This window comes from Ahaetulla prasina, chromosome 7, assembly GCF_028640845.1.
Source record: "Ahaetulla prasina isolate Xishuangbanna chromosome 7, ASM2864084v1, whole genome shotgun sequence".
Lineage (NCBI taxonomy): Eukaryota > Metazoa > Chordata > Lepidosauria > Squamata > Colubridae > Ahaetulla > Ahaetulla prasina.
Genome location: NC_080545.1, coordinates 59872482 through 60097733, shown reverse-complemented (window position 1 = coordinate 60097733; position 225252 = coordinate 59872482). Strand labels below are relative to the sequence as shown.

Below are 225252 nucleotides of genomic sequence, written 5' to 3'. Positions count from 1 at the left end.
ATCATACAAAAGATTATATTGTATATAAACATATTTGAGTAAATATAAGGAGGTATAAGCATATATATAGAAAGAAGAAAAGAAAAACAATAGGACAGGAACGGTAGGCAAGTTTGTGCGCTTATGCACGCCCCTTATGGTCCTCTTAGGAATGGGGTGAGGTCAATAGTAGAAAGTTTTTGGATAAAACTTTTAGGATTGTGGGAAGAGACAACAGAGTCAGGTAAAGTATTCCAAGCACTGATGATTCTGTTACAGAAGTCATATTTTCTGCAATCTAGATTAAAGCAGTTGACATTAAGTTTAAATCTATTAGTTGCTCTAGTATTATTGCAATTAAAGCTGAAGTAGTCTTTAACAGGAAGGACATTACAGTAGATGATTCTGTGAGTTAAGCTTAGGCCTTGTCGAAGGCGACGGAGTTCCAAGTTTTCTAAGCCTAGGATTTCGAGTCTGGTGGGATAGGGTATTCTATTGTTTTCAGAGGAATGGAGAACTCTTCTTGTAAAATATTTCTGGACACGTTCAATTGTATTGATGTCAGAGATGTGGTGAGGGTTCCAAACAGGCGAGCTGTATTCTAGAATTGGTCTAGCAGATGTTTTATATGCTCTGGTTAGTAGTGTGGTGTTTTGGAAAAGAAGCTACAAAATTAGGTTTACAACTCTTAGAACTTTTTTTGCTATGTAGTTGCAGTGGGCTTTGGCACTTAGATCATTTGACATGAAAACTCCAAGGTCTTTAACGGGATGGGGGTCGTCTGTAAGGTAATGTCCATCTAGTATGTACTTAGTGTTTGGGTTCTTTTTTCCTATATGTAAGACTGAGCATTTGCTGGTTGAAATTTGGAGCTGCCAATTTTTAGACCAAGCGGTTAGATGATCAAGGTCGTTTTGAATGATAGAAGTATTGTCTGTGATGTTAAATAGTTTGACATCATCAGCAAAGAGAACACAATTACTTGAGATATGGTCACAAAGATCATTAATGTATAGTATAAAGAGTATTGGTCCAAGAACGCTGCCTTGAGGAACGCCACTCTTGACAGGAACAGGATTTGATAAAGCATTGCAAATTTTGACCACTTGTTGTCTGTTAGACAGAAAAGCAGATATCCATTTGTGGAGGGGCCCTGAGATGCCATAGGATATTAGTTTTAGGAGAAGTTTATCGTGTACTACTGAGTCAAAAGCTTTGCAGAAGTCTATGTAGATTGCATCTATTGATTTGCCTTGATCAAGATTTGAAGTCCATATGTTTTGGCAGTGGAGAAGTTGTAAGTTACATGATAATTTTTTTCTGAAACCAAATTGTTTGTTGGAGAGTAGATTGTTTGTTTCTAAGTGTGAGGTAATGGATTGGTTGATGATAGATTCCATGACTTTGCAGGTGACGCAGCTATAAAACGTAGTTTTCGACTAAGCTGGGGTCTCCTTTTTTGAAGATAGGGATGACTGTGGCTAGTGACCAAAGTTTGGGAAGAGAACTGGTAGTGAAAGCTTTATCAAAGATAATACTTAGGGGTTCTGCTATATTAATGGAAAGTTTTTTTAAGAAGTATGCACACAGTCCATCGGGTCCAATAGATATCTATGGTTTTAAGTTGTGAAGAGCTTTTCCAGCGTTGTCTTCTGTGAAATCTATATGAGTTAAATCATCATAATCATTGCTGGTAGTTTGTGGAATGTCGGATATGTGTTATCGGAGTTAACAAAAACTGAGCCAAAGAAAATGTTGAAGAGGTTTGCTTTAACTGTTTCGTCATTGCATTCTTTGTTGTTAGAATCTTTTAGTGGTGGGATGGATCTAGAGTCTTTAAGTTTAACATAACATAACATCAGAGTTGGAAGGGACCTTGGAGGCCTTCTAGTCCAACCCCCTGCCCAGGCAGGAAACCCTACACCATCTCAGTCAGATGGTTATCCAACATTTTCTTAAAAATTTCCAGTGTTGGAGCATTCACAACTTCTGAAGGCAAGTTGTTCCACTTATTAATTGTTCTAACTGTCAGGAAATTTCTCCTTAGTTCTAAGTTGCTTCTTTCCTTGATCAGTTTCCACCCATTGCTTCTTGTTCTACCCTCAGGTGCTCTGGAGAACAGCCCGACTCCCACTTCTCTGTGGCAGCCCCTGAGATATTGGAACACTGCTATCATGTCTCCCCTAGTCCTTCTTTTGTTAAACTAGACATACCCAGTTCCTGCAACCGTTCTTCATATGTTTTATCCTCCAGTCCCCTAATCATCTTTGTTGCTCTTCTCTGCACTCTTTCTAGAGTCTCAACATCTTTTTTACATCGTGGCGACCAAAACTGGATGCAATATTCCAAGTGTGGCCTTACCAAGGCATTATAAAGTGGTACTAGCACTTCACGTGATCTTGATTCTATCCCTCTGTTTATGCAGCCCAGAATTGTGTTGGCTTTTTTAACAGCTGCTGCACACTGCTGGCTCATATCTAGATGGTTATCCACTAGGACTCCAAGATCCCTCTCACAGGTACTACTATTGAGCAAGGTACCACATATACGGTACTGGTGCATTTTGTTTTTTTGGCCTAAATGTAGAACCTTACTTTTTTCACTGTTGAATTTCATTTTGTTAGATAGCGCTAGTTTATTGTTAACAAAATTATAAAAGGCACGATTGGAATTTGAGGCACGATTCGAATATTATAAAATGGCGAGATAAAAGTTCTATTTCCAAATGGTTTAAATGTCATTCTTTTCATATTCAACTTTGTCAGCCAAATTAATTGGTTTGCTCTAAATTGTGCATTAAATTACCTTGATAAACGTATCTTTTCTTTTATGTACACTGAGAGCATATGCACCAAGACAAATTCCTTGTGTGTCCAATCACACTTGGCCAATAAAAATTCTATTCTATTCTATTCTAAAATTGAGAATATCGCCTTTCGCACGCGCAGCCGAGTAAGTGAAGCCCGCGCGAAACGGAAGAGTTTCCCTTCCTCCTGGGGGGCGGGGGAACCAAAAACCAAAGGAGCTGCGACGCAGGCGCAGAAACGAATAAAGGAAGGGCGGAGCTCCAGGAGAGTAGGGAAAATGGCGGAATACGTGCAGGTGATGAAGAGGGCGTTGCAACAGCTCGGTGGCCATGGCGGCATCCGTGGCGTTATATGGCAGCTGCTCAGGTGAAATGTGCTGATTGCGCCGACGTGAGGAACGAGGGCGGGCGGTCCTTTCCAGTTTCTTGCCGGAAACTGCAGCTCACAGGGTTGAATGACATGACCCTCAGAGGATCGTTAGAGGAAAGAGAGTTTCCAGAACTTCGTGAGTTAAGCAGAAAAGGGCCGAAAGGAAGCTGACGTTTGATGTCCGGAACGGGCATCTCTCGAAGATGGGAACTAGGGCGACCTTATAATGCAGAGGTCTTCAAACTTGGCATCTTTAAGACTTGCTGGCTGGAGAATTCTGGGAGTTGAAGTCCACAAGTCTTAAAGCTGCCAAGTTTGAGGACCCCTGTTATAATGGTTGCAAAGTCTGCTGCTGGAAAGGTCATTGTTGGGAAGCTTTCTCTAACTTTGGGCTCTTCTTGACTGGGGCCTAATCCCTGCAAAAGGACGGGGCTCTGTTTATGGGCGCCGTCCAAGGCTTGGGAGATCCAGATTGCATTCAGTCACTCTGCCCCAGCTCTTGAGGTCGAGCTTCTCCTTGCCTCTCGACCTTGCTTTTAACATGGTTACTGTAACTGCTGGACTAAGAAACACATTTGCGCTGGTTGTTTCACCGCTGCTGTGTTAAAGGAAGGGATAGCAATCGTTTAAATAATACAGCGGAGATGGTTTAGTCACTTAGCGCAGGGGTCTCCAACCTTAGTCTCTTTAAGACTTGTGGACTTCAACTCCCAGCTTTGCTGGCTGAGGGACTCTGGGAGTTGAAGTCCACAAGTCTTAAAGGGACCAAGGTTGGAGACCCCTGACTTAGAGAACAGATAATTGATTAAAATTATTTGGGAATAAATTTTTCAGGCTGCTAATTCATTTGACAGATAACTTGTTTAGTTGCAAAGCAAGTTATGTAGAAATGATATACTTTTGCGGTGTTATTTTTAAGAATGTAATCAATAATGTTATTTTTAGGGGAAATAGTTTTATTTATTTGGAGCAGCAGTTGAAAAAAAAAAATCTTATCCATTTGATTGCCCTAATAAGATATTTGAAAGCTAAAACCAACCAAAGTAACCTTATACAGTAGTTTTGCATTGGTTATCTAACGGTGCTCTTCAGGATTTCAGATAGAGATTTTCACAATTTATTTGAAGGTAGCAGAGACTAAAGACCACCTGCATGCAAAGCCTGTAGACTGTCGCATAACTATAAACCCCCTGAAGATTTTATTTTATTTTGGACATTCACAGGGTCAATGATCTGAAGATTGGTACCCTAGTAGGGACTGATAAGTATGGAAACAAATATTATGAAGACAAAAGGTTCTTTTTTGGTAAGTAAAGACACTTGGATAATTTAAGTTTATTCTTCTAAAGAATTTGGGTTGTTTAACATATTTACCAACAATGAAAGTATTGTTTTTTCTTATGTGGATATAATTCAATTTGATGTTAAATAGGAAAAGCCAATAGCAATAAGAAGTCACTGTTGCCACAACAGAAGCTTGGATTTTTGCTCAAATAAAGATATTTTAAAATGGGTTAAAAAGTATTCAATCTTTTGTATGCCTAATCAGATTTTGATCTTGCTTTTCTGGCATTATTTTAGCTTTAAGAAATAACTTTACTTTTTTAAAAAAAGTTCATGCATAGAAAAAATAAACAATGTTAGTGTTTTAAAACATGTATGTATGTGTTTATTCATTGTATATAGCTGCCCATCTCACATCCTAACTCTAGACCAGTGGTCACCAACCGGTGGTCCATGGACCACTGGTGGTCCGTGAGAAAATTTTGGTGGTCCACAGAAAAATTATTTGCATTTTTTTAGATTGCACTAAATGCTATTTATCTTTTAAAAAAATTCATATTAATAGTCCTCAGGATTTAAAATTGAATTTAGTGGTCCCTGAGGTCTGAAAGGTTGGTGACCCCTGGTCTAGACAACCTACAATTTTAAAATAAATAAAAATATATACAATTACTAAAAGAAACTTAGAAATGAATCACAGGTAAAATGTGTGGCAGTTGAAGAATCATAAAAGATGTTCAACATAGTCAAGAAACTTGATCACAGATGGGGGAGGGGATTTGCCGAAAGGCCCACAGAATGGGGGTGAACCAAATCTCAAGAGGGATGATGTTCTAGAAGCAGAAAGGCATCTTGTTTGGGGTCTGCCTGCTGAGACTACTTAGCCTATGGAATTCACAACCTGTCTCTCCTTTGGGGTCAAATAGGAAGGGTAGAAACAATCAGGGAGACACAGATCTATAATTTAATTAGAAGAATCATTCATACATGATTATATTGATCACAGGTTCCTTAGTATTGCAAAATTTACGGGTTTACGCCAAATACCTGACCTTCGGACCTTCCGCCGCGAACTGAAGACACATCTTTTCATTCGCGCGGGGCTGGCTTGAATTTTATTGGTTTTTTAAATTTTCTTAAATTTTAATATCAATTTTAAACGGGATTTTAGTTTTTTATATATTTTAAAGTTTCGGGCTAATTATAATAAGTTTTTTAATTTACATTTTAAACTGTACATTGTATTGTCTTTTTTACTTCTGCCTGTACACCGCCCTGAGTCCTTCGGGAGAAGGGCGGTATAAAAATCAAATAAAATAAATAAATAATAATAAAAATAAAATATTGTATTTTACATTTCTCATACAAATAAAACTGTTAAGGGAAGTTTAATCTTAAGAGATATATAAGCTCCAGATTCGTAAATCTGAAAATGGTAAATAGTTTGTATCAAAATTAGAAGTATAAGCAACTAGTTTATCATATAAAAACCAATAAATATTTGTAATTCCATTTGAAATTTTACCATTAGAAGTTATTCTTCCCTATATAATAGTTACTTAAATTGCTAAATTAAAATACTGGTTCCCGGGAAGTCATAGTAAAGTTACATATGTTTGTCCCTCATTCTTCTATTAAAAACAAACAAACCTGTATATGTGCATGATATTTTTGGTTTCTAATTATTCTCTTTCTTTCTTTCCATATGTCAAGCTAGTCCTTCTCAAAATTGAGAATAGAAATATAGATTGCCATAAAACTTAATTTTGTGTAACTCTAAGAGAATTAGTTTGTAATTAATAAAATAGCATTCATAGACCCATCCTTATAAAAATTCTGATATACTTTTTAAAATTGTTATCCTTAAGGTCGCCATAGGTGGGTCATATATACTGCAGAAATGGATGGCAAGAACACATACTGGGATTTAGATGGAAGCATGATACCTCCTGAATGGTAAATCAGATAGTTTGATACATACATTTATTTATGTTTTTATTTACTTGTAAAACAGATATCTCAGAACAAGTCTTTTTATAAAGTAAATTAATTTGAGTTTTTTAAACTATACCTCAGTCTCTAACCCTTTACCACCAAATTTATCATTATGGATCATTATGGTCATTACATCAGATCAGTTAAAATGTTAGGTTCAAACATCACTACTATGTTTTCCCGAAAATAAGACCGTCTTATAATTTTTTGAACCCCAAAATAAGGGCTTGGCCTTATTATCAGGGGGGGTTCTTATTATTTTGGGGGTGCAAGAGGCAGGGAGCATGGCCACCCCATAGCTGTTGCTGGCTTGTTAGCTGTTTGTTGGGGCAACCAAAAATGGGAATCTCCCCGGTGTTCTTGGCACTCGCCTGCCTCCCATCCATCCATCTCCCTTGTCTCCAAACTCCCACCCCGCTCCCGCCTCTCCACTGGGCGGCCCCCGGCAGCCCCAGATGCCCAAAGCCTGCGTCCGCCCAGCTCCTTTTTCCATAGCACCCAGCTCTTTATCAAGATGGGTGGCATGTGGGGTGGGGAAGAAGCAAGATGTATGGAGCAAGACCGGGCTTGTTCCTCTTGCAGTCTCTTCTCCCCCTCTCACCAGGGGCCGGGGAGACGCGCGTCTTACCTGCCTTGCAGCTCTGTTGCATGTCTCGCTGTTGCCTGCAGGCAAATACGTTGTAGGGTAAAACCAAACTTCTCGCAAATTCAAGAAGTTTGATTGAACTTGCGAGGTTTTTTAAAATCAAACTTCTTGAATTCGCAAGAAGTTTGCTTTTACCCTACAACGTGTTTGCCTGCAGGCAACGGCAAGACACACGACAGGGCTGCAAGGCAGGTAAGACACGTGTCTCCCCGGCCCCTGGCGAGGGGGGGAAAAGAGACTGCAAGAGGAGCAAGCCCTGTCTCGCTCCATGCATCTTGCTTCTCCCCTGTCTCACATGCCACCCCCCTCGATAAAGAGCTGTGGAAAAGGGAGCCAGGAGGGTGCAGGCTTTGGGCGTCAGGGGGTCCTGGGGTCGCCCCGTGGAGAGGTGGGGGCGGGGGGGGGGTTTGCGAGCGATCACTTCCTCCTTGTCTTCTCTCCCAAAGTGCTGGCCACCCCGTCACTAGGGGTTATTTTCGGGAGGTGTATATTTACGCCCACCCCAAAAATCTGGCTTGGCCTTATTTTCGGGACTTGTCCTATTTTCAGGGAAACACGATATAAGTGCATATTTATTACTGGAAACTGACCAGTGTCTTTGGAATTTTGTTTTATGTACTTGTAGAGTGATTGGTAACATTCTGTGGAAAAATTACCATAAATTGCTTTATTGGTATTTTATTGTGATAAGATCTGAAAAAACATGTTACAAAAAGTTTGCTAGAACCAAAAACAGTATTAAATATGAAGTTCCATATTGCCTGTCTTGGCTGCTTTGGAAAAGAAATATGATTCAAATAATACTAAAGTTTTCTCTTCCGTTTTTCTTTAAATTAGGCTTCAGAGAGGGGGGGGGGTGCTAATAATCCAAACAATTGCCATAATAATTGTGCTAATTTACCACAGTAACATTCTTTCCTGTGCACACTTTGTTCTGTCCCTCTCCATCCTGATTAATTTTTTAATTTGATTTTAAATTTATGATCCTTATTTATTGTTTTAATGTTTTTAGTACATTTTAACTGAATGTCTGTTGATCGCCTAGAATTGCTTCTGGGAAGGTGGGTGGCATACAAATTAAATAAATAATGCTAGGGCTTAAGCTTTAGAAATAAGCAAAGTGCCGATAATTTTTTTTGCCATATTCTTCATTTAATGTCTAATGATTAATCTATCAATTGCTAATTGCTTTGAAAAACTATGTATATTGATATCTACATTTTTAATCATGTTGCCTTCAATAAATATTCTGTAATATTGTATTGTTGGATATTTTCAATTGCACCATCATTGATAAAGTTTTAAATATTACATGAATATTTTATGAATATATTAAATATTACATTTTTCCATTACTTCAATGGGAAAAATTCTTATTTAACAATAACCATTTTGCTGCTTTAATTTCATTTAATTTAATTCTTGTAGGAATTGGTTCTGTTTTTTTAAGGTTTGCTTAGTATTTATGTTACATTATGCTAATTTCTAAGGTTTGCATATTTAAAAAATGCTTTGGAAGAAAAGTTTTGGTTAAAGCAGGCCTATGTTTTTCAGTTTTTCACTGAAGCCTGCCGTAAAATATCTCTAAATTAGTATGAGGATTTAAAATTAAATGCATAAATAAGTTCTATCACTCTGGATTCTTAATGTAGTCATTGGTATAAATAAGAGAATTTTTTTCTTGATTTTCCTCATCAGACCTTTCATCATATTTATATTTAATCTGCTTGTCACAAGCAGGTTTCTCTTGGACTACTGCATCCATACCTCAAAACTTCTGATTACCATTCATTGGCAGCAGAAAGGTCTATAAAACTATTTGCAGCCCAAATCTTGTAGCTTTGTCAAATTATTGAATGTGAGAAATTGCCCTTGGTTTTTTGACAACTATATTCAATTTCCATTACTTCAAATTTATTAAATATAAAATTTAACAGATAAGTCTGCATAATTTTAAAAATGTAACTATTTTTTATGTTTAGGTAGTATAACTGTTGCCCATAAAACATAATTTGTTGTGAACCTATGTGTGGAAATATATGTCCTTAGGAAATATTTTTTATTGTACTGTTTTCGTTACAAGGCATCGTTGGATTCACTGTATGACAGAAGATCCCCCAACTACACATCCACCAGTGAGTCGTAAATTCATTTTCCAAAATCATAGAATGAATGAAAGTGGTACTCCTAAACAATATGTACCATACTCTACAACACGTAAGAAGATACAAGAGTGGGTTCCACCATCCATACCTAGCAAATGAAAGAAAAAGAACATGGTGATTTGCAAGGAAAAGATTGATTGTTGTGCATCTTTATTTAAAATAAAAACTTCGATTAAAAAATTTTTGAAATCAAAATATTGTTGGGAAAGAGTTATCTGGGTAATGAATGGGCAGAAACAGAATATACAATATGCTATAAAAGTGCATGTTTGTGGAATATTTTTGTAGAATTGAGAGTCTGGTAGAATCTAGTAGCTTTCATTATAAAATATTACCACATATATTTCTAATATAATAAATTTATCACTAGTATTAAAATAAATTAAATTTTGAGAGTCCCCAATTCCTCAGTAACTTTGGGAATCCTATAATTACAAGAAAACAATATGTAGCTTACCATATCATAAACACTTTGTCCAAGATCTGGGAAAAATAATCCAAGTTTTCAACAATTTACATAAAATCACTAAGAGGAAGTAGTATAGACCCCTCTGAGAATGTCATTTCAAAAGATGAGGAGTTTGCCACTGGGATAAGACACTGTTTGATTGATGGAACCTGGACCATATCTACTCTTCCTGACCTCTCCAAATGGATGGAAACATGGATTAATGGATCTCTGTTATCATTGTAGGATATATAAATTATTAGATATATAAATTAGATGTATAAAAGCTTCAAGTCACACGGTGTGCAATGGAAAAACTTGCTAAAATGCTAAAAACCTTACTCAGAGACCAAATCAGAAGTGAGGAATGTCAACTAACTTCAAACAAAATTTCCTGATTCCACCTGTAAATCCATACCAGAACATCTAATGAAATATGTTGAATGTCCAATGTTAACACTATCTGGGTGAATAAAATAAAGTGAAAATACAGTCTTAACAAGAAATCAATTGTTTTATTTCTTGCACTTTTGATTTGACCTTGAAATGAATATAAATTCTATTGTTCAATGCAGGATGTTTTGAAATGCTTCAAATTAACATGCTTTTAAGATTTGTCTAAAGGTTTATAATATCTAAAAGAATCAGCAGTGTAAAATTTTGAACTTCAATTGTGTTTTGGTAATGTCACTAGTATATTCAAAACTTTTTATTCAAAAAGTTTTATATCAAAATTGATCAAAATAAATGAATATTAAATATTGTATTTATAATATTTTTCTTTGGTATAGTATAGTGACTGAGCTATAAATAAAGTCATCCAGACTAATTTTCCTTTTTCTAGGAATTCATTCAGTTAATGTCACCTCTGCCATGTAAAAGATCTTGAATAAGCCCTTTTCAGTCCTTTAGAAAGCCCTCCTTCCATTGCTGTCATTTTGTCCTACAGAATTTAACATTGATTTAATTTTAACATATTGTAAAGTTAAATAACATGCATACTACTATTCAACCTAAATATGAAAATAATTTCTGTCCTAGTTGTTTCTGTTGAGTACATTTAAATATTCAAATATTTTTCTGCGGATGTATATTTGGTGCCATGTTATATAAACTATTCTGCCTGAAACTATATACATTTTAATAATTCTAATGTCAGTTTCCTAAACATAAATCTGTATAAAAGCTGAGGACAAGTTCAGAACCTTGCCCTTTGGGCAAGTTCTTAGATGTGGTAGATATGGAATACAATTAAGCCTGTTTTCATATTGTTTAGAAAATTAAGAGTAATATTACAAGTATTCAAGGCATATACTACCATAGTTTTGTTATATATTAGCTGCATTTTGTCTCATTTGAATCCTAAACTGATTAATAAGTTAATAGAAACAATTTAAAATTTATGTTTCAAGTTCAGTTTTTTGGTTTACCTATTAATTGCTAAGACCATGGTTTGTTTCATTTCAGACAATATAACAAAATTTGATTTATCTACAGTGAATACAAAAAAATTCAGAGTTCTTCCGCAGCTGTGCCAGACGAGGGAGTATATGAGTTTATTTTGACACTCAGCTCTAATTTAGATTTAGGTAACCAGCACTCAGCCCTGTATTTCATACTATCCAATAAAACTGATGGCTGGCCATTAGGCTCTGGTGTACTTGTCTTCTAGTAAAGGCTGCTAAGTTTTCATTTTCTGTGTCCCTCTCCTCCAGTAGTAATTTCCTTGCAGCCTGAGAAGCAATAAGAAAAAAGATGGTCATTGATCATTTCCTAACAAAATCAAAAGTTTTTAAAAATAAAAGGGCACAATTCCGTTTTGAAAGAGGCCAGCCAGATAAAATATCTTTGTTATATATTAGCTGCATTTTGTCTCATTTGAATCCTAAACTGATTAATAAGTTAATAGAAACAATTTAAAATTTATGTTTCAAGTTCAGTTTTTTGGTTTACCTATTAATTGCTAAGACCATGGTTTGTTTCATTTCAGACAATATAACAAAATTTAATTTATCTACAGTGAATACAAAAAAATTCAGAGTTCTTCCGCAGCTGTGCCAGACGAGGGAGTATATGAGTTTATTTTGACACTCAGCTCTAATTTAGATTTAGGTAACCAGCACTCAGCCCTGTATTTCATACTATCCAATAAAACTGATGGCTGGCCATTAGGCTCTGGTGTACTTGTCTTCTAGTAAAGGCTGCTAAGTTTTCATTTTCTGTGTCCCTCTCCTCCAGTAGTAATTTCCTTGCAGCCTGAGAAGCAATAAGAAAAAAGATGGTCATTGATCATTTCCTAACAAAATCAAAAGTTTTTAAAAATAAAAGACCGGCTTGCTCCTCTTGCAGTCTCTTCTCCTCTCACCAGGGGCCGAGACGCGTTTACCTGCCTTGCAGCTCTGTTGCATGTCTCGCTGTTGCCTGCAGGCAAATACGTTGTAGGGTAAAACCAAACTTCTCGCAAATTCAAGAAGTTTGATTGAACTTGCGAGGTTTTTTAAAATCAAACTTCTTGAATTCGCAAGAAGTTTGTTTTTACCCTACAATGTGTTTGCCTGCAGGCAACGGCAAGACACACGACAGGGCTGCAAGGCAGGTAAGACACGTGTCTCCCCGGCCCCTGGCGAGGGGGGGGAAAGAGACTGCAAGAGGAGCAAGCCCTGTCTCGCTCCATGCATCTTGCTTCTCCCCTGTCTCACATGCCACCCCCCTCGATAAAGAGCTGTGGAAAAGGGAGCCAGGAGGGTGCAGGCTTTGGGCGTCTGGGGCTCCTGGTGTCGCCCCGTGGAGAGGTGGGAGCAGGGTGGGAGTTTGCAAGCGATCACTTCCTCTTTGCCTTCTCTCCCAAAAGTGCTGGCCACCCCGTCACTAGGGGTTATTTTCGGGGGAGGGTGTATATTTACGCCCACCCCAAAAATCTGGCTTGGCCTTATTTTCGGGACTTGTCCTATTTTCAGGGAAACACGATATAAGTGCATATTTATTACTGGAAACTGACCAGTGTCTTTGGAATTTTGTTTTATGTACTTGTAGAGTGATTGGTAACATTCTGTGGAAAAATTACCATAAATTGCCTTATTGGTATTTTATTGTGATAAGATCTGAAAAAACATGTTACAAAAAGTTTGCTAGAACCAAAAACAGTATTAAATATGAAGTTCCATATTGCCTGTCTTGGCTGCTTTGGAAAAGAAATATGATTCAAATAATACTAAAGTTTTCTCTTCCGTTTTTCTTTAAATTAGGCTTCAGAGAGAGGGGGGGGTGCTAATAATCCAAACAATTGCCATAATAATTGTGCTAATTTACCACAGTAACATTCTTTCCTGTGCACACTTTGTTCTGTCCCTCTCCATCCTGGTTAATTTTTTAATTTGATTTTAAATTTATGATCCTTATTTATTGTTTTAATGTTTTTAGTACATTTTAACTGAATGTCTGTTGATCGCCTAGAATTGCTTCTGGGAAGGTGGGTGGCATACAAATTAAATAAATAATGCTAGGGCTTAAACTTTAGAAATAAGCAAAGTGCCGATAATTTTTTTTGCCATATTCTTCATTTAATGTCTAATGATTAATCTATCAATTGCTAATTGCTTTGAAAAACTATGTATATTGATATCTACATTTTTAATCATGTTGCCTTCAATAAATATTCTGTAATATTGTATTGTTGGATATTTTCAATTGCACCATCATTGATAAAGTTTTAAATATTACATGAATATTTTATGAATATATTAAATATTACATTTTTCCATTACTTCAATGGAAAATTCTTATTTAACAATAACCATTTTGCTGCTTTTAATTTAATTTAATTTAATTCTTGTAGGAATTGGTTCTGTTTTTTTAAGGTTTGCTTAGTATTTATGTTACATTATGCTAATTTCTAAGGTTTGCATATTTAAAAAATGCTTTGGAAGAAAAGTTTTGGTTAAAGCAGGCCTATGTTTTTCAGTTTTTCACTGAAGCCTGCCGTAAAATATCTCTAAATTAGTATGAGGATTTAAAATTAAATGCATAAATAAGTTCTATCACTCTGGATTCTTAATGTAGTCATTGGTATAAATAAGAGAATTTTTTTCTTGATTTTCCTCATCAGACCTTTCATCATATTTATATTTAATCTGCTTGTCACAAGCAGGTTTCTCTTGGACTACTGCATCCATACCTCAAAACTTCTGATTACCATTCATTGGCAGCAGAAAGGTCTATAAAACTATTTGCAGCCCAAATCTTGTAGCTTTGTCAAATTATTGAATGTGAGAAATTGCCCTTGGTTTTTTGACAACTATATTCAATTTCCATTACTTCAAATTTATTAAATATAAAATTTAACAGATAAGTCTGCATAATTTTAAAAATGTAACTATTTTTTATGTTTAGGTAGTATAACTGTTGCCCATAAAACATAATTTGTTGTGAACCTATGTGTGGAAATATATGTCCTTAGGAAATATTTTTTATTGTACTGTTTTCATTAAGGCATCGTTGGATTCACTGTATGACAGAAGATCCCCCAACTACACATCCACCAGTGAGTCGTAAATTCATTTTCCAAAATCATAGAATGAATGAAAGTGGTACTCCTAAACAATATGTACCATACTCTACAACACGTAAGAAGATACAAGAGTGGGTTCCACCATCCATACCTAGCAAGTGAAAGAAAAAGAACATGGTGATTTGCAAGGAAAAGATTGATTGTTGTGCATCTTTATTTAAAATAAAAACTTCGATTAAAAACATTTTGAAATCAAAATATTGTTGGGAAAGAGTTATCTGGGTAATGAATGGGCAGAAACAGAATATACAATATGCTATAAAAGTGCATGTTTGTGGAATATTTTTGTAGAATTGAGAGTCTGGTAGAATCTAGTAGCTTTCATTATAAAATATTACCACATATATTTCTAATATAATAAATTTATCACTAGTATTAAAATAAATTAAATTTTGAGAGTCCCCAATTCCTCAGTAACTTTGGGAATCCTATAATTACAAGAAAACAATATGTAGCTTACCATATCATAAACACTTTGTCCAAGATCTGGGAAAAATAATCCAAGTTTTCAACAATTTACATAAAATCACTAAGAGGAAGTAGTATAGACCCCTCTGAGAATGTCATTTCAAAAGATGAGGAGTTTGCCACTGGGATAAGACACTGTTTGATTGATGGAACCTGGACCATATCTACTCTTCCTGACTTCTCCAAATGGATGGAAACATGGATTAATGGATCTCTGTTATCATTGTAGGATATATAAATTATTAGATATATAAATTAGATGTATAAAAGCTTCAAGTCACACGGTGTGCAATGGAAAAACTTGCTAAAATGCTAAAAACCTTACTCAGAGACCAAATCAGAAGTGAGGAATGTCAACTAACTTCAAACAAAATTTCCTGATTCCACCTGTAAATCCATACCAGAACATCTAATGAAATATGTTGAATGTCCAATGTTAACACTATCTGGGTGAATAAAATAAAGTGAAAATACAGTCTTAACAAGAAATCAATTGTTTTATTTCTTGCACTTTTGATTTGACCTTGAAATGAATATAAATTCTATTGTTCAATGCAGGATGTTTTGAAATGCTTCAAATTAACATGCTTTTAAGATTTGTCTAAAGGTTTATAATATCTAAAAGAATCAGCAGTGTAAAAATTTTGAACTTCAATTGTGTTTTGGTAATGTCACTAGTATATTCAAAACTTTTTATTCAAAAAGTTTTATATCAAAATTGATCAAAATAAATGAATATTAAATATTGTATTTATAATATTTTTCTTTGGTATAGTATAGTGACTGAGCTATAAATAAAGTCATCCAGACTAATTTTCCTTTTTCTAGGAATTCATTCAGTTAATGTCACCTCTGCCATGTAAAAGATCTTGAATAAGCCCTTTTCAGTCCTTTAGAAAGCCCTCCTTCCATTGCTGTCATTTTGTCCTACAGAATTTAACATTGATTTAATTTTAACATATTGTAAAGTTAAATAACATGCATACTACTATTCAACCTAAATATGAAAATAATTTCTGTCCTAGTTGTTTCTGTTGAGTACATTTAAATATTCAAATATTTTTCTGCGGATGTATATTTGGTGCCATGTTATATAAACTATTCTGCCTGAAACTATATACATTTTAATAATTCTAATGTCAGTTTCCTAAACATAAATCTGTATAAAAGCTGAGGACAAGTTCAGAACCTTGCCCTTTGGGCAAGTTCTTAGATGTGGTAGATATGGAATACAATTAAGCCTGTTTTCATATTGTTTAGAAAATTAAAAGTAATATTACAAGTATTCAAGGCATATACTACCATAGTTTTGTTATATATTAGCTGCATTTTGTCTCATTTGAATCCTAAACTGATTAATAAGTTAATAGAAACAATTTAAAATTTATGTTTCAAGTTCAGTTTTTTGGTTTACCTATTAATTGCTAAGACCATGGTTTGTTTCATTTCAGACAATATAACAAAATTTAATTTATCTACAGTGAATACAAAAAAATTCAGAGTTCTTCCGCAGCTGTGCCAGACGAGGGAGTATATGAGTTTATTTTGACACTCAGCTCTAATTTAGATTTAGGTAACCAGCACTCAGCCCTGTATTTCATACTATCCAATAAAACTGATGGCTGGCCATTAGGCTCTGGTGTACTTGTCTTCTAGTAAAGGCTGCTAAGTTTTCATTTTCTGTGTCCCTCTCCTCCAGTAGTAATTTCCTTGCAGCCTGAGAAGCAATAAGAAAAAAGATGGTCATTGATCATTTCCTAACAAAATCAAAAGTTTTTAAAAATAAAAGGGCACAATTCCGTTTTGAAAGAGGCCAGCCAGATAAAATATCTTTGTTATATATGATAAAAAAAAACATCACTCCAGAATATATTAAATACATACATATTAAACATATTTTAATTGTATCAGTATACTTTTAAATGTAAAAGTATGGAAAAGACATTGGTTTGGCAACAAAATGTAGGTTAGTCTACACCAGGGTTGTCAAACTGGCGGCCGGAGGGCTGGATGCATCATGAGCAAGCCACACCCACCCCAGCTCTATGAAAGGGAAAAACATCACATGACGGCAATGTGATGTAATGAGTTTGAAACCTGTGGTCTACATGGTAGTCCTCGACTTAAAACTGTTTAGTGACTATTTAAAGTTACAACAGCACTGAAAAAATGAGTTACGCTGTTTTTCCCATGATCGTTACAGTATCCCCATGGTCATGTGATCAAAATTCAGACACTTGGCAACTGACTCATTTTGGATGATCGCAATGTCATGTAATCACTTTTTGTGACGTTCTGACAAGCAAAGTCAATGGGATAATTACATTTATTAACAACCGTGTGTAGCCATTCACTTAACAACTGTGGCAAGGTGCAGCCATTCACTTAACAACTATGGCAAGAAAGGTCATAAAATGGGACAAAACTCAAAAATGTCTTGCTTAGCAACAGAAATTTTGGGTTCAATTCTGGTTGTAAATAAAGGACTATGTATTGTGTTACTTATGTCTACCTATAGTTGTGAAAGTTGGACCATGAAAAAAACAGGGGAGTAAAATCTATTTGAGCTGTAATGTTGGAAAGAGCTCATTCCTTGGACCACAAAAATGACAAGGACTGGAGTGTATAAACCATGCATATTGCCGGGAGGCAAAATCACTAAATGTCTTATTTCAGCTATGCCATATGCTCAAACTCACTGGAAAAGGTAATTATGCTCAGAATGGTTGGTGCAGTGGTGGGTTGCTACCAGTTCACCCCAGATCTGGTGAGCCTGAGCATTGGACATTAATTATTCATTAATTACTCATTATTGACCCATGGAGGAGCCTATGGAAGTGGTGTGATCATCCTCCTAGATGTTTCAGCTGCTTTTAATACTGTTGATTACTGTACAGGCAGCCTATGGATTATGACCACTTGTTCAGCAACTGTTCAAAGTCATGTTAGTGCTGAATAAGTAGTCCTTGCAACCAGTCCTTGAAGCCAATTCAGCCAATTGCAACACCCATGAAGTCATATGATCATGATTTAGATGCTTGGCAATCAGCTCACACAATAGTTGCAGCGTCCCACGATCAGGATTGCCATTTGCAACCTTCCCTGTTGGCTTCCTACAAGCAAAGTCAATGGAAAATCCAGTAGGATAAGCTGCAAATTGCTCTGGTAAATTACTTATACTATTTTTTCTCCTCACTAATCCCATGCTGTATAACACCTGCCATCAATCTCTGCCAATCTGCCCTGCAGTCCCCACCAAGCCAGTTACAGGTTCCGCCAACCTGCCTGCACTCTATAGCACCTGCCTGTAACATCCCACCCCCAACAACACAAGAGTAGAGGTGTAGATCATTTTCTGTAATGCCTGACTGTGGTATTCATGCAAGTCCCTCTATTCTGCCTGGGATTCCTATCTCTTCCCACTTAACAAACTGTACAATCCTGGGGTTTCAATAGCAACCAGGACTGCCAAGATTGCTGTCATTCAGTGATGTGGGCATATAACATTGAATTTTACACATGCAACACTTAGCAATGGAAATTCCAGCCCAGTTCCATTGTAATTTAAGGACTATCTGTATCCTTGATGGCTTAGAAAGGTTGAGAAAAGGTATTGTACACATGGTCATTTGAGTCTTTGGCCTCAATTTTAAGAAAGAAGGAATAAAAACGTGTGATGTCTTTATTCTTCTGGAGACTACTGCTGAAGATACAGCTGGGGCACTGGTGATTCTGGGAGCAGGTTCAGAGGAGGCTGACAAAGACAGGCTTGAGGTCATGCCCTAAGTTTGGTTTGGAAAAAAGACAATAGGGAACACAGTAAATGGGTACCAGAGGTGAGAAGTTATATCTACCTACACTTGGTTATGAGTGTGTCACTTCAGTCTTTTCTTTTCCTGTTTAAGATCCACATAAAGTTACTGGAAAGGTTCTTTCTGGTTGAGGGTGAAGTATCAATAGACAAATGATACTCAGTTACACCCTTGGCCTATTGGGAGATAGAGTAGAAATGACGACCCAGTGCGCCAGCCACCTGTTCTAGTGACAGACTGGTTTTCAATGAGGAAAACAAAGTCAGACAACCCAAATAATGTGCAGTGGTTGTTGATTCAGGGGCTGATTCCAAGACTACTATTTGTGGCTCATGATAGAGTAGGTTTCTTCTCAAAATATCAGATGGGACCATTAGTTTTTAATAGCTTTAGCCAGTGTCCTAAGTGCAGCCATCTGAAACAAGATGCACTGAAAAGGGTCACTCATATACTTGTCATCTCTTAATAAAATTAATAAAAATAAAAGAGTAGTTCACTCTATAAAAGGACAGTTCTGAAGACCAACTGGAAACTTCAATTAGTTCAGAACACAGTGGAAGTTGTGTGCAATTAAGTGACACTGTCCTGCGGGAACTATGCTGGCTTCCAATAAGTTTCTAAATGCAGATTAAGATGCTGGTTTTTACCTATAAAGCCCTATGTCTGTGATGGTAAACCTATGGCACGCGTGCTGGATGTGGCACATACAGCCATCTCCCCCGGCACGTGAGCCATTACCTATTGCTCTTCCAGGTTTTGGCGCGCTGGTTCAGCTGGTCTTCCATGCGCTGGAAACCAGAAGATAGACCACCCAGTGCGCCAGCCACCTGTTCTATTGGTTTCTGGTGCAGATGTATGTGCAAAGACCAGCTGGCTGGTGCGCATGCATGTTCCTGAAACCACAAGATCATCTTCCTGGAGCACGCATGCGTGAAGACCAGCTGGTTGGTGCGCCAGAATCTGGAAGAGCAACAGACAATGGCTTGCATGCCCAAAGACATGGAGGGGATCCCAGAGGTTGCTTCCTAGGGGAGCAGAGCTGTCGGCCAGGATGGGCAGGCTGGGGCTTCCCTCCCCAAATGAGCTTCTTGCATGGCCCCAGACCTCCAGCCTGTGGCACTGATGCGCATACGCAGTCTGGAGCACTGGACAGCTCGGGTGCCCCAGAAGCACAGCAGCAGCAGCTGCAGGGTGAGGGGCAGGAGCGACTGGCCAGCCGGTGCAGCCACTCCCCCACCGGCGGCGTCTCCATGCAAGAGGAGCTGTGCTCTCCTCTGGCCCTCCTGGGGCAGCTCCCCCCCCAACGGCATCTCCTCCTCCTCCTCTAGCATCCCGGCCAGAAGCGGTAGCCTGAGAACCACCATCGCCCCCTTGCCCTGGCAAGTAGTATTAATGCTTTTGAACTTTCGTGTTGGAAATGATTTCTGAGTACATAAATGTACTCAGCTGTACAGCTCTATACTTAGCTGAGTAAAGCTAAGGAAACAAACTCATGGATCATAGAACAAATCAATTCAGAGTTCTCACTCAAAATGCAAATGATCAGGGTGAAATTATTATACTTTGGACACATTATGTGGAGCCCTAGTTCTCTGAAGAAGCCTCTGAAGTAGTGAAAGGTGGAAGAAAAGAGAAAAAGAAGAGGACCAAGAGTACAATGGAGGAACTCAGTTACACCGATGATGAATGAATGCACCATTGACCTGAAGGATTGAGTTAGAGACAGAACATGATGGAGAAAATCTGTGTGGTTGCTGAAAGTTGACACAAAACTTGATGGCACATAAGTAAGTTAGTATTACTATTATTAGTGATAGTATATCACCGCCTACCAACATTTTAAATATGTCATTTGGTTTTAAATGAACTTTTGTTTTGAAAAACAAGACAAAATAGACTTTTCTAGCATTTTTATTGTATTTTTATGTTTTTATTCAATTAAACAGAAAAGAACAAATTTAAGGGGCATCTCATACATGTGTCTTTGCGTGTAATATTAACATTTTAATAAAGAATGATCATATTTCATTATAATTTTCTATCCAAAAGCATTTTTTTGTAAGTCACAATTTATATCAGATCTTCAATTCATCATGTAATTGGGTTCATAAATTTGTCTTTAAGCAATTGAATGACAAGTCTCTTGCCAAGTGACAAATCTATTTCATTATCCCTCCTTCAATTTCCCTAAATGTACATAGCTCCAAATAATACATTTTTTTATTTATTTTTGTCACAACAGTATACACAAATGTCATAGATAAAACATAAAAATAAAAAAAATAGTATTTTCAAAAATACTTTCACAAAAATACTATATACTAAGTCATATATATATGAAGGGTAAATCATAACAAAGTTTTAATTAACCTTTATTTTTATTGCATTTGCAACCATAGTTGTTCCTTTTCTATACAAATACAATACGATTAAGCCCCTGTTATTATAAAAAGGTAAAGATTTCTTTGTCCAGTCGTATCTGTCTCTAGGGCATTGTACTCATCTTCATTTCTTGGCCGAGGAAGCTAACATTGTCCGAACACATTTTCCATTATCATGTGGCCAGCTGCTACCTTCCCACTGAAGTGGTACCTATTAATCTACTCACATTTGCATGTTCTGCCTAGGTAGGCAGAAGCTGGGGCAAGGAAAGGGAGTTCAGGCCATTGCATAGCATTCAGCTCTCAAACCTAGGCTATCAGCTTTCCAGCTGACAAACCCAGCCATTGCATCCCTTCCTCCTATTATTATACAACAACCTTAATGCAATATCTGGTATTGTAACCAGTGGTGAAATCTGAACCGGTTTCGCTGGCTGTACATACGCACCACGCAACAAATACAAGGTGCGTGCACGCGCAGTGCACGCCAAAAGGAGGCATGGGATAAGTAGAACAGTGAGTGGTGGTGGTGGGTGATCAGCTGTGGTACGCAATCTTTTTTTTACTTTTAAAAGCATTTTTTACAACCTATTTGGCCTATTTAAATGCTTTTAAAAGTAAAAAAAGGGCTCTGACAATTGCATGGCTCAGCCGTGATCGTCAGAGCCTCTTTTTTTACCTTTTAAAAGCATTTTTTAAAAGAAGCAGCAAGCGAGGAAGCGAGTGACCGGGCATTGGGTGGGCATGGGGGGGGGCAGGGATTTTTGCTACGGTTCTCCGAACCACCCATTGCCGTCGTTACCAGATCGGCCAATCCGGTTGAACCAGGAGCATTTCATCTCTGATTGTAACCTCTTCCAATAAGTAGCAGCTTAAGATTCTACTCTCAATTATATATCAAAAATACCTCTTGGCGGTTCTAATCAGATGTTGCCCACTCTTAAAAACATAAATTGGTCCCTATTCTCCAAACATCCCATAAAACAAAACAAAGCAAGGAACACCTCTTATGTGCAGCTTTTCTTCGGATCAAATTTCCTGAATGGTTCCCAGCAATAGAATCCACTTAATAACATAGTTCCCAGATGAGTTCTCTGAAACCCTAGGGAATTTTCATTTCTATTTTGATACATCAGCAAAACAAAAAGAACACCAAGGCCTGCAGTAGGAACGCATTAGAGACTAAGCAATTTTGTGTCCCACTCGTATAAAATTGTATATAGAACTTCATCCTGCTCTCCACCCTCCTTTATACCCTCCTTTATAAGGCTTATTATCTAAGCTGCAAAAATACATACGAATCCTGGATGGTGGCAAAGAGGTACAAAAAACCTAACAACCTAGCCAAACCTGTTTGGCTGTATCATCTTTATTATCCAGTTCCGGCTTTTATTTGTCCTACTTGACATCTGGACATCCCTTGGAGGCTTTACCATCTCCCAATGTCCTACCACCTGGGATTTTGCCATCTTATCATCCTTCACCGATTCGTACTTTTCTATGCGTTACGCTGCACAAGAACTCTTGCGCCTGCGAGGTGCCCCCGCCTCGCAGGAATGGCCCGCTTCGTTACCGAGGGCCGGCCTCTATGACGGGTTTTGGGACCCACAGAGGTGGCATGCGAAGAGGAAGAGCCTTTGGGGTTTTTTAGATAGGGCATTTTTAAGGGGTGGGAGGGAAAGGGCGGGTGTTGGGGGAAACCCGTCGGGTGGGGATCCAGTTCCTGCGCATGCTCGTGGCGGTAAGTTAATAGGTCCGAGGGTCACGGGGGGTGTTTGTGTTCCATCGGTTGAGGGTGGTGCTATTTCCACGGTAAGGGGGAGGGGCAGATATGGCGGAAGTGGGGGCTCATATCGTGTTATGGGGGCACACGCTCGATGTTTGCAGGCGATCGCGCGTCCCGAGCCCTCAAACTTCTCCCGTTCCCCGGATGGTCAGGACCCTCAGAGCCCTGGCCTTCGGCTGATGTTGTGCAACGCACGGTCCGTGGTCAATAAGGCCCCCCTGATTTACGATCTTATCCAGGGGGGTGCCGCGGACCTTATGGGCGTTACAGAGACCTGGTTGGGCACAGAAGGGGGCGTGCCCCTTGTTCAAATGTGCCCGCCGGGTTTCCGGGCATTCCATCAGCCGAGGGGCCAGGGTAGGGGTGGTGGGGTGGCGGTTGTGATTAGAGAGAGTCTGGAGCCGAGGGAGACCACTGTACCTCAGATTGCCGGGTGTGAATCCCTCTTTGTGAGATGGGGTCATAGATGTCAGATGGGCTTGCTGGTCGCGTACCTGGCTCCTTGCTGCGTGACAGCTGCCCTGCCCGAGCTCCTGGAGGTGCTTGCTGGGGTGGCAGTTGAGACCCCCAGACTTTTAGTCATGGGGGACTTTAACTTGCCATCTTCCGGCTCGCCATCGACAGCAGCTCGGGAGTTCACGGCTTCCATGACGGCCTTGGACCTGACTCAAGTAGTTGATGGCCCTACTCACATTGGGGGTGGCACTCTGGACCTGATTTTTATCTCTGGTCAGTGGTTGAGAGATCTGGATTTGAAGGAAATAGTCATTGAACCTTTGTCATGGTCAGATCACTCTCTCCTTCGCCTGGACTTTCTGACCGCCATTCAACACCGCAGGGAGACGGAGCCAATACGTTGGTTCCGTCCCAGGCGCCTGATGGACCCGGAGAGGTTCCGGACGGAGCTTGGGCCATTTCCTGAGGGTCTGGCTCACGGCACGGTTGAGGAACTTGTTGCGGCCTGGGAACGGGCCGCGGCGGGGGCCTTAGACCGTGTCGTGCCTTTGCGGCCTCTGACCCGGCGCAGGTCCCAACCGGCTCCTTGGTTCTCCGAGGAGCTGAGGGGATGAAGCGCGGAGAAGGCGCCTAGAGAGTTCCTGGAGGTCTAGCCGTTCGAGGCTGATCGGACACTAGTGAAGTCCTATAATAGGACTTACCTAGTGGCATTGAGGAAGCGGCGTTGCTCGCCTCCTCCCTCATTGCGTCGGCAGATAACCGCCCAGCCGCCCTGTTTGGGGTGACCCGTTCCCTCCTTCATCAGAGGGAGCGGGATGACCCGTTACAGGGACGTGCTGAGGAGTTTAACGGTTATCTATCGACAAAATCGTTCAGCGGGACGGTCTGGACCAAAATTGCGGTGACTCAGGGGAGGTGTCTGAGGGTGGTCTTGGTGACATTGTATGGGATGAGTTTGACCCTGTGGCTCCCGAGGACATGGACAGGTTGTTGGGTAGGTTGAATGCCACCACATGTTTACTGGACCCGTGCCCCTCCTGGTTGGTGCTGGCCACTCAGGAGGTGACACGAGGCTGGCTCCAGGCAATTACGAGCGCTTCTTTGGTGGAGGGAGTCTTCCCGGCCGCCTTGAAAGAGGCGGTGGTGAGACCCCTCCTCAAGAAGCCTGCCCTGGACCCGGCTGTTTTAGGTAATTATCGTCCGGTCTCCAACCTTCGCTTCGCGGCGAAGGTTGTAGAGAGTATGGTGGCATATCAGTTTCCCTTACACCTGGATGAAACTGTCTATCTAGACCCGTTCCAGTCCGGTTTCCGGCCCGGTTACAGCACTGAGACGGCTTTGGTCGCGTTGGTGGATGATCTCTGGAGGGCCAGGGATAGGGGTTGTTCCTCTGCCCTGGTCCTATTAGACCTCTCAGCGGCTTTTGATACCATCGACCATGGTATCCTGCTGCGCCGGTTGGAGGGGTTGGGAGTGGGAGGCACCGTTTACCGGTGGTTCTCCTCCTATCTCTCCGATCGGTCGCAGACGGTGTTGACAGGGGGGCAGAGGTCGGCTCCGAGGCGCCTCACTTGTGGGGTGCCGCAGGGGTCGATTCTCTCGCCCCTCCTGTTCAACATCTACATGAAGCCGCTGGGTGAGATCATCAGTGGCTTCGGTGTGAGGTACCAGCTGTACGCGGATGACACCCAGCTGTACTTTTCCACACCGGGCCACCCCAACGAAGCTATCGAAGTGCTGTCCCGGTGTCTGGAAGCCGTACGGGTCTGGATGGGGAGAAACAGGCTCAAGCTCAATCCCTCCAAGACAGAGTGGCTGTGGATGCCGGCATCCCGGTACAGTCAGCTGAGTCCACGGCTGACTGTCGGAGGCGAGTCATTGGCCCCGATGGAGAGGGTGCGCAACTTGGGCGTCCTCCTGGATGAACGGCTGTCTTTTGAAGATCATTTGACGGCCGTCTCCAGGAGAGCTTTTTACCAGGTTCGCCTGGTGCGCCAGTTGCGCCCCTTTCTAGACCGGGATGCCCTATGCACGGTCACTCACGCCCTCGTGACGTCTCGCCTGGATTACTGCAATGCTCTCTACATGGGGCTCCCCTTGAAGGGCATCCGGAGACTGCAGTTAGTTCAGAATGCAGCTGCGCGGTTGATAGAGGGAGCCCCCCGTGGCTCCCGCGTGACACCTATCCTGCGCAGACTGCACTGGCTACCTGTGGCCTTCCGGGTGCGCTTCAAGGTTTTGGTAACCATCTTTAAAGCGCTCCATGGCATAGGGCCGGGTTACTTACGGGACCGCCTGCTGCTACCGAATACCTCTCACCGACCCGTGCGCTCTCACAGAGAGGGACTCCTCAGGGTGCCGTCAGCTAGGCAGTGTCATCTGGCGACACCCAGGGGAAGGGCCTTCTCTGTGGGGGCTCCCACCCTCTGGAACGAACTCCCCCCAGGACTTCGTCAACTTCCGGACCTCCGAACCTTCCGCCGCGAGCTTAAAACATATTTATTCATTTGCGCAGGACTGGACTAGGTTTTAAATTTATATCGATTTTAATTGGTTTTAGTATTTATATCATTTTTAATTAATTTGGCTTTAGAATAAGTTTTTTAATTGTGATCTTAATTTGTATTTATATGTTTTGATTGGCCTGTGAACCGCCCTGAGTCCCTCGGGAGAGAGGGCGGTATACAAATTTGATTAAATAAATAAATAAATAAATAAATAAATAAATAAATAAATAAATAACTGTTTGCCATTATTTACTTAATGGCATCTGCTTTTTGCAGGGGAAAACTCCTAGAGCAGATTAATAGAACAAATTTACATTTAGAACAGTCTTCCAAATATCAGCTTTAATAATTAAAAACATGAATCCCTCCCCCATGATAAAATAAGCACTTACAAATTAATAGAGTTATTCTTTCATTCCAGAAGTGGGGAATCTTCTGAATTATAGTGTTCAGTATCCCATCTGTGTGGTCATCCTGACAGTCTCCTAGAAGTTGTAGTTTAGCAAGAAGAAGAAGGAAATGTATTTTTTTTTACTCCTGCACTTATCCTCAGTTATTTATGATTGCATTTTTATTTTATTGAATGTTCATACCATATTACCACAAATTTGTATGTAGTTGATCTGTACAGAATGGAAGTGACAAATAAACATGCACATAATAATAAGAAAACAAGTGTGGCTGAAGGAAAGAGTGAGAATTGTACAAAGGGAAGAATGAGAGCTGTACAAAATGGCTGGGAGCATTGGCTGAAATCACTGAGGGAGCAGGATGACCTGCATTTTCTACTGGAAATTTTTTAGCCTTTCTACCATTTTGTCTTAGAGCACAAAAAGCCGGAATCCAGACTTCTGCTTTGTCATTTAAAAAAAGGAGCCCATGTCATTAATCTTCTCATTTAAAATTGTTGTAATTATTTGGCATGGTGGAGTGGTGCTTATGTACATTATCTCTTATGAAAAAAATCATAAGAGATTTCTAATTACACTTCTACCTTAGGGGGAAATGGGTTTATTTCCTTTCAAATCGTACAGATACTAAGAGCGCTGTTGTAGCTAATGATGCTATTTCAATGCTTGCTAACATCATAGTTGCTATGCTACAGCAATTTCCTTGTTCTCTTTCAGACAATTGGTTTAGATGCAAGGGGGGGAAAAGCATGAATACCAAATTGTTTCCTGTTGTTCTTGATATTTGTTTACAGTCTTATAAACTAGCTTTTCATGCATAAAAAGTTTTGTAGCCTTTTTAAATAAAGAATAAAGTGAAATCTTTAAAGAAAGTTTTGGTCCACTATCTGATGGCGCACGTACTGTATGTTCTGCAGGGAATTTAAAACTTAAAGCCAACTTACCTTCCAGAAGTTTTAAGGGGAATTTCATTGTGAATCTGGGAATCCATTTATAGATTAAACTGTGTACAATTAAGTTCATTGGAGTCTGAAAATGACTACCTAACAGTTGTATAATTGTCCATTCAACTTGTTCTGCCAATTAGTTATTAATTAAACTATACTCGGAAGATAGGCTTTATACCTCAGTCTGTACAGCGGGTGTCTCATTTTGACTTGGGGTGTTATGCATACAGGTGCATAAAATGTGATTAGGTATAAAAGGCGAACCCACCCAATTGTGACTTATCAAGTAGCAAAATAATGGCTTAATGTACATTGTTGTTGCAGCCTGGTGTTCTCTGAATATACTGGACATAACTCCCATCATCACCAGCCAGCGTGGAAATGCCAGGATTTACAGTTCCCCATCTCTGGAGGTCCTTAGATTGGGATAAGATCAGGGGTGAAATGCTCCCGGTTCAAACCCGCTCGCCCGATCCAGTAGCAATGGCAGCTGGTGGTTCGGAGAACTGGTGGCAAAAAAATCCCTGGCCCTGCCCCACCTCTGCTGAGCCGCACATTAGCAGAGGTTTTTTTTTTTTTTTAACTTTTAAAAGCAGTTTTTCTTCAGCCAAAAACATACCTTTAAAAGTAAAAAAAAGCCTTTGAGGATCCCGTGGCTCAGATGAGATCCTCAGAGCCTTTAAACTCTTTTTTTAAACAAAAAAAAAAAGGTTTAAAAGGCTCCTCTGGCAATCCCACCTGAGTTTCTCATCACCAGAACCTTAAAAAACATGTTTTCTACAAGCTCTTCAGCCCAAGAGCTTGTAGAAAACCTCTTTTTAAGAGGTTCTGGGCTGCCACGAAGCAAGCCTCATGGGATCATCAGAGGAGCCTTTTAAAAACTTTTTTTCCTCTGGCGATCCCAGAGGAGTTTCCTGATCCTCACAGGCTTTTAAAAATCACTTTTTAACAGCCCACATTTACAAGAGCCCCCACCCAATCACCCCCTCCCCCACTTACCTATAATTACTGCTCCTTTCGGACTCGTAAACCATGGCTTTTGCAATCAGTTGCCTCAGCTAGCAACTGATTTTGCCTATCTAAAATCCATGTGCCTGAACCTGCCTGTTTTGCTGGCTGAGGAACTCTGGGAATTGAAGTCCACAAACCTTAAAGTTACTAAGGTTGGAGACCTCTGATCTAAAAAATATAAATAAAATAAAATAATAAAATAAAATATTTATGCAGCTTTCTGAGATTTGGTGTGTTTCTGTAGTGTTTCACTCTAACTACACAAATACACAAAATCTCACAAAGCTGTATGTGGAATTTTGTGTGTGTGTGTGTGTGTGTGTGTTGTGGTGTGGTGTGTGTGTGTAAAGTGTGAAAGTTGGTTTTTGAGCTTTTTATAACTCTGAGATTCCTGCTTGTTGCAGGGGCCATTTTGGGTGAAGTGCAGCTGCTTTTACATTGTGTGTGAGTCAGTTGTGTTGTTTTGTGTTCTGTGTGTGTAAAGTGTGAAAGTTGGTTTTTGAGCGTTTTGTGGCTGTGTGAAGTGTGTGAAGTGTGAAGTGCAGCTGCTTTTACATTTTGTGTGAGTCAGTTGTGTTGTGTTGTGTTGTGTGTGTGTAAAGTGTGAAAGTTGATTTTTGATACCTCTTATTGTTTTTTATACTTTATTATTTTTATTATTTATTGTTATTGGCCACATCCACCCAGTCATCTGACCACCAAGCCACGCCCACCAATTAAGCCACACCCACAGAACTGGTAGGGAAAATGTTTAGATTTTACCCCTGGATAAGATGTTTTAGTTAATCTGTAATTATGAATGATTTCAATTTCATTCATGCTTTCGGAAATGATACACATGACTCACTTTGTAAGAATAACAGAAAATTTTCTTTTTCCAAGTGTCATCTACGGTATTATAACATTTTCTAGATCATATAAGTTTTAGTTTATGCAAAATAAATGTTAGTATGTTAGCTTTTAATTGCTTCTACTCCTGTTCCTACTAACATGCTGAAGGGATATTATGTATAGCTCATAATATTTTAAACCTGCAAGTTTGACATTCTGGCATTCATTTGTAAAAAAGTTTCTGATTTCATTTTGGAATTGTCTTAAGATTTGTTATTTATTATCTACAATAGTTATTTCTTCCCTGCTCATTGAGGAGCAGCAGCCACTGGGATAAATGTAACTTCGCTGACTTAATAACAAAAACATTACATATATGTTCAAACCCCATATTCCACATTTCAAATGTGCTTTCTCCATATTCCAGCAAAATATATATTTTTAAATGCATGAGGGTGGTCAAATCCTGGAGCAGGACTAGTGCAGAAAATGTGAGTTTACTATCTTGGTTTTAAATACAGAAATATCCTGAAGAAGCAGTTCTAGGAATGAGGAAACAGTGATAGAGGTCTCAGGCCTTGTCCTATTTGAAGTTTATGGTGGCATCTTCATGCTCTTAGAACTTAATCACACAACATTATTTTCATCTCATCCCGTTAAATAAACAGAATCATGTTAAGTGACTACTCCTAGAATGGAATAAAAATAATCTTTTTTCCCTTAGGCTAACAGTGTCCTAAAATATTAAATTATTTAACCGTTTTATATATTTTTCTTTTCGCCCAGCTATGGGCACACAGCCAGATGGACACTTCAAGTGCTGCCCTTCAGTCTGCGAACCAGGAGAAAAGCATAACAGCATAATCTGTACTTCTTTCCTTGCTAACCCTTTTATATCACAATATTCAGCTTGATGAGTGACACTGTCCTGTTTTAAAAAGGGACAAATTAAGGTTCTCCCACATTCATTTTCTCTCCAGTGTCAGTATAATCTGCCTGTGTGACGAATAGGCATTAGTTGTTCTCAGTGGTGGGATTCAAGTAATTTAACAACCAGTTCTCTGCCCTAATGATTTCTTCCAACAACCAGTTTGCCAAACTGCTCAGAAAGTTAACAACCGGTTCTCCCAGAGTGGTGCGAACTGGCTGAATCCCACCACTGGTTGTTCTTCATGTACAGTGGCTCAGGGATGGGTGAGTTTTGGTGGGTTTTTAAAATTGCTGGATTAGCCACCTCTCACTCTCAGGAATGGAGGTGTTCTACTCTTGTTACTACTGTCAGGCTATTTCTGAACCTGGGTCTAGCATTCTTTTGAAAGACTGCTAATCCTATATTCAAAAATAACTCATCTGATAGGCTAGGACTTAAACATGGAGGACAAGGTGGGTGAAGCGGAAAGGAGTGATTTACAATAAGGAAAATCTGTTCTTGAGTACTGTTGCTGTGAAATGGCAATGCAGGCAGTCAGTTGGCCTGCTAGGAAACACCTCCCCCAAGTAATAAAAACAGAAGACATTTATTTAAATAACACTTACTGGAGACAATAAATCAGTTGAAAGGTATTTGTTGATTTAGTGTTGAATGAAACTTCTTCTGAGTCCCAAAATCCACTGAAATCATAGTAGCCACTTGACATTCTTCACCTTTTTGAGTTGGGAATTACCACAAACAGTGCACTGTGAGGCTAAAACAGGCTTAGCATAGTGAAAGCAATAAATCCTCTCAGATTTTTTCAATACACAGTAAGTATGGAAGGACTATATCTTCCAAAAATGTTAAATTAATTCTAGCTGCCTCCAAAAATGATTATTCCTATTTTCAATATTCTGGGCTCCATTATCTCTTAAGTGTAGTTTGAAGAGCATACCTAATAAGATCTGGCAATGCCTTAAAAACCAATAGAGATTTTGAACCTAGAATGAAACATGAAATGTAAACAAAAATATAAAAATTTACCTATTCCTGGAAGAAAATGATCAAAAGAGGTTACACATTCCAGCCAGCTGCTGCAGATGCTCCTTGCCAGTAATCTCCTCTGATGATGCACACAGCTGTTCCAGAATGGCACCAGCTGGACATACTCCAAGGCACAGTTGATCAAATTCTATCTTAGGTGAAATCCAAAGTTTCATGTTCTCTATAGAATTTATTTTATCTTGGTTGTAATCTAGTCCTGTTCCACCCCCACAAGCCTGGCTTTTGCACTGAGCATTCCAAAATAACATTGCTAACAATCTAAAAGATGAACTTCATTAAAATCTCTCAAATGCCTGTAACAGAAAATGTAACATTAGTGTACCAGTTCTAGTAAACAATTCAAAGTTAGCGTAGATGGAAGGCAAGGCCATAATAGAGATCAAGCAATACTTCTAGAGTTGCTAGGCAACCCTTTCTCCCAAATCAAGCTCATCCTTACTCTCCTAAATCAATTGTAGCATTAAACTTTGCAAAGCTTGGCTGGTACAAAACTTTCTCACAGTCTGTTATACGCAAATTACATATCAGTCTTATTTACACATTTAGTTTATATATATTTTTTTATGATTCTCAGGGTAAGATGGGTGGCCTATAAATTTTATAAGTAAACAAATATTACTTTTTTCCTTTTTCAAAATACAAATATTTTTCTTAGGATTCTTGTTCTACAGGGCATAATGGGAACTGGAATATTATATATCTGTATTTTTCAGCCTCAACAACTTTAATGACTTCAGCTCCCAAAATTCCCTCCCCAGTTGTTGTGGGAGTTGAAATCCACACATTTTAAAGTTGCTGAGGCTGAGAAATGTTGCTTTATAGCAACATCTGAAGAGCTATAGATATCCTCCCACAACCAGCGCACTCTTATCTGCTCCAAAGGGCCTTTTCCTACTTAGATCTATTGTAACCACAGCACAAAAACATGCTGTGAAAATACCATCCTCCCTCTCCCCAAGATGCCTCCATCTTCAAGTCGCTCTTAGCTGTACCAGTTTTAAAGTAGTGTCCTCCCCCACTCCTTAGTCTTATACTACTGGAAAATAGCTTCAACATATAAAAAAGGTTTCGACATGTTAAAAAAATCTGCTTGACTTTTCTTAGATGGAAGGCATCTGTAAAGATAATAGAGGTAGGATAAGATTGGCAGTGGGAACAGCAAATAGATCTTTGGCAACACAAGGGAAGGCTGGATAACTCAGCAGTGGGAAAGGCCATGAATGTCGATGATATAACAGTACTGATTCCAGAATAAACATGCATAGGATTGCATTGATTCTAGAATTGCATTAAATCTTGCTTTCTTAGTAAAAGCATCATTGGCACAATGGGTGTTTGTTTTTATGCTGTCTTCAACTGAAGAGCACTTCCTACTCTTCAAAGCATATCATGCAAGTAGCAATTCAAGCATGTTGCCATAGCAGCAAAGCTCTTTTCTTTTCCAGTCTGATCAAGTTGGAGTATAAAATCACCTGATACTATTACAGCACCTACTAACCACCTAAATTACAAGGACAGGAACAGTAACTGTTCCACAAAAAAAATACAAAATGACAATATTATTGAACATTTTAGCAATTTTTTTAATATGGGGGATAGTAAATGTATGGTTTTATAATTAGAGGAATTAAGGTTGGCACTTAGAATTTTAGAATCAAAGAAAAATCCTAGGATCTGATTACAGAACCACTGCATGAATAGCAATATTTTCAGGATTTTCCTGCCTTGTCATCAGTGTTTGTGGTATTGTACCACAAGCTCTGTCCATTGGGTCCAGTGGTGGGTTTCTACCGGTTTGCCCCGGTTCAATCGAACCGGTAGTGGTGGCAATGGGAGGCTCTGCCCACCCGCCCAGACGTCATCACTAACATTCTGTGCATGCGCAGAAGGGCTGCCCACGAGCAAAGCGAGCACGCACGCGTACTCCTGATTTCAAACCACTAGCGAAAGTAAGTGGAACCCACTTTTTTGGGGTCATTCATGAATGTTGGGGGTGGGCTTGCATTATGAAGTTGTTTTTGCCAACCTCAGTCACCTTGACACTTATCTCTGCAGACTCTGTTGTTCATGAATAATATTAAGCCACATGTTATGACCTTTTCTTTGAAGTGGAGACCATTTCATTGGAATCCACATTTTTAGAAGTTTTGTTTTAGTATATATTGCAATAATAGTAGAATTCTGTTTCTTTCTAGCCAATTTATCTCTTCTGTACATGCTGAGTTGGTTCACATGACATACTAAGCAAAATCAAACAAAATATATTTCTACTTGTAAAACTAGGTTTATGATTTAGCATATTGAATAAATCTAGTCATTTGGGATTTATTCAATAAACCAGTTAAGTATGTCTGAAATATGAAATATTTGAAATATGTTGTAATTCTGGTGACACCATATTTAAAAAAAGACTGTCTACACAAGCTGGTTGTGTATATTCTCTCATACTGATATCATGGAAAGTGCATCCATTTAATGTTGGAACCTCTATAACAGCACCTAGTGTGTCATTGTGCCCATAGCTTGCCTTTGGTACCCACTAAGCTTCCTGATATTTAAAAAACATAAATATCTTTATTTATTTTTTTAAATGGAGAGGTGGGCCTGTTCCGATGCAAAACACCAGCCTCTAGCATCACCTACTTTTCAAAAAATACCTTTGGATCCCAAAATGACATTCTAAACCAGCTGGGTGACTTCACCTCAGTAAAATACTTGATTTCTAATCTAAGAATGCCAATGTGCCTTGAACCAGTATAAAAACAAGCTAAGTGGTAGCAAAAGGAATTACATAGGTGCTTCATAATGATAAATATTTTCCAAGAAAACTATTTTGCAAACAAGTCTGTTACACCAGGTTCCCAATTTTCCAAATTTGCCCACCAGGCAAAATAATGGAGTCTCTTCTGAAGGGGCCAGTGAACCTGATATTGTGCCTTGTATAGATAAAATACTATTAAAACTAGTCAAGTCAAATCTTTATTACAGTCATATACCAGCATAAAGGATGTTGAACTATTTATCAGAATTGTTTTGCTGACCCTATGCTAACTCTAATTACACCGCAGTGTAACTAACAGAGCAGCACACTGAAGCACACAGTCAACCAAGTTTTAGTCCAGCAAGTTGTGTGAACCTTTAGAGTGTGTAGAACCTTTTTCTACAGTCAGTAGAAAAAGAAACATTTTATCTATGCTCGGTATAAGTCCTTTCTGGTTAATAAATCCAGAGACTGGGTTTTATAACACTCTGAGCCAAAATTAAGCCAGGCTGTTGGCTTTTGCTCAGAAGCAAGAAAGAATTGCAACCAGGAGTCTCAGAGATCACTTCCCTCCCAGACCTGTTTCTGACCCTACCCCCCCCACCCCCCGAATCCAACCCCGGGAGGCAAGGAAAGTGATAAGCAGGATTCTTTGCAAGGGCAATTGCACACAACTGCAACTGTCTTTGAGTTGTACACTGATGTACATTAGCTACCGGCGAGCGGGCAGGGGAGGCGCTGCAACGTGAGATCGTCCACACTCTTTCGCTGTGAGGTGGCGACGATCTTTCAGTGTAGTCAAGGCTCAGCACGCCAGGTTTTTGCAGGGGGGCCGGTAGCCACTGAAAGGAACTTCACACTTCGGGCTAAGAGCGCTGGTTAGAGACGGTTGTGTAAAATTGCCCACGAGCAAACATTGTGGTTGGGAACGCATCCTATGACCGGTGGGGAGGGGAAAACAAGCACCGCCTGAAGAAAGTCTACTACGGCATTCTCGAGCATAGCACCTCTTCCATTAGTAATGGAAAGGGCGCACAATCCGAAAAGTCGGGCCGGCCTCTCACCTTCGTGCCTTTCTCTCTGACTGAGCAGGGGATTATTTTGTCTACGTCTCGGGGGGAGTGGGGGGAGGGGTGGCATGCTGACGCTCCACAGCCAAGCGCCGCCCCCTAGCCCGCCCTGCCTTTTGTAAAGCCCTTCGCTCCCGGGTTTCGCCGGTTCTCCTCTTCGCCGCGAATCTCGGCGAGGGCGCGCGTGGAGCGGACCCATTCTCGGGGGACCCTCGCGTTGACCCTTTGGAGCGCGTGGGAGGACCTCGCGGGGCGCGCTGAGGAGGGAAGCGGCTGAGGAGGCTGCGGGAGCGCCAAATCGCTCGCTTGGAGTTCCCGGCTTCCAAGTCCGTCGAGGAGGCTGCTGCTGCAGTCCGATAGACTCGGTCTGTCTGCCCCCACCCCCGAGCCCACGGCGGCTCCCCACGACCATCGGCAAGCCGGCGCTTGCTCCCGAACGAAGCAACTCTGGCTTTGGGAGGACCTGCGCTGTGTGTCCCACACACCTATGCGGGCGAGGGCTCGGGTCTCGCAGCCGTAGCCTCGGCGGGCATGAAATGTGCGCTCCTCGGGCTGACCAAATCTCCCAGCAAGAAATGCTCCGGTGAATGGCCGAGGAACGAACGAGAGGAGGACGAACCTGTCGCAGGCGTCCGGAGCCCCAGCCGCAGCTTGCACAGTATGCTACGGAAGGTGAGTCTTTTTCCCCCTTCCCTGCGCTTAGCGCCTGGAGAGGCGCCGGTAGCCGGGCGGATTTCCCCCGGACTGCGTTATCCCATCGCGTCCCCAACCCCCTCTTACGTCCACATTTGGTGGAGGGGGTTCTTCCACCCCATTTTTCCCAACCAAGGCAAAGAAGCAACGCGGGAAGGGAAAGCGCGTTTCTTGGACGGCGCCTTTGGAAAAGGCTATCCAGAAGCCCCAGAGAAGGCGCGATCGCCATCCTATCCCCATTTGAGACGGAGCCTTTTCGTCAGTCTCGTAGGATTTTGTCGGATGCATATTGGCTGCACAACCAGGTTGCCTCAGAACGAAAGCAACAAGCCGCTTTTTTCTCGTGGGAACAACTCTAACCAACAGCGTCATCTTCCACCGATCCCCGCTCTTCTGCTTTCTTTTCCTATCAGGCATCAAAAATAGCGTTTTCCAACTGAGGTTGGCATAACTAGGTGCTGCCTGGTCGGCTGGCTATGTTAATGTGTTTACTTCGTGTTGGCTAACCTCCTCCTCTCCAACTGGGTGTCCCCTCTATCACTTCTCCCCTCTGTCGCTGGTCTCTGCCCTCCTGGAAATTTTGTCCTGACCTGCCTGCCCTCTTTCTAAATGGACCTCAACTAGGCAACTTCACTTGGTTTGCTTTTTCAAAAGCTAGGAAGTGTTTGTTTGTTTTGTTTTAAGGTGTTCACTGATGGAATAGGAAAAGGCGGTGTTTCTTTTCTTTTTTAAAGGGTTCACTAATGGAATGATGAAATTGAAAGTGGCAGGTTTTCCTTTCAAGCCTAGATGTATAAGATAGTAAAATGATTCCTTCCTTCTTTCCTACCCACCCACCCACCAATAGATGCATCCAATGGGAAGGTGTTGAATATGAGAGAAACAGTGGATGCAACTCATAGAAAAGGTCTTAGTTGAAACCACATATCTTGAAAGACTTGTCCACAGAAAAGAAAGCAGCTGGGACATTCTTTCCTAGGCATGGGTGGGACTAGTAAAGAAGTAGGGAAATTCAGATAGTGTGCCAGGCCGTCACTGGCCAGAACAGAGGAAGAAGCTGAAATCTGAATAATTTTTTAAAAAGTGGAATTCATTTCCAGCTGAAATATACAGAGGAGTCAAGCAGCTTAAGGCTGCATTGCAGAAACACCTTACATCTTGTCTAATATGGACTGGTAGATATTAGAAGGCACAGCTTTATACCAGATCTGAGCCTCTCTCTTAGCCCCTATTTTTAATATTTACAACTTGTAAGAAATGGAATTGCCTGGGTTTAGCTGTTAGAATGCACTTCTTTCTAGATAATTGTCCATCTAGGCCAGGGTGACCCCAACCATAAAAAATTTTTTTTAGGCAGCGATCTCAGCACGCCTCAGCAGCCGCAGAAGGGGGAAAAAAAGGGCAAACTGTTTTTTTGAATTTATCGTGCCTGAAGCCGTATTGGCTAGTGATCTGAACTGCTTGCGATTGCCTTGAGGACGGAGGCATTAAAGCGGAGACTCCTCCCCTATTAAGTTTATCGCGCCTGAAGCCAGATTAGGCTAGCGATTGGGAGTGATTGAAGCTGGCTTGAGAGGGAGACATCAGAGCAAAGATTTCTCTCTTTTTTAATTCATCGTGTTTGAAGCTGAATTCGCGATTCTTTGACTCGAAAGTATACTTCCCATATTTCCATGGTCTTAGGCGACCCCTGGCAAATTGTCATTCGACCCCCAACGGTGTCGTGACCCACAGGTTGAGAACCGTTGATCTAGGCATTTAGTGGCTGCTTCAGCAATCAACCTTCAAATGGCTTCTTACTCTGGGCAAAGATTTAATGTCGATATTACAAACTGCTCTGATTTTGTTTTTTGTTTTTTAAAAGAATATTTGGATATAAATGTAGCTCCTTTCAGTATTTATGGGGAAGACAAATTTCAAGAAGTCAATACTAGCAGTAACTTTCCAGAACAGTTTATCTCGCTTCAGTTCAGGATAATGCAAGATTTTATTGAGGTGAACGGCACCAATTTTGTATGCCTGCTGTGATCTATGGACTGTGTAGCTACTGTTGTGATTAAAACCCCAGCTTTAGTACATCCAGTCTGAACTCTCCCTGTGTGTGAGATATCAGTGGCTATTTAAACAGCAGGAGTCATCTTAGGCTGTCTAGGATGGATTCATATATGAAAATTTTCCAATATTTCCAATAAGTGCTGTAGGGTCAACTTTGAGCATGTGCAACTGCTGTTTAAAACCCATAGCCTTCCTTGTATTTATGTATTTATTCATGTCTTCAAAGAAAAAAGAAAGAAAGTTCAGTTGCCTCTTGAAAAAGAACCTTTGGTTCACATACTGCACAGAAACACACACACAAACTGTTGTACAATTTTTCAATTGACATTTCCTGATCTCATATTTTTTTCATAAGAGGACCTGCAATACAATATTACAGGTCAGGATTCCAGTTTTTAAGCTACTTCCTCACTTCTCGCTGTAAACGTTCAACAGCTATCCAGCATTCTAATATATATGGCCTGTTCTTAGTGGATTATTTGGGAATTGACTGATTACCTCCCTCCACTCCTGGTTTCTCATTCCTCAAGTCTTTTGTGCTCCTACAAACCTCAGAGTCTTACAAAGCATATGTATACCTCCCCTTGGTTTTGAGTAGCCCCATTTTGGACACAACCCTATTATTTCTTAGTAGCAATGTTTTATAAGATTTCCTGGATATTGCCTTTTTTTTTTTTTTTTGCAAAATGATTGTATTGAAATTGTTTCAGCTATTCAAAGCTGTTTGCATATAAATGAGGCAAAATATGGCTTTGCTGTAATGCTGAGGTCTTCCCTGTGGAGCTGAGACATTCAAGAAAAAGAGGCAGACGTTTTTGTTCCATGATGTTTAGATATCTTGAGATAAAAGCTGTGCTGTTTTTTATGTAGCTGTATATGCATTTTTTAAAAATGAAATGCATGTAATGAACATGTGAAAGACTCCACAATTCTTTAGGTTTCCAGAATCAGTTTGAGAATCTGAATCTATTAATTTCAGTGGTGGCTTATATTCTGGTTATTGCATAGATAAGATAATGAATTTTATTTTTCTTCATCTTGAAACTTGAAGAAAGCTACTTGGGATAATATCAAACGAACTTGTTCTTTAAATTATGCTTGAATCTATGTAGGGTTTTTTGACAGCAATTCAGAAGTTATTTGCAATTTACACTGTCTTTTTTCAATGTAGCCTGTAGCCCTACTATGCCCTGGAAGTTTTCCATCCAAGTATTAATAAGGTCCAACACTACTTAGCTTCCAAACCCAGATAGTCATAATTATTCACATAATTGAACATTGTCCCCCTGTTTTGCCTTCTCTCTGTCGTTCTTTTCTAGTTCTAGTTCTAGTTCTAGTTCTAGTTCTACCAAGGTCTACACACAGATTTCATATGCAACAATTCACAAAATTATCAAAAACAACTTAAGTTAATAGGCCTTCTTATTCAGGTTGAAGTCTTGAAAGATTCAACCTTAATTTTTTGAAGTGATAATGTGCAGTATTTTTTCAAAGGAAGAAATGTGGGATGAGACCTATTAATATGCCATAAAAATCATGCAAGTTAGAAACAAATTTTAGCTACAGAGTAGCACATAAAAAAGCTTATATGTTAACATTTTGTTGAGAAAAGTGATATAGAGAAATACTCTTAAACATTTTATAATCATAGCAACAATTGTATGTACTCTTATTTATTACTTTATGTTCTATATTGCCATTTCTTGGAAAAAGCTGAAATCTTTAGAAGTTATTTTTCATAGGCATAGCATCAAGCTATTGTTAAAAACAGTCTACAATCCAGTTTAAGGTTACAGTTAAGACATAAAGCCTAATAACACAACTGGCCTACAACATTTACATCAATAATTATAACCAATGTCTAAATAACAATTCAATTTGCATAAAGAATTTATACCTACACATGCAAAGGCACATAGAAAAGAAATAGTGCATTTAAATCCCTTTTGAGATGCAATTCTATTTATTTTTAAAGAAATATATAAATAACGTTCAGAGAAACCTACTCTCAAGTAAGTATATACATCAGGGCTGTGAAGCTCACGGCCCGTGAGCCAGATGTATCACGCACTGGCCATACCCACACCTGGTTTAGTGAAGGAGGGAAAAGTCGCAATATGTCATGTGACGATGCCGTGACAACACGAGTTTGACACTCCTGATATACATGGTTCAAGACTTCTAACTATAATTGATTTTGGGTGTAGATCTAAGAACATCTGCAGCAGTTAGAGCTGAATTGGAAATTCATACAATTCATGCAGTATCCAGAATTAGAACATATAATTACTGGTGCAAAGTCAATGAAATGGAGGCTGATAGACTCCGCAAGTTATGCCTACTAGAGCAAATAAAATTACAATCACAAATCTCCTGGATCACCAAACCAACAAATTTTGTAAGAAGATGTGGCCTTCCTGTCCCTTGCGTAACAGGAGAACAATTTTTAAAAAGAGCTGCCCTCAGAATTAAGGATATAGAAACACAAAATGACATAGCTATCCTTAATAAGGTGGGTAACTTGAAATGGCTGAGCAGATACAAACATACTTTTCAAATAGACAGCTATTTGAAACTATAGCTGCCAAAACATCTAAGGGAGATATTTATGTGAGTGAGATTTGAACAGCTCAACATAATGGTCAGATATAGGAGATTCCATTCTATACCCTACAATGAACATCTCTGCATTTGCGGAGCGGCAGAAGTAGAAGACCTGGTTCACTTCCTATATGATTGTTGCCGGTACAAGAGGGTGAAAGACAGTTAAAGATAAAGATTCCACTCGCACATATGTGCTAGTTGTTCCCAACTCTACAGGGTGATGCTCATCTCTGTTTCAAAGCCAAAGAGCCAGCACTGTCTGAAGACGTCTCCATGGTCATATGGCCGGCATGACTAAATGCTGAAGGTGCACGTAATGCCGAAGGCATACGGAATGCTGTTAGCTTCCCACCAAAGGTGGTGTTGTGACTCCAGCCCCCAAACCTGGCCCCATGCCCGAAAGTGACTCAGAAAGTGAGGGGGAAGGGCCGGTAAGGCTTACCTCGGCAGCACCGATTCCTTTGGTTCAGCTTCAGGAGCCAGAACCAGACCAGTCGGAGGACGTAATGAGCCGTCATCCCCTGATTCCTCCCTTCCCCAGGCTACACCTTCAGACCCAGCTGATAATAATAATCAAGCTTGGCTTGACCCGCGCTTCAGAAGATTAGAGAGGTGGCGTCATCAAAAGGAAGGCTCCTGCCCCACCCCACAGGATATATAAGGAGCTTTGGGACTGCTCTCACTCCACGGGAAGCAAAGGTTTAGCTGAACTGTTTCAAAAAGAGCTGAAAGTCTTGCTACGTGAGTCATTTGTTTGAACTTTGGCAGGCAGCTGCGATTTCTCTGCCAGGACTGATAAGAGCTGTGAATCCACTGGCTGAAGGCCAGCTCGTGGGTCTGAAGTGGGGAAGGAGACAGAACAGGTGGTCTCTATTTTTCTACTTGCATTTTTACATGCTTTCGAACTGCTAGGTTGGCAGAAGCTGGGACAAGTAACAGGAGCTCACTCCGTTACGCAGTGCTAGGGATTCAAACTGCCAAATTGCTGACATTTCTGATCAACAAGCTCAGTATTTTAGCTACTGGGCCACCATGTCCCAGAGAGACAGGTACCTTGGTCTATATACCAAACAAATGACCCATTGGGATCCCTATATCAAAACAAATTACCTTATGTGAGGCCAGAATCTGAAAATAACATTTAACACAGCAAAGTACTTAAGCAAAATGGTTCAGTTGAGATCTGCATATGTGGGACTGATTGGGGTAGATTGCAGGGGTGACACCGAAATATAATTTTATCATATTTTATCTATATCTTAAATTATAGATCATATTTTATTCCAATTTCATTTTAAATTGTATTTTATCCAATTCCATTTTAAATTGCTTTTATCAAATTTTAGTAATTATTTGTTTCTGGAACTTTGCACTTTGATATGGCCAAGGGCTAACTGGGCCATATAGATTTGTCATACAAATTTTGTGTATCTTAAAGACGAATATTTATTGTAGAAGATTCTTGAGGATTGTAATAACTTTTAATGTGTAGAATTACAGGATAAATAACAACTGTACTGCTGCTGATACAAATATATAGATTCTATGTAGGATATGCCTAAAGTCAGGTCCTATAGATTTTTAAAAATAAAATTACATTAAATGTTTGAATTGGTTGCCATTTTCTTCTAAGCACTTCCTTACTATTTTGATGCATGACATTCTTAAGTATAAAAATATTGTCTATGAAAGTAGATATTAATTAATAAGACATATTGTGATTGGGTAATAAGATGTGACCTTTGCTACTTCATCTCTCTGTGTGTATTTATCTCTATATAGATAGTCCTTGACCAACAACTGTCCATTATGATTGGAAGTCATGATGGCCATTAAGTGAAGGGCCCATGCAATTGCTTCACTTTTTATGCTCCCATCCTTGTTCTTCTCAATGTGATCGTTAAGTAAACATATGAATAGTTAAGCAGAATATGGAATGCCTAAGGAAGGCCTTGGGGCTGGAAATGGTGGCTGCTTCTGGGATTGTACTATGTGACCTAGGAATGGAGCAGCTTGCTCTCCTTCTGTAACATGAGCTGCACAACTTTCTAGAGCTCATGTTTCCCACAAATGGTAGACATCAAAGTACATGGCCCAGGAACAGAACACCCTGCTCTCCTTCTCTAACTTGAGCTGCAGAGATTTTCACAAGGTAAACGAGAAGGACTGCAGGCCCAAGCCCTGCAGGTACTGGGTGACGAGATGGGGAGATAGGCAGGGGTGAGGCCACTGTAGCGTCTCTGTGGTTGATCATAAGGAAAAATGACTGCAGGGCCCTTGTAGCAGTATATCTCTCAGAATCAGTTGCCTTTGAGGAATCCACTGTAATTTGTATTTAGATATACCTAGTAATTCTGATATTATATTAGCACTTCTGGGAAGTGTGGCAAGTATCAATCCTTATTTTCATGCTAAATAATTTAATAATTTAAATTTCACAAGGAAATATTTGGAATGTGTACTGTATACTGGAAATCAATTGAAAGGATTATTTTATTAATATTTGTTAAACATTTTTTTAAAATTTAGATATTGTTTGCAAAAAGGCTGCTTGGCATTATGATCAGATAATTATGTTTAATGTGTAGTCATGCATTAAATAAATGCAAGGGTTATAATTTTAGGATTTCAGATTAGCTAACAAGAAACCTGTTTTCAAAAATGGAGAATGCCAACTACTTGTAATTGGGACAACTGGCTTTGTCGTTGTTAAGCCAAAATGGGTTCTTAGAAATAGTCTTGAGGAACTTTTAGGGTGTTGTCATTATACAGCAATTTTGCCTGCATCTTTTATTTGTTGAATAGCCATGAATTATTTCGCTACTATAATACCAGAGACAGGAAGATATTTTATTTGATTAAATGATTTATTGCTCATTCTAAACAGATGCATTTCGTGGTTTTAAATGGAGGAAAACAAGGCATTTAATTTTTAATTAACAATATTTACATAGAGTTAAAAGGAGCTGTTATGATAAGTAGTAAAATAGTAGGAAGATTGATATTTTTTTGTCAAAGACATAAACAGAGACTTGACAGAAACATTAGCATAGACATATTCCAACTGAGCTCTGTTTCATGGTTTTTGAAATTCAGTAGTCTTCTCTTCCCTTAATTGATACTAACGGAGTTTAAGAGCATTACTCATTTTGCAGTTGTCTTCTCATGTGGGTATTTATTGTATAAATAAAATAGCATGATTAAGGGTATTTACACCAATAATCTATTAAAGCATACTTCTAATTTAAACCATAAATGGGAATTCATTATGGGAATTCATTATGGGAATTATATCCATGAATAATCCCTTAATGGACCCCATTCATTTATTAATGAGAATTAAATTGTTAATTTAATTAATAAAATAATTAACTAAAGTTTTAATTACTAATTAAATTAAATTAATTAATTATAATTTGTAATAATTAAATTGTTTACTGTTTATTAAATTTTGGAACCAAGAGGATATAATACATAATATTTCATCCCCTTTACCAATGCTGCACAAATGTTAATCTATGCTTGACACATATATATGAATGCAAGTAAAATTCTCAAGGAACAGATAATTGTAGATAACCCAATTCAACAATACTTTTTAAGAAGTTTCTGGGATTCCCTGCTGTCAGTAGTTGGGCTGAGCAATTTAGTTGTATACGTATGATTTCTTTATTATTATTATTTCTCACTTGCTTCAGTTTATCTGCTAGCTCATTGCTAAAGACTCCCAGCAACTTATAAGTACCAACATAGAATTAAAACATGGAAAAATAAGACATCTCCCTGGTAATAGTTTATCATATTGATACTTAATTACAAAGTGACTTTCCCTAAAGTGCTAAATAATTAGAATAGAATAGAATAGAATAGAATAGAATAGAATAGAATAGAATAGAATAGAATAGAATAGTTGGAAGGAACCTTGGAGGTCTTCTAGTCCCAACCCCCTGCTTAGGCAGGAAACCCTACACCATTTCAGACACATGATTATCCAACATCTTCTTAAAAACTTCCAGTGTTGTTGGAGAATTCACAACTTCTGGAGACAAGTTGTTCCACTGATTAATTGTTCTAACTCTCAGGAAATTTCCTTAGTTCTAAGTTGCTTCTTTCCTTGATTAGTTTCCACCCATTGCTTCTTGTCCTGCCCTCGGTTGCTTTGGAGAATAGCTTGACTCCCTCTTCTTTATGGCAGCCCCTGAGATATTGGAACACTGCTACATATCTCCCCTAGTCCTTCTTTTCATTAAATTAGACACACCCAGTTCCTGCAACTGTTCTTCATATGTTTTAGCCTCCAGTCCCCTAATCATCTTGGTTGCTCTTCTCTGCCCTCTTTCTAGAGTTTCAACATTTTTTTTTACATTGTGGCGACCAAAACTGGATGCAGTATTCCAAGTGTGGCCTTACTAAGGCATTATAAAGTGGTATTAACATTTCACGTGATCTTGATTCTATCCCTCTGTTTATGCAACCTAGAACTGTGTTGCCTTTTTTGGCAGCTGCTGCACACTGCTGGCTCATATTTAAATGGTTGTCCAAGATCCTCCTCACAGTTACTGATATTGAGCAAGGTACCACATATACTGTACCTGTGCATTTTGTGTTTCTTGCCTAAATGTAGAACCTTACTTTTTTCACCATTGAATTTCATTTTATTAGATAGGGCCCAATGTTCAAGTCTGTCAAAATCCTTCTGTATCTTAAGCCTATTTTCTGGAGTGTTGGCTATTCCTTCCAGCTTGCTGTCATCTGCAAATTTGATGAGTTCCCCATCTATCCCCTTGTCCAAGTCAGTTTTGATTGCATGATACTAGCTGCCATTTTCACTTTTTTGACTTCCTTCCTTATGAATGTCAGTCGCTGCATTCCTCCTTTTAAAAAGAAGAATGTTCTCACATTTGAGGTACATTTTTAATATTTAGGATTAAGTGATAACAATTGCACTTGATATTTGGATTCCTATATTTGCCAGGGCTGAAATTCCTCTTCTAGATACAGCCCCTTTTTGTCAAACTTCTACAATTACAATACAAGATACTGGAGTAAATATTCCCTTGGTTTAACCTAACAGCACCATTCTTATGTTCTAAATTCAAGTTATTTATTTGTTGGCCATGTCACAGTAAGAACTTGGCTGTAGTATTTGATAAGAAAATGTTATATTTGGCAAGAATCCGTTGTAGGAAACTAGACAAATAAATCATTTTCAGGAAAATGAAATGACAGGTTTGGCTAATGGAAAATGTATACTGATATTTTAAATTGCTATAAAAAGCTGGCTTTCCTGAGAAAAACAAAATGGATTCTTACAACACCATATTAAAAAGCAGAGCATATAAATATAGAAAAAAGTTGAGATTCAAATAAACTTTCTACATTTTTAAAAGTAATAATTTGAGACAATAACATGTTAATAGAGTCAATAAAGCACCTCAGATTAGAATGGTGTCCGAGTAATTTTGCCAGAATCTTTAATTAACTAATTAATAATTCTCACTGAATGAGCCAGGACAAGTAATTGTTTTATAGATAACCTATTTTACTGTCACCTAAAGAATACTATGAAATAGCTGCAATAATGGTCTTAATTATAAAAATAACAATTTCTGTGAACAGTGTTATATTCCATCTATATCTTCGCTGGGTAACTCATTGCATATATGAACGGGTACTCCAATTTGTCTTCCATACATTTTTTTTCAAAAATTAATGTTCTTTTTATTGCTTTACTGACTATATTTTTAGGCTATTTGAAGGCCCAGGTGCTGCATTCCGATATGAATTCTTACATAGGTCACTGCTAGAGTAGCATGCAAACAGGAAAGCAAAGTGGAGTTTATTTATTTATTAGATTTTTATCGCACCTTCATTAATTTTGTATGTAATTTTGTATGAATTAGAGGTGGCAAACATATCTAATACTCCTTCCTCTTCCTATTTCTCACACAAGAACCCTGTGAGATGGGTTGGTCTGAGGGAAAGTGATTGACCCAAGGCCTATAAACACTATGAAGTTTATTAACAGAGATAAACAAGGAATTAGAGTGTGTGTGTCAAAAATACCACAATAGCAGTTGCAACTTTACAAACCATTTCCCCATTTAAGTGCAATTATGTACATTGTGTACGTAATGCCCAGAGTTGGGATTCAAAAATTTTAGCAACTGGTTCTCTGCCCTGTTGCTGGGTGGGCGTGGCCATGGTGGGCATGGCCTACTTGGCCTCCTGCACCACAGCGGCGGGGGGGGTATTTTTGCCCTCCCCAAGCCCTGGAGGCTTTCGTTGAGCCTCCGGGAGAGCAAAAACGGCTTCCCCTGGGCTCCAGAGGCTGGAAACAAGCCCGAAAACTGCCTTCCCCGGGCTCCAAAGGCCCCCCTGGAAGCCAGAAACAGGCCCGTTTCCAGATTTCCGGAACTTCCAGGAGGCCTGTTTTTTGCCCTCCCAGAAGGCAAAGGGCGCTACACTTACCTGGCATCCAACATAGGCCACATGGAGACTCCTGGAAGTCATGCAGGGTGGGCGGGGCCAGACAGTCCTTGCAACTACCAGTTCGGCAAACCATATGTAAAATTAGTATCCGGTTTGCCTGAACTGGTCTGAACTGGCTGAATCCCACCCCTGGTAATGCCCATAAAAAGGGGTAGGACCTTGATTTCATGAGCACAGCCATTATTTTGATTTTTTAAAATCCCCCTGAGACACTACTGGGATAAAGATTGAATTCCTTGATGTGATTGGATTGTACAGTATAGTTGATCAGACAGGTACTTACTAAGGGCATCTTGAGAGAGTCAAGACCAAGAGTTCTGATTCCCTCTGGGTACTGGTTGGCAGAAAATAATTTATTTCATTTTTAAGAGACTATAATAAATGTGGATGAATACAAAAGGTATAATTTGAACATATGCATGTTTAAAAATGGAAAGTTGGACTAAGAACCTAGCTTGCATGGCAGTAATCAAGCTTTGCAATGTCAGTGCTATTGTTTTTGGGTTTTTTAAAAAATGTGGCTTCTTCTATTTTTATGAGGTTGACCTTTTAGCTCACTTATAGATAAATATATGTAGAATGCTGCAGAGTACATTTTGTGGTGTGCTTATGAATAGCTAATGTGCTTTAGAAAACTACTACCCCCATTGTCTCATGCATAAAAGAGCTGCCACAATCTGGAATAACAGAGAAACTGAGATTGAACCCCATAAAAATATTGAAACAATACTCCTCCTTTATCTTGATATAATAAGGGTAGAACAGTGCCGTAAATGTTACACAAGAATCTAGTTAATTAACAGTCAATAATAAATTAGCTATAGGTAAGAGTTAACAGAATTCAAGAGGTGCTGGACTTGTACCGCTTGTGGGAACGTAATGATTCCAGGCTGTTTTCTTTCTTGGCTTGGCACCCAGGTTCTGCCTCTCCTCCTATAATTTTTATTTTCATTGTGAAAATAATTTATTTCATTTTTAAGAGACTATAATAAATGTGGATGAATACAAAAGGTATAATTTGAACATATGCATGTTTAAAAATGGAAAGTTGGACTAAGAACCTAGCTTGCATGGCAGTAATCAAGCTTTGCAATGTCAGTGCTATTGTTTTTGGGTTTTTTAAAAAATGTGGCTTCTTCTATTTTTATGAGGTTGACCTTTTAGCTCACTTATAGATAAATATATGTAGAATGCTGCAGAGTACATTTTGTGGTGTGCTTATGAATAGCTAATGTGCTTTAGAAAACTACTACCCCCATTGTCTCATGCATAAAAGAGCTGCCACAATCTGGAATAACAGAGAAACTGAGATTGAACCCCATAAAAATATTGAAACAATACTCCTCCTTTATCTTGATATAATAAGGGTAGAACAGTGCCGTAAATGTTACACAAGAATCTAGTTAATTAACAGTCAATAATAAATTAGCTATAGGTAAGAGTTAACAGAATTCAAGAGGTGCTGGACTTGTACCGCTTGTGGGAACGTAATGATTCCAGGCTGTTTTCTTTCTTGGCTTGGCACCCAGGTTCTGCCTCTCCTCCTATAATTTTTATTTTCATTGTGAAAATAATTTATTTCATTTTTAAGAGACTATAATAAATGTGGATGAATACAAAAGGTATAATTTGAACATATGCATGTTTAAAAATGGAAAGTTGGACTAAGAACCTAGCTTGCATGGCAGTAATCAAGCTTTGCAATGTCAGTGCTATTGTTTTTGGGTTTTTTAAAAAATGTGGCTTCTTCTATTTTTATGAGGTTGACCTTTTAGCTCACTTATAGATAAATATATGTAGAATGCTGCAGAGTACATTTTGTGGTGTGCTTATGAATAGCTAATGTGCTTTAGAAAACTACTACCCCCATTGTCTCATGCATAAAAGAGCTGCCACAATCTGGAATAACAGAGAAACTGAGATTGAACCCCATAAAAATATTGAAACAATACTCCTCCTTTATCTTGATATAATAAGGGTAGAACAGTGCCGTAAATGTTACACAAGAATCTAGTTAATTAACAGTCAATAATAAATTAGCTATAGGTAAGAGTTAACAGAATTCAAGAGGTGCTGGACTTGTACCGCTTGTGGGAACGTAATGATTCCAGGCTGTTTTCTTTCTTGGCTTGGCACCCAGGTTCTGCCTCTCCTCCTATAATTTTTATTTTTCATTGTGAAAAAATAGAGCAAATTTTTAAGCTAATGATAATAATAGTATCTTATATTGCAGTAACCTTCCAAAAATAAACTCATCTCAACAGTTAAAAACTCTTTGAAATGTTTATTACTATGATATTCTTTTTTTTAAATTTGCATTTATATCCCGCCCTTCTCCGAAGACTCAGGGCGGCTTACACTATGTCAATCAATAGTCTTCATCCATTTGTATATTATATACAAAGTCAACTTATTGCCCCCAACAATCTGGGTCCTCATTTTACCTACCTTATAAAGGATGGAAGGCTGAGTCAACCTTGGGCCTGGTGGGGCTTGAACCTGCAGTAATTGCAAGCAGCTGCTGTTAATAACAGACTGGCTTACCAGTCTGAGCCACAGAGGCCCGTACTAGCATGATTTCTGAATATTCTTTCATTACTTCTTAATGTATTGTTTTTAAACTATATTTTGACAAACCACCATGCAAACAAGATTAAATAGTAGAGAATTCAATAACATTTTTCAAAAATATTCACCTAATTTTCCTTATTTTGACTAATGTAAAATAAAATTGCGTATCAAACCGAGGTAATTTCTATGTTTCTGTGTACCATTCATTAAGTATTGTTGAATGTGGTAATCATAGAAAAACTTCAGCATGATGTAGTGTAGCAGTCCACAGCAACGAGAAGCTCTGTTTTTCACAGTTATTCCCACAGAGAAGTTTTATTACTTCATAAATACATTTGGGGGCCTAAGGCTGAAAATTGATATTTTGTATTAGACAGTGCTAATTTGGAATCTCAGCAAGCACATGGACTCTGCTACTCAGAAGGAAATTCAACTTGTTTTCTGCTGATAAATTGTTTTGAGCTTGAAATGAGGCATTAGTAATTATCCCAGCTGAGAATGTAGCTTAAAATATGACATTTTATTAGAATAAAAATGATGTGTCATAGGGACCATGTTTATAATTTGACATATATGGACTAAAATCATTACTTTTATCCATATATATGCCAAATTATAAACATGGTCCCTATGGCACATCATCCTTATTCTAATAAAATGTCATATTTTAGGTTACATTCTCATACTTTACTCCCCAGTAAATATAAACATTATGCTATCTAATAGTAAAAATTAGATTTGATGTTATAAACATTCTCATAAGATTTGAAAATAAGAAGCAGCTAATTTTTCCTTACACTGGTGTTATGCAACTTTGTGCAACTAGATTTTTATACATAACAGAAAGTTTTCTACCTTTTATCATCCCCTCCAGGTTTTACAGTCTTCCAAATTCTGCTCTACCCCCTGGAACTGATTTGAACTGCCTTCCGTACTCTATTGGGTGGAAGGCTATGTGGTGAAATTGACGTCAGCTTTTGTTTTAATCTATAGTCTTTAGAGTCTCAATACACAGTCTCGAATAACCTAAAAAAAAAAATTACAATTGAACAAGTTTACATTTGATTGTGAAAATTATAGAACTACAGTTACACTGAGAAGTCGAAAAGGAAAAGACATTCTAAAGTAAGGTGGTGGAAACTATATTATTTATTTCTTTTTTAATAGTAATGTCAATAAATATAATTATATTTGTGTAATATTATAAATATTATAACAGTAAAAACTGATATAAAATGAAAAAATAAAAGTAAAATAAAAAGGTAGAAGGTACACAAAAAAAGAAAACATTATAAAGAAAAATAGAAAAGAAAAATAAGAATATAATGCTCGACTTACGACTACAATTGAGCCCAAAATTTCTGTTGCAGAGCAAGACAGCTTTAAAGTGAATTTTGCTCCATTTTACGACATTTATTGCCACAGTTGTTAAATGAATCACTGCAATTCTTAAATTAGTAACAAATTTGTCAAATTAGTAACACGGCTGTTATGTGAATTTGGCTTCCCCATTGTCTTTGCTTGCCAGAGGGTCTGCAAAAGTGGTCATAAAGCCCCAATTGTCATAAATATGAACAGTGGCTAAATTTTGATCATGTGACTATGGGCGTGCTGCAGTGGTTGTAAGTGTGAAAAACAGTCATATGTCACTTTTTTTCAGTGCTGTTGTAACTTCAAACGGTCATTAACGTACTGGTGTAGGTTGAGGACTACTTGTAGTAAAGAAAAAGAAAAATATATAAGGTTATTTCACATCTTCATCACAAGTATAAACAATTTTAGTAACTTAGTACCATCTCTTGAAATACAAATACAAAAAATGATCTTTTCTTCCCATATCCAATCTCTTGTCTTTAAACAAATCCATAAAGCATCATCATTTTATTCCTGATATCAGCAAAAGTCCGTTAAGGTTACCAGACAACAACATATTTATTTTAACTTTGATCAAGTAAATCAACTTTATATTCCATCCTTTTGCTTCTAACAATTTTAATCTTTAGTCCATTCCAATGTTTGAACTTGATTTCTTTTCATTTTTTCTTTGTCCTTCTATCTAGATTCTTTAAAACTTCAGCAAGTCTTTTTTGTAAATCCAACATGGGAAAATTATCTAGATCATTCTCCTGGTTTGTGGTTTGTATATTCCTTTTAAAAGCCAGCTTCTTTTATGTCCAATCTAACATCTTCTTCCATGTCATTCTTATAGCCTATCATTTAAATGATCATCTTCCAACTCAGACCCAATTTTGTCAGGTAGAACTTGTTCTTTTTCTATAGCATCTTTTAGACATAGTCTATCCATATAGGCAGATACAATTAAAATTAATGCCTGAATTTTGAAAAATGTCCAGTGGTTGGGGACCCCAGCTGTAATTGCAAGTCAAGTTTAAATATTCTTCTCCTTCAGTTATAATTCTTAGCTCCCTCTAGTTCAGGGGTGTCCAAACTTGGTCCCTTTAAGACTTTTGGACTTCAACTCCCAGAGTCCCTCAGCCAGCAAAGCTGGCTGAGGGACTCTGGGAGTTGAAGTCCAAAAGTCTTAAAGGGACCAAGTTTGGACACCCCTGCTCTAGTTCCTTCTACTGTCTTAAAATATGTTTTCTTAATTAAAATGTTTTTTAAATTAAAAACTAAAGCATTTTCAACTTTTATAATTAATTCCCAAATTTTATTTCAAATTTATATGGACCCTTATTCTATTTGTAACTTTCTAAAATCAATTTTTTTCGTCATCCTTTTGCTGTTTACTCCCAAAACATAATTTTTCAAGTTCTTAAACTTGTAGTTAAAATTTCTTTCATTAAACATTGAAGGAAACTCACCTAGTGCTATGATATTTATTGATCCGAAAGTTCAAATAGCTTAAAAGCAACTAGCAAGCAATTTCCAAAATTGTTTTAAAAAAGAAATATGCGAATTAGTGTCCTTACAGAGTCCCCAACTGTGGTTTTGCAATATTGTTATTCCCTCATCTCCCAGAGCTCTAAATCCACCAGACACTGCTGTCTTGCAGTCTCCTTCTGAAGAATAGCTGTCTAAAGCACGTGGGTGGTCTCAAGTCCTCTCCTTGTCCAGAGAGAAATTTTCAAAGAACAAGTCTACTTGCCCCTTCTTCATTCTGCTGCAGGTGTCAGCTCCACTTTTCAGAATAGTCTGTAGTCCACACACTGTTTTTCCTCTGAACGCTTCACAGTGGAAACTAATTTCATTGGTATTCCATATAATCAGCAAGAGTTGAGTACCACTTAAAAAAAACTTTGCTTTTTAAAAATATATATAAATTATTCGCAATATAATGTGAGCTTGAATATAGCTGCTTCATTTAAATCAGTTTGATACTACTGCTTATATTTTCCAGAATTTTTCCCTTATATTTCAGTAGAAAAAATTAATTTTCTTAAGAATCTTACTGTGTTGTAATTCTTGTCCCCGTACAAATCTCCTTTATAATTATCTTCCAGAATACCATTTAACTTCTTCATAATCTATGTTACAAATCCTTGCAATATATATCCGAGTCAGTTGAAAGAACTTTTTCAATATTTTTAAAAAAGGTAAGCCTGTAAGTTGTACAGAATTCCTTTATATCCAAGCATCTTAGATTTCCCTTTCAGTGCTGATTGAGAATTCTAGAACTTTCCTAGTTAGCTTTCAGGAAGCACTCACCGAAAATTAGAAATGTGTTGAAAGAAATTTAATGTGCATTTGTTAACTTTTGGCTACAAGTAGGCAGTATGCAGTTTGCCAAATTACTGATGAGGTTGAAGGCCGTTACGATCAACATGAATAATAGAAATAGAATTAATTTAAAATCTGAATTACATAAAGTAAATGACAAAATTCTTATCTGGATTGAGTTCAGGCTTCAATGGCCAGCAAACGCCAAAGGGGAAGCACTTTATGCTATTAATGTCATTAAGTGTAATGCTTTTTTTCATGGCTCCTTTATAATTAAAAAAAGTTCTTTAAACAACTTTCTAATGAGAAAAACAGATTTAAACTAGTTGATTTGGATCTGCAATACCTTAGCTCCAAACTATAGCTGTATCTCCCGCATCTGTTATAACTTTTTAAATTCAGTATGAATTTTTATTCAGTTTTACATAGAACTAGTTCCCTATGAAAATTCACTTCATGACCCACATTTTTAATTAAGTACACAAAAATAGAAACCTAAGATTAAAGACATTGATTAAAATTAAAGAACTGCCTTGACCTCATCTTCTGCAACAACGTAAACTCAATTTATGGACTACAAATAAAAGAATCCTTTTCCAACAATGACCACAGCATGATAGACTTTTGTCTCAATATATGCCCTTACAATAATCTCCATAATAATGGTTTATCAAACTACAATTTCAAAAAAGCCAACTATGATCTTATAGACACCGACCTCTCATCTCTTGACTTTCAAATTCTATTCTCTAACTATATCACTGCTGAAGACCACTATAGTGTTTTCCTACTTGAAGTCAATAGAGTCATTAAACTATACATACCACAAACCACCACCAAAATCAGGAAAAACAAATTACCCATATCAATAAAAAAGCTCCAATCCAAAAAAAAAAAATCCGTCTGATGAAAAAACAAAACTGGCTATGTAGCCAACTTTAAAAACCGCTACAAAAATATATGCCACCAAATAAAGATTGAATGCACCAATTACCACACTAAACAAGAAGAAGACCTTCTGCGCACAAAATCCAATCGCGCTTTCAATAATTTTGTAAACAACAAAATTAAAGACTCAAGATCCATCCCACCCCTAAAAGGATCTAACAGTAAAGAATGTAATGCTGAAACAGCTAAAGCAAACCTCTTTAACACATTCTTCGGCTCAGTCTTTGTTAACAGTAATGGCTCATACCCAACATTCCCCAGTCATACCAACAATGATTACAACGATCTAACACAAATAGATTTCACAGAAGATAATGTTGAAAAGGCACTTCACAGACTGAAACCATCTCTATCTATTGGACCTGATGGTCTATGTGCATACTTCTTAAAAAAGCTTTTCACTGTTATAGCAGAACCCCTAAGCATAATCTTTGAAAAATCTTTCAGGACCAGCTCCCTTCCCAAACTATGGTCACTAGCCACGGTCATCCCTGTCTTCAAAAAAGGAGACCCCAGCCTGCTTGAAAATTACAGACCAATTTCTTTATGCTGCGTCACCTGCAAAGTAATGGAATCAATCATCAACCAATCCATCACCCTTCATCTAGAAACAAACAACCTACTCTCTAATAAACAATTTGGTTTCAGAAAAAAATTATCCTGTAATTTACAACTTCTTCACTGCAAAAACATATGGACTACAAATCTTGATCAGGGCAAAGCAATAGATGCAATTTACATAGACTTCTGTAAAGCTCTTGACTCAGTGGTACATGACAAACTTCTAAAACTAAAATCCTACGGCATCTCTGGATCCCTCCACAATTGGATAACTGCGTTCCTGTCAAACAGGCAACAAGTGGTCAAAATAGGCAGTGCCCTATGAAATCCTGCTCCTGTCAATAGCGGTGTCCCCCAAGGCAGCGTTCTAGGACCAACACTCTTCATATTATACATTAACGACCCCTGTGACCATATTGTAAGTAATTGTGTTCTCTTCACCGATGATGTTAAACTATTTAACACTACCAACAATGTGGCTACCCTTCAAAAAGACCTTGACTTTGTGTTGGAATGGTCAAAAATTTGGCAGCTCCAAATCTCAACCAACAAATGCTCTGTCTTACACATTGGCAAAAAGAATCAGAACACTAAATACAAGCTAGGTGGACATGACCTTGTAGATGACCCTCACTCTGTCAAAGACCTTGGAGTTTTGATATCAAACGATCTAAGTGCCAAAGCCCACTGCAACTACATCGCCAAAAAGGCTTTAAGAGTTGTAAACCTAATCTTGCATAGCTTCTTCTCCGGTAAGATTACTCTACTAAGCAGAGCATACAAAACATTTGCTAGACCACTTCTCAAACACAGCTCATCTATCTAGAACCCATACTGCATATCGGACATTAATACAATTGAGTGCATCCAGAACTATTTCACAAGAAGAGTCCTCCACTCCTCTGCTCGCAAGAAAATATCTTTTGCCACCAGACTTGAAATCCTGGGTTTAGAAAATTTAGAACTCTGCTGCCTTCGGCATGACCTGAGAATAACTCATAAAATCATCTGCTACAATGTCCTTCCTGTTGAAGACTACTTCAGCTTCAACCACAACAATACACGAGCACACAAAAGATTCAAACTTAAAGTGAACTGCTCCAATCTCGATTGCAGAAAATATGACTTCAGTAACAGAGTTGTTAATGCCTGGAATGCACTACCTGACTCTGTGGTCTCTTCCCAAAATCCCCAAAGCTTTAACCAAAGACTATCTACTGTTGACCTCATCCCATTCCTAAGAGGTCTGTAAGGGGCGTGCATAAAAGCACCAGCATGCCTACCATTCCTGTCCTATTGTTCCCTTTGGTTGTATCCAATTCGTATGGTTATTTCATGCTCATACTTATATATATTGTTGTGTTTGACAAATAAATAAATAAATAAAAATTAAGTATATCCCATGCCTTGAAGAATGCAAGAATGCAATGCAAGAAAAATTCTTTCCACGTATTAGAAGGAGATAAATCCTTCAAAGAAATACTTTGGCACATATGGGGAAACCCCTCCTTTTTAATATTTAAAGTGATTGCATCTTTTTTTAATGATCAGTTTGGCTATGTTTATATATGCTGTATATCCAAGATAATAGGGAATAATCTTGAAGAAGAGCAACTGATTTAACACTTGGAAGAGTGGTGTTTCCTGAACATTCCAAAGAACCTCTTTTGAAGAATTTGAGCGGACTTGCTTGGCAGCAGGTTCTTTAACAGGGCCTCTTTAACATTTTAGAATTTAGCCAAGTTCATAAAAGAATAATTAGTCTTCAGTCAGGTTAATACCAACAGTTTAAATGGTGCCTTATAAGCAGGTGATAATCGCTGCCTGTGCCTTTCAGTACAGAACAGGCATCAACATCCCATCCTTGTTGTTCCTCTATCGCAGGGGTGTCCAAACTTGGTCCCTTTAAGACTTGTGGACTTCAACTCCCAGAGTCCCTCAGCCAGCAAAGCTGGCTGAGGAACTCTGAGAGTTGAAGTCCACAAGTCTTAAAGGGACCAAGTTTGGACACCCCTGCTCTATCGTTATCATCATCATCATCATCATCATCATCATCTAAGCTGTGTTCAGTAACATTATTATCCATGATTTATAAATTGATTTAGAATTCAGCTTTATCCTATACATGTATTTATTTTTAACTATCCAACAGCTTAGCATGGTTTTTGTATTTATTGGTTATGATTTAGATATGATGCAGTTTTTGACTTGTGAAAAATATATCAAATGCATAGGACAGGCAGAAGATATTGACATAACTGATAAATCTTGTCTCAGCATAGCATGATAATAATTGTAATACAGTACATTTTGCTCTAAAAGTAAATGTAGATATTAGACTTTATTAACTAGATAAATAATTTAATACTTAATTTAAACACATGGTAATTTATTTATCACAACATGTTGCGAATGTAAGCCATACCATCAGAGCCTGGCAATGTTAATGAATTATCTTTGACCATTTTTCATTTCTAAATCATGTGGTTAAATTGCTAGAGCAAAGATAAATTATTATTAAAAGTCAATATATCTGTTATTATTTGTGTTAATATATAAATATAAGCAAGATACCTAAGGATTTCTTGATGAATAAATAAATAGTTTAACATGTTGACATATTATAGTATTTTATTTCTATATCGTAGTACCTTGTTGTTCTGGATCACCTGTTTCTTCATCCTGTGTTCTACATCATGAAGGTGAGGCTCAATTGGAGTTGTAGATCAATATATAAAAATCATTGGTTATATTATATAAATCTTATAAATAAAACAATAAACATATTTTGAATTTGAGGAAGATTGACTGGCATGAATTTTAGTTATGCATTGTTAATTCATATACGATAAATATTCAGTGAAATATCTTTAATAAAACTTATAGTGAATTAATATAAGAACTGTTTGAGGAAAGAGGTATAAAAAAACACCAAGGAAAAATTATCATGCTAAGTTCAAAAGTCATGATGATCTAAGGATAACTGGCACATATCTCATTAATTTGCAAAATTAATATCAAAATTTGTGTTTGAGTTTATTAAATTTTTGAAATCTGTACTCTATGCTTTGTACCTCTGGTAATTTTTATCACCAGAAAGACATAAAGCAGGATGTTCTTTATATTACTTATCCCAGGTATTTTTCATATAGCCCTTGGAGTTATAAACACTCTAGGGATCATAACTGATTTAAACATTTATTTTATTTATTCAATTTATTGACTGCTCATCGTACCACAAAATAACCTTCACAAGCTTATCCACAAGATAATATTCATAACATTCTTATGAATAATGGACATCCTGAAAAAACTTCCATTCATGGAAAAACTGAGTGGTAAAGCTACAACATTGCTATAGGCTTAAAATAGTTCTAAAAACTGACTGAAGCACATTAATTACCCTCTGTAAGCATTCTAATTGGATGTTAAAGATATACCATTTATTATGGCCAAGATATAAGCTGTTAAATCTTCAGATGACAAAACAAATAATTTATTTTTATTTATTAAATGTGTATGCTTATAATGGTACTATATCCATGTCATGTCAAAGCAGATGGCAGGACTTGGTACGGAAGAATTGAAAGATGATTATGGCTGGAAATTCTTAGCGCTCTCTGAGCCTGGTTGATTGATTGCAGATGTTTCATTATCCAACTAGGTAATATCAGGTAATGAAACATTTGCAAGGAAACCATCAAGTTCAGAAGGCATCAAGAACTCCATAGATGACTCTTGAGCATCTGTAAAAAATTTTCCACAACTTTGCAGATGTGAAATGGAGCATGAAGAGATTTTCTAAGGCCACAAGGTTTAGCTCTCCAGTTTCATTTAAAGCAGCCTACCCAATCTGGTATCTTCCCAATACATTACAATTACAACTTTCAGTCTCCACTTAACTGGGAGATTCTGGGATATATACAGTACTTCCAGCACCCTGAGAAATCACCAGGTTTGGAGAGCCTGTTTTAGCCTAACAATGGCTGCATATTAGAGAAACCAAGCTGCTCTTGTGAATTAGACAATCATTACGTTTCATGCATTCTGTCAACACCTTGATTGAAATCCAGTAATCTCTTTTTTGTTCAATGTTTTAATGTATTTCACAATATTCAATATATTTTGTTCATATTATAGAGTAGTTCTCAGTTCCTTGCAAACATCATTTTCTTCCAGCTGCTATTCTAGATACTGTTTTTTTAAGCATTCCCACTTATATATTTTTTCAGATGCTTGCTTTTTGATACTCATTTTAAGCATCCTGTGATGAAAATTTGTTCTTAGGTTCAGAACATCTACCCTGAATTACCCATTGATGATTTTTATGTATTCTACAAGAGCTCAACTTTTAAAAAAAGTTGCAATTAATTTAGCTTGATGCAGATAACTGAGAATTGAGGAGGATTTTCTTTCGCTGCTTCAAGTCTGGCATTTCTGATTATAAAAAGAGCCCATTTTCTCTTTGCCATGTACAACATATCTGTCTTTACATGTTATATACAGAATCATGTTTGATATTAGGGAAGCTTTGCTTGTTTCTTATCAATATAATTTACCTTTTCCAACTCAATGATTCTCTGAATCCACATATATGTTACATTTGGCCTCTTAACAGTTTTGATGTAAATTTATATTAAGTGAAACAATGGAAAAATACCCTCTTCTAATAGCAACTTACATTTAGAGCCAGTATGGCCTTACAGTTAGATTTTGGACTATGAACAAGAAGTCCTGAGGTTCAGATTTGACCTCAGCCATAGAGGTTTGGTGGATAATTCTGAGATAGTGTTGTCTCAACCCAACCTTTTCAAGAGATTATTGTAATGGAGGAGGGGGAAAGTGGGGGAGGGCAGTGAAATCGGCTGCTCTGAGCTCTGGGAAGAGAAGTGGGGTACAGAATTAAATTCAACTAAATTTGTTTTGGCCAATTAGTCTTTTCCATTTTTTACATTATTTGTGTCTGCTTTTTCATTATCAAGTTTAAATTTCATAAAGAATGATTGCCATGGAATAACGGTTGATAGGACTTTTATACTTCAGCTTTTTTAATTTAACCCAGAATACATTATTGCTTTAAGATTGCTAAAATTAAGTTACCATTTATAGAAGGTGTTTTATTCTGAGACAGTAATTTGCCGTAGTCCGCTTCAAAGCCCTCTGCTATTGTTTTATGAGGATACAATGATCAAAGTTCCCTCACAGTCTTCTTATGATATGCAAATAGCACATTTCTTTAGAAATGATAGCACTCTATAACAGATTAACAGTTTAACTGCAATCAAATACTATTATGAAGTATTTTTATTTTATGTCCTGCCTTTTTTCCAAAAGATATGAAAGCAGTGTACATAGTTATTCCTCTCTAGTTTATAATCAAAAGAACAAGCCTGGGAGATGTTTGTGTGTCTATCAATGGTATCTCATAAACGAATATATGTGTATACATTTTTATCCAAAGATTTCAATAATGCTGTGTCCCATTATAATCATTCATACTCTGTGTCTCTCTGTTAGTAACTTGCAGGTAACATCAGCTCTTGAGTTTTTTAAATAATTGGTGTCATAAATTTGTGGCAGTTGTGACTAGGAGAGACTTTGCACAACTTTGGTTGGTGCGCCACTTCCCACGTTTCCTGAATCAGAAGTCCCTGTGTTCAGTCATTCAACCCCTGGTATTCTCATGTATGGACTACTGCAATATGCTCTATATGGGGCTATCCTAGAAGAGCATTTGAAAGCTTCAACTGGTGCAGAGTGCAGCGACCTGAGCTGTTCTTGGGGTCCTTAGAGTGACCGATATTACACCTCTGCTCCATGAGCTGCATTGACTGCTGGTCTGTTTCTGGGTGCAATTCAGGGTTTTGATTATTACCTTTAAAAACCTGTATAGCATGGGTCCAAGTTACTTGAGGAATTATCTCACCTCACTGGGACTGTCCCACCCCATCCATGCCGGCAGAGGAGGCATGCTGCGGGCCTGTCGGTCAAGGATTTTCAGCTGAAGGCATTCAGGAGATAGACCTTCTCTGCCTTGGCTCCTGCCCTCTGGAACATCTTACCCTCTCAGAAAAGAGTGGCTCCTACCTTTCTACAGGAGGCTGAGGACCTGACTCTGTCAAATGGCTTGAGGCCCTAATGGGAGCCCTAATGGGGCAGCATCACAGTAGAGGAGATTGAAGCAATGCCACCTTCACCCCCACATATCCTGTTCCCTTCCTCCCCATCTTTTGATGACTAATTTTATCTTGATTGGGATTTTCATTTTTATTATTTTAAAGCTATTTATTTAGAATAGAATAGAATAGAATAGAATAGAATTTTTTATTGGCCAAGTGTGATTGGACACACAAGGAATTTGTCTTGGTGCATATGCTCTCAGTGTACATAAAAGAAAAGATACGTTCATCAAGGTACAACATTTACAACACAATTGATGATCAATATATCAATATAAATCATAAGGATTGCCAGCAACAAGTTATAGTCATACAGTCATAAATGGAAAGAGATTGGCGATGGGAACTATGAAACGATTAATAGTAGTGCAGATTCAGTAAATAGTCTGACAGTGTTGAGGGAATTATTTGTTTAGCAGAGTGATGGCCTTCGGGAAAAAACTGTTCTTGTGTCTAGTTGTTCTGGTGTGCAGTGCTCTATAGCGTCGTTTTGAGGGTAGGAGTTGAAACAGTTTATGTCCAGGATGTGAGGGATCTGTAAATATTTTCACGGCCCTCTTCTTGATTCGTGCAGTATACAGGTCCTCAATGGAAGGCAGGTTGGTAGCAATTATTTTTTCTGCAGTTCTAATTATCCTCTGAAGTCTGTGTTTTTCTTGTTGGGTTGCAGAACCGAACCAGACAGTTATAGAGGTGCAAATGACAGACTCAATAATTCCTCTGTAGAATTGGATCAGCAGCTCCTTGGGCAGTTTGAGCTTACTGAGTTGGCGCAGAAAGAACATTCTTTGTTGTCCTTTTTTAATGATGTTTTTGATGTTAGCTGTCCATTTGAGATCTTGCGATATGATAGAACCCAGAAATTTGAAGGTTTCTACTGTTGATACTGTGTTGTCAAGTATTGTGAGAGGTGGAAGTATGGAAGGGTTTTTCCTAAAGTCTACCACCATTTCTACGGTTTTGAGTGTGTTCAGTTCCAGATTGTTTTGGTTGCACCACAAGGCTAGTCGTTTGACCTCTCGTCTATATGCGGATTCGTCATTGTCTCGAATGAGACCAATCACTGTTGTGTCATCTGCGAACTTCAGTAGCTTAACTGATGGATCATTGGAGATGCAGTCATTGGTATACAGAGAGAAGAGAAGTGGGGAGAGCACACAGCCTTGGGGGGCCCCTGTGCTAATTGTACAGGTAATTGATGTGATCTTGCTTAGCTTCACCTGCTGCTTCCTGTTTGTTAGGAAGCTTGTGATCCACTTACAAGTCTGTTCCGGTACCTGTAGCTGGTTTAGCTTAGTTAGAAGAATGTCTGGAATGATGGTATTGAATGCTGAACTAAAGTCTACAAAAAGGACCCTTGCATAGGTCTTTGGAGACTCAAGATGTTGTAGGATGTAGTGCAGAGCCATATTAACAGCATCATCTGTTGATCTATTTGCTCGGTATGCAAATTGCAAGGCGTCTAACAGCGGATCCGTGATGGTTTTCAGGTAGGAAAGCACTAGCCTTTCAAAGGTTTTCATGACTACAGATGTTAAAGCAACTGGTCTGTAGTCATTCAGTTCCTTGATGGTGGGCTTCTTCGGCACTGGGATGATGGTAGAGCGTTTGAAGCAAGAAGGAACATAACACATCTCTAGTGATTTATTGAAAATATGGGTGAAGATGAGGGCCAATTGGTCAGCACAGACTTTTAAGCAAGAAGGAGTTATCTTGTCTGGGCCTGGAGCTTTTCCTGGCTTTTGTCTGTGAAATAGGTCCTGCACTTCCTTTTCTGTGATCACTAGGGGTTGTGAACCCAATGAAATGGGGTCAGTTGTAGGAGGCTTGGCTGTTGTTGGTGTGTCTGAGATGGGGGTTGTGGAGATAGGTGGCTGTAGTTTCCTTTCAAACCTGCAGTAAAACTCATTCAGGTCATCTGCCAGTTGTTGATTACCTTCAGCCTGGGAAGGAGGTTTGCCATAGCCGGTGATATTTTTAAGAGTTTTCCACATGTTTGCTGATTCATTTGCTGAAAACTGATTCTTTAGCTTTTCAGAGTAGCTTCTTTTTGCTGCTCTTATGTCCCTTGTTAGTGCATTTCTGGCCTGATTGTACAGCATTTTATCACCTTTTCTGTAGGCTTCCTCTTTGGAATGTCGTAGCTGCTTAAGTTTAGGTGTAAACCAAGGTTTGTTGTTACTGTGTATTCGCAAGTTCCTTGTAGGTACACATAGGTCTTCACAGAAGCTGACATATGATGTTACAGTATCTGTGAGTTCATCCAGGTCTGCAGATTTGTTAGGATTTTAATATTTTAATGCTGTATGCTGCCCAGAGTCATTTCGTTACAAGACGGATGACAAATAAAATAATAATAGAACAGAACAGAATAGAATTCTTTATTGGCCAAGTGTGATTGGACACACAAGGAATTTGTCTTGGTGCATACACTCTCAGTGTACATAAAAGATAAGATACGTTCATCAAGAATCATAAGGTACAACACTTAATGATAGTTATAGGGTACAAATAAGCAATCAAATCATATTAGGAAACAGTCAATATAAATTGCAAGGATATCAGCAACAAGGTTACAGTCATACAGTCATAAGTGGGAGGAGATGGGTGATGACAAGATTAATAGTAGTGCAGACTTAGTAAATAGTTTGATAATGTTGAGAGAATTATTTGTTTATGAGAGTGATGGCGTTTGGGAGAAACTGTTCTTGTGTCTAGTAGTTCTGGTGTGCAGTGCTCTAAAGTGTTGCTTTGAAGGTAGGAGTTGAAACTGTTTATGTCCAGGATGTGAGGGGTCTGTAAATATTTTCACAGCCCACTTTTTGACTCGTGCACTATACAGGTCCTCAATGGAAGGCAGGTTGGTAGTAATTGTTTTTTCTGCAGTTCTAATTATCCTCTGAAGTTTGTGTCTGTCTTTTTGGGTTGTAGAACCAAACCAGACAGTTATAGAGGTGCAGATGACAGACTCAATAATTCCTCTGTAGAACTGTATCAGCAGCTCCTTGAGCAGTTTGAGCTTTCTGAGTTGGCGCAGAAAAAACATTCTTTTTGTGCTTTTTTGATGACGTTTTTGATGTTTATTTATTTATTTATTTATTTATTTATTTATTTATTTATTTATTTATTTATTTATTTATTAATTAATTAATTAATTAATTAATTAATTAATTAATTAATTAGATTTCTAGACCGCCCTTCTCCCGAAGGACTCAGGGCGGTGTACAGCCTTATTTAAAACACATAAATACACAATACAAATCCCAAATTTAAAATACATTTTAAAATGAAATATTTAACAGGCCAATTTAAAACTAAAACGGTCATAGACCGATATAAAACCCTTAAAATTTAAAGATTATAAATTTTATTTATTATTTATTTATTAATCACATTTATATCTCCCAAGGGACTCAGGGCGGTTCACAGGCAAGTAAAAAGCACATATAAATACAGACTAAAATAACAATTAAAAAACTTATTCTACAAGGCCAAATTATTAAAAAACAATATAAATAATAAAACCCATTTAAAACCAATATAAATTTAAAATCTAATCCAGTCCTGCGCAGATAAATAAATGTGTTTTAAGCTCGCGACGGAAGGTTCGGAGGTCCGGAAGTTGACGAAGTCCTGGGGGGAGTTCGTTCCAGAGGGTGGGAGCCCCCACAGAGAAGGCCCTTCCCCTGGGTGTCGCCAGACGACACTGCCTAGCTGACGGCACCCTGAGGAGTCCCTCTCTGTGAGAGCGCACGGGTCGGTGAGAAGTATTCGGTAGCAGAAGGCGGTCCCGTAAGTAATATAATAAATAGATTAATACATAATAAATAGATTAATACAATTAAAATTCAATTAAAATTCAATTAAACTAAATATTAAATTAAAATAAATATTTAGGCTAGTCCTGCCCGATTGAATAGTAGAGTCTTCAGTTCCCGCTTGAAGGTACGGAGGTCAGGAAGTTGGTGTAGCCCTGGAGGTAACTCATTCCATAGGGTCGGTGCTTCCACGGAGAAGGCTCTCCCCCTGGGGGCCACCAGCCAACACTGTTTGGCTGATGGCACCCGGAGCAGGCCCACTCTGTGGGAGCGCACAGGTCGTTGGGAGGCAGAAGGCGGTCTCGTAAATAGCCCAGTCCTAAGCCATGGAGCGCTTTAAAAGTGAGCACTAACACTTTGAATTGCACCCGGAAGGCTACCGGCAGCCAGTGCAGGCCGCGCAGGATAGGTGTTATATGGGAGCAACGTGATGCTCCCATGATTACCCACGCAGCCACATTCTGGACTAGCTGGAGCCTCCCGGTGCTCTTCAAGGGGAGCCCCATGTAGAGAGCATTGCAATAGTCCAGGCGAGAGGTAGCGAAGGCCTAAGCTGACTGTACTGGGACGCCGGAACCCACAGCCACTCTGTCTTGGTGGGGTTGAGCTGGAGCCTGTTCCTCCCCATCCAGACCCGCACGGCCTCAAGACACCAGTCCATCACCTCGACAGCTTCGTTGGGGTGGTTCGGAGTGGAAATGTACAGCTGAGTATCATCAGCGTACAGATGATAATCCACCCTGAAACCATGGATAACCTCACCCAGCGGCTTAATATAGATGTTGAACAGGAGAGGTGAGAGAACCGACCCCTTAGGCACCCCACAAGTGAGGGACCTAGAGGTCGATCTCTGCCCCCCTGCCAACACCGTCTCTGAACGGTCAGAGAGATAGGATGAGAACCACCGATAAATGGTGCCTCCCACTCCCAATCCCTCCAGCTGCCGCAGCAGGATACCATGGTCGATGGTATCAAAAGCCACCGAGAGATCTAACAGGACCAGGACAGAGGAACATCCCCTGTACCGAGCCCTCCAGAGGTCATCCACCAATGCGACCAAAGCCGTCTCAGTGCTGTAACCAGATCTGAAGCTGGACTGGAACGGGTCTAGAAAGACAGTTTCCTCCAGGTATTGGGGAAGCTGATATGCCACCACACTCTCAATAACCTTCGCCAAAAAGCGAAGGTTGGAGACTGGATGATAGTTCGCCAATACAGCTGGATCCAAGGAAGGCTTCTTGAGGAGGGGCCTCACCACCGCCTCTTTCAGGGCAGCGGGAAAAGTGCCCTCCAGCAAGGAGGCGTTGGTAATTCCCAGGAGCCAGCCTTGTGTCACCTCCCGTGTGGCCAGTACCAACCAGGAGGGACACGGGTCCAATAAACATATGGTGGGATTCAGCCTAGCCAACAACCTGTCCATGTCATTGGGAGTCACAGGATCAAACTCAGCCCAAATAATATCCACAAGACTCATCCCCGTCCCCTCGCCCGGATCTATCCAATCAGTGTCCAGCCCATCCTGGATCCAAGCGATTTTATTGGACAGATACTGTACAAAATCCTCAGCACGCCCCTGCAAGGGGTCTTCCCGAGCCTCCTGCGAAAACAAGGAGCGGGTCACCCTAAACAGGGTGGTTGGGCGGTTATCTGCCGATGTGATAAGAGTGGAGAAATAGCTATGTTTCGCTGCTTTTATCGCCACTAGATAGGTCTGAATATGAGACCTAACTAGTGTTCGGTCGGATTCGGTACGGCTGGACCTCCAGGCACTCTCTAGGCGTCTTTTCTGGCGCTTCATCTCCTTCAACTCCTCGTTATACCAAGGAGCTGGGCGAGTTCGGTGCCGGGTCAGAGGCCGCAAAGGCACGACGCGGTCCAAAGCCCTGGTGGCCGCCCCTTCCCAGGCAGCCACCAGTTCTTCGACCGAGTCGTGGGCTAGTTCCCCAGGAAATGGCCCAAGCTCCGTCAGGAACCTCTCAGGGTCCATCAGGCACCTGGGACGGAACCATCGAACTGGCTCCGTCTCCCTACGGCGGGGTGCAGCGGTTCGAAAGTCTAGCTGAAGGAGTAAATGATCTGACCATGACTAGGGTTTAACAATTAATTCCCCTAAATCCAGATCATTAAGCCACTGTCCCGAGACGAAAATCAAGTCCAGAGTATTACCCCTAGTTTGGGTGGGACCATTAACTACTTGGGTCAGGTCCAAGGCTGCCATGGAAGCCATGAACTCGCCAACTGCCGTTGACGATTTGCCCACCGACGGCAAGTTGAAATCCCCCATAACCATAAGTCTGGGGGTCTCAACCGCCATCCCAGCTATCATCTCTGACAGCTCAGCTGCGCCCAACTCAGGGCTGCTGCCACACAGCAAGGAGCCAGATACGTGACCAGCATGCCCATCTCTACCCCATGGCCCCACTTAAGCAGAAGGGTTTCACAACCTCTGCGGGACAGTGACCTCCCTCGGTTCCTTACCCTCGTGAATAACAACCGCTACCCCCCACCCCTACCCTGGGCCCTCGATTGATGGAATGCCTGGAAACCTGGTGGGCACATCTCGACCAGGGGAACCCCCCCTTCTGCGCCCAACCAGGTCTCTGAAATGGCCATCAGGTCCACCCCCCCCCCTTGAATAAGATCGGCTATGATGGGGGCTTTATTTACGACGGACCTGGCATTGCATAGCAGCAACCGAAGGTCCAGGTTCCTGGGGACATAGCCACACGGGAAACGAGACAAGCTTGGGGGCCCGGAGCGTGCAATCGCTCGCAGACAGCGAGAGCGTACTCCCCGCACATGATATGAGCCCCCGCTTCCGCCATATCTGCCCCTCCCTCATACCGTGCCAATAGATAAGCCCTTAAATGGTTGAGTTTTAACCTCCTCCGCTACCTCCGTATCAAGAACCTCCAAATCAGGAACCCTAGCAGGGACTAGCCTAACCCCCCGTGTCCTCCCCCACCCAACCCACCCTCCCTCCCCATAAATGGCTTATTTAAAAATTTAATAAAACACCTATTTAAAAAACCCCTAAGCCTGTTCTTCGCCGCATGCCACCTCTCGGGATTCCAAAATCTGTCATCAAGGTAAGCCTTCGATAGCGTAGAGGGCCATGTTCGCGAGAGGGGGGAATCTCGCAAACTGAGAAGTTGCGTCTTCAGATACATCTCGGGAATATAAGATGGCAAAATCCAGTTCCAAACCAGTCTTTCAGATGGTAAAACATAGATATAATCATAACATGGTAGGTCACGAGCCAGGGGACAAAAGTGTGATGATCCGGAAGTGGGGAAAAGTGGTCCTAGGATGTTCAAAGGATGGAGATAATCCAAAAAGTGGAGAATAAAAGTGCATGATCACATACAAGATGACATAAAAAGATGACATGTAATGGGCCCCTAAGGGCCATAAGGGGGGAGAAAGACACCATTTGTTAACACCGCTGTCGACATGTTAGGTGTCTATTTTAGGTCTTGAGATACGGTAGAACCTAGAAATTTGAAAGTCTCTACTGTTGATATTATGTTGTCTAGTATTGTAAGAGGTGGTAGTATGGGAGGGTTTCTCCTAAAGTCTACCACCATTTCTGCGGTTTTGAGTTTGTTCAGTTCCAGATTGCTCTGGTCGCACCACAAGGCTAGTTGTTCAACCTCCCGTCTGTATGTGGATTCATCATTGTCTCAAATGAGACCGATCACTGTTGTGTCATCTGCGAACTTCAGTAATTTAACAGATGGATTGCTTGAGTTGCAGTCATTGGTATATAGAGAGAAGAGAAGTAGAGAGAGCACACAGGCTTGGGGAGGCCCTGTGCTAGTTATACAGGTATCTGATGTGATTCTGCTTAGCTTCACCTGCTGCCTCCTGTCTGTTAGGAAGCTTATGATCCACTTACAAGTGTGTTCAAGTACCGCTAGCTGGTTTTCCTTAGAAGAGTGTCTGGAATTATGGTGTTGAATGCAGAACTAAAGTCTACAAAGAGAACCCTTGCATAGGTCTTTGGTGATTCAAGATGTTATAGGATGTAGTGCAGAGGGATTTATTTATAAAATAAAATAAATACTCAAAAATTATCATAATGCCACAAGCCACTAGATTTTATTTATTTAATAAATTTATATGTATTAATCTCATACAGTACATGTGGTGGATGAGCAGGAAATAAAGACAAGACTTCTTTTAAAATAAACCTCTATAAAGGGTTTTGTATTATTTTCATTCTTGCATTCAACAAGTTGAAGTAGACTCAAATCTATTTCACCTGTTTATAGACTCAAATCTATTTCACATGTTTATAAGCATGTTGATTTGTAATTCATCAACTGTATTAACTGATTTAGAAGTGAACAGCTACATTTAATTTCTGTTTACCTATCTTTTCTTTTATGTACACTGAGAGCATATGCACAAGGCAAATTTCTTGTGTGTCCAATCACACTTGACCAATAAAAAATTCTATTCTATTCTATTCTATTCTATTCTATTCTATTCTATTCTATTCTATTCTATTCTATTCTATTCTATTCTATTCTATTCTATTCTATGTTTTAGTAAAACATATGAATTCTCTTTATTGGTATTGGTTTATTAATTCTTGTTAAGCCTTTTGAAGGTAAGGAAAATAAAACAAAATATTGTTTTTCACATAGATTTTTTGCATCATTTATAAATTATATAAAAAGTATAATTCTTCCATTATTTATTTCCTCAAATTATAAAGTTATTTTTAGTATATTTCCAACTTCTATCAGTAGTAGACAATTTGGTTTAAATGTTATCTCAACACCTCAAGATTGGCTTTCTGAGGAATTCTAAATTTAAATTTCATGTTTGACTAATAGTTTCTTTTACACTGAATTTTACACAGGAGATTACTAAATTGTACAAATCAATATAGATATACAGACATGATTTCTAAATTTTTAGAAAAACTTTAATTGAAAGTCATATTTATCTGGGAGTAAGCCCTCCTAGTAAATTATACAATCAAACTAATAATATATTGTTATTTAGTGCTTCAATGCACACTATGTAATTTAAATACCGGTAGTATATTTAGTGAAGTCTTTTCTATAGTTAAATACAAAACAAATACTTACAAGAATACTTATACTAAAGATGGCAAAGTCTACGGCCTATAAAGAGTGTTAGATCCGGGCAATAATGAGGCAGGAGACCAGGATAGTGACTACAGCTCTTTACTATATGGTGAACCCAGCAGCAAACAACGGTAAAACCCCTCCTTATATACAGTTCAGCTGGAGGCTTCAGCCAATTAGCAACGTGCTATTTCCCGCTCTTATTTTCCCTCCAAAACCCTTAAAGATACATTACACTCCTCCCCTCCCAGAAACATTTTACCCCTATTTACATAAAATTAACATTTACTTTTCTACGTAATCGCGTAAATACGCAGGGCGTCTCCTGACTCTTTCGGACCTGCGCAGTTCATTATCTGGGAGTGAGTCGAGGTGGCCGGAGGGACTGTTCGTTCCTCTCAGCTCCTCCTCCAGGCCATCCGGCCTTGGAATACTTGCAGACTCGTTCCTGCTTTCCTCAGGAGGGACCGGTTGGTGTCGCTGGACTTCATCGAACTCAGATAAGTCCCGCGTCTTTTCCGGGTTTGAGTTAGCTGTGGATTCAATCATTGAGTAGTCAGGGCCTGTTTCATCTATTTCTGGTCTTGTGATTATTCTTTTTCTTAACTGGTCTATGTGGCGTTTCCAAACCCGGCCATTGATGCCTGGCCCACTCTTACACCAGTCTGGTTCAGCTTCGCGCCTTTTTTAAATTGACCAATCCCGGGCCGTTTCGCGGTTCCCGCGCTTTGATTGGTCAGTTTGAATTTTTGGCGGGAAGGTTAGCGCCGCAGGCCTTCGCGATGTGCCCTTTTTTTTCACATCGCCGACACGTGGCATCCTTAAATTTGCACTGCTGCCGTTGGTGTTGGCCTCCGCAACTCCGCGCATTCGCCCCGGTCTTCCCTCTCCGGCCTCCCGGTATGGAAGACTTCTTCTTCTTCTTCCTCCTCTTCCGACTCGGCCTGGACTTCATTGTTGTGGATCGTGGTTGTTTTCGCTGCCGCCCCTGGCGCGACCGGCTTTTGTAGGGTTTCTGCCGCTTGGGTAGACATCTCGTGGGCCCTTGCCTCATCCAGAGCGATTGCGAGCATCAGGTTGCTTCTAGACAGCAGCCGCCGTCGCAAACGGATGTCCCTGACCCCGCAAATTAGCTGGTCGAGCAGCGCGTCTTCCAAGTCTCGGTACTCGCAATGGTTCGCGGCTTTCCTCAGTGCTGCCATGTATACACTGATGGACTCGCCTTCTCGCTGCATGCGCTGCCTTAATTCGAACCGTTGCACAAACTTGGAAGGCGTTGGTGCATAATGGGCTTTCAACGCAGTCTGCAGAGTTTGCCACGGTACCGACTGTACCGGCGTTGGCTCCGACAGCGATTCTGCGGTGTCGAAGACCTCGGGACCGCAGTGACTCAGGAAATATGCCCGTTTCCTGTTGTCCGAGACTCCTTGGAGCTCGTTGGCTTCGAGGAAGCACTCGAAGCGAGCCATGTATGACCCCCATTTTTCCTTTGCTGGGTCGAATGGCGCTGGCGGTGTATAGCTAGACATCGCTATTCGTCGCCTCTTACTTGCTGGGTTCGTAAACTCCTGGCGCCCTTCTTGCCTCAAAATCCCACCTTCGTCGCCAGTGTTAGATCCGGGCAATAATGAGGCAGGAGACCAGGATAGTGACTACAGCTCTTTACTATATGGTGAACCCAGCAGCAAACAACGGTAAAACCCCTCCTTATATACAGTTCAGCTGGAGGCTTCAGCCAATTAGCAACGTGCTATTTCCCGCTCTTATTTTCCCTCCAAAACCCTTAAAGATACATTACAAAGAGAATCTGTATAAGATGTTTTATAGATGGCATTTACCCCCAACAAGAATTGCTAGAATGTTCAAGGATAAATCCGAAAAATATTGGAAATGTCATCAGTCACCTGGATCATATTACCACATGTGGTGGACATGAGTGAAAGCTAAAAGGTATTGGACTAAAATATACATATCTGGTTGGAAAAAAAGATTAAAGAGCACATAGATTTTAAACCAGAAGTCTTTTTACTTGGGATTATACCAGAAATTTATAATAGAGAAGTGAGATATTTGATGGTAAATATTATAACAGCAGCTAGAATAGTGTTTGCTAAAAATTGGAAAAGTGAGAAAATACCTTGGCAGAATGAAATAATTAGGAAAATAATGGAATGTGCTGAAATGAGTAAGTTGACATTTGAAATAAGAGAACAGGAAGAAAAGCAATATTATAAGATATGGGATATATTTTATCAATGGCTAGAAGGGAAGATATGTTAGTAAAGATTGGAGAAAGAATACTATTAATTGAAATATTAAAATGAATGGTGTAGAACGATAGAATTAATGATGTTATCAGATAAAATATTTATTAGCGCATATGCATATGGAATGAGAAAAATAAAGGTTATAGCAATTGGTGAATTTAAAGTTCTGGATACAAGATGGTGATGATACAAATTTAGATAAATTAAGGATATTTGTAAATTGTGAAGGCACAAAAGATTGGTAATCACCCCGCCGACACACAATATTGGGATTGAAAATGTTATCATGTATATGTGTTTTGTCTTAAAAGAAAATAAAAAAAAATTGTAAAAAAAAAAGAATACTTACACTTTATACAATACTTATACATAAATGACCTTTGTGATCATATTATAAATAACTATTTTTTTTAATTTGCATTTATATCCCGCCCTTCTCCAAAGACTCAGGGCAGTTTACACTATGTCAAGCAATAGTCTTCATCCATTTATATATTATATACAAAGTCAACTTATTGCCCCCAACAATCTGAGAGATTGAGAGAACAAAGAGAACAAACTATGTTCTTTTTGCCGATGATGTTAAACTATTTAACAATACCAACAATGCTGTTACCCTTCAAAAAGACCTCGACTTTGTGTCGGAATGGTCAAAAAATTGGCAACTCCAAATCTCAACCAACAAATGCTCTGTCTTACACATTGGAAAAAAGAATCAGAACACAAAATACAAGCTAGGTGGACATGACCTTGTAGATGACCCTCACTCTGTCAAGGACCTTAGAGTACTCCTATCAAATGATCTAAGTGCCAAAGCCCACTGCAACAACATTGCCAAAAAGGCATTAAGAGTTGTAAACCTAATCTTGCGTAGCTTCTTCTCCGGTAAGATTACGCTACTAACCAAAGCATACAAAACATTTGCTAGACCACTTCTCAAGTACAGCTCATCTGTCTAGAATCCACACTGCATATCGAACATTAATACAATTGGGTGCATCCAGAAATATTTCACAAGAAGAGTCCTCCACTCCTCTGCTCGCAAGAAAATACCTTATGCCACCAGACTTGAAATCCTGGGTTTAGAAAATTTAGAACTATGCAGCCTTCGGTATGACCTAAGCATAGCTCATAAAATCATCTGCTACAATGTCCTTCCTGTCAATGACTATTTCAGCTTCAACCATAACAATACACGAGCATACAATAGATTCAAACTTAATGTGAACCGCTCCAATCTTGATTGTAGAAAATATGACTTCAGTAACAGAGTTGTTAATGCCTGGAATGCACTACCAGACTCCTTGGTCTCATCCCAAAATCCCCAAAACTTTAACCTAAGACTGTCTACTGTTGACCTCACCCCATTCCTAAGAGGTCTGTAAGGGGCGTGCATAAGAGCACCAGTGTGCCTACCCTCCCTGTCCTAAAGTTCCCTTTAGTTGTATTCATTTTATGTATTCAATTCATGCTTATACTTATATATATTATTTAATATGTATTTGACAAAATAAATAAATAAAATAATAAATAACGAACTGATTCAGATTATCTTTCTAAATGCAGTGACCAATATGTTGATTATGACTCCTTTTAGTGTTTCAGCTTCAATCCATTGACTTATAAAATTTTAAATGGACTCATTTTGAATGAAAAGCCTATGACTGAAAATTGCTTAGTTCCAATTCAACAACTATGACAATTAGTGATTATTATTTTATTGGTTCTTCTTCCATTTTTAGTTGGCTATCAGCCAGCTTTTGTAGTCAGCCAGAGCTTCAAATATAACATTGCAAAGCTATAAACTGACAGCATTATATATAAAGTTTTCTAAAGACAACTGAATTAAATGAGAAAGTGAGAAAACAATTTTTGTTCACAGTAAAAACATTTTTGAATGTCTCACTGTAGGATCAGACACCACCTGCCTACTACATATGGTGAAAGGCTAGATGAGAAAAGCATACCAGCTGGTGAATCATTCTTAATCTTATCATATGCAGAGTTGGTAGTTAATAATACTCGGGGATTACTCAAAGAAGAAGTCAGTAACTATGCAAGGTTTACATATTTATGGCATAGATGGACTTCACTAATTTCTCTTCAGTTTTGTGGGTGGAATATGGCATCTAAAGATCAGTAAACTTACCCTTCCCCACCTAACATGTTCTTTCTTTAATAAATAACTCAAATAAAATAATATAAAATAATTGTACAATAATATGTACAACAGTTCAAATGTTGACTGACATATGTTAATAATATCACTTTACATTGGTGCTTTGGCAGTACATTGCTCTCTGCTGGGTTTCGTATTTAACTCAAACTCTTGATTTTAATTTACAAAGCCTTTCAAACTTTGGCAATGAACTAACTGCAGAACTGTTTTGTTCAGCCAGATTCAACTGGAACAATTTGCTTATTCTGAAATAAAATGTTTTCAATTCCCTACTTTTGCGAAATGAGGATGGATGAAGGAAATGTTTCCATGTCGAGGCCCCTAAATAGAACAGCCTTGCATTGGAAATGAGATTTCCCCCCCCCCAATCTTTATCTAAATTTTTAAAAATGAATTTGTATTATATTTAAAATTCTAAATGTTTAATTTTACATTATGGATTCCCATATGTTATTGTATTATGAGTTGCCAAATTTATATTATTAACCCAGAGACTGTGCATAGAAAGTGTCATACACTTAATAAACTTTATATGTTTATAAGCTCCCATACTACATAGTACAGAATACGTTAGCTATTGATGAAAATAATTTTTCACTGAGTATTATATGTGAGAAAGGATGAAGCATCTGCCTGAAACAGTAGATACTGAGGGAACTCTGAATAATCAGAGTTGTGTGTGTAACATTTGACCAGTTCTTCTCACCATGGGGCAGTTATCAGTTTAAATAATCCTGGAAAAATATGTAGCAATAACACTTAAATTTATATACCATGTCACAGTGGTTTATAGCTCTCTCTAAGCAGTTTACAGAGTCAGCATATTGCCCCCAACAATCTGGGTCCTCATTTTACCGACCTCGGAAGGATGGAAGGCTGAGTCAACCTTGAGCCGGTGAGAATCGAACTGCCAAACTTCTGGCAGAATTATCTTGCAATACAGATAGTCCTTAATTTATAACATTTCATTTAGTGCCTGTTCAAATTTACAACGGCACTGGAAAATGTGACATGACCGTTTTTCACACTTACGACCTTTGCAGCATCCCCATGGTCATATGATCAACATTCAGATGCTTGGCAAGTGGTTTATATTTATGACAGTTGGAGTGTCCTGGGTGTCAGCTTTGGAAGCCATACTAGGCTGAAGGCTTCCACACGCTGCCACTTTCTCCTGTGAGGAAAAGTAGGGGTGGGGTAGTACAAGGGTTTATTAGACATAACAACATTCTTTCAGCTGGTCAAGGTCAGGTTGAGCTCTCATCTGGAGAAGGAGTGGCCAGAGTGATGTCTCAAGATGGGACGGTTGAAGATTGGAGCATGTGATTGGCAGAAGGGTCATGAGGGTGGGGATTTTGGGGTTTGTATTACTGAGGGAGGAACCCGGATCCCCAGATTCGGATTTCCACTAACTGTGCCAGATTACCTATGCTAGTAAAAGAACTTTGAAAGATGTTTGCCTCGGAGTTTTTTCTGCAAGGAGGGTTTTCTGGAACGCTGACACTGGGGTTATGTGATCAGCTTTTGCGACCTTCTGACAAGCAAAATTAATGAGGAATCCAGATTCACTTAATAACCATGTTACTAATTTAACAAATGCAATGATTCACTTAACAATTTTGGCAAGAAAAGTCATACAATAGGGCAAACTCACTTAACAAACGTTTCACTTAGCAACATAAATTTTGGGCTCAATTGTGATCATAACTCGACTACCTGTACTGCATTTTACATTGTGCCACAACGGTTCTTCAATGAAAATATAGCTGCTTTAAGGAGTTGCTTATAGGTATTAGGTGAGCCCCACACATGAGCACACTCCAAAAGATTTTTTTCTCATTTGAATTCAATGTGCTTCTCTCACCCCTCCTGTTCAACATCTATATGAAGCCGCTGGGTGAGATCATCAGTGGCTTTGGGGTGAGATACCAACTGTACGCTGATGACACTCAGCTGTACTTTTCCACCCCGGGCCACCCCAGTGAAGCTGTCGAAGTGCTGTTTGGAAGCTGTACGGGTCTGGATGGGGAGGAACAGGCTCAAACTTAATCCCTCCAAGACGGAGTGGCTGTGGATGCCGGCACCTCAGTACAGTCAGCTGCAGATGCGGCTGTCTGTCGGGGGTGAGTCATTGGCCCTGATGGAGAAGGTACGCAACTTGGGCGTGCTCCTGGATGGTCGGTTGTCCTTTGAAGATCACTTGGCGACCGTCTCCAGGAGAGTTTTTTATCAGGTTCGCCTGATCCGCCAGTTGCGTACCTTCCTGGACAGGGATGCCTTATGCACGGTCACCCATGCTCTCGTTACCTCTCGCCTGGACTACTGCAATGCTCTCTACATGGGGCTCCCCTTGAAGAGCACCCAGAGACTTCAGCTAGTTCAGAATGCGGCTGCGCGGGTTATTGAGGGAGCGGTTCAGAGCTCCCACATAACACCTATCCTGCGCAGACTGCACTGGCTACCTGTTGTTTTCCGGGTGCGCTTCAAGGTATTGGTTACCACCTTTAAAGCGCTCCATGGCTTAGGACCGGGCTATCTACGGGACCGTCTACTGCCGGCCTCTATCTCCCATCGTCCGGTGCATTCCCACAGAGAGGGACTCCTCAGGGTGCTGTCAGCCAAACAGTGTCGACTGGCAGCCCCCAGGGGGAGGGCCTTCTCTGTGGGGGCTCCGACCCTGTGGAACGAACTTCCCCTCGGACTTCGACAACTACCTGACCTTAGGACCTTTCGCCACGAACTTAAAACTTATTTATTTCGTATGGCTGGACTAGCTTGATTTTTACCTTTAAATTTTAATTGAATTTGATGGGTTTTTTAATGTTTTGTAATTTTATGGGGGTGTATGTTATTTTAATATTTGGGCAAATTTAAATCAGTTTTTTAAGGGATGTTTTAACTATTGTGTATATATGTATTTTATCTGCCTGTTCACCGCCCTGAGTCCTTCGGGAGAAGGGCGGTATACAAATTAAAATATTCATATTCATTCAATATTTTTATCCATAACTTGAACAAAAAGTGAAGAAATGCTGATCAAGTTTTCATATATTATTCAAAGTGAGTGAGGTCTCACTTTGGCAAAAATAACACGAACGATTGTTTAGTAAAATGGACCAAAAGTGTCAGTATAAACACACAAAGTTTATTTGTCAAGTAACAAATTCAATACATTGGAATAAAATATAAAGATTGAATATTGTATTTGTGGAAAAAAAAGCTGGAGTATTTTTTAGTTGATTGCAAACTGAATATGATTACTAGTGTTATATAGTGGTGTGTGTGCGCATATGCGCATGTGCGCGCACACACACATACAACAAATGCAGTGTGAGACTACATCAAGAGAATTATGATTTCCAAATCATGGGAAATAATTGTTCCAATTGTTGTTGATTATAATTTACCTTAAACAGATTTTTCAGTTCTGACAGTTGACTTTCAAAAGAATTCAAAGTGGCATAGATTCAGAAAGGCAACAAGGGTAGTAATTAGTTTAGCACTGAGATGACTAGAGGAGGATCAGAGCACTCTTCCAAAACCAAAAATATAAATATTTGAAAAGATGATAAAAGACAATGTTAACTGGACAAGATTCCATAAATTAAATCATAGAATCAGCCTAATCCATTACATGACAAAACTATGTGGAATAGGCTTAATGTTTATGTAAGATTTTGTACTTATCTTATCTTGAAAATGACACATAAGCATTTTCTGCAGTTCTGTTCATATTCATTGCAGTTTGTTATTGCATGACCTTAGAACAAAGATTTATCATAGTAAAAGAGATAATTTTGGACCAGTTGCTATGTCTCAGTTCAGTCTTACCAACTAAACTTACTAAGGAAATTGGATCACAGAGTGAGTAAAAAGAACTCTATGTTCTCTTTTGAATCCTTGAAAAGAAAGTCTAAAGTAAATTATAAGTATAAGAATTATTTATGCAAGGATCGGCATAGGATTCAATAGAATTAATTTTGAATAGGAATAGGAATAGCTAAGTATGTATGGTGTGAAATAAACCTGGCATGATTTAGCCTCTGTAAGAAAGAGAATTAGAGTTAAAATATTAATAACCTGGCATTTATTAATTATTCATGTCCAATATGATATTAAGATTTTTAATTGTAATTCTTAGCCTTTTGTGCATGTAGAAGAAGCAAAATATTTCAACAACATGACACAAATATCAGATATTTTGTTCAATTTAAGATACTATATCTTGGATTTATTGAAATATAATTAGTTAAATAATGATCAAGGCTACAATCATAGACACTAACTAGAATGCAAAAATATGTAGTGTTGAGTGGGATTTCATTCTTATTAAATATATTTAGGGTTGTTTGCAAGAATGTCATTTTCTTCACTCGATGTTTTACTTTGCAAATTAATAATAATAGCAAGTTTATATTGGGACATGATGGCTCAGTGGCTAAGATGCTGAGTTTGTAAATCAAAAGGTTAGTAGTTCAGCAGTTTGAATCCCTAGTGCCACATAATGGAGTGAGCTCCCGTTATTTGTCCCAGCTTCTGCCAACCTAGCAGTTCGAAAGCATGTAAAAAATGCAAGTAGAAAAATAGGGACCACCTTGGTAACAGGTTCCGTGCACTTTTGGCATTTAGTCATGCCGGCCACATGACCACGGAGACTTCAGACAGCGCTAGCTCTTTGGCTTTGAAACGGAGATCCCCCCCCCCTAGAGTTGGGAATGACTAGTACATATGTGCAAGGGGAATCTTTACCTTTACCTAAAAAGTTTATTAAATTTGTATGTTGCCAGAATCTTAATAACTCTGGGCAGCTCATAATAATCAAGGACATTACAATAGAATCAATAAAACAGAAATAAAGATGGCAAGTGCAATGAAGTAAAAAGCCTAAGAAGCCATTAAGTTTATTTAATTTCCTCAGTAAAGATAAAGTTTCCTTCAAGGTGAACTCAATTAGGCTAATCCTTAGGATATATTTGTGCAGTTTTCTTAGCAAAAATATGGAAATGTTTTTTTTCTTTTGAAATGCTTTTTATCTTCCAAGACAAGCCTATACATCCAAGAGTCTTGCATCCAAGTACCAAACCGGCTCAACTTTGTTTAGTTTCAGACAAATTTTGCCACTTGCTGAAACTCCTGCTCAGTGCAGGAAGCCAATTTAAAGGATCTTGACAGATGGTTGTCCAAGCTCTGCTTGAGCCCATCCAAGGAAGGAAGCCCACTATTTCTTGTTAATTTTTATTTAGCATATGATTAGAACATGAGAAAGAGACTTTAAACATACTATATACATACAATCCATGTAACTTTATACAAAACCTCTACCGGGGAATAGCAGTGGCCTCATAAATGGATCTCCAGATCAGTTATTCAGGCAATCACCTTTGGCATTGGTCCATGAAGATCTTCTAAGAAACCAAAGAACTTCATTGAGTAATTGGTTTGTACTATTTATTTACAGAATTTCCATAATATTTGTATTCTGCTCTGTGCCAAAATCATGGGTGGCTAACTTCAGATAATGAAAGCCAACAACAACAACAACAACAAGAGCAACAACAACAACATAACAACAATTTATTGACATCGCGGTACCAGGAGATGCCAGAGTCGAAGAAAAAGAACTGGAAAAAATCATGAAATGTCGTGACCTGGCCATCGAAACTATGTGGCTATGGACAAAACGTGTAACAGTGATACCGATTGTCATCGGGGCACTTGGTACTCTGTCCAAGAATTTTATAAGATACATCAACAAATTGCAGCTTCCTGCAATAACACCAGCAGAACTGCAAAAAACTGTGCTACTTGGACAATCGTACATCTTAAGACAGTACTTGGTTGATACTTAGGACGCTGGCAGCAACCCGTATCAACCATTAGCCCAGTCAATGGTATTTGTGATGCCTTTTTGAAATTTCAGTTGACTGAGTTTCATGTTTAATGAATAAAGATAATAACAACTCAAAATAGCATCACATAAATAAGAGAGGTCAATAGATTTTGTCCCGATAGGCAGATCCTTAGGTAGTGTTCCCAATATTGGTTTTATGTATACTACTAGAACAGCTCATATCCCTAATTTCAGATTATTTCATTTTGTACCAACTAAAGTTTCTGAGTAATTTCAAAGAGCAGTCTCAAGAATTGCTTTTGATGGAATATCTATATGCATTCTGCCATTGGGATCTGTTTTAATTTTATAGATTATTAAATTTATTTTTATCTTAGTTAAGCTATTGAGCTATTGATCTGTTGTTAATGTATCAGCCATCTTCACTGTGATGTTCCCCCATTGGAGTCCCAAACTTTTGCTGTTACCATTGGTTTTCTTATTTTAATCTTTGTGATAAACGAAGTACCTAATTGTTTATCTTGTCTCTCTTTGTATTCCATAGTCCATTTTACTTTTGAGGGCAAGAAAATAATATTCACTGCCACTTTCACTTCTATCAGTTGTACATTCACTGATTGCTTCTTTTGTCTTCTTAAAACTTAATATTGACTCAGATTTTTCACTTTCAAATGTTACTTTCCTAGTATCTGGTGAACAAAATATTATCACTAGCATATCTCAAATTGTGAGTGTCGTGATTTCAAATTTTGTTTCCTATCCTCCAACTGAATCAGAAGTACTTGGGAGACAATATGCGTCCTTGTATTTCTTCCCCTTTCTGAATTAAACTGTTTTTTTTCCCTACATAATAAAAAGCTATGCCAGAAGGACAGACAAAAAAGAGGAAACAAAGACATGTACATATCCACATCTATATACAATTAAATTTTAACTGCTAGATTATTGCAGAAAATGTGATCTAAATAGAAAATAGTACTTTAAGGTATTTGGGTAAGGAGCTATATATTTATTCTGCTGTTCTCTAACCACTTAGTACATTTTAGCATTGTATTCAACATAAATATAATCACACAGTCTTTGATTCAGGGCGGAAAGTGTGAGGAAGTGAAATAAAAGTCTTTCCAGACTATTAATCATTACACAGCTATTGAGTATATCTAAAGTTTGAAGTGCATAAATTGATGTTAACAATATTTTCCTTTTGTTCTTGTTATAATTATTAGCTTTCTTGTAAGCAATTATTAAATCCAAAATAAAGGCAAATAAGAGTACAATGGTGATGATATAATAGTTGTTCAAACAGGCAAGTGAAATACTGAGTGGGATAGAGCTTAGAACTCCAAGCAGATTTGTAGACTGTACAGCAACAAGATGTACTTGTCAAGTTCAAATGCATGGTGATATGTCATGTGAGTTAAATCATCTTGATCTCAATTATCACACAAATATAAGTGTCGTTGGTTTCAAAGAAGTAATCTTTAATAACATTATGCTGTTTCACAAATTATAAAACAAGTCAGCTATTACTCAGATTAAAGTACTACTTGTGCTTTCATTTTCATATTTGTTAATTATATGTTAGAATATTTATTGCACAATAAATTCGACTTTCATAACGTGTCATATAATCTTCCATTCAACTATACATGGGAGATCTACTAGTAGTTTTATATGCATCCTCGGACTTGAAAAACTATAGCTTATTTAAAGCATTTAAACATTTATTACATTTTAAATATGCATTGAAACCTTGACAAACTATAGCTATTTTTTAAAAAAATTAAACAGATAAAAATCACAAATATATTGGCTACAGGATATAACAAAATGCCAAATAGAGCTGAACCCAGAAATATTTCTCTTGGGAATGCTTAAAACAAAACTTGATTAAAAAACCCAAGATATTTGATTTTGCACATACTAACAGCGGCAAGGATTGCGTTCGCGCAATATTGGAAAGTAGCATACCACCAGAGGGTCTGATTATCCAAACAGTATATGATTGTGCAGAAATGGATAGGCTTACCATAGATTTACAAGAAAAAGAAAATTCAGAATACTATGCGGTCTGGAAAAATTGGTACACATGGACAATCAATAGAAATAGAAAATAAAATATATATAAGGCTATTGATGATTAGATGCGTATAATGTACATAAAAATTATATGGAAACTAGATTCAAAATATACAATAATGTAACAGTTCTGTTGAATATGCACTAATGTTATGAAAAAAGAAAATCGTAATAAAAAGAAAATAAAAAAAGAAAATTAAGGAAAAAAAATCACAAATATATTATAAAGCAGCACTGTAAATAAAACCACAGCAACACAAGTTTTTTTGTATCAGTTTAAAACAAAATCCCCTAGCACCTAAGTAATCAATTCAAAGTAAATGAGCTTCAAAGCAGGGTGTACTGTAAATCAGGGATGGGTTCTAAATTTTTTTTACTACCGGTTCTGTGGGCATGGCTTATTTTGTGGGCATGGCTTATTTTGATGGTCATGTGACACTGGGCATGGCTTGGTGGTCATGTGACTGGGTGAGAGTGGCTTGGAAGTCATGTGACTGGGTGGGCATGGCCAATAACAATAAATAATAAAAATAATAAACAAAATATACAAAACAATAAGAGGTACCACAACCCAACTTTCACACTTTACGCACACGCAACACAACACAACTGACACACACAATGTAAAAGCAGCTGCACTTCACCCAAAATGGCTCCTGCAACAAACAGCCACAAAAAGCTCAAAAACCAACTTTCACACTTTACACACACACAACACAACACAACACAACTGACACATACACACACACAAAATGCCACACAGCTTTGTGAGATGTTGTGTGTTTGTATAGTTAGAGTGAAACACTACAGAAACACACCAAATCTCAGAAAACTGCACAAATATTTTATTTAATTTATATTTTTTAGATCAGGGGTCTCCAACCTTAGTAACTTTAAGGTTTGTGGACTTCAACTCCCAGAGTTCCTCAGCCAGGAAAGCTGACTGAGGAACTCTGGGAGTTTAAGTCCACAAGTCTTAAAGTTACTAAGGTTGGAGACCCCGTTTTAGATAAAAGCAGCTAAATTTAAAACTTCCTTAACTTTAAATTGCTGTCTAAAAAAAAAACCAACTCCTTAAAAAAAACCCAGTTAACTATTTTTTAAAGCTCCCCCCATTTACTTACCAATTGGAGGCAGGCAGATTGAGTTGCTCACCGAAGAAATGGATTGCAGGCAGGCAGTTTCCGTTGCTAGCTGATGCAACTGATTGCAGCACTGCGAGCCCGAAAGGAACAGTAATTAGGTAAGTGGGGGAGGGCGCAATTGGGTGGGCATGGGCAGAGGCTGTTGGAAAAGGTTGTTAAAAAATTATTTTAAAAGCCTGTGATGATCAGGAAACTCATCTGGGATTGCCAGAAGAAAAAAAGCTTTTAAAAAGCTCCTCTGACGATCCCAGCAGAAGTTGCCTGATTGCAGCCCAGAATCTCTTAAAAGGATTGTTTTAACAACCTCTTCGGCTGAAGAGCTTGTAGGAAACATGTTTTTTAAAGGTTCTGGTAGTCAGGCAACTCAGCTGGGATCGCCAGGGGAGCCTTTTAAAACCTTTTGTTTTTACAACCTCTTCGGCCAAGGGAATCAGTTCGGGGGCGTGGCCAGCTGGGCATCGTTACCGGTTCTGCGAACTTGGCCAGAATTTTGTCAACGGTTCTCGAGAACCGGTCCGAACGGATAGCAACCCACCACTGCTGTAAATAATAGAAGAGAATATATGTACTCAAAATTTAACTACGGAGTCCTTGATGTTCTCTGAGCTTTGTTATTTGTTTGTAGGCATTTCATTATCTAACTAGGTAATTCACTGGGGAATAGTCATGTATAGGAAAAAAGATTTTGCAGTTTAAATGTCTTTAACATGCCTTATCTGCATGTGGGTGATTCTTCTTGCCTCTTCTGATTTAGTACCAACTAAAATTGGAAATACTTGCAAAATTGATATATTCGATTATGAAATAGATGCTGCACAAATCATAGGTACAAATCATAAGCACGGGCATTCTGGATTTACAAGATTAGAAGATCTTGAAGATACCACTGAAACTTCCTGTGCAGAGCCACTGTTACAAAGATCTTCGGCATTATCATTGTTGCAAACAGCTGCATTCTAATCTGTCAGGTTTAGGATGAATATATTATCAAGAATACTTCTCACAGATTTTACATGTGGGTTAACAGGTAGTGGGTTAAACAGATACATCTTGTTGCAAGTAGGTTCCAGTAATCCAACCTAATCATTATACCTCTATATGTACCGTAAATTTCTGTTGCACTTAATATTTTTCATATCATTTTATGAATATATATTCTAACATTTGATGAAAACACTAACCATATAAATATTACTATATACACACATAGGACATCAATGAACCAGTGTTCTCTAGTATATCACCTTGACTTCTTACTTTCCTTCAATTGACTCCTATCAGCGAGTGATAGGGGTATTATTATCATTTTAAAAGGCCATGCATTCTGTTTCTGTACCTGGTGACTATGCAAATTATAATTTTAAAAACAGGCTTCATGTTCCCCTCATTTTCATCAGTCTCTTTTGTTTATGTGTCATATCTGTAAGAGGGCAGGAACTGTCAATCTACTTTTATGTCATTCCAGGTACCTGTAAAGCCAATGAACAGGATAGCATAGCATAACCGAAGAAAAAAATGCTAGAGCCAGAAGTGAGCTGTCCATAACTGTGCTTTGAATATGGCACTAAGAATAATCAGTATTCTTTAAATCAAGTCAAACAAAATGTAAGCTTTAACCAAGAAATGTGAAATTGTCAAAGCAGAAATGAAACATTCTAAACAGTGTTTTAGAAACAGATGAACTAGAATTACTGGAATGGCATTTTAACTTGGATGATTACACAAAATACTAAGACCATGCATCCATAAAATAATGTAGAGGCAATGATAAAGCCATTTCAAAAGATATGTATAGATATAGGATAATAAACAACAGAATGTTCTAGATATGGCATTAAAAATATAGTGCTAATGAGACTAATAAGAGATTTGTATGCAACAATGGAGAAATGGAGAAACTTGGAACTATAGCAAAAGTGGATTGGGTAAATACAGTAAAACAGGAACTACCTTTGTGTAGAATATTCTAGGCACCATCGGTCAGATTTCATTAATCTCCAAGTGAAGACCTGAAGCTGAAACCAGACTAAATATTTCTTCAAGAAAAAAAAATCCAAAATATAGTTCCAAATCAGATATAATATACTTAAAGGAAAAGAATATCCGTCAACATCAGGTAACAGTAGTAGTGCTTGTAGTTTTCTCTGATGTCTGGTGGGCTATTTGGTTGAAGTCCTAATGATGGCTTGGAATGGGTCTGTGGCTTTAACCTTAAATTGGATTATCCCTAACCTTTCTCCCCATTTTAGTTTTGGGATTCATCTTGATTTTCTAAGGAGTCCCAAGAAACAAAATGTGTTTGTGTGAACAGATATATAGAGTGCTGTTGGAGAAAGATGAAGAGTGTATCCAAGCAAGTACAAGAAACAACCCATTGAAAACATTCTTATTTTTCCATTTTCATTACTCATTCATATGAGGAATATTCTTGGTATTTGCAGATAATGTCATTCAAGAGCCACTCAAGAGTTGAACAGTTCTAGTGCAGGTGCCTTGTATGGTTATCTGGGGTGAGTTTGATTCTGCCATTGCCAAGGAAGTGGGCAGGTTTTATAGTTTGTTAGCTTGGCCATCTGCTTTGGACGGTTAAGCTGGTTGAGAATTCTTCCTGTTGAAGACTACTTCAGCTTCAATTGCAACAATAAAAGAGCACACAATAGATTTAAACTTAATTTTAACCGCTCCAATCTTGATTGCAGAAAATATGACTTCAGGAACAGAGTTGTTAATGCTTGGAACACACTACCTGACTCAGTGGTCTCTTCCCAAAATCCCAAAAGCTTTAACCAAAAACTGTCTACTATTGACCTCACCCCATTCCTAAGAGGTCTGTAAGAGCATATACGTGCCTACTGTTCCTGTCCTATTGTTTCCTTTCATTATATCTAATTAATATAGTTATTACATACTTATGCTTATATATTGTATAATTATTTCATGCATATGCTTATATATATACTGTTGTGACAAAAAAAAAAAAAAGAATGAGACTGTGGCGGAGGCATGCTACCTGCGGAATTCTGGGAGTTGAAGTCCACACAGCTAAAAGTTGCCAAGTTTGAAAAACACTGATCTCAAGCCATTTTGGGCTGTCTCAATTGTACACATACAGGCTAAGAAATGCAGACATATGTCTGTTTTTGTTCATTGTAATGTGTTTCCTAAGGCAAAAAAGAAAAGATAATTAGCTTTTTTCCTTCTCACTTTCAGTTTGATCTGCAAGAAGAATATCATGATTGTTATTACTTTTGTGCAGGAAATCAAATAGGAAAAAGAGAAAACAAGATGGGAAATCACACTTCTTTCAGCTGTTTTATTATGAAGCTCTGTGGATATACTAAGACAATGATGGTTAACCTTTTCAGCACTGAAAAGCACTTCAAACTGGAGTGCATGTGTGCTGGAAACTGAAAGAGAGCAGCTGGCCAGTGCCCATGCATGCAGCGGCCAGCTACTCTTCCGTGTTCCATCACACACATGCGCGCCGGGCCGCTGGTCCAGCGTGCATGTGCACACTGGCCAGCTGCTCTCTTACGGGTTCCATAGTGTGCATGCGTGAAGATTAGCTGGCTGGCGTGCATGCATGTGACGGAACCCGGAAGAGCAGCTGACAATGGTGCATGTGCCCACAGAGAGGGCTCTGTGTGCCACCTCTGGCACGTGTGCCATAGGTTCGCCATCATGGTACTAGGATATTACTGTTACCTAAACAAGAACACGAATGCCTTAGAACTGGTTCTGCCCCACTTTGCTATAAGAATTCTCAACAGAAATTATAAGATTTAAACTTCAAAAACATTGGACATCAATTTTGTTTCAAACGTTTTGCTTCCTGAAAAACTTTTGGTGATTATGTTTAGTGATTCAAACTGAACCTGAATATAATTTCAAAATTAGAGGAATCCTGAAAAATATGCAATTAACTTTTAACAGGTATAATGTATTTACTCACATAAAGTTTCTGACACATTGCATGAGTTCAATAGGGCCAGAAGTGTTTTGCTGATTTTTTTCTCTAAGTATGAATGCAGAAAATGAGTCTTCAGTGATATGTTGCAGTTCATGGTCTTGTATATTGTAAGAAGTTTGCCAACTAACTGAATGTAATTTCGTGTTCTGTAGCTGTCAAGAAAATTCCCAATGACATCTTTAATTGCTTTCCAGGTGATTTTGTCTGGCCTCACTAGCAGATCTTTGAATCACTTGTCATTGATGGCATATGATCTGTTGACCAACAAAAATGCCTTCCTTAATCTTGGCATCAGCTGTTATTGAAAACATATGTCTCAAATAAGGAAAACCTCCACCTTGTTTGTTCATCAGTTTTACAAAGCTTTTCATTAGTCACAGTTTTATGTGAAGGGGAAGCAATACCTTTGTTGGGTCAACAAGTGTTGGGTTCATGTGCCTGGTTTTTTTTTTGTCCTAGAACCAAATTCTTTTGGAGTGGCCATTTCTTTTTCATGTAATGCAACTCTTGCATGCTGTCCCATTCTCATACGTAACAACAACATTTGGTATACCTGAGCTTTATTCCAAGCAGCAGAGCCATTATTTTTAGTTCTCCACAGATATTCCAGTTGTACTTGATGTACTGGATCTGTTCCATGTTTTCATGTTTCATGTGTGCTGCATAGCCAACAGGAACTGAACGGTGTACATTGCCATTGTGTAAAAACAAAAGATTTTTATAAAATTGCGCATGATAGATTAAATTACAAATTATTTTCATTATTAGTAGCCAAAAAATCTATAAGATACACTCAAAAGTGCTCAGGAAACAAGATCTTAGTTGTCCAGTGAAATCAGAATTCATAGATGCATCACTTTTGAATCACTGATGCAGCTAGAGATGTTCTAAGATGGCTATTGGTTCACAAATTGCCCCATGATATCAAAAGTCTCTGCAGTTAAAGGTAATAAAATAAACATAGTTTCAGGTGATATATTTTCCTTATAATTAGGAACATATCTTTAGAAGCATGTTATGCTATAGGATAAACTGTTTTCTAAGAAGACTAGAATAATAGCCATACAAAAATTCTAAACAATTTCTTTTTGTGAGTTTATTTATTTTGCAAATTTTATACTACCCTAAACTTTAGCTGCAGAAACTCTTTATCTGATGACCATCCTGTCTTAGGCTGGTCCTTTATGCATGATTCAGAGCTGGGTTTGTGTTTGCCACACCTGTATGTTACATAATTGCATACTGCCTGTCAGTGACTGACATGTATTTAATAGGAGTCTCTCAGTCATTCATTGCAGCCCAACCTATCTGCATTAAACACAAATGTTATCTGTGAACTTTGCTACTTTCATTTTTCTGTTACACTTTTGCAATTGCTATTACCAGCAGTTCTGAGATTCCTTCTTACTTAATGAAAAGGTCTGGTACAAATCACAGGATTGTCTGTTATATGAAGTATTATATCCTGAGATAAATTTTAGACCAAGAAAATGACTGAGCAACCTTGTGATGTGGATGACATGAAAGGCGAGCAAGAGACTCTTATACACCTGGAGGTAAGTGGTTAAGCAGATAGTTCTAACGTGTGAAATGATTTAATGATCTCACTAGTGCGGTAACTTTGAATTATTCTTCTCTGGTGAACTACAACAGTGCTTTAAATGTTTGTGGTCTGTTTAAAATTTATAGAAGAAACATAAAGAAAAACCCAAAGAATGGTAAATATTAACTGGAAATTGCTGATTTTTAATGAGCATTTTATGTAAAAGATTTTGCTGATAGGCTGAATGACATTCTAAAGAATTTAAAAGTTGTTTTTACTTATGTAGATATACATTCCTTAAGGAGGCAGCGAAATGTTTTTTTTTCCTGTTTCTTTTTCATGAATAAGTAATTAAAACATGTCAGCAGTTTGGTCTCTAGGTAGAAGAATGCCATACTGAACTTTGGTGAATTCTTTTTAAAAAATTCTTAGTAGCTTTAATTTACTGTAGAATCATTAGTATTTCTACATTTGATCTATTTAATTTTCAAATTCAATATAGTAGCTGAATTAAACGTATTCCATTCTTCAGATTTTCCATATTTAAAGATAATCAGTCCAGAATCTTATCAGTCCAGAAACTTTACTAATTAACTTTGAAATCCAAGTCATTTTCCTTCTTCATTGAGCAAAGGGTGACTGAGTCCAAGAAAGTCCAAGATAGATAAGAAGCATATGTGTTCACAACAAGTGCATTTGTTCGAACGTTTAATTTATATATGCACATTTTCCTTATTTCCCAGCCAAAGAAATAAATGAATATAATTTGCACATTTTGCAGCCTGTAGATGGGGAAGAACGCATATGTTGTGGGAAAATAAGGAAATACTGATATAAATGTTAATTCCAAGATCTTTCAGTGTTTAATTTTCAGGATTTTTATAACACATGATATATGCATAATGGATGATGTATAATAAAAAAATAAATTTGGTAGTTGTAACAAACCAGGGAAAAGAAATCTTCTTGCCATATTCAGGCCTAATAGGTAAAAAATTGTACTTTGAATAGAATATGCCCTAAATTTTTCTTTCACTTTGAGCTCAGCACTTAAAATGAGGAAAGCATTTAAAATGCACTGTACTGCAAAAATAAGATTTCCGTCCAGTTTGAGAGATGCTAAGGCTACAGTTAAGTTGTAGAGGAAGAATAGATCTTCTTTTAAATAGTATTTTCTTACTCTTCAATCTGGAAGGATGATCTACAAGGGAGATCAACTTGGGCTACTTGGGCCTGGTACACAACTCTGTAGCCTACAGTTGAGTTACAGTGCCCCAAATATCTGACTAATATTTTACAGTTTGATCATACCAAGAGTCCATGACCAAAACCATGCTTCTTAGGAGTACATTTGCAAAGCATGATTACCCATCTAACATGTGTAGGCTACTCTGCTTAATAACCAAGTTGCCAGTCTTAATTGTGATGTCTGTTCATATAGCTAAATTTAGAATATTGCAGGTTTAAGGTGATATTGCAGGGATTCTATTAAGTTACTTTGCATAAATTAAACGAATCTGTTGACTTTATACAATTTTGATAATAAATTTGTACCTTCATATAGTAGTTTCCTGGGTTGATAAAATATTCATGCTGTTAAATGCATAATTAAGCACAGCATAGGAATGAAATAAAATGTTAAATATGAAAAGTGAACAAAAATTGAACATTTTTATGAGTCAGCTAAGTTTATACCTTGCTTATATAATTAATATTTAATCTGTTCTGTTTTGTTCAAAAAGGAATTGCATTATCAGATTACTTATTCAGGAAAAATACATGCCCTAAATACCCAGAAATATAAATTCTCAACATAAAATGGCATTTACTGTAACAGGTAAATTTCAACTAGAATCGAAGGACTTCCGGTTGGCTCTGCTTCATTGATGGCGGTATTTTTTAGACCGCTAATCCCGTAGTCTGTAGAGCTGCCAGGACAGTGCAAATCAGCTATCCGGCGGCTTGAAAATCTCCCCCTCGGGCAAAGAGGGAGAGATGAGCATTCGGGCTGAAGTTGAGCCACCCAGAGAAGCCCCAGAAAAGTTTCTGGAGGCTTGAGGGGAGTGCTCCTTCTAAAGCCTGAAAGAAGCTCCGGACTCGGAGGGCATCTGCCTTTTGGCAGAAAAAAACGTAACGTCCAATCTCCGTGGCAGAAATGGATTTGTGATGGATTGTAATGCGGATAGAGCAGAAACGAGTTCTAGCATTTGTTTGTAAGAAGATTGCAAGCCCCTAATAGAGGATACATTTGTTGCGGAGATAGGAGAGAAGAAAGCAAATGGCATTTTGTGGAATGAAAGCAAATGGCGATTTGTGTATTGGAAACGAACGTTAAGGAAATGCTTATTAACAGCTAGTGTGGAACCAGGAGATATACAAGAAGATACTGACTAAATGGAAGAAATGAGAATTTTATGATTTATATTTTTTCTTCTTCTTTGGGATTATAGTGATTTAGAAGAAAAGTTTTTTGAATCTTTCCTTTTTAACCGCTTTTTGTCCCCTGTTACTGAGTAGGTTATATATTTTAAAAAATGGCTTTTAAGCAAATAGTACCAAAAACCACTAAAAACTTTGAAATTTCTTCAGTTCAGATACGAAAATTAAAAGAAGACATTAAAGAGGAATTAAGAAATTTTTTACAGGAGTTTCTGGAGACTCATCTTTCAGAAATAGATCAAAAATTTGATGAAATAGAGAAAGAGATGTTGGATTTTAAGGAAGTGGTGGAAGAGCAGAAGAGGGAAATGAAAATGGTAAAGGATGCAATTTCGCAAATACGAAGGTCTTGTATTCAGATGGAGGATAGTTTGGAAGAACTTAATAAAGTTAATTTAGAGTTGCAAAGGAAAATAGAGGAAATTCAAAAGAATCAAAACAATTGGAACTTAGATAATAAGATGGAAGATATACAGGCTAAGGTAGATAGGACAGATGAAGAAAGAGTAATATTACAATATAGATTAATGGAATATGCCATAAGGGTGAGGGGGTTGAAGGAGAGTATGAAGGAAAATTTAAAAGAGATTTTTACGCAAACTTTTGCTCAGATAAAGGGTGTGTAGCCAGAAGACTTTGAGATTAATATTGAAAGAATTTATCGTGTTAATTCTTGGTGGGCAAGACAAAATAGATTACTGAGGGATGTGGTTATTTATTTTACAACTAAAAAGGTTAGGTATGAAATCTTGCAAGCCTTTTATAAAAATAAATTTCAAATATTGGGACAAGATATAAAAAGGATGAAGGAAATGCCTCCTAAAATGTTAAGAAAGAGAAGAGAATTTGCTTTTTTAGTGGATGAGTTTAAGAAACATCAGATATATTTTAGATGGGAAGTTCCAATGGGTTTGTCAGTGAATTTTAGAGGTAGAAGGTATTTTCTTAGTACAGTTATGAAAGCAAGATAGTTCTATATTAATGTTTTAAAGAGTGGAAATCCTTTGTTGTTAGATGCTAAGTTAACTGGTTTGGAGATGATGGAAAATAGAATAGGAGAGGGGAGGAATGTTTAAGATGTGAATATGATGATTATGGTTAATTTCTAGAATTGATTTGTTTAGGATATAAATTATAGGGTTTTTGTTATTTGTTATTTGTAAGGTATAAACCTATGGGATGATACTATTTAATTTTGAAGGATGGAAAGTAAAATTTATGAATTTAGATAATGTTGTGGATGTAATGATGTTAATTGTTTACTGTTATATTTTGGATGTAGCTTAAATGATTATTCGTTTTAATTGATACGCTTTGGATATAAGTTTATAGATAGCAAAAGTTATGAAGTTAAGTTGGAAATATCGTATCTGAGAGACTTTATTCGTAATGATATTTGACTGATGGAGTAATATTGGAAGATTAGACATTAAATGTTATGACAATTGAAGAAATATATAAGTGATGAAAATTTGAGCTCGAGAAGATGGTGATTTAAGAAATGGATTTATAAAATTTGAAGGAATATACAAGTGGAGAAAATTTGAATTTGAGAAGATGTACTAATTTTAAAAATGGACTGTAAGAAGCAGTAATATATGAAGGGAAGATTGTATTGGTATGGTTCCTTTTTTTTTAAATTACTCTTTCTTATTTCTTTATTCTTACTGTGAGGGGATTTAAAGTTTCAGAGAGGGGTGGGAGTTTATGTTTATTTTGTATATTTTAGCTTGTGATTGTTGGTTATAATACCCGGTATTTGCTCTGGGAAGTCCGGGGGGCGTGGGGGGTAGGGGGAGGAGGGGGAGGGGGGTAGGGGGGAAATGATACATGGATTGGTTATTAATGTACAGTAATGATTGAAGATATGAAATTAAAATTTGAAATGATATTGGGGCTGCTCGACTGCCATTTCAGAAAGAAAGGGAGAAAGGAGTAGAAGGAGGGAAGAAAGTAGGTAGGAAAGAGTTGAGAAGGAGGAGGGGAATAAGAAGGTTAGAAAGGGTGGAAGAAGGGAGGAGTGGAGAAGGAGGAGAGGAAGTAGTAAAGTGAAGGAGATGAAGGAAGGGGAAAGTAGTAGAGGGAGGTTGTGAAGAAAGGAAATGGCAGTCGGGCAGGCCCGAATCAGCAATAAATAAAAATTAATGATTAATGACAGATAACAGATTGTACATATATATGATATTGGAAAATGGAAAAAAAAAAATTAAAAAAAATTTCAACTAGAATCACATGGGAGGTATTCTTGCAAATATCTGTTCTGTGCCAGTTATGCAACACAAGGTTTAAAGGTTTTATTACTCTATTGTAAATTTCCTGACTGTAACAGAGATAATTAGCTAGAAAACTAGAACTTTGCTTGAAATTTGAATTGTCAGCAGTCTGCTAACATGAGAAAAACAGAAATGGAGATACAAGTATTGTCTGTAACAGTGCTATAAGTTATTTTCAGAATGTGTTTGGAAAACTTTAACATTGTGCACTGCTTTGTATCCCAAATAGATCTATTGAAAGTTACCGAATATGCTAGATTTTAAATAACTCCCCTCTTTGTTATATTTTACATATTTTAGTAGCTTTAATTCTGAATAAGATATAAAAAAAATTAAAATTGCAGACAAGGACATTTTATAAACACCTTGGGTAACTCCAGGTGCTTGCCACATAGCTTGATTGTTTACTGTCTCCAGAATCTGACCCTCATTATCTGAATCAGCTCCTCCAACTCAGTCTTTCCCAGAGCTGTAGAGGTGTTTGATCGCATGCCAGTTCTTGAGGCTGAGTCCATCTGGTCTGTTTCTTCAGATCACTTAAAACCATTATGTTTTCAAATCAAGAGAATCTGCATAGTAACATCTGGATGGAATAACATTATTCAATAATTTAACTACTGCACTTTATGCTAATAGTGAATTAGGTCAGAAAAAATATTTTTTGGGTATTTGTGTACAGCCATCTTGTAATCATCCAGATTGTCGCAGCAAGATATGATGGCCTAAATAAACGTAATAGCTAATTTTTCCAGCATAAATACAAATATGCTTATTGCCTGAATATTGGATATGTGAAATTCTTTCTGTTCTTGTTAATTTTCTCATACATGCCCAGTGGTGTTATTCAGCCGGTTTGAGCCAGTTCAGGTGAACTGGTAGTTAAATTGCTGGCTGGCCCTGCCTCTGCCCACCCCGCCCCTTCCAGGAGTCCCCACACGCCCTATTTTGGCAGGAAGTGCAGGAAGGCCTCCTAAGCCCAAAATGGGGCACGGGGGGGCATGCCCCCCCCTGCAGCCTGTTTTCACTCCCAGGAGGCTGCAGGGAGGCCTACTAGGCCCAAAACGGGGCACAGGGGGCAGCAAGTCCCCCTTGCAGCCTCTTTTTGCTCCCAGGGTGGTACAGGAGGCTGAGTGCTGCCTATCACACCCCTTGGCCACACCCACCATGCCCACACCCACCCAGCCGGTTAATTAGGGCAGAGAACCGGTTGTTAAATTATTTGAATCCCACCACTGTACATGCCCATTAAATTTTGTTTAACAAAATTCAGTTCTGTCCGATTAAGCCTCTGGAACAATAAGTATTGTAACAATGTAGATTGATTATATATTGAGAATATATTAAATTTCTTCTAAGCAGAAGGAGGAATTCCAATAACAGCGCACATATCTCTTGTAATCTTTGATTCATACATTTAGATATGTTTCTTGGGCATTTAGATCTATTGCTTGAGTAAAAGGAGTTCCGCTAAATAATTTTCTAGTTCTGGTGGATAGATATTTTTATTAAAAAAATTATCCATCTATTTGTTATAAAGGCATGTGGCCCTGACAACTCTGGTTGTGCAAGTCTATTTAAACAGCAACAAGCAAAAATAAAGAGATATTGCTGAAATTTGCAAATGTTTTATCTGCCTGAATTTATTTCATTGGACTTAAAGTGACGGTGTGACGAACAGATAATTCAGAAATAAATAACCAAGTGATCACTAATCATGATAGTATTGTGTAAGTCAAATATCAAGTTAGTAAGAACCAGAATTGGTAGTGTTTTCCACCATAAATCGCTAGAAAAGAAAATGTTTTTGTAATTTTTGATGGTTGAAAAATTATCAGAATTTAAGTATTTTAATACTTTGCAAATGAATGAAGAGTTTCTGGCAATGATTGATTTTCAGTTTTTTTGTGCAGAAATTTTTTTTTAAGAGCAAACATTTATTCTGGTCTGTTCAAACTCATCTTACATTCATTTTCATTTTCGCCGAGAACGGGGGCCGAGGGAGGAGTGGCGAACGGAGATGGCGGCCATTTTTGGAGCGCAGGGGAGGCCCGCTGTGTGTCCACGGCCGTTACGCCGGTTTCGGCATCGACTTCGGCTTCGACCTCGGCCCGCCTTGCCCACTGGCGCTTTGTCATGTGTGGCGAGGCCCCAGTGGGCTGCGAGGCGTTTCGTTTAGGGACACCCTTGTTCCATCGGCGTGAGGCGAGGCGAGACCGAGGCTGGAGGCGAGACCGAGGCTGGAGGCGAGGCCTGAGACGCGGCTGGAGGTGAGGCCAGAGACGAGGCCTTGAGGCGTGGCCGTAGTTTGCCCTCTTTAATGGCGCTTTCCACCAGGCGCTTTTCATTTGGTGCTTTCCTCCTGGCACTTTCCATCTACTTTATATGCGTCTTCTTTGGTCGTCTGCCCCTCCCCCCGCTGGACTTTTGAATATCGAAGGGGGGAAGGATAGTCCCCGGCCTGCAGTTGTTGGTCCTCCCCCCTGACTTTCGATCGCTGAAGGGGTGAAGGATCGTTTCCGGTCTGCAGTCGCCTCTCTGCCTGATATCTATCTGGATGTTCCGACTTGGCCCCCTCGCCACATTGGGATCAGTGGCTTTTGGAGGCAGTAGCTGGCTGTGGACAGGCCTTCGGCCTGGAGCAGCTTGCTCTTGGAGCAGTTGGCGGAGAGGGTGATATGGCAGGCCTCTAAGGAGTAATTATGGACAGGCATCGATGGTGGGGTCGGTTTTTATCCAATGGTTTCCTGGACTGGACTTTGGACAGATTGGTAGCTGCCCTTGACTTATTAAGGTCTTACAAGGACGTTATTTATGGATTATCTACCATGGATCCCATCTGTCTATTTTCTTTCGTTATACCAGCTTTGTCATCTTGTTCCAGCCCCTATTGGTTTTATTGGACAACTGGATATCCACTGGAAGTTCCATCGTTTACTAATGTTCTGCCAACCTGGGTTTTTATCATCTTACCATCTTTCGCCGATTCTCATTTTTTCTATGCGTTACTCAGCACATGAACTCTTGCGCCTGCGAGGTGCCCCCGCCTCGCAGGAATGGCCCGCTGTGTTATCAAGGGCCGGCCTCAATGATGGGTTTTGGGACCCACAGAGGTGGCATGCGAAGAGGAAGAGCCCTTGGGGATTTTTAGAGAGGGAATTTTTAAAGGGGGGGAGGGCAAGGGCGGGTGTTGGGGGAAACCCGTCGGGGAGGGTATGTCCAGTCCTAGCGTGTGCTCACGACACTATTTTAGCTGGTCCGAAGAAACGGGGGGAGGGGTCTGAACAGAGTAAAGAGTGTTATTCCATCTGTACGGTAAGTGGGAGGGGCAGATATGGCAGAGGCAGGGGGCCGTATCGGTCATTGGGAGCACGTGGTCGATGTTTAAAGGCGATCATGTGCTCCGGCCCCCCAGTCCTTACTCGTTCCCTGGATGGTCTGGATCCTCAGAGCTTGGGTCTACGGCTGATGCTCTGCAATGCCTGGTCCGTGGTTAATAAGGCTCCCCTGATTTGTGACCTGATTCAGAGGGAGTCCGCGGACTTTATGGGCATTACGGAGACCTGGTTGGGTGCAGAAGGGGGTGTACCCCTGGTTAAACTGTGCCCTCCGGGTTTCCGTGCATTCCATCAGCCGAGGGCCTGGGGTAGGGGTGGGGGGGTGGCGGTTGTGATTAGGGAAAGTCTGGAGCCGAGGGAGTTCACTGTTCCTCAGATAGCTGGCTGTGAATCCCTCCTTGTGAAGTGGGGCCATCGCAATCAGATGGAGTTGTTGATCACGTACCTGGCTCCTTGCTGCGTGGCTACAGCCCTACCTGAACTACTGGAGGTGCTTGCTGGCGTGGCGGTTGAGATTCCCAGACTTTTGGTCTTGGGAGATTTCAACTTGCCATCAGCCGGCTTGTCATCAACAGTGGTTCAGGAGTTCCAGGCCTCCATGACGGCCTTGGACCTGATTCGAGTAACTGATGGCCCTACACACATTGGGGGAGGCGCGCTAGACTTGGTTTTTATCTCTGGTCAGTGGGTAAATGATCTGGATTTAGGAGACATAGTGAAAGAACCGTTGTCATGGTCAGATCATTTTCTCCTTCGCCTAGACTTTCGAACCGCTGCTCACCACCGCAGGGAGACGGAGCCGATGCGTTGGTTCCGTCCCAGGCGCCTGATGGACCCGGAGAGGTTCCTGACGGAGCTTGGGCCGTTTCCTGAGGATCTTACCCACGGCACGACTGAAGAACTAGTTGCGGCTTGGGAACGGGCCGCGGCTGGGGCTTTGGACCGTGTCGTGCCTTTGCGGCCTCTGACCCGGCGTAGATCTCAATTGGCCGTACGGGTCTGAATGGGGAGAAACAGACTCAAGCTCAATCCCTCCAAGACGGAGTGGCTGTGGATGCCGGCACCCCGGTACAGTCAGCTGCATCCGCAGCTGACTGTTGGGGGCGAGTTAGTGGCCCCAAAGGAGGTGGTTCGCAACTTGGGTGTCCTCCTGGATGGTCGGCTGTCCTTGGATGAACATCTGGCGGCCGTCACCAGGAGGGCCTTTTACCAAGTTCGCTTGGTTCGCCAGTTAGTACCCTTCCTTGACCGGGATGCCTTATGCACAGTCACTCACGCTCTGGTTACGTCTCGGCTGTATTATTGCAATGCTCTCTACATGGGGCTGCCCTTGAGGTGCACCCGGAGGCTGCAGTTAGTCCAGAATGCAGCTGCGCGAGTGGTAACGGGAGCTGCTCGTGGCTCCCACGTAACACCACTGCTCCGTAGTCTGCACTGGCTTCCTGTAGTCTTTCGGGTGCGCTTCAAGATCCTGGTTACCACCTTTAAAGCGCTCCATGGCTTAGGACCCGGGTACTTACGAGACCGCCTGCTGTTACCTTATGCCTCCCATCGACCCGTACGCTCTCACAGAGAGGGCCTTCTCAGGGTGCCGTCCGCCAAACAATGTCGGCTGGCGGCCCCCAGGAGTAGGGCCTTCTCTGTGGGAGCACCAACACTCTGGAACGAACTCCCCCCTGGCTTACGTCAACTGCCTGATCTTCGGACCTTCCGTCGTGAGCTTAAAACATATTTATTCATTCAAGCAGGACTGGCATAAATAGTTGATTTTAAATTGGGGTTTTAATAATATTTTAATAATATTTTAAATTTTTAATTGTTTTAATTATCGGCCATATAGTAATAGTTCATTTTAAATTCTTTTAATTGTATATATTCTGTGTTTTTATTCTGGCTGTACACCGCCCTGAGTCCTTCGGGAGAAGGGCGGTATAGAAATTTAATAAATAAATAAATAAATAAATAAAATAATTTGTAGCAAATAGCACGACAAAATAAACTTTCAGGGATGAAGACAATGTTTCATGGATAATTTATGTTCAGTGTATCTACTGATGAGAATATGTCTTTTGAGTAAATATTTTCAAAACTTATTTAATGCTGTATGTCTTTTAATAACATACAAACTCCTATCTGTGCAAAGATAGCATATTTTTGGAGACGATTTGAAAACTGTAGATAGCATTTTCATTAGTGGCAAGGTAAGGATTCATGCAATATTGCACCTGTGTTCTGTAGCATCCCTATTTCCTATAAAATATAAAGAGGGATAATTGATGAGCTGATGGGCCTTTTTTGGGCGCGATAGGCATTTGCTGTCCCTAGGGAGCTCTTTTCACTCTATCTTCAGCCTCTCACATAAACTGTGAAGGTAAAATTCCTTCCACAGCAACCCTATACTTCCCATTCACAATCACCTCAAGAATCTTGCCTCAGGCTGTCCAAGAAACAACCAGCCTCCAACAGCCTAGATTAGATCCATCCTGGTTTGCCAGCCATCCACCTCCAACTTTCTTCTTCTCAAATTGTTCTGATTTTTAAGTGTCTGCTTATCTTTTCCTTTTTGTCAGTTCAGCAGTAGCTGGAAAAGTAGCTGCCTATGGGGAGGTTATGAGAACCTATGTTACCTTTCAGCTTCTATTTGTCATTTCAGAAAGAGTAACATGATGTGAGATGCTAGAGAGCCATTGTTGAGGCAGACTCACGTGGATTTTCTTCTTTTTGTTTCCTTAGCAGATATATTTCTTATCTGGCAGGAAAATATCAAGGGAACTTATTATTTCCTTATAAAAAAAAAAGATATTGAATTCTGTATTGGCACTTTTTGCTTTCTTTGGGGTATGTGCATTAAGTCATTGAGAGAGCCTAACAGGAACTGCGTGATGGTCTATTGGTGAAGACACTCATCTCCCATTCGGAAGGTTGAGAGTTCAATTCTAGGCTGAGACAAATGTTTCTCAAAGAGAAGGTATCTGCTGTAAGTTCCATGTAGGTGTCATGAAGGGCAAACAGCCCGTAAAGGTTGAGTTCCATTCAGAACGCCCCAATTCTACCCTGATTTAAGGGCTTACAGGATCATAAAAAAAAGAAAGAAAGATCCTAACAGAATTTCAACAAGTAGAGTTAATTGCTCCTCACAAGATAAATATAATTGTAGCCTGCTTATGTAGTAAATTAATTTAAAATATTATTATACTATTTCTAATTAAAAGATGCCTTAAGCAGTTAACAATTGGTAAATTAGTAGTATTAGAAATGATACATGGTAGTGTTTGTGCTGCTGTGAATCTTTTCCTATGTGCGTTACATTTGTGCATGACCTTGGGTGGCCCTGCAGCCACCATGACAAGATATGAAAGTATTAAAGTGATGACAGAATAATTTACGGTTCAAAGATTCCTGCTACATGTTCCTCTCAGAAAGAAAAAAATTAACATACAGATGAAATCAGGATAACTTTAGGAGCTACTTTTCAGTTTCTTCTAGGTTTTTTTTTCTTAATACCAGGACTCCATATATTCATAGAAAATACATTATAACACATAACTACATTCATTCACAACAGACCTAAGACTATGAACAAGCCTTTCAAGATCAGCAACATGGTTTCTTTGGAAGACATCTTCCTCAATTCTAATTTTAACAATGAAAGCCTAGAAAATTCACTATGTATTTTGTAAGGCTTTTTCTGGCACTATATGATACGCAAAAAAAATAGGCAATGAATGGTAGATGTAGAAAAGATGTACTTTTATTATCCTGTCTCTCTTTTGACCGACTCTTGTCTTAGTAAGATAGCAATATGAAAGGCATGCATGCAAGAGCCTTTAAAATATGCATCCAGTTTTTATTATTTGTTACTTCAAAGTGAGTACTAAAAATTAAAGATAAAATTAAAGATAAAGAAAAATAAAAATGTAAATTTAAAAAAAAAATGTAAAAAAATGTAAAAAAGATAAAAATTAAAGATAAAGATAAAATTAACGATAAAATTAAAGAAAAAGAAAAATGTGGAACTTGGACAGCTTCTACATCTCTAATCAATTCTCGTATTGTAATATCTACTTTCTACGGAAGATAATTATTACAGGAGAATACTTTGTAGACTGTTGAGTGCTATTTCTGGACTAAGCCTATTTATTTTCCCATTACCTTTCTGCTGTTATAGCAGTCTTATTGTTTAATATGGGACAGGAATCTCTTTCATCTTAGTGAATACAAAGAAAACAATTATTTGCTACTGAAATTATACCTTCATTAGTTACTGCTCTTTTCACTCTGACCCACTTTAGAAATGACTAAATCATTTTCATTTAAGCATGTTGAACACAGCCAGACATATATTGGTATACAATTATATAAACAAGATATTTGAGTATCTAGCTCATTGAATTATGAAAACTATAAATAAATTTAATGAAAATATACTGTTTGTCCATATACTGTAAAATGTCAATATTAAATCTATAGAATAGATTTTTGGGAGAAATTGTCTCCCTAGAAACATCTGAAGAACAGCTAGGTTTTACAATTACAGTTCTGTATTGTAGCACAAAGAGGAGAGAATAGATGTGCAAGGTTCAGCAAGTAAAAGAGATTTAAAAACAGATGACACAATGATTGGGTTTCATGTAAAAGAGCCTGGATTTATGTAACATACTATGCCACTAAGTAGCATGTTGGATATACCCAGTCCATGTCTCCAATGGATTGTTCAGTTAGGAGTAGCATATCTGAGCTGCAAAAGCCTGATCACAGCAAAGAAATATGAAAACTAATCCTGTTGCTGGTATTTATCTGTTATTTTTGATGGCCATTGTGGTAGCCTAGTTCAGTAGATTATGCAAATATAGAAAAGGTGGTTAAGACAATAAATTACAAGTAAACATGTTATGCAAATACAGCTGTAATTTGGCTTTTGGAGTAATAGGTTGTGTGAAACCTGCTATTACAGGTTACCAATCACGTTTTATGGCTTAGCATGCTCTCTAAACCAAGAGAACCCAGTGACTTATTCAATATATTACATTATGCAACAGTTAAAGGAATTAAGTTCAGGAGGTTCACATGGAATCAAATCAAATATACAGGAATTCAAAGATAGAAACTACATTTTAGTGAGATCATCCATTGGCTGTTGTATTGAGGGTCAGGAATTGTAACAAATGGAAGCCCATATTCATAATTTTCAGCTTTGTGACAAATAAGGGAGAATCTAGGTGCTTGGGAAAAAAGAAGGTTCTGAGGCAGTTTCTATGGAAATAACAGAAGAACATGAGAAAGTTTCTTGTAGTAGCTGACTGAAGAACAGTATGTGAAAATTTTGTACTATACTAGGACATCTCCAGAACATTTAGGAGGTAAAATTCCATGAAATCTACAGAAAGGAATGGAGACATTCATTGGTTGTGACCACATGAGATGGGACCAATGAGAGGCAAAGAGAAATTAAGTCTTTGAAAGTCAGAGTTGAAATGAGAAAGAAATTGCTCATTGCTGATCTATTCACAGTTTAAAGATTTTATATTTCAACCTCCACAATCTTCATTTATCTATGATTCATGATAAATGATCTAAGGGATTACAGATTAAGTATATCTGTTATTCTAAGAAGTCTTTCTTTGCAACCAGTAACTCCTGCTTCTTTCAGTTCTTTGGATCTGAATTTTTAGGTCTCCTTAGATATCTACATTCTTGGGATATCAGTGAGTATGACTGCCATGACCTCTGATGCTGAGGACAATAGCCTTGGCATCATTGTCTCTGATAAATAATAGAAGAATGACTTCATTCTGTTTTATTTCTAGAGGAGTTGTCTTAACAATGAGACATATGCAGAAATTTTGAATTCCTCCTGCAAAAATCTACATCACTAGATGGTAGCCTTAAAATATACAGTTCTGTAAAAATGCTAGGATCTCTGAAACTCCTCATACTTTCAGCTCCTAAAATGGTGCATTTCTGTGATATTCTCCCCAAACAACACTAAACACACAGGAACATACCTGATGTGATTGGTGAATAGCTTAAATAAACCTTACCCTTAGGGTTTTCAAAGATTATAGTTAGAGGTTCTGAGATCATGTCTGCAATTTCTTTCAGCATTCCTAAAATGTAATTTGTCTGGGTCCAGAGACTTGTATTCATTTAAGGAAGTAATTTGAGGTCTTACAGTAAGTTTATCAGTCCTGAACTGTTAACTTCACATTTTTCTTCAGTTATATTAGGGAGTCCTTTTTTCTTCTTTATCCTATGACACTGAAGCCAACGTAAAGACATGAAGTAGCTCTGCCTATTCTCTATTCTCCATTAGCATTTATTTCTCCACCTTCCTTACATATGCAACAAACCTATCTCTTATTTTTGACATCGTCCTAAATCTACCACTTATTACATTTTGCCTTGCTCAAAAGCCTCATCTCTTTCTGAGCTTTAACCTTCTGGGTTTATTCTGAATTATTAGCCCTTCTATTCATCTACATGGCATTTTAATTTTTTTTATAGTGTTTGTATATGTTTTGAATTTATCCTGCAAAATTTCAAATGCTTTTATGTGCCTAACTTTTCTATGAATCATTTAAATCTATCCTCCTAAAGTCCAAATTCTGGGACTGACAACTGTTCCTTCTCTAGTTATCTTGAACTTGAATTTCTTCATGGGCATATTGTACCTTCTCGTTTCAGGTAATCTCATTCTGAGGAGCTCAGCAGTTTTTGCCAAACAAATATGCCTCTGTTTTTGCGAGGGTCCCTTGTGTTGGTGAGAGAAGGAGTTCTTAGAATCTTCCTTCCTACATGGGTTAGGAATCTACATACAGCTAGTCCTCAGTTTATGACCACAATGGGGATGGGAACCTCCATTGCTAAGTGAGATAGTTGTTAAATAAACCATGACCAATTTTATGACTTTTTGCCATGGTTAAGTGAATCATTGTGGTTGTTAATTGAGGCACATAATCATTAAATGAATCTAGCTTCCCCTATTGATTTTGTTGTTGGAAACTGTCTGGAAGCTTGCTAATAGCGAACACTTGATTCTGGGATGTTGCGTTCATCATAAATCCATGCCAGTTCCCAATTTTGATCATGTAACTGCAGGGTGCTTCAAGGATTATAAGTGTGAGGATTTTTTTTTAGCACTGCAATGACTTCGAGTGGTTGTGAAACGAATGGTTGTAAATTGTGGTTTTTGAGGGACTCTTTCTCCTTAGTCAGTTATTCTCTCCTTGTCCTTTGATCCTTTGATCCACAAGGGGGCAGAAATGATGAAAATATTACTTCCACCTACAGTTCTCCCCTGCTTTTTAAAATATAATTTTAAAGTCTTTATATATTTATATTATATTATTATATTTTATTAAAGTTTAAAACAAAAGAAAAATTTATAATATTCAAAACTAATATTTAGAATGAAGAGAGAACAAAAAAGAAGGAAATAAGAAAAGAACAAAGCCAAAAAGTATAAAAAAATGACCTCCAATTTTCTTTTACAGCAAGTATTAATATAAATATAAATAACTTTTTACTTGTTTCCCCATTTTAATATATCTTTTTAAAATTTAATCCAACTCTTAATTATTTTGAAATAACATGCAATTTATATAAGTCATATTAATACTCATATTAATACATAGTATTTTATGTTCTTGACCTTAAAAGCTGTTCTATTCATCAATTCTGTATTTTTTATCAACATCTTTGTGTTCTGTTTGTTAATCTTAGAACCTCCTGATGTACCAAATTAGTGAAATATGCAACAGGCTTCTTGAGTAGGGATCAAAATTCCTTATTATATTACTGTGCAATTTAGCGTAGTGCAGGCTTAGAAATAGCCTTAATTTTGATAGGGTAGAATTTGTGGAGAAGAGGTTAGTGAATTGAAAAATTTGATCATCTGGAACTAACTAATGTAGAAAACACAGATTAAGAGTGGAGAAAAGAACATTGTCTTAGCTCTGTGTCACGCTTCATGCATGGCAAACGGTCAGGCTTTAGAAAATGAATCTAATTTAGTCTCGCTAAGTTAAAAAGCAAATAAACCAGTATATCTTTCACTTAAGGAGCTTTTGATCTGATTTTGCTCTAAATTAGGAGCAGCAATGGCTGGAGTTCAAAGTTTGCCTATTTTTATATTAAATTAAATGGTATGTTTCTCCATGTTGTTGGTCTTTCTTATACTTTCTCAGCCACATTACTTATCTTGACTAGATTTGACCATGTGGCCAGGGGCTGGCTTTCCAGTGAGATGTATCCCTGTCCTGCCATGGTGATAATTATATAAGAAGCGTTCCTGTGAGGAGATGTTTGTTTGTTAGAGTGTCTCATTTATTGTCCTCTTTATAATGCTGGGAGAATACATAAAGGAAATGAAAACACTAGGTGGTAAATTAGAGCTCTGCCTTGTGCATTACCACCATATAGAAAAGATCTGAGAAATGAGCTTGCTTGTTTTCTTGCAAATCTTTCATTACCCTAACTAGATAACATCATCAGTGCTAGTAAGGAGTGCTGTTTGCTAACAGTTTATATTCTGGTGTCCTGCCTGTCTGTGTGGGTGGTGGCGGTCTTAGAAATTCTTTGGTTGGGCTATTTACTGATGGCTCTTTGGCAGTTTCTTGACTGGGATATTGTTTACCTGATTATTTCTGTCTGAAAAAATTCCAGAGTTGGTTGATGCAGGTAGTCCTTGCCTTATAACCATTCATTTAATGACTGTTCATAGTTACAACAGCACTGAGAAAAGTGACTTATGAACAGTTTTCCTATTTACAATTGTTGCAATATCCCCATGGTCACGTGATCAAAATTTGGGCATTTGGCAACCAACATATATTTATGACACTGTCTCGGGGTCTTATGATCACCATTTGTAACCCTCCCAGCCAGCTTCTGACAAGCCACATCAATGGGGGAAGCTAGATTCGCTTAACAACTGCATGATTCTCTTAAGAACTGTAGTGATTCAGTTAACAACTGTGGCAAAAAGATTGTAAAGTGAAGCAATTCGTTTAGCAACAGAAATTTTGGGCTCAAATATGGTTATAAGTCAAAGACTACCTGTACTACAAAATTTTTTAGATTATGAATTTATTGAGTGAAAAAAAAGGTTCATAAGAACATAAAGGTTCTCTGTATCAGGCCATAAATCTCTCCACCATTTTGTGTATCATTATCAGGTACATCTGGGAAGCTTATAAAAAGACACATTGTAATATCTCTTCCCTATTTGTCACTAACATTTATTTTTGATTGTACAACTCTTAATAGAGCAATTATTGTGTATATATCTTCCATGAATTTATCTATCAATCATATGTAATGTTGCTTTAAAATTGTTGCCATTCCTGGATTGATCTCCTGCTGTACTCTTTATCAACTGACATAGTTTATTTGCAGCTCAGTTGCAGTACATCTCAAATTGAGTTGGAGGGAAAGCTCTAAAGAGCTTGTGAAGTTCAGACAAATAGCTGTCCACTCCAGTCTCTTCTTAAAAGCCTCCAGTGATGGAGCGCCCACAAGTTCTGAAGACAAGCATTGCACTGGTTAATTCTTCTCATTATTAGGAAATTTCTCCTTAGTTCTATGTTGCTTCTCTCCTTGTTTAGTTTCCATACATTATTTCTTATCTTGCATTCTGGTGCTTTGGAAAATAGGTTGACTTCTTCTTTGTGGCAGCCCCTCAAATATTGGAACACTGCTATCACATCACCCCGTCGATCTTTTCAAACATACCCAGTTCCTGAAATCATTCTTTGTATGTTTTAGCCTCTAGGCCAGTGATGGGATTCAAGTAATTTAACACCGGTTCTCTGCCCTAATGATTTCTTCCAACAACCAGTCAGAAAGTTAACAACTGGTTCTCCCGAAGTGGTGCGAACTGGCTGAATCCCACCACTGCTCTAGGCCCCTAATCATGTTTGTTGCTGTTCTCTGCCCTCTTTTAAGCCACAAGGCTTAAATCTTCACATACAAAACTGTACTGAATAAAACAGTTATAAACTGATCTTTGTGGGAATTTGTAAGCTTCAAAATAAATGATGAGATAACATTGTTTTTTTCCCCACTTCCTCCAACTGTCTTCCTAGTATCTATTACTTCTCATGCATGTATTTTCTCAGGGTGAAGTCCCATTCACCCTCTAGTTGTCTGGATTTGTTCACTATATCCAACAGGTAAAAGAATGTGTGTCTCTTCAGGTGATGCATTGAGAGGAAATGTGTGATGCATGAGTCACAGATAAGTCAGCCTCCTTGGATATAGGTGTGGCAATTTGGTGTCCTACTTTTTCAGTTCAATAGGTTGCATCTGTCATCTCAATACATAATCAACATTTCTAGTTTTCCAACTACATTGTGTAATGATTGCAGAGAAATAATGACTGTCTGACAGGGATTATTAGATTCAAATTGCCACATTTGGACAGTTTTGGCAAATGTGTATTTATGTATGATTCACTGATACCTGACCAGACTTGCTACAGTAAAATTAGTAGACAAGTGAGTATATTTTCAACCTCAGATGGATAGTATATCATCTTACCACTTTTTGTTGTTTTCCTCCGTGTGCAATCACTCACTCCTTTAACAACTAAGCTATAACATTCATGAAACATATATTGTACAAATATAAATTATCCAAATAATGTATTACTACAAAAGCTTATATGAGAAAAGGTAAATGTAGCATTTATAAGTAAGCTTGACTACAAAGGTTTTTATTTTCTAGAACATTGTCAGTAGACTAGTTAAAATTACCAGGTGATTGTTAAGTGTTTAGAAAGTAAGAACATATTCACACAGCCTTTTTTCCCAACATGAAAACACTCAAGTAACTATTATGGATGACATGTCCACATGCCACTGTATCCTATATAGTTGGTCATATATAGTTGGTCATATATTGTTGAAGTATATCTTTAGGAGGTTCACTCGTTTACTCGAGGTGCTAAACTTAAAGCCCGGGGGCCAGATCCGGCCTGTGGGGTGCTTAGCTCTGGCCATGGGGCCGCCCTGGAAACAGCAAAGGACCAGCCTGCAGTGCCTCTACCAGTGAAAATGGAGCTTGGGAGGGCTCCATGTGGCCCTCTCATGCTCCATTTTTGCTGGGAGAGGGTTGCAGGAGACCGTCACAGCTGAAAACGGAGCTCGGGAGCCCGTTTTCACTGGCAGAGTGCTTGGGCCACCACAGGTGCTCCCGACACAAGTGAAATTAAGCTAGCTACATCCACCCAGCCACTCCCACCCTAGCCCCCGAAGATCAAACGTAACTCTGATGCGGCCCTCAATGAAATCAAGTTTGATTTCATTTGAATCAATGAAATTCATTTGACTCAAGGAAATCGAGTTTGATTTCACGGCAAGATGGTGCCGATGAAGGCTGCCTCGGTGAAATGCTCTCTAATAGTTTCTTTATTTCTAATTATTCTCTGCGACTCACTACGGATTTCCTACTCATGAGACCATCTGCTAAAAATTAAGCAATATTTCTTTAAGGAACAGCTTTCTGTGATCTCATCCCCTCCCCTGTCTTTACAAACGCAGATGAGATTCTAACACAGAAAGAGGCAATTTCCCTGGAGCCATGGATTACCAAAAAAACCAAACGGCGGAAGTGACAAAGGAGAGGTAAACGGGTGGGGATTCTAATCAAGCTAAGAAATAAGAGAAATAAAACTCCTCTGCCTTCAATATTCCTAACCAATGTATGTTCACTTGCAAATAAGATGGATGAAATACTCCTCTTAAACAAATACAATTCTGATTTTCACAATTCAGCAGTCCTATGATTCTCTGAAACCTGGTTAAATGAATCAATTGAAGATAGCAGCCTGCATATCCCAGGGTTTCAGATTGAACGATCAGACGGAATTACAGAAACATATGTTAAAAAGAAGGGAGGAGGCTTAGGCCTATATATTAACAGCAGCTGGTGTCAGGATTTAAGTATAATTTACAAATTCTGTGATGAAAATTTAGAGACTTTAATTATCAACTGCAAACCATACTATTCACCTCATGAATTTTCCTCATTTCTTCTAATTGCTGTTTATGCCCCACCACAAGCCTGTGTAAACAAGGCATTATGAACTCTAGCTGATCAAATCATGGAGGGTGAAGCCAAATACCCCAATTCACTGGCCATTATTTTGGGAGATCTAAACAAGACAAACTTAAGGAATGAGCTACCAAAATACTTTCAGCATGTCAGTTGTCCTACTAGAGGTAAGAATACTTTAGACCATTGCTACACAACACTAAAAGATGCTTATCGGTCTTTACCACGTGCAGCTGTAGGACACTCTGTTCATTGCATGATTCACCTTGTACCTGCTTACAGGCAAAGACTTAAAACCACAAAACCAACAACTAAATCAGTGAAGACCTGGACTGAGGAGGTAAAATTAAAGCTACAGGCCTGCTTTGACTGCACTGATTGGAATATTTTTGAAGATACCTCTGCAGACCTGGATGAACTCATAGATACTGTAACATCGTATGTCAGCTTCTGTGAAGACCTATGTGTACCTACAAGGAACTTGCGAATATACGGTAACAACAAACCTTGGTTCACACCTAAACTTAAGCAGCTATGTCATTCCAAAGAGGAAGCCTACAGAAAAGGTGATAAAATGCTGTACAATCAGGCCAGAAATGTACTAACAATGTACTAACAACAGAGCAGCAAAAAAAAGCTACTCTGAAAAGCTAAATAATAACAACAACAACAACAACAACAACAATAATAATAATAATTATTATTATTTAATTTGTATACCGCCCTTCTCCCGAAGGACTCAGGGCGGTGAACAGCCATATAAAAACAACAATCAAATACACACAATACAGATAAAACAATAGCTAAAAAACTTATTTAAATTTGGCCCAAATTTAAAATACATTTAAAATCCCAAAAAACTAATTAAAATTAAAACCCCTAAAACATCTAAAAATTCTATGCCAGTCCTGCGCGGAAAAATAAGTAGGTCTTAAGCTCGTGGCGAAAGGTCCAAAGGTCAGGAAGTTGTTGAAGTCCAGGGGGAAGTTCGTTCCATAGGGTAGGAGCCCCCACAGAGAAGGCCCTTCCCCTGGGGGCCGCCAGCCGACATTGCTTGGCTGACGGCACCCTAAGGAGTCCCTCTCTGTGAGAGCGCATGGGTCGGTGGGAGGCAAATGGTGGCAGTAGGCGGTCCTGTAAGTAACCCGGTCCTAAGCCATGGAGCGCTTTAAAGGTGGTAACCAACACCTTGAAGCGCACCTGGAAGACCACAGGCAGCCAGTGCAGCTTGCGCAGGATTGGTGTTATATGGGAGCTCTGAACAGCTCCCTCTATCACCCGCGCAGCTGCATTCTGGACTAACTGAAGTCTCCGGGTGCTCCTCAAGGGGAGCCCCATGTAGAGAGCATTGCAGTAGTCCAGCCAAGAGGTAACAAGAGTATGAGTGACTGTGCATAAGGAATCCTGGTCAAGAAAGGGGTGCAACTGGCGGATCAGGCGTACCTGATAAAAAGCTCTCCTGGAGACGGTCGTCAAATGTTCATCAAAGGACAACAAAGAATCAGGTCTCAACAAATGAACCAGCAAATATGGAAAACTCTTAAAAATATCACCAGCTACAGCAAACCTCCTTCCCAGGCTGAAGAAAATCAACAACTGGCAGATGACCTGAATGAGTTTTACTGCAGGATTGAAAGGAAACTACAGCCACCTATCTCCACAACCCCCATCTCAGACACACCAACAGCAGCCAAGCCTCCTACAACTGACCCCATCCCATTGGGTTCACAACCCCTAGTGATCACAGAAAAGGAAGTGCAGGACCTATTTCACAGACAAAAGCCAGGAAAAGCTCCAGGCCCAGACAAGATAACTCCTTCTTGCTTAAAAGTCTGTGCTGACCAATTGGCCCCCATCTTCACCCATATTTTCAATAAATCACTAGAGAGGTGTTATGTTCCTTCTTGCTTCAAATGCTCTACCATCATCCCAGTGCCGAAGAAGCCCACCATCAAGGAACTGAATGATTACAGACCAGTTGCTTTAACATCTGTAGTCATTAAAACCTTTGAAAGGCTAGTGCTTTCCTACCTGAAAACCATCACGGATCCGCTGTTAGACCCCTTGCAATTTGCATACCGAGCAAATAGATCAACAGATGATGCTGTTAATATGGCTCTGCACTACATCCTACAACATCTTGAGTCTCCAAAGACCTATGCAAGGGTCCTCTTTGTAGACTTTAGTTCAGCATTCAATACCATCATCCCAGACACTCTTCTAACTAAGCTGAACCAGCTACAGGTACCTGAACAGACTTGTAAGTGGATCACAAGCTTCCTAACAAGGAGGAAGCAGCAGATGAAGCTAAGCAGGATCACATCAGATACCTGTACAATTAGCACAGGGGCCCCCCAAGGCTGTGTGCTCTCCCCACTTCTCTTCTCTCTGTATACCAATGACTGCATCTCCAATGATCCATTTGTTAAACTACTGAAGTTCTCAGAGGACACAACAGTGATCGGTCTCATTCGAGACAATGATGAAGACGGGAAGTCGAACAACTAGCCTTGTGGTGCGACTGAAACAATCTGGAACTGAACAGACTCAGAACCATAGAAATGGTGGTAGACTTTAGGAGAAACCCTTCCATACTTCCACCTCTCACAATACAGTATCAACAGTAGAAACCTTCAAATTTCTAGGCTCTACCATATCGCAAGATCTAAAATGGACAGCTAACATCAAAAACATCATCAAAAAAGGACAGCAAAGAATGTTCTTTCTGTGCCAACTCAGAAAGCTCAAAACTGCCCAAGGAGCTGCTGATTCAGTTCTACAGAGGAATTATTGAGTCTGTCATTTGCACCTCTATAACTGTCTGGTTCGGTTCTGCAACCCAACAAGACAGACACAGACTTCAGAGGATAATTAGAACTGCAGAAAAAATAATTGCTACCAACCTGCCTTCCATTGAGGACCTGTATACTGCACAAATCAAGAAGAGGGCCGTGAAAATATTTACAGATCCCTCGCATCCTGGATATAAACTGTTTCAACTACCCTCAAAACGACACTATAAAGCACTGCACACCAGAACAACTAGACACAAGAACAGTTTTTTCCCAAAGGCCATCACTCTGCTAAACAAATAATTCCCTCAACACTGTCAGACTATTTATTATATCTGCACTATTAATCTTCTCATCGTTCCCATCACCCATCTCCTTCCATTTATGACTGTATGACTGTAACTTTGTTGCTGGTAATCCTTATGATTTATATTGATATTGATTGTTTCCTGATTGCTTTGTACCCTATGATTATCATTAAGTGTTATATCATTAAGTGTTAAATTTGTACCCTATGATCATCATTAAGTGTTGTAAGTGTTGTACTTTGATGAAGGTATCTTTTCTTTTACGTACACTGAGCGTAGGGGTGAAATGCTCCCGGTTTGGACCGGCTCTCCCGATCCGGTAGCGATGGTGGCTGCTGGTTCGGGGGACCGGTAGCAAAAATCCCTGCCCCTGCCCCCTGCCTCTGCTGAGCCGCACCATCAGCAGAGGTTTTTTTTTACTTTTAAAAGCAGTTTTTCCTCAGCCGAAAACACGCCTTTAAAAGTAAAAAAAAAACTCTGATGATCGTGGGGCTGAGCAGAGATCATTAGAACCCTTTAAAAGTTTTTTTAAAGAAAACCTCTTCAGCCGAAGGAAAAAAAGAAGAAAAAAAAGAGGTTTTAAAAGCCTCCTCTGGCGATCCCAGAGGAGTTTCCTGATCCTCACAGGCTTTTAAACGCACTTTTTAACAGCCCCCACTTACAAGAGCCCCCTCCCATGCCCACCCAATTCCCCCTCCTCACTTACGTATAATTACTGCTCCTTTCGGGCTGGCAACACCCTGCTTTTCTTCAGCTACTGATTACAGCCTGCTTTGACTGCCTGGTTTGCTGAATGAGGAACTCTGGGAGTTGAAGTCCACAAACCTTAAAGTTACTAAGGTTGGAGATCCCTGATCTAAAAAAATAAATAAAAATAATAAAATAAAATATTTGTGTGCAGCTTTCTGAGATTTGGCATGTTTCTGTAGTGTTTCACTCTAACTACACAAACACACAAAATCTCACAAAGCTGTATGTGGCATTGTGTGTGTGTGTGTGTGTGTGTGTGTGTGAGTCAGTTGTGTGTGTGTAAAGTGTGAAAGTGTGAGGTTCCTGCTTGTTGCAGGGGCCATTTTGGGTGAAGTACAGCTGCTTTTACATTGTGTGTGAGTCAGTTGTGTTGTACTGTGTGTGTGTAAAGTGTGAAAGTTGGTTTTTAGTAGCTCTTATTGTTTTGTATACATTCTTTATTATTTTTATTATTTATTGTTATTGGCTACACCCACTCAGTCATCTGACCACCAAGCCACGCCTACCAATTAAGCCACACCCACAAAACCGGTAGGGAAATAGATTTCCCCCCTGACTGAGAGCATATGCACCAAGACAAATTCCTTGTGTGTCCAATCACACTTGGCCAATAAAAATTCTATTCTATTCTATTCTATTCTATTCTATTCTATTCTATTCTATTCTATTCTATTCTACCTTAACTGATACCTTTCATTTTAGTACACTGTATGCTGAAACTGATTCAATACTTAGATATTGAACTTAAATGTGATCCATAACATATTATATAGTTATCATTAAATCTTCATCTTGTTTGATTTGAAATTTAACATTTTATAAGTACAAACTTTTATAAATAGTTACACTTTACTAATTTCTTATGTCCAGTAAACAATATGCCCAGTAAACATGTTTAAGTTACTATTTTAATTTAGATGGAAGTATATTTTCTCAGTATTGGGGACCAGGAGCTATTTGCATTGAGAATACACACCAGGAGGTTGAACTTATGTGAAATATAGAGTAAAATATCAACAGTAGACTCAACTCATTGTCCACAAAGAAAAGAGAGCTGGTTCCTTTGGGGGAAGGAAAGAAGGAAGCTGATTTTAAAGTAAGAAACTGCTTATATAGCCACAGTTGAGCCTGGAAGTCTTATGTTGATGTAAAAGCCAAAGAACATGCCTCAAATTCTTCTGCCAGTTCTGTTTATTTCTTTATAGATATTTTATTTTGAATTTATTTAATTTCAACTGCTGAGGTTATAAAAAACCCTTTTGTTTTCAGTCCTTATCCCCAAATGCTCAAAGAATAGAAGGAATAAAATTCAGCAGGTTCTCTGGATCCCCATTGCTTGCTTTCTGTTATTCATGGATCATTTCCATTTCTTTCTGCCTACAAGGGTCTCTGCCACACTGGTGTTATATATAGGTTATTGTGCATATTATGAAAATAAATTCATGATGGTTGCATGTTTTTACCCAGCGAATGATGGTACTGGAAAATCAAGCATGAGTTTGAGGAAAAATTGTGAAACATTAGGAATTAAGGTGTTCCAGGGAAAATATTATTCTATCAGGTGACAAGAATGGATGAAGGGGGAACACCATGATAGAGAACAGAGAGGTATCAAAATAGAAGGTATGTTAAAGTAGATGAATGGTACTGCCATAAAGTAGATTTAACTTCTTGTCTTGTTTTTTTTGTTTTTGTTTACTGTATTTCTTATGCCCTTTCTGAACTTCGCATTATTTATGCCATTTATGTAGCATCATAATATGGTATGACTCTCAGTAGTTAACAAAATATATGTAACATATAAAAATTCCATGTTGCTTCTCCCAGAATGGAATAATATGATAAGTATATTTACACACACATGAACAGCTTACAGTATGTGGGAAATTTCAATGCTGCATCTCATATGCCAACCTAGCATTGAATACAGTGAGAAATTGTGGGTAGGATTTGAGGTCAAAATAGATAAAGAACACATTTATGTCATATCTTATTTTCTACCTGACTAATTTAGAGCCTCCACTGATCGTGAAAAATTAGTAAAACCTGGAATCTGGCGCAATTTTTTTTCTTACTTCATCACAACAATAAAATATTTCTTCTTTGAAAATTGCCTTGTTCATATTAAAACTAGGAGGGGTTGCATAAGCTTCTGAAATACATCGAAAAAAATGCTAATTTAAGCATATACCACATTGATTGATGATGTGCCATTAGTTAATTATTAATCCTTAACTACTATATTTTCTTCATAAATATACACATATGCACCACTTTTTCTTACTGCCTTATATAATCATGTATTTTTTCTATTATTTCAATTTAACAAATTTCCCATTCCTAAACTAATGAAATAGTTCTCGAGATTATATTCTAGTTGATTAGTTTTATGGTCAGGAATGAAAAGTATCAGTCTATCTATTTTTTTATATTCTGAGTCTTATCACATAGATCTTAAATAATTTTCTTCTTAACTCTGATTCTTAAGCATCATAATTTTTGAGAAACAACATGCTAGGGAATGCAAATAAAATGTAATGGCATCCAATCACAGTATTTGAGCACAACTACTTGTATCACTTTAATTAGAGGAGAAGATATATATCATTAGACATACAGTAACTGTTTACTTCATTTACTTAAAGTTAGACCTCTGTACATGAAAACATTCAGATATTAAAACATTTGACTTACTTACATTTCTGTTACTGAAGTATAAAATATCGATGCACCAGAAGCTATTAGTTTGTTATGCACAAATCTGTTTTGTAGAATATTAATGTATTTAACCCTGAATATAACTAGATATATTTTATGCCACTGAGTTTGGAATGTATATACGGTAATTGAATAGAAGATGGAATTACCAGTTCTATTATAAAATATCTGAATGTTGGTAATTCTTCAGATAGATACTTTTGTTCTGTCTCTAAAACTATGGTTTGTCCTCTACTACAAAATAGAATGCAGAATTATTTAACTAATCATCAAATGTGTGTAGATAAAGAATTATAGATGAATCTCGGCAGTTTTAAACTTTAAAACACTGGAATTAATTTTCAGATATTCTTCTGAAATCACAGCTATGTAGGAAGCCACATTTAATGCTAAGGGAAGCTGATCTTACCACCTACCACATAATGACTTTCCTTTAATGGGTATTAATTCTGAACTCAATGCTCTGAGACCGACATGATCGGCTAAGTTATAATCTTTAAATCTGCAGAGTATGGATGTAATATAATTATGTTAAATGTATTTCAGAATAATTGATAGCTCATATAGAAGATGGCAGAGAGCTGAGAAAGTGATAATTGATTTTAAAATTTTAGTTTATGGAGACAATTCTTTGCATAGTTGAGTTAAAACATAATTATTCCTGACAACCCAGCTGCTACTTATTTTACTCAATAGCCCTATCCCAAGTCTTCTGGTGTCCTATATTAGCAAAAATAGAAATGTGCAAATGCTTATTGTATTTAATATTGTAACACTTGTGCAATCTGCACTTTAAACACATTTAAAAAGAACTTTGGTACAATGTTGACTGTTGTAGACATTAAGAGATGTAAAGTAGTAATTATTGCATTTTAAATATGTTTAGTACTCGTCATTTATACGTTTGAATTAGCAAAGGGTAAAAAGACAAAAGGCATAACTGGATTTATCTTTTTTATTTCATTGATGTTAAGAAACAGGAATAGTTTGGATTAAAATTAGGAAATAAATTGTCAAATCATCAAGAAATATAGTTAGAACATTTTTCCTTTGATTTATGAACCTATTTGGATTTATGCAGGCAAAGTGGAAAGGGTGCCAAGTCTATAATTTAATTATAATGTGGCTCATGGGCTTTGCATCTCTGAAAATTGTAGCTCATTATCAAAGGTAGTCTCAGTTCGTTTAAATACATATATCCCAAAGTAGCCTATCTAATGTTTCCTACTTACTAGTTTAGTGAATATTTACCCCATGAAATCAGATGTGATGTTGACACTCATTAAATACAGTGAACACAATCATTATATCTATGAAATGAGATTTAGAGAGATGCCTAAAGTGCACCCCTGGGCTTTGGCTATTGGATAACTATAAGTACTGTGAGACATACATAAGAATCTTCTCTGATTATATTATTTCTTTCTAAAGTAGGATATTTAGTGCATCATTACCATTCTATTAACCCACTTAGATGGCATAATGACAGAAGTGTGATTCTGTAATTTTAAAAGAGGATTTCCATATTTTGAAGGGGGAAAGGGAAGCAGACAAATGTTCTGCTCACATTTGCAAAGGTCAAATTTTTGTTAAATAGATGAATCTGAATTACAGAATATTAAAACTAATGATTGACTAAAATATGGCTGGCAAACTGAATTAAGAAAATATACTGTGATCAAAAGAACAAGAAACAGCTGCCTGCTCTGTACTAGCCTCCATATGTGTATGCTATTGTCTAGATCAGGGGTGTCGAACTCAATTTCATTGAGGGCCACATCAGGGTTGTGTTTGACCTCAAAGGGCCAGGAGAGGCATAACCATGGTGGGTGTGGCTGGGGGTGTCCATGGTCGTGATGGGCATGATACAGGACTCAGCCCCACTCTAAGCTCCATTTTAGCTGGCAGAGGGATGCAGGAGGCCATTGTGGCAGAAAACAGGGCCCGGAGGGGGGCACATGCGGCCACCTTGACCTCAGTTTTTACTAAGAGGCACTGTGGGCTGGTCCTTTGCTGTTTCCAGGCTGTCCCCATGGGTCAGATCTAAGGACCCCATGGGCTGGATCTGGTCTGTAGGCCTTGAATTTGACACCCCTGGTCTAAATGGACAAATGTAGGATTCCTTGTATTTATATGCAAGGACATACTGCATTGCTTTTAAATATTTTAATCTGTTATTAGTTTGTACTAATTATTTCTGGGGTTTTTTGTCTGTTGTACATAATCCTGAGTCACATAATTAGAGTTAAATTCATAAAGAAACCTTGGTCTCACTGCTCATAATCTAGGATCTTAACCCTTAAATTGTACCATCTGTCTTGTTTTCTCTTACTTTTCCTTTGGTATTCAAAAACTAATTTTAGCTATCACATAATTAAATTGTAGTGTATGCAAATGGCAATAATTACATACAATATTGCTTGTCCATTTGGTGAGTTGATTGTGGCGAGGTGGCCGTGGTGACTTGGCTGTGGTGAGTTGTCTCATTTTCCTCCCTAGACTATCCCAGGGTATATGCCTAAGAGTGAGAGTAGCAAGGTTTCAGTCTGGCATCTATTGTGTGTAAATAAATAAAAGAACTGAAGTCTAGCTGAATTCTTCTATCTCATAGCTGGGCTTTGCTTGACATTAGAACCTAATAAAAACGTAGAACCCAGGGTTCAAAACTATCACTAGTTAATATAATTTGATTCTTTATTTTTTTGTCTATACATGCATAAGAAAAGTATCTATAAATCATAGACTGGTAAAGAAAGTAAAGGAAGCTAAACTTTACTTTTTATGCATACTTAAGAAAGTATATTTCAAATTGCAATTATTTTGGTAACATTTTGGCATTAGAAGAGATAATGTTACATTTATAACTAATACCTGAGCTCAGATTTTCACAAAATACCTCACATAATTTCAACGACTTGAACAAGTACTTGTCATGTATTCATATCAGCTGCATCCAAGAGAAGCAGCATGTGCATGAACAGATGGAATGCTTCAGTTTGGATGATTATGAAAACTAATAGAAATATGGAGTGTTCCTCAAGACAGCATGTCCTATGTCACATAGCTTTCCCTCCCCCCCATTGATTGGCACTGAGGGGTGATACAACTTATTGCTACTTACATGCTAAGCCAAGTAGCATTGGAGTAGAAGTTACTTATCTTGGAAAGCAATAGTGTGATGAAGGCAATTCACTAATTGACTAAAACTCAAAATTGTATGTTGGGCTGCTCCGGTCCGAATGTCAGTCTGTAAAGTTAAAAGTTCATTGTATGAAAAAAAGATGAAGTTTCAGTAATTTGTTTTTAAAAAGATATTAAAATGCAAGTGACTACATAAATCACTAATGTAGTAATTCCTCTTTAAACCTGCTAGGGAGGATTTCTTAGCACTGCCTTGGCGGTGCAGTGGTTAGAATGCAGTACTGCAAGCAAACTCTGTCCACTACCAGGAGTTTGATCCTGACTTCCATCCTTACGAGGTCGGTAAAAGGAGGACCCAGATTTTTAGGGGTAATATGCAAATAATGCCGACATTGTAAACCAGCCAGAGAGTTTTGCAAAGCACTACAGGGTGGTATATAAGTCTAAGTGCTATTGCTTTTAGCAACCCAAGAAGAAATGATTCTTGGTAATTCATAATCCTCCTTCAATGATTTAGCTATTTATCTACCTCTGTATCTATTTAACGTATCTGCCATCTACTAACAAGATTCTAGGTGGCTACAGATGTGGAAAAAAGATAGAAATAATTTCTTTTAAAGCAGAAGTCCCCAACCCTCGGGTCACAGCCCACTATTGGGCCTTGAGCCATTCAGAACTGGACCACGGAAGTGGTGGGCGACTGTGCGCACATCCCCACTTGCATGAGCATAATCATAGACTGGTAAGAAAGTAAAGGAAGCTAAAAGAAAGAGAGAGAGAGCTTGTCTACCACTTGTGTGAAACCATCCCCTCTCTCCTTTCCCTCCTTTCAAAACCAGAAAGGTTGGGGAACTTCATTTTACAGCATCAGGAGACATTTGAAAGGCAACTTGGGGTTTTTCTTTGCACCTTTGAAAATACTTTTGAAAAATTTATCTTCTTTAGATGTTCCAGGTTTCATTACAATGCTATTTAAAGCCATGCCTATTCCTAAGACTTGAATTGAGAAATAAAAGTTCAAACCTGAGACTTTCTTCTATTATATAGGATGCTCTCATTAGGTAAAAAGCATTCAAATTTAATACTTCTTTTTCAGAATATAGTTAAGGCACCAGGCTACAAACCAGGAGTGAAATGTAAAATTTGTTACTATCGGCTCTATGGGAGTAGCTTGGTGGTGGTGGGCTAATGTGACTGGGTGGGCATGGCCAACTTTTTTTTTTTTTACTTTTAAAAGCATTTTTTCTACAACCTCTACGGCCGAAGAGGTTGTAGAAAACATGCTTTTAAAAGGTTCTGGCGATCAGTCAACTCAGTGGGATCGCCAGAGGAGCCTTTCAAAAGCTTTTTTTTCCCAACCTCTTTGGCCGAAGAGGTTGTTTAGAAAAAGCTTTTAAAGGGTTCTGACGATCCTAGCTGAGCTGCGTGATCATCAGACGCTTTTTTTTAACTTTTAAAAACATTTTTCGGCAGAAGAAAAAATGCTTTTAAAACTAAAAAAACACAAACTTCTGATGATCATGCGGCTCAGCTGGGGTGGGGGCAGGGCCAGGGATTTTTGCTACCAGTTCTTCAAACTACCCGCCGCCATCGCTACTTTCGGCCAGTCACTCACTCTTAGATAAGTATTAGGCATGTTTGTTACCTAGAGTAAATATAATAGGTAGGATAAGGAGGGAGGGTGGGAGGGAGAGAGGAAGAAAAGAAGGAAGGAAGACAATGCAGAACCCACAGATTTTGAAGAAAAGATGAGCACAAAGCAAATGTAGCCTGATAATGCCCAGTAAAAAACTTTCCAAGTTAAAGAATAGTAATACACAAAGACTAGCAATTGTGAGAAAAACAAGATGTCTATTGGTCTATTGTTATCAGGTGGACAAAATGCAATAAATAAGATGAAAGTGACTTAAACCTGGTTCTCTTGTGCTCCATTGTTCTATAATGTATCAAAGCCATCCATTAATTGAATTACACTAGAAATAATCACTGGATTTGAAAAAAGGTACCAAATGAATATTGAAAGTATCTGCTTTTTTCAGCTTTAGAAATTTGAGATTCAGTAGTTATGTAATTAACTGTTTATTTAACCTATGAGATTCACTGCAAAAGACATAGTAATGAACTCTTTTTTATGACCCTATAATGATTATATTAATTTATTAATGGTTTGGAAAAATCTACAACAGTTTTTTAATACAGTGAATACAGTTTTTACCAGAAAGGAAGAGGTTTTTTTTGTTTTTTAATGGGAAATTATCCATAACTTTGTATCACCTGGTGACTAGCAATCTATTTCCACAATGCCATAAAACTGTTGACTGCCTAGACTAGTTCCTGCAGTTTTCTTGACAAGATTACATAGAATCCTAGAGCTGAAAGAGACCTTGGAGATCTAATCCAACCCATTGCCCAAGGCAGGAGACCTTATACCAACCCAGATAAATGGCTGTGAAATCTTTTCTTGAAGACCTTCAGGTATGGAGTACCCACAACTCCAGGAGGAAAGCTTTCCATTGATTAATTGTTCTCACTGTCACAAAATTTTTCCTTAGTTCCAGGTTGGATTTGCCTTTAACAAGCTTCCGCCCATTGCTTCTTGTCCTGCCCTCAGATATTTTGGAGAATAAGTTGACCTCCTCTTTTTTGTGACAACTCCTCAAATACTGGAAGCAACTACCCTCTCACCCCAATCTTTCTCTTCATTAGGCATATGTGGGTCTCTTAATTGTTCATCGTAAGCTTAGCCTTCAGACTCTTTATTATCTTTGTTGCTGTTCTCTGCACTGTTTCCAGGGTCTCAACATCTTTTTTGCATCATGGCAACCAGAGCTGGATACAATATTTCAAGTGTGGTTCACTAGTGTAGTATTAAGTGATACTATCAATTCTCGTGATCTTGATGCTATACTTCTATTGATGCAGCCTAGGACTGCATTGGCTTTTTTGGCAACCGCAGCACATGCCATTGCCACCTTATGTTTAAGTGGCAGTCCACTAGTTGCTACTGTTGAGCTGGGTATCATCTGTTCTATATCTATGCATTTATTTCTTTTGACCAAAGTGCAATAATTTACTTTTCTCACTTGTTGGATAGGGCCCTATGTGTAAGTCTGTCAAGATCCTTCTGAACCCTGAGTCTATCTTCCGAAGTGTTATCAATTTCCCCCCAATTTTGATGCAGTCCCCTTCTGTTGTTCATATAGATAAATTATGAAGATGTTGGTCCAAAACAGACCCTTGAGGTGCCCCACTGCTTGCTTGCCTCCTTGTAGATGCTGAGAGTGACTGGGCTAAGAGGCACTTGGTTGGCTTCCTGCCTAAAGTGGGACTAGAATTCAGTCTCCTGGTTTCTACACTGGTACCTTAACCACTACACCAAACCACAATATGGACTTAAATCCAACTGATTTATCTGGGATTGTCTTCTTAGGAAATATACATTACATATTCTTTACCCTGAATTTCCTGCTGAACATCTACATAACATGAAGTTTTGGTATTACAAAAGAAAAAACCAGTATCTCAACATTTTTTCAAAAAAGATATTTTTATACATCTATATCATGTTTCCATTAGCACTTCATTCCCTACATTAGAAATGCTTCAGCCTTTTTTTTATTAAAGAGGGTGTGAATTTCTTGATTATTTAGGTTGCATCCTTACTGTTGAGGGTAGTAATGTGAATGCTGATGATATCATGAGATATTTAGGTATCTCTTAGGAGACTCCCAAATCATGAATTAGCTAGAAGGAACTGAAAGCATAGGAAAGCTACTTTATTCTTGAGGTATAACAGTATTAGAAATAGTTCTTGGTCCAGAGGGTGAATACTTGCCAAGTGGAAGATGGTTGCTTTTTACAGACTTCTGTAAGAATTGTTGTTCCTACCTTAAAGTTCTGTCCTGTTATTCTGGAATAAAGAGCAGGTCCCATTGTTCATGAGTGGAGAGCCTTCAGACACAAGACCATATGCAGCCTTCAGTTTAATTTCATGCATCTTTCAGCCAATATCAAAAGTCTGAAATGCATTTAGTGAGCAGTGTTGATCTTAGTGAGCTCAGTGAGTAGTTGGCACCTGTTGTTTGGGGCTAACTTAAGGATGAATAAACGTGAACAATGTGTGTTGGCCTAGTACAGTATTCAGTCTCTCCTAATTCATGCTCCAAATGAGCTAACTGAAGTAACTGTACTGAACAGTAACTGAAGGCTGAAGAAACGAGATTTTTCAAACCTAGTAAGAGGAAATCTTACCATGCTGGGTTACTATTGGCAGAAGAGGAGTCTGCAACAAAACTACCACGAAGTGAGAGAAAACTTATTATATCATTCGAGAAAAGAGGCAGGTGCAACGGCTAAAATCAGAACCCGGGGAGCAAATCCGTTTACTGAACGTGCCCATTCATCCAGGACGTGGAGGTGGGAGATGGATTGACTGAGTGCCGCCACTCTTAACGGCGACATGCACAGTTGCCCTCCCATTTTCCCCGGTTTTGCAAAAACGTCTCCCCTCAAAATTTTTGTTTTAAACTTTTCAACATGGTTACAAAGCCAGCAGAAACCAGCGGAGGTGTCTTCTTCTCCGAACGTCGGTGAAGTAATCGAGTTTCCGTTTCAGCAAAAGAAGAGCTCTGACGGCTCCTCGTCCCTCCTGGCATCTTCGATAAGAAGAGGGACGTTTCCTGTTATGTGCTCGGGACCTTGGCGTTCAAGTCTGAGACGCCAAGCCCCTTTCCTGGCGGTAATTGCTCCGGAAAAGGCGAGCGGTGGGGAGTGGGGGGGGGGGGAGAGGAAAGCGAGCGGCAACGTTTCTGTGGAGCGAAAGTGGGGCGTAACAGGGAGCCGGCCGCGGCGGCTGCTTCGCTATTCCGGCCGAGTAGCCTTTGGGCAGCCGGAGCTGGCTCTGGTCCCTCGCGCGGACGCTTCCCCTGACCGGCGGCTTTTCAGGAAGGCGCCCAAGACTTGCGAAGGTTCAAGGCGTTCCTGGCGGGTCGGGGAGCCGCTGGGGGGAGTCTCCCGTTGGTGCGCACCTCTCCAGCCGCTCTCTTTCCTGCCCGCCCAAGAGGCGGGGATAGGCGGGCAGAAGGAGCCGAGCCGAGCCGGGCTAGTTTGCCGCGGAGAGCGAAGGCTCTGGGTCGGAAGGATTCCTCTGCGCGGGGAAAGAAAGCGGCGGCGACCATGCCTGGCAGCGATACCGCCCTAGCTGTGGACAGGACTTACTCCGACCCGGAGCGGCACCCTCGCTTCAAGTCCCGGGTAACTAGCCTAGTCTGTTCTAGCTCCTGTTCCCTTCGAGGCTGCCGGTTGAACAACTCCCCACATTCCTTCTCCTGCCTTTAATTCGGGACAACCTCGCCCGCCGGGGCTGCCTCAATCCTGATATTGAGCGCGCTTCCTTCTGGGACTGCCCTGCCTGCCTTCGGTTGTGCTCTGTGGCCTCCGGGTTGCCGGGGTTGCAGTCGGTCAGCGTCCAAAAGCGGCTCCGGTCGGCATATGGGGGTACAGCTGGGGTGCTTCGCGAGTCGGGGTTCAGCTCGCCTTCACGGGCGAGCGGCTGCGCGGGATCGTGGGCCGTCAGCATTGCGCCGCTGTTGTTGCCTCCTAGTTCTGTGCCTTTCGGACATTAGAGGCACTCACTTTGCCGGCCTGGTGTAAAAAGAGCTAAAAATAAATCGGGAGAACCTCTGGATAGCTTATTTCCTCGGCTTTAAGGTTTCGATTTCAGCGCTCTGCACGTGCTGAAGTAGCCAAAGTATCCTGAAAATTAACTCGAGTTTCACTATGTCCTCGTCCCTATAGTCTCTTGTGTCTGGCTAGGAATCTGCATTCTGCAGGCATTTGGTAATGGGCTTTAATCAGAGAAGAATGATTTGTGGTCCTTAACGCCTTCAGAAATTGTAAGCTACTTGAATTGTAATGGGGGAGAGAGAGAATTTCTAAAATAAATATAGAGTAATTGAATTAATTGACTTCATTTCTATTATTTAATTATTAATTTTATTTAATTTTATTATTATTATTGTCTAGTGCCAAGCACATTTTTCAGTAGCTTCACTTTTCTTTGGAAAACATAAGGTCCAGTATGGCTTTCCACTGAAAACAGTCATCCATCCCTGCTTTAGCTGACAGTGTATGACAATTTCAAACACTGAAATATCTGACTGGTACTCAGGCAGAATGGATGTGATCTGTGTGATTGAAATGTGCCAGCTTAATTCAGATTTAACCAGACCAGTGGCATCATGGGTGGGGTTGGCGGGTTAAACTTCTCCAATGCCATTTCTGAGAGCTAATTTGTTTTTGCAAACATGAACCTCTCTGGGAATAGTTTAGACTAATAAAATGGGATGAAGAAGAGATTAAACCTGCCTTTCCTAATGATGTTGTCATAATAAATATTGGAAAATGTTACCAGGGCTTATTGAAAATAAAGATGAGGAATCCATTCCTACTACTCAGTCACTGATAGTGATTTTTGCAGCCACGTGCTGTTTCTCAGAGATTATGTGCAGTTATTTTTCCATAATTATCGTGAGACAGCAGTGAAATAAACATTACTAAAACCAGTAGTAAAAACGCAAGCTGGTGCTCTCCAAATATGTTAGCCTGTAAGCATTTCCCTACCGCTCAGTTGAAATGCTATTGACCTATCCGTGAATTAGCAGAAAATCAAATGGGCATGAAATTTGCTTTCCACAGTACCAATCCCTCTCCTGCTTCTGTTTCATGTCAGTGCAGCTGTCTGTCTTCCCTTCAGGGTGTGGGATGACATAGAGTAACAGATTTGATTCAGTCTGAAGTTGTCCTTGGACAGTGATGGAATAAGAGGAAAGATGTTACTTCAATAGAGGGATGAAATTACTTACCTTCCTTACCAGTTTGGAAGTGCACGCGGTTAAAACCAGGAAGTAATGACACCTGGGCGGGTGGGCAGAACTTTGCTCTGCCATTGCTACCAGATCACTGAACTACTGGCCACGATCACTATCGGATTGCGTGATCCGGTCCGATGTGGGAGCATTTCACCCCTGCTTCAACTCCATAACAGCTCAGGAAACTTTTTTTTTTAATTGAAAAAGTTTTACAACAACAATTAAATTTTTCCCCTCCTCTCCCTCCCCTCCTCCTTCCTCCCTCCCTCCAAAACCCCCCTCCCCACCCCCAACTTCCCGGAGCAAACACAAGGTATAGTTCAATAAACAAACAGTCATACATTAAATTTTTAAAATCTAACACAATTATAATCCTTCTCTCTCACATAACCTGACTTCTTCCATTAAAATCAAAAACAACATCCTTCATTCAAAGGCAATCTGAAATTTCTTAATCTGATATCTATTTTGAATATAATCAATCCAATTCTTCCATTCATTTAGATATTTTTCTTGAGTACTGTCTTTCAAGAAGGCTGAGATTTTAGCCATCTCAGCCAAATTGGAAACTTTCAATATCCATTCTTCTATTGTGGGTAATTCTTTTTTCTTCCAATATTGTCCAATCAACAGTCTTGCTGCTGTTATTAAGTTCAAAATCAATTTAGTCTCAATCACTGTACAGTCTGTTGTTATTCCCAAAAGGAAAAATTGTGGTAGGAACTTTATCTTCTTCTTCAGAACATTCTGCATAATCCACCAAATTCTTATCCAGAAAGACTTAATTTTCTTACAAGTCCACCATACATGAAAATATGTAGCATCATCACAATTACATCTCCAACATTTCGCTTGCATATCTGGATACATACATGATAATTTCTTAGGATCTAAATGCCATCTATAAAACATCTTATAAAAATTTCCCTTAAATTCTGCGCTTGCGTAAATTTAACATTTCTAACCCAAATTTTTTCCCATGTTTCCAACATTATTGGTTCCTGAATATTCTGTGCCCATTTTATCATACAATCCTTTATTAAATCTCTTTCAGAATCTATTTCTATCAACACATTATACAATCTCTTTATATGCCCCTGGGTTTGATTTCTAATTTGTTTAACCAAATTTTCTTCATTTTGAATAACACCAATTTTCTGATCTTCTTTCCATCTAGCCTTTAACTGTCCATATTGAAACCAAGTATAATTTCTCCCTTCTTCTTTTAATGTCTCCAAAGATTTTAGCTGTAAATTTCCCCTCTCATTATATAAAAGATCTTTATAAGTAATCATTTCTTGTTCCTGTTCTATATTTATATTCTCTACTGCATGCCGAGGACTTGCCCATATAGGAATTTTATAATTTAACTTATAATAATATTTTTCCAGACACGCAGAACAGCTCAGTAAACTTAAAGCTGTCTTACCCATGGGCTGGCCCTAAGGTGAAAGAAACATCATAGGGATATGGCAGAAATGTTGTAAAGTTGTTGAAATATCCCACTCCTTAGAAATATCCACTGAAAACAGCTGCCTATCCCTGCCTTCAGCTGACAGTGTACGACCATTTCAAACACTGAAATATCTGGCTGCAGATACTGAATGCAAGATCAGCCAGAATCCTACTTATCATATGCATGCTAATTAAAACCATATTGTTTGAGCTTGCTTGTTGGAGTGCTTTGGCTTTGAGTTGCTTCTGGGCCTTATTATATCACATGTTTTACTTGTTCTTGGTTCTCTGTATTGTAAACTTTAATTTGAATATGTTAGAATTTAAGTACTGGAAATAAACTAAAAACAAATAGCTAATGTAAACATTACATAGAAGTAGTAAGAACCTATACAGTCAGTAAAAACAAGACCAGGAGCTGACTGTGGCTCAGATAATGAGCTTCTTCTTGCAAAATTTAGGCTTAAACTAAAGAAAGTAGGGAAAAGTACCTGGCCACTCAGGTATGAACTAAATCATATCCCTGATGAATATACAGTAGAGGTGACAAATAGATTTAAGGAATTAGATCCGATAGACAGAGTGCCTGAAGAACTATGAACGGAGGTTCGCAACATTGTACAAGAGGTAGCAACTAAATCAATTCCAAAGAAAGAAAGGCAAGAAAGCAAAATGGCTGTCTGAGGAAGCTTTGCAAATAGCTGAGGAAAGAAGAGAAGCGAAAGGCAAAAGAGAAAGAGAAAGATACACCCAGTTAAATGCAGAATTCCAGAGAATAGCTAGAAGAGATAAGAATGCATTCTTAAATGAACAGTGCAAAGAAATAGAAGAAAACAATAGAATAGGGAGGACCAGAGCTCTCTTCAAGAAAATTGGGAGATATGAAGGGAACGTTTCATGCAAAGATGAGCATGATAAAGGACCAGAATGGCAGGGACCTAACAGAGGCAGAAGAGATCAAGAAGAGGTGGCAAAATTACACAGAAGAACTATACAAGAATGAGCTTAACATCCCTGATAACCATGATGGGGTGGTCACTGACCTTGAGCCAGGCATCCTAGAATGTGAAGTCAAATGGGCCTTAGGAAATCTGAGCAACAACAAAGCTAGTGGAGGAGACAGTATTCCAGCGGAGCTATTCAAAATCTTAAAAAACGACACAGTAAAAGTGCTGCACCCAATTTGCCAGCAAATTTGGAAAACTCAACAATGGCCACAGGATTGGAAAAGGTCAGTTTACATTCCAATTCCAAAGAAAGGCAATGCCAAAGAATGTTCAAACTATTGCACCATTGCACTCATTTCACATGCTAGTAATGTTATGCTTAAAATCCTACAAGCTAGGCTCCAGCAGTATGTGGATCAAGAACTACCAGAAGTACAGGCAGGATTTTGTAGAGGCAGAGGAACTAGAGATCAAATTGCCAACATACGGTGGATCATGGAGAAAGCTAGGGAGTTCCAGAAAAACATGTACTTTTGCTTCATTGACTATGCTAAAGCCTTTGATTGTGTGGATCACAACAAATTGTGGCAAGTTCTTAAAGAGATGGGAGTACCAGACCATCTTATTTGTCTCTTGAGAAACCTGTATGCGGGTCAAGAAGCAACAGTGAGAACTGGACATGGAACCATTGATTGGTTCAAAATTGGGAAAGGAGTCCGGCAAGGCTGTATACTATCACCATGTCTATTTAACTTATATGTAGAGCACATCATGAGAAATGTGGGGCTAGATGAATCAAAAATTGGAATTAAGATTGCCAGGAGAAATATCAACAACCTCAGATATGCAGATGATACCACTCTAATGGCAGAAAACGTAGAGGATCTAAAGAGCCTCTTGATACAGGTGAAGGAGGAGAGTGCAAAAGTTGGCTTGAAACTCAACATTAAGAAAACTAAAGTCATGACATCCGGCCTTCTCAATTCCTGGCAGATAGATGGTGAAGAAATGGAGGTAGTGACAGATTTTATTTTCCTGGGCTCCAAGATCACCGCAGATGGGGACTGCAGCCAAGAAATTAAAAGACACTTGCTCCTGGGGAGGAAAGCTATGGCAAATCTAGACAGTGTACTAAAAAGCAGAGACATCACCCTGCCAACAAAAGTGCGTATAGTCAAGGCTATGGTTTTCCCAGTTGCAATGTATGGCTGTGAAGGGTGGGAGAGGACAGGAAGGCCTGGAGGAACGTTGTCCATGGGGTTGCGAAGGGTCGGACACGACTTCGCAACTAACAACAACAAGTAGGAACCTATAATGGGCTTAGAGAACAACCATGGGAGACCAGAGGAAGAGCCAAAGCCTACACAATGGTCTGATAAAAGAAATCTGAGTCCAAAAAAAGGATGAGGGACGAGAAAGTATTTCAAAAAGTGAAACCAGGGAAGTGCTTTCAGACTTGCAAGATTCTGTTACTGTAACTTTAAAATAAAAATAGTATTAATACTCATGGTTCTGACTGCCTATCTGGACTACCTTGAAGGGCTGACACAATCCAATTTTTGTTACATTTTCGCATAATGTGCAAAGTATGGTAATTTGAGTCTGGTCATTTGTGCTTCAAGAACTCTGGAGTGATCTGTTCAATTATCCATTTCTTTGTTTTCTTGGCTGACCACCATATTCTTAGGAGTCTTCTCCAACAATAAAGTTCCAGAGTGTCAATACCCTCTCTAGACTGGTTCTCCAAACTCAATTTTTCATTCCCGTAGAATGTCACAGGGAAAACTGTTGCTTCATGATTCTGAACTTTCTAGACGTGACAGTTCACTGCTTTTGAATATCTGTTTCCAAGACTTTCTTTGTTATTCTACAAAAATAAAAGGAATAAAATAATAAAAGTATTATCTATTTTTTCTTCTATAGTTTAAATAAGTGATAGTTTAAATACTAATGTGAAATAACCCTGAATTGGAGAAATTTGAGATTTGGAGAAAAGCTTGGACTAAAATTATATTAGCTAGCATTTGCTTCACAGCTAACTTCAAATGGAGCAAAGGCTTGATTCCTCAGTAGGTAAAACTACATCTGTTTAATAAAAATAAAATAATAACTTGTTTATTTGCATAAATATTTTGCCTGATCTATGACTTTTTCTAAAATGAGGCTACTGCTTCAAAACTGATGAATTGCACAGCTTGAAACATTGCTTGGATTACTTATCTGTGTTGGGAAAGGTTAAGAATCTTCCTCTTCTGAAATGTTAGTATCTCCTTTTGGGCCTTCCATTTCATCATATACATTGTATGGATAAGCAAATATTTCCTTACAATTAAATATTTAAAATAAACTCATTTGCATGCCTTTGACATTGGTACATTACCTTAGTAGAATCTCTATTCCCTGCGTACAATTAAATTATTCTGTAATGAAATTAATATTTATTTTTGTTAACTTTACCTAGGAAATATATAGATTATGTTGGTGGGAAGTGTTTAATATTTCTACTACTTTCATAGTTCCTGAGATTCTGTCCAAGGATATTATCCGTAGTGGAGAGGGAAGGTATTGTTTTAAAAAACTGGATAAAATGGGTTATCCTTCTTGCCAGCTTCATATTTATGAGAAACCCTATCATACTATTTCTTAATTTATGTAAGTGGAATTTCTGTGTAACAAGATCTTGGCACAGAGAATATTGTGTTCATGCTTTTTTTTTGAAATGAAGAGATGACAGTTCTAATCTTACTTTCCAGAGTAAAAACTATTTTTGTTTAGAAGGAAGGGTTATGGAAATGAATAGGCAAGACACACAAGAAACCTGCTAACACAGATATGTGATCCAAAGAACTAGAAAATAAACCTCTTCCAGATGGAGTAATGGAAGAATCCAAATGTTATTAACATTATCACCTGATTGACAGATGAATATATAGTTTCAATCTATCCATAACCACTGTTGTCAAAATACATATTGCAGCTGTTCCTATTGCTTGAAAAGACATCTCTTTTTAAGAGACAGCCAAGAAAGTCATATTAGGTATTATTGATATAATTTATAAGAACTAGTTATTATCTGTCTATTTATTATATCACACAATATTGCAGGATTGTTAGGAAGTTCTTCATTTTGAAAGAAGATTCTGTTTTGCCTTGCTTTGGTGCGCATTTGTTGAATCATTCATGGTTCCAATGAACTGAATTTTAAAATATTCACTTCATCAGTGCTTTAAAATTAATTTTTTCTAATTAATATAGTAAAATATTAATTGTAGGACATAGATTAAATAAGAACCCTTCTCCTTTACATTACTACATAAGGACCGTTAATAGATGTCAATAATACATATGTAGGTCTTCAATGTAAGAGGGTTGATAATTTATATAATTTACTAAGAGTTCTAGTTAATGATTCCATTTTTCTCCATAGTTTTAAAAAGTACTAGAACTTTATTAGAGAAGTTATAATATTTTGCATTTTATAGCTTTTTATATTTTGCATTTTATATATAAAATTACCCGTTACTTGTCCCAGCTTCTGCCAACCTAGCAGTTTCAAGAGCACATAAAAATGCAAGTAGAAAAAATAGGGACCACCTTTGGTGGGAAGGCAACAGTGTTCCGTGCGCCTTTGGCGTTGAGTCATGCTGGCCACATGACCACGGAGACGTCTTCGGACAGCGCTGGCTCTTCGGCTTTGAAACAGAGATGAGCACGCCCCCTAGAGTCAGGAATGGCTAGCACGTATGTGCGAGGGGAGCCTTTACCTTTTTAGCCTTGTAGGTTTTTTCCCTCTCTCTAAAATCTTTAGTCCCCTCTAAGATGCAGTTTTTAAATCCTGACATTATTCGTCCCTTTTATGTCTTTCAAAAACCAAAACAGATCCTATGAAATCTATTTGCTGTTTAAAATTTCAAAACCTTTTTGTAAAAGTTTTAATATTACAAATATATCTGGATCCTTATTCAATTTACAAATTTTAAGATCAAAATCTTATTTAGCTTTTTGCTGTTAATTTCACATTCTTTAGGTTCTCAAGCTTATAATTATGTTTGTTCAGATTTGAAGATTAACTCTCCCAATAAAGGCTTTTCAAACATCTCTAATAACTTTAAAATGTTTTATAGGCAATTTTCAAAGGTGATTAAAGAGTGAGATTTGCGAACTTAGTGTCCTTTAAATGGCTCTACCATGTTTGTGAGCAATTCCTTAGTCTCCCAGCACCCAACCCCTGTGCCTAAAACCTTTGAAAATAGCTGTTGAGCACAAGGAAGAACTGACCAGAGCACATTTGCTCTTTTCTTTATCTGGAGAGGTTCCAAGGTCCTAGTCTATTCTCTGGTTCCTTGGTCTTTTCCATGGTTGTCAGCTCTGTGAAACTTCAGTTCACTATATCTCCTTTTGGAAGACCTTATAAGAATCACATTTTCTCTTCATTCATTCATTCATCCATCTATCCATCCATCCATCCATTTTCTTTTTTCTGTAATTTCACTTCTTTCCTTTCTTCCATCCTTGCTTTTTTTTAAGATTCCTTCCTAATGCTATTTAATGTACACATTTCATATATACATGTATAATCATATACATAAAATCATCTGTCCCACATTCAGAATCGTACATCTCCAAGTATCTTCTACTAACTCAACCAATATTTCATCACCTATTATTAAACCAAACATTTTTTGGCTGTTCTTAGACATTTTTTCTATCCTCAATCCTTTGTTTGATTCTTCTGACAGTTTGTAGATAGATACTACTGAAAAACGTAGAAAGACTCATAGCTGGCAGACATTTCTGAAGTGGTATGCAGGAAACGAAGGTACTCTATTTTGCACTCTTGTCATAGTTGTTGTCTCTATGCAAAATTTTCATATGTGATGCCAGCTGGCATGATGCCTGTATATTCTGGAGGTTATTGGGTTTAATCTTTGGAGTAGACTTTGATTTATTTGTCAGTACTAATGTTTACACAGAAGTCATCCTGGCATATTTAGCTATCCAGTTTCACTTTTATAGCATAAAAGTAAGCAAGTGGTGCCTGTTCATGAACTGACTGAGTAAGCTGTGCATCAGTATTGGAGCACCTTCATTTCTACATGAAGCTTTCCAGTCCCAACTTTTTTGCTTTGCCAGGTACCCTGATAGATGAGGACATGTCCAGAAACCCTTACCCCAAGTAACCACCCTGAATCTCAGAGCAGCTGTGTAAAGCAAATCCAGAAGAGAAAAAGAAGGTAATGTGGTAAAAATAGTGACATATCAGAAAGCTCACCAGGCTTCCTTTAGCCTCTGGGTAAAGTATCATCAGAATATTCCTAGGCGACTGTGCCTGTTGACCAAATAGGGGCAACCCAGCTTCTGTTTTAGATAAAACAGAATAATGTGTTAATTGTTCTTTCCTCAGCTGCTATCCTATGCTGGGATTCATGTGGTGGGTAAAACATAGTTTTCTTCCCAGAATTGTCTATCACAAAGCACATTGGCATTTTCTCACTGTACGTCCCAAAGTATGACCTGAAAAGTTTATTTTCTGCCATGTCCTCATGCCATTGCCTTGATTTCATCTTGAACCCATAGCTGAGACCGTAAAGTCATTCGTAGTTGTTTCAACATTAAAGTAGAATTTTCAACATTAAAAGTAGAATTTTTCCTTTTAAAAGGAAAAAAAAAGCAGCACAGTTTTGCTGGTGAATGTGAGTGTGTGTGTGTGTGTGTGTGAGAGAGAGAGAGAGAGAGAAAAGGGATGCAGTTCACTTAACATCCAGTTGATGTTGCAGTCAAGTAATCCCTGAGAAAAGAGATTTTGACACTGCCACCCATTTTAGGCTAATGTGGGTATATACCCCGTCATTTTGATTTGTAGCCATTCACGTTACAGCAGGGGTCTCCAACCTTGGCAATTTTAAGACTTGTGAACTTCAACTCCCAGAATTCCTCAGCCAGAGACCACTGCTTTACAGTGATTGGATTTACATTTACAATAATGCTGTAAAGCATTTAAATAATGCTTTACAGGACCATTCTTTCTGAGTGCTGCTCAGAATCCAAATCTTTCAAACATGGCTTCCTCCCATCCCCCCACCCCATCCCATACCAGACAAGTCTTGAAAGCACAGAGACCTGGATCAGCCTGCAGAGCAGCTGACTATTGCTGATAGTAGCAGGGGTGACCTGCACAGTGAAGTGAGAGGTAGAGCTGATTCTTCTGTTGTTTCAGAGTAGAGATATTTGCAAACCTTTCTGCTAGTGCTTGAACTGTTTTGAAAGGTGGGTTTAGCTGTATTCCAGAATAGGGCTAAACGGTATCAGTCACCAGCCTCTCTTTAAACTCATCAGTGCAAAAGGCTTGTTCAATATCGAGGGAATTTTCCAGGGACTAAATTCACCAGTCTAACCATCTATGAAATTGTGATTCCTTAGCTATTTCTATCCTTATCTCACGCGAGTGATTGGTGGATATTTCATTCCACTTAGTGATGTTTGGTGGGAAGGAAAGAAAACCAAGGGAATCCATCCTCATACCTGTATATTATAATCCATGACAGCATGATTTTGGGGTAACTTCCTTTAACCTGGTTTATTAATGAAATTTAAGACTTCATTCACACAGGCTAAATAAAAATAAAGCACAGTATGACTTAATGCAATATGTGAATCCAGTTTTGATTGATGATTCTGCTTTTGGAAGAAATTATGGAAACGGTTGTGCTGAGCTACTCCATTTAAGTACATGCTTATTGTGATTTTGTCACAATCTTTAAAAGGGAAAGAACCAGCACTGGTTCACGGCATGCCAGCAACTTGGCCGGACAAACAAAACCCCATCCATGGGATGCAGGCAGCACACAATTCCACACTCTCTCCAGTCCACAGAAAAAACCTTTCTCCACAGAACTGGTCCCTTGTGTCCAAAAGGTTGGGGGCCCTCTGACTTAGTCAGTGAGAAGTTCATTCTAGCATAGATTTGTTCTGTCCTGCAGTAGAAAAAGTTGCATTTAATTTTGTTTCATCACTCTTTTACTTTTCTTTCATTTCCTTTTTTACTCTTACTTTATGTGTCAGTTCTTTCCTGGCTTAAAATAAGTGCTGAGCACAAAGCTCTTTTAAGAGTTCTCAGTTCAATGTATTATTATTAGATTATTAGATTAGACAGATCCTTATTTGTAAGAAGGATTAAGCCAGGTTTTTCTAATTTAATTAAGTTCTTATGTGGAAAGGGAAGGGAAAAACCTGCCGTTTCAGTTTTTCAGTGATCAAGAAAAAACTTCAGGTGTTGTTGAAATTAAAAAGTTAGTTAGATATGAAAATAGGGGCCAAGCCAGAGCTGGCATTGCTGACTACTTGTAAATAATGTAATGTTTTTTAAAAAAATTATATGGTGCTATACTGTTTTGCTGTATGCTTGTCCTTTTCTTTCTTAGCTCCCTATAAAAACTACTATTTATGTACAAATTGGCAGCATTAGATAATTTGCATAGTACAGGGAGTTTCCCACTTTCACAAGAAGGGTTTCTGTTTTACTATAACTTCTCACTCAGTATCGTTGATGGTCTCAGGAGAAAAGCACTTGTTCAAAAAATAAAACTGGTTTGTCTGGGTATATATGTATCTACTTTTTAGTGAAAATAAAATGAAAATTCTAGTTTACAACTGTAAACTGCAAATACACAGAACATTTGCTTTAGTACAGCCATAAATGGAATATCTAATTAAACTTAATTTTTTACTCAAAGCACTTTTCCCCCCACAACAACAACCACCCTATGAAGTGGGTTGGCCTGAGAGAGAGTGACTGGCTTAATATCACCTAGTTTGCTTTCATCCTTAATGTGGGACTAGAACTCAGAATCTCAAAAAGCATAGTTTCATACTGCCACTTTACACATAATGAGATCAAAAATTGAAATTCGTGGCCCTGTCCCGAGTTTTGGCAAGCTATGGGTTATTTGATGGATCATCTCTTCCTAATCATATCTGCCAATCCCATCATGTCCAGCATAAGTATGCTGCATGTTCCCTCTGTTAAAGTGATACATCTGGTGAGACCCAGAAGATGGGCCTTTTTTGTTATGTAGAACATTCTTTTCCCTGAGATAAAACTAGCTCATCCTTGGCAACCTCTGGCAGCCTCAAAATATGTATATGTATAACCCTGTTGGGGATCTCAAGGAAACTAGATAACTGGTGCAATGGCTACATGTTCATTCTATTGAAAATGATCTCTTTTAGTTTTTCTTAACAATATTGATTTCTTAAGCATGGAATACTTAATTGTTATAATGGTTGCTTTTTTATTGTACACTACCCAGAGTCATATTAGTGTGATGAGCAGTTATAAAAATATGAGGAATAAATAAAGTAAATAAAAAGTCTTCCCAGACATACATAAAAAAGAGAGAAAGGACAAAAGAACAGCTTGCTACTATGCACAGATCTTGTTCCATGCTGAGGCAAAGAAAAAAACTAACAGAGTAACAACAGCACTTAGACTTATCCACAATGCTTTACAGCACTCACTGAGCGGTTTACAGAGGCAGTATATTGCCCCCAACAATCTGGGTCCTCATTTTACCAACCTCAGAAGGCTAGAAGGCTGAGTGAACCTTGAGCTGGTCAGGATTGAACTCCTGGCAGTGGGCAGTCAGCCTGCAAAACTGCATTCTAACCATTATGCTGCCATGGCTCCTTGACAGAAACCTATCAATTCAAACCTTACCCACTTTACACTTTATTTACAAAATTGTAAAGCCATTATTCCTGCTAGAATAACTGCCACCGTGGATGAACTTCAATAGTCCATACAATTGGGAAATTGCCCTAGACTTGGAAGAACTTTAATATTTCCAGCCGAAAAATGGTTTGTGGTTCCTCTTGCCTCACAGCTGAGCCATAAGTGAATCTGCTCAGTTATTATAGAGGGAGATGGCACACATGGTGCAGTGGAATAGAAATGATCTGGAACAATTCCCATTTATATGAAACAAATTATGAAGGGAATAGAGAAACTGTAAAATGCCTGGACAAAATATTTGTTTTCCTCTGAGACTTGTAAATTAAGTTGTATTTTCCAGATCACAGCATTACCATTAAAAAACCTGTACCCTGAAATTAGACTGGCCTCAATCCTTGTCAGAAAAACCTAAAGGGCTGGTTTTGTTCCCGGACATGTGGGTTAGCAGGTTAGTCTGAGTCCATGGGATTTTGTGGTTTTTGTTGTTACCTGGATGTAGCATGTGGTAGCTGTTTGAAGAGAGAAAAAGATAGTTTGCATTTATTTTTTAATATATTCTGGTTTGTTATTGTTTGAAATATTTTGGAAGGTTTTTATTGCATTGCTAGCCACCCAGAGTCACTCTAGTGAGATGGGTAGGTCACATTAAACAAATGAAGTATTAAATAATATCTATTCCAATGCGACTAAACAAATTTTTGAATCTTTCAAAATGTAAATTACAATACATACAATATAGTGGTGAAACTCACTTTTTTTTTTACTACTTGGTTCTGTAGGCGTGGCTTGGTGGGCATGGCAAGGGAAGGATATTGCAAAATCTCCATTCCCACCTGACTCTGGGGCCAGCCAGAGGTGGCATATGCCAGTTCTCCGAACTACTCAAAATTTCTGCTACTGGTTCTCCAGAACCTGTCAGAACCTGCTTTATTTCACCCCTGATACAATGTCTTCTGACTCTGAAAGGCCCATAAAATTTTATACATTTCCTATTCTTTTACTTAGTGATTTTATTTTATAGTGTTCATGAGAGTAATGACTAGTAGACTGGCTTTCAAGATAAATATACAGTTTGATTTGTATAAGCCAGGTATATTTGTCAAGCCATTTTAAGCTAATAAAATGGTAATATATGACTTTTGAATCTCCAATAATTGACAAGTTGAATATTACAGCAGCTATGGCACATACTTTTCAAGCCTGAGGTTAATTTTTAAACTGCTGAGCCATGCTACATTCATAGGCCTGACAGTATTTAAGAAACCATAATATAATTTTACAAAATTGTAAAGCCATTATTCCTGCTAGAACAACTGCCACCGTGGATGAACTTCAATAGTCCATACAATTGGGAAATTGCCCTAGCCTTGGAAGAACTTTAATATTTCCAGCCGAAAAATGGTTTGTGGTTCCTCTTGCCTCACAGCTGAGCCATAAGTGAATCTGCTCAGTTATTATAGAGGGAGATGGCACACATGGTGCAGTGGAATAGAAATGATCTGGAACAATTCCCATTTATATGAAACAAATTATGAAGGGAATAGAGAAACTGTAAAATGCCTGGACAAAATATTTGTTTTCCTCTGAGACTTGTAAATTAAGATGTATTTTCCAGATCACAGCATTACCATTAAAAAACCTGTACCCTGAAATTAGACTGGCCTCAATCCTTGTCAGAAAAACCTAAAGGGCTGGTTTTGTTCCCGGACATGTGGGTTAGCAGGTTAGTCTGAGTCCATGGGATTTTGTGGTTTTTGTTGTTACCTGGATGTAGCATGTGGTAGCTGTTTGAAGAGAGAAAAAGATAGTTTGCATTTATTTTTTAATATATTCTGGTTTGTTATTGTTTGAAATATTTTGGAAGGTTTTTATTGCATTGCTAGCCACCCAGAGTCACTCTAGTGAGATGGGTAGGTCACATTAAACAAATGAAGTATTAAATAACATAATATCTATTCCAATTCGACTAAACAAATTTTTGAATCTTTCAAAATGTAAATTACAATACATACAATATAGTGGTGAAACTCACATTTTTTTTTACTACTTGGTTCTGTAGGCGTGGCTTGGTGGGCATGGCAAGGGAAGGATACCGCAAAATTTTGATTCCTACCCCACTCTAGGAAAAGGATAGTGCAATATCCCCATTCCCTCCCCACTCCTAGGAGAAGGATATTGCAAAATCTCCATTCCCATCTGACTCTGGGGCCAGCCAGAGGTGGCATATGCCAGTTCTCCGAACTACTCAAAATTTCTGCTACTGGTTCTCCAGAACCTGTCAGAACCTGCTTTATTTCACCCCTGATACAATGTCTTCTGACTCTGAAAGGCCCATAAAATTTTATACATTTCCTATTCTTTTATTTAGTGATTTTATTTTATAGTGTTCATGAGAGTAATGACTAGTAGACTGGCTTTCAAGATAAATATACAGTTTGATTTGTATAAGCCAGGTATATTTGTCAAGCCATTTTAAGCTAATACAATGGTAATATATGACTTTTGAATCTCCAATAATTGAACAAGTTGAATATTACAGCAGCTATGGCATATACTTTTCAAGCCTGAGATTAATTTTTAAACTGCTGAGCCATGCTACATTCATAGGCCTGACAGTATTTAAGAAACCATAATATAATTTTACAAATTTCTGATGACCCAGTGTTTAATATGTATATAAAAATGGTAATATTACCCTAAATATTATGGCTGGTTGTAAAACTATTATAATTTGCTAGTTTTAAATTGTCTTGTTATACTATTTGAAATGACAGCTTTTTTCAAACTATGATTTATGATTTGCATGTGTTTCAAAGCCAATTAGTTTACATTTCTTTGGTAGACTATAGTTGGACAACCTTGAGCAACCTTGGACAACCTTGAGTACAGCATTGAGACCAAGTCTTTGAAACTGCCCTCTGAATTCTAAAGATTGTACTTAAAAGTTAGTTATAATGGGTAATACCATGTCTTTCTATTATATTACTACTAACTAGGGTGGATAAAATTTAATGATAAAAAAAATCGGATATTTTTAATTTAAATCTGATTTTTTTAATTTAAATCAGATTTTTTAAAAATCAAATTTATTTTAATAAAATGCTTTTGGAGTAAAAATCTATCTAAAGATAGTTTTCTATTTAAGATACATTAATAATTTAGTTTATTCAGCATGAAATGGAGCTTAGTTATGTAGCATGAGGCTATTATATATTCTGCAATATTTACATTTATGGTAAACTCATTCAATGAATCCAAGCTCTGCAAGCTAAATAGGAAACCTTCATTTTGTTTGCAAATAATAATATAAAATAATAATATTAAAGATTCTAATTGCCAGCAAGAATGAGTCCTTACAATTAAAGAATTACAGTCCTTACAATTAAAGAACACCTGTCATTTCAGATCCATCACCGCCCTGAGTCCTTCGGGAGAAGGGCGGTATAAAAATTTGATAAATAAATAAATCATGGCAGTGCCTGTTAGCGGGCATCCACTCACCTGTTGTCCTCCATGTCCCTCACCATGTTTTGTCACTGCTGCATCACCAGCCATCCCATTAAAGTGAATGGGACTGTTGGTGAGGCAACAGTGGGTCAGAGGGGGAGCCGCTGTGGGACAGAGATGACAGTTGCTTTTTAAAAATTATGATTTAAATAGAGTTGATTTAAATCAAGCCTTTGTACTAGTCATTTAAATCATGATTTAAATTGTGATTTAAATCATATTCACCCTGCTACTATACTTGTGTCAGGAGAACTGAAGTGCTTCAAGATTGAGAGAATTAGCTGGTGATATCACTGTTGCCAAGGCTCTTTTCATGTCTTGTTGAACTACCCACCAAAGTGGTACCCATCTATCTTCCCATGGTCCCTAGCTTTTGAACTGCTGAGTCAGCAGAAGCTGGAGCTAGTGATGGGAGCTCCCCCTGCCACATGGCAGCAATTGGGTCTTGAACACGAGCCTGCTGATCATCAGCCCAGCATCCTAACCACATGAGCCACCACGCTCCATGTTTTTCTGTTGAAATAAAAAGACAATTTATGCAACAAAAATTGCATATATTAATCTATGAACTCTAATGTTCTGTAGTTGAATCTGCATACATTTATATATTCACCATGCTAACTTCCACCATAGTCTCATTCTCCCAAATCAGAATTTGCATAACTTTTAACTTCTTTCTGTGACTATTCAGAAGGTCAGTAGTCAGATGATTTAAAATAATTTTAGTATATACCGTTGCCCATTTTCTAATAAAAACAGACTGCTTTGATGGCAGCTTTGAGAGATTGGATTTGGCATTGGAATAATGTATAGCTAGTGGTTACACTTTAAATTTTTCATTGCTTTCAGAAATAGAATATGTAAACAATTCAAATTAAAATAGAACATCAAGAAAAACATACTTTGACAGCTGAAGATGCAAAAAAAAATTTATCCACATATGATCTACATCTATCTATAAAAGGAGCATTCTGAACCCTTTTGCTGAAAAATTACTCGGAGTACAATCCAGTGATAGTTAGATAGTTAGATAGTGTGATTTTTTTTTTACAAGGACCAGATTACAATAAATTTTAACTAGAAGTAGATTTGGACTATAGATATGGTACATATGGATTTTTATGTAAGAATACCAGAGCAGAGAATTATCTTCTTGCCTTAATGTTAACATGGTTACATGGTGTAAAAAAAGTACAATGAATGTTATGCTTTCAATATTTAGAAGGCCAATAATATGTGTTTAAAACAATGTTCGTTTGGTATAAGTGGTCAACCCTGAAACTTCCTAAGACTCCCTAAAGGGTTTGACTGCAGTACAAATTACAGGTGCCACTGCTACTTGCTCCCGTCAAAAGTTTAGTGCCCCCATTTCTCTTTTTTCTTTTCCTGTTAGTAGTCTTTAGAGTTAGCAAAATCTTGTTCAGTTAGTCCTGTGGTTTTGATGGAACAGTAGCTTCGAGTTCCTTAAAACTCACATTTCCTATTCTTCTTCGGAATAAATGCAAGAAATAGGAAGCACAGATCCCTATTATTGTCCCATAAGAGCTTCATGGAAACCCATGAAGGTTAAAAACCATAAGGAATGAATTGGATTATGAAAATTTCTGGCGGAAGACAATACTAACAGCTTACTTTGTCATTACAATAATATAAAACTGCCATATCTTATCTTTGCAATAATTTATTAAAATTTTAATTTTGGTAAAAGAAATTGTGCTCAGGTCAAAACTTTTGTTACCAATTTCTTTAATTAGTTAGGTACTGGTCTTTAAACATTGGCAGATGTGTTAAAGAAGGTTGCTTGATTAGAGATGAGATAATTATAATTTTGGTGGTATTTCAGCTGAGATAAATTTTATACCTGTCCTGTTAAATAATTAGTATTTAATTATATTAGATTGCCATATGGAAAGGTAATGTTAGGTAAATCATTTAAATATTAATAGCTTAGCTTGGCTTTCATCATTCAGTATTCATTTATAGCAGCTGGTTTGTACATTTAGCAAAGATGGTGATAAGCTTTTGTATTTATTAGGAATGGGCAAAGCCTTAAAAAGGATATCTCGTAATCTGGGGAAACATACATGTATAGTGCATGTATTTTCAAGTTGTTAAAGTACTGTGTTGTTTCTAAAGCTTATCCTGTAGTCTGGGAAGATGCAGGCAAAAAGACTGTGGTCCACTGAAATAAAATGTGATGTGTACATAATACAGCCATAACTATAGATGCAGGCACTTGTGCCTTGTAAATAACATGGTTGCTTTAATGATTGGTAGAGATGTACAGTACTTGTGTGCATTTCACACATAGTAAATCACCTTTAAAAAAAACTTTGTAGAGTTCCAGTATTTATTGCTTAACACTGACTGTGCTGAATGCTCATATTTATTGCACAACAAACCACCCAGGTTATTGTAATAGCAGTAGCATTTTATTGATTAGCCGTAAGGCCATGCTAAGAGCCTATTTCAGAGGAGTTGGGAGAGAGAGTTAAAAAAAACTTTGGCAAACATAAAATAAAATAAAATAAAATAATTCCAGCACTAGGCGCCTAGAAGAGAATGGAAAAAGTTTTACTTTTAGATTGTGACTTTTCAATTTGGGAGACAGAAGTCAATACTAGCAAATGATTATTTCCCTTTTTATCTAAAGAAATGATATTTATCTATCCTATCGTGAAAGAGACTATAAGATGGAGTTGTGGCAATTGCTTTCAAATAGAAGCAACTTTATCATTCATCAGTGTTATCCATATTCAGTATTATACCACTCAAACTGGAATTTTAGAAACATTTTGTAGAACTAAGACCATATTCTGAATCTTTCATATTAAATAAATATGATCATGCTGTTTGTAACTTCAGAAATACCATTATAATTTGATTATTGCAAGTTATAATAAATCAGTTTGGTCCCATGTCATATTGAATTATTATGATCTTGATTTTTCAGCATTCAGAATTTATGCCTAAATTCTATTATTCTCTTTATTAAATAAAAATACCTTCAAATTCTACAGAGTAACATTTAAGCTTAAAAAATATTACAACGATCAAGTTTTTCCAGAAGGATAAACCAAAAGCTGATAGGATGTTTCCTTGGAATTTGGAAACCTGCAGGCTCTTTAATAATTATATGACAATTTGTTTACAGTTAAGCTGCAGTGCCGTTCCTCAGACACAATTTGTCTTTACTGGAATGAGAAAATATTTTGCAACAGCAGTTTATGATGTGAGACTAATTTTAGTTTCTGTGATACATTTAATAATCTGGAAAAGTGACAACGCTTGCAGATCTCCATTTTCATGAATTAGAAACAGGGAAGAAGGGGAAAAACATAAGCCAAATCTCTCAGGAAAGCTAAGCAGCTTCTGTGTCCTTTTAGAATAAATCTGTGTTGATTTCCCTGTTAATATTTATTAACATATTGTAGTGTTTTTATTATTTTTCTTTCATTAACGTTTTTGAAAACTTTTGGTTTATTATGCAAACTAGAAGTAACATGGAATGGCATAATTGCTGTTGAAGCAAGGGGTAATTAGTGAAGACACTAATTTCTAGCAAAGGGTTGAACAGTTTGTTCCAGGTAGAATGCAGTATTGAATATTTTAAAACAATCAAAGAATTGTTGCCTTAGCATGGAAAGAGAAGAAAAATTATTGCCCTGTTGCTAATAGCTTTCATCTGCGTCATCTGTGTGTGGAGCAGTTTGTAAAGGGAGCATTTGATGACATCAGATATGTTGAATTTAAGTTCCCACAGTTCTTAGCCATTGATCATGCTGAAGTTCCAAAATAATTAAAAAGTGTCAGTGAAGAATATGCTGATTTGGAGATGAAGAATAAATTATCCATAGTATCAGGTCTGACAGAAGGTGAAACAAAACGAATGGGTGTGATTGGTCCAGAGTAGTCTCTTATTTAATAGAAAAGTTGAGGCTTTGTGACCCTTAACCATTTCTTTGAAATTTTGGTTATGGTAGAACTTTGGATTCAGAAGTTACTGGATCATTTTTTTTTTGCATGATTAATATGGATATTTGGTCAATATTTTTTTTTTGTTTACATTTATACCCCGCCCTTCTCCAAAGACTCAGGGCGGCTTACAATGTATAAGGCAATAGTCTCATTCTATTTGTATATTTTTTTTACAAAGTCAACTTATTGCCCCCCCAACAATCTGGGTCCTCATTTTACCTATCTTATAAAGGGTGGAAGGCTGAGTCAACCTTGGGCCGGGCTCGAACCTGCAGTAATTGCAGGCTCTGTGTTCTAATAACAGGCTTCTCTACTGCCTGAGCTATCCCGGCCCCTGACAATTTTTGTCAACACAGCTTTAAAAATATGGTTCTTTTTATAAGAGAAAGAAACCATACCTTCATATGGTATTGTACTAGTGACTCACTATTATCACAATTGAGGTATACTTAACAAACTACTTGTCTTTTTCTTGTATTGCAATCATGACTCTCTGTTTAATGCTCTGATAATAATTTTCTGCCATGTTCTCATATATTGCTTTTATCGTATGTCTAGTCTGTGAATAAATAACCAAAAAATAATGCAGAACTAGCGAACACTTTTGTTCACCAGTTTTAATCACTTCCTTTCCCCATCTCCTTGAAGTAAGAAAGTGGTTACCTGCAGCAATTTATCACTCCTCCCCCTCCCAATCCATTAGTTGCACAGCCATGTCAGGGTTGGCCTCCTAGTGCCAATTTATGTCCTGGTATGTTCCAATATATTTAATTTATATTAATTTTAACTTGGGAGATGCGCCAATAGGGTGTGAGAGAAAAGGCAAAACTGCCAATTTAGAGAAGAATCCTAAAGTCAAATTCATACCATTCCTCTGCAATACCCTGATTGATGATGATTTTTCTTGCCAGTTGGTGATATGCCAAAAATGGATGGCAGAAAATCAGAAGAAAAAGTAAAATACCTTGTTGTCCACAACAAAGGGAACATTCACAAATTAGGGCAACATCTTTTGTTAGTGACAAAAGTTAGTGGCTTAGGACCGGGCTATCTACGGGACCGTCTACTGCCGGCCTTTATCTCCCATCATCCGGTACGTTCCCACAGAGAGGGACTCCTCAGGGTGCCGTCAGCCAAACAGTGTCGACTGGCGGCCCCCAGGGGGAGGGCCTTCTGTGGGGCTCACCCTGTGGAACGAACTTCCCCTCGGACTTCGACAATTACCTGACCTTAGGACCTTTCGCCGTGAACTTAAAACTTATTTATTTCGTATGGCTGGACTAGCCTGATTTTTATCTCTAAATTTTAATTGAATTTATGGATTTTTAAAGTTTTATAATTTTATGCGGGAGTATGTTATTTTAACATTTGGGCAAATTTAAATTTGTTTTTTAAGGGATGTTTTTAACTATTGTGTGTATCTGTATTTTATCTGCCTGTTCACCACCCTGATTCCTTCGGGAGAAGGGCGGTATACAAATTAAAATATTCATATTCATTCATTCATTCATATTCATATTCATATTCATAAGATAAAAAGCAGAAGTAGGATAAGGATTGGCATGGTCATAGCCATTTTTATGTTTATTTGCTGGCATTGTTTGGTGCTCATTCAAGGATGGTGGAGAAGGTCTTATAATTGATTGATTTTAATCTGGTATCTTATAAGGAGTCACCTGCCTATCGGTCTTTACCACGTGCAGCTGTAGGACACTCTGATCATTGCATGATTCACCTTGTACCTGCTTACAGGCAAAGACTTAAAGCCATAAAACCAATAATTAAATCAGTGAAAACCTGGACGGAGGACTCAGAATTAAAGCTACAGGCATGTTTTGACTGCACTGATTGGAATATTTTTAAAGATACCTCTGCAGACCTGGATGAACTCACAGATACTGTAACATCATATGTCAGCTTCTGTGAAGACCTATGTGTACCTACAAGGAACTTGCGAATACACAGTAACAACAAACCTTGGTTTACACCTAAACTTAAGCAGCTACGACATTCCAAAGAGGAAGCCTACAGAAAAGGTGATAAAATGCTGTACAATCAGGCCAGAAATGCACTAACAAGGGAGATAAGAGCAGCAAAAAGAAGCTACTCTGAAAAGCTAAAGAATCAGTTTTCAGCAAATGAACCAGCAAACATGTGGAAAACTCTTAAAAATATCACCGGCTATGGCAAACCTCCTTCCCAGGCTGAAGGTAATCAACAACTGGCAGATGACCTGAATGAGTTTTACTGCAGGTTTGAAAGGAAACTACAGCCACCTATCTCCACAACCCCCATCTCAGACACACCAACAACAGCCAAGCCTCCTACAACTGACCCCATTTCATTGGGTTCACAACCCCTAGTGATCACAGAAAAGGAAGTGCAGGACCTATTTCACAGACAAAAGCCAGGAAAAGCTCCAGGCCCAGACAAGATAACTCCTTCTTGCTTAAAAGTCTGTGCTGACCAATTGGCGCCCATCTTCACGCATATTTTCAATAAATCACTAGAGATGTGTTATGTTCCTTCTTGCTTCAAACGCCCTACCATCATCCCAGTGCCGAAGAAGCCCACCATCAAGGAACTGAATGACTACAGACCAGTTGCTTTAACATCTGTAGTCATGAAAACCTTTGAAAGGCTAGTGCTTTCCTACCTGAAAACCATCACGGATCCGCTGTTAGACCCCTTGCAATTTGCATACCGAGCAAATAGATCAACAGATGATGCTGTTAATATGGCTCTGCACTACATCCTACAACATCTTGAGTCTCCAAAGACCTATGCAAGGGTCCTTTTTGTAGACTTTAGTTCAGCATTCAATACCATCATTCCAGACATTCTCCTAACTAAGCTAAACCAGCTACAGGTACGGAACAGACTTGTAAGTGGATCACAAGCTTCCTAACAAACAGGAACCAGCAGGTGAAGCTAAGCAAGATCACATCAAATACCTGTACAATTAGCACAGGGGCCCCCAAGGCTGTGTGCTCTCCCCACTTCTCTTCTCTCTGTATACCAATGACTGCATCTCCAATGATCCATCAGTTAAGCTACTGAAGTTCGCAGATGACACAACAGTGATTGGTCTCATTCGAGACAATGACGAATCCGCTTATAGGCGAGAGGTCGAGCGACTAGCCTTGTGGTGCAACCAAAACAATCTGGAACTGAACACACTCAAAACCGTAGAAATGGTGGTAGACTTTAGGAAAAACCCTTCCATACTTCCACCTCTCACAATACTTGACAACACAGTATCAACAGTAGAAACCTTCAAATTTCTGGGTTCTATCATATCGCAAGATCTCAAATGGACAGCTAACATCAAAACATCATTAAAAAGGACAACAAAGAATGTTCTTTCTCGCCAACTCAGTAGCTCAAACTGCCCAAGGAGCTGCTGATCCAATTCTACAGAGGAATTATTGAGTCTGTCATTTGCACCTCTATAACTGTCTGGTTCGGTTCTGCAACCCAACAAGAAAAACACAGACTTCAGAGGATAATTAGAACTGCAGAAAAAATAATTGCTACCAACTTGCCTTCCATTGAGGACCTGTATACTGCACGAATCAAGAAGAGGGCCGTGAAAATATTTGCAGATCCCTCGCATCCTGGACATAAACTGTTTCAACTCCTACCCTCAAAACGACGCTATAGAGCACTGCACACCAGAACAACTAGACACAAGAACAGTTTTTTCCCGAAGGCCATCACTCTGCTAAACAAATAATTCCCTCAACACTGTCACACTATTTACTGAATCTGCACTACTATTAATCGTTTCATAGTTCCCATCGCCAATCTCTTTCCACTTATGACTGTATGACTATAACTTGTTGCTGGCAATCCTTATGATTTATATTGATATATTGATCATCAATTGTGTTGTAAATGTTGTACCTTGATGAAGGTATCTTTTCTTTTATGTACACTGAGAGCATATGCACCAAGACAAATTCCTTGTGTGTCCAATCACACTTGGCCAATAAAAATTCTATTCTTCTATTCTTCTATTCTGTTTCTTACAACAATCCCATGAAATCATTTTGTCATACTAACTAAAGAACAAGCATCCAGGAAAGCATTCAGCGTATCAGGAAGCTTTCTAAAGAGTCTTTAGAATTGTGTCTATAAAATTTGTACTAAAAAGTCTTTAAGTTCTTTTATTGCATCACTGGGTGTTGGATCTAAAAACATCATTGTTACATAGGAACAAGGAAGAACATATTGTTCTTCAGTAGGAAGTTGTACATAGCTATATGCATCATAGTTATAAGCCAATGTAAAACAAAACAGATTTAATCTCTATCTACAGCGCTCTGAAATTATTGAAGTATCTCAGAGTATTTTATACACACACACACAGACACACACTCATTTTGTTCATTGATTAAAATGTTTCAGATACATATTTCATGACATTGTTACAGGAAACTTGAAAATATTTCTGTTAAATTTATTTAGTGTAATTTATTTTATTATGCACCCATATCATTATTTTCCTTCATTTATAATTTCTGGAGTGTGATATTCTTTAAAAAAGGCAATGTAGATGAACAAAAGTCAATATGTTAAGGTTGCTCCAAAGCAGTAAAACTATTTTATTTAATCATACCTTAGAATGATAGATTGCATAACAGTAATAAAATGAACATATTTCCAATCAAAAAGATGTTCAAAATATATTGTCTCAGTAGTGCCCTGCTAGCCTGTTATTACATGACTGTACATTATCTGGTAGGCAAAGGAATAGCTATTTAAAGAAAGACAGTCATGAAATTGAAATAGCTCTTTCCACTTTAGCAGCCTGTTTCTATCTGATACCTTCAATATAGCTGGTAGTGAGTTGTCCCTTTAAGAAATCTCAACTATGATCAAAATTGAGGATTATGAGTGCTACAGTCCCCAAACCTCTGAAGGGAACACTTGTAATATAATAAATGTCAGGTTCCAGTGTATAAAGAAAACTCTACACATACAAATGATGGTTTGAATCCTTTAGCAGTACAAACTAACATCCATAAATCAATACAGGAAGATTTTGTTGGAGCTAATGCTTTGTGCTCCCCAACTTTATCACCCAGGTAACCCTTAACCCAGCTCTTCCCCACTCATTAATCATTGTTCCCTTAGATACTGCAATTAGGCATTACTCCTGCAGGCTCCCAGCAGCTGGCTACTCCTCCAGATTAGACTTCATTACAGCCATTTCCAAACCTCTCCATGACCCTCAGCCTCTCAGCCTCCCCCAACAGCTGCTCAGTCAGCAGCTCCCAGCTGCACTTCTGTCCAGTCCATTCAGAAAGCTTGCTCCCAGGCTGGGAGATGACGAAGAGGCAGGCAAGGAGGAATCTTCACATTGCTTGGTGGTCAGGAGGTAAACTGTGGAGCCAGGGTGCCATGGGAGCTGCTGCTTCGCCAGAACCACCACAGCCCACCGGAATGGCAGCTCCAACGCAGCCGTGCATCGGGGCTGACAATAGAGTAGAGCAGAATAGAATAGAATAGAATAGAATAGAATAGAAGGTATAACACTTAATGATAGTCATACGGTACAAATAAGCATACAAAACATTAGCAAACAGTCAATATAAATCGTAAGGATACAAGCAATAAAGTTACAGTCATACAGTCATTAGTGGAAGGAAATGGGTGATAGGAACAATGAGAAGATTAATAGTAGTGCAGACTTATAAATAGTTTGACAGTGTTGAGGGAATTATTTGTTTAGCAGAGTGATGGCCTTCAGCGAAAAACTGTTCTTGTGTCTTGTTGTTCTGATGTGCAGTGCCCTATAGCGTCATTTTGAAGGGTGGGAATTGAAACAGTTTATGTCAAGGATGTGAATGGTGTGTAAATATTTTCACAGCCCTCTTTTTGACTTGTATACAGGTCCTCAATGGAAGGCAGGTTGGTAGCAACTGTTTTTTCTGAAGTTCTAATTATCCTCTGAAGTCTGTATCTGTCTGGTTGGGTTGCAAAACCAAACTAGACAGTTATAGAGCTGCAGATGAAAGACTCAATAATTCCTCTGTAGAACTGTATCAGAAGCTCCTTGGGCAGTTTCAGCTTTCTGAGTTGGCGCAGAAAGAACATTCTTTGTTGTGCTTTTTTGATGATGTTTTTGATGTTAGGTGTCCATTTTAAGATCTTGCAATATGGTAGAACCTAGAAATGTGAAGGTCTCTACTGTTTACTGTGTTGTCAAATATTGTAAGAGGTGGAAGTATGGAAGGGTTCCTAAAGTCTACCACCATTTCTTTGGTTTTGAGTGTGTTCAGTTCCAGATTGTTCCGGTCGTACAACGAGGCCAGTTGTTCAAACTCCCGTCTGTATGCAGATTCATCATTGTCTCGAATGATGAATCTGTTGTGTCATCTGTGAACTTTAGTAGTTTAACAGATGGATCATTAGAGAGGCAGTCATGGTATATAGAGAGAAGTGGAGAGAGCACACAGTCTTTGGGGGGCCCTGTGCTAATTTATTTATTATTTATTTATTATATTTGTATACCGCCCTTCTCCCGAAGGACTCAGGGCGGTTCACAGCCAGTAAAAAACACAATACATAGAATACAAATTAAAAACTATATAAAAATCTGATTCAATAACGGCCTAAAAATTTAGATACAATTTAAAACCCCATTTAAAACCCCCAATTAAAACTCATAAATTTAAAAAACTAACCCAGTCCTGCGCAGATGAATAAATGCGTTTTAAGCTCGCGACGAAAGGTTCGGAGGTCCGGAAGTTGACGGAGTCCCGGGGGGAGTTCGTTCCAGAGGGCGGGAGCCCCACCGAGAAGGCCCTTCCTGGGCGTCGCCAGACGACACTGTCGCGCCGGCGGCACCCTGAGGAGTCCCTCTCTGTGAGAGCGCACGGGTCGGTGGGAGGTATTCGCAGCAGTAGGCGGTCCCGTAAATAGCCCGGCCCTATGCCATGGAGCGCTTTAAAGACGCACCAACACCTTGAAGCGCACCCGGAAGGCCACAGGTAGCCAGTGCAGTCTGCAGGATAGGTGTCACACGGAGCCACGAGGGCTCCCTCTATCACCCGCGCAGCCGCATTCTGACTAACTGAAGCCTCCGGATGCCCCTCAAGGGAGCCCCATGTAGAGAGCATTGCAGTAATCCAGACGAGACGTCACAAGGGCGTGAGTGACTGTGCACAAGGCATCCCGGTTCAGAAAGGCGAACTGGCACCAGGCGAACCTGGTGGAATGCTCTCCTGGAGACGGCCGTCAGGTGGTCTTCAAAAGATAGCCGGTCATCCGGGAGAACGCCCAAGTTGCGCACCCTCTCCATCGGGGCCAATGACTCGCTCCCAACAGTCAGCCGTGGACTCAGCTGACTGTACCGGGATGCCGGCATCCACAGCCACTCTGTCTTGGAGGGATTGGGCTTGGGCCTGTTTCTCCCCATCCAGACCCGACGGCTTCCAAACACCGGGACAGCACTGATAGCTTCATTGGGGTGGCCCGTGTGAAAAGTACAGCTGGGTGTCATCAGCGACAGCTGGTACCTCACACCAAAGCCACTGATGATCTCACCCAGCGTTTCATATAGATGTTGAACAGAAGGGCGAGAATCGACCCCGCGGCACCCCACAAGTGAGGCGCCGGAGTCGACCTCTGCCCCCGTCAACACCGTCTGCGACCGGTCGGAGAGATAGGAGGAGAACCACCGATAAACGGTGCCTCCCACTCCCAATCCTCCAACCGGCGCAGCAGATACCATGGTCGATGGTATCAAAAGCCGCTGAGAGGTCTAATAGGACCAGGGCAGAGGAACAACCCCTATCCCTGGCCCTCCAGAGATCATCCACCAACGCGACCAAAGCCGCCTCAGTGCTGTAACCGGGCCGGAAGCCGGACTGAACGGTCTAGATAGACAGTTTCCTCCAGGTGGAGGGGAAACTGATATGCCACCATATTTCTACAACCTTCGCCGCGAAGGTTGGAGACCGGACGATAATTACCTAAAATAGCCGGGTCCAGGAAGGCTTCTTGAGGAGGGCCTCACCACCGCCTCTTTCAAGGCGGCGGAAAGACTCCTCCAACAAGGAAGCACTGTAATCCCTGAGCCAGCCTCGTGTCACCTCCTGAGTGGCCAGCACCAGCCAGGAGGGGCACGGGTCCAGTAAACAGTTTATGTCCAGGATGCGAGGGATCTGCAAATATTTTCACGGCCCTCTTCTTGATTCTGCAGTATACAGGTCCTCAATGGAAGGCAAGTTGGTAGCAATTATTTTTCTGCAGTTCTAATTATCCTCTGAAGTCTGTGTTTTCTTGTTGGGTTGCAGAACCGAACCAGACAGTTATAGAGGTGCAAATGACAGACTCAATAATTCCTCTGTAGAATTGGATCAGCAGCTCCTTGGGCAGTTTGAGCTTACTGAGTTGGCAGAAAGAACATTCTTTGTTGTCCTTTTTAATGATGTTTTGATGTTAGCTGTCCATTTGAGATCTTGCGATATGATAGAACCCAGAAATTTGAAGGTTTCTACTGTTGATACTGTGTTGTCAAGTATTGTGAGAGGTGGAAGTATGGAAGGGTTTTTCCTAAAGTCTACCACCATTTCTACGGTTTTGAGTGTGTTCAGTTCCAGATTGTTTTGGTTGCACCACAAGGCTAGTCGTTCGACCTCTCGTCTATATGCGGATTCGTCATTGTCTCGAATGAGACCAATCACTGTTGTGTCATCTGCGAACTTCAGTAGCTTAACAAATGGATCATTGGAGATGCAGTCATTGGTATACAGAGAGAAGAGAAGTGGGGAGAGCACACAGCCTTGGGGGGGCCCTGTGCTAATTGTACAGGTATTTGATGTGATCTTGCTTAGCTTCACCTGCTGCTTCCTGTTTGTTAGGAAGCTTGTGATCCACTTACAAGTCTGTTCCGGTACCTGTAGCTGGTTTAGCTTAGTTAGAAGAATGTCTGGAATGATGGTATTGAATGCTGAACTAAAGTCTACAAAAGGACCCTTGCATAGGTCTTTGGAGACTCAAGATGTTGTAGGATGTAGTGCAGAGCCATATTAACAGCATCATCTGTTGATCTATTTGCTCGGTATGCAAATTGCAAGGGGTCTAAGAGCGGATTCGTGATGGTTTTCAGGTAGGAAAGCACTAGCCTTTCAAAGGTTTTCATGACTACAGATGTTAGAGCAACTGGTCTGTAGTCATTCAGTTCCTTGATGGTGGGCTTCTTGGCACTGGGATGATGGTAGAGCGTTTGAAGCAAGAAGGAACATAGCACATCTCTAGTGATTTATTGAAAATATGGGTGAAGATGGGGCCAATTGGTCAGCACAGACTTTTAAGCAAGAAGGAGTTATCTTGTCTGGGCCTGGAGCTTTTCCTGGCTTTTGTCTGTGAAATAGGTCCTGCACTTCCTTTTCTGTGATCACTAGGGGTTGTGAACCCAATGAAATGGGGTCAGTTGTAGGAGGCTTGGCTGTTGTTGGTGTGTCTGAGATGGGGGTTGTGGAGATAGGTGGCTGTAGTTTCCTTTCAAACCTGCAGTAAAACTCATTCAGGTCATCTGCCAGTTGTTGATTACCTTCAGCCTGGGAAGGAGGTTTGCCATAGCCGGTGATATTTTTAAGAGTTTTCCACATGTTTGCTGGTTCATTTGCTGAAAATTGATTCTTTAGCTTTTCAGAGTAGCTTCTTTTTGCTGCTCTTATCTCCCTTGTTAGTGCATTTCTGGCCTGATTGTACAGCATTTTATCACCTTTTCTGTAGGCTTCCTCTTTGGAATGTCGTAGCTGCTTAAGTTTAGGTGTAAACCAAGGTTTGTTATTACTGTGTATTCGCAAGTTTCTTGTAGGTACACATAGGTCTTCACAGAAGCTGACATATGATGTTACAGTATCTGTGAGTTCATCCAGGTCTGCAGAGGTATCTTTAAAATATTCCAATCAGTGCAGTCAAAACATGCCTGTAGCTTTAATTCTGATTCCTCCGTCCAGGTTTTCACTGATTTAATTATTGGTTTTATGGCTTTAAGTCTTTGCCTGTAAGCAGGTACAAGGTGAATCATGCAATGATCAGAGTGTCCTACAGCTGCACGTGGTAAAGACCGATAGGCATCTTTTAGTGTTGTGTAGCAGTGGTCTAGAGTATTCTTGCCTCTGGTGGGACAATTGACATGCTGAAAGTATTTTGGTAGTTCTTTCCTTAAGTTTGCCTTGTTTAGATCTCCCAAAACAATGGCCAGTGAATCAGGGTGTTTGGCTTCAGCCTCCATGATTTGGTCAGCTAGAGTTCGTAATGCCTCGTTTACACAGGCTTGTGGTGGGACATAAACAGCAATTAGAAGAAATGAGGAAAATTCACGAGGCGAATAGTAAGGTTTGCAGTTGATAATTAGAGTCTCTAAATTGTTGTCACAGAATTTGTAAATTATGTTAAAATCTTGACACCAGGTTGAATTAATATATAGGCATAAGCCTCCTCCTTTCTTTTTACCAGATGTTTCTGGAATCCTGTCTGATCGTTCAATTTGAAATCCTGGAATGTTCAGGCTGCTATTTTCAATTGATTCATTTAACCAGGTTTCAGAGAAGCATAGGACTGCTGAATTGCGAAAATCAGAATAGTATTTGTTTAAGAGGAGTATTTCATCCATCTTATTTGCAAGTGAGCGTATATTTGTTAGGAAAATTGAAGGCAGAGGAGTTTTAGTGCGAGTTCTTAGCTTGATTAAGATATACTAGCATATCTTGCTCATGAATAGACTATGCAGCATTTTCAATTTAAAAATAAAAAGCATTTGCAGGGGCTTGAGGGCAATTTCATTGCCAGGGTAGATGCCACAGAGAAGGCATATTTCCAGACTCTGATAGGTGGCATTCTTTAATCAATGGAACCTGGAATGTGCCAAACCTACCAGATCAAACTGATCAGGCAGATACTATGGGAGACAATGCAATAGGTTTAGCACATACATTTTCATAATGTTTCTGCATTCAAAATCTTATTCAATTCAATAGTCCTATTATTTTTAGGAAGTGAAGTTCTGTGTGGGAAGTTTTGCAAGTTATCTCTTAAATACCTCATGAAACTGCATGTGGAATTGTCAGTCAGTTGGAAAGATTAACATTTGTTGGCTTCCTGTGACATTAATTAGGCATTTTGCATCATAGAAAAAACTTTTGAGAATCAGAATAATGGGGTTATCTAAAAGTCAGAACTAGGAGTACTTTTTTAAAAAATGAAGTTGATTCTCAATTTGTGTACACATGATAATTTTGGTAATAAGTTTATAAACTGAGCACTATGTACAAATGGCATAATATATTTTTAGTTAATGATAAAACAGTGTTGGGTGAGTGAAATATCATGTTAATACCTTCAAGAATGAAGTGGAAATTCTCCATGTGGAAAAAGTATTGCATTCCAATTATAGCTGAGTGTTAGTAGCGTGGCATCATTTCTTGCCTGGAACACTCATTTTTTAAAAACTAGTTGTTAAATGTATTACAGGAAGCAGTTGTTAAAATTCATTTCTGCCCACTAGATTGGTAGATAAATCATCTGCTTATATCCTTCTCCAATCTGCTCTATTGCAACATAGCATCATGCTATAATATAGTTCGTTTGATTTTGAGAGAAAGAAAGACACAAAATGCTGTATTATTGGAAGTGGGAAAACTATTGAGCAAGGTACACAACCATCCCAAACCATGCCAATTTGCTCATAGGCTATATTTGAGTCCTGTGGATACCTTTTTTTTTTAAGATTGATTTGATGTTCTTCTCTATATAGAGATAATTAAAGAAGCAGCACCATCTGCTGGCAGCTGAATTACCATGTAGTAGATTTCAGTTAATATAATTTATTTTATTTATTTATTTTGTTGAGTACATATTAGATAATATATTTAAGTATAACCATGAATTGAATACATAAAGTGAATACAATTAAAGGGAACATTAGGACAGGGACGGTAGGCACGCTGGTGTTCTTTTAGGAATAGGGTGAGGTCAACAGTAGCCAGTCTTAAGTTAAAGTTTTTGGGGTTTTGGGATGAAACCACAGAGTCTGGTAGTGCATTCCAGGCATTAACAACTCTGTTACTGAAGTCATATTTTCTGCAGTCGAGTTTGGAGCAGTTCACTTTAAGTTTTTATCTATTGTAGATTTTATTTATTTATTTATTTATTTATTTATTTATTTATTTATTTAGTCGAGTATTTTAAAATTAATTATTTTATAATAATCTATAATGATTAATTATAAATTAAATTAAATATAAAATAAAATATTGTAGCTTTTTCATTTCACTGGAACTTCAGTCACATGGCCTACCAGATGTTCTGAACAACTGTTTTAATTGGTTTGTATAGATAAGTACGCTGAAGCTGAAACATTGGCTGCACAATCTCTTCTGATCGTTTTCCACTGATTTATCATTCTCATTGTGCCCTATTCCTCTCTATCCTTAAAGTCCCAGAAAATCTCACAGCCATCTGTTTAAAAAACAACAACAAATACCTGGATCCTACTCCGAATGTGAGACAGAAAGAAATTTGTAGCTCAGATATAGCCATTTAGAGATAGTTAATTCTACTTGGTTTCTCAAAATATATGATTTACTATTTCTTCTTCTGTTGTCCTCCTATTTTGGGCAATGTTGCTTAGCATGTGCATTCAGTGTGTATATGTGTACACTAAGGGAATGGGATATGGTAAAAACTTGACGTAGTTAGAAAAAGCAAACAAGGGGGAGACATTCCTAAAGGAAATCTGTGAAACGGCAGGTAAATCGAAAACATATTGGTCTGGATCCAAACTTACGCTGAGATTATGAAACTGGACGAATTAGCCCATTGCTCTTTGCTTTACGGTTTGATCATGAAACTATCCATTGTCTCTAAATTTCTGTTTATAAATAAAGCAAAATAATCTGTGAGTTGTATCCAGTGATATATGATACTTTTACTGTTTACAGAAACTTTCATAAAAACAACAAAGAACTACATTTTGTTTGTTTTTCTCACTATGCTAATATTAGATGCAATTGTAGTCTTCCAGCTGGTTCCCATTTAAGTTATCAGTGATAGGTGATGAGTTAGATCACAATATCATTGTCACTGGGTTGGAGTTGCATATTTAATGTGTATTTTGATATATTGCTTTCTAAAATACTAAGCCTGACATTTTAAGTCTATCATTTCAAAAACAGTTTTTTAATTATATGAACATATATTGGTGTCAAGTATATAGTAAGAGAGTTGCTTCCATGCTTAATTTATCTCTGCTATGGATGTAAATTTCTCTTTCATAAAAAACAAGGAGTTGGACTAGTTGGACTAACTTCTTGTTACTGGTACATTAATAAAAAGACTGTAGCTATCCTAATGGCAACTGCCATGCAACAGCTCCTCTAGCACTCTAGCAGTGAGAGCACAAATATCCTGCAATAGGAAGAATCTCAAAGGCATATACGAGCTCAGAAATGTCAGATGGGTAGAACAATAATAGTACCTACGGTATTTTGTCAAGCAGCAGAACATCATGACCATAGCCAACATAAGATATTTCTCAAATGCCTTATTTATTTTGTAAGTAGCAAAAATATTATCTAGAGACTGTGCTGATGAGCCTATTAGACCGCATCTGGAGTTGTTTCTTATTCTATCTAATGAGTTCACAGTTGAATGGGGACCCAAATTGTATGTGTTGCTTTCCTTTGCAGTTCTCTAAAGATGCATCTCATCACAGCAAGCATTACCATTGAAAAAGATTGTGCTTATTTTTGTTGCGCTCCAGCATATTAAAATGAGACATTGCAGCCCAGGATATAAGCATCATGTTTGCTGTGCACGTACTGTAGTGTTTACTTTAGGGAAATTGTTTTGCTGCAATCAATAAATATAAAATAATACATTGTGGCTATCACATTTGTTTTAAAATTTAGTGAACATTGTTTGGACATTAAGTATTAAATCTTAACAGCAGAGAATGTAGAATAAAATTTAAGATTTATGGTAGAGGATTATAGTCTTTGTGCTGATGCCCCTTTAATTAATGCACTTATTGGGCACATTTTAATTACTTCCATTTTGTGACATATTCCTTTATTCTCTTGTATACTCAAAATTTACCTTTGGAGGATTCTTTTTATTTAAGTGCTAGAAATGCTAGGGAGGGTGCTAATAATAAAGAAGTGACTAATTTGTATATTGCCTGTGCATGGCTTTACGCATTAAGGAATTTAAGATCAAATAATGCCATTTGAATGTATGAATGTAATAAACTGGCGCTTGTCTTTATTCCACATTTAAAAGAACAGCATTAATCAGACGCATAATATCAAACATACTTGAAAGGTTTCCTTCCTAATAAAAATTCTGGTTTGCAACTGGTTTTAGTATATTATGCTAAACAACCAAACAAGTTAGAATAAATGTAGGTTTATGACTCGTAAGATTAAGTGTATCTTTAGTATTTCTTTTGAATAATATGTTTTTCAATAGATTGTAATACAGTGTCTTCTTATTTTGGCAAATCAGCTTCATTTTGTTTCAGGGGTTTATTTCGTAGTCTCTTTGTTATGTATTCATGTTTGTGCCTTTAAATATTTGAGCGGGAAATCAGCACGTTGCTGATTGGACGAAGCCTCCAGCAGAACTGTATAAAAGGAGAGGTTTTTCCCCCAGCCTGTTGCTGGGTTCACCCTATATTAAAGAGCTGTTGTCACTACCCTGGTCTCCAGCCTCGTTACTTCCAGAACTTAACACTGGCGACGAGGGTGGGATCTCGAGGCTAGGAGAACCAGAACCGAGCTGAAGCACGACAGACCCGAACCCAGCAAACACAGGGCAGAAAAGCGGAGATGGCCAGTTACACTCCGCCTGCACCGTTTGACCCGGCTAAAGAGAAATGGGGAACGTATATGACCCGTTTGAAAGCTTTCTAGAAGCCAACGAACTGCAAGGAGTTCAGATAACCGCAAAGGGCTTATTTCTTAAGCCACTGTGGTCGGAGGTCATTGATATCGCGGAAGCCCTGGCAGAGCCAACGCCGTTACAATCGGTGTCGTGGCCAACTCTACAGACTTTACTAAAAACCACTTGGCTGCGCCGTCCAAATACGTGCGGCGGTTTGAATTCGGAGGCGAAGGCAGATGGAGGCGAATCCGCCGGTGACTACATGGCGCCCTAAGAAAGCGTCCAAGGACTGCGGATACGCGACCTGGGCGAGGTGCTCCTCGAGCAACTCATCCGAGGTCAAAGACATCCGTTTGCGGCGGCTGCTGGCAAAACAACCTAACGCTGGCCACGCTCTGGGCGAAGCCAGAGCACATGAAATGTCCACCCAAGCGGCGGAGACACTGCAAAGCCGGTCCACCAAAGGCGGCGCGAAGCCAACTCCAGTGCACCAGGAGGAGGTTCAGACCGAATCCGGCGGTGAAGATGAGGAAGGGTCTGCAGAACCGAGCTGAAGCACGATAGACCCGAACCCAGCAAACTCAGGGCAGAAAAGCGGAGATGGCCAGTTACACTCCGCCCGCACCGTTTGACCCGGCTAAGAGAAATGGGAGCGTATATGACCCGTTTGAAAGCTTTCTAGAAGCCAACGAACTGCAAGGAGTTCCAGATAACCGCAAAGGGCTTATTTCTTAAGCCACTGTGGTCGGAGGTCATTGATATCGCGGAAGCCCTGGCAGAGCCAACGCCGTTACAATCGGTGTCGTGGCCAACTCTACAGACTTTACTAAAAACCACCGCGCCGTCCAAATACGTGCGGCGGTTTGAATTCGGAGGCGAAGGCAGATGGAGGCGAATCCGCCGGTGACTACATGGCGCCCTAAGAAAGCGTCCAAGGACTGCGGATACGCGACCTGGGCGAGGTGCTCCTCGAGCAACTCATCCGAGGTCAAAGACATCCGTTTGCGGCGGCGGCTGCTGGCAAAACAACCTAACGCTGGCCACGCTCTGGGCGAAGCCAGAGCACATGAAATGTCCACCCAAGCGGCGGAGACACTGCAAAGCCTGTCCACCAAAGGCGGCGCGAAGCCAACTCCAGTGCACCAGGAGGAGGTTCAGACCGAATCCGGCGGTGAAGATGAGGAAGGGTCTGCAGAACCGAGCTGAAGCACGATAGACCCGAACCCAGCAAACACAGGGCAGAAAAGCGGAGATGGCCAGTTACACTCCGCCCGCACCGTTTGACCCGGCTAAGAGAAATGGGGAGCGTATATGACCCGTTTGAAAGCTTTCTAGAAGCCAACGAACTGCAAGGAGTTCCAGATAACCGAAAAGGGCTTATTTCTTAAGCCACTGTGGTCGGAGGTCATTGATATCGCGGAAGCCCTGGCAGAGCCAACGCCGTTACAATCGGTGTCGTGGCCAACTCTACAGACTTTACTAAAAACCACGCCCGCTGCGCCGTCCAAATACGTGCGGCGGTTTGAATTGAGGCGAAGGCAGATGGAGGCGAATCCGCCGGTGACTACATGGCCGCCCTAAGAAAGCGTCCAAGGACTGCGGATACGCGACCTGGGCGAGGTGCTCCTCGAGCAACTCATCCGAGGTCAAAGACATCCGTTTGCGGCGGCTGCTGGCAAAACAACCTAACGCTGGCCACGCTCTGGGCGAAGCCAGAGCACATGAAATGTCCACCAAGCGGCGGAGACACTGCAAAGCCGGTCCACCAAAGGCGGCGCGAAGCCAACTCCAGTGCACCAGGAGGAGGTTCAGACCGAATCCGGCGGTGAAGATGAGGAAGGGTCTGCCGAACCGAGAAAGCGACAAAGGGGACCCGATGAGTCGAAGCTGCGGTGGTCAACACCAGCGCCAACGCTGCAAGTTTAAGGGCGCGACATGTCGGCGGTGCGGAAGAAAGGGCACCTAGCTCAAGTTTGTCGGCGGCCCAACCTTCCCGCCGAAAATTCAAATCGGCCAATCAGGCGCGGAATCGGCAAGGCGACCGCGATTGGCTCAAACAAAAAGGCGCGGATTCAAACCAACGACTGTGGTCATAGGCGCGCCTCGACCAGTGGAGAAGAAGATCTTCACCAAACCAAAAATAGAGAGTACGGTGCCGGCTCGAAGTAGACACGGGATCAGCGATCACCATCATGTCCTGGGACACTTTGGCGAAGTCACTGCCGTCAGTCATGAGCGCCACCTGCAAGCACAACGCGGCTCCATCCACGACTACCAGGGAATCGCATCCCTGTTCGAGGACCACCTCCGTCCGAGTCGAGTACGGACCACACAAGAAGACCCTGCCCATCACGATCGTCGAAGGAACTCTGCCCAGTCTGTTGGGACTAGACTGGTTTCGTGCCCTGGGCATGGGGTGACTGGCATCTACAAGTGACTGTAACCTGAAAGACATTCTCTTTAACGAGTTCAAGATGTCTTCAAGGACTGCCTGGGCAAGTACAAGGGACCCCTATTTCCTTCAACTTAGACCCCAGGTAGCTCCCATTAGGCTTAAGGCGAGGAGAGTCCCTTTGCCCTAAAACCAAAAATCGATAAGGAGCTAGATAAGCTCATAAATCAGGGATTTTGGTGCCAGTCGATCACGCAAAGTGGGAGGCGCCAATCGTCACCCAATAAAACCAGGACGGGTCAATTAGAATTTGCGCTGACTACAAGGCGGCTTAACAAAGCCTTACAGAAAAGCGCTTACCGGTTCCGTGGTGCAACACTTACTGCACTCTTTGGGGCAAGGGCAAGTCTTTGCAAAGTTAGACTTGGCCCAAGCCTACCAACAACTGCCCGTGAGCGCCCGCTGGCGAAGCCCAAGCGATTGTAACGCACAGGGGGCCTTCAAGTGCACCGATTGCAATTTGGGGTGAGTGTGGCACCAGGGCTGTTCCAAAACCTAATGGAACGACTTCTGCAGGGGCTCCCAGGGTAGTTCCCTACTTGATGATGTCCTAATTTCAGGGAAAACATAGAGGAATTGGGGAGGCGTTTAAGAAAGGTTTGGGCATTTTCGGACAGCGGATTAAAAGTCAAGGTAAACAAATGCCAGATAGGGGTCGAATCCGTCGATTTCTTGGGCTACGGATAGACAAGAAAATTCACCCTACTGAGAGCAAGGTCAAGGCAATTAGAGAGGCTCCAGCGCCCAAAAACAAAGCAGAGCTGCAGGCATTCCTGGGGTTAGTGAATTTTCTGCGGTCTTTTAAAGAACAAAGCGACTGTTGCCGAACCGCTGCATAGGCTCTTAGGAAAAATACTGTTTGGTCTTGGGAAAGTCGGAAAATAGGGCTTTTGAAGCAGTAAAGAACCTGCTCTCAAGTAATAGCCTGCTCATCCAATATCACAACTCATTGCCCCTAGTGCTGGTTTGCGATGCCTCCCCTTATGGGGTGGGGGCTGTACTCAGCCATAGACTTCCAAACGGCACAGAAGCCCCTATAGCTTTTTACTCTAGAACGATGTCCTCCCCAGAGAGGAATTACAGCCAATTAGATAAAGAAGCACTAGCCATCGTGTCAGGGGTTAAAAAATTCCACGAATATGTCTTTGGGCGGGATTTTGAAATCGTGACTGACCACAGACCGCTGCTAGGGATACTGGCTGGCGACCGCCCAACGCCTGTGGCACTTTCGCCACGCTTGACCCGATGGACTATTTTCTTAGCCGCTTATTCGTACAAGCTGCATCATCGACCAGGAAAGAAGTGGGGCATGCAGGCGCGTTAAGCAGATGCCCACTGCCAGGGGCCATCGAAGACCCCACTCGGGCGCCCATCCTGCTTATTGACTCTTTGGACTCTGGCCCAGTCACATCTAAGGAAGTGGCTCGGGCATCATACCGGGACATTATGTTAAGGACTGTACTCGGTTGGGTACAAGAGGGTGGCCGCTGCGCGAGCACGTTTTAAGGTTTGTTAAAAAAGGGATGAGCTCTCGGCTCAAGGGGTGCCTGTTATGGGGTGATCGTGTAATAATCCCGATAAATTAAGGGGAAAGGTATTGGACCTCCTCCACGAGGGTCACCCAGGGATCGTAAGGATGAAGGGGCTAGCAAGAAGCTATGTGTGGTGGCCACTCATGGATTCAGAGATTGCTGAGAGGGTAGGGAAATGCCAGGCTTGCCAAGAGTCCAGACCTCTACCCCCAACGGCCCCAGTCAGGGAATGGGAAAAACTCCAGGGGCCCTGGTCAAGAATCCACATTGATTTTGCTGGCCCTTTCCATGGCCAAACTTTCCTAGTGGTTGTGCATTCTCTAAATGGTTGGAGATCATACTCATGAAATCCACTACGGCCGAGGCAGTAATCGCAGCCCTCGCCACCTATTCGCAACTCACGGGTTGCCTGACACTCTGGTGTCCGACAATGAGCCGCAATTCACGGCAGCCCAGTTTGAAGAATACCTGGCAGAGGAGGGCATCCGACATGCCCTCTCTGCGCCTTTCCACCCTCGTCGAATGGCCTTGCAGGCGTTCCGTCCGGGCGCTAAGGAGGCGTGTCAGGCTCAAGCCAGGAGACTGGCAAACAAAGATAGACTTCTTTCTGGCCGTTCAGCACAGAACCCCAAGCACTGCTACAGGCAGAAGCCCAGCCGAACTATTGATGGGACGGAAACTCCGGTGCCCACTTGACCGTTTGAGTCCCCATTACACACCAGAGGGTTACAAGGGAAATAGACAAAACAAGGGAATTGGGCATAGGCGACGAGTGTGGGCCCGCAACTACGGGACGGCCCAAGTTGGCTCATGGGACAAATAATAAAAGCAACCGGCCCAAAGTCATACTTGGTGAATTACAAGACAACCGAGTATGGGCGCCACATAGATCAGATAAGGAAGCGAATAACTGAACAACCTAAGCCACAGGAAATAAATTATGACCCTCCTTATTTGAACCCACAGCTGACCATGACCGGGAGGCGCAAGACTTAGCTGAGGTCCCGGAGGTCCAGCGGCGCCATCAGGTTCCGAGGAAACGACAGGAAAATGACAAAAAGTAATCCAGGGCGGATGGCCAAGAAAAAGAATCTGTAAATAATCCAGGGCCCGATGGCTTAGAGAAAGAGCTGGGAGGAGAAAACAGACCCTCCGAACAGCTCAAAACACCACCCAGGACTGAACCGCGCAGGTCTGAAAGAACTAGGAGACGCCCAGGTTATTTGCGTGACTACGTCGAAAAATAACATGTAAATAAAATGTAAATAGAGGCAAAGTGTTTTCTGGGAGGGGAGGAGTGTTATGTATTCATGTTTGTGCCTTTAAATATTTGAGCGGGAAATCAGCACGTTGCTGATTGGACGAAGCCTCCAGCAGAACTGTATAAAAGGAGAGGTTTTTCCCCCAGCCTGTTGCTGGGTTCACCCTATATTAAAGAGCTGTTGTCACTACCCTGGTCTCCAGCCTCGTTACTTCCAGAACTTAACACTCTTAGTTACTTTTGAATGATTTTAAACAGATTTTAAACAGATCATTCAAACCACAATAATCAGTATATTAAACAATAATAGCAGAGAGAAGGTAAAAGAAGAGAGGCCAAGTGTACATAAAGTAGATATGGGGAAATGTATACTCAGACATCTACATATTTCCATTGTTATTACCTAAAATTAACAGTATTTGATGTCAATTTAATCTTGTTCTTCTATATGTTTAGAAAACTATTTCAATATTTTTCTCATTTTTTTTCTTTCTGAATACAATTTTGCTCTTATTATCAGCTTCTTACTTACTAAATGTGTTTTATCTTTTTTAATTTATTTACACACTTGTTTTTTTAAAAAATACCTTTTTAAAACTCAGGCAAATAATGAGGTCATGTTTTATACTACAAGTCAGGGATCCCCAACCCCTGGGCCATGGACCATGGACCCCAACCCCTGGGCCATGGACCGTTACCGGGCTGTGGCATATTCGGAATTGGGTTGTGCATGTGGCTGACTGGAGCATGTGAGTGCAGCTAAACTTGCGCGAACGGTGAGCTGGCAGGCACTTGCATGTGGTCAAGTTCCCCTCTACCTCTCCCTAGCCAGTCTGCTAGTGGCCCCCAACCTTGGTAGCTTGGCAGCTGAGCTGTGAGGGAGAGGAGAACTGGGTTGTGTGAGCGGCGAGTCAGTGCGTGTGCACATGCAGCCCTTGCGCAAGCAGCAGGCCAGTGAGCAAGCATGCAGCTCAGCTTGCACAAACAGCAGGCCGGCATGCACACCACTCACGTGCTCTTATTCTGAATAGGCCACGGCCTGGTAATGGGCTGCGGTCTGTGGGTTGGGGAGCCCTGATGTAAGTTGTGCTCCAAACATAAGTAATTTGATTTCATGTTTGTTTCATCCAACAAAAATGTACTTTGTTTGTTTCCCCAGATAGCTTTTGTATTCATATGAGCACATCATAGGGAACCTGGAAGTCCCTTTGTAGAAAAGAGAGATTTCATGTTACTCAAATTACAAGAGAATCATGGTATGCTCTGCATATGATTATGCATAATATTTATAAACATTTTTACACCATGAAAATAATATTGTAGCCAGATCTGAAGCTTATGTAACTTGCCCTTGGTACTACTGTTGATTATATTTTGTATAAACATAAATCATTTAGCACATAATATTACTCTAAGTTTACACTAACTCAAGATGTTTCCATTTCTTTAGGAGATGAGTCATACATAAGATGTTTCTCGGTTTTGTCTATCAGATATTTTATGATAAAAAGCTTAGAAGAGTATGCATACGATCAAATTTAAATCAAAGCTATTTTTTGCACTAAGTTGTTCTGTTGCTCTAGTATGTATCTTTGATTCTTCATATTTTTCTGTATTTTATGACATATACTATGTATATGTCATGTATGTATATATGTATATGTTATATACGTTATGACATACTGTTGGGTTTATCATTGCAATATAATACATAATGATTGAATTCACACATTGTGTTAACACATTGTTTCGTTAACCAAGGGTTATGCAATAGTTCACAGGTGCTGAAGTGGCACAACACCCAAATCATAAAATAGTTAAGCCTTCCCAAGCTGATGCTCTTTAGATCAGTGGTGGGTTGCCCCCGGTTCGGACCGGTTCTATAGAACCGGTAGTAAAACCAGTGGAAAGCTCCACCCACTAATCCAAACGTCATCAAAACTCTTCTGCTCATGCGCAGAAGAGCATGCGTGTGTGCAGAGCAAGTACGTGCGCGCGCATGGGCACAATGCAAACTGATAGTAAAGGTAAGTAGAACCAACCCCTGCTCCAGATGTTCAGAATCCCCAACATACATGATTATTGATGATGCAGGATGGAAGTCTGCAAGGCTTGTCTTGGACTGTATAACATGGCTGTCTGTCCTGAAGAGAGTCCAAACCAAACATTTAAGAAACATTTTCCAGGTTTTCCAGTGTTCCAATAGGAATCAGGAATTGATAAAACTTGAATCCAGACTCTGGATAAATATTTTTATTGACTGGCTAAATCTATTCTATAATCCAGTGGTATTGGTACATCTAATTCTTGCAATTTCAAAGCCTCCTGGAAAAAATAAGTTATACCATAAAATAGCTTAGGTGAGTGACTACTTCCAACTATTGCTTTAATTTTACTGTACATTAAGAAACCTTTAATGTTTTGTTTATTCTTTTTGTAAGCAGTAGAATGTAAGTATTTAAAATAAAATAGAAAATCAAACCAAAGCAAATATGGAGCCTGCTAGGTGGTTGTATTGATAGACACATGATTCTCAGTTTCCCAATCATTATGTTTTATGGCTTTAATTCAGTTTTAATGAGGTTATTTTATTATTATCTGTATTTTATTGTTTTTTGTGGGTTTAATTATCTGAGCTGTATAGAGTCCTGAATCTTAATCTCTGATTAGACCATTAAGAATGGAATACTGCCAAACTAGTAATTTCATTTGGTACACATGTATCATGCGTCTGTAAGTCCATGTTATGGGAAAATGTATGCATTAGAATTCTAATGCTATTTTTTTTTTTAAAAAGAAATGCTGCTTTGGGAACAGAGAATGAAATAGTTACCTTGTGCCATTTAGAAATGTTTGTATTGATTTTTGAACTTTGGGGAGATATTGTAGAACATAGCTGGGACAGAAAAAGCAAAGTACCCTTCAGGTACCATTTAACTCTAGGATGTAGTTTGAAGCTGCTTCTTTCTAAATTAAACAAATCAAATTCCCATAAACTCAGCATTGGTCGTATAACATAATGTGTGCACATGTTCAATATACAGTTAATCCTTCTGTTCCAGCTCTTTAGCAGAAAAAATTAATTCCCTACTGGTCAGTAATTTATGTCGAATCAGATTTTACTTTTGCTAACTTGCTTAAAATTTTAACTTGTTCTTAGCAATAATTAATGTTTTCCAATATTTTTCCTCCTTATCCATCAATTGTATCTATTGTCTTCTCTTCTTCATCTTCCTTCAAACTTCCCAAGTACAGTTATTATTTTAGTCTATCATTTGCTCACATCACATCTGAGTTTTGATTACTGATCATTGGCTAAGACAGCAATCAACCTCTGGAATGGATTGATTAATAACCATCTCCAAAATCATAATTCAACAATTTCTGTCTTTCTCCTCATTTTTCAAGGTTTAATTTTCTCAGTCATACCTTACCTTTGGGAAGATCTTTACTTTTGTTATTCTGATCTTTGTTGTCATTGAAATATCTCAATCATCCAGGTCATGGTTATCCGAAAGGTAGTTGCCCTCTTGAAAAAGTACCTTTGGGACATTGAAATATCCTTAACATTCATAATATTATCTAGGCAGTTCCCTTACTTCTTCAATGCAGTGTCTACTGTTATCTATGCACCCCAAGAAACAGTTTATCTACTACCTTCACTCCAGTTGACTGGCACTATTATTATCTTTCAAATATTTAACATGAATTTCAGTTTTAGTGAGTTCTTGAAAGTATTGTTTGAGGACACCACTGAAAAGTTATTCAGTATTTTGGCCTGTTAGCCTTAATATGTTAGCAGCCTGATATGATATACAAGAAAGTCTTTCTTTACCCAAATGAGGCAAAAAGAAATATTTTATACGGTTGTTCTGTTTAATCTACCTAGTATTGGCCATCTGATCATGTAGACATCTACCTTTTTAGGACCCTGTATATTCATCTGACATTTTTTCTTGTTCTGTGGTTTTATTCTTTTTTTGCAATATTTTAAACTAAACTTTGCTTGCATGAAGAAATAGAACAATAATTCAATATCCTGATTTCAAAATGATTGATAGATAGACAGACAGGCAGACAGACAGATCTCTACCAGTCTCTATATCATGTGATATTTTATTATTAGACCCACAGTTGACAAAGAGTTGTTAGCACTTAACAGCTGACAAGTAGCCACATACATTCAAAATTTACCACAGAGATAATTTTAAATAAAAATCTACTAAAATTGTTTTATGTCTTGTCACTCCAATATGCTAAGACATATGCACAAACATAGTACAATCAAAAAAGAAATTGTAGATTTAAGGACATCACTGCACTTAGACACATTTCTGCTTCTCAGGTTCAGTGCAATTTGATACGCTAATATATAGAAGAACTTGTTCTGGCTTTGTTAAACGTATTTCAACTACTTTTTTACTGTGAAAGTAGAAAATGATAATCATTTGTAATGGGCTGGTAGATCCTGGGATACCAAGAAAGAAACAGATCAAATAGCTGAACTGACAATTTAGCCACTAATTTAGAACCAAGTAAAACAACAACAATTGACTCCTGATTGGATGAGTCAATAAAAATATTTTTGTTTTGTTTAGAGACTCAAGAAACTGACCAGAGAAGTAATTATATATAGTTTGAAAGAAAATTAACTGTTTTTAACTGTTTTATAGTTTTCAAAAATTGCTGCCTATAAATTGCCCAGAGTCATTGTTTGGGATGGATGGCTATAGAAATTGAATACATAAATAAAAATAAACTGTTTGTGTAATGAACAAAACAACACATGGAACTTTTATCTGCAGAACAGTTACAATATTTTAACTTCCGAATGAAAGTGAATACATTTAGGAATATGGCATAGTTTAGGTTTAAAATTATTTATAATTGTGAAGTAAAATCGTATAACTTTATTATTTATTACTTGTGTTTTATTATTTATTTTGTTTAACCTAATGGAAAAAACAACACTGTTTTCTCTGTGTATTTCTCAGCAATTTTTTATTTCCCATGACAATTATAATAATAAATTCTGATAACGTTCTGATTACAATGACTTAAAATTGTATATATAAAACTTCACACACAAAAATCCTTACTGTTTTTTGTATTTAATCTTTTCTTAGGTGGAAAGACATGATGTGAATACACTCAGTTTGCCACTTAATATTCGCCGGGGTGGTTCAGACACTAATCTGAATTTTGATGTACCTGATGGTATATTTGAATTTCACAAAGTAAAACTCAGTGCAGATAGTCTGAGACAAAAAATTCTAAAAATTACTGAGCAAATAAAAATAGAACAAACAGCTCGGGATGGGAATGTGGCCGAGTACTTGAAGCTGGTGAACAGTGCAGACAAACAACAAGCTGGACGAATTAAACAAGTCTTTGAAAAGAAGAATCAGAAGTCTGCCCATTCCATAGCCCAGCTACAAAAAAAATTGGAACAATATCACAGAAAGCTAAAAGAAATAGAACAGAACAGTTCCTCCAAAAGCACCAGAGATACTTCCAAAGACAGCCTAAAGGAAATCCAACACTCTTTAAAAGATGCAAATGGAAAAGCTCGTGCTACCAGCCAGGCCAATGAAAGCTGCAAAACAGGGGTTCTGGGAGTTTCGTTGACACCTCCAGTGTTTGTTTTCAACAAATCCAGGGAGTTTGCAAATCTGATTCGGAATAAGTTTGGTAGTGCTGACAACATTGCTCACTTGAAGAGTAGCTTAGATGACTTCAGACCAGAAACTACTTCTAGGGCATATGGTGGTAGTGCCACCATAGTAGCCAAGCCAAAATACACCAGCGATGATGAATGCTCAAGTGGAACATCAGGATCCATAGACAGTAATGGAAACCAATCCTTTGGTCAAGGTGGGGCAAATACTTTGGACACCCATGGAAAACTTTCCATATTCTTGGAAGAACTGAGGGAAATAAAGGAAGCACAATCCCAATTATCAGAAGATATTCAGAATTTAAAAGTACAGTTCAAAAGAGATTATGGCTTTATTTCTCAGACCCTGCAAGAGGAAAGATTCAGGTATACAATTATATGTTGTTATATTAAAATTGTGCACTGCTGCTCTATCAGTGGTTGGCTGCCATTATGCTCCTGGTTTCAGTGATTTCAAGATATCAGTGATGATCTATGAAGTCCTTCATGTCATGAGACCAGGTTATTTGAAGGACTGCCTTCCCTACTTACATCTACCCATTCCATTAGAACCGGTAGGCGAGATATGCTTCAGGTGCCATCTGTTAGAGAACGTTATCTGGCAGGACCCAGGAAGAGAGCCTTTACTATCATGGAGCTCATTCGCCCGTTGGCATATCATTCCCCTGGGAGATCATATTGCCTTGACTCCGTTGGCCTTTTGTAAAGCTTAGAGATTTGACATTGCCCCCGGGCCTAGTGATCTAGATGTGCCATAGAGCCTATACAGTGGTTGTTTTGAGTGTTTACTGATTTAGATATCTTGGCTGTGGATCGTGTCATGATTTTATATGGTTTTCTTTTAAGATTGTATTTTGTTCTTTTGTAGTGTTTTAAATTGTTTTAAGTCACCCAGAATTATGCATTTGAGATGGGTGACTTCATAAATTAAAACAATCAACAATTTGATTTTTTAAAAGTCTAAAATTTCTAGCTTCTATATAAGGCAACTTATTCTCACTTCATGAAAAGGCTGATTATTATGATTTTTTAAAAGCCTACAAATGACATTTTAAGTAATACATTGATAAACTACACCAAAAATAACTTTAATCAATCTTTTTGTTGTTGAAATTTGTATGAAGATATGAGCACTTAGAAGACCAGCTGAATGATTTAACAGACCTCCATCAACATGAAACAGCCTATTTGAAGCAAGAACTGGCCAGTATTGAAGAAAAAGTAGCATATCAGGCTTATGAGCGGTCACGTGATGTTCAGGTATCAACTTTTAAAAAGTAAATAGTATTGTTTCCTGTTTGTAAAGAATATTAGTGCAAAGAGCCCTTCCGCACATTGCCATCCAGAAAATTAATTTTCAGAAAGTTGAAAAAGGTTAATTTGTTGTAAAGAAAAATAAATTGGTTGTTAAACTTTTAAAAATTAATCACTCTGAAAAAATATTTGTAAACACAAGTCCTTAACAAATTAAGCTGGAAAGACTATGTAAAATGTCACATGTCTTGTTCTTATAATTAAAGAATGATGTTTTTTCTCTTAAGAAGTATGATAATCTCCTTTGAAATTTAGTGTGAGAGTTAAAAAGTTGAGTCAAATTTTCATGATCTATATATTCAGAGAAAGTGAAAAGGAAAAGCTATCACTTTTTATATCTTCAAAGGGAATAGAAATGTTTGAACTTTTATTATTGTCAAGATATATTTTAAATCATTTACACAAAATGAGGGTAATCATTAAGATGTATATCTATGTCTCCAATGGTATAATGGAGCTGGGAATTCTGAGGGTCATTTTCCAGTAGAATACAGTAGGCTGAATTACTTCTTGAACTGATCAGATAGGAATGGAAAACTATTTTGTATATAAGTTCCTTAACATTTTGTTCCACTGTGTTCCCTTCCTGTTTTCTGCCAATAGGAAGCTTTGGAATCTTGCCAGACACGGGTTGCTAAATTGGAGCTCCACCAACAGGAACAGCAAGCGTTACAATCGGAAACGGTTAATGCCAAAGTCCTACTAGGAAAAAGCATAAACGTAGTCTTGGCCTTCATGACTGTTATCCTTGTATGTGTCTCCACCATAGCAAAGTTTATAGCTCCGATGATGAAAAGCCGTTTCCATATTATTTGCACGTTTTTTGTAGTAACTCTTCTTGCAATTTTATGCAAAAATTGGGATCACATTATCTGTGTCATAGAACAGATAATTATACCAAGATGAAAACACAAGTATGGAGACTTTCCTTTTTAAAAAAAATATTTTGGACATCTAAACAAGCTATTAAATCTTGTAATCTAAGTAGACAGATTAGGTGAAGACTTTTTTTTCCACCTGGGGATAAGCTTGTAAGACTGAAAACGCCTGCCAATGCTTTCATCTTAGCAATCATAGCATAAGGAATGACATGAATCTGATGTGAAGTGGATGATGTGTATACATCTTTTTGCCTTAATCCAACAAACTTTTCTACATCCCAGATTTCAGCCAAATTCTGAATTAAAGATATTACCTAGATAAGTTTCAAGTGGGAAAAATAGACAAAATACTAATTAATTACATTTTATTAAATGGAAATTTACAATGTCCTTTCATTATCTAAGGCATTTTCCTTGTAGTATATTTCTAAATAATAAAGATATCTGTGTCTTAGAAAATGCTAGACAAATTTCCCAGGTTACCTAATGATCAACATTCCTGTGGTGGGAATTGTGCTGATGTGAATTATCTTCTGTTATTTGTATCCCTTTTTATCCAATCGACATACAGTATATTAACAATTTAGAATTTATTTTGCCTTTCAAATTAGTTAATCCACTATGATTTTGCTTCATGATCTTAAAGATGATGTCTCTACTACGAATGAAATCAAGCAGTTCTTCTGTTAATCCAAAAATGGGGGTCTTTATCTTACAGGAAAATTTATGTAGCCTACCAGACACCTCATTTATCAAAAATGCAAAAAGATAAGAAAAACTGTTTATCTTCTTACAGACACTAGAGGAGATAGACTCATTCTCAATGGAGCACAAATATACACATTAGTATCAAGGAATAAATAAAACTAGTGTAACAAGACATGTTGTTTGGTAGTTTCAAAACATAGGACCAGGAAGAGTAAATTGAGGCCAAACCATTCAACCACTGTCTATTAGCCTTACCAGGTTGACTAGACAGGAAACATAACTAGATACACTAATTCTATTTTATTGTAAAGCCACATTAACAGAATCTAGCAAATTATCCTGCTGTCATTTTTAAAGTCCAAGAACTTAAACAGATCCCTTTGCTCTTCCCACTATATTACTGTGGCCGATACTCTCGCTTCTCTGATCATTCTCTAGGTAGCATCTTTTCACCTGGTCCCTCAAGGTCTTTCCCATATACCATTACATTGTTTCTCTCCTCCCTACTCTTCCATGCCCTAATAATCTGGAGTAGCTACTTCATCACAAATAAAGAACACCCTGCTTTAAGCTAGTTGGATGCTTGGATACCTTCCCTATATGCATCACCATTGATTCTGAGATGGTAATGGCATCTACCTGTACAATTGGTAAATGCCTCTTCATCCACTACTGTTAGAATCAGCAAAGTGCATATAAGGTAAGCAACTGGCCTTCTAACTAGAAATGGTTGTGATGGTGCTTTCCCCAGGAAAAGAAAGAATCGATGACTTAAGCAGTGAGTTCCCCTTCTACCTCAAACTGTGAGATCTTTTAGGTCTCATTTTTATGTCTAGTTACTATCTTTCCCTTCTCTTTTCTACCCTCCCTTTAGCTTCTTTATTCAGCTGTCATTCTCTGTTATTGAGCAATACTGCTTTCGTACCAATCTGCATAACATTAGTGCAGTATTCTCAAATTACTGTGTTTCAGCCTATAGTAACACCGTAATCACTGTGAAGTTTGTATTGAATCAAGACTTCATCTAAGAATACTCTTGTATCATCTTGAATAGAATTGGCTGGGAAGTAAAAAGATGGGAGATGGAATAGTGTGATTATGTTCCTTGTTTTAAGGCATATATTTTATTTTTGGCACTTTCTTGTAAATTGGTTGAGACCTTAAGATATGTACTGTAATCCTTTTGCACATTTTCTGTTGAGTTGTGTTTCTCCTGTTTCTCCTATATGTTCATGAATATAATGGTATGGATGCTGTAATGATAACAGCATTGCCCAGTATGGTATTTCATCTTTTGAAAATTTGGATGTGTTGTTTCAAAATGCTCATGAGCATAAGCACAGCTCTCTTTAAAGCATCCACATCTTTTTTTTAGGCTTCACATAAACTTGAAAAATAGGCAAAGCTGTTTTAACAAGTTGAAAACATGTGACTACTTTAAAGAAATGCTGCAAAAATGAAACAACTTCTCCAAATCATGTTTAAGTATGTGCAACAGTATTGTACAATATGTAAATAGTAATGCTTGCACTATAAAAACGGTTTATAAATGATATGTGCAATTTTATTTTTTAAAGTAGAACTGAATTTAACAGCAAAATGATAGCCCTTCACTGTATCAGGCAGTGCCAATGTTAAATTGATCATACTGAATCCTGTAAACAATTACTAGTAATCTGGCAAATACAAGAGATATTGTTTTAAAGCTATCTGCATTTAACTAATTAGCATTTAACTTAATTATCCTCATAATTGGCATAAATATATTACCTTACAAACTGTTCTTAGTATAATACTTTCTTTCTCTCCAGTGATTCTTACTAGATGAATACTTTGCATAGAAAATTAAAGAATTCAGATTATCTTAAAAGGGGGAAAATAAAGAGGATTCATACTGTAAATCCATATCCTAAAATTCTTTTTAAAAATTAAGATTCTAGTTTTTATCACATTTGATTATTTCCCTATTACTGTATATTAGGAACATATAATTCCTATTAAAAATTTATGTTTGAACAAATTTTAATCTAGTAATTGAAATGGATCATGTGCGATTCTATAGTTTATTCTATAGTTTTGTGCAAATCATAGAATATTAGGTTGGATGGGCCTTGGAGATAATCTACTCTATACCAAAGCTGAGAGTTGGTTTTATTTTTTCTAGCTCATATTATGAAGTTATTTCTGAATTCCTCCCTGTCCATGACATCACCATTCTCTCTCATAAAAATTCATAATAAGATTGTTCCAAATTCTAAGCCAACAACTAAACTCCATGTTCAGAAATATTTGTATTCTTCTATTTGAAAAAACAATTTGCTCTTTTAAAACTTTGAAACTATTTTTCTAAACTACTGATTATTCTTTTATAAAGCCTCTTTCTGACTATAGTTCAGTACTTTTGAATAGTTGGACAGAATAATGGACTATTTCAGGCTGAATATCTTGCCTCTTCCTCTCTCTGGGAAGACTACTGTTTCTATATCATGCAGCCTGTCTTGAGCTATAAACTAGTTAAGCATAATGGAAAATATTATTTGGTCACCAACGTTAAGACATGATTCAATTGCTGCTAGTTTCTATACATGAGATGTAGGAAGGCAGGAAAATGTCTTAGGCTACTATCTCTCAGGATACAGTAATATATATTTTTCTTAATACATGACCCATTGCTGTGAATGATGATCTCATTTACATTTGCCTATTTAAATATATAGAATACATGGATTCACTTCTTAGAAGCTCTGCTTTTCATTTTTATGGGAAAAACAATGTTATGCTTTTGTCTGTTTCTTGCTGCTATATAGTACAGTCCTCCAAGTTCTTTGTTAAGAGCCATCCTCTGTTTCACTAAGGGATATTCATGTTATTAAAGTTGAAATTGAGTTTTTGCAGCAGTGCTTGAAGCCGCAGAAAGTGCACAACAGTGCAAATGTAATTCTATTCACTTGTTTGTGTGTATGATTAAAAAGTGTTTACCTAGAGATTGTCAGACACCACGTCAGAGCTATCTCTGTTTTCTTGAATCTTAGATAGTTTCTTATACATTTTTGGTTCTCACTTTAGTTCAAAAATAGTTATTTGCAATTTTCTAACTAGAAAACTTTGGCTTTAAATTTTAATACCATTTAGACATATGCCACACTGCCAATATTCCTGTGTCAAATGTAGCTTGCTTAATTAAATGACTGCTGCTTCAAAGAAATCATTGACTAACTTAAGAACTAAATAATGATGTAATTGAATTTAGCACTGCTGAACAAAGGCAGCATGCTAAAAGCATTCAAGATGGTTTGCAACCAGGTCACCTTGCTATAAATAAACTCCATCCATAAACTTTGTCAGATTGCTTATAGATATAACAGCACAACTTTTCCTGAAGTTGGGCTAAATGACATATCTAAACATTAGGCCCTAACATGTCATTGTCCTTACAGTTCCTATCTTAAGGTCTTTTAAACTGGAACCAAGAACCAGAATAGTCATTTGAATGCTTTTTAAATTTTCCCCCCTATATCAACATTTTTTTTTCTTTTGTGTTGTTTGAAGAGTTAAGGAATCGGGAATGTATGGGAAATCTTGAATCCTGGAATAATTCATCATTATATCATAACTATTGTTTTAGATACCTTGAATGAAAAATAAACTATGATCATTTTAAATACTAGATTTAGAAGGCAGATCCCCTTCTCTTGTATTTATTTGCCCATCTGACCAGATCAGATAGGATCAATTTCCTTCATCCCTATAGGATAGGTACAGTACCTGAGAAGGCCTTAGAAGGAAGCATTTCCAGTAGCTGCTCTCAACTTTTAGAACTTCCTCCGGTAAAGTTTTGGCCAGCTGTTTTTCTCTGGTCTTTAAGACTATGGTGAACATTTAAGTTGTTCTGTCTTGCACAAGGTGAGGGGGGGGGAATTATTACTGAAAGTGATATTTGCAAGTGATGACAGCTAATACAAATACCCTTTCTTCTGAAGCAACCTCTATATATGCGGGGGCCAGTGAAATTGCCTTAGCTGGATCTGCCATAGTTCACTTCAGTTTACTTAGTGAGGCTGTATGAATTCTGAAGTTACCAAATGGGAAGATGTTAGCAATATATCAGATCTGGAAACCTTTAATATTTGAATCTGACAGAAGGGAATGCAGCAAATAAAAAACTTGAAAACAATTATTGGGATCAAGGAAAATCTATTTAACATAACATAACATAACATTTCCCAGGTTACAACTTGCAATTCAAGTGTTTCAGAAAAAAAAGGAGAGCAGAAACTCAAGTAAGACTGTAAGCAGGACATTGGAAGCAGAAGACTGATAAAATTGTCTAAAATCAAAAGTGCTCCTCAGAATTAGTATGATCACGTAAGGTTCTGATTCTCAACATTTCCTACATCAACATTTCCATGTGCATCAAACAAATGATGTGGCAATGATGGAAAGACTAGGCCTGGTAAATAAAAATTATACCAAATAATGCTGTTTCTCTGCATATATGTGTGAAGAGAAAACAGTGATCTGATAATGAACAGAAAACCCAAATAATAGATTGATGAATTTAAAAGTGTTCAAAAAGTATAATGTACAATTTTAGTAAAGACATTCTACAAAACTGATAATCCTCAAGCTAAGGGATAGCATTTAAATCAGTTTGTTAAATTGTATTATAATTAGTTAAAAAAGCACTTTGAATTACAGCTAATCCTAAATATTTTTGCTTGAAAAAAATCCTCAATCTTCTTACATCCCATCCCATCCTGCCTTGTTAATCAGGTTCTCTCTGCTTGGCAGTGATACATATTATATTGGTTTTAGTCAAGTCAACATTTAATTTCAAAACTACACACACATACGCACACCGTACACCAAAATATTTGTAGACTATTTTTATTAATAAAATCTTTCCAAGGAGTGAAAATAATAACATAAAACATAGTAATTAAACAGCAACAATAATAGCCAATGGTGTGATACAACAGAACCATGTGCGCAAGTGATAAAAATCAATTCAACAGTACAATTTAAGCTAACAGAAGCATATCTTAAAAGCCTTCTTAAAAGACTTAAGAAGGTGCCTCATAAATCTTCAGGAAAAATTCATTGAAATTACTGCAATATCATTTTTTTTCTCACTTCTACCTTAAGTTTCCACTGAACAAGGGAGGTCATTTCTTGCAGTAATTGCACATTTGTATATACACTGTCGAGCCAGCAGTAACAGCCAATTCCAATTTTTTGGGGAGATGTACTAATAAAAATAAAATACAGGGACACGGTGACTCAGGGGCTAGGACGTTGGGCTTGTCGATCGAAAGAATCCCTAGGGCTGCCGTGTAACGGGGTGAGCTCCCGTTACTTGTCCCAGCTTCTGCCAACCTAGCAGTTTCGAAAGCACATAAAAATGCAAGTAGAAAAAATAGGGACCACCTTTGGTGGGAAGGTAACAGCGTTCCGTGCGTCTTTGGCGTTGAGTCATGCCGGCCACATGACCACGGAGACGTCTTCGGACAGCGCTGGCTCTTCGGCTTTGAAACGGAGATGAGCACCGCCCCCTAGAGTCGGCAACGACTAGCAATTATGTGCGAGGGGAACCTTTACTTTTTACCTTACTAATAAAAAACTAAGATTAGCTGTTTTGATAAAACCAACTGAGGAACAATCTTGAAATGTGTTCTCCCTTTGTACAATGTATCTACTGGGAATATGACGAACTGTTTCTTTGCTATTAGACTGCCTTTGCATTCATTTTGTAGTTTCCTGTTATTCTTATAAATATGGACATACACAATAGAGAAGAGACAGATGGATTATGTCATTCTGGGATATCGATGTTACTGAGGGTTGGAAGGAGAGAAGAAAAATTGTGGATAATTGAGTGCCAGAGTAAGAGTATGGACAACAGGTAAATAGCCTTATTCTATTGCTCTGTAAAAACACTCTGCAATCTCTGCAAATTTTGTTTCAGCTGAAACCCAAAATTATAAAACTGTTGTAGGTTTTATTTCTGCTAATCCAAAATGATTTGGCAGAACTTAAAAGAATATAATATTTTATTGGGGTTCAAAACCCTTTTTTTTTTACATTTGATGAAAACGCTTAAGTATATTATTTTTTGAAAAATGTGTCTGTTTGCCAGTCCCATATGCTGGATTATTTTAATTTACATTACAGTATATTATTTTAGATTTTTATTCTCAAATTTTATCTCATTTATGGAATTGTATGTTTTATTTCCTCAAACTATCAGTGAAGACTACTTCACTATTGAACACAGTAACATACAATTTTGACAATAAGCATCAAGGATTTAAGTTCTATATGCATATTTTATTGTTTAATTTCTTCTGAGAAAAGAAAGTCTTCATGGTAAGAATTATTTGTAGTACAGATTCTATTGCATCATGTTAATGACATTGATTATAGAATGAAAATGTGCAATATAAAACTAAACTGGTAGTGTGTTGCAATTTTTGCATTGAATAAAGATAATCCGTTTTAATAACATTACAGACTACTGAAACATTTATAGAACTATCTCATGATAGGAATTTTGAAGGCAGTGCACATACTATTTGCATGGTGAATGATTGAACTATTGAACTGTTTTGTAGATTTTAATTTATTACCTATATTTCATGGATTAAAATTGTACCTCAGGCAGCCTTTTTCTTCCTTATCTTTCCTTTGTAAGATAATGACAACTGGGCATCATTGATAAGTGTTTAAAAATCTACTGAATCCCTTTGCACTGAACTGACATTTTGTCATTGTATATTTAACATATAATCATGCCATGTTTGTTTTGTGGGGCACTGCAAACATATAAACGTGCTACTATTCTTTATTGTGTTCTACAAATTTCATAGGGGATTAGAATTGCCTCAAAGACACACTGACTTTTATTTTTAAATAAAGTTTTTAAATGTAGTTGGTATTGTTTATTTAAAATATCTACTGAACTATCCAATGTGACACACAAAATAATTTGGTAAATACATTTTCATGTAAACCTTATTTTTTATTACAATTGTTTTAATTATTTGTGGAATAATTTATTCAGTCAGATGAAGATTAGAACAGCAGTGAAATCCGCTGCATATCCCCTTATAGGAAATAAAAACTTACTTGCCCTCCTCCCCACCCCCCAGATTAGAGGAGATATAATCACTAGATCCAGTTGATTTCTCCAGAATGAGAGGATGTTGGTATTTACAGATAATGTGTTGGCATGACAGGCAAATGTAAAATGGGTCACAAAGCCTGAGATCTGTATCTGTATTGCAGGACATTGAATGAAGAGTTATAGAGATGTGCCAGATATTTTACCTCCCATAAATAGATTAAAAGTAACCTGTTACTCTATCCACAACTACTTGCACTTTGATTTATTTCAGTGTATAAAAATTGATACAAAGTGGTATAAATGAATATTGTACTTAGTACTAGGCTATTCCCTAATAAGTATACCTACAAGGACCCTGGCATAATCAGAAAAGGATGTTCTTGGCACTTGGCCCAAGAACAAGCTTTTAGTCATAATAAAATGACTTTTAAGATATAAAAGGCAGTGAGAAACACTTGCACTTTGGGGGAGTTTAAATTGAGACCCTCTGGAAGGATCTTTGCAACAATGGACTGGTTGCAGTATTATTCACTGCCTTGAATAGACACATATTTTAGAAATATTTCCCTTGTGCTTCTCTCTGACCTTCAAATTTCATAGCAAATAAATATATATAAGCATTGCCCATACTTCTTAGGTATGGTTATTACCCATGAATCCTAAAAGAACTTCTTGGTTTGGCCAGTAACTGATGCTAAAGCAAGATTATAATGATACATGGCTAAGAAGTGATATGATGTTTAGCCAAAGGGATGAGAAAGAATAACCTGAATAATAATAATAATGATAATACATCAAGTAAATACATCAAGAGAGTGAAGAAGATCTTAAAATCCAAATTCAATGGAGGAAATACCATCAAAGCAATTAACACCTGGGAAGTTCCAGTCATTAGATACACAGCAAGAATAATGGACTGGATTCAAGCAGAACTAAAAGCAATGGATAGGAAGACAGAAAAATAATGACAATGAATCATGCCCTTCTATCCTTGCAGTGACATTGACAGACTACCTACCAAGGCAAATAGGCGGGCATGGAATGTTGCAAGTATATCAGATGGTGGAAGAAGAAGAAATAGCTTTGAAAGAATAGCTGAAGGACAATGATGAAAATGCACTGACGGTTTATTGGAAGGTTTACTGACTATTAGAGAGTCCAAACTAATCTTTAAGAAAGACCAATGGACAACAGAATGGAGGCATGGGAAGACAAAGCATTACATGGACAATACATTAAAAAAATTGCAGGGAAAGCAGATAATAACAATACCTGGCAATGGCTAAGACCAGGAAAGTTGAAGAAAGCGACTGGGGGACTAATTCTTGCTGTACAAGACCAAACCTTAAGGACGAATGCATACAAAGCCAGAATTGAGAAGGCAGCAACAGACAGTAAGTGCCGCCTATGCAAAGAAGCCGAGGAAACAATGGATCACCTGGCAAGCTGCTACAAGAATATCACATGGACGGACTATATGCAGTGGCATGACAAAGTAGCAACAATGTTGCATTGGAAAATCTGCAAGAAATATCATTTGCTTGCAAGAAGTGATGGGATCATATAATAGAGAAAGTCATAGAAAATGAAGAAGTTAAATTGCCCTGGGACTTTAGAATTCAAACTGACAGGCATCTACTACATCAGGGGTCTCCAACCTTGGTCCCTTTAAGATTTGTGGACTTCAACTCCCAGAGCTTTGCTGGCTGAGGAACTCTGGGAGTTGAAGTCCACAAGTCTTAAAGGGACCAAGGTTGGAGAGCCCTGTGCTACATAACACCCCAGACATAACAACTGTAGATAAGAAAAACAAAAATGTTTGGATAGTGGATGTGGCAGTGCCTGGAGACACTAGAGTAGAAGATAAAGAATTGGAGAAGATAACAAAATAAATATTTATATATTCTATTTATATTTCTATAAATAGAAATAGAACAACTGTGGCAAAGGCAAGCAAGGGATAGTACCAATAGTAGTAGGTGCCTTGGGTGCAATCCCAAAACAACTGGAGAACCACTTGAACACCATTGGCATTGACAAATTCTCTATCAGTCAACTGCAGAAGGCAGCTTTACTGGGAACAGCTTCCATCCTGTGACGATATCTGTAACACCATCAAACATTCACATCTGCCTATCCAAGGTCCTTAGTAAGAACTCAATAGCTAGACAAAAATGCCAAATTCAGTCTGAACATCTGGCAGACTGTGCAATGATCAATAATAATAATGTTATGTAACAATATTAAGCAAAATGTGTAATCTTTTTCACAGTTAAAAAGCCACTGTCAAATCAAACAACTGGATTCTCACTGAGAAGGGGGTTAGAATAGAATAGAATAGAATAGAATAGAATAGAATAGAATAGAATAGAATAGAATAGAATAGAATAGAATAGAATAGAATAGACCAAGTGTGATTGGACACACAGGGAATTTGTCTTTGGTGCATATACTGTGAAAATATCTACAGACCTCTCAGATCTTGGACATAAATTGTTTCAACTTCTACCCTCAAAGCAACGCTATGGCATTTCCCCGAATGCCATCACTGCTAAACAACTAATTCCCACAACACTGTCAAACTATTTACTAAGCCTGTATTACTATTATTCTTCTCATCCTTCCTATTAGCTATCTCCTCCCACTTATGACTATAACCATGTTGCTTGTATTTTTACGATTTATATTGTTCTGTTGTTTCCTAGTATGATTTGATTGCTTATTAGTATCCTATGACTATCACTAAATGTTGTATCTTATGATTCTTGATGTATTTTTCCCTTTTTTTCCTTCTATGTACACTGAGGGTATGCACCAAAGACAAATTGTGTGTCCAATCACACTTAGCCAATAAAGAATTCTATTCTATTCCATTCCATATCATTCCATTCTATTGTATAATGAAGAATTTCTATAACAAAAATCAGAATCCTAAAGGCTTGTGCAAGTTGAAAAAGAGGGAAAGAACTCCTTCAGATACTTTGAGTTATATATTTTAAAACTAGATAATTGTAGAGACAAATATTATGAATAACTCGGACTGCAGTCAATAAAAGTTGGCAGCTTCCATGAGGGAAAGATCAATAAGCAGAAACTCAGGACTTGTGGTGACAGGTGGGGAAGTTATGCTTAGCAGACTGAGAAAAGTAGAACGGGGAATTCAACGGACACATTGATGGATGGGACTAAGCTATTTGCTATTCCGAGAGACGGCTCGAGATAGCGAACGTCCTCCACGCGCTCAATAGGAGTTCTGCACACAGTACCTAATGAAGGAAATTAACATCAGAACGAGGATTCCAAATGCCGTTCCTTTACCACAAAAGGGACCTCGGCGACAATATGATTGGCTCAACGCTAGAAGGCAGCAACAAGCCCCGCCTCTTATCTTCCCGCGTCACCTCGCGCTTCGATTCCCTTTCCAACGCGGCGATCTTTTTTCCGCATTCCCGTGGTGCTTAGCGACGAAAACCTAAACCGACGGGGGGTCCGACCTTCAGTTCACAAAATGGAAAGGTAAAAAGTGCATACGGATCCCTAGAGGTCTCAAATAAAAGCAAAGGGGCGGGGCAATGGTCCCGAGGCGCCATTTTTAAACAGCCGAGCAGGCACCCGACGCTTGCTCTGAGCTGGTAGGTGAGGGAAAGGGTGAAAAGGGGCCGGTAGGGTTAGGATACTTCCCGAGACATTTGGCGACCCACGGTTTTTTTCTTCAAATGTGACTTTATTCCAAAATTGCGTAATGTACAGGTTTGTTTTTAATGAATCCATACGCTTTCGCGTTAAGTCTGCGACAGCCTTTCCCAGCCTACTAAATATTATCTTTCCTTGGCTGGAAACTCTCGAATGTATAATGTTGATACTTCAGAAATGACGCTTTCTTTTGCTGAGCGATAAGGGAAAAAAAATACTGTGGCCTTTTACCTGATAGTCACTTGAATGTTGGGGAGTTGATCTGTATAATTTAGAGAAAATTGAAGTAAGACAACTCAACTGTGCGGAAATCTGCACAGGAACCCTTTATCGATATAAACAGACTCCAGGCCTTGGCTTGCTCATTGGGTGGAAGTGGGAATTACTGGCGTTTATATTTGAGCAGCTGCTTATGAGATTGTGCTGGATAAGATTTAATGTGACAGGATCTTTCACCACCTGAAGTTTAGGAGGAAAAAAGGCAGGAAAGTTTTGTACTGTAACACTCAGCTGCTTACTTATTTTTGTATGTAAAACAAAATTCTGCGAACATCTGCTTCTATCCTTGGTTAAGTTGATAGTGATAATAAGAATATCATATAAATAATAGATTTATACTATTACTATTACTATTATATTATAATTCTACCCAAAATATGTTATCTAAAATGACTCAATTTTCCTTGTTAAGCCATCTTGATGCTTGTTTTGATATTGCTGTTTTTTGAGTCCTGAAATTGAGGTTTTGTACATTCATTACCACAAACCCTTTAAAATGCTCAATTAGTGTTTTGTATTCACTCTAATTTCATCAGAATTAGAACTGGACAAGGAATAAAAAACCACTTCTTAAAAGATCTGTATAACGTTCACCATAGCTTCTTGACATAGGTTTGCTTTTGTTGCAGTGGTGATCTTTAGCTTTGCTGTTAGTATTACAAAAACTTTCTGTTTTAAAATAATGGATCAAAAAAACGGACTTCATTAACAGACTAAGCCAATATTATTCTAGGCCTGCAACTGTGATTGGTAAATTGTTTTAAGAAACAGAATTAGCAACTCTCAAATTTCACTTTAGAAGCTTAGGCAGAGTGGAATTGCTCTCAAAGTCTACTTTGCAGAAACCAGCTGCTCCCAGGACAAGCCTGTTCAGCTTTTTTTTTTTAAAAATCCCCTTAAATTGCTTGCAATCAAACCCTAAATCAAACGCTAAATAGGGTGCTAGCCACAATTTGGGCACCTGTATTGTGATTTCTTTAATGTATTCTTATGAATGGAGTTATTTTTGGTAATCCATAATACATAGTTTAGAATTGTATACAAGTCCAATGAATTGTACTTTATTAAGTAATCCAGTTGAGTATGTTTCAGTAATTTGTATGAAAAGGAAGAGGTGTTCAAAAGTGAAAGAAGGGGATAGGTATCCTCATCTATTTTTGGTTCTGGCTATAATATTGCTTAATTCAGTGAAGACTCATTGTACAACCCCAGCTGTAATGGAGTGTGTCACAATGGAAAATAAATTACCCATATTTTAGACTAGAGGAATTATTTTATTTTTATTTCTAAGTATTTATAAAAAATCCCACAAGATGTCCAAAATCCAAATACTTTTATTACTTTTTCTTTCTAAATCATTATGTTTAATAATTAATAGACAATTTAAAAAACACTTTACAAAGAAACAAAACTAAATTTGAGCATTATATCATAAGTAAAAAATGTAAATAGGGAGGCCCCTACATATTATTACTATATACAGTCGTACCTCAGTATTTGATGTTAATTGGTTTCAGAAGACATGCTAAATACTAAAAACAATAAGTGCCAAAACAAACCAGGTGACTTAACATGTGACGCTTTGTTTTGGCTGGGAGGAAACAGCCTTTTTCCTATGTCAATGACCTTCCCAGCATGGCCGACTCCCTATCCGCCCTCTGCAGCTGTCCCCCTTCTTCCTTTTGCACCACACCAAATACCAAAGAAACTAGGAACACTGGGACAATAATTTCACATCAAAATGTGTCAAGTACCAAATTCAATGAGTTTTGAGGCAGTTAAATACTGAGGTACCATTGTAGTTTTCATTTATTTGGCATTTATATTTAATAGTTAGATTGGTATCAATCTTTTCCCAGGAATTCAAGTTAATATGCAAAGTACTCACTATAATTTTTCTCACATACCGTCTTGAGAAGTAGGTTTAGTTAAGAAAGAGTGACCAGCTTAAAATCATGCAGCAAGCTTCTCTACCTTACCATTCATTATGACAGCTCTATTTTTAATGGCCATAATATTCAGTTGAAACTCCATATATTTCAGACAATTTATAGGTAGCAGTGCTGCACAATCCAGGGTAGAAAGTTATTTTAAGGATGAAAATACAAAATGTTTTACAATTAAAAAAAATCACAGCCAAAAAAAAAAGCCCTGTTCTATTTCAAAGTTTGAAATTTTATCTTTTAAAAAATATGAATTTCTTCCTTAGATAATTTTAAATCCTGAAAGAGTATAATATGGCCTACTGTACTCTGTATACTCTGTTATTTTTAGGTTTAGTACTCATAACAATAGGATATTTTAGCAAGAATAGAAGTAAGGGATTCAAATGTTATAATAGTGGAGTTTCTGTATAGTTAAGCCAGATACATTTTCATCAAAGGACATGGTCAACTTGATTGGCTTTCATGCAAAGTTCACAGTATCCCTCAGGAATAGCTCTTTTACACCCATAGGAACAGCCAAGAAAAGAAAAGTTCAGATAATGGTGAATTGCATATATTGTTCACAATTAAGCATATTTGGTTTACTTTGAATTGAATTGTAATGCATTAATATAATAATATAATGAATAATAATAATAATAGATTCTTGGTGAACGTCTGTTGTTCGGTAGCAAAATGAAGTTTTGCAACATGTATTTAAGAAAGAGTTTTTTTATCAAGATGTACTAACTATTAATTGGGTGCTTTTTTGTTTGTACAGATAATTTGGTCTCTGGGGATGTCCTTATGAGAGAAAGCAGTCTCTATGACGGTGATAGTCTTGCACTGACAGCATTTTTACCTGATTGCCATCTCATTAGTATTCAGTCAAAATGGATGCTTTGCCGAATATCCTCTCTCCAGTGGGAGGGAATGGTGATCTTGTCAGTTCACAAGTAGAAGTGCAAAAACTGTTAATTGATGAAAGGATGCGGTGTGAACATCATAAAACAAATTATCAAACACTAAAAGCAGAACATACTAGGTATCACATTTACTTTAATAAAAATGTATTGGTTGCAATAGATTGAATATATCAAAGCTATTCTTTCATGAACTTTTTATAATAATGTAGTTTAAAAAATTGAATTTGTATGATAAGCTATAATACAAGAACAGTTTGCCCATAGAACAAGTGGCTATAAAGAAGCAATTCTAATGCTATTACCTTGTGTAAAATAGATATTAGTTTCTTGATCTGAAGTTTATTATGGAGAAAAGCACTTTTACTATTTTAAGCCTTATTAACATGTTTAGCACGAAAAAATATTTTTAGTTGTCATATTTTATTAACTAAACTTAAGTATATGTATTTGAAATGGTTATGCCTCAGTTTATTGTATTTCTCGTCCTTTGTTATTTTTGCTGCAACTTGTGGATTAGTCTTTTGCAAGACCTTTGGTAAAAGTCTCCAAATATTGTTCAAATCTTATAAAGCATAGAACAGCTGCTTGGCTGCCTTTATGATCCCCTAACATTTTCTGGGTGTATGTGAAGGACATTTCTGAATAGCTGGTGAAGCAAAGTGAGTACTGTTTAGCTTTGCCAGTTGTCCTTGATAAAGTATATTCTGTGCATGTGCATGCATGCACAGAAGTCCTTGAAAGGGCTAAAAAGTAGCAACACCAAGCCTTCAAGTACCTCCTTTATGCAGGTATTTGTTGCCTGATAAAATTGTATGTATCTTTTTGCAGGCTCCTTGATGAATATACCAAATCACAAAGTGAGTTGAAACAACTGTTACATGAAAAACAAACTGTCCATGATAAATTTCAGTTGCTGCTTGCTGAACTTAGAGAAGAATTATTAGATAAAACTAGAGAAGCAGAGGAATTAAAATTACAGGTAGGACAATATTTCTAAATTTTGAAAATGTTAAATTTCTGGTATATTGTTCAATATCATAAACTATAGGCCTGATAATTTATAGTTAGCATGTTTTCATCGATGCCTATTTTTGTTAAATAGACTGGTATGTCAAGAACTGCTATGGCTAATCAGGCAGAAGGTTTTTCCAATTAAGTGTAAGTTTTTCATATTATTTTTGGCCATTTCAAACCATTTGCCAGCATTAACACGGACTGCTGCTGCAGTAGAATCTTTAGACTTTCTTTGGATTAATAGAACTAGTTTCATTTTTTAAAAGAATTAAAGTACAGTATTTTACTATTGTGGTGTGTCATAAAGAAATACCATGAGTATTTTTTAGCCAATATGGGGAACAAATGAAGGGCCTAGACAGAGTATTATCTTTGGGAATGTTATATTTGAAGACTTTCCTTTCTTTACATATCTAAAAAAAAATTGCCATTGCATATTCTTAAAAAGCAAATATCATAGGCTGTCACAGTTCTTTGTGGTTTATTATGCTAACTTAGTTTGATTATTATCCACATTCAACTTTTTTAGGATTGTTGAAGAATTGTGTAAAATTATGCTTCTTTTGTAAATGTTTTACTCATCCGTTTTTGTTTCTAGATTAGAAAATCTAGATTTGATTAGTAATAATTTAAGAGAATTAATTTTCTGGCTTGTAGACCTAAGAGGATTTGGATCATATAAATGATGTTTTATACTATTATTCCTCCAAAAGCTCATAGGAGCTGTATTATTCTTTCTGTTTTCATGTTATCCTCATGAAGTTAATGCAGGATGAAAGATAGTTGCTGGACTTGCATATCGTAAAGTCATTTTATGGGGTTATGTTCTATTAAATGAGTTGGGCAAATCTAGCACTATAATTTCCTTGCGCCACAGATTCCTTCCCACTAACCCCAATTCTTTTTCCAGGGCCTCTGCCGTTAACCTTGACCGGGTTGTGTAGTGTACTTACTTGCTTCTTCCCATTCCTGCAATCTCTGTGGTCGCTTTACTCACATCATCAAGTAATGGCTAATGTCCTGTGACTCCCTTCAAATTTGCTTGTCCCTTATCTTCCCTCACAAAACATTGGGAGATAAAATGAAATAGAGACCCGCTGAAAGTCATCCAGTCATCTAGTAAATACTTCAGTACCACTGCAATTTAGTTATTTGCTTTATAGCTACTTCTACCATCCTGTAGGTAATAACTCCCCAGAAACTCGAATTGCTGAGAGCACAAATACATCATGAATTAGAAACACCTATGAGAGAACGCTTTTGCAAGCTGGATGAAGTAAGTAAAATGGGGAAAAAATTATTATAACAGCAATTTGTTAAACATTTACTGAAAATATGAAAGCAAGATTATTTGGTAGATTTATTCCACTGATGAGAACTTTTTTAATGGATAATTCAGACATCTCCTAATCAAATCCTGCCTGCTTTAAATTGTATGGCTAATTTGAAATTATATGAGTTGTGTACTTTTAAGTTTTTCTCATTATCAGTTGTTTTCCAGGCTTCCTAAATGCTTCATGTTTTTCTTCAAAATCCTGTTGAATATATTGCATCCTCTATAGACCTCTATGAGGTCTAAGGCAAACATTTAAAATCTTATGTTTTCAGGTTTTGTTTAATATAGTGACACCTGTATGAATATAATATTTATTACAGATTAGTAGGATAATGAAAATAGGTTGAAATCTACAATGGACCAAACTGTCTACGAGAAAATGCATAGAATGTCTCACAATGGTTATCTGGCTCAGCTCTATTTCATAGCAGTGTAACTTAGCTATGATTATACAGATAGTCCTTGATTTATTAATTTAATTGAACCCCTAATTGCAGTTGTAAATTGTTGTGGTTGCAAATCAAGGGATCACATGACTGGACCAAATTTGACATTTTAAACCAAATTAAGATTGATAATATTTATTTTATTATTTCTCGATGACTTAAGCAATTTAAACATTTGAGTTTTAATTATTTTTAATCAACACTATATAAATACCATTGTATTAGAATAATATGTATTTTTACATCAATGAAATAATGTTTAATGTTTTAAAAATCCAGTAATATTAAACATAACCAATCCTATAGTTCGAATGTTAGGTTTAACCAATATTTTTTAAAAGTTTGTCTATATTTTGGTTTCTAATAAGTCCTGTTCCTTTCCAGTGTAGCATGTTTGTCATTTTATTTAGAGTAGAATTTTATTGGCCAAATGTGATTGGACACACAAGGAATTTACATCATTTATATAGTTGCCCATTTCACACAAGTAATTCTGAGCAATTTACAAGATTGGAAACAAGAAAGCTGTCCCAAACATAACAACACAGAGAACTTGAAATGGTTTGCTTTTAAAACAAAACTCTTTCCAGGAGGTTGACATCAGGGGTTGATTAATTGAGCTCCATAAAGAAACTGTACTCAAATGATTTTAATGTTGCTGGGAAGTACTATAAAGCACAAGCAGCTTTCCTTACAACTCATTGGGCATTTAGTAAGCTGTTAGTATAAAAATACTTCATGTGGTACTTCAATAAGGACACTAAAATAATAAAAACTTACAATTCTAATTCTATTTATACTACATATAATTTGTCCATTGGGAAGACCAAATTTTTGTATTTTTGTTTGCTTTCCTCCAGTTGAATCACACATGCTGTTTTTAATTTAGGAAGTAGAAAAATATAGAACAGAATATAACAAACTTCGTTATGAACATACTTTCCTCAAATCAGAATTTGAACATCAGAGAGAAGAGCATGCCCGTGTATTAGAAGAAAATAAAATAAGATACGAAGCTGAGGTAAGTCCTAATGTAAAATTATATCAGAATCATATTTTAGATTTTTTAAAGAGAGATTGACCACCGTATCCAGTTTACAGTATGATTCTGTGTTTGTTGGTAACATCATTTTTTTTCCCCATTGTAATCATGACTTGAGATGTGTAAGTGGATTACTTTGTTTTTCTTCTTTTCATTTGTGAAATGAAAGTAATACTGTATACTGAATTTTCAGTTCAGGGTCCATTTCAGATAAAACTCTTTCTGCTCAGATTGAAACAGGCTGTCTGCTTTAGCTTGATCCAAGACAAGATTTATTCCTCTGACTAGCATGCAGGGGATACAATTGGCTGTTCTTTTCCCCTTATGGAATGGAATAACCTTTGAAGGAATATAAGGAAACTGAGAAATTGAAGACTTCCCAAGTGTTTTGGTTGAAAGAGTCAAAAGTGATGCAAAGATTTTTACAAATGTTTATTTAAAGTGTGTGTGGGAAAAAGTACTGCAATGCACAACAGACATTGGACAGCAGTATGACTGGCAATGTGCAGGGTGCTACTATTACTGCTGTTTCTCTGGTGAGAAGAGCGCTATAAATTGGCACTGGATTATTTTCCGATTATAAAATTGATAAAGTAAGCTATTTGTCTCTTTCATCTTCCTAATCCTGGTGTTTTATTAAAAATGAACAAAAAGGAATGTTTTTTTTTTACAAACAAATGATTATCAGATTGAGCGTTCCCATTTATAGAAGCACAGTAAAAAACAGAATCATTCATAAAATATTTCTAATTTTGGGTGTGTTATAGGGATCCTCTTAAAACATAATCAGTGTCCTGCTGGATCAGACCCCTGGCCCATGTACTCCAGCAGTCTGTTTTTACAGTAGCAAATGAACTATAAAAGGACATTAGTCTCCCAGCAAGAAACAGTAATCATCCCCTTGACTTCCATGAATGGATCCAAACTTTTTTGAAGTTAGCCATATAGACAGAGAGTCAGTTTGGAATAGAGGTTAAGGTGGCAGACTAGAAACTGGGAGACCAGGTGTTGTGACCCAGGTTCCCGGACTCGGACTCCTGGAGGACGATGATTCAGAAAGTGAAGAGGAACTGGTAAGGCCTGCTTCCCCTGGGCCCTCTCCCTCCCTGGCACCCATCCAGGAGGAGGAGGAGGGGCTGGCAAGGCCTGATTCCCCCGGGCCTTCTTCTGATTTGGCCCCAAGAACAATCTTGGCTTGATGCAAGACTGCGCAGACGTGATCGGCGTGCGCAGCAGAGGAGGCGTTGGGACAAAATCAAAGAATGATGAGTCACAGGGGCTATAAAGCAGGAGGCGGAACTTCCTGGCTTTTTGTCTTGGACAAAGCAGTGAATTTGCGCGGGCAAACTGTTTCAATGGAGGGAAGAATATATTTGTAAGTAACTCTGGCCTTATCTATAATTTCCTAGTTATCTCCAAAGACTTGGCAGGCGCGTGGATATACGTGGCCAGAACATCTCTGTGCCAAAGGAATCCAGCCTAATCCAGCCATTTATGTAAATAAATTTGAAAAGGAGACCTTTGACTGACTCTTTGTTGGGAGTATTGGGAGAGGGAAACAGAACACCAGGAGTTCTAGCTCTGCCTTAGACACAAAGCCAGCTGGATAACTTGGGCCAATCACTCGGCCCTAGCAAGCTGCTTCGGAAACCCTGCCAAAAAACCCCTGCAGAGACATGTCTAGGCAGTTGCCGGGACAGTGATTCAATGGCACACACAGGCACGTAAACTTGCAGCTAGCTTCACACCATGTGCTAGCAAATCCCAAAGTTTAATTATGCCTTGAGTTTAAAAAAAATTATCCTGATTCTTCCAGGATTCAATTCAGGACAATTTAGTGTCACAACAAACTTGGCTATTCCTCTAATGTTTGATTGTAGATCCTTTAAAAATTTGGGGAAAATGTTAGAAACGTTTTTTAAACCTGTCCTTGGCCTTTTTTGCCTCTGGGGATAAAGATTAAGCCTAAATCTGCCTGCTTGAAGTCGTTTTCTAGATTTTGTCTGAATTTGATATATCGATCTGATTTAACAGATGTACTTATACTTTGGAAATATTATCCCAAACATGATGAGATATTTCTTGTTCTTCTGCTTTTGCCGTTCTCTCTATGCTTTATACTTTGAGTGCCCCCGTCGTCCCGCCATTCCCTGATGCTAGTTGCTTATCAACCACATTTCCTCTTCGATAGCTATTTTAATAAAATATGATGAGGTCTGATCAAAACATAAATCTCATGTGTGATGGATTCTTGTATTTGCATTTTCCCATATATTGTAAGCTTTGATATTGCTCCATATGTGACTACCCTGAGGATAGTGTTGGGATCTTACTGTTTTCTGTTCAAATTCTAATAGGTAACAAGGCTGGATAAAGATAAAGAAGAATTGCATAATCAACTGCTTAGTATTGATCCTACAAGAGATAACAAGCGTGTTGAAGCACTGTTAAGAGAAAAAGCCCAACTATTGCAGAAATTGAAGGGATTAGAAGCTGAAGTAACAGAACTAAGAGCACAGAGAGAAAATTCTGGCGTGCAAGCAGAAAATGTGCAAAGAATACAGTTGCGACAGTTAGCTGAAATGCAAGCTACAATGAGAACTTTGGAGGTAAAAAAAAAAAACCCACCTGAATTGCTTCTGTGTATGCATACTAAATGCATGCTAAGTGTATCAATTTCAAGAATTTGGTCAATGGTCTAAATGCACATCAGGCTATCAGTGAATATTAATGATCAGCCTTTTTAAAAAATAGGAAACAAAATTGTATAGTACTGTTAAATGTATAATTTTATACTTTATACTTTTACACTGTTGAGATATTATGTGACTAATTAAGTTTTCATTGTTGCCTTCTGAGAGGAGGCTTCTTGGTATCTGAAACAGAGCTAGATTCTGTAACAGCTTTATTCCATATAGTATCAAACTTTTTAACTCTCAAGACTTTTTTCCACTAGCTATTGAAAATGGACTGTGATTATAAGTTTTTTTTGGCATTTTTGGTATTATTATATTATTGTTATCCTTTGAAATGGTGACATTGTTCAGTGGGAGACTGCATCGGAATTTCATTTTAATGTGTGTTGTTGTGTAGACAGATAAATGGCAATAACGCTTATCTTAATCATATTTTTGGAAATTTCTTAACCCCAGCTTAAACACTTTACACCTATATAGTTATGTATGCATAGTGTAGTACAAGAAGCTTTTCCTCCCTCAAATTCTACACATCATAATCCTTAATCATTATTTTCTGATTCTTAAAGTAGACTCTTAAGGATTTCAGAAAGTAATTTCTTATAAACTGTTCTTTTTAAAAGTTGTGGGTTGTTTTCAGATATGAAGTCTAACATTCTTTGGAGAATTAGGTGACATATCCCTTTCCTTAAATCATAATTAGCACTAAGCATAGTTTTGAGCTATAGTAAATTGCCATTAAAAATGAAAGTCATCTGGAATAGAGAAATGATAGAAAGAAGTCATACACGACAATATTTTTGCACATTTGGCTAACTTATGATTTAACATTGCATGCTAGCTAGACTATTTTATTATATTAGATAAGTTTATATAAGCTAGATGACTTAATTTTCCTTAGACTTTTCCCCACACCCCTTCCTTCTTTTATCTTGACTGCTGTCAGGTATCTGTAAAATCACAAGTGCTTTTGAAACAGGCTTGGGAGCACTAAAACAATATGTTTCATATACCAGTATGGAACTACTATTCCCTATTCTGTAGTAGTTCTCTTTGGTTCCAAACTGATGGAATTTCAATTGAGCTTACTGAGGTTTTGTTTTTTGCTTTTTAACAGTTGTAAAAATACCTATTTTTGCTTTGTAAAAGGCACAATAACCATCATAGCCTCACAAAGTTAAAATCTATTGTTATCCAAATGGGCATTCACCTTGATGTTAATAAAAATATTATATTTGAATAAATACTCAAGACTACAACCTAAAGATAATGTAAGATAATATAAAGATAATTTAATTTACATTAGTAGAAATGCTTCAGTGTAAACAAGTTTCAGAATATAATTCAAATAATTTCAACAAATTCAATTTATTAATATATTTTTTTTCCTAATTTTAAGGCAGAAAAACAATCTGGTAAGTTGCAGCTTGAACGCATTGAAAAAGAATTGCAGATAAGCAGTGAACAAAATACAGGCTTAATAGGCAAGCTTCACAAAGCTGAACGAGAGATTGATGCCTTGAATACTAAAGTAAGTATTTTATGTAGTCTAGCATGTACGTTCAGGTATATTGAGGGAGACATGTCTAATTGGGCCATATTTAATAGCTGTTATTATGAACCAGTGAAGCTGCCTGATGTCAAATCAGAATGTTGGTTGATCTTAGTGTTATCATATCCAAGATTTAGTTCTCATTTGAAGTAGTTATACTGATTCTGGCCGAGTCATTTCTCGCAACAAATCAAAACTCAAATGATAAAATATTCTTTCATTTGACAACTTTCCATTCACCTGGAAAAGTAGATGTCCTGGAGAATTTGAGTTTAGCTTTTATTTTGACATATTCACTTTCTATTTGGAAGTTAGGGAGAACATATAATAATATTTAGTCATGTGAATCCTCATTGTCAATACAGTACAATGCTAGATTCCCATCTCTAAAAATCTGGAAAACCACCAGGTGGCAGCAAAGATACATATAATTCTTGCAGCCTGACCCAAAAATAGTCCCACACCTAATTTTTGAGAGCTTGAACCAAAAATGCTAAGGACTGAGCTTGGTATCTTATGGTTTAATTACTACCATTCAAGCAAACAACTAGTAATTTAGTCCTAAAAATCTCTGGGATTGTTTAAAGTCATTTCTCCTTCAGAAATAAAACCAAAAATGGCTTCACTCTCCATTTTGAAACTAAAAATATTTCATAGAATGAATCTCTTGTAATACAGAGATTCTGCTTCTGCTCTTCTTCTTCTGCTCTACTCTATTCCTATTCCAATCTGATTGGCCCAATAATATATAAATGCATTATCTGCTTTGTAATTTTCTTAAAAGTTTAATATTGAACTTACATATTTTTAACCTTGTTTTACTATTTATATATCACAAAGGTTTAAAATAGTTAAGAACTACCTATGAAAAGTAGTGGATCATTAGGTTTTGCTGAATCTATCATTCTTTGGAACCAAGCCCATATATATATAGCAGCTACAGTCTCAAAATATAATGAAATGTATATGTCATATATAATATTTAGAATAATAGAATAACAATAATGTAATTTATGATACCAATTGAAGAGAATATATGTAGCCCCAGGTTGAACTCTGGAGTTGGTGTTCTGTGAACTTAGTAGTTTTCTTACAGGCATTTCATGAACAAATTAGGGAACACCTTGGTGATAGTCGGGAGTTAGGGTTTGCTTTCTTATTCCATCCCGTGAAAGCTTGCAATTAGAAAAATCTGTTCTTAGATTTCTTGGTTAGCTCAACTCCCCAATGTCAATTTTCATACAGAAATTTGCCCTGTGAGTTTTGGTGGGAGTATTGTTTTCTCCTTGGTAGTTCCTTGATTGAGGTATTATTTACTGTTTGATTGTTTTTCAGGTATTAATATCTGTTTATCTAGGCGTTTGAGAAGTTGTTCTGGTGATGTACCTTCTATGATGAACTGTTTTGTAGCATAGTTACTGATATCAAAGAAATATAGTTTTATTAGCAATTAGAGGTTGCCAATTAGATAATGTAAAATCAATCTGCAAAGATATAAAATCTTTTATTTTAAATGAAAGGGTCTTTAATGATAATTAGGAATTTTTGAAGATACATATCAAATCTTTATAATATATAATAGTGTTCTTTATTCATAATCCAGCTGCTATTTTTATGGGGAAAAAATGATAATCAAAATTAAAACATGCTTACTTTTTTTCAACTTCCACACAATAACAGATTATGGAATACGTTTAACAATGCAGATGTGTTTCAAAAGCTTTCCTCTTGCTACTTAATTGTCACCAACATGTAATTATTGTACAGAAAAGCTTCAACTATAGAATGTCTCAGTTCAGACCGTAATTGTCCTTTGGATTTAAATTTTCTATTGAAAGCTAGTTTTGTGTTGTTTTTTAATGAGGCAGGAAGATAAATACATTTAGCTTCCAAATTGTGGTGAATTGTAAATGAGCATGTTGTAATTTCTTTTCTAAAGATAGCTATAGTCAGTGCCTGCAGAGTAACATAAGGAAATGGAGGAGGGGACAATATCAGTGAAGAACATTACTGGGCATGCTTTCACTGTATGAGCATTTTTCTGACATGAAGATACATGTTATTCAGTTGACAGATTACAATTATAAGCACAAAGAAAGAGCAAATTGGCTGTGTTAGAGACTGCTTACTGGTGCTCACAGAATGCTTTAGAACAGGGGCCTCCAACCTTAGCAACTTTAAGACTTGTGGACTTCAACTCCCAGAATTCCTCAGCCAGCTTTGCTGGCTGAGGTATTCTGGGAGTTGAAGTCCACAATTCTTAAAGTTGCCAAGGTTGGAGATTGCTGCTTTAGAATGTTTTGCTTTCTGAAATACTCATGATCTTAGGGCTTCACAACTAACTTGCATTTACAAAAGTTGCAGTAGCCCTTATCACATGATTGTGATTTGTGACTTTATCTGCCTGTTTAGCACAAGCAAAATCAATGGAGAGGCTGGCAGGGAAGGTTACAAAGTACTCACATAAGTCTCTTTCATGTGCAATCCCTACCCCAGCCCCTCTGCACTTGTGTCTTGCTGGCCATCCCCACTCACCTTCCCTCACCCAGCAGCAGCCACCTGAAGACCTCTCATCCCATACATCCCCCACTACTCCCACGCTCATCTGCATTCCCTAGCCACCCCAAACTGTGCTATGCTCACACTTTCCCTGCCAATCCTGCACCCTCTTCCACTTGGTAGTGGCCACTTCAAACTACTCCATTTCCTGCCACTCTCACATCTTTTTGCGCACTCCCCCATTTTGCAGCAGCCATTTATCTGCCTACTGGCCTGTTAGCTGCCTGGGATTTCAACTTCTTGATGGCTTCCCCACTAACTTTGATTGTTAGTTTAGTTTAATGAAAGTTCTGATAAGATGGAGAAGGGAGATAGTGAGGAATAAACAAATGTAGTAGTAATTGACAGGAGATAAAATACTAGAATGAAGGCAGGCTATTTTAGGAGGAAGACAATATGAAAGGGGAAGTTTTAGGGAAAAGAGGAAATGAAAATTAACATCCAGAATGGGGTGTGTGTGTGTGTGTGTGTGTGTAATACTAGGATTAATACCCGGCCAACAATTAAGCAATAAACAAACCTCAATGAAGGAATTTCTGACTCAGATAAACAATCAAATAGTGAACAACAGCCTAATCAAGGAACTACAAAGAAGGAAACATTCCATCAACACCAACAGAGCAAGCCACTGTATATAAAACAGAACAAATCCCACTCCATTCTAGCACTGAAGATGTTACCTAACTGGGTGATGAAAGATCTGCAAGAAAACAACCAAGCTGAGAGAGCACCAAGAATTCCACAGCTATGAAAACTGAGGCTTATTTATGGGGCCCTAGGTGCTTTCTCAGCTTGTTTGTTTTCTTGCAGACATTTCATTCATCATCACAATATAAACTATTTTGTTTGTTTATAAATCACATTTATAAAAGGTGCCCAACTCATTCAGGATAGCATATTAAAAACTAAACTCCATAGTAAAATTGATGATGATAGTCAGTAAACCAGTCAAAGTAATTATTAATAGGATTTTACTCTGGGGCACATATCCCACTTAATCATGGGGGGAAATCCAGGTCTTCAAGGCCCATTTAAAGGATGGCAAAGTTAGAGTAGCTTAATTCTCAGAGAGATACATATTCCAGAGAGCAGGTACTGTAACCAAGATGGCGCATTCTACTTCCCATTAGAAATCACTATTTTAAAAAAGGAACCTGGGGCACATACCCACTCTGTCAGCTCTAACCATATGGGCAGAGACAAAAGGAGATAAATGTTTTGTATTAGTGCATCAGCATCAATTCCAAGGAAGATGGGGAGACATGAGACTCATCCATTGGGAGCGATAAGGGATAAGCTGAGAATAGTGGTATTAAATTGGGAAGGAAGGAAGGGTGTACATGCCTGAAAGTCCCAGCATATTGCTCCACAAGCATGACTCCTTTTTAAAATTTGTTTATATTTCCTGCAAAGGTATGAAAAAGCTTGTAAGCACTTTTTAGTCACCTATCCTTTGTAATATACATACAGATAGTCCTAGGGTTAAAAACAATTGTTTAGAGACCATTCAGAGTTATGACAACACTGAATAAATGGTACATACAGTGGGTTTTCCAGGTATTGTATACCTTCCTGTCTTCCCCATATAACCCTTTGGCACCCGTGATACTTCCATGCTCCTTACCTGGGATTTCCACCTCTTCCCATTTAAGGACCCACACATCCTTGGGTTATATCCGCAACTGGGACTACTGTGATTGGCATCACAAAGCAATGTGGCCACTAGATAGCACACTTCATGACCATATTACTTAGCAATGACAATCCCAGTCCCAAATGCTTTCATAATCCAAGGATGCCTATAAAAAGTGAAAATGAAATTCCCTAGTATTAAATTAAAAGGCATTGAGCAATATCTATATAGGGCTGGTCATTTTTGTACTAAAGTAGGAAGATATGAGAAATCAGAAAAGAAATCTAGTTGTAGCTAAAAACAAAGAAAGAAAAATAAAGTACAAGATGATTTAGAAAATCCCTTTAGGGAAGAGGGTTTTTTAGGTGGAGATCACTTGAGAAAATATCTTGCTCTTTACAAAGCCTACAAAGTCTCATTTGGCAATAATACCTCATGCAAATATTTTATAAGTGCAGAGGAGTGCAAATATTATTTCAGGTTTTTAGCTAAGACTAGATTACCTTTCTAAAGCAGGGACAGAAGAACAGTTGGTAGTGTTTGTGAGTCTTGGCAGTGAGATAAGGTGGAATTGGGTATTAATTTTACCATTTTACTACCATTACAAAAAAGAGAATTTTGCAATATCTTTTAATCAAAATTAAAAATTGATTATACATTCTTTTTCTATAGATTGAAGAACTGAAGCATTCACAAAAGATAGAAATAACAAACATTAAGCTGGAGGCAGCAAGAGCAAAGAGTGAGATAGAAAGAGAAAGGAACAAAATTCAAAGTGCACTGGATGGTAAAATATTAGTATTTCAATTATTTAATATACCAACTACAAATGTTATATTGGGTGAGATATAATACAGGTAGTCCTTGTTTAGTGGCTGCCTTGGAGAGCATCTGCTTTACGATGGTGATGAAAAAGTAACTTTGCAACCAATGCCGGCATTTACAATCTTTGCTGCATCTCTGTCTGTGTCAGGTCTCCCAGGTAAACCAAACATGAAACACAACTAGATGAGCTAATTCTACTATATTGTGAGGCTATATTAACAGAATCTTGCAAGTCGAAAAGTCAAAACTTTCCACCATCACTTTTTAACTGCTTGATCCATTTGGGCAGGTGCTTGCTAAGTTTCTTTCTCTGACAGTTAAACCACCAGGGGCTCCTTCCTTTCTTGTCTGATTGTTCCTAGGCAGCATCTCTTTCCTTCATTCCCTAAGGTCATCCACACATTCCCTTACATTCAGTCACATTTTGCCTTTACAATTAGTTAGCACTGTCCTGTGCCGGACCCATTCCCATCCCCTTGTTTCTTGCTTAAACAAGAAATCTCTTCTTGAGTTGCTTTGCTCTGCAGTGCAGTGTATCTCTAAAAAAATGCTAACAGCAAATTAACAAACTGATCTCTAAAGGCTTTTGTTTGCTCTTAAGCAGCTCTTGCTAATTATCCCAGTGCTGGGGTGACCACCCACTGCTTGGGATCATATGACTATTTGGGGTTGTTTCATTCTAATGCTGTAAAGGGAAGACTGAAATAAAATTAGTAATCACAGTTACGGTCACATGGTTTTTAGTTCAGTGACTGCCTCGCTTCATGATTGAGTTCATGATCTTAGTTGTGGTTGCTAAATGAGCAATACCTGATAACAACAAGAGCAGTCACTGATATTTGTTTGATGATTTCCCAAATGAATTTTGTGAATTTTTGAGCAGGTATAAGTAAGCTGATCCCTACTGTTAGGACATTAGGCACATTCCTTTGTGCACAGTAGGCTCACTATACTATTTTTAAAAAGCTTAGATTTTTTTTTATTAAAAAAAGAAGCTAGCATACTGCAAAGCATAAACTGACAGAAACAGCATTGTCTAGCAATGGCTTAGTGCCACCATAGGCTTCTTAGAAAATAGAAGGCATGGGTGACACTACCTGGGGGGGAGGTTTGGTGCCTACCTATCTTTCTGGATAGCTAGAGTGAATGATGGAGAATTTATCCAGTAAATATGGGTTTTGTCACTAGAAAACTCTTTGACTGTCATTTTGTGATAATGCCCACAATTTGTTCTTAAAAGTTCCAGTGATCCCAGCTGCTGCACTTAGTATAATGGTAAAGGTTCGCCTCGCAAATATGTGCTAGTCGTTCCTGACTCTAGGAGGCGGTGCTCATCTCCGTTTCAAAGCCGAAGAGCCAGCGCTGTCTGAAGACATCTCTGTAGTCATGTGGCCAGCATGACTCAATATCAAAGGCACATGGAACGCTGTTACCTTCCCACCAAAGGGGGTCCCTATTTTTTCTACTTGCATTTTTACGTGCTTTCGAAACTGCTAGGTTGGCAGAAGTTGGGACACATAACGGGAGCTCACCCCGTTACAGCAGCACTAGGGATTCGAACCGCCAAGCTGCCAACCTTTCGATCGATAAGCTCAATGTCCTAGCTCCTGAGCCACTGCTTCCCCCTTTTCCCACTAAAGGTGGTCCCTATTTTTCTACTTGCATTTTTTATGTGCTTTTGAACTGCTAGGTTAGCAGAAGCTGGGACAAGTAATGGGAGCTCAACCCGTTACATGGCACTAGGCATTTGAACAGCTGAATTGCTGACCTTTCGATCAACAACCTCAGCATCTTAGCCACTGAGCCACCACATCCCTACACTTAGTATAGAATCAGTCAAATGTAGATAGTTATTCTATATAGCAGGGGAGGAGGATTATGTTCATTATTTTTTATATATTAAGATTTGACCATTAATTTGACCATGATCACATGATCCAAATATTACCCTTACCTCTAACTCTGTGCTCACAGAGATAAATGTAGTAATTGGTGGGGTATAATGACAGTAATTCCTAGATGAGAAGAAATGTCTGCCTGGCTTGAAAATACGTATTGTTCGTTTCCAGTGCAATATTTCTTTAAAATATGTGACATTTTGTTTTTAGGTAAGAGGCATGTATGTGTATCCTTAATAAATTATACTTGTATATTCCTATTAAGGGTTGTGTTATATGAAACAGGGCAAGCCTATACAAGTAATCCTCAATTTATGATCACAATTGAGCTCAGAATTTATGTTACTAAGTAAGAAATTTGTTAAGTGAATTTTGCCCCATTTTATGACTTTTCTTGCTACATTTGTTAAGTGAATCACTGCAGTTCTTAAATTAGTAACACGGTTATTAAGTGAATCTGGTTTCCTCATTGACTTTTCATGTCAGAAGTTTGCCAAAGATGATCACAGGACTCCTGGACACTACAACCGTCATAAATATGAACCAGTTATCAGGCATCTGAATGTAAATCATGTGACCATGGGGATACTGCAATAGTCATAAGTGTGAAAAGTGGTCATAAGTCACTTTTTTCAGTGCCGTTGTAACTTCACTGCAGTTCTGGTCACTAAATGAACTGTTTTAAGTCAAGGACTACCTATATTTTATTTGGAAGAAGGAATGACCCACAATGTCATTGGTTGTCTGGTTAGGCAATTATATGTGATGCATATAAGTTAATTCTATTTTCTCGGTGTCTGCATAAAGATTTTAATATTTTTAAATACTCAGCATAATTGGGACTATAGAACAATAACTTTTTAAAACATATAATGACAGGATTATATTCAGATAACGAAATACTTAAGACAACTCTTCAGCGGCACAAAGCACTTTCAGTAGAAAAGGATCGTGAATTAATACGTAAAGTACAAGCTGCCAAAGAAGAAGGCTTCCAAAAAATTGCAGCATTACAGGAGGAGAAGTGAGTACATTTTTGTTTGTTTTTTTCCAGCTTTTTTAAAAATAAAAACTGCAATGTCTGCCTTTGATTCTTTTTGATTATAATTCATTGTGCTTCCTGTCCTGGCTATAAAATTGATATTATTTCAATTGCTGTTGACATTTCTATTATACTGTTTTGGATTATAATATCTTTTTCTGATATCTCATTTCTTGCTTCCATTCCTTTCCATTGCCAAAAAAAAATGGGTTTGCTTATGTCACATCATCCATGAAGAAATATTGTGTGTGTGTGTGTGTGTGTGTGTGTGTGTGTGTGTGTACACACACACACAAACACACACTCACACAGAGAGAGTTTTGGCTTTACTCCTAGGGCTTTGCCAGTAAGAGATATTTTGATGTTAACAGAAGTTGTATGGTTATACTTTTGTGTGATATCAACATTTCTTTTTTTTTATTAAAAAAGTTTTATTTTAAAATTCATATCCAATAACACATTTAGTGTACAGTCATATATAATTAATCAGACCTGCCCAGTCACCACCCCCTTCCTTTAACTCTCTTCCCTTTTCTACCTTCTTCTACTTTCCACAACCATTCTCCCCTTCTCTTATCTACATCCTCTCCTCCTTCCTCCCTACTCCTTTCTTCTCCCTCTTCTATCCCTCTTCCTTCCTTTCCTCTTCCTCCTCTTCTCTTTCCTACCTCTTTCTCTCTTCTCCTTCTTCCTTCCCATCATTCTGAAATGGTAGCCAGGCAGCTCCAATCTTACATTAATTATACATCTTCTGTATTGTCTTTCTTCCTTAAGCAGTCTCTCAAGAATAGTTCATATTTCCAACTTAATTTCTTAAATTTTACTGTCCAATCTCCAAAGGTAAACAATAATCCATCTTTTCATATCTTTGGTATCATTTACATACATCAAGTAATATTACTAATATTATTGTCAATCCTATATTATCTCCACAATATGTCAATTGTAATAATTAAAATCTTCACTTTACCTTGCTTATATCAAATAACATTATTAAAATTACACCTATAACTTATCCAAAATATATCAGTTATAACAATTAAATTTTAGTTAACCATATAACAACATTACATCCATATCTCAAATATAATATTTAATCCAAATTCCTAAATTTTACTATCTATCCTCCAAAATTAAACAATATTCCATCTTCCTATTCCTTTAAACCTCAAATATATCAAATAGTACCCCTAAAATTACACATTTATATCCAAAATAAATCATTTACAAAAATTAACCATAATCGTATGTAATAGAATTAAACATTCTCCCTCCCCTTATCTTCTGTCTTACACATTTTCCATCATCTATTCACCAATCAACTTAACATCTATCAATAAAGGGTTCCCAATCTTTAATACATTAGTGTAGAAATCTCGTGCTTTGAAAACTGTATTGAGAAAATACTTTCTTCCTTTATAATTCACTGTTAAGCCAGCTGGAACCTCCTATCTAAAATATATCTGATGTTTCTTAAGCTCATCCACTAAAAAGGCAAATTCTTTTCTCTTTCTTAACATTTTAGGAGGAATTTCCTTCATCATTATTATATCTTGTCCTAATATTTGGAATTTATTTTTATAAAATGCTTGCAAAACTCCATATCTAATCTTCTTATTTGTAAAATAAATAACCACATCTCTCGGTAAACGCTTCTGCCTTGCCAACCAAGAATTAACACGATAATTTTTTTCAATATTAACTTCAAAATCTTCTGGTTCCACTCCATCTATCTGAACAAAGGCCTGAGTAAAAGTCTCTTTCAAATTTTCCTGCCTACATTCTTTTAATCCCCTCACCCTTATAGCATATTCCATTAATTTATATTGTAATATAACCCTTTCTTCATCTGCCCTATCTACCTTAACTTGAATATCATCTATTTTATTTTCTAAATTCAAATTAATTTGAACTTCATCTATTTTCCTTTGAAAATCTAAATTAATTTGGTTAAGTTCTTCCAGTCTTTCCTCTATCTGAATACTAGATAGCAATAATGGGGTAATTGATTCCTTTAATTTTTTCATCTCCCTCCTCTGCTCTTCAACCTTATCTTTAAAATCCAGTATTTCTTTCTCCATTTCATTAAATTTTTGATCTATTTCTGAAAGATGAGCCTCCATAAGCTCCTCTAAAAAATTCCTTAAACCTTCCTTGATATCTTCTTTTAATTTCTGTATCTGAACTGAAGAAATTTCCAGTATTTTAGAAGTGGTTAATTCTCTTTGCTTAAAAGCCATTTTTAAACTAAGTAATACCAAGGAAAAAAAAAGAAAAATTCAGTAAACTTTTCTTCTTAAACACTGTAATAAAAAGATAAAAAAAGAGAGACAAAAAATTCCATTTAAAAAAATATCTTGTTATATTCTTCTTAAAGGTTCCACGCCAGCAATTGTAATAAGCATTTCCTTAGCTTTCACTTCCAAAACACAAAACGCCATTTACTTTCAATACACAAAACGCCATTTACTTTCATCATCTCCAATCTTGACTACGAATACATTCTCTGTCAGGGAGTTAAAATCTTCTTACAATCAACTGCCAATGCTCCTGTTTCAGCTCTGTCTGCATTAGCAGTCCTTCATTAATCCATTTCAGTCGCGGAGATGGGTGCTGCGTTTTGTCCCACCATTTGGCAGAAGCGTTCCAGATTCCGGAGCTTTTTTCAGGCTATAGAAGGAGCGTTCCCATCAAGCCACCAGAAATCTTCCTGGGGCTTTCCTGGGGGCTCTACTTCAGCCCGAATGCTCACCTCTCCCTCTTTGCCCGAGGGAGAGATTTTCAAGCCGCTTGACAGCAGATTAACGCTGTCTGAGCGGCTCTACAGAATCACACAGAACTGGCGGTCTAAAATAGACCGCCATTAACGAAGCGGAGCCACCGGAAGTCCCATTATCAACATTTCTTTATGGTATGGCATCTGATACCTGGTCTGGCTATGAAAGTCAGATTAGTATAGTGCTGAAGACATCAGACTAGCAGGTTGGAGACTGATAGTTCTAATCCCATTTTACAGCAAAGCCAGCTGGGTGACCTTGGGCTAGTCCCTCTCTCTCAGCCCTAAGAAGGAAGCCATGTCACACTACTTCAGAAAAACTTTGCCAAGAAAATTGCAGGCACTTTTTCAAGCAGTCGCCAGGAGTCAGTGCTACTTGAAGATACTCTCCCTCCCCTCCAAAATCTGACCTATTAAACATAATCCTATCGATTAAACAACTTGCTTTTTACAATTATTCACTATATTTCAGGTTAGAACTTGAAACTAAATTAGCTGAACTAGAGAAAACCAGAATGGAACAAGATGCTCAGAGGCAATCAGAGAAAGATCAGTATGAAGAAAAGGTATCTGCTATGCGCTTGGAAGAAGAGTCCACCAAAAGAGAAATCCAAAATCTTAGGTAAGGTACTATATAAGGATTTAATGTATTTAAAAAGTCTCTTACAATGTAACAGTTTAGTTACACAAAATGGATATTAAAGCAAGCAAACAACTGTTAGGCGTTACAGCACTGGACATGTGATACTTACAACCGGGCCCTGAAGTTACGGCAGATGCAACTCCCTGGGGTCATGTGATCAAAATTTGGGTACTTGGCAGTCTACCCACGTTTATGATGTTTCAGCTCTTGGCACACACTGATCTTTCTCCCATATCTCTGCCATTTATGCCACTCTGCACAGTGGCCCTGCACAGCAGTACTCCTCAGTGGCCCTGTTGGGACTGAAGTAGAGGTCCAGAGCACTCAGCAGTCTGAGCCAGCTGCAATTGCCCCCAGGCCTCAGCTTCAGCCCCAGTGCTGCTGCGGACTGTTGCCTCTAGCATTCCAGCACCAAAACACAAAACCCTCACTGCCCTGTGTGCCACAAGTCTTGCCATACCCAACAGACCTTAGCTATCTTCCTCCTCCTGCTGACAAAGCACTTGCAGCCTGGCCCTATACAAGGCAGCTTAGGGCCAAGTCAAGCTTTCTTCCCAAGGCCACGCATGCCATCCTCTTAAATAGTGCATCGTGAGAATGGAATGAGCTATTTGCAGATATGTAGGTGGGAGTAGTTCAAGATAAGGTGATGGTTTGGAAAGCCTTCGAAAAGCTTCTGAGATCTTTTCAAGCATTGTGACAATGGCACACTTGCTGTTCTCCAAATAGCACAACCTGTTCCTGCAGTGCTTTAGAAGGCCCCTGAAGCTTTCCAAAGACTTTCCAAAGCATCACTAGAACAGGGCATAGTATTTGAAGATAAGTGGGTAGGACAGTTTCAAGAGGAAGTAGCCTCTTACCTTATCAAGGCTCAGGACAAGGAATGGCTTGGATCAAGATGGGTTCTTGCCTGGTGGGATTTGGCTAACAACAGGGAGTGCTAACTTTTCTGTCACTGAGCAATACGGTCATGTGATATTTCCCCTAGCAACCAATTAATGATTGTAAGCCACTCAAGAGTCTCTTTGAGGCGAGATGATGTCATATAAGTTGTATGAATGAATGAATGAAAAATAGCATTGCTTAGCCATTGCAATTTCAGATCCAATTATCATTTAACGCAAGGACTACCTATATAGACATGTTTTTAAGGAAATATTTTATAGCTCTGCTTGTATGACTTGTAGAGTAAAGATTCAAGAACGAGTTACTGCTTCTGAGGATCTAGAAAAAGAGAAAAGTGAAAATGCAAATCTAAAGCAGGTACGAAGTTGGTTTATTTTAATTCATAGCAATTCATGTGATGGTTTAGTTTTACTTCATATTTTGGCTTTTTTCTGTTTTGATTGCCATCTTCCATTTCAAAAATAGAAAAAGAGTCTTCCTTGGATACAAATCAGTCTAGAAATCACATCACATACAAGAACCTGTAATTTATTTGGTCGTATTATTTGGTGTTAGGAAGAATGATACAATTTTAAACATTCATTTTGGTTTTGGTTTTTACATGTTCATATTACATGAGAAATTTGGTATTGCAATGTATTTATTTATATATCGGCCAGCTCACTCTAAAAATGAGTCTAGTGTATTATTTTATACATCTTGGTAATAAACACCAGTATCTCCCTTAATGTACCTTGTTCTTCCTACAAAGTTGTAATCAAGAATGCCATCAATTCTTTCCATTGTACCAGGTTTCCATTCTCATTTGTGATCTCTAATTCTGTAGTTTGTCTTGGAGGTTTCTAGCATTGGAATGAGACCACCTTACAATCTTTCTTAACATAATTATCATTATGTATATTCATTAACCACTTCCAATATTGGCCTTATTTCTTGTATCCATTATTTCATTGCATTTGGCATGTTTTATTTTTATTTTATTATTTCTTTGATTGCTAAGAGTCAGGCAGCATACAAGTTTAAAAGATGCTGATGTTGATTTTCTGAAATGTCTACACCTTTTTGAATTGGTTTGTGCCATCACTTGCCAGCTTTCTCTCTGAGACTATTTTAAAAGTTGCTTTTTTGATGTCACCATCAGAGCTTTAAAGATAACAAGCAGCACATTAAATAGCACCTGAAATATACTGGAAGCCAATGTATCTCATGCAGATATGGTATTGCACAGGTGAACTTTGGCGTACCAGAAAATGCATGCATTGCCTCATTTTGAACCAGTTTAAACTTCCTAATATTCTTCAAGGAAAAGACTCATCTACAGCACTTCAGCGCCATTTTCCAGGAGACTGCTAGGTTTTCTTACTCGATTTCTTGGCCAATATAAGAACAGACTGCTGGATCAGATGGGCTGGGATTTTACAGCAAAACAACTAACACGTAACACAGATCTGTACAAAGCCCTCTGGCTTACATCTATGACCTTTTTTAGCAGAAACCATGAATCTATGAGGACTCCTAAATTATGCAATTATGTGTAGGGAATGCTCCATATAGTCTCTCTTTTTGATATTGATTTCTGGAATATTCTGTCACGATATTCCTCCCACCATTTTCTCTACTAAATTCTCTATTTTTGCTTCCCCCGTCACTAATTCCCCTGTTCCTATTTTCTCTCTCATTCTCTTGCTCTGGTTACGAGCTTTCAACTGACTTCACGTAATTAGAAACGTGTGAGGTGAAGGATAATTAAATAGGGTCATCTATCACTTTACTCTCATTTTTAAATGAGCCATATTTTATGGTGATGAATTGTGGTAAGCAGTTTCTGATTTTGATGAAGTGCTTCTGCTTTACTGCCAATCAATTATTTTAGCTAATTCTGACTTATAAAGTTGGGTGAAGGGTAATATCTTTATGACAATTTTTTAATATCTAATTGATTACCTTTATAGAGCAGTTTAAATTTTTAACACTAAAATATTCAATGTTAATTGTTCAGAATTCCTGATCATGCAGAGGTCTCTTTCATATCATATAGTACCAGGATGGCGAACCTATGGCATGCGTGCCACAGGTGGCACGCAGCACCCTCTGTGGGCACACAAACTGTCACCCCAGTTCAGCTTTGTCACATGCGTTTGCCACCTGGTCATTGGGTCTCTGCTGTGGGGTGGGGTGGGGTGGGGGCTCGTGCAGGGGCTTTGCGTGCGTGTGTGTGAGGGCTGTGCACACATGCACTTGGGCAGGACGTGTGGGTGTGTGTGCATGTGTAGGTGGGCGTGTCCCGTGTGCGCATGCACATTGCATTTTGAGGGTTCGGGCGCACACGCACATTTGCACATGCTTACACTTTGGGCACTCGGTCTGGAAAAGGTTAGCCATCACTGATATAGTGTGTTCAATTGAATCCCACAAAACATCTTTTTTGAAATAAAGTACATATTTCAAAATAGCAGATTTGTGTGTTAATGGCTACACTGGGGATCATAGAAACTGTGTTTATCCCTACTTTAGAACAGGCATCACCAACCCCAGATTATGGCCCACTACTGGGCTGTGGCTCATTTAGAACTGGACCGCACAAGTCGCAGGCGAGTGTGCATGCATAAGCTCCATTTGTGTGAGTGGCAGGCGCTCACACTCATGTGTGCAGCTGCATTTGCATGAGAAACAGATACTTGCATGCAAAACTCCATTTTCACGAGTGACAGGCTCATGCAAATGGACTTACGCATGTTCACACACGCGCCTGCTGTTCACATGGAACCCTCCTCTCTCTCCCCCCACCCCCCGGTCTGCCAAGCTGGAATGGTTGGGGACCGCTGCTCTAGAATTTTATAAATGAAATTGATCATTTCATAAAATATTTCTATTACAGCAACTGCATGATCTGCAGCTTCGAGTGGCTTCCTTTTCACAGTCAGAGAATGATTTTTTGGATTCCAATCAGAAGCTCAAGGAAATGCTGGAGAGGTTAAAACATGAATGTCGAAATGCACGAAGTCAAGCAGAAAGAGCTCAAGCAGATTCAGAGAAGTATGATTTCACTGTTAATGCAATGCTACTGTTGCATATTTTGCAATCCAAAAATTGGATGACATGAAGAGCAACTTGCCCTAGACATCTAATATAGGTTCATTTGTCTGTAACAGAATTTTCTCTAAAATATCAAAATTATTTAACAATTTAGAGTCAGAACATTTTAATCTAGTTTTCTGCAGAAACAAAATCTAAGTGGTTCTTGATGGTAAAGTAGAGCAAAATTAATGTGCACCACTCCTGTGTCCCTTCTTCCTCAGGTTGGCCTATTTGTCAGCCTGCTAATTGATCTCAGCACATTCCTGACCAAAGGTATGGCTGGTCCATATAACTCTCCTCCAGCTTCTGTAAGCCACCACTATAAAGGCCAGTGACTTTGCTTTTTTCCTGCAGTCTGCTTCTCCTAGAACATTTACTGTGTACTCCAGATGCATGCACAAACCAAACACACTTGATCCAGGTCTTTGTCCAGAAAGAACCCTAGTTTGATCTCTCTGAAATTTGGCTTTTCCATGCTAGGAGGATTTTGCAAAAATGCCCTTACCAGTTACAAGCCTTCTTGGTTCTCTCAACTGTTGTCTTTCCTTCCCCAAACATCTGATTCCTCAAAACAGTAATCAATTGTAAGTAAATGAATAGGAATATGACTTAAAGCTGATACATAGAATTAAGTGGACTAACTGTTCTTGACTTTTCCTTCTGTTCAGATTGGGATTACATATATATATATTGCTTTTATAAAATATGTTTAGTTTTCAGTTGTATCATTTTAATCACATCAATTGTGATTGTCAGTTATTCACATCAATTGTGAATTACTGATGTTGTAGAAGGTGAGGTTTACTTAACCTTTTGTCATCAATTTTGAGACAATGGTTTGTTTAAGATTATGAGCATGTTAGTAGACAAATTGTTTCTGGAAAAAATAAAGCAATTGGATTTTTAAAATGCTCTCAGTTCTTTAAACAATCTGTTTTATATATAGTATATGCACAGATTGCTTCTTAAAATCACTTGAGAAATTAGGCACATAACGATTTCTATAGCTGTATATTTTGTATTTTTAAATGATCCTGAAAACTTTAAACACCTAGCTTTTATCTTAGTGCCCCTTATTATGTGGATGCAGTCTAGATGAAATTATTTCAGATAAATGGAACTGGAACATTTGAACAAGCTTTTCCCCCCGATGACACTGCATATCTCTGTGAAGAATAGAGAACCTGAATTAAGATTCTGAAGATTTTATGTTTATTGCCAATGCTACTGCCTGATTTTGGGCACCCCTCAAGCATGATTCTCTGATATTTGCTTCTGATATTCTTGTAATAATTGTAGCAATTCCTCTTCGTTTGGTCCTATTGTTCCCATGACAGTGGCAGCAGTGTATAGTGGCTGAGTGAAGAGTTTGCTTCTAAAGGAGGGAATTTGAGAACCCAATGTCTTATAATCTGTCTTGAAATTCTTACCACCAAGACTGTCTTATAACAATATTTATATTCTATGTTAAAGTGTTACGACAGCATTTTACATACTGTTCTTAATGTAGGTGACCCATTATTTTCAGAATTCTTCAGTAATTTTGGTAGCACAGTCAGTGCTTTATTCCCAATGAATAATATTCTTGAAAAGACATCCAAAAACAGTTTATGAAGCAGCTGCCTATGACTGAAAAAAAGACTAAAAATTTGATAATATATGCTTTCAGTACTATACATTTTTCAAAAGATTTGCATAATCTTAATAAAAGTAGGTAGCAAAGACCTGTATAAATATTTCTGAATTTATTTAAAAGATTTACGTATCTTCCCCCAATCTTTTGTATCATGTACTCTGTGTTACACTGGCTTAGTAATAAATCAGCCAAAACAAAACAAAAACCAAGAATTTTTTGCATTCCCAAATATATAATACTCACACATATCAACATTCACCTTTGTTGAATTCCTGTCTCCTTGTACCCTAATATTTGTGGGGAAAGCCAGCAATTCACTTACTTGGTACTTACTGGGTACTTATGGGACCGCCTGCTGTTACCACACACCTCCCACCGACCCGTACGCTCCCATAGAGAGGGACTTCTCAGGGTGCCGTCCGCCAAACAATGCCGGCGGGGATTGGCAGGGGAAGGGCCTTCTCTGTGGGGGCTCCCACACTCTGGAACGAGCTTCCCCCGGGTTTACGCCAAATACCTGATCTTCGGACATTCCGTCGCGAACTGAAGACACATCTCTTTATCCGCGCGGGGCTGGCTTAAATTGGAATTTTAATGTTAAATTTATTAATTTTTAAACGGGGTTTTTAGTGTATGGTAAATTTTAATCCTCAGGCTAATTTAAATAAGTTTTTAAATTGTATTTTAACCTGTATATTGTATTGCTGGTTTTATCTTGCCTGTACACCGCCCTGAGTCCTTCGGGAGAAGGGCGGTATAAAAATCAAATAAATAAATTAAATAAATAAATAAATAAATAAATTCAAGGCATTCCGGAAACCTAAGAGTAGGGGCCTGCTGGATTTCATGGGGAAGGGAGGTTTTCAAAAGGACAGTGATTCCTCTCAAGAAGACGTGCTGCTTAGGGCCCACTAGACCAGCAAAGCTTTCTGGGAGTCTGGGAGTTGAAGTCCACAAGTCTTAAAGTTGCCAAGGTTGGAGACCCCTGCACTAGAAAGCCATCTTTATGGCAGTGATGGCTAAGCTTTTTCCATTCTGTGCCAGGAGCGGGGGGGGGGGTCGCGTGGGCCCACACCCATAATTCTATGCACCCTGCCCCTGCGCATGTATGCGTGACTCCCCCCACTCCTGGCACCTGATGACATGGTAGGCCCATCTTTCCTTTTCCCTAACCTCCAGAGCCTTTCTAGGAAACTGGTGGGGACGAAAACGGCCTTCCTCACCCGCCCGGAGGCCCTCTGGAGGCTGAAAACGGTCCATTTGCCAACTTCTGTTGGGACCAGAAGTCCCGTTTTTTGTTGTTCCCAGCCTCCAGAGCCTTTCTATGGGGAGGGTGAAAACAGCCTTCCCCACTCCCCCAGAGACCCTCCGGAGGCTGAAAACGGCCCATTTGCCAACTTCTGGGGGGCCCAGAAGGCCCAAAAATCATGCACACACCAGAACTGAGCTCGCGTGCCCACCGATATGGCTATGCGTGCCACAGGGTCGCCATCACGGCTTTATGGGAAGGGATTCACAGAGACTTTTCTCTACAGCTGGATACAGTTTATTGTAGCTTAAAGAAATTTTTCTGAAGCAAGTTTTTAAAGTTTTTCTGAAGCATAAGAAATTCAGTTTTTCAGCATAAAAACTTTCACAGATTATCTTTTTTGCTTAGTGTTTATATTATAGAATAATAAGAAACATGCTTTTTAGGATTGTCTGGAATTCATCTGGGCATATCAAGTATTCTCTGTATGATCAGGAAGGATGGCAGTCACATCTGTGGATTTATAATGTTCACTTCTGTGAAGAAGTAGAATCGATTTGTAAAATAACCATTGTTTGTTTTTTAGGAATTTGGAAGATAAACAGCTAAAGTGGCTAGAAGAAAAACATAAACTTACTCAGCACATCACAGAGATAGAAGACAAGTACAAAGTAACGAAAGAGAAATTGTATCGAGCATCAGTTGCTCAGAAAAAGGCATGTCTCGTATGCATAATTTTGAAAAGCTCTTCATTTTTAGTTGAATCAAAGTTTGTGCCATAATATAGCTAAAAGAAGATCCTAATTTGTAAATAACATTATAACATAATTATATTTATTACCAAAGTTTCTTTTAAGTTTGTGAGGCTGCGAAGCCATGATATATGAACTTAATAAAACAACATGATGATAATATTAATTGTGCTAAATGTGGCCCACATTTCATATGAGTTACTTTCAAAAGAACAAAAGTTGATTCACTCGTTACTATTTTTCCTGATGAATGTTTGTGATTGGGAAAGTTTTTGGTCAGGCTGCAAATATGCAACTACATAGTTAAACGTGGGCGTCAACCTTAAAAAAATATAAATTTGTATATTGTATTAATTACAGAGAAAGACACTTAATGACAACAAGCAAAAGAAATTACTGAACAAGATAGAGCTCTTAGAAGCTAAGAGAGAAGAACTAGAAACAGAAAACCAAGTGTTAAACAGGTATAATTTTATGTTGTTTGATTCTGAATTGCATAATGTTTCCTACTGTTGCTGTTAAAACATTTTAGCTACAGTCTTTGCTGTCTTACTTAATGAGAAAACATTCTATTTTGAAAAGAACTTGCAGCTGGCCTATCCTGGTCAAGACCGCAGGCTCACTACATTCATTTGCAAATTTCTGAATTTTTTTTAGAAAGTTGTATGTACTATATATACATATGTTTTGTTCTTAGCACTACTGTTACCTTGAAACCATGATACTATATATCAGAAACTGTTTTAGAAATATGAAAAATGCTTCTAACTAAAAGAACCCTTTTTCAATTGGAAACAGTCATTTCAAGTTGAAAATAAGCCGTTCCAATCTTTTGGAACTATTCTAAAGATGTTTAAGTTCTACAGGAAGCTTTTTGAACTTAACAGGACAATATTAAACTTGAAGCATTTCTACTTGCCTTCAGACAGCCTATTTCAGGCTCAAAATGTTTTTATTTTATGGATCACCAATGGGGGCTATCAAAAGGTTATATTTAGAAATGATAATGTTTTATTAGGAATATGTAAAGGAAGCAATATCTTATGTTGGATTTGCCCATCAGCATTTCATTATTTATTTGAGAGATGTTTGATGTAGTGGTTAGGGTATCAGGCTAGAACCAGGAGACTGAATTCCAGTCCTTTGTTAGGCATAGAAACTGGCTGGGTGACTTCAGGCCAAAGTGTCAGATATGGGTGACAAGTTGTCTGTCAATTCATATCTCAACCAATGGGTCAACTCTTGATTGATTTAAAAAGACTGGACCCTATGCTTCAAGTAAAACATTAGTAGGAAAATATTTTTTATTTAGTTATTTATATTTGTTATAGGCAAAATATTCCTTTTGAAGAACATCTCCGCCTTCAGAAAAGACTAAAAGATCTGCAACGGAGACATAATGAGTTCCATGACTGATTCTTTTTCCCAACCTCCCAATACTGAATCCTGCTAACTTATTATCTTCATCTTTGATTCCTGGTCCAGAATTACCCTTCCTCTCCTTCAGGTATGTAATATATATACATATGTTTTGTTCTTAGCACTACTGTTACCTTGAAACCATGATACTATATATCAGAAACTGTTTTAGAAATATGAAAAATGCTTCTAACTAAAAGAACCCTTTTCAATTGGAAACAGTCATTTCAAGTTGAAAATAAGCCGTTCAATCTTTTGGAACTATTCTAAAGATGTTTAAGCTCTACAGGAAGCTTTTTGAACTTAACAGGACAATATTAAACTTGAAGCATTTCTACTTGCCTTCAGACAGCCTATTTCAGGCTCAAAATGTTTTTATTTTATGGATCACCAATGGGGGCTATCAAAAGGTTATATTTAGAAATGATAATGTTTTATTAGGAATATGTAAAGGAAGCAATATCTTATGTTGGATTTGCCCATCAGCATTTCATTATTTATTTGAGAGATGTTTGATGTAGTGGTTAGGGTATCAGGCTAGAACCAGGAGACTGAATTCCAGTCCTTTGTTAGGCATAGAAACTGGCTGGGTGACTTCAGGCCAAAGTGTCAGATATGGGTGACAAGTTGTCTGTCAATTCATATCTCAACCAATGGGTCAACTCTTGATTGATTTAAAAAAAAGACTGGACCCTATGCTTCAAGTAAAACATTAGTAGGAAAATATTTTTTATTTAGTTATTTATATTTGTTATAGGCAAAATATTCCTTTTGAAGAACATCTCCGCCTTCAGAAAAGACTAAAAGATCTGCAACGGAGACATAATGAGTTCCGCAGACTGATTCTTTTTCCCAACCTCCCAATACTGAATCCTGCTAACTTATTATCTTCATCTTTGATTCCTGGTCCAGAATTACCCTTCCCTCTCCTTCAGGTATGTAATATTCAAATATTACAGAATAGGTAATAGTGTTCCAAAAAGCATAAAAAATAAAATTCATATTTTCCCCAAAAGTTATACGATAAACAAATCCTAACCTTAATTATGCAGAAAAGTAGCAATACCATTTCTTTAATTCTACTGATTTTGGTTAAAATCTTAAAATTTCTGTATAATGATTTTTACAGTGAAGGTTACCTAAACATTTAGTTAATCTATGTAATACTCTCTTCATTCCTCTGGCTACAGGTAAGTTCCTATACATCAGTATAAGCATCTTTATTGTCTCCATTGTATTAAAGTACTGTGTTTGTTTTTTTCTTATACAACTAAATATCATAAAATCAGAACATATCATTGAAAGCCAAAACCAGTAGCCTAAATCTTCCATGGCTCTACAATATCTTTAAAAATAAAAGTGCTAAATCATGTGTTACATTCCTTTCCTCATCTCCTTTACCTCTTGTGAAGGAGGAGCAACATCAAAGAGAACTTTCACTGCTTCGCAAACGTTTGGAAGAACTAGAGACCACACAGAGAAACCAATTGCGAGAACTTGGTGCTTCTGTTGAACGACCTCAGTCTGAAATAAGTACTGAATCAGACAGAAATAAGTTTGTGGAACAATATGATCTGTCATCTGGAGATGCCAAATAAACCATTAAACACTTTTCATCTTTTGCCAAAAATTCATCTATAAGTGCCGTGAAATAGGTAAAAGCTGTGTTTTACATCATTTGTATTATTTTTAATTTTTTTTAAAAAAAATTATAATTGAAATATTTGGAAAATAATTTTCTAGTTTTAAACTCTAAGAATCATGTTGTACTGTAATGTTTTGCTAATAATACTTTTCTCAAATTTTTAATAGTTTTACATTGAAAAAAAAAATTCTCGGGGTTGCCCCTTCTCTGTTGTTTTCAGGTTGCTATATAAAGTTTCCATTTTTTGTAATTCACTAAGCTAGACTTTTGTAATCTTAAAATACTGAGAAAATGGGAAACAACATTGTTTGAGCTTTATTATCATTATATGAATTTTGTCCACAATTTTACCTTTGAAAAATATATTACTATCTGCACTTTAATATATTATGAAATATCAAGAAAAATAACAATCACATTTTAAGTGAATATGAACATTGCTTTTCCTACATGCAAAAAAAGTGTATTTCAGATCAAAGTTTTGTTAACTAATCAAATCTATTTATAATATATTTTTGTAAAATCTATCTTCTCTGTGTTTCATTTATTTAACAGCCATAAAAAGAATAATTTTGAGATTAGTAGATTATTTTTATTCTACAGTTCCTTAACTTTTAATAAGCTAAGCAACAAAACAATTTCTAAAGCAGTTCATTAATTTGTTTTGAGCAGTTTCCATTAAGTCAGTAAATAAGCGTAAGCCAGTGATGGCTAACCTTTTTGTCTCCGTGTGCCGAAAGCGTGTGTGTGTGTGAGTGTGTGTGTGTTGGCACCCATAATGCAATGTGCATGTGACACACACACCCGTGCTTGCCCACACATGAGTGAATGACCCATCCCCGTGTCCCGTTTTGGACCTAGCAGGCCTCTGTAGCATCCTGGGATCAAAAATGGGCTGGGGAGGGGGGCGCGGTGCATCCCCCACCTCCCGCATGCGGCCCGCACATGCGCAGCATAGACCCAAAAATAAGATGGCTGGCAGGAGGCGCGTGCGCATGCACGGTGGTGCTGAGCTGGGGCAATGGCTCATGTGCCTGCTGAGAGGGCTCTGCATGCCACATGTGGCATGTGTGCTAGAGGTTCACCATCATGGGCCTAAGCTAAATGGACAAATCATCTCATGAATAATAATAATTTTTAAAAAACCTCCCTGCAGCTCAGATTCTACCATTTCTTCAGGGGTTTGATGACAGAATAGAATTATTCCACTGTCTTCTGGTGGCATCATTGTAGTGGTGTGGGGGAAAGAGAACAGTCTCTGTTCCTTAACCCCGAATATTCCACGTTTTGGGGACCCTTCAGGGCGCAGAGAGCCTGGAGGTCTTTGCGGACTAGCAGGGAAATCCGGAGGCCAGTGAAAGTGAAAGGTGATCACCAGCTGCTAAGAAGGACGTCCCTGTTAACCCAACGTGAAAGTGTCTGCCATCGTGCTATGGCGGACCCGAGGCTGCAATGAATTATTAAGCAATTGAGTAGTTTAAAGTTTTGGCTTATTTATTTGCTTAACATATATAGATTATTAATTGTGAATTATATGTACAGTCATATCCTCTTTTTTACCTTTTTCTGATAATTCTGATAGCTTTATTGCTAAAGCTGATCTGCAACAGGGCTAGATATTACCAGTGGAACTGAATGCTTAATACTTAATATTTAATAAGACAAAGCAAGTAAAAAGGAGGAATAAACAACAACTGATAATATAAATTGGATGATAGTGTGGTATAACATCTATAGAATATTGGAAGAGCAAAACGGGTTTGAAAGAGATGATGAGCATCACAACAATGACCCTAAAGGCAGGGGGAAAAAACAGCATCATATCCAACGATAACAACAGCCTCCCCATCAAACCAATGGCTGACGGAATACGACATTTGAAGCCCATGTCCAGGATCCGTCTGTGTGTGGTGGCTCTTGATGCACTGACTCCAGCCTCAGTCCACTCCTTGTGAAAGTCCCCAACACTTTTGAATGGCCTTTTCCTGACAATCCTCTCCAGGCTGCGGTCATCCCTGCTGCTTGTGTACCTTTTTCTTCCACACTTTTCCCCTCCACATGACTTTCTATTAATGAACTTTGATGCAATTACCTTTTGAGGCTTTCCCTCCTTATGGAGGGTGTCAATGATGGTTTTCTGCACAAATGTCAGGTCAGCAGTCTTTCCCATGATTGTGATTCCTACTGACCCAGACTGGGAGACCATTTAAAGGCTCAGGAACTCTTTGCAGGTGTTATGGATTAATTAGCTGATTAGAGTGGGACACTTTGAGCCTAGAATATTGAACCTTTTCACAGTATTCTAATTTTCTGAGATTGTGAATTTGGGGTTTTCATGAGCTGTCAGCCATAATCATCAAAATTATGACAAATCAAGGCGTGAACTATCTCGCTTTGCATGTAATGAGTCTATCTCATATATTAGTTTCACCTTTTAAGTTACATTATTGAAATAAATGAACTTTTGCACGATATTCTAATTTTTTGAGTTTTACCTGTACATGAATACAATGTATATAGAAATTATATGTAAGGTAGATCCGAAATATACAATAATGTCATGGTTCTGTTGAATATGTACAATTGTTATGAAAAAAATTGTAATTTTTTTTTAAAAAGAAGAATTATTCCACTGTCCAAAAATTTAAGGGATTCTGCTACTTTTACTTTTTTTAAGATTGATATATAGGTGAAGACTATTTTTACTGCCAGTTCTTAGGGTTCAAGTGACTAAATTTGTAAATTAATCAGAAGAGTTACAAAGTTAGTTGGTAGTGAAACATCTGCTAACTAGCACTTAATTCTGAATGGCTCTTGAGCTGACATATCACTGAAACTTAGCTAAATGAAGAGTTAGGACTCATATCTCCAATGGGCTAATCAGCAAATTTAATAAGAAAACAGTGTGGGTGGGACAGTTCCTGTGCTGCTACCATTGACTTTTCTTGAGCTAGCTGTAATGGTCTTAGATATATTTATTTATATTTATATATTTATTATAACATTTCTAATTGCATTCTTTGACAAAGTGACAAAATTAGTAGACCAGAGGAGTGCTGTCAATATAATTTACTTGGACTTCAGTAAAGCATTTGATAAAGTAGACCATAACCTACTACTAGATAAAGTAGAAAAATGTGGGTTAGACAGCAGCACCACCAGATGGATTCGTAACTGGCTGACCAACCGCATTCAACGTGTAGTCCTCAACGGAACTACATCCACATGGAGGGAAGTATGCAGTGGAGTACCCCAAGGTTCTGTTTTAGGCCCAATACTCTTCAACATCTTCATCAATGACTTGGACAAGGGGATAGATGGGGAACTCATCAAATTTGCAGATGACACCAAGCTGGCAGGAGTAGCCAACACTCCAGAAGATAGGCTCAATTACAGAAGGATCTTGACAGACTTGAACATTGGGCGCTATCTAACAAAATGAAATTCAACAGTGAAAAAAGTAAGTGTGGGTGGGACAGTTCTACATTTAGGCAAAAAACAAACAAACAAAATGCACATGTACCGTATATGTGGTACCTTGCTCAATAGTAGCACCTGTGAGAGGGATCTTGGAGTCCTAGTGGACAACCATTTAGATATGAGCCAGCAGTGTGCGGCAGCTGCTAAAAAAGCCAATACAGTTCTGGACTGCATAAACAGAGGGATAGAATCAAGATCATGTGAAGTGTTAGTGCCACTTTATAATGCCTTGGTAAGGCCACTCTTGGAATACTGCATTCAGTTTTGGTCGCCGTGATGTAAAAAAGATGCTGAGACTCTAGAAAGAGTGCAGAGAAGAGCAACAAAGATGGTTAGGGGACTGGAGGCTAGAACATGAAGAACGGTTGCAGGAACTGGGTATGTCTAGTTTAATAAAAAGAAGGACTAGGGGAGACATGATAGCAGTGTTCCAATATCTCAGGGGTTGCCACAAAGAAGAGGGAGTCGGGCTGTTCTCCAAAGCACCTGAGGGTAGAACAAGAAGCAATGGGTGGAAACTCATCAAGGAAAGAAGCAACTTAGAACTAAGGAGAAATTTCCTAACAGTTAGTACAATTAATAAGTGGAACGACTTGCCTGCAGAAATTGTGAATGCTCCAACACTGGAAATTTTTAAGAAAATGTTGGATAACTATCTGTCTGAGATGGTATAGGGTTTCCTTCCTGGGCAGGGGTTGGACTAGAAGGCCTCCAAGGTGACTTCCAACTCTGTTGTTGTTATTGTTATTTATTTATTTATAACATGTACATGGCCACTCAACTAGGTAGAATAGAATAGAATTTTTATTGGCCAAGTGTGATTGGACACACAAGGAATTTGTCTTGGTGCATATGCTCTCAGTGTACATAAAAGAAAAGATACGTTCATCAAGGTACAACATTTACAACACAATTGATGGTCAATATATCAATATAAATCATAAGGATTTCCAGCAACAAGTTATAGTCATACAGTAGTCATACAGGTAGCATATAAAAGGGGAAAAAAGCAACTAATGCAACCACACAGAAAATAACGCAATGCAACTAAAAACAATAAAATGAAAATCAGACCAAAATGTATTATAGTTCTTCCAATTGGAATTTCATTCATTCTGATTCAGGGTGTGGAAAAGAACCATGTAAAGGTGATCCTTGACTTACAGCCATTCATTTAATGACCATTTGAGTTTATAACAACACTGGAAAAAGTGACTTATGACTGTTTTTCACACGAGCACTGCAGCATACTCATTGTCACGTAATCAAAATTTAGAATCTTGGCAACAGACTCATGTTTATGACAGTTGGCAGTGTCCCAGGGTCAAGTGAACATCTTTTGCGATTTTCTGACAAAATCAATGGGGAAGCAGATGCACCTCACAATCAAGTTACTAACTTATCAATTGCAGTGATTCATTAACAACTGTGACAAGGAAAGTCGTGTGTGACAACACATAGTCAAATAAGTCATTTGATGGGCTCCATCCCACTCCGATTGCAAAACCAAGTCTTCAGGGCCTTATGAAAGCGTGTCAAAGTGGGGGCCAGTCTAATTTCTTAAGGGATGATATTTCAAAGGGAAGGAGCTCCATGTGGGCTCATACACTGCAAAAAGCAAGTCCCAACACATGTTGACCTTTTAAAAAAATTGGAATACATCACTCCTAAATAACTGAGGATTTTGTATTCTGCACAATGATTTAAACAAATTCTAATTGGCATTTAGACCAATGAATTCATTGCAGCACATACAGAATTAGTCATTCTGTTTTTATGGAACTAGTGATGTAAAAGCAGGGAGATCTATAGGGCTCTGGTTATGAATAGATTCTGTAGATTTAGATTAGCAGGAGAAGAAGACTGATTAAAATAATCAAGGCTTTCGTAATTTTGAACCATTGTTAAATGAACAATCATAAGTTGAGGTCTATATTGTTTCTTAGCACTCTGTTCTGTCTCAAGAACCACAATAGCCCTTTGCACTTCACAGCAGCATTTGATGTCACCTTTCACAATATGAAGCCTATGGACCACTTGGCAGGATTGGCCCTGGGGCACTGTTTTGGCTACAGTTCTTCCAGCTGGACTGATTCCAGAAAGTAATTTTAAGAGATCACTGTCTGACACTCACAGAATCTCGTAGAGTTTTGTCTTATCATATACAGTTCAGTATCTACATATAAGTGCTGGGGCAATGATCTGGAAGTCTGAAATGAGGTGCCATCATTAATACCAATGCCACCGGAATTCCAAGGAAGCAGTAAGTACCATTGAATATTGCCTATATTCAGTAATGGGCATGGGGATGTGGTAGCAAAGTGGCTTAATGATGTTGGAATTGCTGGCCAGAAATGGTCTGCACTCTGGTGGTTTGAGCCCAGCTCTCCTGTCATTCACTCCCTGGTTTCTGCCACACAGCAGTTTGAAAGCATGCAATATTGTGAGTGGATAAATGGATATCACTTCAGTGGGAAAAACCTAACTGGGTTTGTGTGTGCGGAAGCTGGTGTTGGAACTGGCCAGACGACAGGCAATGCAACATGAGGCAAAGCAATGTGTAACCCGCAGGGGAGCCCGAAGTGCCAGCAACCCGAGCGCTGCTAGTCAACTGGTGTAATCTACTTCTAGGATGCGGCAAGTACAGCCGTTCAAGCACCAAACAAAATGAACTAGCAATTTAGGCTGTCAGGACTGCATTGTGTCTAGCATTTGTAGAGTTCCCTGGCATTATATGCCATATGCTAAATAAATAAATAATTCTGTAATAGGCTTAAAGATGGACATTAAGATGAACATTTATTCAGTCATGACTCATGCTATTGGAAATATAAAACCAGATTCAGAGTATAGGTTTGTATAGGTTTACAATTTTCCCTGAAAGAATATTACTAGATTCCTAAGTGGAAGGCTGAATTTGCCCAATTACATTGTGTCCATTCATGAGCTATCCACCTTTGGTCAGCACCTTGATCCCAACATTGTAGGCTTATACTTGAAAAGATACATGGATGAAGCAATTGCACAATTTGGCACATAGATAATTCAAGATACAGGAACCAAAAATTTGTGATGTACCAGGCAGAATTGATAGTAGTAGCATTACCTGTATATACTCTAGTATACAATTAGCACAGGGGCCCCCCAAGGCTGTGTGCTCTCCCCACTTCTCTTCTCTCTGTATACCAATGACTGCATCTCCAATGATCCATTTGTTAAGCTACTGAAGTTCGCAGATGACACAACAGTGATTGGTCTCATTCGAGACAATGACGAATCTGCATATAGACGAGAGGTCGAACGACTAGCCTTGTGGTGCAACCAAAACAATCTGGAACTGAACACACTCAAAATGGTAGAAATGGTGGTAGATTTTAGGAAAAACCCTTCCATACTTCCACCTCTCACAATACTTGACAACACAGTATCAACAGTAGAAACCTTCAAATTTCTGGGTTCTATCATATCGCAAGATCTCAAATGGACAGCTAACATCAAAAACATCATTAAAAAAGGACAACAAAGAATGTTCTTTCTGCGCCAACTCAGTAAGCTCAAACTGCCCAAGGAGCTGCTGATCCAGTTCTACAGAGGAATTATTGAGTCTGTCATTTGCACCTCTATAACTGTCTGGTTCGGTTCTGCAACCCAACAAGAAAAACACAGACTTCAGAGGATAATTAGAACTGCAGAAAAAATAATTGCTACCAACTTGCCTTCCATTGAGGACCTGTATACTGCACGAATCAAGAAGAGAGCCATGAAAATATTTGCAGATCCCTCGCATCCTGGACATAAACTGTTTCAACTCCTACCCTCAAAACGACGCTATAGAGCACTGCACACCAGAACAACTAGACACAAGAACAGTTTTTCCCGAAGGCCATCACTCTGCTAAACAAATAATTCCATCAACACTGTCAGACTATTTACTGAATCTGCACTACTATTAATCGTTTCATAGTTCCCATCACCAATCTCTTTCCACTTATGACTGTATGACTATAACTTGTTGCTGGCAATCCTTATGATTTATATTGATATATTGATCATCAATTGTGTTGTAAATGTTGTACCTTGATGAACGTATCTTTTCTTTTATGTACACTGAGAGCATATGCACCAAGACAAATTCCTTGTGTGTCCAATCACACTTGGCCAATAAAATTCTATTCTATTCTATTCTATAAGCCGACCCGAATATAAGCCGAGGTACCTAATTTTACCACAAAAAACTGGGAAAACCTATTGACTCGAGTATAAGCCTAGGGTGGGAAATGAGGCAGCTACTGGTCAATGTAAAAAATAAAGATAGAGCCAAGTAAAATAACATGAATATTTATTTGAACGAAAAACAATAAAATTGCAAAAGTGCAAAATGTTCGGTGCTCATTTTTATTATGCAGCGCCCCCTGCTGGACATCTATCAAAAATACAGTATCTTTTAAAAGTACATCGAGACGTAGACTCGAGTATAAGCCGAGGGGGCCGCTTTTCAGCACAAAAAACGTGCTGAAAAACTCGGCTTATACTCGAGTATATACGGTAATTTTTTTATGTCCTAAATAGCTTAGGGTCTGACTTTCTGATGGACCACTTCTTCCTTACAAACTTTGTGGGGTGCTGAGTTTCTGGAAAGGCTTTTTTTTTTCCTGTCAGGCTCGTATGTCACATGGAAGAGGACTTTTCCTGTTTGTCCAGCATTTCCTTCAGAATTCGGTTGGCCTCCATTCTCTTCAAACTTAAGAACTTTAAATCTTCATTTTTAGCAATTTTAATACAAATTTAATGTGCTAACTTTCTGATTTTTTTCAAAACAATTGTTAGCCTCTTTGTGTTCTCACTAGAGCTGAAGCATTGGCAATAAATACACAAATACCATTCTGGTTGATTGATTAAAGTTTTGAAGTTTATTTTTTTTCCAGTTTTGAAAATTATAATTCTGGAATAAAACTGATTTCTGCAAAAAAAACCCACAACAATTTTCTAAACTATCTGCACATTTAAAAATGCTATACTTGTTTTCACGTTGATTTTCTTGAAAAACTGGAATATATACTAAAGTTTCAAATGAAACAAAAACAAACATCACAGTTCATATATGTGAAATGAAACATTTTACATGTTCATACAATATATTTTCCAACTCCATTTATACTTGTAAACAATTACTTTAAGACTAATAGATTGGAATTATATGCATTTATAAAATTTAAAAAAAATTAAATTGTTTTATA

At 38.2% G+C, this 225252-nt stretch overlaps 3 protein-coding genes across 6 annotated transcripts; all 3 read left to right on the top strand.

The window, feature by feature from the left end:
* The first annotated feature begins 2999 nt into the window (after positions 1-2999).
* On the top strand, positions 3000-10188 carry NDUFA12 (NADH:ubiquinone oxidoreductase subunit A12). Its single transcript, XM_058191398.1, has 4 exons — positions 3000-3152; positions 4379-4461; positions 6308-6395; positions 9164-10188. Exons 1-4 carry the CDS (start codon positions 3064-3066, stop codon positions 9342-9344), a joined length of 441 nt encoding a protein of 146 aa, XP_058047381.1. The 5' UTR covers positions 3000-3063; the 3' UTR covers positions 9345-10188.
* A 24966-nt stretch (positions 10189-35154) lies between these two features.
* TMCC3 (transmembrane and coiled-coil domain family 3) lies at positions 35155-177187 on the top strand. 2 transcript variants are annotated; one of them, XM_058190801.1, is made up of 4 exons: positions 35155-35350; positions 168989-169905; positions 170664-170799; positions 171457-177187. In XM_058190801.1, the coding sequence occupies exons 1-4, from the start codon at positions 35210-35212 to the stop codon at positions 171757-171759; spliced, it is 1497 nt and encodes a 498-aa protein (XP_058046784.1). In that variant the 5' UTR covers positions 35155-35209; the 3' UTR covers positions 171760-177187. The 2 variants fall into 2 exon arrangements, with proteins under 2 accessions (XP_058046784.1, XP_058046785.1); XM_058190802.1 differs by lacking the exon at positions 35155-35350 and adding an exon at positions 123031-123479.
* A 5812-nt stretch (positions 177188-182999) lies between these two features.
* Positions 183000-217057, top strand: CEP83 (centrosomal protein 83). 3 transcript variants are annotated; one of them, XM_058191282.1, is made up of 16 exons: positions 183000-183081; positions 186244-186507; positions 187217-187367; positions 188586-188678; positions 190074-190205; positions 192584-192835; positions 194322-194453; positions 199339-199453; positions 202269-202413; positions 205680-205829; positions 207038-207113; positions 209635-209792; positions 213306-213435; positions 213832-213935; positions 215648-215825; positions 216303-217057. In XM_058191282.1, exons 2-16 carry the CDS (start codon positions 186356-186358, stop codon positions 216486-216488), a joined length of 2154 nt encoding a protein of 717 aa, XP_058047265.1. In that variant the 5' UTR covers positions 183000-183081; positions 186244-186355; the 3' UTR covers positions 216489-217057. The 3 variants fall into 3 exon arrangements, with proteins under 3 accessions (XP_058047265.1, XP_058047267.1, XP_058047266.1); XM_058191283.1 differs by lacking the exon at positions 183000-183081 and adding an exon at positions 183145-183197; XM_058191284.1 differs by lacking the exons at positions 215648-215825; positions 216303-217057 and adding an exon at positions 214803-214956.
* The last annotated feature ends 8195 nt before the right edge of the window (positions 217058-225252 follow it).

Coding starts and splice junctions, on each gene's coding strand:
- NDUFA12 (XM_058191398.1), top strand. CDS start 3,064: ATGGCGGAATACGTGCAGGTGATGAAGAGGGCGTTGCAACAGCTCGGT. Junction 4,462..6,307: donor AGACAAAAGGTTCTTTTTTG/GTAAGTAAAGAC, acceptor GTTATCCTTAAG/GTCGCCATAGGTGGGTCATA. Junction 6,396..9,163: donor AGCATGATACCTCCTGAATG/GTAAATCAGATA, acceptor TTTCGTTACAAG/GCATCGTTGGATTCACTGTA.
- TMCC3 (XM_058190801.1), top strand. CDS start 35,210: ATGAAATGTGCGCTCCTCGGGCTGACCAAATCTCCCAGCAAGAAATGC. Junction 169,906..170,663: donor CTGCAAGAGGAAAGATTCAG/GTATACAATTAT, acceptor ATTTGTATGAAG/ATATGAGCACTTAGAAGACC. Junction 170,800..171,456: donor AGCGGTCACGTGATGTTCAG/GTATCAACTTTT, acceptor TTCTGCCAATAG/GAAGCTTTGGAATCTTGCCA.
- CEP83 (XM_058191282.1), top strand. CDS start 186,356: ATGGATGCTTTGCCGAATATCCTCTCTCCAGTGGGAGGGAATGGTGAT. Junction 194,454..199,338: donor TTGATGCCTTGAATACTAAA/GTAAGTATTTTA, acceptor CTTTTTCTATAG/ATTGAAGAACTGAAGCATTC. Junction 199,454..202,268: donor AATTCAAAGTGCACTGGATG/GTAAAATATTAG, acceptor ATATAATGACAG/GATTATATTCAGATAACGAA.